Raw genomic sequence first — 278,094 nt, forward strand, 5'->3', positions numbered from 1 at the left:
TGAATAACTATTGTAATACTGCATGAAGAATAATACATAATTTATTCTCCCAGATTTATAATGATTCTCTGTGCGGCTGTAAATTAGATTCCCTATTTATATTCTTCTCTGCTGCCTCACTCTGTGAAACCAACATGATCTGTGGAACAGACATAATTATATGTCATTTTCCATCAAAGATTTAGCATCCAAATATTTCTCTAGTCAGATATTAAGATGTTAAACTTGTCTGACAGTTGGACCACCGATGTTAGAGCAAATACGATTTTCAAAGAAAATGTTTTACTCGCCTACATGCAGCTCTGGGTTAGAGAAATAGCTGAAAGACTTAACTTCCAGTTTTACAATGGGCCTAAATCTGAACCTACAGACCATTGGTTATGAAATAAAGGGTTTAACAGTTTCATATAAAATGACATTGCTGAATTGAACACGTGTATTGAGAAGTGAAAGAGAAAACAATCACCGCAGTGGATATAGGGTGAGCAGGAAAGTCTGGTGCACAGGAACAAAAGGCAGCTTTTCAGTTCACCTGGCCTGTTGAGCAGCCAGTGGTTAATCAATTTCAGAGTCTTATTCAGCAGTTTCTTTGAAGGATGACTGAGAAACAGCTTCAAACACAAAGCTGGGCAGCTTGTTCCCCACGCCCATGGCTCTCTGCATACAACAGTGTCTCCTAGTTTCAGTCTGGGAAGAAACCCATCTCTGACCTCAGGTCCTCCGTCAGTGGTTGGAATTTATCTAGTCCTCTGGGTTGTTCCCTTCCACAGACCATGAGATTTTTACATGCCAGCTGTAAATCAGACAACCTCCTCTTGTCTATTGTTGGAGACTAAAGGGGGGCAGTTCTGCACAAGATCTCAGACTGTTTCTCCACTAGTGAAGTCCTAAGTTCAGCCGACCAAGTTAGATCCTAATTGCATGAACATGGGTCTCTATAGCAGCTGTCTGGGTCTTGCTTCTGGGTCCTCTGATCGGCAGCTTGAAAGGGGTACCACCATCAGCAAGCTGGGGAGACTTGTTGCGCTTCACTATTTTATTCTGTTGCTGAAAGTTTAGAACCTATAAAAACTATTACTATTAATTATGTGCAACCTTCCAAAGCATGCCAGGTTCAATGAAAATGAACCCCAATGAAGGTACTACTGGTAAATTGACTACAATCCTGATGGAATCCCAATGGAAGTTGTATTTTTTCATTAAATAATGAAAATAGGAGTCATAGCTAGCTTTACGATTGAGTTAAACTAAACTGTCAGTGCCACACAGTGAAAAATGACATGTTCCCTGTAGGAAAACAAGCAACAGCAGGAACAGATTTTCATTTCAAAAACATATTTCTTGGTTTTTTTTTGTTTAACTGGCAAATATTTAATTTCAACTACAACTGACATGAAAGCATGATTCATAGATTTACACTTACTATTTGCCCACAATTACATATTCAATATATACATAAGTATTTCTGTACAATCTGTACACCCCAACAACTTTACAGCATTCTCGGTCCTGCTGCTTGTGAGTTTTTCCGTTACAAAAATAATTACACAGTAAAATAGATTTCTCAGTTACATCATTACTCTTATAATAATTATGCAGTTTCTTAGACACCAAAAATTAATACACTGCAGTGAGGAAAAGCTCACTATTTAAGTTGAACCAAATCTTGAACTATTGATTGAAATCAACTAGAATATAAAGTCCAAAACTGAAGCTGTTTTTCTTATTCAAAAATAACTTTTGAATTCAATGTGGGAGGACACCCGTTTTAAAATTAAAAGAATGTAAGGCTGTGATATAGTCTGGTTACACAGCTTCACTTACTGTAATGCAGTCTATATTCAAATGTGTGTTTAGTACATTCTCAAGATTCTTACTCTAACAGCAGTGAGAATGTAGTGAGCAAAATGTACTTGTCATTCAAACTGAGGTTCTTCATGCTCAGAAACCTTAACTGGAGGACGGATATTCCATTTATATATCCACTAGAATTATTCATCAGTATTCAACTAAATATTTCAACAGCTGCATGAAACCTTAGGTAATAAGGTATTTGGGGTATTTGTAGGGTTATAGTTTAGCCTTTTAGTGGTTCTAAGTAACTTAAATAATTTTAGCTGAATAACTGGTATTATGAAGATGCACAAGTGAAATTGGGATTATGTTCTCACTGCAGTGACATGTGCAAGACAACTGAGAGGCAGGGCATGGGCTCTGATCCCACAGGGAATCCAGTATCTGCATCCATCCAGACAGGCTTCTAGCAGTATCTCTATGGAGGACAAGGGTGCACATAGCACCACACAGCCTGTTATACTGCTGTTTTTACCAGAAAAAGTCACACTGGACTGATGCCAGTCAATCTACAAAATTCATAGCACAAGGTGGGCGATACAGTGTCATTTTTCTGCCCTGTCTATAACACAACACCACAGGGAAGCCCTTTGCTGTTTTTATCCGGGCTGCACATGATCGTCTTCCGAGGACTGAAACACACCCGTTCATATCATTTCAATAACATTTCTTCACAGGAGGTTCAATTTCTTTTTGTGTCCTTTTCATGTTAAATATACATTATTCAAAACAGCAAAATGCAGAATGTTGAAGTTTCATATAGTGAGAGGTTGTTAATCACTCCTGCGTATTCGACTCCTGAATCCCTTCTCCTCGCTAATTAAACATGGCTGGGTTACTTACTAATTTATTTATTCTGCCGTTATCTTGATTAACACTGTCAGCACACAGTCTTTAAGATTCATGAGGAATTAATACTGCTCCTGCTTTGATCATGGAGCCATGCCTTCCCATCCCATTTCCTTAAAAAAAAACAGTCCCTAAGGATTCAACTTCTGCTGCACTGGTTGTTATGAGATATGAAGTTTAATTCAAGTTATTCTAGACTATTTATTTCAAGTATGAGATCCTGACATTGGCGAGTGTAGCTGTACTCTCCTTTTCAGTCTCTTGAGATCCGGCCTCCAAATTCCCTTTAACATTCGCAGTCTGTGGAGTTCAGATTAAGGGTTCCTTTGGTTTCCTGGTGCTCATTCCTTTGAGCTCAAGATCTACTGAGCTTTCCAAGCAGCAGAAGAGTATTACACATCCACAGAGAAGACAAAACGTCACTAATATCCATCTTCATCATCCACTTCATAGCCGTAATCTGCAAAAGAAAAAGTGTAGGACTGACAGTTTCTCTAAACTCAGGTCCATAAGCTCATATGCAAGGCATCACCGGGACCCTGAATTACAATTCAGGATTGTCTCTTTGCCTGGCGATCTGTAACATGCTGTGTTATGACCTAGTGTTTTTTTAAACGATCACCAAAACAGCCATTTACGATTTCAAGAAGCCCTTCTCCATGCAAAGTTCAGTTTTTTCATTCTTTTACTTTAATAACCTGAAGTCTCCACTGTGTTTAAGATTAAGGTGTAAAATGCATCCCAAGAAGATCTAAGGGTACTAGTTTTGCAAACATTCTCTCTGCAAGGAAGAGGAATCTCTTTCTGCTGAGAAGCTGAAGACATCCTGGCTCTCCAGGACTAGAACTACAGACCTTGCTAATGAGGTTCGTTTATTTTAATTTTTTGTTTCTCATTTTCTAAAAAAAATTAAATCTACACAATTTTGCATAACAAAAAAAACATTCATCTGCATAAGTCTTCAGAGTCTCTTGCCATGTATAGTTGCCTTAAATTTGGTTCATTCTGTGCAGTTACACCCAACCCCGGTCCTGGAGAGCTGGTCTGTCTACTGGTTTTCAGTCTAGTTGGGCTCATCACGACCTCAATCAGCTAGTTATCGGCTTAACGGGACCAGTTTAACACCTTCTACCAGCTAGGTACACCCGAGAAGCCTGCAGACGCACGAGACCGAGGCGGGACAGGAGAGCTTTTCTGTGCCAGAGTGACTCACCATTGGCCCCCATGAGCTCCAGGGCACTGACACAGGGCTCTTCCTCCTCCTCCTCCTCTTCCTCCACATCCTCCTCCGTGTACTGGACAGGGCCGCTCTCCACCACCACCGGTCGTGAGGGGTCAGAGGGCGCAGGGGGGTTGCTGCTATGCGCAGTCTGGTGCAAGAGCAGCAGAAACCATGTACATGTAACTTGTAGCGCTTATGTAACTGCTTGTAACTTGTAACTGCTCCAGGGGCGCTGTACAATGGCAGACCCTGCGCTCTGACCCCAGGCTCTCTCCCCGTCTGTGTGTCTGTGTGTCTCATGGAGAGCAAGCTGGGGTATGCGAAAAGACAATTCCTAATCCAAGAAATTGTAAAGGGTTAATAAAGTGATGTTATTATTATTGTTATTATTATTATTATTATTATACTCCTTCAGCCTCCGAGGGTCCCCCTTGGCAGCACAGAGAGGCAGAAGAGCCAACAACGCACAACTGGTCTAGCAAAAGACTTGCAAAAGACTTAATGCAGATGGTAGAGAACTGAAGAGCTGAGACTGGGGAATCTGGGAGGTGGTCCGCTACAACCCTAGTGCTGTAATTAATAATCCATAAAAAATATACCTGGCTGATTATCCATCTAACTTCAGTATATACAAACACTGGCACTAGATGCTGGTATTTTTGTCATTGCCAAAAAAAAAAATCACTGTTTTAAGTAACCACATGTAGTGGGGAAACAAAAGAAGAGGAACTTTGCCAAAGTAATAAAACAAAATTCACGAAGCCTTTAAGCAGGATTATCCAAAAACTGTTCAATAATCCGATTCTCAGCGCACGCAGCTTGAGCCGGGTGCAATTTAATATAGCTTTCGCTGAATGCAGGAGTTCATCAGCACTGGAAAGTGCCAAAAACTCTCTACACCCAGCTGGGCTGCACATTTTTACATTTCTTGAAGTGAAATGATGTAATGAAAAGAAAGTAGACTTAATTAATTATCATGTAAAGAAAACTCTTAAACGTAATTATAGCATGACCTCCCTGTAATTATCAGGGCATTTTTCAGGCTGTCACAGTCGGCCAAATGAACTCAGTGTTCATAATGAGGGATCAGGAAGTGTCTACCAAGATTTTCTTACAATCAATGTACATTTTATTACAGTTTGGGATTAGAAGTGTATTCAAAGTCATTTACCACAAACAAGGAAATAATTTCCCAGCTTTTATATCTGAAAAGGGAAATGATTGTTAGGAAATTTTAATTAACTGATTAAAATACATTTTATGAAGTGTGCATTACTGGTAATGCAAATTGGGCAATTACATTGAGTGCAGCAATTTGAATCCAGCTTGAACTCCAGGTGAGTTTGACAAAAAACCACTGAAATTCAGCTATCAGACATCCTGATTCGTCTCTACCAGAACAAAAAAAGTAAAGGTTACATATTGTGCAGTTTTTGTTTTCTTTTAAATACTACCAAGCAACAAAGAAGCAGCTGTTTCTTTTTTTTTTGTTTCGTTTCTTGGGAGCATAAAGGCAAACTTATGTAACATGGAGCTGCTTTTCATTCAGCTCCAGCCAATCGGAGGTGAGAAGGTGTTGCCTAGCAACTGACTGATTGACCCCCCAGCTCATGGCAGTGTTTTCTTCCTGTTTGATCTGCTGAGAAGTCCCATTCATAACTGCCAGCTCCCCAGTGCAAATACACAGCAGAGGAGAGAAAAGACATTTTCCGCCCCCAACTGAATTAAAGAAAAGGCACTAAATCACTTTTAACCTACATGTTGACAGTAATATAATTATGCTATTCACTTTGCAATTTAAGGTTAAAACAAAGTATAGGTAATATACTTTCACATAGTTAGGGTACGTTAATTATTTTTGTACATTTTACAGTTTCTTAATTAGAAAACTGCATTATTTTTAATATAAACTGCTTTCCCCGAATAGCTTGCCTTCATATTTATACTTCGTATAAGTGTTTACGTTGATTTATTTACATTTAGATTTATTATAGAAGTTAAGACCAATATTGCTAGTCTGGTTCATATTTCAAATTTAGTACAAATTTCAATGCAGGCTCACCAGAATGGCATTTATTACTATTAACTACACGTTCACCACTTCACCTCCATCCTCACACCTCACTCCCCACCCTCTCGGATCTCCACTAACCCTCCCTCCTTCTCCTCTTTCATCTCCTTGCTCTTGGGTCATAAACCTACCGAGTGTTTTCGGGACACTCCACCCAACCACCTTCCAGTCCACTTCCACCAAGGCCTCTTTCTCACAGAATGTTTTCTCTCTTCCTTTACAGAATCCTGCATTACACCTCTCTTTTAAAATAAGCCGACCCACAATCTTTCTTCCCCTGAGAATTCTATTCCACCCCTTCTCTCTAAAACCCTGAAATCACACCTGATAGCCCTGCACTCACTGTTTCACCCCCACCAGTCTTCATTTTGCTCAACACACTCCTCTGGACGTGCTCTTTTCTCAGTTACCTATGCCCTTGTCATTCGTTTGTGCTTCTTCCCTCTCATTAGTCTTCATCCACCTCTCTTGTGCCTTTGACACTGTGGAGCGCACACGTTTGTGATCCTTCTTGTCAGCACTCACTGACCTGGCTCTCCTCCGGCCTCACTGATCACACTCAACGGGACTCCTGGCAAGAATGCCTCACTCTCCCCTGGTGTCCCTCAAGGCTCTGTGTTTGGGTCCCTGCTATTCTCTCTTCACAGCAGCTCTCTAGGTCCCCTGACCTGCTTCCATAACATTTCATACCCCATTTGATACAGATGATGCTCAAGTATTCTTATCTTTTTCTTCTTCAGATGCACTCCCACCAATGCAACTGATCCTCTCTAAGTCTGACCTCATTTACTACCCTTCCTCACCTTCCTGTTCTGTCAACCAAGATAATCATCTTGACTCCACCAGCCCCTCCCCCTCTCCCAAATCTTCCCTCGGTCTCCTACTTCCAGCACATTTGTAACCAGGCCCACTCCTTCCATTTCTTACCGAGCAACATCCACAGGTTCCACCTTCTTCACTTATTCATCTACACAGCTTCTAGTTCAGGCCCTGGTGCTCCCTACCTGGACTACTCTACCTCCTACAACTAATTCAGAATTCTGCTGCTTGCCTAGACTCTTATCTCCCTTGGTTCACTCATGCCATGCTGTTACTTCACTCCCTCCATTAGCTCTCTGCAGCTGCACTCATCTATTTCAACACGCTCTTACCTACTGCTGTTGTAACCACTCAGACTGTTCCAGTCTCAAGTCCCTGATCTCTCCCTACACCTCCTCCCGCCTGCTCCTACTCCTCCTCTGTGTTCTTCCTCTCCGTTCTCCCACCTCCAGGGTCTGCTCAGCCTTGTCACGGGATCGGCAGAGATGGAAAGAACGACCCGCCGAAATCAGAACTGCTCATTCCCCGACCGCCTTTCAGCAATCCCCTCAATACTTTTCAGAGGACTCTGGTGATGCGCTGACATGAGCTTTTACCACCAAACGATACTGCCAACTCTGCTCAACGGCATTCCTTATTTACCGCTCAACTGGGTTTCACTCTGCTTTGAACAGATACTGTACGTTTTTAAATGGATGACCATTTTTGTTAGGAATAACGGGAATAACTGGACTCACCAATGTTTTGTGTTTTTTTTCACATCCCAGTTTTCAGCTACAATTCCCACAGCTGCACACAGGGGAAACTGAGTGAGTATAGACACTCTATAGATAATCTTGATCTATAAAGCCCATCTTTCAGCCAGTTGTCTTTTCACATATCACAGGCTACACAACCCCGTACTGGAGGATCATAGCCAACTGGAGGAAGTCTGTGCCTCACTGACAGTCACTGTGCCTTAGTGACAGGACCCAGACTCGAACTAATCATAGAGGTCAACCTGCACCTGGGTAAGTGTCTTTACTGGCATTGCACTTCCAACAACACGCCTGCCTGACATGGTTATTTTTGTCATTTGTATTCTTTATTTTTTTCTTCTCCTGTATTTGAATTAATCTTTTTTTTGCATTTACTTGGAAGTATTGTTGTACAGACTGTAACTCATCCAGGATAATGGCATTTGCTAACCAGAGTAGTATTCCAAGGCTTAGATGAGTCAGGACTAAAACACACTGAGGCAGGCAGTAAGCATGTAGGATAAGGTTTGGAAGATAGCACTGTCTGTACGGTTACTAATCACGTGGCTCACTGTGCACAGTGTAAGTCATTATCTTATTTGTAAGATCTATAGGTCACTGTACAGTCATTGTACAGTAAACACCTTCTGTATAGTAATCTCCAGTTCCTCTCATTAAACGCCTCTTGTCATAACAGCTACATTATTGCAGGTCCGGAGCAGGGAGATGTCTAACCTTGATGCCAGTCGAGGAATGAAGGTGTCAAACTGTTATCACAATTAAGACTGCAGTTTAGAAGGACTGTGGTTCACAATAGGCTACAAGGGACCTACCTGTTCAGCTGCACGTTTCTTGCACGGCTGAGCTGAAATCAATGGCTGTAACCTGGAAGATGAGAAAAAAAACAATTATAGAGTAAGAACAATAGAAAACTGCAAGTGTTACACTTGATGCATTTAAATCGGTGATTTACACTTGAAAGGCTTGGGACTAGGTTAAAATTTTCTTTCTTCAACACTGAAAACCTATTCATTCTCATGAAATGACTTCTGAGGCTAAATTGCCCTCCAGCATTGATAAACCACTTGCTGACAAAATTAATCTTTATAGAAATCTGCTTTTAAGAATTCTGCTTTTTCATACTCCAGTCTATTTTAAGAGTCAATTAATTTTCATGGAAAAAAAACTGTCAAGAAAATGGCCTAGATGCATTTTTGTCCTTGTCATGTCCTAAGTCAGTCTCTGCAGTAAGCATGTAGGATATCATTTTGCTCAGGGTTCTTTGAAGTCCAGTTGAGGGGTGTGTTTTCTGTTAAGTCAGTCCAACAATGCCTTTTCTGTAAAATGATAATGCCCACAGGCTCAGTGGGTGCTTTGGAAAGAAAGAAAACAATAATACAAAAGGGTAATATCACTAAAGATGCATTAAATACACCTGAAACAGAGAAAGTGTTGACACTGGATATTCAGCAGAACCATTGAAGTTATGCTTTTTTTGCTTTGTTGTGGCGTATTTGAAAATAAATACTGTTTTAATAAGCCCAGAGACAGACAGATATTCCACAGTGACCAAAACCAGTCCTGTGAATCTTGTATTGCCATGGAAAACAGTTTTAGAGATCCTTCTGCATCAGGTTTCTCTATCATAAACTAAACAGCTGTCAAAAGAACTCCTACCCACTGTCCTGCCTGACCAGGGAGACAGCATATCACCAGCAGCTCAGACACAAGCATGAGTTTCTTACTCAGGCAGTTCTACAGGACACAACCACATCGTGTTTTACCAGCTTCTCTCGTTTTTAACTTGTTTCCAAAGTAAAAAAAGGCAGAGGCGGAAGGGGACGTTCCTCACGGACCTATGATGTAGTAAACTGTTAGGATAGCTGCCCCTGCATGCAAAGATGACCTGTATGTGAATTTACAATTCTGGCGCCTTCTGTCACAGATGAATCTACCAGACTACTAGGATTATCAGATTCAGACTTACGCCTTCACCTCAACCTCTTCCCTCCAGAGGAACACATCCTTGACCCCGGTGAGCTTTGATAATGGGACAATGGGCACAATTCAGATCGGATACGATAAGCCTTTTGCTTCCTTCCCATTTTCGATTTGAACAATGTTGGTCTTCTGGCTACAAAACCAAGTTGCAACCAACTATCGGAACATATCGTACATACCCCATTGCTTACTCAAGTATTGAAGCCTGTAGTGCTGTGAAGGAATTGTTTGCTACAGCAATAAAAAAATCAACAGTAATCTACACACCAACATAGAGTTCTGAGTAATTAAGGTTAATTACTGTTTTTTTCTAATCTACAGACTAAACTGTTAGAAGGACAATGTTGTTATTTTTGTTATAGTAAGAGACAATAAAAACGTAACAAATTGAGTATTATAACCATTATTGTTGTATTTTAATGCCTTTAGTATATATACCATTTCACCGGTGAAGTAAATACCATGGGAAGCGCTGTTTTCAGCATTGTTGCCTCACAGTGCTGGGACCCTGGGTTCAATTCCTGGGGTGCTACCTGCATGGAGTTTACAGGCTCTCCCCATGTGAATCTGGGTTTCCTCTGGGTGCTCCGGTTTCCACTTAATTAGCTTTTGGGACAATTGGCCCTGGCGTGAGTGTGTCTGTGTGTGCCCCGAGAGGGAGTGGTGTCCCTTCCAGGGTGTTCCCTGCCTTGCACCTGCTGCCTGCCAGGCTAGGCTCCAGCTCCCCCGTGACCCTGAACTGGAAGAAGCAGTCAGAAAATGGGTGGAGTACATACCACGTGGCTTGTCTATGCAAAATCCCACAGATTAGATAAGAGTGATTCATTTAAAACTAAATATAATCCCTGCAAAGAAGTGCTGAAATAGTTTAAGATATTCAGGATCAGAGTAAAGATTTATGTTTTTGGCATCAGATCAATATCCCATCCACCCATTTTCAACAGCTGCTAGTCCAGTACTGTGGACATTAGAGCCGGAGCCTAATCTGGAAGACAGGGTACAAGGCAGGGATCACCCTTGAAGGGACACTAGTCCATTGCAGGCAGATTAATCTCTCTCTTGGGACACCTCTCATGTCTACAAGGCATAAATATGTTGCATTGTCAGGCTACTTAGTTCAGATGTGACAAAATGTGGCTTCACAGTGATGATGGGGTTGTTGGGAGTACAATGTAAAAAAAAAACAACAAAACAAAACAGAAGGCTGACATTCTTTAAATCAGCATTTATCTCTAGACTCCCTGATATAATTTCCCTTGAGTCTTACTGTAAGTACTTCAGACACTTGATATGAGAAAGTGCGCATAATTAATCTGCTTAGGTGGAGGGATGTGTTCAGCACACAGGCTTCTCCTTGCCTTTTGTCAAACCTCATTAAAAAATGTATCCAGTACTTACCATCTGGCAAGTCATGCTCACAGGGTGCTTTGTCATTAAAATACAGAAATGACTGGAGCAAAGCAGTCATGAATAATTCTATCCGTTTTCACTCTCTCCTTAGGAAAAAAAAAAAGGAATAAACACTTCTCTCAGAGAAACCGTATGTGTTTTCTGAGAACTTATCAAAGCGAATATCCCAGCAAATACCAGTCTTTAGCTTTATATCTTACAGTATATCACCAAAGTTGTACATTTACATTTCTGCAGAAAACAGAATTTTATCGTTTACCCTAATTGGGAATTCCAATGCACGACATAAATTTTCAGTAGTCTATAAAAAATAAACATCTATTCCAAATTACACATACAGTACTGTAACATGATACAATTTAGTAAGCTCCCAAATCTTCCACTACTTCTTAGGTGTTCTTCCAAATGCAGCAGTAATTAATACTACTGGGCTTTTGATTTACAAAAAAACACGAACAAACACGTACAGTATCCTCTTACACACAATGTACATACCTGTTGCGTGCATGCTACTTCACTTTCTAGTAATTCTACTACCACCACACAATCACACATAGTGTCAAATATTATAAACCTATACTTAAATAAACTCCCGAATAACAATGAAGCTTTCATTCTGCCTTCTAACGGCGCTACGGTATCAGAAGACTAGTTCTCTGTGCAGCACTGCTTTTCTCTCCATTAACTTCCTTCTTGGCAGCAGAGCTCAAAGCACCACTTCAATCATGCCCTGCGAGGTACCTCCCTCTTCACACAGTAATACTCTCTGCGACTGCACAAAACTTGGCAGCATTACACTCTCCTTTGAAGCCAAAAGGATTGACTGCTAGAATTCCCCCTGCTATTATCCCCGTCTATTTAACAAAACGAAATGCTGAAACAATTGATTTTTTTTCCCTTTGGTCAAGTAGCAGATTTTGGTGAAATATTTCCACAACAAAACAAGAGCATATACAGCAAGAACTTAATCTACAAAACACAAACCACAGGCTGTTACATTTATTAAGCCATTGAGGAGGGCGACAGTCTCCAAAAAACCCAACTGTTAATCATGGAAAGTGTATTGAAGTGAAGCCAGATGGAGCATTGGAAAACAATTACTAAAAAGTCACTTACTCAGTGTCAACAACTAGAGAGATACCTAGCTTACTGGACAGCTCGGATAACACCTTCTTATATCGGCAATGTCAGGAACAGAAAACTCTAATGGAGATCAATAACGCACCACTTCTACTGCCAAGGCAGCACAGGACTTACTGCAGCTCCTCTTTACTCTCAGCATCGTCTGCCATAGCGCTAAACCAGACAGGGATATCAGCAGAACATGGGTTCCACTTTTGGTAGGGACAGGATTTGTATATTTATATTACAGAATATACTGCTGTTTTAGAGAAATCCTTAGACTACAAATTTCTTGAGTCCATGTCAAGCAGAAATGTTGAATCAAGAAATCATGGAACAATTCTCCATCGGGGATCAGACTGACACTGCACTGTCATTTTCCAACTTTGAATAACTGCAGAAAAGGCTCCGATTTTCCCGTCCAAAAAAAAGTTAAATGTCTGAGACTGCTAGTTCAAGAAGAAACTGTCACTGCAACAGAAACTCAATCATGAGTTTTAAACAAGATACTGACCATGGACAGTGAGCATTACTGTAAAAATATTTTATTGGGTACAATTTCATCTAGACTTGTTATATTCATACAAAACAAAATCAAGCTTTTTCTTAGTATAAGCAATATGTAAAACATGACACTAGCTACAATATTCTCGTGTAGCTGTCCTCCTTAAACTGTACACATGCCTGTAAACTTCCAATATTTTCTAATGTGAGTATTAATGAGCAAGAAATGACAGAATGTTTAGCATGTGAAGTCTCAATCGAGCATATTACAGCACCTGGGTGGGAGTAAATGAGAAACATTACAGGCAAGCTGCCTTGTTAACTAAATGAAGGTAGATTCAGCAGCATTCGTGCAGATTTGTACTGTTCCGGCAATTCCACTGCGCAGACAAAAGAAGAGGGATTATTTGAAACTGTGGCCGCCTGCCAGTTTGTGGCAGGGATGATTTGATCAGACTGCGGGACCCGATTGGGTCTTAACCCCAGTACCTGCTCCTGCCACTGGCTACACTCACTGGCACGCACCTGCAGGCTGCCGGGGGCGAACGGCCAGAGCACATCTACTGCAGCCGTCAAGGCAAAACAAAGATCGAGTTCGCGTCTGACAAAACGCGTTGGCGTTACTGACAAAAGCCAACCCACCGCTCCCCTGGTCACAGAAACGGGAGGGTGTACGGAGTCGGGGGGGGAACTGGAGGGGACCTGACAGAAGCAGACACTTTGGGGGAATCCTAAATCCTACTTCCAGGGCGGCTCGGGAGTTTTGTTTCAATAAAGTACTTTTTCCAACAGGTTTCGAATTCCTCTGAAAGTTAATGCTCTAGCATTTGAATGTCTGGCTTTAAAATAACACATAAGTAGGAAACACATCTATTTATTTTGTAATATACAATTAATATACAGGTAATTTTAGACCATACTTACATTTTTTTTCTCTCAATACTGCCTTCCTTTTCTATAGACTTTAGACTGGACTTTATCATTAAAGCTATCCAACTAAATCTGTCACAAAGTCCCTATTTTACCTGATTTCTGCCTTATCGGTGCATCTAAGAAAACACCCTGAAAAGCATTGCATTAAGGGATCTACGAGTATGCAATTAGTCGACTGAAGAGGTTTTGCTTTTTCAAGAAGGGAAGAATGACCCTGAAAACTGAAAGTATTCAGAAAGGCTAAGTTACTACTTTATGAATAACCAACAGGAAGCCTACCGATTCATTCAAGGTTAATTCAGTTGACTAGCAGTGCAAGTAGTTCTAAGAGTCACAAAACGGAGACAAAAAAAATCTTCACTTCATGAAGTGCATGAAGTTATTTTTTTTATTATAAATGGTCATTAATTGGCAACATTAAAACCACACCAGTGTAACATATAAGGCAGAGGAACATATAAAAATAGAGGAACTGAAAATACAGCAAAAAGTTCATATGTTTTCATATTACCACAAAAGGGTCATCCAGGACAACACTGTTCTTCTCATTCATTACCCATGCTTACTCAAGCAATCCATATGTCACTGCATTAATAATGCATACCAACTTGACTGGACACTGAAATAAAGCTTACTTAAAAAAGGCTTTATCACTCCCACCCAAAAGAAAAAAAAAGTTAGAATGATGTTGCTTCATTCTCCCTTCTTAATACTGCAGCAATGCCAGGAAAAAAAATTAAAGTAATAAGAAACCGCTCTCAGTATTAGATACAACTGCCAATCATATATGATCTCATAAGCCAATCTCCTGAAGCAGAAAATTTCCCTTAATAAGTTTAAAGAGCGCTTGTATACATACACGTGTGTAAGAAAGCAAGCATGCATTTTTGTATGTATTTATGGATTTATTTTATTAGCAGGAGTTGGAAATGATACTGGCAGTAATTTCACACTACAGTGGATGACATGGGGCACTGAGACCACCAATTTTATGGCTCATCTAGGCACAGGGAAAGAAACCTCAAGAAGTCTTAATTTCCTAACGAGCGTCCTGTCTGTCCCTCACCGCACACGTCCTACAGCCAGATGGTCAATGGAACAGCTAATGGAAATAGCTCATGCTGAAATAAATCTGCCACTTCCAATCAATCACAAGTACTGTCATCAATGACGTCGGAATCTTTGACTATCTGATCACCTCCTTCTTCTTCCTATAACTGCTCAAACAGAAACGCATAAATTAAAAAACTGTAGATTACTCAACCATTATCAGAATCATGTGGTAAAGACCTTAAGGAAAATTAAAGTTGTAGGAATTTCCTGCAGACTTTTTCTACTATTACCATTTTTACAAATTAAAGGGCTTTTTCAGTGTTGTAATTATAATTGGATGTAGTGAAATCGTTCGGATAAACAATTAAAAGCAGCAGTTCCTAACCCTGCTCCAGAGAGACCTTTCTGTCTGCTGGTTTTTGTTTCAGTTGACCTTTTAAATTAGTGGTGCTAATTGATGCCTTTAATCGATCTGCTTAGTTGTTTAGCTCTTTCTGCTCTTGGTCTTCGGTTTCAGGAACATGCTACTTCAAGTGTCTTGTTCCTAACAACTTCAGCTTATGTTGCCTTCAGCAGTCTCTGCTCAACTTGCTTTTAAGAATTTGCTCCCTAAATTCTAACTCAACAGCTTTTAATAGGCAATTACGTTTTGGTAAACAGACAAATCAAACTCCCACAATGAGTTTTTTTTCCCCTTCAACAGAAGTCAAACCCCTGCATCCAGAAATTTCAGAAGCTCAGAAATTGGACCGTGTACAAATAAACCTTTTATGAGCCAGAAGCAATTTTAAAAATAAAAGACATTAACCCATGGTAAGTAAGACTTCATAGCACTGGAGTGACTAGTAAATGAATATGGAGTCTTAACATCCCTCTGGGGTTCTGAAAATATGACCTGCTTCACTATACTTTGCTAATTGTAAATGCCTTAGAATAAATTTAAAGAACAACATGGATCCGGACCCTCATGAGAAAACAGGTGATTCTAAGTACGATACTTGTAATTAAAAATAGAATTCAAATACTTTAAGGCCTGTCTACATAACCAAAATACATTATCAAATCATACTTATGCATTTTATCTTTAGTGGATCTATCCATATCTTTTACTTTTAATCTAATCAAGACTTCAAAACATTCTGGGACGCTTTCCCCAATATATAGTGGGTCATGATGTCACAATTTGTGCAGTTGGGTTTTTGGAATCTGTGCTTCATAACTGTGTGTTAAGAGCGTGCTGTATATAAAGAATACACTTTCCCTGGCATTTATTCACATGTATTTAGTGGATCAGTTTGCTGGGCAGTTAATTCTTATGTTCTCACTACTGAATCATTTCAGTGGCTCTTTCATTTCGTTCTGCTGCTGCCTTCTGCTGCCACTCCTGGAAACAAAGCTAGAGAATGTGATCTTTATAAGCTCTACGAGGAGCTGTAATGAGAACTGGAAGCTCTCAGAAACCCAGTAATTTCAAACAGTCTTTGCTTGCATAATAACAACCTGGAACTCGGTGCTGATGAAAATGTCTTGCATTTCTATGCAAATCGTTCGACAGAGACAGGGATTAAAAGAACATTAGATCCTCCTAACTACTTACAAATGGATTAATTAAAGACTGGTTATAACCCCTTTTTCCTGAACAAGAATATTTAGAGGCTGGTAACAGTTATGCGATAATACACTAGGAATTCACTCTCAAATTTAGAAACCTACATCAAAAGAGGAACCGTGTGAAACAGCACAATGCCATGCAGTATTCAACTAATTGGGGGTGAAAAAGCACCTGTTTTTACAACGCTGCTCATTTCTCAAAGACTTGTCCCACAATATGAAGCAAAAGATGTAAAATCTCCGAATTCATCTAACTACAAACATTCCTTGATAATATTTACCAATTTAAATCAAGTCCTCAGTCAATTTACTGCTCCACAGAGCCGTACCGATTGCCCCGTGCAGCTCCAGGTGCCTATACAGTCAGTGTCTCGATGGAGACAGAGCTGCCCACGGGATGGATCCGGCCCAGGGTGTGGGGGTGCACTGTTCCCATCAGCAGGCAGACAGACTGGCCACGCTGCAGCGATAAATCACTGGGGAAAACAAAGGACCTTCAGGGACGCAGAGATCTCCCTCTTTCGCTGCTGCTCTCCTCAGGCAGCAGACAGAAGGACTGCTCTCCAAGCAGCAGCCTTATCAGCCAGACTCCCCTGAGCTAAAGTTTCCAACCGCATGCATCAACCATGCTACACTTTATGCCCTCCTTGTTTTCTCGCTCGGAGAAGCACAAAGCCACAGTTAGAGGTTCTGAATCAGCAGGTGCGCAGAGTTTTAAAGACCAGCTGGAAGAGAAACTGCTGTACGTGGAACAACAATGCAATTATCACTGTAGGCAAGATTACAAGATTTTAAGAAAAAATATAGTGTGCTGTAAAAAAAGCACAATCAACACATGAAACAGACATTACCCACTAGCAGTTTAGCAGTACTAGAAAGCAGGGTGAACTTCAATAATGCACATTTGTTTGGCAGCTTTGACGGCTGGGTTTTCTGTTGGATTATCTAGCTAATAACCCGAAACTGCCTAGCACAGAGGTGGACAAATAAGCAGTCAAAAGGATATTTTCAAATTAGGAGGCTAACCCCATTTGAAACCACCCCAAAACACACTGATCCGAGGTGACAGTGACAAAAAGACAAACCTACCCCACCATACCATTTAGCAAAACATCTCAAGGGCAGGCTGTGCTCAGGGAATCAGCAGAATACCTCAGCCCATCTGAAGAACTGTTGCTTCAGACACCTTTGGTAAACTTTTTAAAGGCAGTACGGATCTGTTACATTGCAGGCCTTGATATATGACAGCTGAGGGTACCATTCAAAACAAATCACTCTGCTGCAGTCATGCCACCTGTATGCATGGAGACAATGCACCACAGCATTATTCACAACAGCCAACAGCACACTTCACTGCCTGGCCTTTAAAAAATAACAATGCACTACACCCTACATCAAAGAAAGATCTGTCTTCAGATAATCCCGACTAAACTAAAACATAAATGTGGATAAGCACACAACAGTAAAGGAAACTAAGATACACAGGGGAGAAATGCCAAATCTGTCTTTATGCCAAAATCTACTTTAATTTACACTTCAAATAAGTAAAGGTAAATATTTTTGCTTAGGAAACATCTATATTACTTTTTCAAAAGGGATGGAGAATGCAAATTGCTCAAGGGGAATGAGCAGAAGAAAACTGAGGGCAATTATCTTTGCTATTTCTGGACAAGCGCTTTTACATGTTGACTAAAAAGAAAGAACACAAGACCTCTGTTTAACAGCTTATTGGAAAGGCAGGAGGGCCCCTCACTACATACTACAGCACTGTTATCCTGCAAGAGATTCTGTTAGCTGTGAGAGGCCCAGCCCTTCATGATAAACCACAGTAATCATATAAAGCTCTAGCATGGCAGTTGATACACATTGGATACAATGGATCTACTGTCAGGTTATCGTTTCACGACTTGCCTGGGCTCTCTCCTCCTGGCATTGCCCTCGTTTATAAAACAATACACTACCTTTCTGCCGCTGCCTAAGAAAAAAAATCCATCCAGGTTGAAGCAAGAGAACTATGCACATAATACGGGAATGACACTCATACTGTATGCAGAATCATGGCAATTGCTTCATTCAGATACTAACATGGGTAAGAGGTTATAAAAGTTAAATAAGGACAATCTCTGTTGCTCAGAGTAGTAGAACATACTTAAAAACCAAGCATTGTTAAAATTACATGAATAAAGGTTTCAACGTTTCAATATGACAAAGCCTTTATCAGAAACTAAAGAACAAAAATGCAAGATTTCACTTTTTAACATCAAGGTAAAAACTTTAAAAAGCACTGGGTCCAGCTCTCATTCAGTAAAAGTAAGACCCACATGTACTGTTATAAATGATTCAATACCCTTGGTTGTGCATCAATGATTCATTGTTATAAATGTGTTCTGAAAAGAACTAAAAGGATAAAAACGATGCAAAAAGCATTGCTTCACCCTCCAAAAACAACCAGGTTACATTAAAAAGATTCATGCGTTTTAAACAGATGCACTCGTGCTAGTTATATCAAAACTTTCTTAACGCAAGCAATCTTACAGTCTGCACATTTTTAAACCATTTCATGAATTTCATTTTCAGGCAATAAAACCGAGATTTTCTCTAAAAAGCAACGATTTTCACACCATGACTGGCAAAAATTAAATTTGCAAGGAGAGTAAAATATTTTAAAGTGCAGAAATGAAACTAAGTATATTCATCTGATTTGTTACAGAGAGACACTAATTTTTTAATCCTAATACACTAAGCAGCTACTTTAAATCAGCTCTACAAGGTCTACATATAGACGTTGTTGCCTATAATGTTCTGATCTGAATTGTGTCTTACAAGGGAACACCAAATTAAAACCAGATGGATTCCAGTCAAATCAAATTCCTACAAAGTTGCTCCTTTGGTCTGAGAGTTAAATTACTTGCTTTCATTACATTCATTAAATGCAAGACTTTTCTTAAGACAAGATGCTCTGTTATTTATGCCTTTTTTGTTTCCTTTCCGTTCACATTTTCCCATTTACAGGTGGGTTCCAATACCATAAAGCCATTAACTTTTATTAAGAAAATATATAAATATACTTAGACTGTATATACCCAGTAAATCAATACTCAGCTTTTCTTACACTGCCATTATCTATAAACTAGTAATAGCAAAATCAGATGAGGAGCTTAGCTCATACAATCCATTTAGCTGTCAGGTCCTCTATGCCTTTTCAAACACAAGTATGATGAGCACTGTGACTGACGTGTTACAGCACTGACCTGTCATTCATAAATATTTTCACAAACTTGTCATTGCACTACGGGTAAAGAGTTCTCATACTGCTTAAGCTGAGGGCTGGTAGGCTTTATTACAATTGTCCCATAATGCATGGCAGCAACGCTGGCTCTGCATGTTAACCGATTGTGTGACGTTGAAGGCTAAGAGTTTTCCCACAGTCACTTTCGTCCTCATAACCTCAGAGTCGGAACAAACTTCCAGGTTAAGTAGAAGACACATTATATACATATACATTCTGGAACCTTTAGTTTCCTGTATGCAAATAATGTCCAAATACCTCCTGTGAATTTATGCATGGTAACTTTAAAATCTCCTTGGCTGTAGAACTTTCCCCAGCGGGTTACAGATGGGCAAATGCATGTCTCTGAACACAGCAATGACCTCTTGGTTGTGCATGAAGGGAAGGATGCTGTAGTCGTTTCAAGAAAAGATTCCCCTTCACGATTTATAACGCGTGTACCGGTTAGGAGTAAACATGGGCAGAAAACAATCCTTTCATGGTGGCCAAAGAACATCTGTCATTTAGTGCAACTTCATGGTTGCAGTGACAAGGGTTTGGTGACAGTAGAGGACAGCAGCTTTTTTCCGGCATTGCTCAGGGGCGGAGCGGTGGCTCTGTGGCTAAGGATCTGCGCCTGTGGCTGGAAGGTTGCCGGTTCAAATCCCGCGGCCATCAGAGGAATCCTACTCCGTTGGGCTCGTGAGCAAGGCCCTTAACCCCAGCTGCTCCAGGGGTGCTGTACAATGGCTGACCCTGTGCTCTGACCCCAAGCCTCTCTCCCTGTCTGTGTGTCTCATGGAGAGCAACCTGGGGTATGTCAAAAGACGAATTCCTAATGCAAGAAATTGTATATGGCTAATAAAGTGATCTTATCTTATCTTATGACTTCAGCAAGAGTGTGCAAGGGTGGGTGAAGCAGTAATAAAATGAGAACACAAACCCACTTATGGTTCTTGAAATCTACTAGACTTGTGTCAAATCCTGATGGGTGCATTACATCTCCTTTCTCCTCTGATCCTATCTTGATTTTCTTTTGCTCGTTGTTCATCAAAATCACATTAAGAACCTTTTAAGAGCTGGAATGAAGTATTAATTAGAGTACAAATTCTAACCATATGTAAGACTAGATAACACAAGATAGACAGCTATGCTTTTCAGACTTTGCCCAGGCACAGGATTAACAAATGCTGACAAACAGAAACATGAACCCAAGCAATAACAAAAATGAAAAATCCTAGAGGTAGTGGGTAGCAAAAAGAAATTTGAAAAAAATCCTCACAGATTAATTTAATGTATTTTTATGGTCTTCAAAAGCTGACAAGATAAATGTCGGTGTGATTAGCTATCACTAAACTGTGCAGGACCATCGTTGTTATGTTAATGTTGAAATACTTGGAGAAATTGTAGGTTGGCTCAGATCATCCATTGGCTTAAAAGGGTATGCTGACGTGGCCCTGTGCAGTATTAATCCTTTTAAAATCACTCCAGCCAAAATCTAATTTCCCTTTCAAGAGCAACACTACCAGCACAACCAGCTATGGCACACTGAAATAACAGGATGAGTGGTATCTAGAGGAAAAAACTCGTCTTCAGTTATTCTGTCAGTTGTGAAAAGTTAAAATATATATTTCAAATTGTTTGGCATTGCATAATCTTTTAACTGAAAAATGCAGACAAATTTAAAAAACAACCAAAATACCTAACAAAGTCATAGCTGCTAATCGGAACATTTCAGGAGAAAAAGAGCAACTGAGCAAATGCAAAGTAAAGATCCTGTTACTTTACAAGCCACTTACTATACCTAGAACACAATCGTTCTGCCTAAAAGCACTGTCACTGGGATGACCGCTGAGAGCAAACCTTTCAAAAAGGAAACCACCCCATGCTGCCCCATTGCACCTTTTCCCTGAAACTGCACCTCTTCCCCCTTCCCCTCGCGCCACGGCCGCGCCTCTTCCCTCTTCCTCTCGCGCCACGGCCGCGCCTCTTCCCTCTTCCCCTCGCGCCACGACCGCACCTCTTCCCCTCGCCCGCGCCTCTTCCCTCTTCCCCTCGCCCAGCGACCGCGCCTCTTCCCTCACTCCACCTCTTCCCTCTTCCCCTCGCCCCGCAACCGCGCCTCTTCCCTCTTCCCCTCGCCCCGCAACCGCGCCTCTTCCCTCTTCCCCTCGCGCCACGACTGCGCCTCTTCCCCTCGCCCCACAACCGCGCCTCTTCCCTCTTCCCCTCGCGCCGCGACCGCGCCTCTTCCCTCTTCCCCTCGCGCCGCGACCGCGCCTCTTCCCTCTTCCCCTCGCACCACGACTGCGCCTCTTCCCCTCGCCCGCGCCTCTTCCCTCTTCCCCTCGCCCCACAACCGCGCCTCTTCCCTCTTCCCCTCGCACCGTGACCGCGCCTCTTCCCTCTTCCCCTCGCACCGCGACCGCGCCTCTTCCCTCTTCCCCTCGCGCCGCGACCGCACCTCTTCCCCTCGCCCCGCAACCGCGCCTCTTCCCTCTTCCCCTCGCGCCGCGACCGCGCCTCTTCCCTCTTCCCCTCGCACCGCGACCGCGCCTCTTCCCTCTTCCCCTCGCGCCGCGACCGCGCCTCTTCCCCTCGCCCCGCAACCGCGCCTCTTCCCTCTTCCCCTCGCGCCGCGACCGCACTTCTTCCCTCTTCCCCTCGCGCCGCGACCGCGCCTCTTCCCTCTTCCCCTCGCCCCGCGACCGCGCCTCTTCCCTCTTCCCCTCGCCCCGCGACCCTTCCCTCTTCCCCTCGCCCCGCAACCGCGCCTCTTCCCTCTTCCCCTCGCGCCGCGACCGCACCTCTTCCCTCTTCCCCTCGCGCCGTGACCACACCTCTTCCCTCTTCCCCTCACGCCGCAACCGCGCCTCTTCCCTCTTCCCCTCACCCCGTGACCACACCTCTTCCCTCACTGCACCTCTTCCCTCTTCCCCTCGCGCCGCGACCACACCTCTTCCCTCACTGCACCTCTTCCCTCTTCCCCTCACCCCGTGACCACACCTCTTCCCTCACTGCACCTCTTCCCTCTTCCCCTCACCCCATGACCACACCTCTTCCCTCACTGCACCTCTTCCCTCTTCCCCTCACGCCGCGACCGCACCTCTTCCCTCACTGCACCTCTTCCCTCTTCCCCTCACCCCGTGACCACACCTCTTCCCTCACTGCACCTCTTCCCTCTTCCCCTCACCCCGTGACCACACCTCTTCCCTCACTGCACCTCTTCCCTCTTCCCCTCGCGCCGCGACCACACCTCTTCCCTCACTGCACCTCTTCCCTCTTCCCCTCGCGCCGCGACCACACCTCTTCCCTCACTGCACCTCTTCCCTCTTCCCCTGACGCCGCGACCATGCCTCTTCCCTCACTGCACCTCTTCCGTCTTCCCCTCATGGCGCGACCACGCCTCTTCCCTCTTCCCCTCATGCCGTGACCGCGCCTCTTCCCTCTTCCTCACATGCCACGTGCTGCGACTGTACCTTTTCCCCACGCTGCTCACTGGGGTGGCCAGGGTACGGCTGGTGCTTGTGGTTTTCCTGTGGCTGCTGGTTTTCTTGGCTCCGGCACCGTTGTCTCCACTGTCCTCCTGCCGCTTCGATGGGCTGGAGCCGCTTCCTTTGCTGTTGAGGTCTCTCAGGACGTCATAGTTGATCTTGCTGGAGATCTTCTTCTGCTCCAGCATCTTCTCGATGGCCTCCCCAGCCGTGCTGGCTCGGATGGGCTCCCGTTTCTTCAAGGATCTCTTGGGCTGTCAGAAGATAAAATGACACCATGCATGTTCATTCTGGAATCTGTTCCCACAGATGCTCTGACATCTGGCTAACACTGCGCTTCTTTTAGCTACATTTGCAGTGGATCACGCCGCAAGACATTGAGCATAAACATTCGAGTGTAGAAGATGTGCAGTCACGGTGTGTGGGTAAGACAACAAAATGGCTGTTGTGCATTTCAGATGGTCAAAGTCCAGATCCAGCCACACTTATGCAAGCTGTTCAAGCAAGGAAATCCCCAAATGTCACAAAGTTTAAGCAGTTCTGCAAGGAAGAATGGACCAAAATTCATAAAAGCCAATGCGAGGCACTGATAAACAGTCCTGGGAAATGTCTAGTGGAAGTCATTTCTGCTCATGGAGGTGCCACTACTTACTGAACCTAAGAGTGCACATATTTATTCACACAAGTATATGTACTGTGCGGTCATTCGACTAATTAAATTATCCAAATACATATTATATCATTGTATTATATATTTAATTGGGTTACATGAATCTTTAACCAAGACATTCATGAAAATCTAATTACATTTGAGGTATAAAGAAATACAGAACAACCTAGGGGGTTAACAATTTTTTCAGCTCAGTAGAAAAAGTAGGACCTGTGATCATCTGTCATAGTTAACGGTCATATAAAGCTCCACATCTCGCATTTAACGAGTGAAATTGGTTTTTAAAAAGGAGGTCAATTCTTTGAATCACTACCTTTTGTTCCTTATAGATCCCAAGCTCTTTCTCTTTTGCTATCCTTTCTTCCTTTTCTAAAAAGAAAATATAAAGACACATACATAATTAAATTGTAATTAGCATCATTTATCACAAGAGAAACAACAGTAAATGGTCCAAACATTCCATCAGGCATCATAGAGCGAGAGCCTACTGATATCTGACTGCTGAAATGAAAATCTGTAAAAAATATTCTTTTGAATTTCTGGAGTAAAAAACTAATAAATCCTTCCAAAGTCTGTATAGAATCCTGATAACGGGTTTTAAATAGATTCTGTGAAGCAATTTTTTTCTCTTTAATGAAAAAGCACTGGCCAGAATGAATGATAAGTGATTAGATTACAATAGCTCACCTTTCTGTTCTTTTAAGTAGTCAGAATTCTCCTTTGTCCAAAGTTCCGTCTTAATTTTTACTTCTGTTTCATTTAGGATATACTAGGAGGACAAAACACTACTGATTACACAATAAAAACAGATGATCTTTGAACTGTTCTCATTAACTAGGAAACAGGTTCACCTTAAGCTCCTATCTACAGTTTTCTCAAAGTTCATAAAAATATCTCCTTAAAATATTAGCTGACAAACATGCTATTGTAAAATTCCAGTTTTCCAAAAGCATCCAATTTGGGAAGGTCCATCATTAAGGAAAGATGAATGGTCCTAGCAAAGACAGTTACGGAAAAGATACAATTTAAAGTAATGCACAGACATTGGAGGTGTGGACTCACCCGATCAATTTCATCATCATCAATACCATTCAGATCTAATTCCCCATTTTCAGGATTTCCATCTAAAAAGATAAGGAGAAGGTTTCACAGTTAAATGAGTTTTATCTTTTTTTTTCGAAGCCACATGCAGCTTTATCATGAAACAGCTGCTGCATTAGATTTCACACATAATGGCCTGGCAGGTAATCCATTAGAAAGCATATTTTAATACAAAATTTAAGAACCATCTTGCATGATTTGAACACAGTCTATTTTCAGTTATTAAAATACACAGAAATGCTTGATGAGGTTTATTGGCACATTTCTTTATTAACACCTCCAACAATTATGACTGATATGCTTAACAGAGCTTTAAAATGGAAATTATTTTGATAATTCACTGTATTAATCACATTTGACTACCCCAGGTTTATAGAGCACTAAATTAAAAAGTTTATGAATTGGAGGTGTCACTGAAATGTAATTTCACATTTCTATGAAGATGTGAACTGAGTATTGACAATTATGAACTAAATATCCAGTTGATTACTATATTACTAGACTGTAGGGTTACTAAACAAAAGTACACAGAATATCCTCGTCTGAAATATTAACCTTGCAAATGGACTAATATGTTTAAACAAGCACCAACACAGATAGAAAAAAGAAAAATGAAGACAAAAGCACTGAAATCTCAGCTTGAGGTGTAGAAAAACCCTCACAATAAATAAAAATATCTAATCACCTGACTTAGTCTGGTTTCAGAGACTTGTTTTTGGTTATATATTGTTTTTGGATCATTTCTACTGGCTTAATTTTGCTTCAAGTGGCTACTGCCTCAACCACTGATAGCACTGTGAAGAAATCCCAGCAACGCTTACACAGTTTTAGAAAATATTCCTTTGGAGACCAAAAAATAATTCTACCAACATTTTATAGTTCTTTTATTGAAAATATTTTAACCTTTTCTTTTATCTATTGGTTCACATCACTCAAAAGTCAAAAAGACCTCAACCGCCTTCAGAATGTTGTGAACCTCAGCTCTCAAGTCATTGGTGTGCCTTTAAGACCACTGGCACAGCTCTGCTCCCAGCAGACCCTGAGGATGTCCTGTGCCATCAATGAAGACTCATCTCATACCCTTCCTCAGTCTTTAGATCTTTTACCTTAAGGAACACTTTTTCAAAGACCAAAGTGCAAGACAAATAGGGAAAAAAAAATAGCTTTGTTCCAGTGGCCAACAGGCTCACAAACAATGAATGCAAGACAGTTTTATCAACACGATCTCTATTGGATAGAGCCCCCTCTGCAAATGTACATGTAATTTAATACATATCTAATGGACTTATTATTTTATTGTGTAGTACAAGACAGAGCCTTACAATGCACACTCTGTTATTCTAATCTTTTTTTGAACCTTTGGCTATTTTTATTCTATTTTCTACTTAGAAGCGTTGTCATACCATGTTTTTTGCCAGTTATATTTGTAATATGTTGCACGTTTCTCTGATTACTGATTAAATTGCCCGCTTGGGGGTGAATATAGTAAATTGAAATGAATTGATAAAAAAGCACTTTTTACAGAGGAACATTATTACCAAACAGCAACTGATGTGTGCCTATAATGGACAGTCACGTCATTTTCTCTAAAACAGTTAATCAAACAATAAAGACTGTTATGTGCTAGAAAACTTGTCTTGCAAATAGTTATTAAGGTTATGTACCATCTTTCAAACTGCAGAAGCCTCTTTGTATGATAGTTTTAAGTACCCATACTAAACCTTGAATTCAATCCAAGAAATAACTTCAAAGCATTTGAATTTTTATTTTGAGAAGAGTAGTGGCAATTAAGTGTGGACAGGTGCCCCTAAGCTAAAATCCCTCAGTTTATTGCTTTGGGGAATAGAGATGAAATATTGCTGAAGTTTAGTGCAGCTTTTACTGATCTGCACCTGAGCAGATGTTCATTACTAGAATGTTAATAGCAAGGCTGTTCATAAGATCTTCTATTGAAGGCTTGTGGATATTGCCTTCACAGATTTATCTGTTTCATCTGGAAAATTGCAATAGCTGCCACTCTAAGAAGAATCAACATGAAAAAGCTGTGTGGTAGATTAAAATGCAACTCTTAAGCGTCTTTTAAACCTTTTAAAAGTCACAAAAAGGGGTTATAATCCCTTATCCATCCAATGTCCTTTGATGCAGTTAGGATAATACCTGGAATACATGAACACTAACAAGTACTACAGGCAATGACACAGACCATACGACCAATTATATCTGCATGTTCAAACCAAGAATAATATTTGCCGTGCAAGGAAATGGATGACATTGAAAAGAGGGTGCACAGTTTAAATTTTACCATAGGTTTGTAATTTTTCCGTTTGAGGCAAATTATAACACTATAATTACTGGAATTACAGTGTTACTGTAATCTGGTGTGTATGGTTTAAAACTTAGGCGTTGGCATAAAACTTAAGTGTTGGAGATTTACTGCCACACCTTATGGCTAACCTACACAAGCCACGTTTGTGACGTGTTTTATGCATATCTGATGTCTGCCTGTCCCATTGCAGCCAACACTACAATATACACTGGCAGCATTTGCAGCATATCAGTAGCTGAGTAAAGCAAGAGGTTCCATATCCCTTTTCCAATGTTTTATGAATCTAACAGTGAACTTATTTTACTTTTTTGTCATACTGTTCCAATAGTGACCTACTAGCCCACCCCATCTTCCCACAAAATTAAAGAATGCTTACAGGGGTGCTGACCCTCCCATCTAAGAACACAAAATATGAAACAGTAAAATATTTTGTGTAGTTATTAAATATGTAGTTTGGTTATACAGTTCCCTTGGCACTGTACTGTATTCCATTGTATTCCTCAGCACTATACTGCTGATGACAAAGTAAGAAATGCTGATGAAGCTGAGGATCTCTTATCTGCGCAATAGGCAGTAGAATACTGAATACACTCTGGAGAAGCAGCCAGATGTGTTAAGAACACCACACGAGTAACACACAAGCAGCGTAGATGCAGCTTTAGGTTTCAAATTGCAAATCAGCCGCAGCAGAGCAACTTATAAGGCAAAGAAACTTATTTCATTTAAAAAGGTACAGTATGTACTCGAAGTCTCCAAACCAAAACAGCTTTTAGCGCGTGCTGACATCTCGTTCATTATGTCAGTAAACGAGGTTTTGAAGCAGCATACAAAGAAAAATACAGTTTTGTACTGTAAAGCCTCCCGATCTGCTTTGCAGAAAGGAATCTGACACAAATGTCAAATTTGGCTGACTGAATTACAGCGATCTGGAATAATACAGTAACCTCAGGACATGCACAGCTGGATAAATCAAGAAATCCAGACGTTGACCGAGGTCCAGCTCGGCGTTCTCCTGCTTGCGACAGCCTGTCATGAAAGGCGCAGCTCCAAATAAGAACAATCTGACCCCCCGCTCCGGGTTAAGGTAGCAGTCTCTTTGGGCACCCAAAGGCTGTTAAAGTCCGACTCGGTTACAAGGGAAAAGAAACCATGGGAAACTCTCTGACATTTCACAGCCGGGCGAGAGAGAGAGTTGGGGTCAACGTTCGGCATTTGTAAGCCTTAACGCTTCCAGCCAATTGTCCAGTACAACAGACGACATATAATCCTGATACCATGTAAAACCTGGCACAACACAAACACAAAGATGTGAGGCAGAAGATTCTACTATTGGAGGGGTGGGGAGGGGGTGTCTGGAGAATAAAGCACTTAAGAAGATGTGCATTACCCAGCCAGCAGGGCTAAGGCCAGCTGTGAACTGAATTAATGCTATTATAAACGTAAAACAAATGGCCTTCCATTAAAAACCTTTTCTGTATTGTGTGTGAATGGCTAGGATTTGCATTACACTGAATGTAGCCCTGGGAATATAACTGTTTTTTCTTTACTATTTGTTTCTTTCAGGTCCTGGCGGTCTTGAGACAACCGATTGATACAGGGGTTTAAAACCTGTAATTCGGAGCTGAAACTGGTGATCAGCTCTACATTTTGTTGAGGAAGCTGGTTTTGATCTGTAACAAATTCTCTCTCACAGGACCTGCGAATTTCTGCCCATAAGGGTGAACTTTTTATATTTCAGGACTAGAAAGAATCGACATTGATGAGTGCATTTCAAACCACAATGAAAATAAAATGTATAAAATCTTCCATTTCCATCACAAACAGATGGAATTTCCAGGTAGGCGCAGTGCCATATTCTTCTTCTGGTGACATGAAGCTGCCCAATTACATTGTAAACAAGCAGGCTTGTGAATACATCTCTTTTAATCCAATAGAAACATTGCTCTCAACATCCAGGCAGTTTTGCCAACAAATGCTACTTACTTGTTAACTCTGCATGTTAGAATTCTGGGTGTTACAACAAGAATTACAAGCACCAACCCCAACAAACCCTAACCAGCGCAAAGTAAGCAGTGAAAATATAAAATGAAAACAACATTCTACTTCAGAGCAGTTATTTCTGCGGGATAACTATTCATTTCAAATTTATTCAAAATATTCTACAGCTCAACAAAATAATCAGGTATGTAAATAACAGGTTTGCACGAGCATATACAATTGAGGCCGAGGTTTAGGGCACTTTTCATTTTCAGATTTGCCAAAAACTCACCTAAACAATCCAGAAAATCCCATTTTCCCCATTAAAAGCTCAAATCCAAACTACTCTATGTACACGGTACACAGTGCCACAAAGCTGAGAACTGTAAAAACCACACAAGTATGATCTGAAACTAAAGTTTAGATTTTGAAAAACGTTTTATCCTCTGTAACCAGAACATGCCATTTCTCCCACGTGTTTGGTAAGGTTTGTTTTTCTTTTTTTTTTTGTTCCAGTCGCCGGACTCTCCACAGTTAAATTAGGAAACGGGGCTCTGTGGAGGTTGACAGCAACAGGCTGCACATCAGAATTACTAATTGTAATTTCTAAGCATTCTTAAGAAGAGGACTGTAAAAACCTTCAAAATTTAATATTTGTTCACAGCAACATTCAGCTGTTTTTCCACAAAACGTTCTTGTAGGTTTGGCACATCGACACAAACATCTTACCCACAAGTTGTTATACAACAGAGCAGCCGTAACTAACAAGTTCGACAATTTGGAGGCGGGGTGGAGACGAATTGAATATGAAGTCTCTGGCTGACTGACAGGCTCTTTCACCTTCCAAGCAAAGGAAAGCTGACTCACGATCAAATCGCAGGTTTGCTGCAGCCAGGTATTATACTGCAGCAAACAAACGCTGAAAAAATTTAACTAAAAAGGAGCATAAACAGAAACAGATGGCTTGTGACATCTGAAGGTTTTAGAAAAGACAGGCTTCTGTGCTCCCTGTGCTGTATTGCATGTCAGATTTTTAAAAGGGAGGAAAAAAAAACTGCACGGTCTAGGTAGAACTGGCAGCAATTTCTGAAAGGAAGGGGTCTCTGTTTATGTTCCTCCTTATGCGTTTGGACAAAACCTTTCTCCTTGTGGCAAACAAAAACCTGCAGTACTTTTCCACCCTTCCAAGTCACTTTTGTTTCCAGACAGCAGAGCAGCTAACAGCCTCTGTCAGAGTTCTGCGATGTACACAAACTCAATGTCGCTGCTCCCCCAGAGAGCCAGCCGCTGCCAGGCTGGGCACGATCTCCTGGCAGACCCACCAGCATGCTCCTGGGTCTTCAGCCAATAACTCCAGCTTGAAGAACCACACAAGAACTGAACTAAAAATACACGCCGGGACAAAAAAAAATTACATTGTCAGATTGGATTTCGAAAATAAACTGAGAAGAGAAGCTAATGAAAGCAACCACGCTTCAGATCTCTAATACGAGCCTTTAATTTGCAATTGTTTTTGTTTTTCACCAAAAAATACCTTTTTCTAAATACTTAAGCAACTATATCAAAAGACTGAATCAGTGACCCTTTGTTAACACTGTACACAGTACTTCCATTTGCAGTAGTGGTCACAATTCAGAAAAGGAGAGCATCACCAGTTAGTCAACTTTAGCAATTCCTGAAAAACCCAAACGATTTATTGCAAAGAAAAATGCAGATGTGAACAATGATGACATACAATCATATGGCACACCAAATAAAATGCAGCTTGTCAATCTTCATACACAGCAAACAACCTGTATATGCTAAAAACCTTTGTATATCTGTCTTCTGACAGAAATCGCTGTTGGTCCTGGAGAAGAACTAAACAAATCAACACAGGACACATGAGAGCTGACCCCGTGTTCAAACATACCCTTTTATTTCCACTGTGTTTTCCTTATTAAACAAGCCAGAGCAATTCTGCTCTGAAATCCAAAAATGTGACATTTAGGCAACAGAAAGCCAACTCATTCATTCCGTGTTGCTCTGATCCTACCAGATTCAATTAACTTACAGTAACTTGATTAGCACACGAAACTACAGAAAAGCCATACCAACAGTTTGGCAATACTCTCTGTTCATCCATTGTTCACGGAGTGAAATGCGCATTATTATTTCTGTTCTAGTCATGGTTTTAATAACGATTTTTAAAGGTATTTAAAATGTATTTTATTATTTTTATATATATTTTATTAATAATTTAAATAGGAACTACAGACCCAATTTCTTTAAGTTTTGATGATAAAAGAAATTGATGGTATCACAAAAATGTAAAAATTCCGAATTAAACACTAAATCATGAACTTTACAGTGTGAGTACTGTATAGTCGCAATGTTGAGAGTTCACGAGAATAATGACATGAAGCAGCCCTTCTTGCTCACTAGTCACTGTAGTGACTAATATAATGTGATGCACGAGTGAAAGAGTAGTTTGTGCAGCACATGTTTCACCACAGAAATGCTCCAATGTGATCTGCATGCACAGTTAACAGTAAGTAGTCTTTGACGGCAAAACCATCTCAAAGTCATGAGCAGTATTTCTATTAGATTAGAAGAGATGGATTCAAAAGCCTGCTTGTTTACAATTCAATAGAGCAGCTTCAAGTCACCGGAAGGTTTGTTGCCTCATTCTGAATCGCAGACAATAACAGCTATATGGCGCTGCACATACCTGGAAATTCTGTTTTGTGATGAATATTGGAGATTTTACTCTTTACTGTGTAGATTTTACTTTGTGGTTTGAAATGCACTCATCAATGACGATTCTTTCTAACCCCGAAATATAAAAATAGAGTTGCAGTTCCCCTTTAAAGGTGTAACTAGTTTTTTAAACTAGTTTTTAAAAAACTTTCAAGGGTTTATTTGTGATTCCTTTAAGCTTGACATGTTGAAAGCTAAAGGGTTCAGCTTTCTTAAACTACTGCTGCAAGTGTCTTCATGAGAATCAAACAGGAAAGCTGTCCCTACAACGGAAAGCACGCACGCTGAAGATGAGGAACTATGGATCTGAAAGCCATATGAATGTGTGCTAACTGGAAACACATTTCCCAAAGCAAGTGAAAGGATTCCACTGAACAAAATACATCACACAATAAGGGCACCTACTGTTAAAACAGTACAATTCCACTTCGATAGAAGACAACATGTCTTCGAGTTAGCCTTTTCTCTCTTTAATCTGAGAGACGTGTATTCAATGTACTGTGCAGACTCAATATCTGAAATATTTGCTCTACGTTTGCAATGCATGCAAATCTCACAGTTTCTTAATTCTTTTTAAACGTCATCCGATGATGTAAGTTTGGGATCCTTTATCCTTGGAAAATAAAACTATGGGAAACTATTAGCCACTAATGGAAAAAAAACAGAAAAACAAAACTGAGTGGATATGCAAGATGGAAATGTTGTGCTATAGCAAAATAAGTTATTTTTGCATTATTTCCAATAGATGTATAGCTTTTAATACTTTTAAATAGAGGCGGGACATTTACTTTTTTCTGCCCAAGAGTGACATACAGGAACGATCAAATTACACATACTAAAGAACAGAAGATACTGAAGTACTCGATTCTCCACAAGGCAGAGTAATCTTCCATACCTCTGTCAGCATGCTTGTGTGCCAATCCAGCTAGCGCTCTGAAAACACTGTGCAGCTTCCTCTCATGATCCAATGCATCCTCAATAACTATGCTCAATTATTCACCTTTCAGTGCAATACACAAGCTATTAACAACAAACACAGTCTTAAATGGGTGAAACCCTTCTCTCCTGGATCCTCCGACAGAGCTCCTCCACCTGCAGACAGTTCACCTTTTACTTCCGGTTACGCAACACCAGCTGTGGAGGTAATGGAAACCTCTAGATTTAAGCAAAAGCCATTTGGAGGGAGGGAAGTGTTCTTACACTCAAACACATCACAGCTGCACATTTCCAATGCATAATTCCCCATTAGTATACCAGTTCTGGGAACTGTCTGCATATCCTGTCACGCAACGGGATCCTGACTGAAAATGCACCGATTTCCCGGCTCTGGGGCTTCTCCTGGCTTTGGATTGATTGGTACAGGGATGGGATTTGTGTTCTTTTTGTCTCTCCAGGGATTGGATAACCTAGAAATTAGTTTTCCAGCTAACTGTGTGTCTGGGTGCTGAGCTGGACCTGGCAGTGATGTCTTGGGGTGTGCATGTGGCCTTAGCACACACCCACCCCAGCAGTGCTTAGTGTGGACACCAACATACAGGCTTTTAATAGAGCAGCTGGGAAAATAGCCATCATACCATCTGCTATCCCACACCTACTGTAAAGCTGCAGGCTTTGTTAAAGGCAACAATATGGCATCTGAGATGCATAATTTAAAAGCCTACAGCTGCCATTGCTGGGCAATAACAAAGTTAATTAATCAAAATATTATTCCACGTATGGAACTTCTAGAACAGCCCTGAAAATATCAGTACTGTTCTGTTTATGCACATCACAGAACACTGTTGTTTTTATAGTGCTGAAAGAAATAAGTCCAAGAACAGCTTTTTATTTTTGTCTTCAGGGTATTTTCTTCCTAGAAAGGCCATGCAAAGGATTTAGCATAGGTGCTATACCAAATAAGTTATTTTTTTAAAAAAGGCATGATTCGTGTTCCCACAAGTTTTCACCAACACAACACTGTCTGGTTCCACAGAAGGATGAACAGGCACGAACACTGTCCTTCTCTTAGGGGCAGAAACAAAACAGAAGACATGGCTTTGGTCCAACTGTGATGTCATGGTAGCAAAGTGATTCTAAAGCAGCTGTCTAATTACATCATGAAAGGCTCAGACAGTGGTTGACTGCAGCTGTTCCGCTGAAAATTCCATACCTATAAATCTTTTTTTTTCCCCATACTTCCCTGAAATATTTCTTATTTTACCAATAATACTTATACCATCACATTTAACTTCAGTATGGACCTGAATCAGCGGTACACCACTGATCACTTAAACATCTTCAAATCTATACAAGATAAAATGTTTCAATAGCTGGATTATTTTTTTTATTACAGAGATGTACATAAATTACATAATTTATGTTTAGAAATGTATATATCCAGGCACGCACCAAGTTTTCAAAAGACTAAGGATAATTTATGTTTCAGGTAAGAACAAATGTAATTCATTTTAACGTATATTTCAAGTCTCAGTTCTGTTAATGGATTTAATTGTGTGTCTGACCCCAGGAAGCAATGGAGGCTTTTTCTGCCACACTCCCTATATACTGTACCTACCTCTCAAATGCAATCTTTCCTGCATCACAGATTAACTCTCAATGCACCTCCAGAGGTCTTTACATGATGCTCTCATAATAGGCTATCCTGTAAGCAGATGTACAGTACATAACCATTGGTCTGGGCATTATTACCCTGATGGGAACAGATTTTTAAATCTAGTAGGCGTACTATAGATTCCTCGTATCTGCAAAGAGCCAAGCCTAGATAGCTGCTATAGACAATATCAGAGCTGGATAACGTTTTATTAGTTACTTCCAAGCTTTCTTACTGTACTGTGTGTGAGCAAATGATAGCAGCGACCGTATGCTACATCAATATTATAGAAAGCGTAACATGTCATCGAATATCATCGAATATTTAACGTATTCTTATTTATCCTGACTCGTCCTGGGTGATTACGTTGTGACAAGTGCTACGCAGAATCTTAAGGTTCACGTTTTTTCTAGGATTGCTGGTAAAGTTAATAAAGACATAGTATGATACAATCAAGACTGGGTTTCAAGTGCTGTCTCCTTTCATTATTTAAAGCAGTCAGCTGAAAGAAAACAGGAGGGCCACATTAATGTGATATTACATCAGACAAAACTGGTGGTCTGGCAGCTTATCTATAAATTAGAAACCCCTTCTTAAAGGTTACAATGGAACACTGCTGAGAAATATCAGAAACAAACCCTAAATTAATCAAAAAATATTAATTACTTATTAGTCTGTGATGTTCGATTAATGACATTCATAAATTAAGCATTGAGAAAGACAGAAAGGGGGAAAAATACATCATGCAGCAACATTATAAATAACAATCACATCCACCGGTATTATGGATACGGGTGAGTACACATACGTTCCAATACTTCCTGGAAACAAGGAAGTCAAATCAGCAGGAATCTTGGGGGTGGGGGGTGCTCTTGACCCCCCTGGAAAAGGATCTTCATGCCTCATGCCTCCTCGCTACCAGTGGTCAACTGCCAAACTGCACGGGAGTCAAGCCTGTCCATTTGTTTGGACACACGGATGTGCTGTTTCAACACGCCAGCGTCACGCCGGAGACACGCCCTGCCAGCAGGTGACATGCTGAACACCTAACCTTTTCAGAAATATAAAGAACTGGAGTAGCCAGTCAATATTCTAGTGCTCTGTACTACTGCACCCATTGTAGCAAAGTCTAACCCTACAAATCCCACCTAAATTTGCTTCTGCTTGTCTAGGATCTTTTCAGCGAGCACTGCTCTTCTTGCTGAAGCAGGTCTCAAGTAAACATTCCTGCTTGTACACTTTTTGAACCTCACTTGCCAAAGTCTCTGCACATCTCTGGATGGATGCTTGAACAGAGCAGATCTGTTTCCCCATGTTCCTCACTTCAAATTTTGGTTTCGCACACTGGAATTTAAACTGTATTGTTGTAACTTTCTTTAGAGAGGGGCCTCCGCTTTCCGTTTTAAGCGAGGCCTTACCCCTGGAAAGAAACATCCTTTAAATAGGTGTCGTGTGAGACAAGCCACCTATTCAGACACTATTCGTTTCTCTGGATTTGTATTCAGGCCGAGCACATTTAGTACTTCTCTCCTCATGGGCAGCACTAACACCTGAAATAAACCTCTTATCCACCAGCAAGAAGTGACCTATAAAACGCTCCTCTAAGTATGTCAGTTTGTCAACATCCAGAAACTTTAGCCAGGCCCACACAACACAGTGCATTCCTGGCTTCAAAATAACCCGTCAATGCTTAACGCATGCTTTTCTCTTATATAGAACACCAAAAAATGTGCGAACACTTTCAAGAACATTAACTTCCACTGTACCCAAGCAATAAAATCATGCTGCAAGCTTTTGACAAACATATTTAGAAAACAGTTCTTGCTCTGCTGCTGTCCTCGCCTAAGTGTAACGATAGTGTGCAGAATCACCTGCAATGTTGTTGCAAGGTCAAAGACAGTAGCAGCTGTAAAACAGAGCGTAATATAGCAGGATTTTATGGAGATCTTCTGAAAGGCTGGTATGTTGTTTTATCGGCCTAATTTTTATTAGGTCACCCATTTAAAAAAATGCTCACCATTTCTTAATAGAAAAAAAAAACATAAGTCCTTTTTATCAACCTTTGTTCACTCCGCAGAATGCGTAACTGTTCCTTTCAGTAGCAACAACGACAACAACAATAAACTATTTAATAAAGTGACTTTAAAATCAATCATCTCGGAGCACTTAAGCATTTTTTAAGCTTTAATATCTAAACACACTCAATGCGGCTGGGCCCTAGGTTTCTTTTGGGATGCTGTTCCAGGGTTTTCAGGCACAGCGACAGTCCACAGAGGGTGGATGGCAGTGAGGACAGACAGCAAACCAGAATCAGCTGAGGAGAGCTCACAGCAGAGCAGCCAAGCCATGCGCAGCCTTGCTCATAAGCAGAAGGTTAAAGTCAGCTTGAAGCTTAACAGGAAGCTGGTGCAGAGACTCCAGGGCAGGACTGCTGTGGTCACTTGTGTGTGATCACCAAGTGATCACACTTGTGTGATCCTTGTCAGGATTCTTACTGCCGAATTCTCAACACTCTGATTGCAGCTTGTTAACAGTAGTACAAGACACTCCTGCAAGCAGGTCTTTACCAGTATCAAATCTTATAGAAAAACTGGTTCATGCATTTTTGTACGTTAAATTTCTAACATTCATAAATTAAACATTTAGCAAGACATAAAAGGGGAAATACACATATTAATTTATACAGCAGCTGTCATATACTTTTCTAAATGTATGCTTCAATACTTATTTGAAACAAGCCACATCTGTGTGGATTGTTTCTGCTACAGCCGCTGTGGCTCGTCAGTATTTCTAAAATAAAATGACATCTTGACAATATTCTGCACATGGGGCTCAATGGCTACTCATCCAGGAACACAAAAATCACCCCCAAATTTTTAATTGTGGAATGATGTTGTCAATTGTCTAAGTTACAGCACTACTGGTACATAACTGATGGGAGCAACCTAGTAACACGATCTTAACACGATTAAGAGGCAAAATATTTTTTGACAGCCCAGCTTTTTATAGCAGAAATAGAATCAGAAGGCATCGAGACAGTTGTTACAAAATTAGTTACGGTATTAGTTTTTATGTGGACTTCAAGAGGCCAGCACAGCCTTACAGGAAAGATCTGCATGTTATCATCTTCAATGCAACTTTTAAGCAAAGGCGAACAGACCATGCAAAGTCTCCAACAAGGTTTAATCCCTAATTAATTCTGGTCAAGGAACTAATCATTTAAAAGATTGAATGGTCAGGAAAGGGCTGAAAAAGAGATCAAAATGCATATGCAGTTATTTGCATTGCTTTCTTGAATATATAGCTGCAGGTCTTCAGACAAACCTCAGAAAGTCACTATCTTGGCATCAGCTTCAGACTCAGTTTCTCTAGTCAGGTGATCGAAGGCACAGCATCAGAACCTTAAGCAAGAGTAAAATTGGTACTCCCAGAGAAATGCAGAGGCAGGTGAATAGATTACAAGCAGGGAGCTGCAAAGGAACAAGGAGATGTCGATTCCACGCTAAGGGGAAAGAAGAAAATTTCAGCCGTGGAGTTTTCTTCAAGAAAGAGGGAGGGGACAGGGAAACCAGGTAAAGGGGGTAAAGGGGGCTGCATGTTTGGGGGGTTCTGATAATCTGCAATCCTTCGAAAAGAGACCAATTTGCATGGATCGGGAAATGTGAAGGATTAATTAGTGCTCGTGTGAGTTATTGAGATCAAGTTTCTGAAGAGTCCGATCAACGTGAACTAAAAGACAGACATATGACAAGGCCGGTTTCTTCTCACCTAAAACTAAGCTGCATTAATACATTTCAGAAAGGCAGCATTAAATACTAAAGCTCATAATATACACACTGTGTTGTGCTGACTTGTGTTTGTTCAGTAACAAGTGTGTTGTGCAGTAGTGTGCATAAACATATATATACATACATACGGACACTCTATTACAGCCCTGCAGCAAGGTCTGATGCTCTTACAGCACCTACTTTGTTCTATCTACAACTCTAACCATTCCAGAACAAACTGCCAAGACAGGCCCTGAGAAACAAGCATGCACCCTCTAATGCTTCCATGGATCCACACATGACTTTTGGCATTTCTGGCCAATGCCTACCTTGAAACATGTTTCAAGCAATCAGACAACGCTCCATACTCTGAGCCCTTTCTAGGTCGTTCTCTGAATGTGCCATATGTCTAACATATTTGTGAGCGACTCATATACGGTAGTATAAACTTGCTCCAAGTTCTAAAACAAAATATCAATCAAAGATTTAAGCCTTAGGCATTGCACTGTCCCTTTGGAAAAAAGTTGCGACATCTTTCAATCAGATAAAAAAAAATACGTTCTGATTTAGAGAGCTCCAAAAGTTTCCCAGCGTAACTGTAGTCTTATGATCTGTTTTTGCACTTGCCAACATTCCTCAGCTGGGGCTGAGGCACTTTCTCTGTGCTGCCCCTTCTGACCTTGTGTTATGAACTCAATCATCAAACACTGCTCAGGCTCTCATGTTTGATGTGTTTCATGTTACTACAAACACGCCTGTGCAATTCCCACAGGTCCTGCTGAAGCAACTTTGCTATCCTGTGTGTACAACCCCACTGCAGAGTCACAAGATTAGGCACGCTAGTAATGTTTTTCAGTGGCTTTGGGCCCAAAATGAATCCTTCTCGTACACACCAAGTTCAGAAACTGGAAGAGGCACTGCAAGATTAGAGTAAGCTGTGAGACGCAGTGGAGAAACAATAAATCTCAGGTTGGCACTCTTCTGTTATCTTGTGAGCATAGTCAGGCTTTGTCTGCCATTACATCTTATTTTTCATAAGGTGAGTGTTAACATAAGCTGAGTTAACTATCAGCCAATTAAACGCATTAGGAACGTGTTAAACGTCAGCAACGGCTTTGCTATTGGATTTTTGTGCTACATTTTCCTTGTTGATTTGCTTTCCACTGCAAGAAGGCATTTTCCAGCTGATGAACAGCAGCCCACACAAGGTCAGCGTGACAGCCTCAGCCTGCATCTGACAAAGCCTCTCTTACAGTAAGTGCAGACAGAGGGTATTAAAGTATACTGATCAATCTGCAATAGGAAATAACACCATTCTTATATTCCTTCTGTAAAGAGTTTTTGTATTTACAGAGATCATCTAGCAGTGAAAGAAAAAGATTATTCTTGTTGAAAGGTCAGCAATCACAAAGAACAGAACACTACCTGACTAATTATCTATGATGACAATACTTCTACTAGGCTGTACCTAGATTAACAATCTACTAAATTTCCTAGCAGTTCTGTTAAAATATAGGCTATTTCAAATGTTTATAGAGTTTTTTAAAACAAATATAACTTTAGAGAATAAACTAGAAATCCCTAACATATGGTAAAAAAAGTTACCTTTCATGAAGGAAACTTTTGCTTTGGTGACTAAGGTTTTTTTCCCTGAGCTGTACACTACAAAAACATCAAAAGCATCTTAATTCATGTACAAATAACACTAAATAATGTATTTAAAAGGTGTTAGGATTTTAAAAAGACTGTTGTCAAATGTGTTTGGTGTAAGATTAAATTCTTATTTTAGTGAGCTTTGAAGTCTGGAAATGCCGCTGGTGCTTTTGGATGTCAACAACAGTGCATGTTCATTTAATTACTAGGTGCTCTGCAATTACTGTCAACATCACCTTACAGGGCACGAACTAAAGACCTCTGTTACTGCAGCAGACTGCAAGAGCCATTACCAAGTGCAGAGTCATGCTGGTGGCCGAAAATGGTAAAACCATCTTCACAATTCCAATTCAACTGCGATTATCCTTAATCAGCTGGCCACTCGTGCCCTTTTATTCCCCCAGTACTGCAGTAGAGGAGATCCTGATTAAAGTATGATTTGGCTCGGTTTTCTTTCAATAAAGATATGGCCAGCAGCCATATCACCCTGCAACTCATAACTGGCAACCCACTGAAGCTCAGCAGGTGTGAGCCTGGTCAGTACCTGGATGGGAGACCTCCTGGGGAAAACTAAGGTTGCTGCTGGAAGAGGTGTTAGTGGGGCCAGCAGGGGGCGCTCACCCTGCGGTCCATGTGGGTCCTAATGCCCCAGTATAGTAAAGGGGACACTATACTGTAAAACAGGCGCCGTCCTTTGGATGAGATGTAAAACCGAGGTCCTGACTCTCTGTGGTCATTAAAAATCCCAGGGCGTTTCTCGAAAAGAGTAGGGGTGTAACCCTGGTGTCCTGGCCAAAATTCCCATTGGCCCTTACCAATCATGGCCTCCTAATAATCCCCCTCTATGAATTGGCTTCATTACTCTGCTCTCCTCCCCACTGATAGCTGAGGTGTGGTGAGCGTTCTGGCGCACTATGGCTGCCGTTGCATCATCCAGGTGGGGCTGCACACTGGTGGTGGTGGAGGGGAGACCCCATTACCTGTAAAGCGCTTTGAGTGGAGTGTCCAGAAAAGTGCTATATAAGTGTAAGCAATTATTATTATCATTATAATAACATGATATGGTTGTGAAATAACAGTAAACAATTGTTTTTTCTGCTCAATCCACAATTACCTTTGCCAGGAAAAGCAGCTTTTCGATAAGGAATGGATATCAAGGGTAAAGAGGGGAGAGTGAAAATTGTGTTAAACCTGTGCCTTAAAACTGAAACTTTTACTTAAGACTTTAAACTTTAAAATGTAAGACTTTTTATTTAAGACTTTAAACATAAGGCCAGAGACCATCAATGTTTCTTAACAGTAATATGGACTCAAAGTCAGTAACACTATTCGCCCCAGAGAATGCTGTTAGTCATTCTGAGGGAGACATATGTGGCGGCAGCACCGACTGCACCAAGAGATACAAACCTCTTGTGTATGTTTGTGCACATACATATATACTGATTTAGCCATATCTATAAAGCATTTGATGCTGTTTACTGTTAGAAATAAACTCTAACAGAAACCATGAAAAATATACACTAGACGCACTTCCCCCTTAACAAAGCTCTCATTCATGGATGAAAGAAACCCTTCCTCATGATCTTCTGGTCCAGATGTGCCTTCAACCAAAATTCAACAAGCACAAATTACACAGCTGGCAGAGTGGACAGCTAATGACAAGGTACAACGCGAACCTTAGGTTCAAAGACAGAGCTGGTGCTTTGAACATCCACAACTGAAATCCCCCTCAATTAGGAAAACCCATGGAAATCTAGGGGCAGACATCCACGGTGATGTACAGATTCCTAAAGAAACTTTTGGAGAGCTCTTGAACAGTACACACTGAGAATTTGTTTCTCTCCTTCCGATACAGAGCTGCTCCTCTGAAAAAGAAACAAACTAAAATCTCTGATTTATGAACTACAGAAACAAACTTATAGATAATTGATCAATTAATTTAATCAATTTAATCAGTTAATTGGAATATAGGGGTTTAAAGTATTAATGGAGAGAGAACATTTTCCAACTTAATCCCTCCTAAAGCCTGTAGACAAAAGAATGCCAACTGAGACTCTGCCAGAACATCTTTCAGCATTTGCTACTTTGGCGGGAGCGAGGGGAGAGCTCAGGGGGGAAAAAGTTTTCCTATCAGCTCTGTTCAATCAATGGTCTCCCACCACTACGCCAGTGAAGCAAAACTAGGCTCCCAACAGCAAGCAGGATCTGCGCACCTTCACCAGCAGATTGCAACGGACTCGCAGGGCCGTTCAGCACAGCCCCCCACAAAGCAAAACCAGAAAACTGCGCTAACCTGCAAACAGGCAAAAGCGATGTCCAAGCACGCCCAGAACATACAACATTAAGGTAGCATAATTCGCCTTAGCGCAACGCCCCTCTACAAACCTACACTTCTTTAACAGCCTTGGTTTGATGACATCTGACGACTTCTCTGAACACTAACACTGTTCTAACAAAAAAAAAAGGCACAACCAAAAGGACCGTCTAGCAACAACAAATCTGATTTTAAAAGCACGTTTTTATATTTGGATGATGTAAGCAGCAATTAAGAGCGTCTTACAGAGATACAAGTGGGGAGCTGCGTCAGCATGCAAAGGAACAAGTAAAGGTTTATTCCATGCTGAAAAGAGAAGAAAATAAACACAACGTTTCAGCTGTGGAGCCTCCACGGCCGACACATTGCGTTTATTTTCTGCTCTTTTCAGCATGGAATAAAAAATGTACTCGTTCCTTTGCATCTTACAGAGGTGTAGAGATCGTGGCGTTCTTCACCACCCAGGCCCCCTCAGGAAAGTGAGCAGGATCAGGCTCATCGAGCAGAGTCCGAGGCAGAAGGCGGACACTTACAGCACGGGCTACACGCATGTCGCAGGAGTGCTGGCACGTTTCACTGCAATTCAGAAGCCATGTGTGTACAGCCGCTAGCTGAGTACAAAACAGCAACAGCGTACTACAAGTCTCAGGCAGAGACGCATGTAACAGGTAGTGTTAAATGAAGAAAAATAAAGACACAGGATACCAGTTAGCTTCCATGTTCACTTCTGAGGTAAAACACCCTTCCACAACGGCTCTATTTGATAGTGTGCTTGCGTCACAATTATAACCAACTGTCAGTGCTACAGTTGGTAACAGAAGTATACTGAGTTTTTTTTTAAAACATGGGTGTTTTTCCCTTAAAGGACGTGCTGATTAGAACGTATTTCCTCTTGGTGCCTCACAAGTGTGACGAGCTCACACGGCCTCACCGTTCTCGTTCGCGGTGGCGATGCACTCCCTGAGGGACTCTGTGAGGCCCAGGCTGGCGGCGGTGGGCAGCGGGCCCAGCAGCGTGGCGAGGGGTGGCGGCTGCTTGGCGGGCGAGGCCTGGCCCGGCCCGCCCCCCGCGCCCGGCCCGCCGGACTGCGGGAGCACCTCGTGGCAGAAGTCCTTGCTCAGGTGCTGCGCCGCCGCCTCCAGCTCCTCGTCGTCGCGCTCGTCGTCCCCGGCGAGGCTGCCGGAGGCCAGCGAGAGGCTGTCGTCCTGGATGTCTGAAACGGCACAAGGGCGCACGCTGTAGCACTGACAGTTGGTTAGAGCCGCGCCGCGCGCCGCTGTGTCCGGGGTTTGGCGAGGCTGTGGAACTCGCACGGTGGTCGTTGTGGTACAGCAGTACTACCATGCATGACAAAGGATGCACTACACAAGGCTGTGGCAACGGCACGGAGAGGTTTATAGGATGTGATTGACCATCGATCGGTGAGATTCACACCATCCGCTGTCGCAACGAAGCCCAGTCCATCACTCCGGATCCCAACCATCCTGGCTACAAACTGTTCTCCCCCTGCGCTCTGGCAAGCGGTACCGCACTTTTAAAGCACAAACCACTAGACTCAAGAACAGCTCCTACCCTTCTGCAGTGCGCATCCTTAACAGCTGACTGCAGGGCCTCAGAACTCAATGTACCTCTGCACTATGCACTTTTTTGCATGGACTGTTTTTTTCCCACTACTACATATTTATTGTTCTCCAAAACACATTTATTGCTCCTGTTGTTATTTATTATGTTCGTAATGGACTGTCTACGTTGTGTGGTGTTGTCCGTTGTCCTTTGCCATATGCTGTGTTGTGCGCAAACAAGAACTCCAATGTACACATACATGAACGTACAGACAGCAATAAACTGTACTCATGTTGGCCGAACATGTCAAAATGCACACACGTAGCTCGGTGTAGTTTGACGAGCGAGAAAAGGTGTTATTTGCGTCCCATCCTGTAAATTCCTGCAAGAACCGATCTCTTCTGACCGGATGGGGTGATAATAGGCGGCAAAAGGGGATAAAATAGTAAGAAAAACTGAACTAAACTGTTTTTGTCTAGTCTAGAAAAATTAAACTGACATCCAAACAAGGGTATTCCAAATATTTCAAAAGACACACTTACATACTTATTTAAATCAAAGGAGAAGGGATTTTATTAATTGCGTCACTGAATGCCTCATCAGATGCTATTGTGTTGTACAACAGCCTCTGATGGGGAGCCTGGCATGACGTGACGTTTCATCACTTATGTTTGTTTTTTTGCAATGTTTATTTTAATTAATGCATATTCATGGTTTAGGCTGACAGTCTGGGGTGGTAAAACAAATGTTTTATCATAGACAAAAGCTTAAAATTTAAAAAATGATTCCACTTTACAGACAGATGCACAATAAACAATTTAAAAATGCTTATTTACTGCAGAACTCAATTTGCTACAGAGTTAGGTCATTCCAGACTAGACCCATCAGATACAGTGATTAGCTGATGACATCATGTTCCTTATGTGTAAACTGAGGGATATTTTAAAGAAATAGCAGGTGCTCAACAGAGTCAGGTTGTAAATTCTCTGTACCTTCCTTCGCATATGATGCGTAGAGCCCTTTCAACCTGGGACGGCTGTTCTCAAGTTCTGTCTCAATTTCATCTTGGTAACCTGATATTTCACCTGTGGGATTTAAAAAAAAAAAGAATAATGAAGCCCATCATCACAAACTTGCACATGATTTGCAATTAGCTTCAATGAGGAACACAAGATTAAATGGAAAATAATAAATACCTTCCACTTCATCTAGTTTCTTCGCCAGTTCATGCTCAAGCTAAGAAAACAGTAAAAAGAAACAGTAAAAAAAAAGAAACAGCACAAACAGTTTGTCCTAACAGTTTGTCTAGCATTGATGGTAATAACCCTTACACACATATAGTGCTTTTCTGGACACTCCACTCAAAGCACTTTGCTGATAACGAGGACTCCCCTCCACCACCACTGATGTGCACTCCCACCTGGATGATACAAAGGCATAGTGCGCCAGTACGTTCACCACACATGAGCTCTCAGTGGGGAGGACAACAGAATACTGAGGCCAACTCATAGATGGGGATTATAAGGAGGCCATGAGTTGTAAAGGCTAGGGGGAAATTTGGCCAGGACACGAGAAATGCTCTGGGATTTTTAATGACCACGGAGAGTCAGGACCTTGGTTTTAAGTATAATCCAAAGGACCGCGCCTTTTTTTTTTTACAGATATGGTGTCCCCATCTATACTGGGGCATTAGAATCCACACAGACCGCACGCTGAGCACCCCCTGCTGGTATCACTAACACCTCTTCCAGCAGCAACCCCAACTATCACAGGACATCTCCCATCCAGGTACTGGCCAGGCTCTCACTCCTGCTTAGTTTTAGTGGCTTGGTGATATAGTGTAGCTGCTGGCTATATAATACAGAGAAGTCGCATTGTACTGCAAAAAAAAAATAAAATTGCAATCAGACTGAATTCTGTATTGTATGAAGATGACTGGAAGGCTTGCTGGTACAGTTCACTGCCCTTTCTCCCCCCCCCCCCCCCCCAAGAGATTCCTGACTGAGAAAACAGCTGATTTTTGTTAACCAAAAAAAGCAGAATTTAAATGATAGAAAAAAAAAGACTTGACGAGCCCAAACAATGCATGTTCAGACACCTCAAATACTTGTGTGAGCACAGAGCAGAATACTGTACCTGCTGGAGTTTAACTTTTCTCTGTCCGGCCGTAAATGAAGGAGGATCACATTCCTGCTCCAGGTCTACCTTCATGAACTCACTGATGGTTAGCTGGCTTGTAGGAGTATCTTCAAATTCCGTAAGCCTTCGAGACAAATTTTAAAGACAAAAATGACCATCAACTCGTCTTCCAGCCACTTTGTTTAGCAAGACAAACTCGCATGTTAAAAAGATGCATTTATTACATTTGAAACAGCCCACAAACACTGAAGCTTTTTGTTCAAAATGGATATCTCACAGCAAAAAAGAAAGACTGAGATATTACAGGATTGCGAGAAGAAAATATATGTATTATTATTAGAGAATTGAGATAAAGTACAGATTCACAAGAAGCTACCCATACAGAACTGAACTAAAACAAATCAGAGCTTCAGTTTTGCCACAGAAATGCAAGTGAATTACGGTACTAATGACAGCAACAGAAGAATTCCCCCTTGACATTTTCTTTTCCTAATGAAGTACTTAAAATCAATAATTCAAAGGCTTGACATATGATACACCAGTATTTAATACTGGCACCTAAATGAAACAACTGTCACTTTCGTGTGACAAAAAAAATGTGCAAAGAAGGCCAAAGAGAGAACCTGGGCAGAAAGCCAAGCCTCCATCAAGGGAAGAAGTTTTACGCTGACAAGGAAACCGATACACCATCCCCCCCCCGGCGTGCCAAACCAGAAGGAGCCTCCAAAGGACTCCAGCAAATTCACATTGAACTACAACGCATGGATCTCCGCTTCCTCAGTCGGCCGCTCAGAACTACAGGAGCGACCGTGCAAAGGCGGCCGGCATTCCTGAAGGAAGGTCCTCCTCGTCCCTGGGCACTTCGGTATTCCACGCGCAAAAACACAAGGAAGTGTACAGACAATGGGAGACTGCCTAGCCCTCCATGTCCAGGCCTAGCATGTCCGCCTGCTAGTGGCTCATCAACCTGAGGACCTCGTCCAGCCGTATAATGAGAGCAGCCAGGGCGTAGCTTCAACAACGGGGCTGTGTGGCTTGTTGCAGAGCCCCATGGCCTGGTGTGTAACAACCTGCCTCCTGTTCTCAATTATAAATGAACTTCCCCTCCATTAGCTTCCCAAAAGGTGACGGCCTACAGTGAATCGAGGAGGTTTTGCTGCTTGTGTTCAGAGAACAGGCAACCAAGCAACTTATACTAAGGTATAGCGGGGCAGGCAGGCCATTGCACATCTGATAAAAATGATGGTCCTGCATCAACTAACATGGTGGCCTGACCCTTGGCAAAATCGTATGAGCTACTGCTCTGACAGAGGTGGAACCGGGGATATTTTGTCAACTACCAAAGCTTGTTCAATTTTTACACCAGCAACAGGCCCCAACGTATCAGGAGAAACATGGCCCATCACATAAACTGCTCCTGCTCAAAAACTGTTCATTATTCAAGGCTTTATGGAATAAGTCTAGTACCTAACAAAACAAACAGATATGAAACACGGGGCTCCTACATGAACCAGGATGGCTGCCTCTGACTATTTGCTTTTCTTCATTGTCATCATAGGGCCTGTAACTCTAACACCCGCTGTGTGAAGACCATTAGTGAATTAACAACATTTGAGGGTCATGCCAGTAACAGACAATTTTCAGAAAATACTTCTAATGGGAAGTCTACAACTCACAGAAATGATTAACCTGAAACTTCCTGAGCTGCCACACACATTGCTCAAGGTAGCTTCAATCCCCTGTAAAGCACTCACTCCAAAAATGAATATGAAGGTTTAGTGGGTTTGTCCCAACGTGACCGTGCCTCTCTTACCTCTTTCGCAGTGTGGCCTCACAGACTTTGACCACTCCTATGACTTCTTTAACTGTGCGACGGAAATCATGCATCCTGGCAGCGACGAGGAGGGCTGAGGAAAAAACACAACAGCGCCTTTTAAGCTTCTGTCTCACACAAACACTACACGCATTTAAAATTACCTTTTGCAAACCAACATTTTTTTAGGAAAATCTACACATATTACCAGAATCTACTACCATACAGTAGTAGTAAACTTGATATACAGTATAAACAACTTCCCGGTAAGGATTAATACATGCGGTGCAATGCTTGGCATTGATCATTTAATAACAAACACTGCACTTAACATCACAAAGACCTGAAACTGATAGGAACATGAATTCCAGGTTAAATTCCAGTGGTACTAACAACATTAAGAAATAAATTAATCTGAGGAAATAGCACGTTTGCACCCTTCCATCCAGAGTTTATTTGGAATTAAAGCGCTTGAGAGTAGTACGATCGGACAACTCTGTGATCAAGCACATTCGGCGCCAAACAAACAGGCTATTGCACATCACACTGCAACTGCTACTTAAGTGTGCCTGCCCTCTTTCATGTGTTAAACCTAATTTTTACAATCAAAGGACATCCTTGTCTTGGCCAGCAGCTCGCATGTGGAAAATAACTTCAACCTTAATAACTGCATTTTCTTGTGACCATAAGTTTTTTTCTGCACAAAAGCACATGAAACCGCTTATTTAAGAAGCAAGACTGAAATGGAGTTCACACTCGCAAAACCTCAGCTCCGCCACAGGCACAACACAGATTGCTAGTATTAAGTCTGGCTATTAAGTATCTTCATACTGGGATAGAGCAGTGAACTCTTAATTAACGCATTGATTATGGAGTGTTCTAAAACGTCCTCATCTGCGCTTACTCGTTAGTGAAATGATGCATCAGATTAGAACCTGGTTTGAAGTCTCCTGTTGCTGATTTGCAATAGGACCATTAAAATCAGTAAGACAATGCACTTCTTCAATGGAACCATGGTATTAATGTAAGCATGCACACTTTCCGCTTCAATGTTCACACTTCTAAATCAAATCGGAAGCACGCCTATTGCCCTCAAGTTCTTCCTCAAATACTGACCATTTCCCCTCTGAAGTGGGAGTTTGACCACATTCCAGTGTCTCCTCACACTCAGTCAAGTTCTTTAACGATGCCTATATGTAGCAAGTGTGTCAAGCGAGAGAGATTTTTCTGCTGATGCCAATATCACAACAGTAAAACAATCCCGGCACAACCCCCGAAATGCTTAGTTTTGAACAAAAAAAATCGCAAACAGAAACACAGAAGCCTGAATTAAAACAGTCTTCACTGAGTTCAATGCATTCCATAAAAAATGCATAGAGCTGAGTTAATGATATATGCATTTCAACCACTAAATCGTAATAGAAACAAAGCATGTATTTCCTGTTAAGTGTAATATTTTGCCATCAAAGTCAAACTTGGCCTTCATTTGCCATTGACCATGACCAGGGGCCGTAAATGGAAACTAAACTGCAGGGTGAGAACAGGAAGCCTGTCTTTGCTCAAAGGTTAGGGGGTGTAGGGAACAATGCGGCCAGTTATTTTGTGGCTGCTGAAACCTGTTGTTTGCAACTTAAAAATCAGTCCCTTTCTTATCCCCAGAAGGAGTTTATGTTGTTAATGCATTACATCAGCTGCTTGCATTCTAGTCATGTTTGTAAGCAAACTGAACTACAAAGAGCCCAAGATGCCCTTACTGCAGTCTAAAAGCCCTTCAACTGAGGACGTTTGTTTGTCCAGACCAGGTCATTTTTTAGGTTATTTTGGACATCACTCCACAACACACAAAAAACAGCAAAACCAACCTTTTAGTTGGATTAGGAAATTGGTAGGTGTACGCTTGTATCTGTTCTATATTCCATTACTATTGTACAACAGGACCAGGCTGTGCGACGTCTAAAATCTAATCTTGCTCCACTACTCTACAGAGGGTGGAGGGTAGTAGAGGAGTTTACTGCCATATGTACCTGTACACTGGAATTCTTATTCGCGCTGATCTCTCAGGATATGCTCAGTACAGCAGACAACACCACACAATGTAGGCAGTACTTTATTATTTTTAACATAATAAATAATAACAACAGGAACAATAAATACGTAGCAGTGATTTTAATATCTGACTTATTATCTACTATTTCATATCTGACTGATATGATATGACAGACTTATTGTAAGGGGTCACATGTTGCCCCTGATCATAGCACGAGTTATTCAAAACGTACTATATAAATAAGGAGTGCAAGGCAACAGGATTCTCCGTGCTGTATTTTGTGAAAAACTTGATTTTTACATCCATTACATTTTGTACAGGTTTTTTTTGCAGAAAGGGGACTAAATATCTAACGAATTACAAATCTCACCCAGGAATGGGGGGGGGGGGGGTAGGAGAAACGGGGTGAAGCAGGGGCAGATACTGTACCTGCACCACACAGCCCCGACGGCCTGCGCCCCGTGTGCATCCAGTCCCTCTTCATCCTCTGGAGGAGCCGGAGCGCGGTCATGGACACCTCGTGGTTCTTCTCGCCGAACTCCAGCATGTGGGCGAACCGGGGGATATACAGGCAGGGGTCTGGAGGCACGGAACAGCGGAGAGGAGTCAATTCGCGGAACACCGGCCCGCCTCCGCCGCGGTTATAAGAATTAATAATAATAATAATTGCTGACACTTATATAGCGCTTTTCTGGACACTCCACTCAAATCGCTTTACAGGTAATGGGGACTCCCCTCCACCACCACCAATGTGCAGCCCCACCTGGATGATGCGACGGCAGCCATAGTGCGCCAGAACGCTCACCACACATCAGCTATCAGTGGGGAGGAGAGCAGAGTAATGAAGCCAATTCATAGAGGGGGATTATTAGGAGGCCATGATTGGTAAGAGCCAATGGGAAATTTAGCCAGGACGCCGGGGTTACACCCCTACTCTTTTTCGAGAAACGCCCTGGGATTTTTAATGACTACAGAGAGTCAGGACCTCGGTTTCTACATCTCATCCGAAGGACGGCGCCTGATTACAGTATAATGTCCCCGTCACTATACTGGGGCATTAGGACCCACATGGACCGCAGGGTGAGCGCCCCCTGCTGGCCCCACTAACACCTCTTCCAGCAGCAACCTTAGTTTTCCCCAGGAGGTCTCCCATCCAGGTACTGACCAGGCTCACACCTGCTTAGCTGGCACCCGGAGCCACAATGGGAACCGTGAAAGGGATCATCTTTAAATAAGCCGTAACGCGTTCGGCCACTCTCGCTGGTGCTGCCGCCGGGGGTTAACACGGCACACAGTCGGAAAACATGCCACGAAGTTTTACAAACAAGTAAACAGTTCAAAGAGTATTTGGTCTCTGAGGCAGAAAGTCAAAGCATAACTTCAGATACAAAGCACTCGTGACAGAGCGCCCAGACTATAAAACCTTCACCCCAAATATCTGGGTTGAGATTAAATGAACTCACAAAAAACAGAGCACCCTTACTTGTCTCACATAATGTCAGCCTGACACACTGTACAGAACACTGTGGTGTTCCTAAAAAAACTATTTCAAAACTTAAATAAAGTACACACTATCAATGCTTTAGTTCAGGTGGGGAGCTGCGTCAGCATGCGGAGTCTGAAAAGAAACAAGTAATAGGTTTGTTCCATGCTGAAAAGAGAAGAGAGACAACACAACATTTCGGCTGTGAAGCCTTCTTCAGGTGTGAGACAGTTACAAACTCAGTCACACCTGAAGAAGGCTTCACAGCCAAAGTGTTGCGTTTTCTCTCTTCTCTTTTCAGGATGGAACAAACCTATTACTGATCAATGCTTTTATGTGCCTTGCACCATTGAGAATGGGTATTCTGTCGGTGGAAGAAAATTAAATTCCAATTTTTATTTATTCTTAGCAATTTCATGGTGTTAAACAACACTCAAAAAATTAATCTCTAAATTGACGTAATCTAAATCTTTTGCACCACAGACAACTATTTGAAAAATCTTCAGAGAAAGCGTTTTGAAACACCCATTACCTATCTGCAAAATTAGGCTATTACGTTTCTTTGCTTGTTTTAGGCGCCAACTTATAAAGCAATTAATGATGGAAAACCTCCCAGTGTCACCTCACTAATTCTCAATTTCAGCATCTTCTCTAGCTTTCTGATTGCTTAACCAAAGAACTGCACTGGCAGGACTCAGGATTAACTGCTGTTCAGACCCAAGTGTATTTCCTAGGCAAAAGTCAGAAAACAGGAAGAATTCCTATTAGAACTGCTATTACTGAAATGTACAAAACCCGGCCCAATTAATACCCAGATGGTGCAAGCTTCACAGGAAATGCCACTATTCAGTGGCCTGGCAAGTGGTAAAAGGAAGAAAAGACCTAACCGAAAACCCAGCACAAGACTGAGCCCCAAATGAACAGTACAAAAGATGCATTGTTCAACCTGGTTGGCGCCTTCAGAGAAAATCTTTTCCCACAAATGTATATATAAGCATGAGTGTGGACGTGTATATGCTAGAATGTAAAAGTCTAAGTGAATAAATATTTTAAAGGGTTACATGTTGCCCGTGATCATAGGAGCAGTTAGTCAAAACATACTATATAAATATGTAGCGCAAGACAAAAGTTCTCTCCATGCTGTGTTTTTTTTAAAACTGATTTTATATCACTTTACAAATTGCATTTTGTACAGTTTTTTTGCAGAAAGGGGAATAAACACCTAATGAACTGCAAATGACAAATCTCATCCAAGGTTTTCAACAACAACAACAACAACAACAACAACAACAACAATCAAAAAAGGGGTAAAAGGGTCATCAAAGGCACACCTCCTAGTTAGTATTTGAACGCAAGAACATTTGCAACAAGAGAGTTTTCAGCCTGTCTGGCCCTTTTGGTAGATAACTGATCCAAGAATCTCACCCAGCCATTTCCTAGAAAAGTCAGAGTCTCAGCTTCAACAACATGGCCCAGTAGCTTGTTCCATACTCCCACAACTCTTTGGGTAAAGACATGGCCCCCTGTTCTTGGGCCTAAATACATTTCTATGTAGTTTCCACCACTTTTTTTGAGGACTTATGCATATGTTGTGTTCTTTAAAATCTTCTATTCTATGTATAAATACTCCAATGTTTTTAATCCTTATATACATTAAAAAGAAGATAAATGAACGTCTTGATTTTTAAAAAAATATTTACTGAAGTCTTGTTTCAACATATTCAGATACAATCTGTTTAACAGCCCCACAGTGGGAAAAAAATGTTAAGTGCTTTAATGGACATTAATGATCAAAAGCTCTTGATTCCTACAAGTCATGGGAAAAAATGCCTTTTAAATTCAGTACTCAATTTGTGCCATAAAGTCCCTCAGTCTGCTGGCTGTCAGATTCAACCCATTTCAATCAAAAGATCATGAAATATTACTCCAAATGTAAACTTTGAAACATTAGAACAGAGAGATCATGCTGACACAGGTTACAAACAGTAAAGGAAACCCTCTTTCTGGAGTCTTTTTTCTCAAAGCAGTTACCATTAAACTGTAATCATTTTACAGCTTCAGTTGGGAACGGTCTCTCTAGCCAGCAAACAAATCATGTAAGATTCAGGTATGGTGAAATTCACAAAAAAAGCTTAGATCTACAGGTTCTTAGTTCTACATCTTAGCACAGTATTAAGAAAAAAAGTCCTCTTAACCTTGAAAAGTGACCTGCTGTGGAGGGATGTGATATTACTGAGACACTGGGCCAACAAACTACATTGTATAACTAGAACTTATGCAGTGAAGGTGCTGTAGCTGCATAACTTATTCTTAAAGCAATGATAAGGGGCTCAGGCACCTTAATGCATCCTTACATGAGTTGCAGCTTTTCTATTAACTCGTTCTACTCTTAACATTAGTCAAATAAACTCAATGTATTATTAATAAACGAGCAACTAGCTAATGAAATTAAACCTTTGCTACGCTAACAAAAAACAGGTCGTATACAGACTCAGCATCGCCTCTCTGAAATCAAAATGATTTTAAACAAGCACTGAAAGCATTTTTATTCTCTAGCTCCCCTGTTAACTTTTAAGACGGTGACCGCAGCACCATCTGAGCATTCTCCGTAGGGTGTCCTGTGCCAGTCCGATTCACAGTTTACCACAGATTCAGAATGTGGACTCAATACTGAGATATTAATGAAATCCAGGTCTGACTCCCAGTTAAAGAGGTTAGTCATAGCAGCCTGCAGCAAGAGATATGCTGCTTTACAGTTCTAAAAATCAGCAGTGATGAAAAATGGGGCTAAACAACTCTTTAGTGCAGACACAAAGAGGGCAGAATAATGAAAGGCTTTTCAGTAAATCCATCACCCTTGCAGGCTATCAATTATCAGCAGGGGACACCCGTAGTGTCACGAAGGCCTGAGTGGAACACGCACATTGCTTTAGACCACAGCAGAAAACCCAACTCTTACCCAGAACTATAAACCAATTAAGAAACAAATGAATAAATTCTCGATAACTGTCCTCATGAACCGCTACTCTTGGTTATATACGTAGTTCCAAGCAATCGTTTTGGTTACACCGTATTGCTTTCTAAGTAACAGGCAAATCATATCTAAAAAACTTTAAGCGTACCGTCTAAAAATGAGAGAATAACAGCCAGCAACAAAAGTTGGGGTGGGTGGGGGGTGCTGTACGATTAAATTAGTAAACCCCACACACGTTTAAACAAGGGGACAAATATATATTGCCTTTTTTACCGCATTAAACCTTGAAGAACCGAGGAGGACTATGAGACGGTACGCATCTGCGTTTCGCGGCGCTAGAGCCCTCTGCTGGGGAGCCGGGAGTCCAGCCTGGAAACTCGACTCCTGCGTTAAGCCCAGCCCCCTCTCCTCATTCCCATTCCCAGATTTAACATGGCTCCTGGCTCCAAGGAGGCTTCCCACAACAAAACTTAACGTCTTTTTTTTTTTCCTGTGTAAAACGGACACCCTTTAACGCAGCCAGGTAATTGTCTACGCGTTTTCGGCCTTTTCTTTTTCGACGGAGTCGAAAGCGCTGTGGATTAAACCTCGCGGTTCGGCGACCACCCGGGTCCAGCTGCTGAGCAGATTAGGAAAGCGACCTGCGATGCGATGTCTATTCTGTTGGCACTTAGTCACACACACTGTTCAGATGTCCTCGTATTGTTAGATTTGAGCTTCAGATGTGTTTCGGAAGCTAGCGAGTAGTTGCCAACTATCGATTCAATGTCAGGTCAAACAATATCGGCGCTTCTTTAAAAAAAAAGATAAAGTCGCGTAATAATTACGCACCGCTGCTCGTCTCTCTGTTTACTTCGTGAATCCTTAATAAAAAGGCGCCCGCTGGTTGAGTCGTTTCAACAGAAACGCGTTTAAAAATGAGCTGGAGCACGGATTAGATAGTGGAAGTTATCTGAATTATGTAATTAGAGCTGGACTTCTATATATATTATGAGGTGGCGGAAGTTAACGACTTGGCACTCGAACTGGCTTGGTGAGGAACTGGGGGTCTTTGAAGAAGTGTGTGTGTCTGGGAGGTCCGTAGAGGGTTTTTTTTACTACTTCAGATCCTGAATTACAGTTGAGTTAAACATCGGTTTTATATATGTTTTTTTTAAAAAGCTTCATGGGGTACGCGGGCGCAAAAATAATAGACTTGAAATTCAAGACCAGACCCCTCCATCTTCCTCTCCCTTCTCCTCTGTATATACTTTGCAAACCACAAAAAAAAAAAGAGGGAGGGAGAGCAATAAAAATGACGGTAGTTCTCCGTTTCTGGCTGTGAACTGGGGCGGCTGTGGAGGTGACGACGCGAAACTGCGTTTCTAAAACTCCGGGGCGGAGGAGAGAAAGAGCTACCCGGTGCGTCCTTCCCCCCCTCTCTCGGTGCAACTTGTGGTGTTGGGAGGAGGAGGAGGAGGAGGCGGCCCGGCTCGGCTGGGGGAGGTGCCCTGGGGGGCCACTGACGTGAAAGGCATCGGGAAAGTTGATTTGTTAACAGAAAAGGCTGGGCGTCCGCACGGATTAAACAGAAATAAACTACCGGGGACGGAGAGAAAAAGCCACAGACCCCGCTCTTGTTGTTTATTCGCGAACGTTATCTGCGGGACGGCGGCCGGAGTCCGAACTCGTCGTCGTCTTTTTTTTTCCTCCCCTCCTTCCTGGGATATGCAGCATCCGCTTTCGCCGCACATCTGTCGCTCAAGCAGGATACCGGCGGAGGAGCCCTTCTCGTTTAAAATTTCTTGCCCTTTCTCGAAGAGATCCAGTTTGGAACGGGAGGAGGAGGAGGAGCAGGAGCAGGAGCAGGAAGGGGTCGCGGAGGAGTGAAGGCAAATAATAGCAAAAAAAAACACACGCAGCAAAACATGGTTTCCAAAACCGGACTGTTTCGCATCGGAAAAAGAAATCACGGAGAGAACGGAAAGGACAACTCCGCTTTAAAGTAAATGAATGCCGGAATAATCGCTGGAAGGTTATTTTAATGTTGCTGTTCAACTACATACAGGGTTGGTAACCCACTTACTGTACTGTGAAATGCAAGGATATAATTTGCTTTGAAATACGCAGAGCTACATCCCTGGGGTGGGAAACTACGTCCTCGGGGTGCAGTTACCTGGATTCGTTCTATACATAAAGGTCCATTAGACGTCACGTAAAACGCCTTTTAAAATTTTCTTTCGATTGATCTGCTGATGCCAGAAGCTCCAGAGTGCCTTCATGGCAGGATCATGAAGTGTTTGACTTTCTTCCTTTTACTTCCAGAAACCTTGAAAAAGTCAAAGAGGAGTGTGAAACACCCCAGCAGGCTGCCAGCATGCTATGAGATCGTAACCCTCTCGCTCAAGAAGAAGATGGCTGCAGAACTGTACCCTGCCAGCGCAAACACCAATATCCCCAACAGCAACGGCACTACAGTGACTGCCCCCAGCAAGAAGAGCGTCGTCCAGGTCTGCCAGGCGGTGACCGCCTCCGCCACTCACGCCACCCAGCAGAACATCAGCAACAACAACGTCGAGGCGGCGAGCTGGCAGTGTTCGCACCCCACGCTCAGAGAGAGGTAATCGCCAGAGTTTGGATCCGGGAGAGACCGAGAATCAGACCTCCCCCGTCCCCCTGTCCCACCGCTGCCCCCTTTTTTTTGTGTTGCATTTTCTCCATTTAAAAAAAAAAACCAAAAACGCGCGGCTTAAAATGGAGAGGTAAAACCGAGAAAGTGGGTGCGAGGAGCCCTGTGCGTTTATCCCGGGCCTAGGTGCAGTGCAGATGTAGCCTTGGTTTGACACAGCCCGTAGCATAGAGTAGTGTTGAAGAGTCATTGGCGATTCGCAACACGTTAAGGGGACGGGGGACGGGGGGAGTGTAAGAGCTTTTAAGATAAAGGTGTTAGGTTTTGATTTGTTGTGGTTCTCCTTTCCAGGAATGCCTTAATGTTCAACAACGAACTCATGGCGGATGTACATTTTATAGTTGGACCTACAGGTGCCTCGCAAAGAGTGCCTGCACACAAGGTGAGGTTCAGCGTCTTTAAAACCTTTTTTTTATGTATATATATAAGCGCCGAACTACCAAACCGGGCGAACTGAACGCGATTTTCTTTTTCTCCCCTCCCTCCCCTTCAGTACGTGCTGGCAGTCGGCAGCTCGGTTTTCTGCGCGATGTTTTATGGCGACCTCGCCGAAGGAAAATCAGAAATTCATATCCCAGACGTGGAACCCGCTGCTTTCCTTATTCTTTTGAAGTAAGTTTTACAGCACCGCTTTGGCTTAACAGCGCGGTGGAGCTGGGGATATAAATGTACCGCCGGTGCCCCCATTTCTGTTTTTGAGCCTGCTAGGGCCACGACATTGCAGTAAAGAAACGATCCGTTAAAATGACGCAGGAGGTAAGCGGCTCTTTTTTTTTTTCCTTCTCGTCTCAGATACATGTACAGCGATGAAATTGACCTGGAAGCTGACACGGTGCTGGCCACTCTGTATGCTGCCAAGAAATACATCGTACCGGCTCTGGCCAAGGCGTGTGTGAATTTCCTGGAGACCAGCCTGGAGGCCAAGAACGCCTGCGTGCTGCTGTCCCAGAGCAGGTTGTTTGAGGAGCCCGAGCTGACCCAGCGCTGCTGGGAGGTCATCGACGCCCAGGCCGAGCTGGCGCTCAAATCGGAGGGCTTCTGCGAAATCGACCAGCAGACCCTGGAGATCATCCTGACGCGGGAGACGCTGAACACGAAGGAGGCGGTGGTCTTCGAGGCCGTTCTGAGCTGGGCGGTGGCCGAATGCAAGAGGCAGGGGCTGGGCGTCACCACGCGGAACAAGCGCAGCGTGCTGGGCAAGGCCCTGTACCTGGTGAGGATACCCACCATGACGCTGGAGGAGTTCGCCAACGGGGCGGCCCAGTCGGACATCCTGACGCTGGAAGAGACGCACAGCATCTTCCTGTGGTACACGGCCTCCAACAAGCCCAAGCTGGAGTTCCCGCTGACCAAGAGGAAAGGCCTGACGCCGCAGAGGTGCCACAGGTTCCAGTCCTCCGCCTACCGCAGCAACCAGTGGAGGTACCGCGGGCGCTGCGACAGCATCCAGTTCGCCGTGGACAAGCGCATCTTCATCGCGGGGCTCGGGCTGTACGGCTCCAGCGGCGGGAAGGCCGAGTACAGCGTCAAGATCGAGCTCAAGCGCCAGGGGGCCACCCTGGCCCAGAACCTGACCAAGTTCGTTTCGGACGGCTCGAGCAGCACCTTCCCCGTGTGGTTCGAGCACCCCGTGCAGGTGGAGCACGACACCTTCTACACGGTCAGCGCCATCTTGGACGGCAACGAGCTGAGCTACTTTGGGCAGGAGGGGATGACGGAGGTTCAGTGCGGGAAAGTGACGTTCCAGTTCCAGTGCTCTTCGGACAGCACCAACGGCACAGGCGTGCAGGGGGGGCAGATACCCGAACTCGTCTTCTACGCATGAGCTGCACCCCCCACACCCGCCTCTTAACTGCATTCCACTACTGCTAGTCAAGCACATGGAAGAGTCCAGCAAACTCTGTCTTCTAATAATGTAGCAACGAGGAATACGCGACACTAAAAGCCTGTTAGCTCTTTGACAGACTGTCCAACCTTAAGTGAAGGAATGCTCTTCGGATTTATTTATTAAAACGGTTGACTTAATTATTAATACTGCAGCATGCAGTTGTCTGTAAAAACAAAAAAAATAATTGTATGGCACTGCCAGCGGGCGATTGCCTGTAGTGCTTTGTGGTTTTGTACATAAAAATAATGCTGTTTTGTTTACAGCTTGAAGCTGATCAACAAACAAAGTTCTGTATTAGAGCGCAGCTTACTTAATCTGCAGATTATATAAAAAGAAGGTTTGTGACTAAAATTTCAGGTGTTATTGCTTTTTATAACCTCAGGGATGGAAAACACTAAGGCAAAGCAAGACATTTTAGAATCCACGAACTGGCGTATTATAAACCCGTGCAAACAGGTTATAAGCAGAGGTTTGATTGTCATGTCTAAGGACAACAAACAAATGTGAGATAAAATGCAAAAAGACTACTTTTAAACCAAGGAGAGGACGAGAAGAGATAAGGAGAAAACAGTAGCTAAAATACAACTCGGAAATTTCATGGCAATGTATAAATTGAAGGTCTTGAATATACAGGAAACGGAGATGGTAAACCCAAAAGACCATTTCCTTACAGAGAAGTCCCAGTGTAGGACACTAAGGATCTGAATTTCCAGACAGTTACATAGTGCCCTCTAGCCAGCATCCAGTGTACTACAAGTCAATAGAGACCTACCACCCCCTTTCACCATTACCTTTTTATGTAACTTCATATAAGACTTTACATTATCTCAAGTTTCATATTAGAAATTAGATTTTTGTCCCTAGCGCATATACTTTGAATTGATCAAACATCATCTGAGAAAGCCTTCCGCTGTTTCAGTTAAGGGACGTTGCAATAAAAATCTTTTTGGACGGGGTTGTAAGACTATCGGAAGAGATTTTCACTATTGTAAAATAAACCTTTAACACAGCCGTGGCCACTCAAAATGTAAGAGAACACACACAGATTATGTAAATATAACATTACCTATTGCTGGAGCATTAATGCAGAGCTCTCTGGCCAGCAGAAGGAATGTTTTTCCTAAAACGTACACATTCACCTGTAGGGAGATAGTAAAGAAAAGACATTTAATGAGCAAATCTGCATGTTTTTCTCACCAAGCCAAGAAGGCTTATCTACTACATGTGTTGCCTGGGAAAATGAAGTTCCTGCAATAGTTCTCCAATAGCATAACAGAACCAAGAGCAAATGCACTCACAGGGAGTCCCATCTGGTTACACTAGAAGTAGGAGGAATTCTATTTTGGAGTGGACTGTGAAATTTGTAAATGACCCTACGGTAACCAAAGGAGGCTTTCTTTTCTATGTATTCCCGATGTTGACCAGAATGGTACAAAGGAGCACTGACAGGTTTTTTTTTTTGCCCGATTGGGTCATCAGCCAGCGCAGGGTGACGCTGGAGTTCTCAGGGTGCTGGCATTCCTGTCCTAATCCCACCCGGAGATGAAAGCTATCTGGAGACCTTTGGGAATACAGAGGTCATAAGTTTGGCGTTTTGCTTCTTTCAAGCAGTCGCAATGCCCATATTAAAATGCCACTGGACAATACTCTGTGGGCTTTGTAGGTTTCTAGTCACTGAGGATTTGTGGAGTATTTATGGTCTATATATGAAGTTTGAGCTACTTGGCTACAATGAAGGATGCATTTCAATCCAAATACCAGAGTCAAAGGGAGCTGCTTTCTGTGGGACAGCTGGGAGTATAAAAATAAACTAGGCACCAGCTGTGGTTTTTTTAAAAACGTCCCAGTGCTGAATTATTCAAATTTTAAATTCAAACAAATGTAAACCCAATTATATACATTCGCAGCTGCCATTACACGTGCACAACCCATTCGTGAAAATAAATTTTCCGATATGGATATATGGCCATATTCACACCCGCAAATGTACGACATAGCAGATGTAACAAATCAGAAAATGTCCATATTAAAGCAGCAAGATATATTGATCTAGTTAATGTAATAGAGTCATGAATATAAATAAGCTTAAATAAGTTCTTTTCCCGTTTCTCACCGCTAGATAGCAGAATCGCCTACAGGCTTCTAATTACATTCATTGCAAATATACGTAATCGCTGCCAACATACTGGGGAAGCCTGGCAGTGGATTATAAGTGTCAAAGTCTGATAGATAAAAAATGCTGCAAAGACCGTGTCTTAGAGTTCAACCCCCTCATAGCTGGTTTACAATGATGGATACTCCTTGATGCTGCTGTATCAACACCAAAGGGGCAGACGAGTTAGAGTAAGGCAGAAAATAAGGTAATTGAATGAGACTGGAGAGATTACATCCTGATGTATCTGAAACTACATGAAATGTAGATGCTCAATTGCAATGGCAGACAGAGTAAAATCATCCAAAACAAGTGCACTTACAATCTGTCGTAATAAAGAATTTCACTGGAAGAACATTTCAAGGGGGAGATTCAGACGGAAAGCAGCTGTATGGTCAGTTAAAAGCCATGGGGGATCACAGACTACTTTTTAGTAATCATCATTAAATTTGTATCCATGGGGGGGAAAAAAAAAACAATTCTAGCATGATTAAAAACAAAGGAAAAAGAAACATTACAGGACAGTGCGGTTGCACATGGGCTGACCAGTTTAGGTCGTTTGTGTCCTGATCACTTTTGCGATACAAGAAGTTTTTGGTTCTTGGATCACTACTTGAAAAGGAGGATTCAGATGTTATCCTCTCATCTGTAACCAGTTATATTACACATAACATCAAACACTGCTTGTCATCTGAACAAAATAAGCAATAAAAAACATTTACCTGCAAAAGATCACTGAGGTCAAGAAGCATATCTGTAGGGTAGTTAAAGAAAAAGTCATTTTTTCTTAAACAATTTCACTTTTCATTTTCAAGTACAAGGGTAAAGATTCTTCTCTGCAGATCTGTGGTTTAGATACCTTTTGATTCATTCAACAACCAACAGTCCTCAGTTGCCACCAACGCACAATGTTATTCAATAATCATAGATCATTATAGGTCATAATTGTTCCTTAAACAGCAAAGTTACTTTAAAACTCACATAAAAATGTCCAAAGATTTCCTTGCACAAACTCCTACAACATAATTTGTTCTTTAAACATTCTCCCCACTGAATGCCTCCGCAACCACACCACATAGTACCTGCACAAGAACAAAAAGGAATTACATAAGCAGGTATGCATCTACAGTCTTGGGTATTAATGTTCTGGGTGAAAGCAAAACAAAAAGGCAATGCTTTTGCAGAAAACATGAGCACTCATCACAGAAATCCTTTCCTCAGTTGACAAACACCATTCCTCCAAGAAAAAAGAAAACATTGCACAAAAAAGAACTATTTTTTCTGAGAAAAGGCAAACTTGTGGCCTCAAATAAATGCAAGATTATTAGCATTTATAAGTCATAAGTGAAAAGCAAAGGCAACAACATTCATGAAAACAGAAGGAAAGACTTTAGAACACTGACCTTTTGGGGTCGAAGTTGGAAATTAGAAGTCAGTGTCAGACATTTAGATATGTACGCACATTCAACATCTGCATTGTTTACATCTTTTATGTGCCTATTCTTTCAGAGAAAGTAAAAGGTAACCTTGAATAACTAGCTGGATTGGTCCAACAAGAAAGGCATACATATATACCAGAATATCCCCACCTAACCTTCAGGTAGGGCTTTAAATGCTTTTAAAGGCAAGAGAACATACTAATTCTTTCTTTGACCATGATTTGATAGGCACTAGTGGCTCCAATATGAAAGTCAAGAACAGAAACCTGTCCACTATCGTTCTTCTCAACATTTCAACAAGCTAAGCAAAAAGGTAATGATGATAATAACAATATTTCCTTACTCCGATACAGCAACTGTCTGAATAATCCCCTCAAAATGCTTTACAGGTATAGGGGAGTCCCTGGGTGATACAACAGCAGTCAAAGTGTGCAAGTACAACTACCACACATCAGCTATCAGTGTGGAGGAGAGCAGAGTAATGAAGCTAATTAGTAGTGGAGATTGTGGGATTGTTGGCCAGGTACAGGCCAGGACACCAGGGTTAGATCTGAGCATGATCCGCATCTTCAAGGGACAGTATATGCACTGGCACTGTAGCTGAAAAAGCAGCAAAGCCCAACTGCATAACGGGTTTTAAAGGTAACTTCACAACAGAAATGTACAGAGATTTTTCAAAAAGACTAAAATAAAAAATATATATTCAGAGTATTACTAATGCATAAACTTAGGATTTATAGCAGTGGTCAATAATAAATCAAAGAGAGAAACAATTTATTTTCAATCCCCCAAAATTAGTTTAATAGCAGGATACAATTATTTCCAATCAGAATAAAAAGTATATTTCTTTTAGTGTACTACCAGGCCCCCCAAAGTCAGTACCCATACTACTTGTTAATAATAACTACATGCATCGTATCCTAATGAGAATTATTTGTATGCCTTTCCATATGAACAGCACCAGTAGCCAATTACTTCCTTTTTCACTGTAACTTTCAATTGTGATTTAGATGTTTGGGAAACATATTTGCATTTTTCCCTTTCCCAGCTATCCTCTCCACTTCAATAATTACTAGAAAAAAACCCCGTTCTTAAATCCATTAAATTTCTAGTTCTCTACAGTGTTGAAAAAAAGATGAGATTCTTCAGCACAGTCCCAGCAGAATATCTCATTTAAATTAGTTAAATTTCCTGCGCATTTAGGCAGCTACCATTACACCCTGTTAGGAGTATCTGATAAAAAAATACTGTTCTGAAATACTGTCAGCTTCAAGTTATGACCTCCGTGGTACTTTAAAATTTTCTCCAGCTGGTGGGTTCTAGGATGAGGAAGTCAGTGAAGCTATATATAATTTGCCTTTAGGAAATCAGGCACAGTAAACAATATGCTGAGAAAGGTTAGTTCCACCCTTTCCCCATATTAACCTCTTCAACAACACAGTCCTGGTTTACCATTAAATTATGCCCACCAGACAATAATATTTTTAAATAATTTTTCTCCCAACATACTTGCAATAGAAACCAAGAGCTTTTTTAGTCAAAAGTGTTTACATCTACTCAAGGAGGCTTTAAATTTAACAAACTATTGTCAGATGAAGCCCAAACAAATCAGACAAGTAAAAATGAGGCTGTAGGTTCAAATGAAAAACAAGTAAAAAAAAAGGCAATACAGTTTCTGAACATTTAAAGACTCCCTAAAGAGCATGCAATTAAAAACCGGGCCATATACAATCTTTTTAGATTAAATTTTAATTTTTAGATTTTGTAGACACCAAATGGACACATTGAAAATAAACATACCATGAAACAAAACATGCTGACATATTTCTTTTACTGAAAATTGAGGTTAAGAATGCCCGTTTACAGAATGGTTTGTCTTGCAGGACTCCTGCATTCAAAGTAATGCAGCTTACAGCTCGTATGAAACTTTTGCTGTGGTTTGAAGTTCTTTTTTTTAAGATCTAATTAATATAAAAGTCAAAACAGGCTTCGTCATTAGGATTCAAAACAGAAGAAGATCTGAATATTGAAAAGCTCCTTGTGCTGCTCGTGTTTCATGGTCATCAACAGTAGTTGCAGCAATAACAGAGAAGAGCCCCCCCCCCCCCCCTTTCTGTGCTGGGAGTGGCTCTAGATCTTGCTGACAAGCTGCCAGACTTCCTTTCAGCATGGATTAAAAATAATTGAATTGGCTAAAACCTTCCTAACCCCCAGGGTGAAGCACACCCTTCCAAATTTCCGTGTTGTGTCGAGGCTCCAGAGAGCAGCACAGCCCCCCTCCCATCCCCGCCGTTTACCACGCACAGAAGGGATACCTACAGTACAGCACCTGGCACCTGCCTCTCCTTGCGAAGAGGCGACCGTTTCATCAGTCATGCATGACCAGGACGCAGAACGTCAAAACCCGGCGACCTGCTGCCTCCACCGATGTCATCGACACCCAAAACCTGCTGCGGATTTCTCGCCGCACCAATTGCTTCTGCTGATGTTTACGTCCACAATGGGTTTTTAACTTCTAGGTACAGTATAACAAAGCCTCTACCGACAACCGTTCACAAACTATTCGGCCACTTTTACACCAGGCTCGTCATTCTGGCGGCAACACAACTGAGATGCCGAAATCGAGTTCCTGCTGTAACTGACACCGAGAGGGGTTTACATGGCTCAAGCAACTGAGCAGGGGGTTTAGGGTCAAAGGTTAAGAAGAGAGGCTCATAACAGTTTGTGAAAACCCAAGGTTGTAAGAGAGCTCATACGGTTATAGCTGACAAAATCAGGTCACGGCAAGAGAGAGGAAACAGGAACCCAGGACCCAGTGAGGCTCTGGGTATCACCGAAGGCCAGGGATTTGGTCCTGGAGGGATGGCGGCTTTATGTTTCGACATGGGAAACTTTGGGCTATGGCCTTCCAGACTCTTGGATTTGGGACCTGAACTAGGATTTGTGGAGGCCCCTCTCCTCAAGCTACCCTTAAGAGTTCAGTCTGCTAGTAGGATCATTATCACAGCCCATGTCTTGCCAGCCTCTATATCAATGGTGCATATCTATATCAATGGGAAAGCAGTACATACACACCTACACCAATTTGGATCAGTACCAGATCCCACAATCAGTTCACATATCGAAATGGTGCCACTGAAATATGGGAACGCTGCCCCACTTTGATTCTGTTCAAAGTCCGTTCCACCAATGAAAACCAAACTTCATATTAAACATCCAGTGGTTTAAACAACTATAACTTTTTTACAACGGTATGCCTGCATTAATCAACAAGAAAGCCTGACAGCGGCGCAACTCTGAAATTTCAAAATGACTCAGCTTGAAAAACGGTCAGAGAAATAAACTCCAAAAAGGCCTTTGACATCACAAACTAAAATGTTCTACAATAAGAACCTACAAGTTCATAAATGAAAAGATGAAAGTTCAGTTTATACGCACACGTCAGAGATGACATCCTGCTGAAGGCCATGAGGTCCACACACGTCAATTAAGATGACCGAAAAGAGAGGAAATCGATTTCCAAATCGAGCACAATGGTGATTGGATTAATTCAGCATCTCGCCTCTTCATTGCTAAGCCCCAAACCCCGAGTTCAGTTTCATTTCTTACTTCCAGCTTTTGCAAAGCACATGACAAAGAAATACAAAGGGATTAAGGCAATCAAGACCTGGACTCTTATCTAAGATGAAAGAAAGCTTCATAAAGCAATATGCCCAAGACAAATGGCAACTGTACTGTTTCTGGATTTAAAACCACCATCGTTTTCTGGAATCCTCAAAATGTGACATTGTCTCACCATGAACAAATAATTATGTACATATATACCACAACCCGTTTTTGTACTTGGAGGTCCTATGTCTGAACAGAAAAAAAAAGTGCCTGTTGTTACTAATTGAGAAAAGGCACCAGTCTGACTCAGAAACGCCACTCGCTTGCAGCTGGAGATCAAGGTGTCTGATACCCAGCAGCAGGAAGGTACACGCTGGCCATGTAAAGGCTGCCCACAATCAAGGCACGTTGCCGGAGTCACCAGGAAAGGATACGCGGAGTGCCCTCTGTCCTGCACACCAGGTAGAGGCAGGCCGCGATCACGTGCATCATCTTCCGACCGCGCGTCAGGTGCTTGCTCACGGCCATCTTGAAGAAGTTGAAGGCCGTGTCCATGCAATGCTGATTCAGCTGCAGCTGGTGCCCCAGGTTGTGGATCTGCCGTTTTCCTGGGACAAAAGTTGGAAAACGTTCATACGGGAAAAGTGACGCTTTCGAGTAAGAAAAAAAAACTCGAGAGAGGGTTTCTTCACCGCATCGCCAACACAACTGGAACGAAAACAGACTTCCATTTAGATCTTTAGAGCACTTATCTTCACTCAGATCGAAACGATGCTTGCAGAAAATTTTTTAGTTTGATTTGTTGGAAATATTCTGATTGTTTAATCTCAGCCCAATAGGAGAGAGAATTTTATTTTTACCTAAAAAGAGGTTAAAAAGAATTTTAACACTCCATGTGTTAATGTGTTTTTAGAAGCATCAAGTATGTGGATCTTGGATACTAATCCTACTTTCTGGCACCATTCTGACTGGCTGCGCTACACTCAAGTGGCTCCAGCTGTTGCTCCAACTCCAGCCCAACTTGGGCACCAGCAATGAGGTGCGTTAACCTGTTGGATGTTAATCTTGATGGAAATCAAGAAGAACTTATATTTATTTATGGTATATTGAAGGCAACAGTTTCTATTCTGATGGGACATTACAGCCAAACACAGTCCACAACAGATGCACCGCGATCTAGAGTTCTCCAAGGTCAACATCACATCATCCAACTGCAACGGCCTGGGAAACAGTGTATTGCAGCTACAAAAACCCGTGTGCTGTAAACGAGGTCAGCTTGACTGCACAGCGCTGCACTGATCAAGTCCTGGGACTCCCTGCTATTCGTCCGGGCTCATTCCGACATTACACTCGGGGTGGACAGTGTTATGCTGCAGATGCCCTACTAACCACCACTGAACGTTTACGAGATGAACTGGGATGAAGTGGCGTCTAGGATTCAGAGACCAGTGAACAGGTACGTGCTTGTTCAGGCTCAGAATCTCATTAAGCACCATCTCCAACCTGGTGCCACAGATGTACAGCTTGTAGTTCTTGCAAAGCTGGACACATACCACAAGACTGTAACCTTCACGGCAGAGCCACTGTTGCACAGCTCTAGTGATGACATATTTTACGCTCTATAATGAATAAACCAATGTCATGTCCATTCAATAAAATGTCAATATAGCCGCTACTGTCATTTTCCTGATAAGTTCTTGCATTCATTGCAGTTTCATTTCATTTCATGCTCAGTATATAAGCTGAGTGAGTAAATGATAAAAGGGCAACCCAGATCGGGATTTCCACTGTTTCGCTATTGAGATTCCAGTATTACTAAAGCCACAGTCTTTTTCCAGCACAAACATCTTCATTCCCCCCCCCATATGAAACTACATGAATCCGATACAAAAACTAAAGCAAGAGTATGTCCTCTCTCCATTCTTGTCGCTTTTTAATAAGCCCATACTTTGAATTTCATACACCAAAAACAAATGATATGCCTTTTTCAAAATAAGCAATGCACAAATGCTTCTACTCTTACGGTACATTATGAACACCGAAAGCTTTAGTAAGTGCAATATTGTATGCAGAAAGAAACTCCCTTGAGAGTCCAGACTATTGCTTTCTTATATAGGAAAAAAATCCCAAAAGATGTAACCTCCATCAGAATGTTAGCAATGCACATTTATCACTGAACTAACAATACAGTCTATGATTATAGTGGAAATGAAAGCAATGAATCAAAGGCACTACAACATTGACTTCCTCTTTGGAACTATGTACCGTACATCTTTTTAATGCTAGATACCAGATCAGTGCACACATGCTGTCCAATCACAGGAAGCATCTAACAGCCAACATGGAAACAGCTTTGGGAATGGACGTATGATAAGATGCAAAACCAGAAATAACACACAAAGCTTTTAAGAGCATAATGTTTCCATTTGGAGCTCCTACACCAGACTTCTTTCCAAACTCTTGGAACAGTAATCCCAAGTCTGTTAAATCCGTACAGGAAGATTATACTACAGGTGCACATTTAGCTCTGCGAGTATGAGCGACATCCACATTGCATAACGTTATTAGGCAAATATTACTGCTGTAGTTTCAGCAACTCTCTTGTCACATGCAATGTCCCTCACAATAAAGATGCAGTTAAAACTGGTATTACATACTAAATAATACAAAAGGAACTGAAAGTACATTTTGATTTAGATGCAAGTGAAATGTGAGCCTGTCAACCTAATAAATGTCTGACTTAAAATACATGAATTAATTTTTATTTAAACAATTCATACAGTCCCAAAATAAAAAATACTTAAGGCAGTAAGTGAAAATTCTCATCACCCCAGGCGCTTGATAAAAAGTAGTTCAAGTAGGGAGCTGCGTCAGCATGCGCAGGCTGCAAAGGAACAAGTAAAGGTTTATTCCATACTATAAAAGAGAAGAAAAGAAACAACGTTCTGGCTGTGAAGTCTTCTCCGAGTGTCTTCTCTTTTCAGCAGTTAATATAAAGCTTTACTGAGCAATATACACTGATGTACCACTCAGGACTAATTCATTTAATCAAACATAAACAATAACACAGGTCCACGTTATCTGACTGAAACATAACACACTATCAAAATAAAAAATTAATGAAGTTAGTGTCTGATATAACCTCCCCAAGCACAAACACACTCCTGGCAGCACTGACACACAGAACCGAACCATCAGTACCATCAACTGGTCAGCCGGTGTCCAGCTGATGGTACTGACAAACATCCACAGATTGGGCTACAGAACTCTGGTCAGAAGCTGTTCCATTCCGGGACCTGAAGTTGTGCCACTGTAATCCTAGCACTGTAGTTTTGCATTGTCCTGCTGAAAAAAAAAATCTCAAAATTCCTAGATTGGCTTGTAGGAATGGAAACATTGTTGGCTCAAGAACTTTTGTAATGTGTGATTTTAAAGCTTTTGCACCCAAGGCACCCTTGTGTTAAAGGTGCCTCCCCGTGCCATCTCACATTTCCGTAACAGTTCACCAGAACATCGTTTTCCCATCAGGTCTGTTAAGGCCAAAAGGACGTTCGGCTGAAAATTAAACACTCCACTGCTCTCTCAGCTGCCACCTCAGATGTTCTTTGACCCACAGAAGACTCTTTAGATTTTGTCTCTCAGCCATGAATGTTACTGTCCATGACTCCAAGAAGTGTTACCACCGAATGGCCTGCTAACACACAGATTGCATCCCTTCAGATAGCGAGCTACTGGCATTTTGACAACGAGGGGGTTATTTACCCATGGGATTTTCATGCTGCAGCCACCACAGTCTAAAAAAAAAATGGCAAATTGGCTATTTCCGACCCTCTGCCTTCTAAGTCATCGTATATCCCTAAGTGAGCTTGTTTCTTCAAGCTGATTGGTGAAGCACAACATCTCATTCTCCAGGAAATGTCTCCCGCAGATAATCTGTCTTCGATCACGCTCATCCTGATACTCTTTACCCTTCTGAGAATAAAACTCTGGGAATGTGCAAATTAAACACAGGTGTAATCAATGCTTATGAACATTTTGTTTAGAGAATATTACACAAATTCCATTTAGATATCTCAACCATTTGCATGTACTCTGGTCTCCTGTATGTCTAATATGCACTTTTTTACTGTGCTACAATAAACATATCTGTCGGCTAGCACCTGATTCAGAACCAGATCTTATAGACAAGAAATAAATATCCACAAGCTTGCATCATAGTGTTTGACCTTTTATTAAGGTATTTACAATACCCAAGGCACTCCCACTGCATTTTTCCAATGGACACTGCCTTAATACTGCTTCTTAACTGAGTACACTAAATAGCTTTTGCAGCTGGGCATGGATCTCTTGCAAATGTCTGCCTATATACTTCAAAGCAAAAGACCAGGTAACCACAAAGGATTAATGAATCAAGAATTTTCAAATAACAAACTAGACTGTGGGTGGACACTCATCATTATAGCACTACCATTAGAGAGTTCTTCTCTCCTTTCCCAGTAAAATCTGCTTTTCAGAGGCCTTTTTTATTAGTCTGCTTGCTCTGACATTCAATAACAAATCACATAAACGTCTCTTCTTGGAAACCTCAGCAATATAGCAGCAGACTCCTTTTTTATATTAAGCATTTACTCTAGACGTTTCATTAAAAAAGAAAGAAAATGAGTAAGTAATAACAATTGCATGACTCATCTTATATAGCCTTTCCTTTTAATGAGCAGCCAAACTGCACTTTATGAAATTTGTCCATCTTCACATACCTCACAGAAAAGGGTATTTAATCTGTCATGGTGTAATATTATGCTAGGTGTAAGGGAATGAAAGTTAATATTAGAAAAAAAAATGTACAAAAATATCCGTTGACTGCCTTGATTTAACAAGGTTGTTTACAAGGCAGTGAAGGGAAAAACAGAGCTGAAGTAAATAATGCATATGGATTGTAAGATGACCAGGGGAAGGGTCATTTATAACCGGTATTTCCGGAACGAAACACTTAATATACTTGATATAGACCTGAGCAAGATGGCCGCCAAAGAGAACCAGCTGACCCGCTTTTGGAAAAGGCCTATGCAGCGAAACAATGAGACACAGGTGAGCTACATCAGGAAACAAAATATAAATGACCCTTCCCCTGGTCATCTTACAGGATTTAAAAGCAGGCACTCATCAAGATGGGATTATCAGGCCCACAAAGTTGTACTTGTACTTGACACAGCTAGCAGGAAGTTAATGCAGGAGGCACAATGACCAGAACACACAGCTTCATGACCACGTGCCCTTTGGTGTTTCTCCATGCTAACCATTTGCACACTTCAGGGAAAAAAAGGTTTCTATTTAATTCATATAACTATTTCAGACTGATTGATAGCAGATGCCCTGCAGTCAGTGCAGTGTCTTACTCTGCTTTCTTTGTCAGGATAGGAGAAACCTAAACCCACAGAACAGCGGAACGATTAAAATCCAAACAGTGCACAACACTGAGTCACACCGAGTTAAAACTGCCTCCAGGAAGTTATCCAATGGAGACGGAAGATCTGTTAATAAACTGCACCCAGGGCGACTGCTACCTCACAGTCATGCTGCAACTTACATTACTTTTCACATACTTAAGTCACTATCTTAACATTATACTATGGAAACTTTAACGGGCCTAAGCAGGGAAGATTTGGTTAATCTGACATACCGTTCTGTAAAGTCTGTGCTCTGGACTCCTTCCCCAGACTAGTGTGGAATCCTGTTCCCAGGACTGGCGCCTTTCCAGAACCTGAAAAGGCAGAAGAGTTTCACTGTACTTTGAATGCGTTTTGCAAACAGGTCTTGAAATGACTGGGTAGAATCCACGGATGACAACTGATACTTGTCAGAATTAAAAACTTTCAACTTTAAACCACCTTTTATAATAAGAATATGAAAGGACTGTAAGCACTTAAGTTTCATAAACATAACCCAGCTTCTCAAAACATTTCCTCAAGAGATCAGCATTTGAATATCACTTATTTGCAAAGTGGTTGCCATGACAGCACTAGTACTTGACTTCTCTGGGGCAGCAAATCAGTAGTTTTCAACCTGTGGTACACACACCTGTACTGGTACATTAATTTGGTCGTGTTAAAATTTAAACAGTTTCATCCTTCTCTACCATAGCCCTGACTATAACTAACTCCCCTTTCCACATCTTTATTACCCTGATACTGAATGTGGTAAGGTCATGCTCACTCATTTTAATGATTTTTCTTGATGAAAATGAACTGTTGAATGAGAACCACACCCTCCGAAGAAAGATCTCACTGATACTCTTGAAAACAGCTTCTTGCAAAAGATGCACGGCAAAGTTACTTTTCTGTTATTATTTACTGTTATTAACAATACAACACTCTCCCATTCGTGTGTAATTTACAGTTAACTTTACAACACAGACTAAAATAGGAAAGCCCTACTTTCTCTTCCAAAGATGAGAAACAAACAGCTTTTGTTAAAAAATGATCATTTGCTTTCTTAAAGCCAAGTTGTCTCGGCAGGGAAAGAGAAGTCTTTATTAAAACAAAGATTATCGGCAACAAGTAATAAAACAAAGACTGTGACGTGTGAAATGTGCTCGCTTTAGCACATGCAACGCGAATACAAAACTTTCAAGTTAAGGAGACGTTTGTCTGCAACTCTCTACACCAACGAATTGGCAAATAACTGGTCTTTTTCAAAGCTTTTTGTTCGGCACAACCTGAAAGCGAGATTAATTAGCACTGTAAGGTATGTCTGATGTCTTGGTGTTTGATAAGACAGACTGTCACGCTGGGTCACTTTATCCAACAGTTAATTAGCAAAAAAAATCAATCTGTATTGGTTTAACGTCACAGAAAGAACAAAACTAGGCTTGAGGGATTTGTCTTATGCATTATCGCAATTAAAGCAGATAAACTTGATCTGTTGTTGTGACATTCTGATTGGCTCTTTCGTCTTCATCTCGACTCAGACATCCACTGTGTGCTGTGCCAGTTCCCAGTCCTCAACTCATAACACCGCACACTCACTCATTTTTTTCTTGGTCAATACTTCCTCGATCAAAAAAAAAAACAGCAGCACCTTCTAGTGTGCTTAACACTGTACTGCACCCGGTTGAACAAACCTTTACTGAAAATAACTATGCAATAATTAACTATAATAACTGTAATATAACTATAATAACTTTATAGAATAAATACTTTACAAGTCCAGATCAGTTATAATTACACTTCTGATAAATTTTACAATTTATAAATTACTTTAAGATCTGAGAGTTTTGTTCAGGAAGCAGAAAATAATTTGAACAAGAAGAAATATGTTGGTGTAGGACTGGACCAATGTTCCCAAAGAACAGATTTGTTATTAGAAAATATGACTTGCTCAAAAGATTGAGCTGGTTTCCAACAGAAATTTACATTAGAAGCAAAAACATCCACCCTCATGCGATTACAGTGGGGTGTGCATACATTTCCTACAGAAAGACTGCCCCCTGCTGCTTAATCAGTAATATTAAAGAAATAAAATAAATATCCGTACATACATCCATAATTAAAATTCCTCTTATTCCCGTCAAGAGTCACTGTAACCCACGACCCCCTCAGTTACAAAGGGCACAAGGAGGGACTTCGGTCCTGGCCAGGGTACCAGTTTATCGCAAGAGACACACCCAAACTGATTTAGAGACACCAGTTAAAGGGGAGGTGCTGTCCCAATTTCTCAGACCCGTTATTCAATCTCAGTATCAAAATAAATTCGTTGACGATACAGAAAAAAAAATCACAAATTCTCAATTAAACACAGAATTGTGAGCTTTGTGAAAATACTGCAAGTCGCCATGGTGTCACAGACCCTCGGTCTCTCCATGGAAGAGAGCGAGAGCTTGCGCGAATCGTGACGTGATGTGGCCCTTCCTGCTCGCTAGTCACTGTAATAAATAATGTACTGTGATGTACAAGCAAATAGGTGCAGGCTGTGCGGCAGACGTTTCACCACAGAAATGTTCCGATGTGATCTGCATGCAGGGTTAACAAGTAGTTTTTGTCGGCAAAATGGTCTCGAAGTCAAGAGCAGTATTTCTTTCGAATTAAAAGAGATGTGTTCACAAGCTATTATGCTGTATTAATAAATCCTATTATGCTTGTTTACAATGTAATAGGGCCACATCACGACACTAGACGTTTTGTTACCTCATTCTGTATTGCAGAATATGGCATTTTGCATAATTTTTTTTTAAAAATTCTATTTTGTGATGTAAATGTTTTACAAGTTATTGAGCACTTTTACTTTTATTGTGGACTGAAATGCACTTGTCTAACCCCGAAATATAAAAATAGCATTGCAGTTTCCCTTTAACGTGACCAGCATTCCAGTATTTGAATGGTGGAGAAAAAAATTGATGTACACCATACAAAAAGCACGTCTGTCTGGAATCAAACCCAGGACCCATGAGCTGTGGGCCAGCAGAGCTAAATGTTAATGCCACCTTGTCACCTTTTTCATTTTAAAAATACTGTCAGCTAACGGGAACCACCAGTTATTCTTGATTTTCACACATTTCACTTTTTTCTTCTTAAGTTTGTATGTGAAGCACAGCTGTTCCAAAGAAACTTGCTTAAATGGGTTTAGTATGTTTCTGAATGACATTCACATGCAGACAGGGTAAGAAATGAGTTCAAATGAGTAAAGAATGTACACCAAAGTAAACCAAAAGAAATTAAAGAATGATCCTACATTCTTTGTACTCCGACTGTATGGTTTAAAAACAATGGATTCAAAGGTTCATCTTTAAAATAGGTGTTAAACAGGTTTCCTTTCCTTTTGTGCAAGAATTGACACAGTTCGGAACATTTTAAAGAAAACTGACCAAAAATATGAATTCATACAGAAGGTGTAACTTTCACTTCTCCTGAAAACTCGAGACTAGAAAGATCCTTATTGGAATTAACAACATTACTACAGTATTTGGGGACGTCCTTAAAGGTTTGGGTTTCACAGTACTGTGCAACCTGGTTAAATCCTCAAAACACTTTCTTAAAATACTATCTCCATCTGTTACAAAGATGACATCATCACTGCTTATCAGGTTCAGCCACACTGATGCTCTGACATCACACACTTAGCTACTGCCCCTCCCTACAGATTACATTGGCTGTATCTTTGCAGGACAAAACACTAAATAATTCCACATATGAAGGGAGATACTATAGGCAACTGCTTTACCTATTAAAGTTTTATGAAATATTGAAAACTATGCTCTTGCCTCATAAAGGGAAAACCTCTAATATAAAAGTACTTGGGGAAATGATTTCTCCATTTAGATTTTATTAAGCTAAATTACCGTTTGAAATCTAAAATGAAGGGTAAACTTAACTATGCAGTTTACCCCCCCCCCCCCATAGAGGCACATTTGCTTTAATTTTCCTGTACAACACCTGCATAATATACAAAACTTCTATGTTCTATGTTGATGCCAAATGTTTAGTACATCAAGCAATTCAGCACCATATCTTTAACCAGTATATAACACAGTTACACTTTATTACAGACTTGGATACCAACCCACATTTATCAAATCATTTCTTCGCAGTAAATGCTAGCTTCCAATTAATCCATTGCAAATTTAGATAGCAATAATAATTCCTTACACTTACATGGTGCTTTTGTGGACACTCCACTCTAAGCACTTTACAGGTCATGGGGACTCCCCTCCACCCCCACCAGTGTGCAGCCCCACCTACTCTTATAGAGAAATGCCTACTCACCTACTCATTTTAATGACCACAGAGTCAGGACCTCGGTTTTACGTCTCATCTGAAGGACAGCGCCTTTTTACAGTATAGGGTCCCTATTACTATACTGGGGCATCAGGACCCACACATTCATGTTCCCCCTAACACCTCTTCCAGCAGCAACCTTAGTTTTTCCCAGGAGGTCTCCCATCCAGGCACTGACCAGGCTCACACCTGCGGAGCTCCAGTAGGCTGCCGGCTGGGAGTTGCAGGGAGATTTAGCTGCTGGCAAAATGTACTTCATGCTTATCAGGCACTTTTAACATTACAAAAAAAAAAATCAAAGGATGAGAGTCATTTGAGCTACCTTAACGCTTCCAAAACCTCAGGTGTGTACAGTCCCAACAGTACGCAGCCCCACGCACTGAGAGCGCCCCAGCTGACACAAGAAGTGACACTTCCAAATCGATACAGGCTTCACTTACCATCGGAGGAGACGAACTGGCCGACAGCTGACGACCCGCCGCCACTGTTCTCCACGAACTGGACCTCAGACACAATGATGTTGTCTTCCAGCACAGACCCACAGCCCGTACACACCGCATCGCCCCGGGCCTGGTCGATATCGATGTCTGTGCACCCACAGTTCTTGCACACGCGGGAACTCATCTCGGGAGCCTCGGACAGAGGACGGAAAGTGTCCTCCTCTAGCCCGGAGAAGCGCTCTCCTGGGGCAACGAAAACAAAACCCGACGATTAACGTGCGCATAGATGACAGGATAATAAAAGAAGTGCATTGATGAGAACTCAGATCTCAGGTACCCCGAGAGTCTCGGGCACCGAAACGGCCAAGCAAACGTTTCGACTTCAGTCTTCGATGCGGTGAGCACGTTTGAACGTGCAGACAAGTTCACGGTCACCTGGTTCCTCAGCTGGATAAACTGAGGCGTTGAGCTTTAAGTCCGCACATGGCTCATGGTGCAAAGTGCCGTCAATGTAAACAGCATACGAGGCCTCTGTGTTTTGTAAAGGTTATTTTTTATTCGGGAAGGAACATTTCGCCACATGAAGACGAAATACTCATGCAAGAAGTGAACGATTTTACAGTCCTATACAGAATACGGCAGCTTCTGAAATTACAAAAATCAACTACACCTTTCGCTGAAATAGTTCCGAATCTTCACTTTTCTCATTAGAAACGAATGGGAGAATATGTATAATGATGTTAGCAGTGGTTACCGCCGCAGTATCACTTGCGAGCAGCAAGTGGACAAACGTCTGCTTGGTTAAGATCTCGAATGACTTAACTGCAATACAATTAAAACGTTCTTTGATAAAGTAAAAAAACACTATTCATACGCGCATCGAATTGCGAACATGAGGAAAACTAACCCGGAGGAGGGCAGACACCGTTTCCAAGGTGCAATCTCTCTTCTCTCCCGCCGTGGAGCAACAACGTCCGCGTCGGTAGAGCAGGAAACTCCCAGGCTGTGACCGCTGATCCAGGGCCCTGCTTTACACCGCCTACACCGCGGCGTACTGTTGGAATTATATGGATATTACTACACTAAGTATAAAAACTCTAGCAATTTGGTATACGCGTATTTCCGTCTGAAACCCATATCCTAGCTTCTAAATAACACGAACACCGCTTCTCCCGGCTGCATGTGCCCCTAACAAAGCGCTCACAACAGAGTGTCTCACTAGACATTACACGGAGGGGGAGCTTGGGTCCTGCAAATACATTTTATAGGTTGATTTTTTTAACATAGAAATTAAATTTCACAGAATAATTGTCACTTAACTGTATAGTTTTATTTTCGTGACCAGCACGTTATCTTTTCATGCATGTATTAACGTCGCTTTATGTGTTATTTTCTCGATACTACCCCTGTTCCTGCACAAGTACAGCCCAGCTCCTCCCAGTAAAGGCGCTTGTGGCCGGTGACACAGGGCTGTGCAGGCAGCAGATGGGCGCTGGGATACTGCTGTGTAGGGAGTGTGTAGTTTTTAACACGAGTTTTGGGGTTTATCCCAACTTTTTGGTGGAGTAAAAAAAGCGGTTCTTTTACACCATGGACATGACAAAGCTGCGTGACGTGCAGCTTAGAGGACGAACAGATTTAAATCGTGTTTTATACCCACATTCAGGGTCCTTTTTTGAGAGACCTTTCTTGCTAAGAGATTCCATCAACGGGGCGAGACTGAAGACGCCCTGTTATCGATTTGAGAGGACTCGCGTCTTGTTTTCTGAGGGTAAAAAAAAAGTCCTGAAACAAGACACGCTAGACTTTCTTCATAGGGTTAACAAGCCAGCCAAGGTTGCTGGTGTTTCAGGTTTTAGTCAGGCGGTCGCGGCCCCTAGCGGTAGGAAAGGGGATGTCTCTTCTTCTTTGATGTCCTGACGTATTTAGGACAGTTGAACACCTTCTTCCAAATTTTCCGCTGCTGGCACTTCAAAGAGACATGTGCAACATGCAGACACAGCAGCCCACCAGGACTGGAGACCCCTGCCTTAACCAGTCTGACAGACTCTAAATCATTCATTTTTAAAGAGGCCTCGTTGATCAGTTGTGCAAGGCATGTTCAAAGGTCTTTTCGTTTCTTTCAGTTAGTTCTGCAATTTCCCTCACGGGATCAATAAAATATCTATCATTCAAGACAACCCTTGTCCTTTGAGGGCTGGAGGACTTTGTTCTGTGTTTCAATGAAAATTACTACAAATTGCCCGTTATTGATCACCAAAACACTTTTCCAAAAAGGACATGACATGCTTTTGGAGTCTGGTCAGGTTTGGTCCAGATTTTTTTTTCTTGCCCATTTTCATAAAGGACATCGGGCCTGCCTTCAGCTTCCAGTATCGTAATCTTCACCTTTTGCTTCCATTCTGCTCTCAGAGGATTGAACCTGTCTGGACAGGGACTGCGATCTCTCAGCTCTCAGTGTAATTCTGCAGGGTGTCCTTGACTCTCAGCTGTGTGTTTGTCCTATGGCCAATGTGAGACATGGAGTTCAAATCACTAGGCTGCCTCATTGCTTTTTATTATCCATAGACTGTACACTGCTTTAAATGAAACAATATGTTTAATTTTGTCCAGCGTTTGCATTGCCCTTCTGCTTTGTTCTGCCCTTATTTTATTTGTAAAATTAAATTGCTGTGACACACCGAAAGTACATTTTATGAAAGCCATTAACATAGCTTGAGTTGGATAAGCGCGTTTGCTAATAATACAAATAAGGTACAGAAAATTATTGGAATTTAGGGTATTTAATTGAGGGTGTTTAAAAACTACGGAGTCTAAATATATTGTAAAACTGTCATGATTTACTGACATCTGTTCCTAAAATACTACATCTACCATCAGCCTTCGAAGAACTTGTGTTCAACTGTGCAGATCTGCGCAGAGCTGCAGGAATCGACGACATAAGACCGCGACATCTGCGGCTCCTCCGCGCCGGCAACGAAGAGCCGGAAACATCCGAAATATTCCGAGGACCGACGAGAGGAAGCGGAGTCGCTTGCTTTAAAGCGGTTGTGTCTGTTAAACCAAGGCTGTAGCAATGCCGCTCTAAAGATAAGCGAGTAATACTTCAAAACGACATTTAATACATTGAAATACCGCTTTAAAACTATCATGGAGATTGGAACGGAGATAAGCAAGAAAATAAGGGTAAATTCATTCATTGTCTTTCATTTTAAAACATCCTAAATAGTGAGCCAGGGCGCTCAGGGCCTTGTTTACGATGTGTGTTTCTTTCAGGAGATTTCGGTGGAAACGCTTGCTTAAGTTAGACTGGCTTAAAACAAAAGCCGTCACTCTCATTCTGAGATTTCTAACTCATTTTCCAAACAAAATACCTCGCAATAACAAAAACATTGTTATTGCTTCTGTGCTTAGTATTTGATGTGTTCCTAGGTGTAGCTAGCATCTGTTACGTACAGTAAAGGGCTTTATTCTTTCGCTGAAAGGTATAAAACGACATTTCCGAACTTGTGCTCTGATGCTTTTCAATAAAATAATGGTGGAAATACTGTATTCGAAGACACCTTTTTAGAATGAAGTTAAGGATTGTTTCATATCTGTAGGATCTCCTCGAAAGATTTGGATCAGAGGCGAATCTGTAATTAACTGAGCAGAACCTTTGGGGTCAAATGTTTTGGAATTGTTTCGAGTTCATTTCTACACTCTTGATGCCAGATTGAAAAGCGAAAATTGCACTCCCTTCTTTTTCGAGGAACGGAAATTAATTATTTAATTAATCATCAGTTTATTTATGCTGTTTTCCAGGCTGCAATTAAGGGGAAGTTGCAGGAACTGGGTGCTTATGTTGGTAAGTTAGACTTTTATTAGAAGAGAAGTAAACTTTTCCAAGTTATTTTACTAAATCGCATACTGCTTGTTTCCCCACATGATCAATTACTGTTCTCGCTGTCTGTGTCCTTTCATTCTTATATGTGGTGTATCATTTAGTAGAATTGGATGACACTAGTGTTTAGTAGGGGTGGTGCTCTCTTCGAACTGCTAAACAAGGTCTCTTTATTTGTGTTCATTAGATGAAGAACTTCCTGATTACATCATGGTTATGGTGGCTAATAAGAAGAATGCCCAACAGATGGCGGATGATCTCTCTCTGTTCCTTGGGAACAACACCATCAAATTCACCATTTGGTAGGTTTGTGAGCAGTTTAATGTCGGCGTTCTTGTCCAGAATTGTGGATCTCATTCATTCATTGACTCATACTCATGTCAGTTCTCCTGTAGGAGCTTTGGTTTGTCAGGTGAAACAGTCGTTCCCTTATCCTCTCTTCCAGGTTACACGGTGTTCTAGAAAAACTGCGATCAGTTGCTGTTGGTAAGTAAAAAAATAACTCCCAGCTCCCAACCCCTCTCCAATTACTCCTTTTCATTCACATTTTAGGTTTCACATTAGCTTGAATTCTTAACAGTTGAGAAGCTCACACCATTGACAAAAACTAAATCTATTTTTTTACCAGATATTTTAAATGTATTGCATTTGCTATATCCCCCTGCATCTCACAACTAGCAGCCCACTGAAGCTCAGCAGATGTGAGCCTGGCCAGAACCTAGCTCGAAGACCTCCTGGGAAAGCTAAGGTTGCTGCTGGAAGAGATGTTAGTGTTACCAGTAGGGACGCTCACCCTGTTGCCCCTGTACAGTGATGGGGACACTATACTGTTAAACAAGGCTCCGTCCTTCGGATGAGATGTAAAACTGAGGTCCTGACCTGTGGTCATTAATAATCCCAGGGCGTTTCTCTCAAAGAGTAGGGATGTTATCCTCATGTCCTGGCCAAATTTTCCATTGGCATTTACCAATTGTGGCCTCCTAATAATCCCCATTTATGAATTGGCTTCGTCACTCTGTTCTCCTCCCCACTGAGAGCTGATGTGTGGGGAGAGTACTGGTGCACTATATCTGTCAGCGCATCATCCAGGTGGGGCTGTACATTGGTGGGGATGGGGGTGGGGATCCCCATTGCCTGTGCTATATGTGTGAGGATTATGGCGAAGTGGTGGCACTGTGGCTAAGGATCAGCACCTGTGGATGGAAGGTTGCCGGTTCAAATCCCACGGCCGGCAGAGGAATCCTACTCTTTTGGGCCCCTGAGCAAGGCCCTTAACCCCAGCTGCGCCAGGGGTGCTGTATAAATGGCTGACCCTGCGCTTTGACCCCAAGCTTCTCTCTCCCCATCTGTGTGCCTCTGTGTCTCATGGAGAGCAAGCTGGGGTATGCGAAAAGACAAATTCCTAATGTAAGAAATTGTATAGGGCTAATAAAGTGATCTTATCTTATTATTAATACTGCGGAAACCATGTAATCTACAGTAAAATTAACAGTGCCAGTCTAATCAGATTTATAGTTTAGTTTTAAAAGGAGGAGGTGTATTCTCCCTGTGCAGAGTTGACTTGCGGTTCATCTTGTTTCTCGTGCGAGCAGAGCCCTCAGTCCTGAAGCCACAGTTCGCCTGCACAGACGCCAGCGCCGAGCTGCTGGCAGGGAAGGGCAGGCCTCCCTGCGGCGGGAGTGCTGACCGGCGGGACGAGGAGCCGCGGGGCCTGGCCGTGTCCAGCTCTCGCGCAGACCGCACGGACTCCTGGGTGTCCACCAGCTCTTCCCAGGAGCACCAGGTCTCCAGCGGCAGGTAGGACGAGCCTAACGTGTCCTTGTGTAGGAAGAAGAGAGAGGTTATCCCCTCGCTGGACTGTGAAGACTTTAAGCCGGACTGGCTTTACAGAGCTGCTTCAGGGGTCAAATTAAATTAAGCTTTCTTAGTACTTTTAGTATGGGTGCTAATACTAATATTTCAGTCTCTCTTTTTTCAGTCTTAACTGTAATAGATTCAGAAAGTCGGAACGTTGCCTCTTCTTTTCCTTTCAGCATGGAATAGATTCAGGAAGACTAGAACATATTCCGTTCAAGCGCAGTGTATGCTAAGCTGTGTTTTATGTGCTGCGTGTGTGGAAAGACTTGCCTCATTAGGGGATTTTATTGCACTCCGGAATGAACCATGCAAAGTCAGACGCCGCCAATTTCATGTCCCCATTACAGGAGGTCGTCAGAGAGGAATGTCCCGCGTTTGATGTCAACGGTGAAGCCCCTCGTAGAGCCCTTGTCTGCAGAGGCCATTATTGACATCAAGCCTGAGCCTGACGATGACCTCATCGATGAGGACCTGAGGTTTACGGGAGACGCGGCTTCCTCCGCGGGCCTGCGGAAGAGACCCCTGGTCACCTTGACCTACAGCTCTGGTCGCCCCCCAGCAGAGCCTTCCAGGCCTCCGCCGGGCAGCCAGCAATCTGCCAGCATGTCGGACAGCAGCTCGCAGCCTGCCGGTCGAGCAGACGAAGGCAGGCCGTGCAGCTACAGGCCCGCAGAGGCGCTTGGACCCACAGAAACATCCCTAGGACTCTACAGCAGGCTGCAGGACAGCAGTGGACAGAGCATCAGATCAGCCAAATTACATATCAACAGAGCTCCCAGAGAAGTGAGTAGGAGTTATTGAGAAATACCTATTGCAAGAATTTGTTTCCCCTTCTAAAGCTCAGACTGAGCCATATAAGTTTGTCCTGGTACTGGCTTCTTTTTCTCTGTGTGCTATGAAGCATATAACTAATTTTCTTGTCTCTAACTTAGGATTTTTTAACATTACAGTTTTTATTTTTTATTTTTTTTGGAGAAGGGGGCATAATATGATAACTGAATTAACTGGTATTTTAAAATTTGGTTTCCCCATTGAGAAACCTGTCTGTTACATCTTCTGTTCACTCCAGTGGGTGCAGTGGGTTGAGTCAGCGGGCAGTAAGAAGGATTTACTTTCCTGGTCTTTCTAAAGGAGGACATGTCTTGGAAGAGGAAGGCTCCCGTGGTGAGCTCTATTGTCCGAGTGAGTAAGACTGCGGTGGAAGACCTGGACAGCGATGAGCAAGAGGAAGAGGAAGAAGAGAACTATGGTGCACGGAGTGGCGGCCTCTCCAGCAGCGTCTCCCTGCCTTCTAAACCCGAGCGAAGGTGCTGCATGCCTCGCCACTCCTTGCACAGGGCTTGGACCCTGCTTGCTGTCTTTCTGAGATCCAAACACTAATAGATCTGTACAGCACAGTTCATTCACTGTGTTGCCTTGTGTTCTCATCCCCGTTCCTTTGCATGAAACATAAAACATCGCACACCTCTGGGGTTGCTTGTGAGTACTGGAGACCCTTGTCTCATGAATCCATTCACGAGGATCACAAACATCTGTGTGCTGTGCAGTGTAAGATTATACGTATATTTGCGTGTAGAAAACATATACTAGAGCCAGTGTGAGCTTCAGTTTGGCCACTGAAGAGTCTACCTTGAGCAGTTCCTCTAGCTATCCTAGCCCACCTGGTTTGAAGCGAACTGTGGGGTCTAAAGCTGTGTTTCTGTTTTGTTTCAGGCCTACTCTTCCACCCTCAAAGCAAGCAAATAAAAATCTGATTTTAAAAGCCATTTCTGAGGCCCAGGAGTCTGTCTCTAAAACGACTAATTATCCTACAGGTAACAAATATGGTGTGTGTACTGTGTGTTCTAGACAACCGAGGTTCAGAAAGACTTCAGTTTCTTCAATAAAGCTTCTGTTTCATTGCAGAATTATAGAGAAACTGCAGTGTGCAGTAATTATTAGGACAACTAGAAAATGATTTTGCGGTCTTTGAACCATGTTCATGTAACCCTTAGCCAAAGTACCAGTGTGTAAGGGATTGTACCACAGATATGTGCTTTCCTTCTATGACTTTATACACCGCCATCTGTGGCACCACCATCCCTGTACCTCAAATGAGCAAACTAAATGCCCCAGGTCCAAGTTTGAAGGGCATCTCTCTATCTGGCATTGGGATGTTTTGTGTCATTCCTCTCGGAAAGAAACAAACATGAAACCCAAAATTAGACCCAAACTCTGGTTATCGCGGGCATGCTGTAACGAGTCGGGTCCTTTGACCAGCCTTTTTCTGCTGTTGCTCCATCCTGTTGCAGCAGCAGCCCCCCAGAGGCAGATGGTCCCTGTAGCCCCCCGGACTCGCTCTGCCAGTGAAGACATGGGTGCAGCTGTCCAGCAGGTCCAGGAGTCCCTTCGGTCTGCGGAGTTCTCACTCCAGACACGAGCCCCCATGGAAACTGTTTCAGAGAGACGGCCAGGTTGGTGGTCTTGACTTCTTACGTATCTGCTCCCGCATTAACCTCCAACACTTACCTGCGGGATTCCAGTGCCCGGTAATTCAGATGAACATGGCTGCTCATCGTTGTTACCCAGCATTCCTTTTAGTTTGATAAAAACTAAAATGGCGGGAAGATATAGGTACCAGGCACTTTTCTTGGGTTTGCTGTGGTCTCAAGAGTTTACAGTACATTCCACTTAGTTTTACTTGCTTTACAAGATCCTTTGATCTTCTAGTGCAGACAAGGTCTTTGGCTTCCCGGCTTCAGCCTGACACACAAGAGGAAAGTCTGAGAAGACTTCAAGGTCAGTGATGAGAATGGACCATCCCAGGGAGGGAGCTTTATATGCATTGAGCTGCATCGTATAACAAACAAAGCGGTCTTTTTCTTGATTTGTGTACTTATAGTTCATTAATTTGTGCCGTTGGTTGCTTGCAATGTAAAGCAAGACCTTTTCTTAGATGATTGAACACTTGTGTTTGATAAGACATGAAGATTGCATGTGTATGGTGCTGATGGCTGTGTTTGTGCACCAGCTGGGGTGTCTGAGATGTCAGCGGTGAAGCCCAATGACACCCGCTCCTTCATCTTGAAGAGGTCTCAGCTCGAAGATGTGGGGTCAGTCAGGAGCAGGCTTGGCACCTTGGTGCCTGTGGAGCTCAAAGAGGAGGTGTCCACTAGCGTGGTGCAGACGAGGTATTTACAACTCTGAGATTTTGAGTTTTCACTGAATGAAGTTAAATACTTGCACAGAAAGCAAAATGCAATACATGGCAGTCAACTTGAATCACAATGGTTCTGCTCTTGGAAACACCTGGTGTACACTAAATGTCTTTTTTTAATGAAAAAGTTTTAGGCTTTGTTTTGGAATTTTGTTAAAGCAATTTGAATATGTAAAATGAAAAACCTGGTTTATGCAATTACAAGGGATAAATGACTCGTATCTATTTTTGAGAGACCTTGCTATTGACCTGATACTGCTGTATAACAGTGTTGATCTTTTCATCCACTCTTGTGCACTCCTTGTACTTTTTTCTTCCTACTGCAGGGATGCGTCTGAGCTTAGGCACTGTCCGAGCCCTAAATTTATTGTGACATTGGACGGGGTTCCCAGTCCCCAGGGATACATGGACGAGGAGGACAGGGACGCCGAGGAAACTGTCTTAAAGGAAAATGTAAAAATAATTAAGAGCAAGTTGTCAGCGAGACAACTGGATAGGAAACCCAAGATGAATGTGCACCAGCGACTTGAACGTGAATTGGATTATTCTGATGGTAAAAATAACTATCTTTATCCACCATAACTATTTTACCATTTGAGAATATTAGGAATATAAATACGAATAGTTTTCATGTCTAGAGGAATCTTAATTTAAAGATTATTGAAATGATGTCATGTAAATGTGTCATGAATAGTAATTGTAATTTGTATAGATTTCTTAGCTTTTTTGTTAGTTCCACTAAAATAATTATACTCTTATAATAAGAGGTGTTTGCATTCCGTACACAAACAGCACATAATTGCAGACATCATTTACATTTCTTTTTAAATATACATTGAGTATCGCAAACATATCTTTATCTGTATAACATTTGTATATATAAAGAATAATTTTCTTATCGATCACCGGCGGTTTAATGTTTGCCCACCCAATTTGGAGTCACCAATTTTATGTTTTTCGTGTCTGGGCTGTGAACCCTGCAGCTGCACACGGGAAAAGGAGGAAGTGTAGACGCTCCTCTGACCCGCCCACCTTCAAGCCACTCCACTTGTAGCACCTTGCTGGCTGTCCAGCCCCTTGCAGGAGGCTCAGCCCTTAATGGAGGAGAGGAGAATCCCTCTGGAACAACACCTCAACTGTGGAAGAATTCTTGAAGCCACAGGGGTCTTGGAATCCGAGAGTCCTGGCTGACTATTCCCATCTTACCCTGGTTACAGTCGGCCAGTGACTTGACTAGGCACCGAGATGATAGAACCTAACCTCCATATGGGCGAGAGCCTTCACCAGTGGAGACAACTGGGAAGCCTGTTTAAATTACCTCTCCACGTAGAGATAAGGTCGTTTTTGTGCCTTTTCAAAATGTGTTGTCAAAATTTCTCTGTAGATGAAGGGGAAACGGATATCGTCCCCATTAAACGGCAGAAGGTCCTGGAACGTTGCAAGTATTGGCCAGTCTGCAAAAGCGGGGCTGAGTGTGTGTACCATCACCCCACCACATTGTGCAAGTAAGCTGGAGAGTGAAGCCATACCCTGATTGTCGTGCTCTTGCTAGTACTTGGCCTGATCTTTCCAACACACAGTTGTTTTTTCCAGATATGTAACTCCATGATCAATTAATACTTTCATAGGTTATTTTCAGTTAATGCTTTCAAAAATGTATTTATTAAAGTGTTTTAATATTAATTTGCTAAGCCTTCATGGTATGCCTTTGCTTCAGAAATGTGGATCAACTAAACAGAAAACCACAAAAGGCACTTTCTGCTTTAAAACTGGCTTTAAAATTTAAAAATGGCGTTCTGCATACTCTGGAATGCTTTTAGGAACTTAAAACCCAAATATACATGAGGAATTAATCTTAACATCTTATGATTGATTATTTTCTACTCTTTTATCCTTTGCAGAACCTTTCCCAGTTGCAAGTTTGGTGACAAATGTTTATTTGTTCATCCAAATTGTAAATATGATGCCAAGTGCACCAAAGCAGACTGTCCGTATACTCATGCCAGCAGGAGAGGCCCAGCTCTGCCAGCGAAGCCAGGTAAGATTATTCTTTGCTTGGGGAGGCTTTAGATTAAAGGGCCAAACCCTTGACTCATGGAGCTCAGATTATTTTAGAATTAAAAAACACCCCCTGTTATCAGTCAGAATCTCTGTTAGCTTTGAATCTTAGTTTGCTTTTGACTTTTACAGGTGTGAGAACGGTTCGTTATTATTTGTACTCTTGCAAATCTCATGGTCTCTCTTCTCGGTTTATGTTGCTCGAAATGCAAAGAGAAATTCTGTATGAATGGCCGAACGTCTCTTGTTTTTCAGTGCCTCAGTCATCTGGCAATGTCTGTCGTTTTTTCCCGGACTGTAGGAAGTTGGATTGCCAGTTTTACCACCCTAAAGTAAGAAATGTTTTACCCTATAAGAATTTCTATGTTTCTCTGTAAGGTGGAGAACTCTTCTACATGGTACCAAATGTTGCCCCTGTAATTTATTTTCTTGATTTTGCAGCCATGTCGATTTACAACCCAGTGTAAACGTCCAGACTGTAATTTTTACCATCCATCTGTTTCATTACCTCCAAGACACGCCCTGAAATGGACAAAAGCCCAAAACAGGTATTTCACTTCTTAATCTGCTTTATAGATGATTAACCTCAGGCCATTTTAAAAATGCATAATCTCAACAATTGTGACTGTAAAAAAAGAACATTGACACCTTCCCAACTGCCAGTAACTTTAGGTAATTTCATTAAAGAATATCTCATCATTTCCACTACCAGACATATCAAATTTGTTGATTTGAACTATACTTTGTACTATACTTCATATTTATCTTTTTCTTCCCATCAGTTAAAGATCATGTGGCATGGACAGTCCTCCCTTGACAACAGCGCTGAAGAAAACGTGGTTTCTGAATTTTTGTTTATTTCTAATTTCATTCTGGGTCCCATGTTTTTAGCATAAAAAGATTCAAAACTTTATGATCTGTTTTTTTAAAGAAGATTTATCCGTTTTTGTAAACTAAATTCTCAAAAACGTGCATTACAACTTTACTGTATAGAAGTTGACTTCTGTTTTCAGTCACTTTGTCATGTTGCTTCATTGAAGGTCTTATGACTTTTCCAAGCGCCTGAAGTGTTTTCTTTAACCATAATTATATGAATTGACTCATTGACTTCCCCGCACTACAAGTGGTTTCAGCAATATTAAACTTTTAACTTTTCGTTTTTAAAATAATCTAAAAAAAATATCCGAAAATGATTTATTAAAATTTTTTTTAGGAAACATTTCACAAAAAATATACAAAAGAATGTCTTTACAAATTATACATATTGATATCAGGAAAACTAATATTCAGTAGCACTGAACCTTGTACCTATGAAACTTATGTACAAAATAATGATAATCAGGAGAAAAACATTTTTGCACTTTCACGGATTCTCAGTTCAGTAAGACATTCCTTTTGAGCAAGATTAGAGCTGTTATGGTTTTTTGTGTAAAAAATAGCTACAGTACAATACCTCAGTTTTCCATTGATATGATTTTAGAAAACGTTTTAGCAGCACACTTAAAATAGTGATCCAGGGAGAAGGAAAACAAGTGCAGTAAAAGCCAAAGTTCTGATATTTTTTTTTCTTTTGGTTCAAAGGGATTGTCTGTTCTTGGTTCATTAAAGCCATGCGCGCGCCCACACAAACAGACACGCACATACACACACACACAGTGAATATGTACATAGGTATCGGATCATTTGCACAAGTCAGTGCTACGTTGTGGTTGACAGGATCACATTTTTAAGTTATTAACACAATATTCTTGGGTTAAAATGGTAAACAGCACAGTTACATTAACAAACCATCAGGGTTACCACAGTGATTGGTACAAGTATATAGTGCATAGTATGCTTTGGCATGCTGACATCCAGGACATAATTCGGATGGTACATTCAGGAAGAAGGCCTCGGGATACTTTATTTTCCTCATTCAAAACACTCATTAGCAAACAAAAATCTCAAAATATAAAAACCAAACTGAAATGTTTTCACCTAAGCCTTACAGATGTTCCAAAAAAGAAAACAGTTCATTTAAGGCTCAACATGTTTGCTACACCTATGAAAAATGGCATTTTACAATCTGCATCTATCTCACTGGTACAATCCTGCCCATAAAAAAAAAAATCAAAATAAACTTTAAAGAAAAAAACTTTTTTTTTAATTAAAAGAAGGTGAAGCTGGTGGCTGTTTTAGAGTCCTTATGATTGAATGAAAGGCTCTCCTTGTGTACCACAGAAAAAGAAGGTTGTGTCTGATGCACAGGAATTGGGTTCATGGAGGTGTACTGTATGTTGTAGCATCTCATACACACACCTCTAGTACCTTTTTTTGAAAAAGTGGATCTTGGGCAGTGAGTAAGTCGAGTTACATTGTTCTAGCTGCCAGACTCTCATTTGCCTTTTTTTTTAAAAAAAAACAAAACCATGCAGTTGTCCTGAAGGAGGACGTCTCTCACAGCTCCCCTCCTCCTGGGTCATGCTGACATCTCCCCATGCTGCGCCTGTGCGAGGACCGCCTTCAGTGAGGAGCATGGACACATCTCCACACAAACAGGCTGCGGACAGGAGCAGAGGGCACAGGGGACAGGAGTTAGAAACAGCGGGGTCCCTACGGCGTGCCCACTCTGAACTCTTTGGGTGAGGGTTAAAGAGGAAAGGGCTTTTGTTTTGGTGGGATACCATTGATTGAAACTGAAGTACAGGCACTCGCGGGCACTCTACGAATTGACACTTTACCTGCGATCATCGCCACCGGCACTGATCACGTACCGGTCCCCGCTTGCAAATCGGATATTTGTCACATGAGCTGAATGACCAAGAAACCTTTTGTGTTTAGCCTGTAGGAACATGAAACCAGTCTGTAAATATTGTAAGGGCACAGTGCAGAAAGCGACCCAATAAGAGCTGACAGGCTGGAAAGGAAGGGAAAAAATTATTTTTGCAATGCTAGCTCTAAGCTAAATTTATGTTAATACTGATTCATGGTAATAGTAAATTTTAACAGTACACATGTATAACAGTGGTGAAAACAACTGCAAATATCATTTACTCAAAATCAGCATCGAAACGGTGATTTAAAAACCCCTACAATGTAATAACTGGTATAGAGAGTAACATTTTTAGTCTTCCTTCTTCATAAAAAAAATACACTAATAGTGCTAAAAACTTAAGTTCCACATATACAATATACAGTATTTCATTTACTTAAGTTACAACAAAGCAAGGAGGAAACCTAATAGCAAAAAAAAGTCCATATCCTGAACACTAATGTTTAATACTGTTTTTAGACATTCTTTTACTGAGGTAAAGTTATCCGCATAATTCACAAAGAAAACACAACCAGTGTATCATAAACAGATTATACTTACAAACTTTTCTGGACATGGAAAGTCAAACAGCTTTACCATTCCGAAGTCATCGCCTGTGACGATGTTGAGGCCAGAGTGCGAGACACAGGCACAGGTGACGTCGGCTTTATCAGTATTGCGAGACCAGATCCCCACCACCTCGTCACCCAGGACACTGGGAACCGGCAGAGCAGTGAGCGGTCAGTCAGAGCGCAAGTACAGCACTGCTTTCTGTTGCTGTTGGCAGCTTTTACAACAAGTGAAATGATCGACACACAATGTGTAGTGTAACAGATACACTGTATAATACTGTACATGTTATATATAATCTATACTGTGTATGTTATATACAATACATAAAGTAATCAATACACTATACAAGTAATATATAATATGCAGTAATTGATACATTATATAATACACGGTATAGATTATATATCACATATAACATATAGTATACACAATTCACTGAGTAATTGAAACACTATATATATATAATGTTAATATGTAATACACATATATGATATGTAATACTCAATATGTAGTGTGATTGATACACTACAAGGCCATGGCTGCCCATCTTCTTTCCTGGCCTTGGATTAGTCACAATCTAAAATGTTTTTTTTCCCCCAACAAGACACTTTTGCAAATCTTAGGAGATACAAATTAGCAAGCTACTTAAGCACATTTCTTGTTTAATGGAAGGTATAGGGAGATCCTTCAGAAAAAAAAAAACACGAACAGCATGTAGCAGTCTCAAACCAGCTCTGTCTGCTTTTGAGTTCATGACGCGGGACATGGGTTAATCAGACGCCCCTTCGCACACAGATGGTTAATGAAGGTGGCTCTCCAGGACCAGAATAGGCAACCTCTTAATATGCTAAGAGTTGGGTATATTTGTAAGGAGCGAAATATCTGTCTGAGTTGGTAGTTGGGGGTGGCACTCAGAAAATGGCTTCTTAAAGGCATTTTTCTAAATCACTCAAACGGTTATTTTCTATGCTGAAAACAGCAATACTTTGACACAGAGGGAAAAAACCCTTCCCCCTCAAGCATTTACACATTCACACTCACCTAGTCCATGTAGCCCATGTCAGCCTGTCGATCACTGCCTGCTCTGTAACCTGCTTTCCTGAAGGCACCTCATATACCAGACGTTTGTAGGCTCCAGTCGACAACTTTAAAGGCAAGAGGAAGAACAGATCGTGAGCCCGTGACAGGGCAATCTTCCACACAGGCACATGAAGGTGCCCACTGCATGGTTTAATCCTATACCTGAAAGGGAAGGAAGCGTTCGCTCTGGTTTAGATATGTAGCCAGGTTTCTAAAACGCTGTGCAATCCTCGCTTTAGATTTAGAAATGGCTGAGGTTTAGTTTAAGCAGAATATAGGAAAGGAGATGGTTTTCCACCCAGCAAGTTTAACTGCACAGATAATTAGCCTAAACGAAGGCGGCCCGCACGCTGCACCTGAATAAAGTTGCTGTCGGCGGAGAAATCCATCTGCATGACGAAGCTGGGGATGTCTCTGCAGCAGTTGACCCTGTTGAGAGCCGGCCCCAGAGTCAGGTCGTAGAAATCCACAGCGCTCTCACTGGAGCCCACAGCGAGGTAGCGAGAGTCGGGACTGAACCTAGAGAGACAGCGATTATAACATAACATCACTTCATTAGCCCTGTACAATTTCTTGCATTAGCAATTCGTCTTTTCGCATACCCCAGCTTGCTCTCCATGAGACACACAGACAGGGAGAGAGAAGCCTGAGGTCAGAGCGCAGGGTCAGCCATTGTACAGCGCCCCTGGAGCAGCTGGGGTGAAGGGCCTTGCTCAGGGGCCCAACAGAGTAGGATTCCTCTGCCGGCTGAGGGATTTGAACCAGTAGTTTGATTACCAGGGTCAGTTCACCGAAAACAGGCAAACCCGACAGCTGCTGTGCTACTGTGTGCTGTACACAAAGTAGTATTCTCACAGGAAGTGACACTGAAATATAAACCAGAGGACACCGCTTGGAGCTGCATTTTAAAAAGGTTGTGGGGGAGAGTCTCTTGATGCCCAGGCTTTCTTCAAGAAACAGCTGAACAAGGACCATGGCTATACTGGCTACTAACAGCCAAACGAGCTCGAAAGCCCCCCGAGAGAGTAGTGCAAATCAGAATCCAAATGTACACTAAACTCTTTGTATCTTCTCTTGTAACTTGTATGTTTTTACAAGCACACAGAACACACATCAGAGGGGCTTCCCAATTAAAATTGTTTCTATAGTGCTTTTCATCCCAGAGCACTTTAAAGCACAGAAGTGTTTTTTCCATTTAAAATACAGCTTTTAGGGGGGCAGTCAGTTCAAGCCCAAAGTCAGAGTTTAACACCCCTGCTCTTTGGAAGAGTACCATGGGATCTGTAATGGCCATGTAGTCGGGACCTCAGTTTAAAACCAGGACAGCACCTCTCAGCAACAGTGTCCCTGGTCACCATAATGGGAAGCAGGTTTGGAAATTCAAATCCAGAGGGGAGAGCGCCACCTACAGGCCCCTCCAACACCACTTACAGTGGAAGACTGCCATTGCCACTCGTTCTTTGGACGGTGTGATTTTTCCTCCAGTTTCTCACCGTATGTCTTGGATGGCGGACCTGCGGTCTCTTTTCTTGCCCCAGATCTTCAGCGAGGTCACGAGCAGGATAATGAACTCCCCGTTCTTCATGCCAATGGCCACCATGTCCCCTTCGGGGCTGTAGCTGACAGTGCGGGCCGCGTGGCCCAGGTTCACTTTGTTGAGCATCTTCTGTGTTGGCAAGGTACACAGAATGCAGAACAATCCGTCACTCATGTCCCATCGGAGCTCGACGAGAACTCCACTAACACTCAACAGAGCGAATCCTCCTCTAAGGAGAACGCCTTTAAAGTCCCATAGTATCTGCTTACAGACTGGACCTTGTCATGTTTTCAACATGCAATTTCTCAGGTTTCCTAGATCCGTTAGCTATAAAACAAGTGTTATTCTCCTCCACCTCTAACGATACTAATTCACATATTATATAAAACAGTTTTTACTTCAAGAACCGGACCCAGGCGCGCTGCTTTCCCGTTCTTCACCTCACGCCTCAGGTGACCCCTGGCTCACCTTTTCGGGAATGTCCCAGAGCCGCACGGTGCCGTCCTCGGCCGCAGACAGGAAGACGTCCCGCGTGGGGTGGGTCCCTAGGCCCCAGATGGGCCCGTCCATGTGCCCATTGACGAGGATGTTGCACACCGCATTCTTCTCCCCGACTTCGATGATCTCTGCATTTCTGGTGCCGACCAAGATTTTGCCCTAAAATCATAACACGTTAAACATTAATGGTATTCTTCCAGCTGGCAGCAGGGACATGTTTAACACGATGTAGAAACCCTTTGATTATGGCCTGGTGAAACAGAAACTGTTCATGCTGGTATTTTAGTGTCCCTCTCTCACTGCACAAGTTTGCCTTCTCAGGAAGCTCTCTCAGGACTGTCTGTTCCGTGTTTCACAAACGCAAACAGAAGCAGACTGCTTATCATGCAGTGAGCCGGACAGCCTGTGAAAGACACCTTCCTCAGTCGGATTGTCGAGTTTCACTTGGATCAAGGGGACAGAAGGAAACGGGTGGTACAGTGGCGCCGGGGTCCCGAATTCAACTCCCTGGCTTGCTGTCTGCGTGGAGTTTGGATGTCTTCCCCTTGTTCGCCTGGGTTTCCTCCAGGTGCTCAGTTTAAAGACGTGCTGGTGGGTATTCCGGCTTCTGGGAAAACTGGTCCTTGTGTGTGTGTGTGCGTGTGCGTCTGTGTGTGTATACCCTGCGATGGGCCGGCATGCCGTCCAGGATGTATCCTGCCTTGGGCCCCTGCTTGCTGGGACAGGCTCCGGCTCCCCTGCGGCCCCGAACTGGATGAAGTGGTAAGAAGACGGATGGACGGATGGACGGGAGGGTGGGCGGAAGGAAGCTGGTTTCTGGAGGAAGCGGTCAGGCCTCACCTTGCCCCTGCACACGGAGCGCACGCAGTCGATGATCTGGCCGGTCTCCAGTCGGAAAGCCCGGCATCGCTTTAACTCCTGGTCCCAAAGCTTCAGGGCCCCCCCTTCCTTTGACCTGCAAGAAGCATTGTCCACATTTCCTTACATTTCCAAATCCCCTTTCACTCTTTTATTAACTGTCAGGCGTAAATACATGAAGCTGGGTGGGTAGAAGCATACAGGATCTAAATGCCTTTACCAAACAATAAAAATATTCTGTTTTTATATCATATTAGGACTTGTATTATTTTTACAAAATTAAGTAGGAATTTGCCCTACTTGTAATACCTTCATACAGGCTGCATGCTATCACAGCGCCAGAGACCTCAGAGCGGGGAAGCTGGCATCAGGTACTTACGGTCTTTCCTTGCCCCCTGTGACTATCAGCCCGTCTCTCAGCGTGGTGTACATGGTGAAGACTGGGCCTGTGTGGGCTTTGGCCACGATTCGAACTAGAATGTGCTCCTTCCAAACACACACATCCCCACTTATGGTACCTGTAAATGTCAAGTTATTCTGAAAAGAAAACAAACCTGCACTAATCTAGTGACCTAAGGAAAAAAAAAACATTGCAAACAACAGTTCATCCATCATGCTGGAAAGAAAAACAAACATTCAGGTGTGCTACAGAAGACAGATCTCATGGAAGTATGTGACAGCCCTTTCATTTCATAAAACATGGCTAAGCATTTACATGAAGCATCATCCTGAGGCATTGGAAATTTAACATACGCTCTAAATTAGACTCCAGCTCAGCTGATCCTAAGTGTGTGGTTCACGAATTTGTCTTTCCTCAACATGAATTCCAGTCAGCTTTCTCCAGTCTCCTCACGCTCAAAGGAGCAGAGCTGAATAAATGAGATGGAGATTAATGCCTTTTATGTTTTTGCTATTAAATGACATCTGGATTCACTCCGCGGTGAAGCACCCAGAGCCACTTGAAAGTGAGCAGTGAGCCCCAGTGAAACCCAACTGGTCAGTTCAGTGATATTTCTGGAGATAAATGGTGCCCCTTTACAATAAATTAGACTTATTTTGTAACCAGAATATCTCATTTATGAAGCGTTTAAAATTGAGAGCTCACACAGAAGACTCCCTTTGATTGTTTTTAAAAATCCTTCTACAACTTAATTTTGAGGGACACAGGAGAAGGACATTTTCCAGCAATGAGGCACAGAAATATAGTCCGTGTTGGCGATGTTGGTGACTGTGAAAGGAAACCAAAAGTGCTGAACTTACAGCTCCAAACGCCACGGAGAGCATGGTCTGCATCCTGGCCTCTTCGATGGAGCTGAGCACGCCCTTCTTGCTGAGCAGCGCACGCCCAGCCAGCGTCCAGAAGCGCACGTGCTTAATCCCCACTGACACAAACTGGGTGTCCGAGTCCGGCCTGAACTCCGCCACAAAGATGCGCTGGGTGTGGCCCGCTCGGCTGGCGACCCTGGCACCTGCGGGACACAGACAGACCGCCCGTGAGCTCCACGCGGGCAGCCGGGCCCCCGCCCCGTGCGATCCTCACGCCACCGGAAATGTTTCTGAATGTGTCGGGGCTCAGGCATGGCTTTGCTGGCTTTCTGTGCCCAGCAGTTGGAAGGCACTCTCAAACCTCTGCATTTCAGGCAGCCTTCTCGGCCGCACGGCACGGGTCAAGCCTCCCGCAGTCTGTCCAGTAGAGCTGTGGCCCCAGGCTCTTCTGCACACACTATTGCAGCGCACATCCTTCACAGCTGATGGCAGTGCCTCCGACAATGCACCTCTGCACTACGCACTTTGTGCATGGTCTACCATGTTTTTTTTCCCAGTACTACATATTTATTGTTCTCTACAATATATTAATTGTTCTGGTTGTTACCATTTATTATGACGTCATGTAACGTCCACCTTGTGTGCTGTTGTCTGTTGTCCTGTGTACTGTATGTCCTGAGAGATCAGCGCAATGTACAGGTACATATGGCAATGGACTCCCCTGCTCTAGCCTGAGAGTCATGGCAGGCCTGCGGAAACTGCAGTTTGGTCCCGTCTGACACTGGGCTCGCCTGCCTTTCCGGTACGGTTTTACTGATCGCTCACGGGCCACACCAGCGGCTCCAGAGCATCGCTAGACCACCGCAGACGCACAGCCAACGACGGCAGCTGAGGAGAGCGCAGCGAAAGGGCCACTTACCTTCCTGCCACTTCCAGATTGTGACGGTGTGCTCCGGGTCGAGCCCGGCGGACAGCAGCAGCTTCCCGGTGGCGCTGAAGCTGACGGAGCAGACGCCCCTGGAGTGGAAGCAGCGCAGCACTGACAGAGTCTGCTTGTTCATGGCGTCCCACACGTGGATGGAGGGAGAGGTTGCTGAGGAGAGGAAGCAGAGCCCCACAGTGAGTCAGCCTGTGTCTTTCCGACGCTGCTTATCCCCCGACTGCATGGTGATGAGCAGAATTTAACAGCCAAGACGCAGAGCCCAATCACAGTGAAAGAGCGATGGAGAGCCCGTGTGGTCAGACCGAGGGAAAACGACCAGAATGCCTTGGGGCAAACGGCTTCCTCTCGTTCGTCACCTTTATTAGATTCAGAAACATTTTACTGGGATAAACTTTCTTACGGACCTTTACAACAAGCGAATATTTTACCCCTAAATTGTTCCAGATTTAAAGCTTGCCTGCTGGTGCGCTATTCTTGATTTTTGTATAATCCTCCCATCCGCAAGGGAATAAGGCAGATGGAGGCCTTGTGTATTTTACCACTCATCTGTCAAAATGTCCCTTCACATCTCCTTCCTCTTGCAGTTATCCAGTTAGCATTTTTTAGATTAGCAGCAACCGTCTGTGACGTGACACATCCTTGTTTCAATGAAAGGAGTGTCAGTAAAAACAAATAGCCAGCAGCTCTATCACCCTGCAACTCCCAGCTGGCAGCCCACTGGAGCTCAGCAGCTGTGAGGCTGGCCAGTACCTGGAGCGGGGACCTCCTGGGAAAGCTAAGGCTGCTGCTGGAAAAGGCGTTAATGGGGCCAGTAGTGAGCTCTCAGTATTAGTGGGGCATTAGGTGTAGTATATACAGTATTGTACAGTATAGCTGGGGAAACTCTACTGTAAAATGTTGCCATCCTTCGCATGACACATAAAACTGAGATCCCGACTCTCTTAAAAATCCTAGGGTGTTTCTCAAAAACAGTAGGGTTGTTACCCCGATGTCCTGGCCAAATTTCACCCTGGCCTCTACCTCCTAATAATGACAATCTATGAACTGGATTCATTTATTCAGTGTTTTCCTTCCCACTGACAGCTGGTGTGTGGTGAGCGTACTGGCGCACTTCGGCTGCCCTTCTGTCTTCCAGATGGGACCTACACATTGGTGGTGGTGTAGGGGAGTCCCCATTTCCCATAAAGCACTATATAAATGTTAGGATTATTTATTTAAAACCTGAAAACCAAACCCAGTAATAGAAATGCTGTACTGTGCTTGAAAGACTTTTGCATGGCGTCTTTACTCCACTAGGTGGCAGTAGTTTGCAACAAAGTAAGGGAGCAAGAAAAAACCATTACCTAGGTACAGTATGTTGCCAAAACTAAATCTATTATCATTTTGTATTGTGGCAAAGCGCTATATGAAAATAAACTACCAGAAGTTGCATTCTGTTGTTGTGTAATGAGGAGTTTGCAGTGTTTACAGCTCTAGTCCACGTTCTGGGTTCAAGCGCTGGGTAGGTCAAGACTATTTGTACTCTTAAGCAAGTGAACTCGTTTGTATTGCATCAGTAAAAGTTCCAGCTGTGTAGAAATGTAAGCTGCTTTGAATGAAAGCATCAGCCAACTTAACTAAATTAACAAATCAAACAAAATATCAGGTTTCACACAGGCGGAGAATGCATTAATTCGTGTCAAGGAAATTAAATGCATTCAATTTTCATTAGCAAAATGGCTAAGCTTATATATAATTAGAAATTTAACAACACAGTACCTGACATGTCTGCAGAGTCACCTAAAATTTAAAAATAAAATTGGTTAACATACAATAAAATCTAAAATTAACTAAATTTCGCTACACATAGAAGGCTTGTCAAGTCTAAAGTACTTGTGTGGAAAGCAGATCATGTGTTTATTACTCATTTTTTATGTTTTTGTGGTTTTGTGCAAATATTTAGTGTATAAAATGCAATACTGCAATCTAGTTCAAGACCAAGCAAAAGTTAAAGGATGCAAGATTTGCAAAAAGGGAGAGAGAAAACATCTAGCTGTTAAATATGTCTAAGAGAATTGAAGCACAGACACTACTGTATATCACACTTTAATACTGTAGATCCACTGGTAACTCCTGATGTGTTTCATGCTTCAAAGTACCCACAGGGAACTATGCAAAATGTTAGATTTTCTATAATGCTTACAGCATAGGTGCAAGTAAATGTGATTTATTGTTAATTTTTCACAAACATACCTACTTGGCCTGTTGCCACCACGTTTGGGAATTTGGGGTGCTGGTTAATGGTCAGGCACAGAATGTCATCTGTATGCTCCATGTAAAAACTCTGACAAGCTGTGATCAAACATACAAAAGCACCAAATCAAGCAAAAGAACAAAATACTTTAAAGTGCAGATTAATTATAATGTGCAACAATCATGATTTCCAACAAGAAATTCTTTCCTAAAACAACAATCCGTCCTGTTTTGAACTGCTGCTTCTGATTCTGGGTCGCAGGGGAGGGGACAGCAAAGCCTATCCCTGCAAGCCACAGGCTCAAGCAGAAACAGAACAATTCAGCGTTATAGTTACGCTAAAGGTATTTTTGTTGTTGTTTTAATTTACAATTCTGTAACAGAATTCAACATGCAAAGGATGTTCTGAAATAGACTTCGAACCTGAACCGGTGAAATTAGATATCCTTTTTTTTTGCTACACAAGTCAGCACATCTCCTCTCAAACGACTAGCAAATTTCAATAGGAAGAAATAACCTCACTCATCCAAGCAGAAAATGCTGACAAGCGTCATCTTAACCGAGGTAAATAAAAACAAAATTGGGTGTATGTTTCATTCAGACTTGGATGTAAAAGAGGAACCGATTCCAGTAGCTCACAGCAAGCTTCCACTGTGTGAAAGGAAGAAGCCTCCGGCAATGAGAAGCTTCCATCGAGCCTCAGGGGTTATACAGTACAGACGTAATAAACTGCAGGCCACTTCCTCACCTGTAGTCAGACTGAGAACAATCCCCACCGAGGCCGTGTGATATATGATGTCGGCTCCTTCGTTTAAATAGTGGACATTGTTCCTGCAGTCGTTGCCTCTGTAGCCGAACACCAGCTCCAGCACCAGGTCCTGCGAGGGGGAGGACAGAGGCTACTGAGAGACGGCCGGAAATCCGGGCCAGACCTGCTGCCGGCTTCCAGACTTCCTCGCCATTTCCCCAGTCCCCAGACGAGAAGCACCATTTCCACTCCGGGACACGACGTTGCTTCTCAAAGCAAGGGTATATTGGTTATTGTAGGTTTATTTTTTTCCCAGGAAGAGTTCTTTTTAGTAGATGCACAATCCTTTCACTGTTGTGACGGCCAGCAGCCATATCACCCTGCAACTGACAACTGGAAACCCACTGAAGCTCAGCAGGTGTGAGCCTGGTCAGTGCCTGGATGGGAGACCCCCCGGGAAAAACTAAGGTTGTTGCTGGAAGAGGTGTTAGTGCGGTCAGTAGTGGGCGATAACCTTGCGCTCTGTGGGTCTTAATGGCCCAATATAGCTATAGGGTTGCTATACTGTAAAAAGGTGCCATTCGGATGAGATGCAAAACTGAGGTCCTGACTCTCTGTAGTCATTAAAAATCCCAGGGTGTTTCTCAAAAAGAGTAGGGGTGTTACCCTGATGTCCTGGCCAAACATCCCATTGGCCTTTACCAATCATAATAATAATCCCCATCTATGAACCGGCTTCTTCACCCTGCTCTCCTCCCCACTGAGAGCTGGTGTGTGGTGACTGTACTGGTGCACTATGGCTGCCGTCGCATCATCCAGGTGGGGCTGCACACTGGTGGTAATAATTATACTTCCTGACACTTATATGGCGCTTTTCTGGACACTCCACTCAAAGCACTTTACAGGCTGCACTATATAAGTGTAAGGAATTATTATTAATTATTCTAGTGAATACCAAGAAGCAAGATAGAAAAATCAACACTAAGCTTCCAGTCTGGAGCACATTCTGGGTGTCTGCCACGTGTCCAGTAAGCACGGGTTCGGACGGCTTCACTCACCTCGATGGGGCGCTTCTTCTTACCCACATTGTTGGTCTGCAGCTTCTCAGGTTGCGGCAACGCCCTACTTACAGGGGGTCTGAAACAGAGAACTGTGAATAAGAAGAGCTGGTCTGTCACCCGTTCCAGACTAGAGCAGCCGAGTTCCGAGCTCTCTCTATTCAAGCACAAGCCTGTCCTTCGTCAGCAGCACAAGGAAAACGGTTGTGCTCTGGAAAGGCAGAATGAATCGCATGAGTCAATCAGAATTGCTTTCACAATGTTTTGGAATTACTGGAAGGAATCCGTTTAATAATTTACAACTTTGCATGGATGTGTATGATGCTTTTCAGTTCTTTTTCCAGTTTTTTAACATAGTAAACCTGCAGTGACAGACTGTGTCATAGTGGGTAAAGTCTTTACTGCTGCGTGTGTTCACAGCTCTAGGTGATAACAGTATTATTAATCTTTACTGTGTGCAATGCCTTTCAGGACAGGATCTTAAGGTGTTTTACAACAAAACAAGACTAAAGAAAAACCAACAGATACATGTATACTCAATTAAATTAATTTAATAGTAACAAAACAAATGAAGCAGCACATTAAACAGAATTAAAAGCTCAAGTTTAAAAGAAGTTTTAAGACAGGATCTGAAAGTGCTGAGTGATTTGCAGTATATGACCTGAGCTACAGTGAAACTGCAGTTTGGACATTGAAACCCATTAATCCATATATAATCCACATATACCGAATTATATAATGCACAGTGTTCAATCTGCCATATATAGAATTTCAATAATATAAATCATCGAGGGCCACTCTATTCAGGGCCTGTAATCAAATTGTCATATGCTCAATTCTCTAAGTTCTAAGCACAGGGTACCTTGTGCAGGCAAGCCACCGTAAAAGATAATTCAGGATTAATTGTAAACACAAATGTAAACCACAAAACCCAACCACTCTGTACGAATATTTTGATCCTAGGGCCCTGGTTGAAGTAACATAACAGCAGGCTTTAATCCAAAGTTCAGATCTTCCCCTGAGCTTTATTTAGCCCCAAAATAGCTTCAGCATGTAACTTACAAACACAAAGCTGACAAGCACAGTGCATCTGAATATCTGACCACCGTTCAAGTTCTAATGTTATAATGCAAAACTAAAAAACCCTGAATGGGGTTTTTGCTATTTTTAGCTTGCAGCAGGAACTAAAAGTCCCATCATACTTAAAATTACAATCACCTGTTCTGTAATCCTTACGGTTGTAGCCTACACAACAGAAAATAAGCAGCTACACCATTATGTTAAACTCCTATTTAAAAGCATACCTATTATATTAGGTTCAAATTAACCAGACTTTTTACAAAAGCAAATAAGTGTCCTGAAAGTCATTTGCAATCATTCCAGTGGGATTATGTGCATGAAATTGCCTGGCTGAAGCCCTGAGGACCTTTTAACTGTGACTCTGAATTAATAGTGCTTTACTCCTCAGAAAAGCTTCCATTCAGCAGGTTCACTTTTTCACAGCATCAACAATTCGAAGATCTTAGTAGCTGTAGTGCATTAATTATTCATTAAATAATGACTGAACTTTAGACAAAAAGGTAAGAGCTGTGGAATTAGAGGCTTGTTACGTTTTTATTTCTGATGTGACAGCCTATCAGGATGTGTTATCTCACGCTGCAGTGCTGCAGTTCGAGCGTCTGTGGCCCAGTCAGATCCCTCAGACTTCCCATAGTGACTACAGGATCACAATTAAGCTGTACATTGAACATTAACATGACATTAAACTGCCTCACTTTGGAAGAAGACCAGATAATGTCATTCTAACACTGAAATGAAGTTACTTCCAGTTGAATGCAGTCTTTCCAGATTTGGTTAGTTCCTCAGACCCTGTATAGCTAAAAGGCTCTGAAAGACCTATCCCCCTCACTCATCCCAGCCCCTAATGGCTGCTGCAAGCCCTGCCCAAATCCACTGAGATCCTGCCTTTCAGACGGCTTGGTAAAAAATGTGCAAAGCTGATTACTATAAGCGCAGCGGAAAGAAACAGTAGGAAAATTGTCAGGTGTAATTTTCTTGTGTGAAGGAATCAAGTTTGCTTGTTTGCCCCCACAAAAGGATGAGATCCACTGAAAACAGCCACATGTCTAATAGTTTTTTTCCTTATGGTTCTAACTGTGAAGGCAAAGGACTATGAAATTCTGCTTACCTGGACCCTCTTCCCAGCAGCAGGCAACAGAAAAGAGAGTTACATGAATACAGTGTGCTGCCTGTTTACACCACAACACAACACTTCCTTCACAGGAGACACAGAACAAAAAACAGTTACATTCTTTGGCTCAAAGCTCAAAGCTGTGCTATTAAATCAGTAGAACTACACCTAAGATCAATGTATGTAACACTAATTCTAGTGGTGCTATTACTACTGCTGGAACAGTGTCCTGCATAATGGGGAAATGTGTGTTTCTATGTACTCTTTGTATTGGACTGCTCAATTGAATATAAAATATCTCAATAATAATATGAATCATCATCATCATCGCAGGAATACCCAGTGAATGCATACTGAGTTTCATTGATCACTCAGGAAGATCGATGACTCCTTTATAATGTGCTTTTATTTCTTACCTTACTATATTACTACAGAGTTGTTGCATATCAAAATTGGCCCATGAATTAAATTGATTTTTTTCACTTTGTATTATACTTTTTTAACATGAATAAGGACAGAAAGAGGAAGAAGTCTTCTCTCAGACCTTTCTTTAGACCCTGTTATTTCTTTCATCTTAACTGATCCTCCAAGGTGCACTGAGAAATCCCATTTAGGTTACAAAAAAGCAGACTTGAGAGGTCTGTTAAATAATGTGTAATATATTGCAGTTTGCCTTTCAGGAGCCTGGAAGAAGAAAATGTTCCTTTTACTGTAATAAGTAGGAAAGTCCAAGGCAAATAAATCAGCAGTGTGATTGGTACTGTGTGCGGTTGACTTATTTACTTATTTTGTAGAAATCACCTTACCTGACTACTCCCTGCCTTCAATGGAAACAAAGGACAGCACAGCAGAAAGAAGCAAAGAGAGAAAATTACAGAAGAGCGGGAAGAAGCAGCACAGACGTTCTCTAACTGTCGATTTCGATCAAGTCAGATAAAAGGAAGAGAGAAGCCAGAGCCGAAGTGTTCTGGTGGAACATGTTTCAGTGGAAAGGAGTGGCTCACATGGAACCAAACACCTAAGCTTCAAGAATAATGTAGGAAATGCATCAGTCACCATAAAACTGGAGTTTGGAAAACTAAGACCTCTCCAAGGAACATATGGCACAGCTTAGCCCTGGACTTCTCTTCAAGGAAACCGTTTCCTGATACTAATTTCTGCAGGTACCTTTCGTCAACGGTTGGCTCCTTCTGCTGCAGATGTGGCTTGATCCCTGACATTGGTCGAAAGTTGGTCGATAAGGCCTTGATGGTGTAGTTGATTTCATTCTCCCTCGTCACATCGCTGTCGTATCCTAAGCGGGTGGCAAGAGAAACAGGGGAGTTGGAGCAGCTCCACAGCTGTCCAAGTAATAAAGAGTGAAGTCCCTGTTCAGCTCATTGTTCCTTGCAGGTAGTCTTTCAGCTGCGAGCTTTAGAGACAGAGCTCCCCCACAACCCATGCCAGTCTCACTAGTTGGCTTACACTGGTCAGAGTAGGGTTCCCACCTCTGGGAGAAAGAACCCCCTGCACAAGCATCTCATAAACCAGAATTTAATGCTTATTGAGGTCTTGGACACAGCTGCCAATAGGATCTTTGGTGTCCGAGCAATCTGAGCAAATTCAGAAGGACAAATTTAGATTCCTAGTGCATAGACTGAAACTGCAGTTTGGACATCAAAACCCTTTAATTCATATATACCTCATTATATAACACACTGTATTCCATTTGCCATATATACAATTTCAATAATATTAATCATCAAGGGCCTACTCTATTACGGAATAGTTTGTTTCTGAGAGCACGCAGCTGTTCCTCTGTCAGCTCAGCGATTCCGGACACAAACCCCCGTCGTCTTCCGATTCGATGTCCGACTCCTCGCTGTCGCCCTGCCGACTCTCCCGGTGGCCCTCCGGCTCGTGGGTCCAGATCATCAGGGAAGTGTCCCCCCCTCCCGCGGTCACCAGCAAGGCGTCGTCGTGTGTCCAGCGCACGTTGGTGACGTGCGTGCTGTGAGCGACGTACCTCTTGAACTTGGCAAACTTTCCCTGAGGGCACAACAACAGAACTGTCTTCCACGTGAAATCCAGCCACTGCTGCTATCAATGACTTACAATGTTTTGCCTTTTTTCTTTAAGAAAGTGAGAAGGAAATGAATTTGAAAAAAACGTGCCACGAGTAAACCAACCCTCCTCTCTCTGTGGCTCATAATTTCCTTCCTCTGTTGCTTTGGCCTGTTTTTCTTGTTTTTTTTGCAGTAACCTGAACGTTTTTACCTTTCAACACATCAGTTACTAGAAAGAAGAAGCCCCATTAGTGGGAAACACGGACAATTCTTACCTTTACGGGATACCTGAACAGTTTGACATAGCCAAAATCATCCCCAGTGACCAAGACCTTTCTATCGCTGGTCAGGCAGGCAGCGGTCACGTCCGTGACGTCGCTGACCACAGGCCAGATGCCCTCACACGAGGGGCCCAGAACACAGGTCCACGAGCACCAGTCGATCTTCTCCACCTGCGGAGAGGTCAGGAACACGGACGGAAGGTGGGTTAAGAGGGAATGTGTACATAAGCTGCATAAAGTCAGTTAGCTGCCAGTTAGACACCGCCTTGCCAAACAGAATGTTGGGATTACAGTTAAAAACGTAGAAATTAAATCAAGACAAGCAATGTTAAAATTGCGTGATGCACTTGTAGCACCTCATTTTGAATATTCTGTACAGCTTTGGTCGTCACATTAGAAATACTGCTGCTCTGGAGTGCAGAGTAAAGCAGCATGATACGTTCTGTAAAGAAATGCCCTGACTGCTTCCACACTGACAGGGCAGAACCCCTTGAATCCCTGTTCATCCTGAACAGTGACTGTGAGGAAAGTGACAAGGCGAAGTCAATGCTATGGACACAAGCAGAAATCACAGGGAAGTGCAGTTAAAAAAAAAAGTGAGAACAGGCAGGAACACCAACTGGTGTGGGAATAAGCTGTGCAGCCATACGGTCACACCTGACATCCTGGTTTCTTTCAGGAAAATGGCTGAACAAGAGACTCGGATCAATAAGCTCCCAGAAACCAAATGAACAAGATTAGCTTGATGTTCCTTTGACTGTGAAGTTGTGGTTTCTGCAGTTTTATGTTTAAAAGTATAATTGAGGTCCCCTTCTCTGGTAACTTCTCACATCAAAATTGACAAGATTAGACTTATCAAACCTTTTCAAAACTAGGACGCACTAATGCCAAACCACTTTTTTTCCACCACTGTCCTCAGGAGTTTTTTAAAGTAGGACAACCGCATTATCCGCAGCTGCACCCAGATTGTTCTCGGCTTGTTCCTACCTCGGATGCGGGAATCGTCTGCTTTTTGCCACGGGGGGCTTCAAAGAATAACTGTTCTTTAGCACCACTGTTTACTTGCAAAAGCTTCCCTGTTAAAATAAAAAAAAAAAATGAACAGACAAAGCACATTCTGGGATGATTAGTTCCAGGTACGCCGCCTTCTTGTTTTGGAGAGAATGTCTCCAGCAATAGATTCAGTTTAAAATACGTGTAAAAAACAAATTCCTCGGGAAAAAGAAACTGGAGTCTCGCGCGCGTCCCCCTGCTGTAGGGTAGGGACGGACCGTTCAGTCACACACCTCTCTTGTCCCAGTCCAGATGAGTGATGTAGCTCACCGCCCCTTTGCAGACTCCCACCCTCTTGCTGCTCATGACGTTGTAGATGTCGATGAAGCTGTCGCAGGACGCCACAGCCAGGTACTTCCCGGCACCTGACGAAACACAAGCGCCTCCTTCCCTCAGGCATTCCGACAGTACGATCCCAGCGGAGCGGCGGGGCCGCGAATGTGCAAAAACAACACGCAATGTCCTTCATGGAAGTTTTTATCTGGCTGCTTCTTTGTGTAACAACTACAGGTTAATATACACAATATAACAACATGTAGATAAGATAAGATTACTTTATTGGCCATTTGTCTTTTCGCATACCCGAGCTTGCTCTCCATGAGACACACACACAAGGAGAGAAGCTGGGGGTCAGAGCGCAGGGTCAGCCATTGTACAGCGCCCCTGGAGCAGTTGGGGTGAAGGGCCTTGCTCAGGGGCCCAACGGAGTAGGATTCCTCTGCCGGCCGTGGGATACGAACCGGCAACCTTACAGCCACAGGCGCAGATCCTTAGCCACAGAGCCACCACACCGCCTGAATGTTATAGATGTATAACTCTTTCCCACCATTTGTGCAATTACAGGCACATGATTATTTGTAACAGTTCCTAACAAGATATCATTTCAGTTGAAGGCTAAGAGCAGAGCTCCGGGTAGGGAGAAGTCAGGTGGAAATGATGGATAAACACCATTAAGGACTTGAGAGTTCACAACGACTTTGTGTAAGTGCCGCTCACTAACAGTGGTCCTGGTTATGTTCAAGTGAAATGTTACTTTGCTGTGTGGCTGTTTCATTGTGTTGTGGAGTCTTTATGAGGGAGTATTGACAGTGTATGTTAGTCACATTCAAAAAACAAACTGACAAATATTTACCTGCTGCAAACCTGTGAAATCTACAGTAGTTACAGAGGTCTAAATTAGCAGCTAAGTGGGAGCTTTGCTGATCCACATACGTGATGACTATTTATAAAGGTCAAGGAAGTAAAGCTTAAATCAGTCTTTGAAATATCGCATGACGGTCAGCAGAGAAATAAGTTTCAGGAGTCACTGCTTTGATTTAGTGTAGCAAGACGAATAGGATTGCTGCGTATTTGAGGAGAGCCTTCTGGTTTGCTTTGCTCCACAAGGAAGAAGATTTAGCCTCAGGGGTCTTCCCTTCCCTTACTGCAATCTTTAACACCCCCACCCCACCCCTATCTTCATTTCACCATCAGTCACCATTAAACCCACTTAATATTCAGAAAACCTGGAAACTCCGGAAAGGAAAAAAAAAAGTAGAGGGAAGGCTATACTTGTAGCCGGTTGTAATATTTTTGAGGGTGCTGACCCGCTGAACTGTACAGCACGCACACGCTGCTCGTGATGGGCCCTGCGCAGCTCCAGACCCGCTCATTCTGCTCCCCCTCACCTGGCGAGAACCGGATCTCGGAAAGGACGTCCCTCCTGTGGTGGAAGGAGACCAGGTCCTCCAGCGTGTCGGCGTTGACGATGATGAAGCTGCCGTCGTTGAGCCCCACAGCCAGGGCCTTGCCATCGGGAGAGAAGCAGCAGCAGCGCCCCCCTGGGAAAGACACAGGACACTCCTCCGGTTACCCTCTCAAGGAACCGGGGAGCCGCACGGTCCCGGCCGCTGCATTTACCTGCACCGTCAAGACCAGGCCCACGTGCCGCCATTACAGGGGAGCTGCAGCAGGAGGCACGAGACTGAATGACGTGAAACGAGGAAGCAGGGATTCGCAGAGGACTCCATTACTGTCCTCCTGGAGGAGGGGAGGCAGCCGCTCCAGGTTTTTAGCGCTTTTGAATGACAAACCCCATGTGTTCGTCTCCGCTTGCTGAGCGCTCCACGTGGTGCTGAAGAACTGTGGACACTTCAGGCAAGGCCTCGAACGAGACGTTGCTCAGATTCCTTGAAAGACACTCGGTTTACCTTTCTTGAGCTTCCGTACGGCCAGCATGCAGTGGCTCGGAGAGAGGTCCCATATCCGCAGGGTCTTGTCGTCGCTCACGGTGGCGCAGAGAGGTAGGTGGGGGTGAGTGGCCAGGCCCCACACTTCCCCCTCCATGTGGCCCTGTTGGATGATGTCGGCAGAGACAGGGGGCCCATGAGCAGGTGGGATATACACGGTCTCTCAGGGGGCCAAGTTGTAAAATGACCACACGCGGGCTTATTTCAATCAAGAAACTCGTCGCCAGAATACTAATGAGTCTCTCATAGTTGCTTCTGACCACCAGTCAAGTCATTTAAGTAGTCTTTAGTGCATTCAAATCAGGCCTGAGCAAGGAAATCCTTTGCAGATGAGTCACTCCTGATTTGGAACACTGACCTTAGTGCCCTTTCAAAAAATATGGATAAAACTGCAGCAGCAGGCTGGAAGTACTGTATTTAGTTTCTTAGGCACTAGGTGAGTCCAATATTTATGAAAACAGCTGCACAAAATTTTAAAAATATATTTTTGTAAAAAAAATAAGGATGCTTAAATGTATACAAATTCTAGCACACATTTGTTCCACATTTTCAACTGCGGTCTGCTTCATTAAAACTTACTCAGATGCTGGAATTAAGCATACAATCATACTGGTTTACCTTATGGAAAAGTGGGTTACTTGCCCTAAAGCATTTGAAGGGGCAATTAATTACCCAAGCAGGGGGCAATAACAGGCCAAGGACATTCCAGGACAGGAAGAGGGTAGTGCTCTACTTTCTGTTGAGAGGGTCTGTTGGATTACAGCACAGAAACCCTCCCATTATCAGACCAAGAGCTGGCTCCTTATTCTGTCCCCTCCAGGCATTATTTCACCGGAATGCGGTAAATCTACAGATCTAACTGTCCAAGCTTTGCTAGCTTGTGTATGATCTGAGACTTCTGGTATAAACCAAAGCTGTCCTAGAAGCATATCAGCCTGGCCTGATCTGAAGCCCTTTTATTAGTGGAGTGCCACAATGTTTCCAGTAGTAAGCTACGTTGGGCTTAGCAATCAAGCTGGACTTAGACTGGAATGATAACTGCCTCCTTCAGCTAAAAGATGCCCCAGATGATGCACATGAGGAAAAAAAGAAAATATCTCCGAACGAATCCTCGTCTTCACCTGAACGAGCAGTGTTATCGGTCCACTTTTGTCCACCTCCAAGATCTCCCCGTTCTTGGTGCCGACCAGTATGTGGCCATGACCCAGAGAGATGGCTCGAATGGAGGGGTTGTCTTCCAGCAGCAGACCTGAAAGCAAGCCCACCAGAGGAGAGGGTTTCCGAACAATTCCGGACTGCAGTGCTTCAAACACGAACACAAACTCTTCAGGCAGGTTTTTGGACAGGCTGGTTATTGACACTGTACTTCAGAAAAGAGTCTTTTGTGGGGTTTTTCCCCCCAATTAGATGTGTAACTTGTTGACGTGCCTTGAATTAGTTAGCAACAAGTTCAAGGTACAAATTCTTTATAATACATTACAAAATACTGGGTATAAACTATAAAGTCTACATATACAGTAGATAGTGCAGTAAATAAATATATAGTATTGCAATATATAGCTGCAATAGTTGAAATGAAATCCTAACTGGTCCTGGCATTTGCTCAGACAGATTCAAAATATGAGATTTAAAAGAATACTCCTGACTGACTTGTGCCTTCCAACTACTGCCACCGATAAATTAGTCCTATTAGGCGAACATGCACACACTGTACCTTTGGAACCCGGAGCAAGCACAGATCTCTTGATGGCATACGTCTTGAGGCATCGTTCAAAGGTGTCATCCCAGAGAGCGACAACTCCATCCTTCCCTCCTGTGACAAACCCCTGAGGGAAAGACAAGGGGCGCGGATGTTCAGAGCCAAACAGCACTTTCCCTGTTGCAGCATCTCAACACTTCAGGACCACAGGACCAGAGCCAGTAGGAGGTCTTGACCAAAAACCGTAGGTTATGCCACAATAAGGCACGAGGATTACAGGACAAGTGCAAGGGGAGAAGGTGGTGCCAGGACCTTCAGAGGTATTTAAAAAAAGAACAGTTCATTCACACCCTTGCCTAAGAGAATCTTCTTGCCTTTTCCAGTGCATGCATGCTGAACACAGGCCCATCATGAGCCTTGACGGTTTTGATGAGGTACATGTCCCTCCAGATGCAGAGGTCTCCAGTGCAGGTTCCTGAGAAGACCATCTCCTCTGTCCACCCGTACACAGCACACATCATGGTCTCCATCTTCCCCACATGGCCTTTTCTCCCTATCAGCCCCCCGCCTGCAACAAAACACAGACCCTCACCGTTCAATGCGATATTACAGCGCCCCTTTATCAAAATTAAAACTAATAACGTTTAACTTGTTCCTTTGTGGCCAATACATGCTGACATAGCTCCCCACTTTTAGATAGGCATTTTTGTTATCGGACAAATCTGACTGCATTCTTTATTGTGGATAAGTAAGAATGTGTGAACTGCTTTTCTAAAAAAAAAGATCAACTTAATCAAATACAGAGTTATGCTATTTGAGCCATACCTGCTTTGTGCCAGAATTTCATGTGCTTCACTCCAGCTGTGACAAGCTTCTCTGGCATGTATGGATTTATTTTGACGACAAAAATCTTGTCCTTGCTCCCTCTAGAAAAATAAATTAACAGTCAGATGACACTTCAAATAATGAAGCAGAGCATAATCATACAATTTTCAGATTGTTCAATGGCAAATTTGGCAAACCTATAATCTGTGCCAAAGGAATTATTCAGGTAAGAGAGATGCCAGCAGTTTTGCAGCTTAGATCCTGGGGAAAGATCCCCTCTGTAGTTATCTACAGGGCTCCTCAGTGTACCAACTCCAGCTTGCATTGTGCTTGACAAGTCTCTCTGACTAGTTTAGCACTGACCACATTAGACTACTGCCAACAGGTGTCTGTAAAATAGATTACTAAAACTTCCAGCTCCTTATGAATCGTGTTGGTTGCAGCTGTTGTACAATACAATTCACCAACAGAACACAGGAGTCTGCTATAACATAAACTTTCAGAGTTTTACTTACTTAATTGATCAATTAAATAATCCATGCATAGCTACGCTATTTAATAATCTCGCTGGTCAATGCTTTAGACTTAAAGACCACCTTCCTTTGTGAATTTTAAACTGATCTGTGACAGGATACCTAAAATCTCTCAAGCTGGGTGTGAGAGGGAAGTAGATTAAGGCAAGATGGAGATTCTTGTCAGAACTACATGACAAGTAGTTCACGTGTAGGGTGAGAGTTTAAAAACCAAGGCTAAGGCTTCCAGAGTAAGTCAATACAAGCCGTTTGTAGAATACAGATTCTCTGAGAAGGAGAGAGAGAAAGAAGAAAACGACTGACTGAGAGAATGACTGGTGGACTTTTTGTGAGTTTTTGACATGCGCATTTTGTTGCTAGTAAACTGCTTAGCTTCCCAGTTGTCCATCGAGGAAACTGAAGAAGTCTTGTTTCAAATTCAAAAAGGAGCTCAGACATTTGTTTTTTGTTTTGTAGCGTCGTTTAGTTTCTTTGCAGTTTATTTAAAGAACACACACTCTTTACCCTACAGCTGTTTTGTGTGTCTGCTTTATCAGAACCTGTCTTTAAATGTTTCTGGTTATGACAGCCCACTCCAGGCTGTGTAATACTGGCAAAAATGATATCCAATAAGGAAACACCACAAAAAAGAACAAATCCGGGCACATCCTGTCAGAGATCAGAAAGATCAGCAGAATTAATCTTTCAGCTTTTGTTATGGCAGAGTTAAGTGGAGCTGTCTTAGAAAGAATGGATTGAAAGTCAGCAGGGAGCTTCCTTTTAATCAATCACCAGCACATATGAGATACTCAATTTGCAGCTCGTGGATAAATTATGGTGTTAAACTTGGTGGTGCTCAGTGGATAATATTTCTCGCAGCATAGTAAGAGCCACTTCCACAGATAGTCATATAGGATCTAAATGTGAACGCAGCAGTTGTGAAAGATGTGTTCATTAAAAAATATTAATATTTTATTCTTTCTCACATACAATGACCCATAGTCCGTTTAAGAATGAAACGCCTTCTGTCAAGCAAAAAGACGATGGAGTTTCCAAATAGCTCAGGGTTTAGGCACACAGTGAAGGGAAAAAAATCAATTATACACCTATTACAAATGCAAATGCAATTATTGTACATTTCAAAGTCCACCAGATGATAAAACACATAAGAGAACTCCCAAACTAAAATAACTCTGGAGAACAACGAAGCTCAGCCATTAACAAAAACAATGTCGCTCACGACGATGGGGGTGAAGAGGTACATTTCCCACCTGACTGCCGAGAGCTTCTCTCCCTTCCTCCAGTCCCACAGAACAAGAGTGTGGTTGTCATCCAGCCCCACTGAAGCCAAGCGCTTGCCATCCGCTAAGGACAAACAGCCAGGTCATACAGTGAGACCAGCACTCAAAACACACCCTCCCTTTCAGCGCTCACCCAAAGGAGCACGTTCAGCTTTCTTGTTAAGGGGTCCTTACAGTACACCCCATAAAAAGCCTCCGTTTGTTTACATTCCTGTCACAACAGCCCTGTGTTGCTATGTTCCTTGTAAATGTCTAAAAAAAAGGTAATGGGAACAAAACCTATTGTTCTCCAGTGAAATTGAAACCAGTTAGCCCAGCATACTGTCAGAGCTTTTGGTTCATTGACTGTGAAGACCCCGTCAGGCGTATCTAGGCCTGGACAAGGTCGAACAGTAAACTACCAGTCATGAACGGGACACGTCCTGTGTGTGTCATGTTCGTCACTGCGCTCTTCAGGATTTCAAAACATACTTGAGCAGCTCCAGAGTCGTCTGTTAGCAGACACGCCGCACAGCTCCAGGAACATGCGAGCACAAGGCTGTACTTGTTAAATGTGAACATACTACCAACCGTAGTGAGTGTTTCAAACATGAGATTTCTGTTTCCACACACTGGGTTAAGGCAAAATTTATTTTGGCCCAAACTAAAATCTGCATTTCATGCAGCATTTCTGTGGTAATTTTTGGTCATCTTAATTAACAACAGCACTGCATTGCTTCTGTCTCTTCATTAGCTCCATCATTTGGTCATAATGTCACTATAGGCCCTCCGGATATGTTTGCCAGATAGAACGTTTAGAGCGACAAATAGTATCTTTCTTGCCTAAGAAGTAAGAATCACATTGGTGACACAAAAGAACCTACAAGAACAACTACACAACAAAGCTTCAGAATGCCCTTCTGTAAGGCACAGAAGGCCTGAATCACATCTTATAATAATCAAATGTATTTCTTTCCTTCTCACTGCAGTAAAAGCAAAGCCTGAATGTCAGGGAGATTACCAGAGAAGCATTTCTATTCTTTTAGCAGTTTCTCTTTAGCCATTATAAGCCACAAAGATAAGCAAACAGGAACGGCATTATGCAGCAGTCAACTACAAGGAGAAAAAGCCATTTCTGTTTTAAAGCTGCAAATGCATTACCTGAAAAATCCACACCACAAACGCCATACTGGTGATATCCCTTCAGAACAGACAGGGGTTTCAGCACCTCGGTGTCCCATATGTGAATAGAAGAATCTCGACCCACCTGGTTAAAAAAAAACACAGGAAAATGTGTACATCTTATCTGAAACACACGAAAAAAAATCTCCCACTGATCAAATGCATTTCAGAATAAACACAGTGTGCTTTTCATCACATATTTCAATGCTACCAGGTGGCTTTGCTGGGTATTACTGTAGTCTTACCTGGCCTGTTGCTACATAGTCCTTGAGAGGGTGGATTGCCAGGCAGAGGATGTCATCATCGTGCCCGAGGTAAAAACGCTGTGTGTTCTGCTGTCGATTGTACACCACCCCCACTGCAGCCACGTGGTACACAATCTCTCCAGTCTGCGTGTAAAACAGGTTACTCCTGCAGTCATAGCCCCGGTATCTGGGTTATTGGAAAAACACACGCATGCAGAGTCAATAAAGAGAACCTGCAGGCACTGAAGATCAGACTTGTGACGGCACACAGTGCACTCGTTTATAATACCGCGCACAATGTTGATCACCGCATTACAAAAAAGATACTGCTTCTATGGGATATATTTAGAGATGAGTGAACCCATACATTCTCAGGTTTGAAGGCGTGCCCTGCACTGACGGCCTAAAAGAGCTTGATCATTTCAGTCTTGAACAGAGAAGACTCTGATGGGACCCGAGTCAAGGATTTGAAATCCTTGAAGGCACTGACAGTCGGCTGAGTGGACTTGAAAAGGGAAACACAGACTGCAGGAAAGTGCAATTGAAATTAGAATCTGAGGTACTTGCTACAAAAGGGACGCGGGAGACCGGAACAATCTACCCAGTCCTGTTGTTGAAGCCGATACCCTGAAAAGGTCAAATCGACTCTGCAGCAGTCAAATGAGCTACAGTACATGAGCTGAATGGCCTCTTTTTCCTTTGTAACCTCTCATGCTCTCATGCTGGTATTCATGTGAAGAATGATAACACATCCTGCGCTATTTCGTTTTTCTTTTGCTGCCCGGAACAAAAGTGCTTTTATTAACTTAGGGGGGAACTGCAGTCCTAATTTCTCAGACTGGTTATTAAATCTCAGTAACAAAATAAATGAACTGACAGTATCGCAAAAATTTTACAAATTCTGAAATGAGCACAAAATCGTAAACTTTGCGAAAGAACTGTGTAATCACAATATTGTCGCAAACCCCTAGTCTCACCTCAGACAAGAGCTAGAGTTTGTGCAAACTGAGACATGAAGCAGCCCTTCCTGCTCACTAGTCACTGCAAAGACTGATGTAATGTGATGCACGAGCGAATAATTTGTATTTAAAGAAAACACAACGTTTCAGCTGTGGAGCCTTCTTCGGGTGCCGGGTGAAACGTTGCCTTTTCTCTCTTCTCTTTTCAGCATGGAATAAACCTATTACTTGTTCCTTTGCAGCCTACGCATGCTGACGCAGCTGCCCACCTGAACTATTACAACACATGTACTGTACCACAATATATGCCAGAAAACGTTCATGAGCAATAGATCCAGGCTTCTGAAGCTAAGTAAACGCTAATTCCGATGAATAACTGCTAAAACCCGACATGACCGTTCTCATGAAGCTTTGACCGTGACGTGCACTGGAGCAGTCTATCAGAGCAGCTCACTACACAGGCGTCAAATCATTCAGTCTGGACTGGAGATTGTTAGTGACTCTAGCTGTGTAGGATTAGGCTAAGTGCAGCATGGAGCACACGAGCAGAAAAAGCAAACGCTAGTCCTATTTTTTTACATCAGCGTGAAAGAGTGCTTTCATGGACTCGTGCCCGATCGATTGAGAAAACTCACCACATTTCACTCCCTTTTGAGTATATATAAACCCCTTTAGGCAGTAAAAGCATTATATACAGTATACAATCTAAAGGAAACCTAATACCCAGTGTTAAGTGCTGAATTAATTAGCTCCTATCACTGAAGTCAGCAGCTATCTGAAAAAGCTGATCACAGACCTGTGTAAAAGGAGGAATGCAGTTAATTTCTGGGGCCATGCTTTCACTGTCTCTGAAAAAGTCATTTTTCCCCAAATCCCAGCAGGGTTTTAATTTGCAATCTCCAAAAAAATCTGTTGTACTCCACCATCATACTATTGACATTCACAGCAAAATATAGGAAAGCAGTTCACAGAAAAGAATAGCAAATGTGCAGAGTTTTTGGAGAAGATAAGCACTAACCACTAGCACACTGCCATATAATATAGGAAAGAATCAGTTCTGCCGGGCAGAATTAGCATTTGTTCATTACATCCAAGTCTTTCTTCACATTGAGGAGAATTAGCAGCAAGGAAAAAATATAAATCATATATAATATACACGGGTTATTTTGATAGTACATTATTTTTATATTTAAAGTTGACACAACAAATTTAAACCAGAATTAATGCTGATTAATATTAACCAAGATTAGTATTTGCGAAGAGGGAAACATCAATAAAAATGGGAAAACAAAAACTGATCAAATTCAAGTCATTTGTAAGACTTTCAGAGGCTTTGAAGCCAGCAAGAGGCCAGCTCCTACTCAGGAAAAAGGCTCAAAGGAGTATTTTTGAAGCTTTGAGTCTCCCTGCCAGACCACGGTCTGTTGGGATGTCTTTTCTCCTCTCACCCGTGCACAAAGTGCAGTCTGACAGTGCTGCCTGGGGCTCTCTCCCTTTTCTTCGTTGAGGTGCCTCTGTGTTTGTCTTTGCATTGCTCTTTAAGCTGAGGTAGATCTTCTTTGTAAACCTGGATGAGGGGAAAAAACCACAGCGCACACTTCTCCGTTTACTGAATATTTATATTCAAATATTTATGTACGTCTTTTTAGGTACAGATCTTCTGTTCTTTATCAAACACACAGCGGTATAGTATATTCCACATTTTCAAATGTATCGCTACACCTTAAAGACCAGAAAGAAAACCAATATTTTCGAGCAACTGTTTAACATTATATATTTTTGTTTTTACCATTGCGATTTCTTAGTGAGATTATCATACCAAATCAAGAAGACTTTGTTCTTTAAGGGGAAAGAGTTAATCATGGCTACTCTAAGTCACATCTTTTTATGAGAGGATACAATTTTCAAGACCGAGGGCTAATGGAATTATAACAAGCCCATATATATTTTTTACTACAGCTTTTTAATCTATAAGACAGGCTGAATTAAAGGGCAGGCTTCGGGCAATTGCACTGAATCACAAACAGCATTACAGAAGCAGGCGCTTCTTGGAAAAGGGACACGTTTGGTCTTAATCATACTGTATCTGTGAAAGCCCATGGAATTCTCCTTGTGGCTCATTAAAAAGCAGCCTGTGTTTCTGACTACTGGGACAAGGCTGATCTGCTCAGACAGTGCTGTGTCTGCTGGTCTGGTGCCTCTTGTAGGAGGCAGATCTGTATCTAGGAAGGGAGAATGCAAGATGAGAGCAGTGAATTTCACTACTTGAAAAACATCAACAGTTTGTCCTACTGTTGAACAACATACAGTAGTCTTAACTACTGGAGTTGGGGTGTAACACAACGCAACACAATGCACTGTACTAAAATCATAGCAGGTGGATTACACGGGTCTGTTTAGAGTTCCGTCTTGAAGCAGTACAGAATGGAAAGCACAACAGTGATATCATGCAAGAAGATGCAAGAAAGTGCCCAGTGACCTAGGGGCACAGCAGACACACCTGCCGGCGATATGTGAGTTGTGTCTCTTGCTCGATCTCTGAGTCCATCTCAGGCACGTCGGACTGGTCGGAGTCTGACTCTTCGCTGTTGGAGTCCACTAAGGTTTCTGCGATCGCAAAGTACAAGACAAGCCTTAAACCCAGCTCAAAGCTCGCAAATTCTAAACCCCTTCCGCTTGGGATTTTCGATGTTTGCACTGCACGGACAGACATCCTCATTGTAAGGGAGCAGAAATAGTTCTGAAACTTCTCCAGCAAGAGGTTGACTGTTCTTCCAACATGCTATGCTGTCTTCCACTCACTCTCTGACTCTGACACTTTCAGATCAAATTTGAAATTACATTTTTAAATTTCTAGCTTGATTTGCTGCCCTGCGACAGACTGGCATCCTGCCCCGGGGGTACCCTGCCTGCCTTGTGCCCATTGCTTGCCAGGATAGGCTCCGGCTCCTCTACGACCCTGAATTGCAAGAAGTGGTTTAAAAATGGATGGACGGGTGAATGGATACTTTGCAAGATTTGAAATACTGTAAGCGAGATCATCTGAAGTCCAGTCTAGTCCTGAGGATTTTCTTCTTGAGAAATTTCTTCTTGAGACTTATGCTGATTTCTTTATAAATGTCTTAGCTTTCATCTTATTAAAACTTTCCATATCTTCAGAACAGCCTTTCTTTTCTTAGGACAGAAAGAGTAACTTAGCAATTTAATGAAATACCACATACAGTACCACACTTGATTATGTTGTATCCATAGCTTATATGTACTATATGAATGCACACTGTTTTCATACCTAAGGTTTTAACACCCACTCTCATTCAAGGGACAGTGTTGCCAAATTCCCTAAAGTTAAATCCAGCCATGATAGAGTCATTTACAGATGAGATCCCACCTGAATGGCATCTCCAATTCATCAAGTAGCCCATCAGTGTGCAAATGGGCAAACGCAGTTCACAGAGTCCCATTACTCAAGCTGACACTGAGAACTGCTGATACACGGAAATACAGAGGCACTGGACTGTTGTGTGCTAAACACGCTCACAACATGACCCATTATAAAAAGCACCTCAGAAACTGGAAGAAAGATAATTAGAGAAAAGCACTTTGCAGTGTAATTGGCCTCTAGTGGAATAAGGTCCAGTGAACCATGACTCCACAAATAGTGTCTTTTCCAATTGAATTAATTTTCCGAATGGACAAGCTCAACTTAAAGAAACAAAGAATCATGTCCTTTCAGGTTTTTGTTAACACACTGTTTCTGACCACACTTCTTTTAAAAACCTGCATCGTGGAGTGCAGACCCTCATAGGGATATTCCCAAGACACATATGCATAAACTGATTTTTTAAACCATAATAACAATTAAATTTCCATGTTTGGGATCCCTCCTTCCTATTTATATGTATTTTATCCTCTCACCCTTGCACAAAACCAAGATATGTTAAAGGGAGAGAAATGAAGCCATATTTCTTATTACCACACGTCAGTACCATTCACAGAGTAAATTGGTACTGCATTTACTTAATACCATCAACAAAGCACCACACTGCAACACTGAGGGGATGCTGACCTACCTTGAGGAGCTATGTGAAGAGCATCCTTTGCTTTTCTTTCAGGGACAAACTTCCACTGGAACACAGAGTGGTCAGCTCCACCAATAGTAATAACCCACTGGTAATCATGTGACCACCTCACATTGGTTATATGAGCAGAATGGCCTAAATATTTTTTAAACTTTGCACCTAGGAGACAGAAAGCAACGAAGGACGTCACCCAAAGCAGCCCCACAAAAGAAACACAGATGGAAATCTGTAGGAAAAAAACGGGACCAATAACCTGGATTTCAGGAATATTCCCCAGGAAGAAACTGGACCAATAACCTCAATTTCAGAAATACTCTCCAGGACAAAGCTGGACCAATTACCTCGATTTCAGAAATACTCCCCACATCCACAGAGGTGAAGTCACAGCGTGTTAACGTCATGTGTCCCTGCGCTAGCAATGCCACAAAAATCCTTTTGTGCATGACTTAGCTTGGAATGATTTAAATTGATAGCAGTGAAGTGGAGAGAGAAGTCAAAGATATTCCATTTCATTTCTCTGCACCCACATATTTACCCACATTTACACTGCACACTTCCTCTGTGTGGATAGGATAGCAGGGTGACTCTTACAACCTCACCAGTGCCTAAAGGCACCCACTAGCAGAGCCACATCTCACACTATCTTTACCAGGGCTCCAGGGCACAATGTAAAGGCCACTCCTGCCTGTTTTTTCACTTTTCGGTTGGCACCAACATCAAGCCCTGGCTCGGATGCACTTGCGCACCCCTGACACCAGCCCTGAGCAGTCCAGAAGGGGCACAGAGTGGGCCAGTCAGTCAGGGGCATCCCTGCCTGCCAGGTGGCCAGAGAGACCACTGCAGGCGGTTCTCGGTATCCTCCAGCTGGGCTGCAGGAATGATCCAGGACGAGGGCAAAGCCGAACTGCGGGAAAGTACTTACTGGCGATCCAAGTAGAAAAAACGTCAAGCTAAATTGAATTTAGCAAAGAAAACATAAAGGGCTCTTACCTTTCTTTAAACAAGGATAGCGAAAAAGCTTTACTAATCCATAATCATCGGCCGTAACTAAAACGTGGCTGTTGAAGTTTGCGTCTACTGAATTTATATCATTGATGTCGGAATATTTGGGCCATATTCCGTTCACTTCTGGGCCCAGAACACAGGTCCATGTTGACCACTGAACAAGCTTCAGTTCTTCTTTATTCGTGATTTCCTTCCCACCTAAACAAATAGGAGAAAATTCCAATTACCCCAAGGCCGACGATTAGTGTTATGGAATGTGATTACAAAGTACAACAAAATCAATACGCTAAAACAATCCCATGAGGTTCTCAGAACACACAATGAAATGCTGTAGGCAGCCTGAATGAAGAGCTTTTATTTTAGCAGCCTTGCAGGCAGAAATGAATAGCACAACAAACATGACAAATCCCGTACCGTTTTAAAAAAGGCATTGCGCTAACTACAAGCACTTAAAAAAAAAGCATTGAAGTTACTATTCGTAGATTGCAATAAATAAGAAATAAGGCCTTGAGCACATAAAAGCCTCATACTCAATCACAAAGCCTGTGGAAGGAAAGCAGAAAAATAAGAGAGCAACCACTTCCATACACAAAGCCAGGATTTATTAGCATTATTGTTAATCACCATCGTAGTATCGATGTGCCAGAGTCATACAGGACCGCGCGTTGTCTAAAAATAAATTCCGCTCCAGACCCTAGTGGAAAACCCAGCTCTAGCTGGTAAGCTGGTCAAGCTGGTAGCCAACTTAAAACCAGTTGGGGCTGGTATCAGCATGGTTGTCTATCTTGCGTCAGCTGCAGCTGATTTTGCACATTTTGAGTGAGAATACGTCACTGAAACCGTTAACGCAGACCAACTGCAGCCAGTCAGTGTGCAGCCATCAAGGGTAGCGTGGTCTTACAAACTGGATGATGTCGTCAGTTGGTCACTGCAAACTGACTGCCTGCACTCTCTTCAATGTGAACTGTCTACAGCTGAGAAGCACATACAGTAGGTGTATTTGAGCTCAGAATCCAAACTGGTCCAAGCTGGATTTCCCACTAGGGTATTTCATCAAAACTGGCTGGTTTTTAACCTTGCGGTTATTACACAATCTTTTGTTACCCAGCATGCACTCTCTCACCCGGCATCCTGAAAAACAGTCTTTTCCCACTCCCGTCGTTCGTCTGCAAATATTTGCTGTCCGCGGACCAGTCCATATGGGTGATGAAACTGGTGGAGCCGATGCACTCGCCCACTTTCTTGTACCGCTGCACGACCCCGTAGATGTCCACCGCGTTGTCGTTGGAGCCCACGGCCAGGTGGGCCCCGTCCGGGGAGTACTTCAGCTCGTGGATCGCCTCCTTGCGGTCCTTGACGTGCACCACCTCCGTCATGTCTCTGGACGCGGGGGAGAGCACAGGGCACCGTCAAGCCCCCGCGGGGCGATAGCGGCGGCCGCCACCGACGCCTCGACAGGCCGAGGCCCTGCAGTCCCCTTGCGGGGTGAACTCAATGCTGAGGGATGGGATCTGCGTGGGTGCTAACATCAAACGGACACTTCTCATCTTCCGTGAGATCGTTTCGGGAGCAACAACTACTAAAATTGATCAGAGCCATGGTATTTTACATGCAGGAAATTCAGTTTAACGGACGATAAACTTGAGATCAGTTTTAAGAAAAATAATTTAGAAACTGGGACATTTCAGTTTATTGGACATTACAGTTTCGACTGCGTACAGACAGCAGCATTAACTGGCTCTAAGGCTTATATGACAATATATGCATTGATACAAGGGAATACAAGCACAGATGATGGACTCCTGACACCACAGCAGGTAAGGCCACCGAGGTCACAAGGCTGCAGGTTTTGCCTACCTGACCCGCAGGACAGTGAAAGAGCCATCCTTCATTCCGAGAGCAAGATGGATTCCATCCGTACTCACGGCAGCACAGCGGATGGGCTCTTCCATGTTGCAGCGGGCAATCAATGCGTGGTCAATGAGGCTCCATATCCTGCAGGAGGAGTAGCGTTAGTGACAGGAGAAGAAGAGAAGCCCAGACTCACACGGAGATGGCTATAGAAAATAGCAAAGGGGGGGGAAGGCTTTAACTGAGCGAGGCTAAAAAACACTGTGATAACCTCCTCATCATATAACACAACACACGATAACAACATGCATTACCTTGACAACAATTTCTGGATTAAACAAAGGAACGAGATATGTTGTAACAGTTCGTGCAGAGACGAAAGTTTAAAGCCGGGAGCAGAACCCAGACAGGTGAAAATCATGGACGTCTTGAAGTCGTGAAGGACCGACAAGGACTTCTGCAGCTGAAGCTCGGTAACGTTGCTCCTGGTCATGAAGCTCAGGAACATTGTTTCAAGTCATGCTTTACTTGAATGAGGCTAAAACCACAGTCATAACGTCTTCCTGGGCAGTGTTATTTGGCTGTATGGGTGTTATACTGTGTGTTATGGGTGTTACAGTGCTCATGAAGAAGTTTTGACTGTGGTTTTAGCCTCGTTCAAGTAAAGCATGGCCTCAAAAATTTAATTCCAAATGAATAACTTGAATCAACAAATGACTTGGAACAGTTATGTTAACATGTGATTGACTGTTTATTTTCGCCACTTCATTTTAAAAGGAAATTCTGAAAACATACAAATCATATGTGCTGTAAGTGATTTTACATTTCATGTATGAGAGTTAAGAACTGATTTTAACTGGCTTATCAACTTTTTGCCAAATGGAATTTTTGCCGTTTTTGCCAAATGGAATTTATTTCTCTCCATTTCTCTTTTGTTTCATTCCCATGAGCAACAGACACTTGTGGCACCCAGTAATTTAGAGCAGGAGAATGACACCGTGACACTGCATAAAAGAAATCAATAGAAAGATTCTTTTTTTACTGTGCAGAAAAGAAATAGTGTCATTTCATCTAAATCCCCAAGAGGCCTGTAAATAATTACAAATGAAGGCTAGAAAAGGTTTCTCCTAAGCGGAACACCTGCAGCAGACAGACATTAGCCTTTCTGTTGCTACTGTTACTTTGCAAAGCAGTGCCCTAAAGATGTGGTTAGGATATCTTAATAAGAATTTCCATACGTTTTTCAAACGTTAACCCAGGGAAGTCTTGTATACACAGGTCCTTGACCATTATGACTTTCAGTCAAAATGACTTAGGATTTTGAAAACAGAAACACTATCTTATGCACAATCCGCAGACCAACCATCGACAAAAACAGCGTTTGTACAGATATATCGTTTGCAGATGTCTTCACTCCTGAAAAGGTAAAGCAAATACACTCTCATCTGTTGTTGGGAAAACCGAAGTTCCAGCGGCTACAACTATGCGGTGAGGTCCTACAAATGTTCAGGCTTACTCTATTATGAACCGCTCACTTAACTTCCTTTTACGCCAGTCGTTCTCTCTGATTCGACGCAACGTTTTCACGTTCCGTTCATGCGCCCATCTAGAAAATTAAACGCATCCTTGCCCATTAAGCTGCGCTTCGGTAGCCGCAGGCCCTAAAGGGAGAGGAAGCCCGTCTGAATCCTGTTCCACGCATGCTGTATTGATGCGTGTTCAGCTCCCGAACAAAGAGCACAAATGATGAAACCCACCTCGTTCGTTAGTGCTGCGTTTGTGCCGGTTTGTGCGGTTTTCGTTCCCGAGACATAGCGTGACCGTGCACGACAACCTTGACCTGCAGTGACCCCGTCTGCCGCTGGTGCGAGAGTACCAATTCTGCAATTCTGTTTCTCTGTTGGGACGGCGTTGGATTTTTGCATTTCATACCAGTATCTTCTGTGCGTGTTCTCCTACAGGGACCCCATGAAGGGCGTGAAAAGGGAAGCTAGCGTGGAAACGCCCATGCCCTCGCCGTGGCGATTCCGCGGCTGCAGCGCGAATACGCACAGGTCACCGCGACCGTCTGCCCGACTCCCCCAGCCAGGGCCATGCAGTACCGACCTCACGGAGCGGTCGTCGCTCCCCGTCATGGCCAGGGGCTTGGTGGGGTGGACGGCCAGGGCCCAGAGCTCCCCCTCGCAGTGGCCCTGCATGATCAGGAAGGGCTTGTTGCGCTCGTGCACCACCACCTCGAAGATCTCGCTGTCCTGCGTGCCCACCAGGATGTGGTCGCCTCGCCAGCACACGCTCCTCACCGACAGCCCTGAAACAACAACAAGAACGCAGCCGGTGGGGGGGGGGTGACAGGCGCGGCCCCACACACCGCCAACCCCCCTTTCAAAGACCACAGTCTGTTCGTTTGGGGTTTTTTTATGTCTTTCTGGTTGCTGTGGTTCGGCTTGTTTGAGATTGAAACGGAGGGAGACTACAAAAAAAACAACAACACCAAGACACTTTTCCGGGATAACGGCACTTGTGGGGGTGGGTGAGGAAAAGCAGAACAAGGATGAGGGTATGCATATATATTTACATACAAATATATATTGACGCTTTGAGAAAAGATACAGCATACAGGGACTAATATGTACAAAATGGTGGGAACAGCCATTTTTTTACCCTCATCATCTTTACCCACCTCTGCAATTTTCACCTCTAGTTACTGGTGGGGGGGGAGTGCCATTTTCAAACAGTATATATAGAGAAGAAGAAAGACAAACCACCAATTAGTGAGTCGGAAAAAGAATTGCCCCTTTAATCCAGCAAATAATCCCCTTTCTCAAACATGAAAAGAAAGGCGCCTCATTAACCAAGAGGGTGGTCTTTAAAAAAAAAAAACAGTTCTGAAGAGGACAGGTGAATCATGACATAAGTCCCCCCTGAACACCATCAGTTTGGTGTTCAGGTCTGCGTCCGATGTCATTACTCTTTAGCAGACTGGCTTGTTAATCACAGCAGTCCCTTTCCGAGGAGATAGCAGGGGAGGGTGTTTGCTTTATCTCTGAAAAGATGAATGCAATGAGTAATATTTCACCTTTATATCCCTGGTCTGTTTCCCTGAGATCAATCACTGTAATTGGTTTGAAATTCAAGTCCCACAGGCGGACGCAGCCATCTCGACCCCCAGTAGCAAAGCCCTCTTCACACGCGTTCATGCTGAAAATTCCTGACTGGAGAAATTAAAAGGTCAGGTTTTTTTACCACACAACACCACCAAGTAGCCATCATCGCCGCGCAAAGAGAAGAGCAAGGAAAAATGCCCGCCTGACATCTAAGGTTTCTTATTGTGCTGCAATTGTTTTCAATTTTGCAATTCCAATAGAAGCACTGCTTAAAACCAGGAATCATTGTCTTGTGACTTGTCCTGTTTTTTTTTTTAAAAGCAGTAAAATTAAAAATAGTTATTCTGCTCTTTTTATGGAATTGTGCTGGCAGACAGTGCTCAACCAAATGAAATAGATGCCATATTTAAAAGCTCTCTGCGGTCATTTTCCCCTTGGGACACAAGCCTGCTCTTGAGATCACAGATGTGGATGAAGCCCTAGTAGAGAAGACTCAGCCTCGGCACTGCACATGTGAAGATGGGAAGGCAACCCACTCTCCCCATCACCTTGTTTTTAGCAAGTGAATTCAGTTCAGAACATTCCTTCAAGCTCGTGTGGACAGCCTGCAGTTCTGGCAACCCCCTGCAGGCACAGCTCCCCACATACACTCTGCATGTTCATCTACATGCGGTGCAGGCCGTTACATAATGTGCTTGCACAAAATGAGGAGGCGCACATCCACATGCTGAATACATATGCTGCTGTGGGTGAGACTGTGTGTACAGTACAGTGTACATGGCTGAGTGTGCTTGTACTGTAAGTGCGTGGGTGGTTATATTTCAGCACGCGCAGCATATGAAGTGCACAGCTGCCGTCAGAATTGCACGCCCCGACTCAAAACTGGCTCACCAAAGCAAGGGTTCACTTTGCAGAGTGTCATGAATCACATGTACGGCCAAGCAGAGAAAAACCTCTTGCTCTGCGTGGCCTGAACTGGAGGAACGCGGCTGTCAGTGGGGGCTGTCCACAGCCGGAGTTCGGCTCTATCTCACTCCCAGCCAGCCTCAGTGCTGACTCCCCGGAGTCTAAAATAAGAACTTGTGCTCCAAGCTAGTGCAAAAAAAGGGCAGCACTAAGCACACAGCTTTCATAAAAACTCCACTCAGATTTGCATAAAAGTAATGCACTTCATCACAACAAGAAAGAATCTTTAACACAGAAGAGGTGTGGAAAATGAATGAGCAAGCCATGAGAAAAAATACAACAAGCAAACTTCATATCTTCTAGTTTCTAATGTGAAATATGACATTTTGGGGCAAAAAAAAGTAGAATTCAAGCACATGAATGCCATATAATGAAAAAGTGGAAAATGGAAAATATGGCTTTATGATTTGTGGTATGACTTATGTGACTGCTTTGATGTGTCAGACAACAGTTTCTGATGAAATAAAAACGTTTTTTTCTTAAACCTTGAATTTGCGCACACCAAGGTTTGTTACCTTAGTGTGAACACATAATAGTAAAACCATGTTATTCTAAAAGTCTACCACAAACTCACAGTGCCGTTCTGTTTACAAATGTTCAGTAAAAGAAGGACGTGCTTTTAAAGAATTCCAGAAAAGATGAATGGTGTGAACATAACGGAGAAAAAAAAATCTCGGTACAGTACAGTACGTCTAAAACACAGAGCGTCTTCCTCTGCCTGTGATCTGGTGCACTGGCTTTTGAAACTGGTACAGTGGTGTGTAGAGAAGAATTACACCCAGCCAGAATAAAACCTGCTGGCTACTCACAGGTAATAGTACTTACCCCATGTGCCCCCTGCACAGTTCGCACAAGGCTGATTCCTTTCCAGACATATATGTCTCCATTAAGAGCTCCTGAGTAAGTGACCTCATCTCGAGCACAGGCCAGACACAGGATTGTCTGGAGATCCCCGGTTTTACCAAAAACTCCTCTTTTTGGGGTCAGAGCATTGCCGCATAAGCTCCAAAACTGAAGACAAACAAACAAAAGTACAATGACTGAAATCACTGCAGTTTTTAGTCCAGTTTAATCTTGCCACGTTTTTATAGAACCGACTGCCGTGCGTTCTTGTGCAGGTACATGACTACTACAGAGATGTAAGAATCTAAAAATAAAGAATAATTAAGCACAGTACTGCACTTTGAAGTACTGTGCATTCTTGACTACTTTCCATTTATAAATCCAGGAAAAACAATTCTATGAAAATGAGTATTAAGGTTAACACTTTAAAAAGAGAAAGATGTAGTTTTTCCTGTCTTGTTCCTTGGGGCCAAGGCCCTCACTGAAAACCTCTGGAGAATAATATTTTTGAGAAAGCAATTAATTTCAAATTTGAAGGTGAAGTTCAAATAGCCTATGGTGCCTTAAGGACTTATCAAGGTTAGGGTTAGAATTCCGAGACTGTGAGAGATCCCAAAAAGTAATATTTGTGTTTGAACTGCAATTCATTGAGCAGTGTTTGTGGCGTTTTGGTCCTGCTTTGAAATGTTTTTGAAGGGCTTGTATTTGGGATCAGTGTGGAATTAAGCCTATCAAGTGCCTTTGCCGTAAGGAAGGGCTGTGGTAACATTTCAAGCTAAGACCTCTCCCAACCTCACACTCTTCTAATTTAATCATTTAAAACAAAACAAAACATTTGCTGAATACCAGTTAACTCTGAACCCCATTAGCGTTGTGGTTGAGTTTTTAAAGCTTAATGTAAGAGCTTCTGGATTAATCACACATTCAAACTTTTCACTGGGCCTGATGTCCACCATTGCACTGCCTTAGTTGCAGCAATATGGGTTTTAAAATGTCTCCACGCCTTAAATGCTTTGAGTGGCAATTTTGCATCAGCTTTGACTGGTTTGTTTTGCTCGCCAGTACAAAGCTGGTTGCAAACCTGCGCCATCAGCTCCGTTATTCTGGACTCCACAAATCCTTAATCATTCCTTTGCTAAAGCCATCTGTGTTTCCCAGCTCATTGTAGAAGTCTAATCCTCATCCTCTATCTGCCTTCTTTCTCCATTAATGGATGGGTTCAGCAGGAGCTATACACTGACAGCCGTGCTAATGCCGAGCAGAGATGAATGTTTTCGTCTCTGTCCACTCTTGGAATCAGGTCATTTAAATGCACACCCATGCCTGAAGCTCTCGGTTACCACTACAGCCCAGGCATTCCAATCACCATTTTGTCTGTTCATTCACTGCATCTGTAATTGTTTTAAGCGTGCATAACAAAACAGCACTCAGCAAATTACAAGACTGCTGCTCAGTTTGTCTTATCCACTCACTGGGCTATGAGCACCATTTTTCATTTCCTATGGTATAAACTACACAACCAGAATTCTACAAATGCGGAAATGAATGAAAACACACTTGTGAAATGTAACCGTCATCAGTTATTTAAGTGTTTTTTTTAACCTTTTCTATATTTAATTAAGCTGCTCCTACTCATTCACCTTAAAGAAAAGTCTTCTTTTTCAAGACCCACATTGAGTTACACATGGAGGTTATATATCCACACATACGGCATAATTTAAACTAACACTTGTCTTTGATTACAGACGTCGCTCTCCCGGACACTTTTGGAAGTTGCTCTGATTTTCCCTCGATCTGGTTGCACAGAAAAGCACGTCGGCCTTGCTGGGCATGATAAGGCAGGGCCATTAGAACAGCACGACTGACCACACACATGGTCACACAAGGCCTTATCACTGTCATCTCGAAGCAGGGAGGATGTGCGCTGTGATCCGGCGCCCGGTCTGTGGCAGATAAGGAGAAAAGGGGAGTCTAATCCCACTGTGCCAGACCCCTGCTCCGTTCTGAGGGCAGAGCAGGGCTTTCTAAGAAGCCCTGAGGGATATATTTAGACATCATCTCAGCTGCGATAAATATAAAAACAACCTCTCCTAAGGAAATGAATGACTTCGCTGAACCACTTTCATTACAGAGATAATGGACAATGAAGGTTAAAAATCCCAGTGCGTCAGGATTGGGGGGAGTCACTATTAATCACTGACAGAAAAGAGCTTGACGTGGCTCTCCTTTCTCTCATTTCTTTTTCCATCTTTTCCAATTTCTCATTTAAATATTGAATCAATAGCCTTGCTTCAGCAGGCTTTTCGGTTTGCCAGAACAGCTTTCAAATGAGATTTTGTTTAATACAAACATCACACCTTGCACTAATATTGTACAAGGATTCTAGTTCCTCACTCCAGTCAGTTCTCAGTTAGACTAGAAAAGCTAACTGCCAGTAGAAGCATTTACTGGGGTTTACTAACATTTCTGCCAGGTCTTGGTTTCAATCTTTAATTCATTTTTTAAACTACAGTATTTAATTCCACGGATGTTGCGAAGCTCTTTCCAACACCACACCCAGCTCAGTTCCAGTGAAAGGTATACCAACAATAAGATTTAAGTAGTTATGTACATTTTCAGTCAAAATACACATTTCAGACTGTAAGTTGACCAAGTGTTTTAGCAAATCTCAATTTCAAGATACTACCTTTTAATTTCAATCCACCTGGAGTGTATCTAATTCATATTCACAGTGTATCATTTTTAACATAGTATCCAAAAATCCCATAGTCTAATCAGAAGCCCTTCGCCTGTTTGTTTCTGGAGGTAAAAACTGTTTGAAGTCCCATTTTATTTAAGGATAAGAGCAACAAGGAAGTGCTGAAAAATTTCACCAAATTGTAGAGAACAAAGGCTAGACAGATTACTGGGTTAGCACTGAGACACAGTAGATGTGGCTAATCAGGGTCATTACCCAGTAAACAGGGAGCCCAGAAAAATCCACACTATCTGAATGTCAGCCCTGTAGAGTCAGGAATAGCAGAAGCTCCCACCTAAAAAAAACCCAGTTCATTTCAACCATGTGCAGTATTTTTTATTCGATTTTGTAGTGAAATCAATAAGTGGAAGACACATCACTGACAGTTTTCTATGACTGGGGGATTAATGTTTCCAAATCTCCTGGATGCATGGAATGCTATAATCGCTAGCAGTGTGTGGTGCCCTGAAGCAGATGTCACATGGTTTAGGGGCACTGGAATTAGGAGGGCCAGCTGTTGGGATGTGGAAGGTCTGTCTGAAAGCTACATGATCTCAACTCTACACAGCGAACACGGTTTTTAAAATTCTGCAGTCAGAAAAAATAAAACTGACTGGAAACAGACACCGCTTTCTAACAGGGAAAAAAAACAATTGGGTTTTTCAGTTAAACTTTTGCCCAAAACTGACATGCATGACCACTGTGCTTCATATTCTGCAGCTGCTTATTAACTCTATGAACTGAAACGCTGCATGAAGCACAGCTGACAGTTCAAGGTTAATATCGCTGTCACCTAACTGTAGACTCTGCAAACAGGAGACTGCACAAAAAGGCCTCCTTATTGTTGTTCATACCGATGTAAACCTAGTGTGCTGTTGTTTCCACTATACTACTGTGTATTACAATGCTTTTCTGATTGTTCACCTGATTAGAAAGGATTTTGCTTTAAGATGTTTTCAGCAAATCCAGCAAACACATAGACCTGCATGGGGCTCTGAGTAGGGTTAGTAAGGGCTGATAGGATTGATGAGTTAGTTGAAACAGATATTTCAAAGACAACCATAAAAGCCAGCGAACAATATATGTAGTCTAGATACTGCAGCATACAGTGGTGCCACTTCTGACTGAAGATCTTTACCATGGCAGAGGACAGAACATCACTGGCAGTTGAGCTACCCTTTATAGATGTTAAATATGATATGTTTTCATGGGCCTCAAAGTTTTTGCGGATTTACACCATGCCTTTTCATGCATTGCCACAGTTGTCCATCAGTTTATATCTGGGATTATCTTTTAAATTATTTCCATTAATTTATGTACAATACAGGCTGTCCAAACCTTCTTTGCTATGCTTTTACGATGGATACATCGTGCCTTAATGTACCATCTTCCCTAGAGAAATTTACAAGTGGAAAGTAATTTTAATCATTCCAAAAAAAAACAATCACTCAAAAGTGTCAAAAGCACGTGCAATATATCAGCAAAAAATATATTCCACGCAGACTAAACACGCGCATGAGTCTTCATGTGCTATTAAAGAAAATCTCAAAACAGATTAAAGTAAGTAAGCAAGACCAGTCACTGGGAAGGGAAGCATGTTTAATGAAATTACAGTTTCCAGTGACAAGAACAGGCAAAAAAAAATCTAAAACACTGCAAGTAAGCTTTCAAATGTTATCATCATTTTGCAGGCTTGTATTTAGGCTACATCATTCTGAATGTAAAGACAGTCATGGCTAAACCTGCATTTTTAAATTATTTTTCTCATTTCATAGGACCAGAAATTGACTCTGTTTCTTGATTAGGCTTAGACTCCTTTTATGAGTCATCATCTTCGCCTCCCCAGCCGAAGTTACGGAATTAATAGCAACAGAAGTACAGAATGGGCTGCGAATTAAAATGAGGAAATATTCTCCATCCAGGTCAACAGCATGCTCTTTGTTATGGATTTGCACACAGGAATTATTAAGTGTTTTGTGCAACTGCTGGTTGCTAACAGAAAAAAAACTCCAGAGGAAGCCAGCATCACTCTTGAGAATGTTTTCTCCCTGACAATTTTTTTTCTTAGAAAACATCCAATATGGCTCAGAATTGGGGCCAGCCTCCATCCCCCCTATTAAAAAGTTATTTCTCTTCAATAATTTATTTTCCGCAAATACAGTATCTAGTGTGCGGTTAGAAAGTCTCTAACATTGCCATCTGTAGTACACAAAACAAAGATGTCAGCAGAATTAGCTAATTTTGCAAGTAGAAAAGGGAGAAAACACTGATACCCATACATTTCATGATGACTGTGTGGAGCCATACAGTCCATCTATACAGTGTACAAATCTGGTGATATTTCCCTGTTCATCACAGAGACTGTTCGCTTTGGCCTCAGTGTGCGATACCAAGAGACCTACATCTAACACCAGAGGGCCAGTTTGTTCAGTACTGTACTGGGAGTTACACGCCAGTCACCAGACCAAGTTTACAACCATAGTGCTAGACTCATTTCTTAAAAAGGTTCTGCTCCGTTGGAATGGGCTCTATTTCACTACTAACTATTTGAGAAATGACTTAATTTACAGAGGCCTAAGTTCATGACTGTCTTGCAAAATATAAGAGGCAGCACCACCAAGCACTATCCCCATCGTTGAGATCACACATGGTTCAAGACCAGACTGATGTTCCAAAAGCTAGGTGTTATTACTGATATCCAGTTTCCAAAAATGTATTGAACTTTGCATTCAAATCTTTCAAATGTTTTCAAACTTATGAGCTCTCAGCTGAAAACAAACATAATACGAGCTAATTATAATGTAGAAAAGTTTGCACATGGATCAAACCACAGAGGGACTTGGTTCAGATTGAAATCTTACAGAAGCTTAAAGAAAAAGTCACATAATTCTCTCATTACATCTGGTGTTTAAGAACCTGTGGAAAACTCTCGCTTTGCTTGCAAACCAACAAAAAATCCCTACCTGGATATTCAAACGATATCCCTTGACCCAAAATAATAGTTAACCTCGGAAATAGTCTGTGACTGCCATATTTCTACATTACAGTTTTTCTTAAGAAAAGTCAATAAAGCCTTGAAACACTGAACTCCATGTGTAACTACCTTGATGTGTTTGACTCCACAGCTCACTAGCTTGCTTGGCTGGTACAAATCCCATGAGATGTCAAATATCTGTGAAGAGATAGAATTCAATTACCCGATGACAATTTGTGATTATAAATCTTCAAAAGGTTCCAACCCACAGTGACATGAAAGCTGTCAAAAAGCAATAATGCATATAAGATGGACTATATAGTAGCCATGAAGCATGCAACCATAATCTCTCAGTAAAGAATCCCGAGTAAGGCTTTGAAAAATCATCGATGAGCACGCGGTGGTTTTGAACATTTGCAGTTTACTTAATTGCTAGTGGACTCTACTGCAGGTCAAGGATATTATTTTGACCTGCCAGTTTCCACTGTTCCTTTGTGCTGTAAAGATCATCCCCAGATTATTATTTTTCAACTGTATATTACACATCTGTTGCCCTGTTAGATCAGCAACGTTTCGACACACAGCCTTTTGTGGTTTGGGAAATACTTACATCTAAAGAATTGGATTTATGAAAAATTTTAACCACTCTTTGTTTTTTTTCCCATTTAATTAAGCACTTTATAAGCATTTATCTTAAGTGCTTGGAATCAATAACCTTCAACACATCTATCTGTAGCTTCCTGCGATTCTTATACTTCTGTGCAGGGCATGGTACCAGTTTGGGCAGCTGTGAAATCAATATTTCATTCGGAAAGTACGATGAGGTGGTGTCAGGGCAGCTGGAGCTGCTGCTTTACAGCTTTCGAGTCCTCTGTTCAATACCTGCCTGGGGTGTCTTCGCTGTGGATCTCTGGGTACTTGGGTTCTCCTCTACAGTCCAAAGACGTACTTTCCAAGTTAGGTCCCCCCCCCCAACATGTGTGTGTGTCTGCCCTGCAGTGGGCTGGGACTTGTGCCCTGTGATTACAAGGTGAGGCTCTGTCTCACCACGACCCTCTGTGAGAAATGAGAAAGTCACAATACCCTGTCTGTGTGGCCTGGAGCTGCAGCAAGTACCTTCCCCCTCCGCCAGTCCCACACGCAGATTGTGTTTTTCGAATCCAAACCCACTGATACTAAACACTGCAAAGACAAATAAGCAAAGTGCATTCACACTGACATTTGTTAAGGTGATATATATCAGTAAAACTGAAGTAATATGCAACTCTCCCAAGACGCAATAAAATACAGAATACATAAACCACACAGGAAGCAAACGTTAATCAAATAGTAACTGTTGAATATTATAGGTCAAATGCACTGTGTTTCCAGCAAATCAGCATAGATTACTGTATATCTGATACAACAGTCTATAGCTTTATAGGGCATTCTTGGACAAAGTCAACCTGGTGGTCAAACTCTTTATGTTTTCATCATTCAGCTCTTATTAAGTACTTATTGCGAACGCTTTTTGCAGTCTAACCCGAGCAGTCAAACAATGCAAACACAAAGCAATGCCGAAAACGTAACGGAGACCTCAGCTGAGATGGAAGGCATGCTTCCTCGGGGAATCCCTACCTGTCCCTCCAGGTCAAAGGCCAGGCACGCAATCCCATGCGTGTGGATGTCCTTTAAAATGGAGACCGTCTGCACGGTGTAGGAGTCCCACACACAGATATATGGCTCCTTTCCCACCTGTCCAGTTGCCACCAGCACTCGTTCAGGATGCAGAGCTAAACTGTATAGAAAACAAATGCAATAAACATTCTGGACATCAATACAGAAAGGTGCTTGCAAATGATTCTGTCAGCTCTGCAGCTCAGGAGAAATGGAATCACAGTCAATGAGCACTAAATTTCTCAGGCAACATTCTTCGGTCCTTACTAGGAACATTGAACACCAAATTTTACATAGTGAGGTTTAAAAAAAAAACGATCAGGGAAAGTACTGCTAATAAACAGCAGAAAAAAATTAAGGGGATTTAAAAAAATTAAGGACAAGACCTCAACTCACTCAGCAACCAGGAATTAGAAGCCCAGTGTCTGACGGAGACATTTTCTAGCCAAAGGGCTCCAGGATTTTTACTTTTCACTTGGTGGGGTGGTTAAAAGAGCTTTGATTTAAATCGCACCAACGAGATCACCTCACTGGACAGGACAGGACTCATAGACACTCATAAGGTTGTTAGCCCCACATTAACTTTCTCGTTCTGAACGTGATTAAGGAAGTAATGAAGCAGAAAACAGGAGATACAACTGAAGAAAAAAACTATTAGAATCTTTACCTAGCTATATTTAAACTCACATTAAAATGGAACTATTTATATTTTTATAACTTGCACAAACATCAATCTAGGAACTTGTCGGTCCAATTAAGGCTGCAATTAGGTAATTAATCTCAGCTGGAATGAAAAGCCGCAGGTGTGTGAGCCTCCAGGAGCAGGACTGGATCCTCTCCTCTAGCCCACGGTGCAAATTCACAAGGTGAAGGCGTGTGTTTTGTTACAGAAAATGGGAACCACAGCCTCTTCCTTCTGAAAGTCTACAACAATGAACATGTTCAATATTTGTGCTGACTTTCCTTTGTTTTCCTATGCTTGCAATCCACTGAAATTGCATCTCATGGTTTCTCATAGCTGTGTCATATGGAAAGCTCATGGTTGTGTGCTTTGCATTGTTTTCACCATGCTTTTACTGTGCTCTCGTACAATTCATTCTGTTTTACCAAGGTATACCACAATAAACGTTTAGAAGATTTAAATTGAGTATTTCTAAATCCTCATCTTTACAGTAAATGTGGATTATTCACAAAGAAAGGCTTAGTTAGATAGCAAAAGTAACTGCTGCATTTAATGACGCAGTCTCAACCCTAACATTGTGCAGTTTTCTTCCTTAGGATTATGATATTAAAAATGTACCATAGATACCATGGAAAATATGCTTGAGCCTGGCATCATGCCTCACATATGAAAGCAATATTGCACAAAGTGAAAACACTTTAAATGTTCCTTGTTAAAATATTTCCATTATCTTACACCCCAATTCACCTAAGAGACTTCAAGACCAGCTATCATGCTACAACATTTTTCAATCAGATTAGTAGTAATATTTTTGAATTATTTCACAAATCATAGAGATAAATTAACATGTAATAAATTAAGCTCTGAGTCTACTGCAAGTGGTGACACTAAGCCTCCAGAACTAACAGCATAAATGATTAGGTTATGCTGTGCAGTTTTAATTGGAGTGCTTTTTGAAGTGCTTGTCAAAGACCAGGTTTAAATGAATTTCTTGCGAAAAGGGTCATCTTTAACAGAAGAAGCTTAGGATTTATGTTTTTTTTTTCTAAAAATGCTTTTCCAGGAGTCACAGTCAGGCTATATTTGAGCTTACTGTTCTTATACAAGCTAAACATGTTCAATCCCTTTTACGAATTACAAGTGAAAAAATGATCTGACAGTTGTATATAAAGTTTACTGATGTATGGTAGTGATGACACTTCTATTAACATCCCAGCCTCTCCCACACAAAACACCATTCGAATGTCTACAGAGAGTACTTTGTCATACCTTTCAAACACCATGGGACAAAAACAAGCTCAAGAGTACTGTAATGGAAAGTTACTGAGATAAAGGTGTTTTATCCTAAAAATGTTGTTTACGGGCAGAGTTGTGCTGCAGAAGTAGCTGGAACGAAGTGTGATAGCACCCAACTCATCAAGGGCGCGGGATGTTTTAATAATGTTTATCTCTGCTGCTTGAAAAAGGGAGTATGAGAAACTATTTGAATAACTGCTCTTTTTTGCTTAAAGCAAAAACCTATAAGGAATGGAAAATTACTGCTTTGCCTGTCCTTGAAGTGTTGCATCAGCTTAAAAAAAAGATATAAAACAAGGGGATCAGCCTTCACTTCTCTGCACAGACCAGTGATGGCTTTTTCCCATATTGCAATATGAATAAAGACCTTACTGACTGAATGAGAATGCCTCTCCTGGCTCTTCTTTGATAAAATTCCACGACAGTACATAGAACAAGGAATATCAAAGCAACCAGTATCAACATGAATTGCACAGGCTCCCGGATGCCTCATCAGATTAAAGCCCTCTGCTTTGGACTGGTCACTAGATCAAGAGATGGATCACATTCGATGACCATACTGACCAAAGTGACCATACTGCTGGCAATCGCTTCAGTTTTTAAGATTCGGCAGGAACAAAGAGAGTGACATGGGATAGAACAGCCAAGGCTGCAGATTACTAGCACTGACTGACCACGGTCATGAAGATACAGGACACATTAGGCAGACTACTCTTTGGTGTTTGATAGGAAGCGAGTGGAGAGTGCCTGGCTTGCTGCAATTTAGCGAGCCCCGTAGCTTTGTCCACCCCATGGAAACCCAGATGCTCTGCACTTACTGTCAGCAAATGCAGCATAAAGAAAGGTCCAGATGGCTTAGAGAAAACTGGGTTGCTCAACTACAGAACACTTACAGGACACATACATCTTTTCAATGATTCGCCCTGCACGACGTAGTCTTCCACTACTTCTATCAGAAGCTTTTTTTGTTTGGTAAACCAAGGCAAGCTTTTCATTTGCAGTAAATAACATGACAGATACTTTATTGTCCACTACTGTGGAAATTTGTCATAAAACTATAATCACTGATCTGTTTCTGATTCAAAATTAGATACGTTAGGACTCATCAAAAATGGCAAGATGAACACGACTGCAGGCCTGTTACAGCGAGTATGCAGTCTCAGTTTCGTCTGGTCTGGGCAGCTGCAGTGAGCACTATACCACTCAACCACCATCAGTTGACAGTCATGATAAGTCGACAGGACTTAGGTGTGTGAGACTCCCATTGTTACAGGTCACAGATGACCAGAAGACTGGTTAATTCTGGGCTTTCGTGACCCTCACTAATTTTAATTTAACTGGACAAGACCACTTCAGGGATGCCTGCGTGACATGGGTGCAGTGCTTTCATCCTCAGATGTCACAACAAATGTTGGATGTCATTATTCAAGCATCTTTATCCTTGAATTATTCAGCATGCAAACCACAAGCACAATATATCCACAGTCGTCAGGAGTTACATAATGCTTGCTCTTTATACTGCTGGAGAGAGCCACTTGTCTTGAGGGCGCTGTGGATGAGGTAACAACATGAAGAAAAGACTGGGAAATTCACTGGGGGCTGCTGGATGTCCCTGTGCTTCCCACAGCTGTGGTGAGTAAATTCTGCCCAAAACATTGACCCATTAATGCCAAGGCAAACCCTTCTGTGGTCACTTTGTTCTTTACCCTTGTGAAATGAGCCAAAGCCCACTGATAAACCAGATGATTTCTCATCTGGCTGTGACAGCTTCACTGCTACCTTTCTTGGCTCAGCCAGGGCCAAGCCCAGCAAACCCATGTCTAGGTGGTCTAAGCCACCTCACTGGTTCAGCACAGTGCAGCGTTTGATGCATCTAATCCACAATATTACTGCCCTTTGTGTGCAGCTCATTCTGAGCAAGGCAGAACGCTTCAGCAAGTAATTTGTCTTCCTGCCTTGTCCTTTTATACATTTAATGCTGCAGTAGAGCTCCCTCAGTTATAATCAAAAGAACTGTTTTGGCAAGTACATAATAGAAGCTGTAATCTCTTTCAATGTTTATTCAGCTCGTAGGCTGCAGCCAGCAAGAATGGTATAAAATACTGAAAGGATTCTGCTTTCTGGGTTGCGTCAGGACTGCATGCTGTAGTGAATATTTGTATTTTATCTTGATGGCATGATGGCTGTTTAGTCCACATTAAGATAACTTTCTAAATTAAATGTGCCCTGATAGTGCTACTCCACTGTTCTGAGGCACTGTGATCTCGAAAGACAGAGAGGGTTATTAGCTGGACGATAAGGCTGAAGTTCAGTTGCGGTGAGCCTGGATTTAAAATTCATCCACAGTTTTAACCTTATCTTTTCCTACTGCTGCTGGCAATACATGCTGTATGCAACGGGCCTGAAGAAGAAAAACTGCTCTTATCACAGTCTCATTCTTCCCAGAATGAAATGAATGCATCAAAAAAGTTGTGGATATTTTTATACACAGAATATAAAACTGATCTTTTGTTTGGTCACAGCATTGCAGCAACTTGATCTTTAATTGGAATCTCCTGAACTTTCAAATTTAGTTTGAATTAACCACTTAACATTGGACACACCCACAGCCAATATATTGATCTATCCATGATCTGACTGCCCCGTGTGGAATCCCAGAACTGGTCCTGGAAGCAGAGGGCACAAGGGGGACCAGACCCTGGATGGCATGCCAGTATTGCAGGGCACACACAAGGGCAATTTAGCGACATAAACCAACCTGGTTCAAGTAGGGAGCTGTGTCAGCATGTGCAGGCTGCAAAGGAACAAGTAAAGGTTTATTCCAGGCTGAAAAGAGAACAATAAGGTTTCAGCTGTGAAGCCCTCTTCAGGTGTCAGGTGTGAGCCTTCTTCATGTATTCACTATGGCATGCAGTCCTGACCCAACCCAGAAAGCAGAACTCCAAAACACCTGAAGAAGGCCCCACAGCCGAAACATTGTGTTTCTGTTCTTCTCCCTTCAGCCTGGAATAAACCTTTACTTGTGCCTTATAAACCAACCTAGCCAAATTATACAGGAAGTGGAGCACCTGGGAAAAACAAAACATGCAGGCATAGACACCATGAAACCCCCACGTACTGTAGATGCACCAGACTGGAGTCAGACCCAGAACTCCAGAGCTGTAATGTTGCAGTGCTGACTGCCACACCGCTGTGCAGCCCAGAACGCCAATCTACTTAAAGCACCCTGCTCATGCAGCAGACGCTGCATTTCACTGTTAACTGCTGAGGGACACTGACATTTATGATAATGTATTGGTTTTGTACAGCATCAAGAGAATCTCCATCTCACATGCTCATCCAGCTTTTGACATTCGTTAACTCACAGTGAGTAAATGAATACATCAGATAATATAGCCTTTATGCCAAATAAAAATGATCCATTTTAAATAATAAATAATTATTAAATATAATAATAATAATAATAATAATAATAATCAGTGTAGAAAAATCACAGTATTTCCATTCAAGCCAACAATTACAAAGGGCAGAAATGTTTAATAAAGTCATTGCTTGTCTAAGTCTGAAGTTAAAAGGTCCCATTTCTTAACCGAATACCCAGGAAGTATGATCCATGTATAAACTTTTTTTTTACTGAAAAGGCAGCAAAGCCACACAATACTAAACTGCTCTAAGCAGGCTTTAATTATTAAAGCCAAATATTGCATAAAATATTTTTAATTTTATACTGATCATTTAAAATAATACCATTCTGTACAACACATTAGTGCATAAATACCTTTTCAAATGTAATCTAAGCAAAAGAGGATTTATAGGGGAATCTTTGTCTCTTCCACAAATATAGCTGGTTCTGTGTTATCGTGACATTTCCCAGGTGTCCGGACACAGTGCTGTCAGGACACTGTGACAGTAGTCCTGACTGGGGTAACAGCACATATCTGGGGACTGTGGGGACGCCTGACCTTACAATGTCAAATCAGAACAAAGGCTTTTCCTCAGCTGTTTCAGATGAAGGTGTCTAGGAGAGGCACAGCCAAAGCTTCCTCCAAATTTTAAGTCTATAAATAAATAACCAGCCTGCAGCCGGAAGGAATGGCTGAGCTCAGGTTTGCGATTCACAGTCCATTTAAGCCTTTGCTTTTCCACTGCTGAGCACTTTTAGGGTTGGTGCCAAATTCTTGATTCCCCTGAACAGGTACTTCTAACTATAGTTCAGGTGGGTAGCTGCGTCAGCATGCGTAGGCGGCAATGGAACAAGTAATAGGTATATTCCATGCCGAAAAGAGAAGAAAGAAAACACAACGTTTCGGCCGTGGAGCCTTCTTCATGTGTCACCTTCTAACTACAGTACTGGAAAACAAGTTGTAAAAATAAACTGGATAATTGCAGGGCCTCCTGAGGTGCTCAATGGGTAAAGGTTGAGTTCTATAATTGTGAGCTCGAGCCTGGATCAGCTCACTGTCTGTCTGTGATGGGGATTCCCCAAGCCATGTCAAAGGCAGGGTGGTATTAGTCAGCCAGACCTATCTGGGCTCTCAGTGACAACACCCCCTGCAGTACCGTGGGGGGAAGAACACATTCCTCCTCGATTCTCCAGCATGGGGCTCTGTGACTTTTCAGAAGGGGGGGGTGCTCTGAGGCTGGGGCTGGCAGAGCAGTCTGCTTACACTCCCTCCACTGTGTGAGATTGTGGCTGTGAGCAGGAAGGTACAAATCCCACAACTGGTGTTTTATAAAACATGCTACCGGTTGGGTACTTCAAACATCTGTCCAACAGATTGGAGATCATTTATATATCATTCTAAAATAATCTAATCGCAAAATGATCCAGATTATCATATAGATGAAAACCAGCTCAATGTCAACTTCACTACAATCAGTTGAGAACTATTGCAACACAGGACGTCTTCCAGTGAATGTTGTTTTCAGAGAAGACATCCTGTGACCATAATGGCAGAAAGAAATGTAATGTTTGCAACTTTGCATAAAAAGGTCATTGCCAAATGGAACATTCCTCTACAAAAAAAAATTACAAAAGCACCCTAACAACACAATCCCTGTTCTATGTATTTCAAGTACAAGATCCTAGCTTTCATTAAGATGGGAGTCTAAAACATAGTTCCAGCAGGGGACTAATACCCAATTCCTGGAGGCCCAGTGGGTTGTGGTTTGTTCCTGAGCTCTGTCAAATTGTTGCTCTTATTTGCTTAAGCAAATAAACAAATAAACTTGTGTTTCACCTGGTTAGAAAGCCCCCTAGGTCTTCTATCCTAGACAGGAAAAACTAAAGGCAATCAAATCAAAGGAACAAACATCTCAAAATAGACAACAATAAAAGTAATATCTTTTTCTCTCAACAGCTCAGCTGCTTGCTGTGAACTGCATTCTTCACAGCAGTACTAAACCCATCCTTTCTTCCTGTGCTGACAGGAACCCCCAGAGCAATGGGACCTGAATCTCTCCTTCATAAAGCAGAAAGGTCTCTCAGTGACATTTCTAGCTGGAAATGTTTCTGCGCTATTTAAAAAAAAAACATCCTTTCCAAGCTTTGTGGGCTAATGTGCAAGTCTCACTTCTCCCTTACACTGTGGGCATATTAGCTGCAAAAGGCTAACTGCGCATTCATAGAAGTCTTTAATTACAGCCTCGGGAATTACACCCAGAGGACATAAGGTAACCAGGTAAGGAATAGTGATATCAGAAAACCCAGGACTTGTGTGCTGCCATTGTTCTCCCAGTTTTTCAAATGACAGAGCTGACAACTATCCCTACAGCTATCCCCCAACCTCTACAGCTACGTTTTCATTTTCTCTACCGGTGCAGGGCCCAATAAGGATTAACTCGAAACCTTTACCAAAAAAGGGGGGAAATTGTGGACAGATGGGACAGATGCAGTCTGACCCTCCTGGGTAAAATGAATGTCATCAGAGCTGGTACACACACAATCTGCCCCTCAGTAAACAACATCAGGCAAAACCTTTACTTCTTCTGAATATCCAGCACTGAGTCACAAACAAACAGTTCCCCCACTATAGTCTCACTGCTGCACTGTAGCGTCTCTGGAATCTCTGACACACTGTAGGTCAGAGGACAAAAACAAACAAGCACTCGGTTCACCATGCACCTGCCTGCCAGACTAGTCATCTCTGTGTCCGCTAACACTTATCATGTTTCATTGCAAACAATTGACTTATTCCACCTGCAAATGCATTTATATTTAACATTAAAATGGCCATTCAGTCACATGTAGCACATGTACCATGTATTATAGGCAGCTGTAAAAGACACCACTACTTTAATATTTATAAAAGCCATATGCTGAATCAAGGCAAATTTTGACTGGCCACTGGTTTGAAGTGTCTGTTTTTTTTCCATAATGGATGGAGTTAATTCAGCTTTGCAAAAGAGGTAGTCTTTTCATCCCATTTCTAGGCATGCTTCTCAAAAAAAAAAACACAGGCCATGCAACTAATATTTCTGGGAAAAATAACTTAAGATAGAGCACTTATGGAATCCTTATGTAACAAATGCCTTTTTCTAAAGTTACAGGATAAAGGCGTCACAGAACAAGGAACTAATCTCAACAGGAATAAGTCAGCCTGTGTATTGATCAGGCAGAACAAGGAGATTCTTACAAGTGCTGAATGCCAGCTGCATTCACATCGTGAGATGCCTGCTCAGTGCAGCTCTCAGGTGGAATCCATCAGCAGTCTGTACTGTGCTTCTGTGCTCTGAGGAATTAGTGTGGTTGAACTAAAGAAACAGAAAAGGTGAAGGCAGGGCAAAGGCGATCCACCTCACAGTTCATTAGCGTATGTCTTAACTCGTGCACAAAGATCGATGCTTTGAAGCTTAAGGTAACAGAGCTTAGAGTCTATCATCTTATTATCCCTTTGGGTGTGACTAACAACAGACCATATAGTTATCCAAGCCAGTAGAATAGTATTTCCCGTTTCCTTCAATGTCTTAGGGACACCTACTGTTTTTTTCAGAATTTACAGAAATAGCTGGGCTATGAAAATGATGATGACCTTGATTGTGAATTCAAAACATTGGGTGGCTTTTATACTGGTGTGTTTCTCTCAGTAGTCCACAACAAACGAGATAACATTTTAATATGAAGGAAAAGCTCTTTCCTCAAGTACTGTATGCATTCTGGAAAAACCAGCACCTTATCTTCAGTGGCAATGAAAGGAAAAGAAGAGGCTCACTAATGTACTATGTCCTGCTGACCCACGAGGCTGTGACTCAAGACGTTTGTGTGGGGTCAGCCATGTGTTGGCTGCAAAGGTATAAAGGGTGATTCCACGCAGAAAACTAGAAAGACATTTCGGTGGATGAGCCTTCTTTACGCCTGAAGTAATTTACCTTTACCAGTTCAGTGACCAAAGAATGTTCTAAAAGTGTACAGGAATGGCAGAGATGCTGCTGCAATCCAATTTATGGATCATGCTGAACCACAAAACATTTCTGCCTCGCATCACAAAACTGGTCATTACAGGGGCCAAACTTCATTAATACTTAAAAGCATAATGAGAGCAGCCTCGCAGCTGTCCGCTGGGCAGTTTTGTTGTGTAATCAAGGGGTGGTTCCTAGTAACCCAACAACAAGGGGAGGCCCTATCCGTAAAAGACTGGTCCAGCAGATTCTCTCTCAGTGTATCTGCAGATTACAGGAAACAGCTAGCCCTGTTCAGAAACACCACACAGCACGTACTAGAGAGCCATCATCCTTTGATCATCCCCTTCTACTCATTTTAATTAGGAAATGAAATATGCTCTACAATGTGACTCCAAACCTGTGTGCAACACAAAAGATTAAGGCAACAGAGCACAATAAAAACTAACAGGGGGAGAACGAAGACTGAACTCGCACTCTTCAGATGTATTCCATCTCACTGAAAAAAAAAAATGGTTAAGCTGTGCAAACACGTGAATCATATAAATAAGTAAAAACATTTTAGATGTCTTCTTGGCTTGCTTTCATCTCATATTACACTTCTGCTGGGGCTTTGTGCTCGCTGTATAAAAAAAGGTTATTCCCAGTAGACAAATGTGTTTCCTTGAACATAAAGAAATTCAAGAACTTCTTTTTTCTTGTCGTCTGCCTTTCATTGACTCAGAAGATCAAAGAATACCTGAGCTGCGATGCTGAACCCCTCCATCTCTCTGACACCAGGCGGTTTGCAGAAATGAACGGCCTTAGTGCACCGTCTTCGAAACCAACACAGCTAAAACAGAGTACAAGGCTGGTCTGCACATTTTCACACCCCCTTTTTCTACGATTTTATACCACTGTTTCCTTCAACCTCTTGTATGTGTTTTGACAGATCTTAATTTTGGGCACATGCTTGTTTCTGTCAGCCGCCAGCTGTTGTCAAGACCTCTCTGAGAGCACGGCGTGGGTTAACCCTTCCTGGGTTAGGGAAGCAAGCTGAATTCTGTCTGAAGACAGTCACTGAAAAAAAGATCGCTCCCGAACAATTACAAGTGAAGCTCTTCCAAAAAAAAAACCTCAGAGCAGCTGTGAGCTTTGCACAATGTAGAAACAGCACACCTGTTCACTATAAAGAACCCTGTTGCAGGAAATGGGAAGACAGCATCAACCTGTAACAAGGTGGGAGTCATACTGTTTCTTCCCGAGGTCCCTTCACTGATCCACATGATCGGGAAAGAGCACTAGAGTCCCAGATTCGTTTTCTTCACCACACTGGGCTCAGCCCTCATGAGAAAAGAATTTCTTGCCAAGACAAAAATAAAACCCCAGCAAAAACCAGATCAAATAGCAAACGCTTCCCTGCAGGATTCAGAGTATCCTCACCAATGGCTGTTACTCAAAGTCAGAGAAGAGGGTCCCATAACTAGCAGCCACATCCCGGCTGCTGGCTCCTCCTCCAGCTGGTGCAGAACCTCCAGCAGGGGGCTGTGCTGTCTGTCATGTGGCCAATGGGAGGAGCTTGGAGGTGGGCGTGGTCAGGGGAGTGTCCCTACACTTCCTCATTCCCCCCGCCATGTGACATGTCCAGGAATCGTGACTGCCAGTGAGGAATCACAACTGGCCCTCCTGATTGGGGTAGGCATAATCAAAAATAACGGATTATAAATTCCTTAAAAAAGTCAAAGTGAAGTAAAAAGTGAACCTCCCCTTAATAATATATGACAAAAAATAAAAGGGTGGACCGCATGTCTAAAAAGCAGACTGGAAAGACATAAAGAAGATGAAATTGCTTAATTATTTACCTAAAGGGTAACTCCACCTAGCCACTGCCCTTTCAATAACCCTCTATCTACTGTGACAAAATGATACCCTGCCTGCAGCAACATGAGCTAAATCTATTGAAACCATGACTGTTTATTGAAATCAAGCCTATTCTCACATTTAGTTATAAATAATTTAGAATTACCACATGCTCCTAAAATATTGGGACCTGCTTTTTTAAACCTTTTACAGCAGACCACCAAGTGCATCTTTTGTCTGCAGTTTTAATAGAACAAATGCTGTCCTCTCGCAGTCCTTTAGGCACAATAATATAACAGCTTCAATGGCACATTTATGAGCTAATTACAGTAGGTAATCCTTTTAAACAAATGAAACAAATCCTCCTGGACTGCTCCCTACTGCCTCTTTGCAAGTTCTGACACTCAGCTGAACAGCAGTAGGGGTACGTCCCCATCATGACCCAAGTTATCATATTGCAGAGAAAAAGGCTTTCTTCAAGAGGAAAATGGAGATTGGTCACGGCTACATTACAGGAATGCACTGCACTTAGGTCTTCTTGCATCACATTCAAGACTGCAACAAAAAACAATTAACTTCACTCCACCACAGTGCATGGTACTGTCATCACCTGCATGCAGGTTTATTTGTAGTAAGCACTAAGTGGACCTCACTGACAGCCCCAACGTCTCGATTAAACTTCTAACATGACGTGCTTTTCAAAGATTCATGGAAACATCAGTGGAGTGTTCAATCAGAAGCAACTCTTTTCCACGGTCAAAGGGTAAATACAATCAAATCTGCTCGACTCGTATTCGAGTCTAAATATTGACACTGGAATCACGTTCGGCCACATGTGGCAGAGGATGTTCCGCAGAGGAAATCCCGCACGCAGCCAAGGGAAACAGCGACTGTCTCCTGGTGCAGCTGCTGCAAACAAGTCTGGGGTTAAAATGGAAGAACTAATAGAAAAGGGAAACGAAACAAAGTCCAGCATGTGTGAGGAATGCAGACGCTTACTGTACGTATGATAAGGGAATAGTTTTCCACCCAGTGTAAAAAAAAACACTAGATTAATTGATTTGCTCATGTGTTTATTTATTGTGAACAGCAAATGTTTAATTTTCTTACTGTACTTTGACTAAGCATCGGTGTGTGGGATGAGAAGCTCTCCCATCTGCCGTGCGTTACAATAAGTCTCAATTCTAGTCTTAGATGACAGAAAATGACAGTTCTATCAAAAAGCTAAATAAGCAAATATATTCCATCCTTGTTTTTTTCAGGCAAGCTCGGCCTCTACACCACACCCATGAAAATCAACTGATTTTTTCCAGTCCCGCTACATGGGCCTGCCCCTTCGTCTACAGTGACTCCTTGGCTGCTGTGCCTGTGTTTGCACAGGGTGGCAGGGAACCAGTTTTGCATGAGGAGGCCCCTGAAGTCACTCACCACCAACAGCAAATCCTCAATCGAGCCACGGAGAGTCTGCAAACCAGGCTTGATCCCCACTAAAGCAGTATTCACCTTGCTTGCTCTTGCCGGGGATTATAAAGAAGGAGGAGGATTAGCACATTTCTAAAAGTCAATTTCTATCCCCCTTGGCTTCTATAAAGCACCTCTAATCCACTCACAGATAAGGCAGCGGGTTCGCTGTCATCCTGCACCGGAGCACTGCAGAAATGAAACACCACCAAGACGTTGTGAGCAATTAGCCAGGATAAGTAATTGCGTGTTTAGGAAACAAAAGAGAGCACTTTTCTTTTTTTAAGAAACTTGAGGAGAAACATGAGTAAAAATGGCAGGATCGTTAATGTATAAAGGAGATCCTTTTAGGTTCCAAGGTGGACTGGTAGTGTGTTGGGTAGCACTGGTGCCTCACAGCTCCTGGGTCCCGGGTTCGATTCTGGATTGAGGTGCCTTCTGTGTGGCGTTTGCATTTTTTTGGGAATGCCTGCCCGGGATTCCTCCGGGTGCTCCGGTTTCTGCCCACCTCCAAAGACATAACGATCTGAGCTTTTCTCAACCGCCATGGGTCTGCAATGGACTGAGGTGTCATCCAGGAAAAGAGCTCTCGGTGTTCTCAGTCCCAGCTGGCACCACACTTGGTCCTGCGGCTACAATTTTTAAAGCATGAAACACAGAACCTTTACAATAGGCAACAGATTACAAGGCTTTTACAACAACAATGTAATATTTATTTTCTTAAATATTAAGGACTGAGAAACCAGGCAAAGCATTTAATACAGATTTTATTTGAGAGTAATATATTTTTTTAGAGAATACCCGTAACGAGATGGATTATTATGGTACCTAGCAACTGTTTTGCGATACGTTTAATGAAAAGTTAAGAACGTGTTACCAACAGCAGTGAAAAGAGGTCTGAAATATTCCGAACGAAGGTACGAAAACCTTTAATTCTGCTTTTATTTCACATATGACCAAAATACAAATATAAAACTGTTTTGATCCATATTGATCAAATAAGCTTTGGCATATTTAAAAGATAGCAATGACGCATATCATACAAAAAGATAACTAGTCTGTCGTTGTACAGGCTATACATTTTTCCATTTCATCTTCAAAGCTGCTAAAGCTTCAGAGTCCCAGGACGCCTAGAATACAAATACTCCCACCAGAGCTAATGATAGCACCCGCACATCAAACAATTATGGGTCACATCTAATTTGAGTAGACACTGAGGACTGCTTTACCCAAAAGCACGTTTTGACGTTCTTCCTTAAGTCCAAAACCAGATGGGAATTTATCTCCATAGTAACAGTCTTTTCATAAAACTGGGGCACATATAGATAGATCTAAACAGCCGAGGAAGGAATTTTGTCCAAAACCTCCTTTTTCAAAAAGCATTTTAATCTTCTGTGCAACTTACAGCTTTCCTTTTCCTTCCAATCATTTCATTTACAAACAGCAGGCCAACGTACTCTCAAAACTTTTATGGAGATGGTGGTTGTGAAACGGCAAAAAGGTATTAATATTCGTTCCCATAATTCATAGCAACTGCATGCTCTTAAAACACACCAAAACCTAAATCGTGTTGTTTGCAAGGCAGAGAGACACACACACTGTGATCATAATTTTGGGGATGAGCACCCATTCCTATAGGTGTCATGGGTTTAGTTCAGGTGACTGGAAAGGCTGTGATGGCGCGTATGATCTAGCTGTGGAAACATTCATTCCCTTTGGCATGTTTTATAGCATTTTTCACAGTGTTCATGGTTTCAGTGTTTAATTTTCACAGCTCCCACATTGAACATAATGACAGAGGTCCCAAAATCTCTAGCTTTGAGCTAATTGTAAGCATGCCATGTCATTAAAAGCCTCTATATATAACACCGATGTTTGATAGCATGTTGTAGACTAGGCTTGAGGGGAATGGGAATTTAAGAGTTTTACCAGGCTTCAGAAATCATTCCTACAAGACACTGCTGATTCACAAGATGATCCCGGCAAAAGTGATCTGTTAAATTCACATCTTCTCAAGCAATTTGATTTGGAGTACCAGAACAGTAAGAAAATAAATGTGGCAGTCATTCCACAACACAGTCCAGCAGGATCAAGGCTGTTAATTAATGTTGTGGACAAATGAATTAAAAAAATCGAGTGTACAATAAATTATTTGAGGTTTTAAAGGAGATAAGGAGGCTGTTAAAGAGACAGGGGGAGGACAAGTAATGCAAACAGACAGTGCCGTGTTGGAATACTGAGGCATCCCCAGAAACAGCAAGTGATGCAGACACACTGCAGACCCTCATTGATACTATTAGAATAAAGAGCATCAGGAGCCACAAAGGATTAAGGATTACATTAGAAATGAGTGCATGTGAGCACACATGGCTTACAGATGGGCACAGCAATGGATCATAAAACAGAATGAGCTGCAGAGAGAGAGAGAGATGGGTTTTGCTTCTCAGATTAGATCCTGTGGCTAAATGAAGCCCAGCCCCCTCCCCCTTCCTCTCAAAAATGTAAAAAAAAAAGCTTTGAGCACACAGCTGATGTAATAGTAGAAAAATGAAGCACACTTTAATTAAACACAGTGCATGACTCCCCGTAAATGAAATCCTACTCATTCCTCCTCTTCAGGCTTGCTACCATCAAACTCAACCTTGTTTGCTTCCTCGCTGTCCTGATGTCACACTTTTCCTCATGTTTTTGCACAGGAAAATGCGGTTTAGTAGTTCAGAAAATAGCCCCTTAAAGTCTAAGACACAAAACTTTGCATTCAAGTTGCTGAATATCCAACAGACTGGAGCATGTAATGTCTACTTGCTAACCTAATTGTGCTGGGAAAATCCTGATTTAGGATTATTTTTGTACACATGTACAGTAATTGCACATCTGAAGTATCTTCAGGTTATAGTATTTTAACTGTTTTATGTATATATATATTTCCTTGCTGACAAAAGACCTTTTTAATACAACAGCATCCACAGCTCCTTGATTTCAGTCCAGCTGTCCATATACAGTATAGACCGTGTGGTCCAATTTCAAGGATAACAACCCAGGTGGCAGCCAACAGCATTCACAGGGTCGCAAATAACAATCTGCCAGAGAAAAGAAGATCAATTCATGCCTGTGGAATTTTTTGCATAGTTTGCAAAAAGTAGACCAACAAAAAATGAATATATAAACCAGCAAAAACAAATTGACCAAATGCATTTACAAAATGAACAAACGGTAACCCGAGACACTTATCTCTATAGGAAAGTACAGTATATGTTTTAATAAGTTCTTATGCTGATGTGAGTTTATAACATAACCTTGGATTAACCCATTAAGTAATTCTGGGTCTAGAAAGTGCAAAAATACTTCAGCCTAAATGCTGAAACAGATGGCTGACTTAAGACAAATATTGATCTCTTTTTAAATTACATCTACCACCCTCTTACCCAAACACCTTTTCCCAGTTCCCTGCTTTCAACAGAATATAATGACTTAAAACATAAGAACACCCTATTTATTCCTCCACTGTGTTCACTACATCATATCACTAGACCCTCACTACCTCCCAAGATCACCTTTTCGAATCCACCTTAAGATATACAGAGGTAAATCAAAGAAAGGTTGTTCAAAAGACACTGAAACAGAGCTATGAAAAGGTGTTGCCACTACAATGGATGGACAATACCATTGTGTAAGCAGATAGTTGAGCATCATCAATAACCTGACCTGACCACCAGACTGGCATGTCTCTTTTTAAATTGAAAACCACCAGCACAGAAAACCAGCATGAATTACCTGAGTGTATCTGTGCTGAAGGCCCTGTCTTCAGCACATGAGTTAAAACAAAGTGATCTCTCACATAAAATCTGGAGAACAGAATGAGAGACTGCTCTACAAATGTTGGGCTTTCATTTTCATTTCAGAAGCTGTAGGGGAAAAAAAAACAGATGTAACAATCTAATTGCAAAGCAATGTAAAAAAGTGATTCACATACTGATTATTAAGGCTACCACAACATGGATGATTTATATAAACTGATTTAAAAACAGAGTGGACCAAATCTCACTCAAAGATACAGAGGGATTAGCCAAAAACTGTAATCTGCTTATTCAAGCTGTTTATTGGTGTTATTTAAATGCTGGAAACACCTGATTTTTTAAAAGAATTGCAACATTCTTCAGAAAGAAAAAAAAATACTCTTCATGAAATCTCTTTAAAAACTGAAGGACAGAATCATCATGAGACCAAAAACAAACCAATAACAGGTCAGTTTGAACTACAACCGCCCTAAAGGTGATCACAGCTCTCACAGATACACGGCCTGATGATTTTGTGCAGAACCAGCTTCACTGAGAACAGTCTCAGGTTCAGTACAGTTCCTGCCTCTGCTGCCTCCCAGCTTATACAGTACAGTCACAATAGCCATCACACCTGTTTGCTTGCAGTGCAAGGATGTCTGCCTGTTCAGGTATCAGGTTCTGCGATCTATGCAAAACTGTTTTCTCCAAAACACAAGCTTTTTCAGCTGGAGGAAAACCACTCACTGATCTAGCGTTTCTTAATTTTTTTAGTAAAGAATATACCTAGTGCAGTAGATACTGTGTGTGCAATACTAAGAAAACGCTGTTGTAAAGCGTATCTAGATGGTCAGAAAAGCCACACAACTGTGCTTCTGATGTACCAGAAATGACTTTGAAGGAGAAGTGGTGTTGCTTGGCCAGCTGGGATGTTAAGCATAGAGCCCTTTGTGCAATCAACAGGTTTTTGTTTCTTCAGCCCCATTATCACATTTCCCTTTGCCAATTCTCTGTCTTTTATCTCTAACCTGGTCCCCTGCCTCCTGTTTCTGCTCTCTCTCTACACAGAAGAGGCTCCACAGCCAGCACACAGAGTTGTCTCTTCTCCTCTCTTTGGAATTCACCTCTGCTTGTTCCTGTGCAGCTCACACACTCACCTCTTTTAAACACACAGATGTGAATAAAAGAGAAGTAATCCGCCCTTGATGTCATAACTTGATAGGTGCACATGATTTATGTTCCTAAATTGTTGCTGTGTAGTAGAAAAGAAAAACGCACTACCTGTCATCTTGCCACAGAGAGTAATGTTCATCTGCATGTTAATAATGATCTCACCTCTCATGTTTACCTAGTGAGACACCTCACTTTATAGGAACCAAGCAGAAAAAATAGATATCTGACTTACGCGACATGTTACAGAAGCTGCAAGGGCCACATAAAATAGAACAAAATAGATTTGTACTGTGGGTAGACTAGAAATTTAGGTAGACGACACCTGTTAGATTAGAGTCCTGACTTGCGTGGCTCTACTAATAAGAAGACAAATGTGCTTCACTCATCGCAAAACCTACAAATGCCAAAGCTCTGCAATCAAAAACAGAATCAGGAGTCACTTGAGCAGCATACTGGTCCCTGTGTTGTGCTCATAAGCACAAGGGATTGTTTTCGAATGTGTAACGAGAGCTCAGTGGTGTTCGCACAGAGGGGTCCAGGCCATAAGGCAAACCCAGATGACATCCTCCCACCGCTACATTAATAATACAGGAGGGAAGCCGGCTGCCACATGCCAAGGCTTAAGCGTAGCAATTTAGAATCTCCCGGCACAATGGTAAGAACGGGCGCCAAACCTCAGTGAGAGGTCTCTGTGAAAGATCCACAGACTTCAGCTGGAAGACGTTCTCTGAATTTTGCTGTCAAAATAGTTAAAGGGCAAGTGTACAATAATGCATGATACAGACAGGCCTGTGGATATCAGCTTGGGCATGTTTGCATGTGGCCTAATGTGGATGCAACAGGGATTTTATTCGTGACAATTAGGAAACGTTCTCATAACTTGCAAAGATGTACATTGCTTTTTTTTTTTCCTTAACGTTCGTTTGTTCCCAACGTAAGTTTCAGTCTACGTTCCAGACATCACAACCTCAAGCCTGGGTCCTTTTAACTACCGAATCGTGACTGGGATTTCTCACGAGCCCATCCTTCCATTCTCAGAAACCTCTTCATCACTGGGCAGGAGCCTAACCTGACAAGCACGCGGCACGAGGCAGGACTAGACTCTGGATGGGCCACTGGTCCATCACAGGGCACGTGCACAAGTGAGGGAAATTTAAAGATGCTGATTATTCAGGCTGTGGGAGGAAACAGGATTTCTCTCTGAGGAAATGGAGAGAGGTGCAGACAAGGGGGAATTGGGCAAGCTCCGTACTGAAGGCACTCCAGGTTGTAATTGACCCAGGACGGAAATGCTGTGTGGCAGCAGTGCTGTGCTGCCAGTTCACCCCAGCAGTGGCACAGTAGTGGAGCAGTAATGCACGCCCCCCTCCTACAGGGGGCACTGAACCTCACACACTGCTGAAGAACCGACAGTGTCAGGAGATGAGTGAACACAGTGACAGACAGGTGAGGTGGAGAAGCCTGTCCTTACTTCCTCCTTCTCCCCTTGTGGGTGCCGGCGTCATCCTGAGGGCCCAGATGTGGAGACACACCGGATCCCAGGCTGTGTGGGTACACAGCAGGATACAAAATGACTTGCGATTCCGAATTGTAGAAAAAACACTGGCATTCTAGTTAAGCACTTCTAATCAGTCTGGTGCTATTCTAAAACAATCAGCATTCCTTGCTTACTTTCCATCCCAAGAGGGTCACATATTAATTTTCCAAAATAAACGCTGAATATGTACCTTAAATTTACGTATGTATTTAAAAGCACTTCAGTGTTTGAATTAATATACTTGAGACAAGGTAAAGCTTTTGTAAAAAAAAGCCCAAAATTACACCTCACAACATGCAAAATTACACAGGGCCTTTTCAGATTCATACTGTATACATTCAACCCAATTTCCATATTTATTGGGCCTTCTTTTAATCTTGCAGTAGAGTAAATTACAGGACTGTGCACCACATTTAACTCCAGGCTGGACAGGCCTCACTAATCACACTGTTCTGCCTTTTCAAGTCTCTTTTCCACAGCTGGCAGAAGTGCTGCTAGCATTGAAAAGGGCTGTGTTTTATCTTTCAAGGCAGGATGGCAATTGATCTGTTCCCTATTACTGCAGTTCTGGTCTTTGTAAGGAAAAACAACATTAAATGGTTGTTATTGAAAGGCATGTTCCTTCATACAGTAGCCATAAATTAGGCCTAACTCTTTTAGAAATAGGAAAGGCAAAACAAGATTAAGTCTATATTATTCCTAAGTCATTCATAAATCAAGGGGATTGTATTAAATATAATGAATTATGGGCCATGTAACCAATAATGCGATTACAAGAAATTCAATTTGTCTGAGCATCCTTCCCAGTTTCCAAGACGCTGCAGCTTTTCCTGGTACCATAAAACGGACATCCTTTGACCTGTTAAAGTCTTAACAAGAATTACGGAGGTAAACAAAATACACTTTTGAAATTGGAGTCAAACTCTGTGGTGAATAAAGACGTTACATGAGGTCCTGCCCAGGGGGACGGGGTGTGCTATAGGACTGTGTCCTAGTCATCTTCTGTGGGAATAACACTGGACAGGAGGAGCCAAGCTCACCACAGCCATGCAGTGGTTACTACTCAATACGTGGCATTGCAGTTGTGTCCAACACGACAGTATCAACCCCACTCTTTCATGGGGCCGCCCTGAAAACGAATGCCAAGCACCATGTCTATCCAATGGAAATGACTCGCGTCCAAGATAATGGGCACAGACTTCTCTAATCCCAAATGCCAAGTTGCATTGTGATCTTGCAGAATTTACACAGGCGTGCACCAAATTATACTTAAAAAAAAAACGTGCAAGAGAACAACGCGCACGGGCACGCGAAGCGGCTTGGCGCACGAGCGCACGCGAATGGCACAGGGAATCTGGATGACGCGCTTTACCGCTGCTGTCGCCGGCAGCGCTGACCGCGAGCGCGCTGCCCCCCGCCCGCTCCTCCAGAGCCGCACGTGCGGCGGTCTACAGCTCAGAGTCCGGTCTCGGGCCTCTCTGTGACACTCGCGCGCCGGGCACTCTCACTTTCACGTACAGTACAGTACGTGCTCTGCCCAGCGCGCACCCCAACCCCACATCAAATCCATCGCAGAACCCACACAAACAGGGGGTGCGCAGGGCACTTTCAAGGACTCCGAGTAAATTACACACCATACTCTTTGCGTCTCAGAAAACATGTTCCCTCTTCTTAACTACAACGACTACCAGTTTGACTCTGACCCCTTAAATATGCGAAGTAGTCCTCAGTGTGTTACAACACGGACCTTTGGAAACGATCATTTTACCTGCGGTACTGGGAGTAAGAGAACATATTCATGTCAGCAACCGTGTTCGCAGATCTGCCCAATCCATCTCCATCTCGTGTTAATAATGTATAGCATTAACTGTACATCATGTCTAGGTTCACATTGCTAAATTACCGTCAAGACAACACCAAAAAGCCATCACAGTGGAAGAAGAACACGGCAAAGCCATCAGAGACATCGATCTTAAATGGAGAGGAGAAAACAAGTGTGATTTTTTTTCTAATGTGATACCTTATCTGCCTTCAGATGCTGTAACGGCCTAATATTCTTAAAAGCAGTCTTGTGCCGAAGCTTATTTAAATAAAGCAAACGCGGATGATGAGATTAGACGAACACAGGTTTGTGACGGTCATTGCATTAAAACTGTTTATTGTAGTTTCACAATAACGTCGTCTTGCTAAAGTGATACGAAGTTGCTACAGAAAGCTTTCTTAAGAATGAACAGACGTGGGCTTTTGAAGAACGTACAGTACTTTTGAGCAGAAGCTAACACGGACAACTAACATCCAGACGCAGGAGCAAGGCCTTATTTAATGATATTTTTCCACAAAGGAAGGCTTCTGTACTTCATGAAGGTTAACTAAGAATTTTTATACCGTCTAAGATTAACCCTCGGCGTTTTTTTATATTTGCGGAATTGATTATTACTTTTCCCCCGCTAAACGAGATAAAAAAAATAATTATCAATTATCCGATTAGCTCACAACGCAAACACCTACATACGTAGTTACAGTAAAGGTGGGCAACCTTGCGTTTCCCCGGTGTATCTCAATAAAAGAAGGATAGTGATTGCGGGCAGTATTTTATTTTCCTTTTCCAGTTATACACGGCAGAGGCATAAGAATTCTTAAAAAAAATCTCGAACGAGGCTTACCTGATTATGTCATCGTTGTGTCCCAAATAAAATTTTTGCTTGTGTTCCCTTGTGTTATAAACTACTCCCACTCCGGCGACGAAATAGACAATTTCCTTCGCCGCCGTGTAGTACAGGTTGTTGCGGCACTGGTGTCCTCGGTAGCCGTAGACCCACTCCAGCCGGAGGTGACAATTTGGAGCTGTTCTGTCTCCCATGTCCTGGTGAATTATTTCTTTTTTTTTTAATCTCTCTGACGCAAGAACTTATTTTTTCATTTAACACACTCCCAAGTCCTTACACTGACCCTTCCCTGCTGATGCTGGTGCACCTGCACTTTTGCACTTTATAAAACGACATTTAATCCTGAATAAAACACTATTTAAATCGGCTTAAGGTGCGGTTTATATTTTCAAATACACTGTCATCACTGCATCTTTTTTTATATTTTTGGTAGGGGTGCTTTATAATACCTAAACACTTCTCTAATAGTACAGCCCAGGCGCACTCCCCGACCACTCCAAACCTGTGTGAGCAGCTGAGCTCAAGACAGACTCCAGCTCCTGTCAAATCCTATAAACATGGGGTTCTCGCATTAGTTTCCAGCACCGCCCACAAATCCATCTTAACCGCTGACCGATTAACGAACTGTCCAATCAAGTCCCCAGAGAACCGCGAGGCAAATAAGGGAAGGTCGACTGACCAATAGCCGCCCACCAGAGGCGGGGCCTAACGCCCCCCCTTCGTCTTCGTCTTCCTCCAATGGGGAGCGGACGGGAGGCTGTGAACCCTTTCAATTGATGCCAAAGGGATGGTACCTTCTGCGGATGTCTCTGTATGTAGGCTAGGAACGACAACCAGATTATATAACCCTGCCGTATGCTCTAAATGTCTTCATTCCCCCATAGATACTAGCAATCGATTAATCACAGTGTCTATAAACCGTGTCGGTTGCTACTGTTGTTGCATTTTACGCCCCTCGTTCGAGATAGCAAATGTTACCTGGAGGCGGCACACACAGGCACGTAGTAACGGCTGTTGCTAAGGACGTGTTGCTGATGTTTTCCACACGTCTGTCTCTATTTACCCGCCCCGCTGCAGTCGTGTTAGACTAATTGCCTTCTGCGGTGATAATTCGGTGGCATGTGAACTTTTAATAACGACATTTTGCGAAATGGTAAATGCTGATACGCCGGTCGTCGTGGTATGACTAAAATAACTATGGGCTATACCAAGAGTGCCTTAGTAGGCACCCCCGCTGCCGGGATATTCAAGCTCTAGTTCCAATTTTCTGTAGTCTTCGGCGTTATTGCAACTTATTCGAAAGCTTAGCCACTTACACGAGTGCGTTTAAATCCTGCTTTAATTTATCAGCGACAAGCAAGGCGTCCTGTCTGTTGTACATTAGTTACAAATATGACTGCATCATAAAATCACTGCCCTCACCGAACTTGCAGTTCTGTGCAGTCCCTGACAAAATACAATAACGAACTTTTCCAAAACATTTCACAATTATTATGCATTTAACCCGCCGAATAGAATAAGTGTGTCTCTTCCCCCTCTCAATTTAGGAGACTCATACTACAAAACGCATTCAGCACCGGCGCAATTTCATTATTATATACAGAAAAATGTTACAACTCAACCCTGATTCTTACGCGTTTGATACGGCAAACCCAGCCTAAATGTGTCAAGTATTTTTTTTTTGCTAGAAGAAAGGATGAATATAAATAATAAATGCAAGTAACAGGTAAAGAATGACAACCACAATGACAAACATACATGCCACAACACACAAACGCAATTAGTCGCGTCTAAACCCGAATTTATTTTAAAAAGAGGATTAAGGATTTAACTTCTGCTGAGAGAAGAAAGAGACGCTTTTCGCTGGCCCTCCTCAAAAATGATACTTCCATATTCGCCAAGGCAAAGGAAATATCGACGGAGCACATTTTAAAAAACTCGGTATTAGAGAATACACGGTGTCCATGTGAATATGTCTCTGGTAAAGGGCGCGCGTTTCGGTTTGTATCATCCCTGCTATCAGGCATATTTCTGGACCCCCATGGTCGATGAGGACCCCGTGCTCCGTTGCTGGGAGTGACGGGACGCTACTGTTGTGATCTGTTTTCTGTAGTCGCGCTTGGAACCCTCTGGGAATGAGTAGATGCTAATATGATTTAAGTTAAGTACACTTTTGAGTAACAGAAAACTATCATCAATATGGATCCGTTATTTTTAGCATGGAGCTATTTTAGGAGACGTAAATTCCAGCTTTGTGCTGATGTGTGCTCTAAAATACTGGAGGAGAATCCGTTCGATCAGGTATTATTTCGGTCTTCGTAATCCTGCTGTATTGGATTTGTGGTTTAGCGCCAACTGTTCAATATAAACTCTACTCCGAACCGTTTTACTCAAAACTGCGACGGACAACTTAAAATTTACGAAGTTTTTTCGACATACTGGATAGAAAGGATGTGTTTTTTGTTTTTAATTAAAAGCGGTAATGTTCAGGCCTCGGAGAAATAAACACATCAGCCCTGTGAAATCACACAGAATGCATTAATTATTTTGCCGTTAGGTTCCTGAACGCCGACGTCAGTCCTTTTCGGGATGTTTTATAGTACATATTTTACAGTAAAAATGATTTTCTCACAGTCACACGCTTTACTGAAAGAGTACGTTTAGACGCTATGTCGTATTTTTTGTAAAGTTACCGATTTGGATGTGACAATCATAGACCTCTTTTGTCTTTGTTGTGTCGATAAATTCACGTGATACGATTCATGGTTGTGACTCAGCCTAGGCATTTTGTTTATAATTGTGACCATGTCAATGCTCTAAACTTTGTATTTGAAAAATAAACATGGAAATGTAGTGAAGTCGTAAATGTGTACTCGCACACTAGTGGCATTTTGTATAAAGATTCAGAAAGCCTGGATGTGTACGGTCTAAATACTAACGAATTGTATTGAAATGTAATGTTATTTCATATAATAACTACTATATTTATATATGAGCTTTACAGGGGGAATAATACCCTTTTAGTATATTTTGTTTTATGCCTAGTTTTACGCTGTCCATCCACAGATTGGGTATTTTCAGTTTCCTGTGCAATGTACAGTAATCCCGTCTTTCGGATGAGACGTTAAACCGAGGTCCTGACTCTCAGTGGTCATTAAAGATCCCCGAGCATTTCTCGAGAAGAGTGGGGAGTTATCCCGGTGTCCGGGGCAAATCTCCCCTCTAGGCCATTACCGTGACCTCCAAATTGTCCCCATGTATGATTGGCTTGCACCTGCCCTGCGATGGACTGGTGTCCTGTCCAGGGTGTACCCTGCCTTGCGCTCGTTGCTTGCCGGGTAGGCTCCGGCTTCAACGCGACCCTCACCAGGAAAAGCGGAAGTGAAAATGGATGGATGTACAATGTAATCGCTTCTCTTTCCCATTTCATGTCTTTCTTATATAATCTTTGGTTTTGCATGTGTTAGGAAGTCTTCATCTTCTTGCATGGCTATACTTTAATTTTGCTGTCATTATTTCCTTCCTATCGCTTCCGAAGGATGCTGGAAATACTTCTCTTGCTTCAGAGGTAACTAGTTTCTTTCCCTTTGACCACACTTGCAATTCTTATTTCTTATACTTTTTTTCTCGTTTGTGCCGGGTCATGGTGATTGGAAGGATTTTTTAGGAGTCTTTTTTGTTTTCAAGGCTTTATAAGCTTAATGCATTGTATGCACATAAGATATTCTAGTAGTATTAATCCTTTAATTAATCTGATAAGTCAAATAGAGAGCAGATATTCGTTTACAGAGATGACCTGGCCAAGAAGCGTAAGCCAGTGTCACACAGGTGATAAAGACAGAATAAGGAAAAGGACAATCCATACATCATAACAGGACGTGCCAGTGTCTGTCCGAAGAGCTTTACTCATCCAGCCTAATACACCCTCAGATGCAAGGTTCCAGCTCACCTTTCAGATTGCTCCTGTTATTGGCAGCAACAATAATGTGCCCAGTGAAAAGGTTGAAATGAGTTGTGCTCAGCATCGATATGTGTTCTTGAGAGGTGCAGGTCATACTTGTGAAGCCTAAGTATGATATCTGCTAGTATCATTGTTTTATTTCTCTTTGCTGTCTGCACAGCCAGATACAGTGTGAATTATTAGAAAAATACTTTTGTGTATAAAATATATTTTTTGAAATTTCATAATGTGTTACCTGAGCAGTGCAGAATGAATTTAGTTTTTCAGCACGGATCGGTTTCTGGGAAAGTAGGAGACATTCTGTCACAAAGTACAGTATAGGAAATCAGAAACCTACATTAACTTTTTACAAGCAAGCCGACTTGTTGGTGATCATATCTTATTACAGTAACCGCTCGTTTTCTACATTGTTGTATTATCATACCACTATATCACTATAAATGGTGTTTGAAGCATTTTATACTTGAATTTTGTAGGCGGTTATGATGGCAAGCAGACCTTGTTCACCTCTTACAATTGGCAGGAGAACAGATTAGACATGATTTACTGTAATAATGTAATTACCTCGATATTTCAGTGTATATCTCAATGATTGTAGAATAGCTTGATTGTCTCTGGGAGGAGAAACAGAAAAAAAGATCAGTGAAAAACCAAATGTATTTTCAGTCCCCATAACTACACAGAAAAGTGTTAAACATTGTTAAATACCATTAAATACCAGTGGTTAAACAAAAACACAGATGACTGTGTTTTAAATAAAGCCACTGTTTCCTTCTTACTTGTAGAAGATGCATGTGGAGAAATGTATATATTTATATAATGTGTGCTTTGTTATATTAGTCTGTCTTAATCTATGGTTGTGAGTTTGTACAAAAAGTACAGCACAGTGCTCTAGAAGTGAATGCTCATGGAAGAATGCTCACATGAAATCCAGTATGCTATCAGCAGCATGGAAATTTTCATATTCCCAGAGTTTCAGTCTAGGGACTTGCTAGCTTGTCCCTTCTGTGTTCAATTATTCACAGAAGTAAAGGTCATTGTCATTGCCTTGCCTGCACTATTCCGTGAGAACCACACTCTCTCAGGTATTTGGTTCTTTTCCTGTGTAACAGACCCCTTACCTCCACTCCTGAGAGCTCACACTTAAAGGCTATTATGCAGCTGCCTGTCTACCTTTCACCAGCTTTTTAGATAAGAAGACATCGGCAGGGCATTTGGCTAGATACCCCTTGAGCCGCCATAACAGAAATCAGTCATCGGTGTTGCCACACATCTGAAAGTAAAACAAATGGTGTTGTCGTCGGGCATTTGCCAGTGACTTAGGTTGGATCGGTTTTCCTCCCAAACTCTGGAGCAAGTCGAGGCTATGAAATAATCACCCTTCGCAAACAGGAATGCTACACCAGTTCCTCACTAGGTGTCATACGGTGTCATGAAACATGCAAGCTATCAATTTACAAGTGAAAACTGGGTCAGCCTGTAGCCTGTGAGAGGGCTCTGATTTGGATCTTTCATTCGGATATACAGTTAGGGTGGGCCATGGTACAGTTAAGATTGAAAGGTCCTCTGCACAGGCTTTCCTGTTTCTCTGCAAGGTTTGTAATAAATACATCACAGGAATTCTAATGTGTGCTTGCTCTGTATCTCAAAGCAATATTAAGTTCTTGCTCCTATAGTTTGTGCGTCCAGCACTATGTGTTACATGTATCTGAACTTCTGAGGAATTGCCGGTACACAGAGAATACCACAGTCATTTTATTACTGAACTGGAAGAACATTTGGTCAACTTGAATTTCGTATTTTTCTTCTCTCTATCCAAGGCTGCATGGAGTCTGAAGATGCGGGCTCTGACGGAGATGGTTTACATCGACGAAGTGGATGTAGACCATGAGGGAATAGCAGAAATGCTGGACGAAAACGCGATTGCTCAGGTTGCACGTACGTGTTGTCTAGTGTGTTCACGGAGAGCGAACCGGGGGAGAAAAAGAGCTTCAAAGGGCCTTGCAAAAATCAAATGCTGAGATTGGCAAGATAAGAATGCGCCCATGTTGAGCTGAGAATGCAGCTCTAATTGTTCATCTGAGAGTTGATGCATTTGGTTTTATACTTAGAACTACTAAAAATAGTCTTTAAAAACAACCTGCTGGGCTCTGAAATCAATCCTTAAAGCATGGTAATTGCTTGTCTGACTGATGATTTCTACTTTTTTCAGATCCCTTTTCACTGGGAGTGAGTTCAAAGACCTTTAGAAAATTAAGTGTATTTAAAGTTCTCAGTGCTTGAAAACTAACTGTGCAGGTCAAAATATGGCCAAATGCTCTCCCTACTGTGTGGTGTTTCTGATGGGAGTGTTCAGGTCATTATTGCAAGGACAGTAATATTGTGTTGTTGAGAAATGGTCTTATTTAACACGTGACATAACAACCTTTTATTGTTTACAAATCCAAAGTAGAATAATGTCTGATTTTCAGGCCCTGGAACATCATTAAAGCTTCCAGGTACAAGTCAAGGAGGAGGTCCAACCCCATCTGTCAGGTATTCTTTAATGTATAAATTCTAGTCAATCAATCAATTAAATAGTCCATTAATAATGAATAACACATTAATAATGAAATAAAATAAAGAAATAATAAAGAAATAGGTTGCATTCAGTGCTGTTCTGGTTTGGAGTGAATGGGTTACTGTGTGGAAATTTTCACATGGTGCTTGTCTCTATAGGCCTATGACTCATGCAGGACGGCCTGTTACTGGGTTTGTTCGGCCCAGCACACAGTCCGGCAGACCGGGGACAATGGAGCAGGCTATCAAAACCCCCCGGACCGCGCACACGGCTCGCCCTGTCACCAGCGCATCTGGAAGATACGTGAGGCTGGGAACGGTATGCCTTTCCTCTGCTTCTTCACACAAATCCATTCCTCAGCCTTTAAGTGTGCCAGCAGAAGTGTGTGTGCATGTTAATGAGGTCAGTGCTAGTACAGACAAATAAAAGGTCCAGCACAACTTGCTGCCCTTTACAAGTGTTGAGTTTTCACAGATCTACTTAAACCTACTGCAGTTGTGAAAACTCATTCATTATATTATGTCAAAGACCTTTACAGGTACCATACAATGTAAATGATTGAAAACTGCGGTTCTGCCAAAAGCAGCTGTAGAAGAAACTATTGATTTTAAATTCATGAAAATGGAAATGCATTGCATTCTTAGGATTTTCTAAGCAGTCCTCGTTTCTAAGCAGTTGCAATGCTCAGATGATTTTAGTAAAACTTTAAATTTGAAGCATTACAGACGAGTGTGCTCTGTATTGCGATGTATGTAACTGTCTTCCTGTTTTACAAGCCTGTGTCTATTTTTGCTGCATTTCCTCAGGCTTCCATGCTTACAAGTCCTGAGGGCCCATTTATAAACATGTCCAGATTAAACCTGTCAAAATATGCCCAGATGCCCAATTTATCAAAGGTATGTTCGCTTTTACACTAATGTCATCAGGCACCAATATCACTCTAATATGTTGTGAAAAGCAACATTCTTGTAGTGAGTTTCACATGTGCAGGTAAGCTAGGTTGTATATTGGAGGTAGCATTGTAAAAGGTGTATTTGCAATTGTACTGATCGAATATTCTTTCCTGCAGTCTTTGTTTGAATATATCTTCCATCATGAAAATGATATAAAAAATGTGAGTATTGTTTTCTTTTCAAACCTTTAGCATATATACAATTATAAACATATACAACGATTTATACATATAGAAAACCAGACTGATGTCTCAGTGTTTATCATTTGATTTTGCCATTGAACCGAATTGTGATAATTGGATAGAAAACGTACTTGTTATTTCACACATTTGGGCTAGAGAAGGGTTTGAAATCAGAAATAAATGTTGCTGCCAAAACAGGGGCATAATGCAAAAATGAATTCCTAGAGTGAACAGCTGGGATGTTCAAGATGTGCCCTAGGTTGCTGTGAAATGATGCAATTCAATTTTCCACATTACCCCAAACGTGGTCAGGAAAAAATACATGGGCGATAAATTACAAAAAAACAGAAAGATCGACTGACCGTGATGCTCCTGTATTTCACAGCTCCATATGAAATGTTCATCGGTGAACTAATTCTGGGTTCAGGTTGTTTTGTGAGAGGGGCTTTGGTCCACAGAAGGCCTGTGCGCACTGCTCCATCTGCAGCGAGCCTGACAGCCTCAGGGCCTCAGCACTGCACTTACCGACAGTATAACTGGGAAGCAAACCCCTGTCGTGACTCTTCTCAGCAAACCCAGGAAGCATGTCGACATGCTATCCCTGAGAAATACAGATGTTGTTGAGCTTTTTTGTATCGAGATCGATATGTTTGATCTAGGATTAGTAAGTGCTGGACATTGTCTCCTATCATAACATATTTATTTATTTGAAATACTAAGATAAATGTGTATAAGTGCCCTTTGGAAGCAGGCTTCAAACACAGGTTGTAATCTACTTATGTCTTTGGGGGGGCAGGCTACAGATCTTGCAGCTCTTGCTACTGAGCATGCTCAGTTCAAAGACTGGTGGTGGAAAGTCCAACTGGGAAAATGCTACTACAGGTAACTCTGTTTTCTCCAGTCACTGCGCACTTTATCTACACTGACTCTATTTTTTAATCTACACTGACTCAATTTTTTTAGACATTTAAACTAAACATACAGTATAATGAGTATAATGTATGCATTATTTCCTTATTGAAAATAATTCAGTTATATTGAGATATATTAGAGTGTGATTTTCTTCATTCAGTGGACTTTTACATTAATTCTATAAATTGAGAGTATTGCACAGAACATTGTACAGAGTCAGTATGTTAATTGTGCGAAGCAATGGATGCAGAAAGGCAACAAAATAAAATTTTACATACATTTTTCAGGGGTAAGTATAGTCTTCAGATTGCTACTTATGTCAGGAGGGACTATCACATACCAGGATGGAGGTCACTTAGTAACCCAGTACTTGATAGTAAATTGAAAATCGCTTTTACAGCTGTATTGTAAATTGAGGTTATAATTGCAATGATAGAATCCAAACCAGAAATAAAAATCTTCAGAAAGCGAGTTGAACAGAGTCAGCTTTTTTTCAGTGTGCAGATAGGGAGATTGTACAGCAACAGAAACCTCCATCACAGGAACAATTCTCAGAAATCAGAAGCAGACAGCTGCTGAAGGATATCTGATCTGCGTCACAAAGCTTGTTCATTTTCCAAGAAAACTACTCATTCAAACAGATGTTTTTACTGTACGTTATCATATCCCAGGAACCCAGTCAAGCGCACTGTGTCTTGTACTTCCCAATTACACTCTCCTTGTCTTCTCTTTCCTGCCTATCTCATGTGCCTCTTGTTAGTACATCCTTCCCATGCTTGTTAATGAGCTACACAACTGTAAGTTGCAAGTTCAAGGTTAGGGGTTTGGCGTGCAGAGCCCGAGCCCTTCATTCAGTAATAGCCTATCATTATTTTTCAACATTGTCCTGGTAAAAAGTGGATCACATTTATAAATCTATCAGATTCTTAAAGCATAAGCATGACAAATAAAGCTGTAACTGAAGAATTGAACAGTGTATATAATTACACAATTATTGTGATCAGTATTTAACTAGTAACAATGTAACTGAGTCTTGTAGGTGCTGCTTATGTATTGAGGTGGCTAAAGTGATCTGTATTCACAGGCTGGGTCTGCACCGTGAAGCAGAGAAACAGTTCAAATCTGCTCTCAGTCAACAGGAAATGGTTGATGCATTCCTCTACTTAGCGAAGGTAGTGTATCACTGGAGTCTAAGAACCCCTCCCATAAAGTCACTGTTTCTCCATTTTTGTAGCATACAGCAACAATTCCCTAAGAAGTATTAATCAAATAAACCTTTTTCTCTTTTGTTTTCAAAGTTGCTTATGCAGAGCAGGTGTTATAATACTACTGATCCTTGAGAATTCAATTGTCTTGAGTTTTTGAAAGAACTGTATAGGAAACCAAGTCAGTCTGACTTTTTTTTGCTTGGATTTCTCAAATAACAAAGATTGTCACTTGAATTGTTTGCTTACTTTGATCGTTACCAAGATATTAATTGCACGCCTTGCATTTTTTAATAGGTCTATCAACGTTTGGATCAGCCTTTAACAGCTTTAAACCTTTTCAAGCAAGGTCTGGATCGCTTTCCTGGCGAGGTCACTCTTCTTACGGGAATAGCTCGGATTCACGAGGCATGTGTAATGACTGTCATTTAAAACCTGTCTGCATGCTCTAATTAATGATCTGATCAGGAACGCAATGCTACTGCTGTTTTCATTGTTTAACAGGAAATGAATAATATTGCCTCAGCCACAGAGTATTACAAGGAAGTTCTGAAGCAGGACAATACCCATGTGGAAGCTATAGCTTGTATTGGCAGTAATCATTTCTACACAGACCAGCCTGAGATTGCCCTGCGGTTTTACAGGTGAGTATGGTGCTTCCTAGGAAGAACCACACATCTACTGTATATACACACACCTTCCATCATTCACAGAGCCTGGCTTACCAATTACTTAGTGCTTGCTTTATGTTCTGATGAAAAATCACCCCCTTAAAACATCTTGGCATAAGAAAGTACAGCTTGCCTCTTGGTATTGATGTGTTTTGCCATCTTAAATGTAATTGCTCTTTTGCTCTTTGTGGAAAGCTACTCATTTCCTTTGGTTAGATCAGCCATGAAACAGCACATAAAAAAACTTGGCAGACTGCTTTCATTAAGCATTTGGGATTTTGTGCTATCAGATCACCACAAACGCCATTAGGCTACTAATAAATCTGAGAAGGAGTTTGGCAGAGTACTGCAAAAGAAGAAATATATGATCTGCTTGCCACTTAGCACAATTTAAATATATCACATCCTTTCTTTTCTGAAACAGACGACTACTGCAAATGGGAGTTTACAACTGCCAGCTCTACAACAACCTGGGACTCTGCTGCTTTTATGCCCAGCAGTATGACATGACTCTGACCTCGTTTGAAAGAGCTCTTTCCTTGGTAGCAAATGATGAAGAATTGGCAGATATTTGGTACAACCTGGGCCATGTGGCAGTTGTATGTATTTTCCTATTGGATCAAATTCATATTGTGCTTTCAGACTTTGATACATACCTTGTTTTGTAGATCAGACAGTAAGTCTTATCAATAATCACAGCAATTAATTTTTCTTTTATAAAAATCATCATCACGTTAGCATCCACCCCTTGTCCTGACATGTACTGGATATCTGCAGGGCAACATGTTTTGTAACAGCTGTTAAGTTGATACTGACGCATTTGCAAGTTAATAAAGCTGGAAATGTATCGTCTTTTGCAATAACAAACTTTAGAATACCTATTAGTCTTTTGTTTAATAACATGTCATTGTTCAAATTCTACAAGAAACCTATGTAGCCGTTAGATTATAAGTAGCATTGCTCAGAACATGAATAAGTTCCGAAATATTGTTTGACAGTTGGAATTTACCCATTTTTGAGGATGTCATCCTTGTTTTGAACAGGGAATCGGAGATCTGAATCTAGCCTATCAGTGTTTTAAATTGGCTTTGGCGAACAACAATGACCACGCTGAAGCGTACAATAACTTAGCCGTCTTAGAACTACGCAAGGGACGTGTGGAGCAGGTGAGATTTGGGCAGGGGATACAAAGCAGGCCTCTCTCTGCATTTATTATTTCAACCACATAGTTCACCAGCCACTAAAATTATAAAGTGTTAATTGTATTAAAGGTACTATATCAAAGACCCTAGGCCTTTGAATAGGGCTGAGGACTGCATAGTACATACCTATACCATAGTACATAGGGGAGAAAAAAGTAAATGTTTGAGTATAAGCATAAGACTATCTGGGCTAGAATTGTAATGACTTGAACTACATAGTTTTCTACTAACTGTTTAAAACAAAAAGCAAATCTGACTTGGAAAAACACTTCCCCTTTTTTTTCTTTTCTCAGGCAAAAGCTTTTCTGCAGACGGCCTCTTCTCTGGCGCCTCACATGTACGAGCCTCACTTTAACTTTGCTGCACTGTCTGATAAGGTAATGAGCTTTTACGACCTAACAAACCTTTTGCTTCCAATTTAGCACAGCTTCAGGTCTGGAGGTGAGCAGTGCAGTAGGTCTGTCTTTCAGCTCTCCTCACCTGCTTGTTGATCCCCAGCACATGAAGAACTCAGGAAGGGCGTGAAATGGCCCCAATTAAGCCCATAATTAGGCTAGTCAGGTAGTTAAAAGCACATGCAGACACTGCGGGAGTTCAGGAGTGGAGCTGGGCTGCATTAGCCTTAGTCTTGTGCTTAATAAACACAAAACACTGTTACGACCATTATAAAGACCACAAACGAGGGGAGACCAACCAGCCCATTTTGAATATTTGGCTGCAATTAGCTTATTGATCAAAGTTATATGATGGTGCTGTTTCATGGAACATCCCAGTAAATCGTCTTACTGAGACATTTTAATGTAGTGTGTCATTTACAAATATTTAATCATAGTATTGTTTCTTAAAAATTACACATACCCATGCATGCTGAAAATGATCAAGAAGCCATCCTGAAAATGTGCAACTTGTAAGCCTGTGAACTGCTCACACGTGGTGTTCGTCTTTCACAGCCGTAGGCACTGACTGACTGTGTTCACTGAACTCCTCCTGTGTGCTGTTTCTGTCTGCAGGTGGGAGATCTGCAGAGCAGTTACACTGCTGCTCAGAAGTCAGAGGTAGCCTTCCCAGACCATGTGGACACACAGCAAATCCTGAAGCACCTTCGGCAACATTTTGCCATGCTGTGAACCTGCAGCTTGCATTTCAGGCAAAACACTTATGAAAGATCTGTCTTTAAGATCTAAGTTCTGTCTTCAGATGTTCCTCTTAAGGATCTGCTGTTCTGAACCTCTGTTTAAAATTGATACAGTACTTTTTTTGCCCCTTGTGTAAAGTAAATACTTATGTCTCTTTTTATGATGGATTATAAATATATATATATATTATTGGTGGTCTAAAACATTTTGTACAGACTTTAGCACTAAAACAATAAATGTATGTTGCAATAGTGCATGTCTTTAACTCATTAGATTTAAATTAACTTTTCAAAAGTACTCTTGATGTTTTTTTATTTTATTTTTTATATTACTATAGGGGAAAAGTATGTTTAGCATATGAGTAATTGAATATGTGTCTGTATTGTCATGGTATAAATGTAAATATATGGTATTTAAAAATTCCAGAATAAAGGATCTGTAGCCTTTGAAAGCTGTAAAAGCTTTTGGTCATTTTTTGGTCATGTTACCAACAGTTATGAATAATTGAGCCTAAAGGTTAATTCTGCTTATGTTGTTAATGCATAAGTGTGAACAGTTCCATGAATGTCTCTGCATAAAAGATATACAAGAGTTGCATCTATTTTTCCTGCCAAAAGACCGTTCTATATTTTAACTTCACTAGTATGATCTCTAACCAGATTTTCTTAAATGTGCAAAATAGATTAACTTCATTACAAATGGGAAAAATAATTTTCTAAGTGTCATGCTGGTAGAAATTTGAAAATATTCTATTTTTACAAATGGAGGGTTATGAAACAGGTGAAAATCAGGAATTGACTGAGCGATTTAGTCAATCAGTGAAATAATTATTCGTAACCCCCAACTTGTACGTGATTTCTAACGATATACCCGAGTGACTGGTATAACTAGAGGCACAGCTGGCAGAGCTTTGCTGAGAGGACTAATAATACAGGCACACTTGGCTAAAACAAATAAGTATTACAATAAACTACACAAGACACAAAACATACAACACACAAAGTTACATTATATACAGTATTAACAGACAAGTGTTTTCAGAGGCCTAACATTCTGGTCACCCAGAAAACCCCAGACTGCTACTAAGCACTAAACTCTTAATATGCCTACAGAGGCCACACAAGAGATGAGCTGCCTCCTAACTAAATACAGAGCAACCTGCACCCTGGATGCCACAAAATAAATGGGAGCCTATATCCCTATCCATAAAATGCACCCTAATCAGGAAAGACGTTTCTGAGGTATCTTTTACCCAGGAAACCCAAGTTCCCTAAAAACACAGAATTGCAAGCTCTCTCTAACAAGGTTCGAATACTGAGCTCCAGTCAGGTTTGGTTTGGATGATCAAGAAGTAGGGGCTCTCACCTGGCACAAGCTGGGAGTCCCAACTCCTCTGGACTCTGCTCTCTTAATGTGATCTTATAGTGTGTGTATCTCTACTGCTCCTTGCCAATCATAAATCCACAACTTCCCTAGGTATACTAAGGTAAACTTTACCATTGTTTCTGCTCAAGGGACCTCCCAGACCTCGGCAAACATCCTCTCTTCTTTGAAGTTAGAAGTATTTACTCTTCCCAGTGTCACAGACCTTATCTAAAATCTAAGAGACACTTCTTAGTCACCAAAAGCTGTAACAGACTGTGTTTTTTTTTTCCGTGAAATAAAAATCGATGTTAAAGTTGTCATGAAGCCATGAAACCTTCAAGCCTTCCTCTGTCCTGGACGAGACCAATCTTTGAGCAATGACAGATTCCGCCGCTAGGTGGCAGTGCGTGAGCGCTGGACAGCGCTGTGACGTCACGGGCGGCGTCAAGTGAAGAGCTCTATAAGCGCAGCGCTCTCTCGCCGGGCACGGTGGCGCGTGCCTGTAATCCAAGCTGCTGGGAGGCTGAGGCTGGCGGATCGCTTGAGCTCAGGAGTTCTGAGCTGCAGCGGACTATGCCGATCGGGTGTCCGCACTAAGTTCGGTATCGATATGGTGCTCCTGGGGGAGCCCGGGACCACCAGGTCGCCTAAGGAGGGGTGAACCGGCCCAGGTCGGAAACGGAGCAGGTCAAAGCCCCCGTGCCGCTCAGTAGTGGGATCGCGCCTGTGAATAGACGCTGCAGTGCAGCCTGAGCAATATAGCGGGACTCAGTCTTTTGCAAAGGTTAGGAAATTAAAAAAGTGAAATTAATTTTGTCTTAAAACAAAATTTCCTAATGAATTATTAAAACATGAATGTAGTTGCTTACGCTTTGTTTTGGACAGGACTCAGCTCAATCTCCGGGCATCGCATGACTCCTCCGATGAGACAGGATTCTCAGTCTGAGAACAGAAAATTAAACTGATTACATGAATTTAGAACTTGCTCCTGCTTTGAAAATAAGACAGTGTTCACACTTGACTTGGACTTTTATTTTTATTACTGCTGTTATTGTTGTTATTTCACACTAACGATTTGCCAAATCAGTAACTGCAGTGCCGCCTAAAGGTAAGAGTACTACACCAACCGAATAAAAAATGTAATTTTATAGGAATGCAGAAGGGGGCGATCTTTGAGCATAGCTACGGGAATTTGATTACGAAGAATTATAGTTTCATAATTTTAAAAGATTTTTTCTAATACTAAAGACTACTTAAAATAAAGGTGCATTAAATGTTCAGGAGTTCTCTACGTTCTGTCTCGCACCTGAAGACTTTCTACTGTATTTGGCGAAACTGCAAAACAAAGTTTCAGTTGTTACATCTGTCATTCACCTCTTTCCTGGACTGTTTTTTTTTTGCATCAGAACAACTTAAGAGCGAAATGACGGGTCGTCGTAGCAGTTAATAATAAAAGAAGTGCAACTTTGCATTAAAAAGAAAACGAAGCCGCTTTCTGCGCAGTTTGCGCAAAGAAGTCTGCTTTAGCGGTGGAGCTCTGCGAGGTACAAGGCTCTGAATCTGTGCAAAAAGCAGCGCAATCCCTGCTGGAGCGGGGTGACACTCTCTGCGCTGCTGTAATGCAAGCTAGTGTTTCCGGGTCTTGAACTCGGCCGGGGTAAGATGGAGTCTCCGCGGGGAGCGAGGTGGCCGTGAAAAAGTTAGCAGCTGCAGCCTGAGCTCCAGAAGTGTCAACAGCCCTGGTAAGACGTCAACTAGAAGTGCGGTTGGGGACGCGGCGTGGCGGAGCGACGAGGATTTGGAGCCGGGCTCGGGTATGGGAGCGGGCGGCGCAGTCTGGGACGTGAATGGAGATATTCCAGCTCTGCTGGGACATGCAGCCGATCTCCAACACCTCGGCGATGTGGAAACGAGCAAGCACACCTCGCGATTGAAGAGGGCACCGAGTACGATGTTGCGTCTGGCTGCTAGTTTCCCGTTGGCCAGGCACAGATCTCCCTCCTCCTGGGACTTGCTAGAAAACTTTTTGTTTCTCACTGTAACTCTGTAAAAACGTTTCCACAACAAGAATAATCACACCTGAGGCGTAATTACCATATTAAGGTCTCATTGGCGTTTTGGGGGCTAAAAAAGATAGATGGGGGGGGGGGTGTTCTTTATTTTTCTCCCCCAAAACGAGCTTAAAAACGTTACTGAACACCTGATTGTTTCATTTTCTTCTGTTCTAAGCTGCCTGGATCCCCGTCGGCTACCTGGGAAGTTCCTAAAGGACGATTGATTGTAGTTTTGGCCTTGCGGGGGGAAGACGCGATGTCGTTAGAAGACTACGAGAGGCGCTACAGCTCCCTGAACTCGGACTTCGGTAGCGAGCTGGGCGGCAGCGAGGGCAGGTCTGCGGCCGGGGGCTGCAGCGCCGAGGAAGAGAAGCTGCACTACATCCCTATCCGAATACTCGGAAGGGGAGCCTTTGGAGAAGCGACTTTATATAGAAGAACCGAGGCAAGTCATTGAAGAAAAAAAAAACCCGCATTGCCTTCGGCAGGTTCGGATAAAAGGCCATTAGTCACATCCCCGATGTATCCGAACTCGCTGACGCTTTGAGATGTGAGGTTTTTTAATTCATACTGTAGGTACAGTACCTCCCTCAAAATGAACTCCAGGCTGTAGACCCAGAGTGGTGCTCAGATTTGTTTGACGTGTTTTATATTTGACATGTGCACTAAAATAGATGTATGTACTTAAGCTGAGATGTCCTTGCGTGTTTTGGGGTCAATATACAGTATTTGGGTTCGAGGAGCAGAATAATCATTCTGCTTGTCCTTTTTTTTAAATCGCACCAGGTCCCGTTGTTGTTGTTTTAATACACTGCCTTTTGAACTTGCCAACTCCGGCTAAGGTGTTTCCTTTTTTAAGATGAAGTGAAAGCTGAATTAAGACATAAACATAAAATAGACGCCTCTCTCTCTCTCCAGGATTCGGCTGTGAGGTTATATCGACTCCAGAGGAAACGTGCTGCTTTGCAAAGCATTCTTAACCTTCTGTGTAGAGCACGTCCTTTTATTTTTTAGGTGTGGGCTGCCACAATACAATTAAAGAATTAAAAAAAAACTAAGTACTGTTTAGCAAACCAAGCCATGTGTTGGAAGCAAAAAAAAAATGCTGGCTTGTTTTCTCTTTTCCAGGACAACTCTCTCGTGGTGTGGAAGGAAGTGGATTTAAATTGCCTCTCGGACAAGGAACGCCGTGATGTCATGAACGAGATCAATATCCTGTCCATTCTGCAGCACAACAATATAATAGCTTATTACAACCACTTCCTGGACAAGAATACCTTGTTGATTGAGTTAGAGTACTGCAATGGTGAGTCTGTTGGGATGCTCTGAGACAGATGAAAAATGGCTTGTCGCTGTTCCTTGATGTGACTTCCCATCACGTTTAATTACCTCATTAATTGTGATGCAGAAATCATTCTCTGCGGATGCATATTGACTTTATTGCATTTCAGCTCGGGATATCGTTCTGGAAGGTGAAGTTAGTGACCGCAGCGAGCGATGTTTCATGTGTGGGCCATGATGGGGAACTGCTGTCGCGTGTGAACAGAATCACTGTAAAACCTTAACGTTTGTTTTTTTCCCCCAGGTGGGAACCTGTATGACAAAATAAACCAACAGAAAGGAAAACTCTTTTCAGAAGAGGTAAAACAGAGCTGGTTTTGTTTCTAAGTCTTTTTAGAAAAATGCAGCATTCTAAAATGCAGTAATACATGTTGCGTCTGTCATAATGCAATAGCCCTACACAAAGCAATTCGGTAACGGGATGAAAACGTTCACTCTTACACAGTATAGCTTTTTGTCCTGTCTCCTTTAACCGTGTTGTCTTTTTGCTAAAATCTGATCAATTTATTTCATGTTTACAGATTGTGATATGGTACCTGTACCAGATAGCTTCAGCTGTAGCCCATATTCACAAAGCAGGAATTCTTCACAGGTAATTAAACAAGTGCTTTGAGTAGTCCATTAATCATGAGTTTCTATTGACTTCAGTAGACCATTAATTATGACTTTCTGTGGAATTCAGTAGTCCATTAATCAGAAGGTCCTCAGTTTCCTGAAGCTGATTTTGCTAAGAAAAAGAAAAAACACCTCAACTTCATGTCATTTTTTCAATGCTATTGTCTTCTCTTTCAAAGGGATATTAAAACCCTGAATATTTTCCTCACCAAAACAAACCTGATTAAGTTAGGAGACTATGGGCTGGCCAAAAAGTTGGACTCTCAGTATTCCATGGCTGAGACTGTGAGTATAAATTTGTGTATTGTACATGTATATTTGTACCTTTAGGTGCAGCATCTCTGTTTATATAAAGCTAAGTCTGTCTGATTGTTCTGTAAACTCAAATCCACACTCAACCTTTCTAGTGTTTGTGTTGCTGCATTCTACAAATGCCTGTCAAATTCGAGCTGATGTTGGCTCCTTGAGTGTGTTTCGTTCCGGTCAGAGTGACCTATTCGCTCGGTGCTGTTGCTTGCCTGCCTTTGTGTTTGCCCGAGCAGCTCGGCAGTTGACGAGGGATTTTGTGGTGACGTAGCCGCTTGGCTTGTGCCTGACAAAAGCCATTCCTCTGAAGGTGCAGTGCAGTAATGAGGGGGGGGGGGCTGTAGAGGCCTCATTATCCATTGTCCTTGACCACTTCATGTTCTATTCCTGTGTCCTGTGGGTCCAGTGCAACAGCTGGAGGCGAAGCCCTCATTTCTCCTGCAGCTATTTTTAGCCACCCAGGCTTTGTATCTGAATTGCGACGTGTGTCTACAAAGTCCATCTCCTCTTTCCCTCTCCAGCTCGGCGCTCGGCAAGCACAGCTTACGGCTTTCCAGCTGTAAAACCAGAATTAAAAAAACTGTAATGGCAGCTTTGTGTGGGTTACAAAGGACTAAGCAAAATACGAGAACTCTTCTGCGTGTATATTCATTTATTGTGCAGGAGAAAGAAAACACAAGGCATTAACAACATAACCTTTCCTCTTTTCGCATGGTTAATGGCAGTATTTCATACCAGCCTCGTCTTGACTATGACCTGCAGGAGAAAATGGTTGCTGGTCTTTCCCATGTAAAATATGAAATTCTATGATTAAGGGTTACTAGGATCAAAGACAATCAAATAATAATAATAATAAATAATAGTATGACTAAGATCTGATTATTTTTACTTCCCAGTGTAGAAAGTTTACTATATACGTGTGCTCATAGAGAAAATGGTATTGCCCATTATAAGAAGTGACTGTGAGTATCTATGGCTTTACTTGTTTAAATATGTGTAGTGATCATTTCATTGGACACGCTGACGTTTGACAGTTCTCTCTCTCGCTGCAGTGTGTGGGAACGCCATATTACATGTCTCCAGAGCTGTGCCAGGGGGTGAAGTATAACTTCAAATCGGACATCTGGGCGATGGGCTGCGTCATCTTTGAGGTTCTCACACTGACCCGGACGTTTGATGCTACGGTACTACCCCTTAAACTTGAATCCCCGCCATGCGCGGAAGGGGTCTCTCTCCCTGGTCCTGCAGAGCCCCCAGTCCAGTGGCTTCTATCGGTAGACTAGGAAGACGGCAATTTCTAAAGCACTGGAACAGTTTAGCTATGACCGGATAATGATCGGTGGTGTGTTCAGTGAAGTAATTCAGATGTCATTTGCACCAAAGCTCAGAATATCCTTCAGCTCTCGAGGAGCACTGTTCCCTTCATTGAGCCATTACTTGTTTAATTGATCAGTTGCTGAAACGAGTTTTCCTTGTCTTTAAATAGCAGGCGACTTAGAGTGACCTGTAAGAATAACTAGACTGGGGCTCCCCGGGACCAGGGCCAGCAATCCCCGGTGTATACCATCAGTCCACTGTATTTTTCACTACCACTTAATAATTGGCACGGCTGTAGTGCCTTTTTCATTAGTACCTCGGCGTCTCAGAACTTCAGTTACTGCGTCCACGGCTCTTCAAGAACTTAACAAAGTTGTGAAACCAGAAGTGGCTTGATTATAGGAAACGTAAAAATGTCTCTGTCGCCACTGTTCAGAACCCGCTGAACCTGTGTGTGAAGATCGTTCAGGGCAACTGGACCATGGAGGTGAATTCTGACGTGTACTCCTCAGAGCTCATCAAGCTGGTGTACGAGTGCCTGGATCAGGTGGGTATAGGGAGGCCGGTACGCTCAGGGACTGTTGCAGAGAGCTGGCTCTGGGCAGAACCCTGCAGCACCCTATTTTTAAGATTTCTGGGGTAGGAGCTGCACTATAATTTGGGTGTAAAACTAGCCTTGCGCCTGCCAGTCAGCTGTTTAGTTGCTAAGACCTGCTGTGCAAGTCAAAGCAAGTCAAAGCAAGTCCTGGTTTGGATCTGTGAAGAACTTCGGGAGTGTTTCTATGAACTGGAGAGGCGTGGGCTCGATCTGGGGGAAAATGTTCGGATCTGTGGCTGAAAAAACACCACAGAAATGGACAAGGAAAATGTCTTGCAGGTGGGAATGATATGACATGGAAAATCCACACCTGTTTTACACTATAGTTGCTTCAGGAGGTTGTGTGGGAGGATCTGACTTGTGTCGGCTGGGTTTCAGGTTTTTGGAAGTTGCATTTCATTCCTTGGGAATGAATGTATGTTTTCGTTCCTTCTTTCATTCAAAACGTCATGGAGTGAATGGGTTATGGTTCAGTTAAAACAATGTATGCCACACAAGCAGCGCATGTGTAGTGAAACACATTTTTTAAAAAAACCAGGCACAATTGTGTTACAAATCACAGATTTATTATACCAGCCTTCCACTGTTTATCTCAAGCAAGGTGTGGCACATGGCTAATTTGCATACTAGACCCCGCCTTGTCTTTTTATTCACATGGAAAGAGGGTCTGCTGAGTGACCTGCTCCTGTGGGGAAACAGCTGGGTATCAGACTTGGGCCAAATGAAGTAATCTGCTCTCGATGTCGTGTTAAAATAAAATTAAAGTGCACGTGCAGATTCCCCCACTGATGGCTTGTGCTCGTAGGCGGAGCCACACAGCATGGAGGTGCAAACTTTGACCCCTGTTGCCGTTTGTTTTTCTGTCTTCCAGGACCCAGAGAAGAGGCCCACTGCAGATCAGATCCTGGAGCAGCCCATCGTTTCCTGCAATCGGCAGTGAGTGTGGCCTCCCTGGGTCTGCTGCTGCTGCTGATATTTATTTATGACGTTTAACACGTTGCATTTCTGTTTCAGACAACTGGAAGAGAAGGTTGCACTGCTCAATTTGGCCAACAAAAAACCCAAGTGAGTTATTTGCATGTTTATTTATAGTCATTCCAGGAAACTCCTAAGGCATGGCAGGTGACTTCTGGCTCTTGTCTCCTTACAGAGCCTTTAAATGTCCTAAATAAACCCAGTACATGCTACCAGCCAAAGTATCAACTGTAAAAAAAAAAGTTTATTATCATGTTGACCGAAGGAGAAAAGGCTCATGTGGCTTAACTTGCCCCCAGGTTGAGCACAGCGACGGAGAGCCCCGTCGCCGTGGTGACCACTCGGTCCAGAGAGGTGTATTTCTGGGGCGGCGGGAAGTTTACCCCCCAGAAGCTGGACGCCTTCAAGGGAGGCAGCAGCGCCCAGCACGTGTGCGCTGGGGAGAATCACTTCGCTGTGGTCACTGTGGAGAAGGAGCTATACACCTGGGCCGTGAGTACCGGCGCCTCCCTGGGATAAAGGAAGAGCACAGGTGCCGGCTGCCATGTTGGCGGGGTGTCTGTGGCTGTGAGACATTCAAAATGCAGATAGTCCCAAGAGTCGGAGCAGTGTTCATGTCAGTTACAGCCGGATGGTGTTCAGTCTCTATTCTGAGCTATAAACATGAACACACGTAAGTTAATCCTGAGAGGCTTTCACAAGTGCCCTTCAAACGTTAAAGGGGAACTGCGACGCCATTTTTATGTTTCAGGGTTAGAAAGAATCGGCTTTGATGAGTGCATTTCAAACTGCAAAAGTAAAATCTACACAGATTTAAAAGTAAAATCTACACAGTTATGTGTAATTTACAAAGTAGATTAAGTTTCCAGGTATGCACAGCACCATGTTCTGGGATTCAGAACAAGGCAACAAAATGTCTGGTGAGGTGAAGCAGCCCTATTACATTGTAAACAAGCAGGCTTGTGAATACATCTCTTTTAATCCAATAGAAATACTGGTTTCAATTTTGAGATGGTTTTGCGGACAAATACTACATACCTGCTAACTCTGCATGCAGATCACGTTGGAACATTTCTATGGAGAAACATCTGCTGCACAACCTGTATTTATTCATTCGTACATCACAGTACGTTAGTCGTTGCGGGGACTAGTGAGCAGGAAGGGCTGCATACGGTTGCAATTTATGGGAACTTGAAACGCGAGTTTGTGACAACATGGCGACTCAGTACTTTCACAAAGTTCACAGTTCTGTGCTTAATTCGAAATACATAGATTTCTTCTATAACGTTAATGAATTGATTTTGTAACTCTCACCAGTCTGAGATACAATAACCGGTCTGAGAAACTGGGACCGCAGTTCCCCTTTAGTGTCAGTTACAGATGGATGATGTTCAGCCCCTATTCTGAGCTATAAACATGAATTCACGTAGGTTAATCCTGAGACGCTTCCCTCAGAGCCAGTACTTGCTCTCACAGCGGGAGAACAGCGGTTTTCACCTGTGCCCTTCAGATGTTAAAGCAAAGGCCTGTCAGATGATTCTGGTGACGTATTGCAGAGCGCTGTGCTCATTCTGGCCCTGAGTTGGCCGTCCGCAGTGTCAGCCCTGACCTCGCTCTTCCTTCCCTCCTGGTGTGCAGAGCGTGCAGGGCGGGGCGAAGATGGTGGGCCAGCTGGGCCACGGGGACCAGGCCTCGTACCGGCAGCCCCGCAGGGTGGAGAGGCTGCAGGGCAAGGCCATTCGGCAGGTGGCCTGCGGGGCCGACTTCACCGCCTGCGTCACCGGTGAGTGGGGGCTCTCGGCGGCTCCCGTCTGCACCCCGACTGCGTTCCCTCCCCCGGGGTGTCCTCCTTCCCGGGGCGGGGCGCGGCCCGTGTCGCGCATCCAGCTGAGTCTAATGGCTGCCCTTCGGCCGGTGTCCCTTCGAGAGCGCGGTGCCACCTGTGCCCACTGCGGTAGGCTCCGGCTTGCGGCCAGCCTCTGAGGATGCAGCGGTGATTGAAAATGGGTGGATGGTTACTCTCCATCTGCTTTTCCTCAGGAAGCAATCGGTGACGCTAGCTTCTCAACAGTCCTCGGGAATATCAGTGAGTCAGAGGACGCGATTCGTCTAAATCGCAATAATATCGGCATAATTAGAGGGATTAACTGCAGTTCAGTTTGTTTGTTTTTTCAGTGCAGCCAGAGTATCAGGAAAAAAAAGATGATCACAAGACTCTATAATCCTGCCATCTATCCATTTTCTGACCGCTCTATTCAGTACAGGGTCATAGGGGAGGTGGAGTCTATCCCAGCAAGCAGCAGGCACAAGGCAGGGTACGCCCTGGTCGGGACGCCAGTCCATCACAGGGCTCACAGAGACACAGACACGCTCGCACTAGGGCCTGTTTTCTCAGAAGCCAATTAACCCACCAGTGTGCCTTTAGACTGTGGGAGGAAACCCACACAAACACAGGGAGAACATACAGATATCACCCCAGGAATTGAACTTAGGACCCCAAAGCTGTAAATGTAAAGATGAAAAAAATTTCCTCCTGTTCTCACCCTTGTCAGTTTGGTAGGTTTTGTTCTTTCATCTTTAGTTTTAATCTTGGTCATTCCTTTTTTTTTTTTCATTTCGCATCTCTCACGTGCTCCCGGCCGTTGCAGACGAAGACCAGATGTACATGTTCGGCTCGGACTACTACGGCTGCATCGGCGTGGAGAACGAGCTGGCGGCGGAGGTGCTGGAGCCGGTGCTGCTGGACTTCTTCCTGTCCCGGCCCGTGAGGCAGGTGTCCTGCGGGGACAACCACGTGGTGGCGCTCACCCACGGCAGGGAGGTGTACGCGTGGGGCTGCGGAGAGCATGGCAAGTACACGCCGCAGACCGGGGGAGGCCACTCAGCCTGGCTGGCTGCTGCGGTCTGCCTGCAAGCCATTGATCTGAGGCTGTCAGCCGGGCAGGTCTCGGAGAGAGCAGGGCATCAGCCTCAACAGCATGGCGGGGTAGCTTGTTCCACACCCCCACAACCCTTTGTGTAAAGAGCTCTCTTCTGTTCTCAGTATTAAATGTACTGCAGACCACTGCGGCTACATAATTTATCAAAGGTTAGGTTTTTTTATTATCATAAACTAAAATAAATAGGATACGCAACATCTATGCATATTTGACAATAAGCCGACGTTTACCCTTGTTAACTAAAGCCAGGATTCAGTCACAAGTTTAACCCGTCCGCCAGATGAGAATAACAAACCCACGGCCTGACTGATGGCAACTGTCCTCTGAAACGACTTGCGAACATCCAGACAAATACAAAGCTTTGGTCTCTTGCCATGTTTGGAATTGGCAAAAGGCAGATGCCCCTATCTTGATTTAATGGGGCTCTTAAATCCTGCTGGCTCTTTGGAGCCAAACCAGTTTTATTTTTTTTAAAACCACGTCATGGTCTAGTAATTGGTATGTGTTTATGCTCTGGTGCCGTTTAGTGGGTCACTGCTGAATGTCTGAGCAGCACCTCTGCTTCAGCACAACGTAATTGTTTTGAAGTTCTGCTCCGCAAAAACAAATCAGTGCTTTTAGTTAGAGTGCAAAACTGAAAGACTGCGCCCCCAGACAAGGAAGTCTCGCCTGGGTTTCCCGCTGGTCTCCCTGCACCACAGGAAGGCTGGATTCGATTGTGATCCCAATGTCGGGGATTAAACACCGCATCTCTGCCTCTACTTGATGTTTTTCTTTAAACCAGTCCCTGGTCTCTGTTAGTGCTTGGCAAAACCCTGTCTGTGTTTTCCTTTGTGAAGGTCGCCTTGGGCTGGACTCGGAGGATGACTGGGCCTCTCCGCAGCAGGTCAGGACGTCTGTACTCTGTAGGGATGTAGACTGGAGTGGTGTCCTGATGTTTCAGGGTCAGGCCACGAAAGCGCCGTTGTCATCACTGAGATCAGAACTCTTTTGATGAGAAGTAAAACGATGTTCGGTTATCGTTCTGCGTAGCTCTTTCACGGTGGAGGGGTTTCGGGGGCTCCTGCCGACGGCAGCAGCGGGCTGGGGGGCGCAGGGTGACGCTTTCCTGCCCGCCTCTGGTCGCAGGTGCGCGCTCCGGCGGGCGTCAGCATCGGCTCCGTTCACTGCGGTGCCGACGGGACCTTCTTCCTGACGGAGACCCGCAAGGTGCTGGCGTGCGGGAGCAACGAGATGAACAAGCTGGGGCTGAACCAGAGCATCTCCGGGATCATGAACCACGCGGGAGAGGTGAGGAGGCCGGCAGCAGGCTCCGGAACTGGGGTCAGAGCACCCCAGGCCTGTCCTTGGGCAGAATTAGAACATTCAAGGTCATCTAACGCTGGCCCCTATAACAGTGTGAGCGCTCTTGTGCTAGAGTTCAGTGGAATTATTTTTTTAATTTGTTGTTTGTGAGGGATACTGACGTGCAGGTGAGTTGTTTGTTTTAAATGTACTTGCATGATAACACTGCAGTACCCCCCACAGAGCACCGAGTTGACTACTAGAGTAAGCTGGTACTTAGGGGGCAGAATGCTTTGTTTTTCCTTGCTGTAGCCTAAGGTCCAACAGTCTCTGAGATGTGGCTGAGCTCTGGTTACCGGATTGTCCTTTTATGGTGCTTATGGTTAAGCGTGGTGTTGATTTATGCCTTCACAAGGGGTTTTGTGAATCCACGCACACTCCTTGCAAGGAATCCTACCTCCTGGAGGACTACAGTAGCATTTCTAAATTAACAGTCCGCAGACCGCAGTACCGAAGGTCCGGGAGAGAAAATACTTTTTTTGCCCCATAACTTAAGATGGATTCATTTAAGGCAAGTACATATAGAGATGTTTTATGACAGGTGTGAAATTGGGGACCACATGGGTTAGTTGTGCAGTAGAATGTTGTGCTAGGGGTGACTTCAGCTGACAGAGGGCTCTTTCTCCTCCCGCCCCTGGCCAGGTGTACCAGGAGATCCCCTACACCACGTCTCTCACACTGGTCAAGCAGCTGGCCCGCTTCAAGATCAGAACCATCGCGCCGGGCAAGACCCACACTGCGGCCATCGACGGTAGGCAGGGCCTCCGAGCTCGCCGCTCCACGCCAGCCCCTCTCCCGATGCTGAGGGCGAGAGACGGCTGGCAGGTCGCGTGGCACCTGGCGCTCGTAAAAACGTACCGTGCGAAGTGTGAGAGAGCACGGCTTTAAGCACACACTATGCCTGGTGCGTTAAAGAGAGGGGCAATTTTATTCCGACGCCGGTCCGCGTAGATCAGGAATATCCGCTTTCGGTGTAGAAGAAAAAGCAAGATGATGTTGAAGTGCACAGGGTGCGGGCTGAGAATGATGGATGGGAAGAGTGCTTGAGGCGCATTAACGATATCCATGATTGATTCCATGTGCTTCCCTTGCTGGCTCTCAGAACGTGGGCGGCTCTTGACCTTCGGCTGTAATAAGTTTGGGCAGCTGGGCGTGAGGGACTACAAGAAGCACCAGGGCGTCAGCCTGCTGGTGGGGCCGTTCGGGGGCAATGCAGTGACCAAGGTGTCCTGTGGAGATGGCTTCACGATTGCTGCTACAGAAGGTAAGCTGGGCCGTGTCTTTTTCTCACAAGCCAAAGGTGGAGTTATTTCAGGAGCTCATCAGAAGCGCACTCTGATGCGCGAAATGTGTTTTTGCAAAATATTTATCTAAGTCTTTCATGCTCGTGTGTTACCACTTGTTTCAGCAATCATTCAAGGCTGTGGTCAGCCACAGTACTTTAAGCTACAACTGATTGTGCCGATAGGTTGACTTTAACATGCTTTTGTTTAAGATAATACATTGTTCCTTTTGTTGCCAATGTGACCCCAGGAGACATTCTGTGCCGGCCAACGTTTTATCTCTTTCGGGAATCTTTGTGAAGTTCCTGCACGGGGCAAATATAAGGAGTGCGGACACTGGCGAACAGGGCAACTGTTCATTTTGATGGCATGTCTGGAGGCTCACTCAGAGCAACGCACGCTGCTATTTTTGTTTCCCAGACAATCAGATTTTCGCCTGGGGGAACGCAGGGAACGGCCGCTTGGGAATGCCGCCGGACAAGGGATACGGCTCGGAAGTCTGCCCTTCTCTGCCCCGCCCCATTTTTGGCTCCCTGCACCACGTGCCCGACCTCTCCTGCCGCGGGTGGCACACCATCCTGATCGTGGGTGCGTCTTTGTCAGTTCTGGTTGCCGTGCCAACGCTGTGCCAGGAAGCAGTGTCGCCACGAACTGGGAACGGAACCCTTATTTTTCCCTCTGTCCTTTTTACTTTTCAGAAAAAGTCCTGAATTCCAAGACTATCCGGTCAAACAGCAGCGGGCTCTCTATCGGCAGTGGTAAGAGAAACCTGAATCGTGTCGCTCACGAGCTATCACCAGGACCTGAAATGGTGGCAACATTTTGCTTCCACTTTTGGAAGATGGTGGTTTTGTGCCAGGCCCTCTCCGTTCTCTTTAGCTAGATCAAGCTAAAGATGGAACAGATGTGGCTGTTCTCTAAGGATGTCAGGAAAGTCTGTCGTGATTTTCATTTAAAACAGGAATTATTCCAACAACAACCGCAACGTCAGATACTGCCCTGAGGCACAGGGAGCTGTCACAACAATGAAAATAGCGTTACTGGGTTGGGAGCCCAATCCCACCCCTCTGCTTTTCAAACTCATCCGGACTTTCTGAACTGTGCAAAAATGACACCCCTGCACAGACAAACCTCTTCCGTCTAGTGTAGGACTTCACACCCCTGGTCCCACTAGCAGGCTGCTTGATTGGAACCTTTTGAAATCCTGTTCTGTCTTTTGAAGTCAAGATTAAGGTTATCTATTAAATCGCAGAGTTTAAATTAATCCCCAATTGTGCTATTGAGTCACTCGTCGAGGGCCCAGTTACTGGAAGATGGGAGCGGGGGAGGACGGTCACCTGGGAGAGGTCTGCATCCCACATTGACCCCAGTGCCACGTTGCAGATAATGGCCTCCCCCTGGGGACGTAGTTGGGCTCGGTCAATTTACTTCCACTACAAACAGCAGAAACACTGAAACCCACCGCCTCCGTTCGTGCTCTGTCTGTGCTGGCTCGTGCTGTTGAAAGTGACGTTGGTGCTGCTTTTATTCCCCAGACACCGCGCCTTACGTCTTCAGGCACGTGACTCTTGTCACGGGTGTAGGGGGGCCGAGTGGCTTCAAACTGAGTTTCAGCAGCACGGCCCAGCACAGACGGAGCAGTAACACGTGCAGTGGGTGTGATTGCTTGTGTTGTGTGTGAGGGGGTCAACTCGTCAGAGATACTCCAGAATTTTGTATGGGGTTTAGTAGTTCCTGAAAACTATCCACCGCCTGTATCTTTTGCCAGTTTATTTTTACCTTGAGATAGTTAATAAAGGAGAGATGTCAAGGACTGGCACCCTGGTGCCACAGACACAGTCTCCTTACCACCTGTCCTGTAAATTGTTCCTAAGACTCGGGACCCCTGGGGGACCTCTGGTCTGATGTTGTGGGTTTGCGAAGTGCAGACGAGCTCCTGACGAGCACCTCTCTGTGTGTCCAGTGGGACAGGGCTCCACGTCCACCGTGGGCCTGGACAGCGAGCAGGGGTCAGAGGCCCCGCTGCGGGACGGCGGCTCGGGGGGCACGGTGGAAGCGGACACAGGGGTGCGTGGGATCCGGACCTCCATGATGTCCCTCCAGGACCCGACCGACAGCTCCTGCCCTTTCTGGCTGCGCCAGGTCTGTTCGTGGGTGGAGAAATTAAAACCTCCTCTTCATCATTGTCGCTGCCAGCTACTGCAGCGAACTGCTATTGCGCTGCTTAAATATTCTTGGTAAAAAAAACAACATCAGTAAACAAAGGGGGGGGGGGGAACAAATCAGTGGAAAGTGCAAAATGATTGTTCGGTGCGGAGTGATCTCTCCTTTCTGTTTTTCCTCAGTGTGCAGTACTGTTTAGTGTCAGTGTGAGGCACTGCGCTCCCGGTCTGTTCTTGAGTGCTCATGGCAGGAGTCCCCCCTCTCTCTCTCTCTCTCTCTGTCCGCAGGAGCTCCAGGAAGCCGAGTTCATCCCCATGCCACAGAGCCCTGGAGACTCCACGCCCATCCCGGCGAACTCCATTTTCTCGGAAAGCGCCACTCTGCCGTACGACGAGCTGCAGGAGCTGACGGCGGCCGTAGCCGCCGCCGCAGAGAAGGAGCTCTCGGTAACGTCCGCCGCCGCGGAGAAGATTTTTCTCTTACTTGATGCTTCAGTAACCCTGAACCTGGGGTTTGCTGCCGAGCGCTGGATTGTCTGCATCTGCGTGATGAAGAGCCGACGTCAGACACTTTGTAAGGGTCCGTCCTGTGTCCCCTGCAGACCGCCCGGGTGGGCTGTGAGGCGGTGAACGGGGTGGACGCGGTTCCGGTCGACTGCAAGACGAACGGCGGGCTGCAGTGCGAGGCCAGGCCCCACGAGCCAGTGAGCGCCTGCTGCAGTGCTGGGCACCAGAGCGCGGGCACAGAGAGCTCCGAGCTGGCACAGGTGTGGGCATCGTGGAGGAGAGGAAGGATAGATGGTTGTTACCAACCACTTTTCTGGTTTTACATGTTGAGGCCTTGTGCTTCAGTAGCTGTTTCCCTGACCACATTCAGCCTAATCTCAGATGGTTTTGTTTTACAGCTAAGAGAGACGGTCAGTCGACAGGAAGCAGTGATCCAGATGTTACAGAAGCAGGTGAGCTGCATCTGTTTGTGTTTGTATTCTTGTGCCATCATATCACAGAGGTCGAAGACTGTAGCAGGCTGTACCTTGCTATGTGGCGTCGGTTTTCTAGGCCTCAGGCAGTGCAGAGATGGAGGTGTCGGTAAAGAGAGTCTGTTGAGTGAAATTTGTTTTACGCCCCATGTTTTTTAAAGTTGTATGTTACTTCACTTGTTGTTGCTGCAGCTGTTCTGTGTTCATGTTTTGGTGATTCCTTAATATATTATATTTAAGGAATATTTCATATTTCATTGCGCTTGTGCATATGAACTGAACATGTGCCGACGCAACATTTGTGGGTTTTCTGTACGTCTCGTAGTTCAGCGATCAGCTGGAAGAAAACAAGAGGCTCTGGGCGGCGATCGAGAGTCTGACGCTGCGGAGCGCGGGGGCCGAAACGAACTATCGCCAAGGCGACCAGGATACCGAGGGTGATGGAGCAGAGCACAGCCAGTAACGCGGAGCTCCTTTCCACTGGCCTGATGCAGATTGAGAGACTCCGGACGCTGTCCCATCTCGGCGCATTCCTACGGTGCAGGTTTCCGAGATGTGGGTCAGCTCCGGGGGAAAGAGGATTCTTTTACAGGGCAGGAGGAGGGTTCACATGAAAAGGATGTTCTGAAATCCACAGGGGTTTCCGCGTCACTGATAACGTTGCGCTAGTGCATGCCAGGAGGAGGTTAGATGATGAGGAAGCTGGAAGGATTGATATCATGGAGAGGTGGACGCAGTAACTAGGGATGGCGAGGCAAGTTTAAAGGTTGTGTCAGGTAAGAAATAGTCGTAATTCCAGAGGGGACTTTTCTCAGAGTAACGTTCTTGAATATCAAGACCTGTTCAGATTGTCACGCTAACCACCAAAATTTACGTTTAAATTCCTTAATGATAGTTGTTTTAAAATTGCTACGCCTTCTTACAAGCATTTGTGGGAATTAAATAAAACTGTAATATACACAGGAAAAATGAAGCCATACATGCTCTCTGACTGGGTTATGCGGGAATAGCATTAGAGAAGATTTATCCGCAAACGGTCACCGTTACAGTCTAACTGAACAAACGTGCCTTTCTCCAGAGGTTTTGATGAAGTATGATTTTGTCATTTTGAGGGGTTTAATAGCTTAATGGCAGCATTCTGTATTGAGATGGAGCCCTCTGGCCATGACTTGGTATCGGTCTGGAATGCAAGATAGAGGATGACAGATTTTCATTAGGATGAAAGTAGAGTCGGCTGCTACTGTGTGCCTTTTTATATTTGCATGACTCAAAGTGAGTGTTTCCGGCACATCTGGTTGAGGGAGAATATTCTTCTGATGGCCAAAGCCTGCGTGTAGATTATATCATATCCTGCTACTGTTTAAATGGTTTGTTTCCAGACTGCGAGTTGCAGTGGTTACCACAGTTAGTATTTATAAAGCTGCATAATGTTCGAATTTCAGCAATGCATGCTTTGTCTTTTGGTAATTTGCTGCTTTGTCTCCGGTCAATTAAAACATGCATTTATTATTACCTCAGTGTACTGCACAAGGCTCATAAGTTATCTTTACTTATTATAGTTTGATGATGTTTTCTTGACCCGCATCCGTGCATCACTTGTTCTTAAGGAACTTTTAAAATTGCGGAAGGAAGTTTGCCCTTTAATGAGCAGACTGTTGGCTGCATTCTCTAGGAGCTTGGTACAGCATTCAGTTTTTAATTTAAAAGTGAAAGCAGCCCCTAAGCTGATAAGACGAGCAGATTTCCCAAAATACTGAATTAAAAGACATAGGTTGCAGTACATATATGTATAAAGAGAGGTATTTTAAAGGTGTCTTAATTTACTTTGTGAAGATAAAGTACATTTTGCTAAGGCAAGTACAGAGTATGAACGTTCTTATTTTGTAAGTATGCATAACATTTTCAGCATAAATATGCTTGCAGAACAATGGATTTTTATAGTAACAGTGCAATTTTTTTACACTTTAAAAAAATAAACCATGATTATATTATGAACCAACAACCAAATATATGTTGGTGTCATTTTCAGTTACTGTGCTGAGTACACTCCAGATACACATTTGTTTACGTCTGGGTGAAAGAAATTGAGACTTGCCTGCCTTGTGCACCTTAGTACAAGGATATGCCACTGTTGTACTACTGATAAATAGTTGTTTTATTGTTTGTTTCTCTTGTTCTTCTTTACTTTTCTTGGGGAAATTGTATTTCTTTTTCCTGTGGTCTTGAGGATGGAAGTAACCAGCCTTAATGAGTAATGAAATGGATGAAAGAGATTGCAGTGAGGTTTAATTCTTCCCACTGACATGATAACACATGGTAGTGCATGTCTTTCTGTGGTTTTACAGTGTGATACTTCAATGACTAGGCAGCAGCCCGGAATTCTTTTACACAGGATATACCTGTATTGGTTTGGGAAGGGGCTGCTGATTAAGCGAGAGTTTAATGAACAACTATTTTTTCTTTCATGTTCACTTCCACTCATTGCCAGCGTGAGGCTTACAGGTAGGAACCTAACTTATTTTCTTTGTGCACTGTGTGTGTAACAAAGCACCCTCACAGAATCAAAACACCTATTTGGTTATTTCTTGCCCCATCTGTTTTTCATGCTCATGATACTTGTATTTCCTTAACGGCTGGCTTTGTTTTAGTGTTTAGTGTAATTAAAGTGTGCCTGTTTCCCGGTTTGGTGCTTATGAGACATTGGTGCACGACACACTTTACCCTGTTCTGGTTAAAAATGTCTTACCATCAGATCAATTCAGATTAAGACATTTGCTAGACATCTCTTTTTTTAACATATTTTGTAAATTGTACGATAAGGGACTTTTTCTGCCATGAGTAAAGGATCTTAAAGCCTAATTTAAAGTGCTACTTTTCCTGTTATGTATGTATGGTCTGTACTAAATGAAAGCCAAACAAAAACCTTTAAATTATATCCATCCAGTCCAATGGAACATGATAGTCTTTTCCCACTCCGCAGGCCCAGAAATTGAACTGACAGTTCAAAGAATTGCATGCAAACATCTTCTATTTGAACCGTAAAGAGTTCAAACAGAAAATGTTCCTGTATCCTGTTCTGCAAGGATAACCTTGCAAAATTAATTTTGAACAGTTTTCATTAAGGACTTGCCCATTTTTGTTTTCAGTTATATTGTTCTGTTGGCCCGTACCAACTGAAATTTAAAATTGTCTGCGAAGTTTTGGGAAGCAGTTGCATCCTGTTGTTTAAAACGAGCGTTCTGACTGCCATTCGTAGTGCCACGGTTCAAAGCTTAAACGTTTTCAAGACTTGCAACTTCACCTGAACACTACAGATCTCTTCCTGTTTTTATTGTTGTGTGCTTATTGTCGAAATAAAGTTCTAAAGAGCCTTGAGGATTTTTTTTTATTTTAAAGAAAACAGGGCATACCAACACACGGAAAACGTTTGTTAAAGATTATAATCTGTTGTAAATCTCTATCAAGCATTAAAGGATAAGTTTGTCTTTATTTTCAAAAGTTTATGTATAGAGAAATGTATGTTTGAAAAAACGTTATAGTTCTAGGAATATTCTAGTTGTCAAAGTAATATTATAATTGCGTTTTGAACAATTTATAATTTTATAATGAAGTTTAGAATTCAATTATTTTACAATGCCACATCACGCACCCAATATTTTATGATTTCAGTAGTAAATCGGCATAAGACCCACATGATTTTTTATTTACATTACTACTTGTGGTCAGTTTCTTAAAATGACTATAGTACTTTTATTAGAAAATTGTTTAAAATGGTATGTATGGTCTTTAATGTCAAAATTGACAACCGGAGTGGATCATGTGGTTTAGGAGCTTGAATAAAGTGTTCTGTGAGCCACTACTTAGAAATACTCAATAAAAAGTTCACATGTTCCAGGAGATGATACATTCACTATGTCAAGGTCTGTCTTGTAAGGAGCATTGTTAATGATTGTTAATTTACATTTTCATGATTTCAGGCCATTGCACATTTTTGTCTATACAACAGTGTAGAAAGTCAACTTATTTTCATTTAAAATATCAGGATTATCAAAATGCCAGCTCAAAGGCAATGCTTTAATAGAAAGGCAGTTGGTTTTTTTTTGTGCTTTTTGTAGCTTAAGTAACGGTGGTGTAAAAGTCTGGGAGCAGGCTGGTCTCCCCAGCGGGTCCCGGCTCTTCATCGCGGCCTCCGCCGGGGAGGAGGAGGGGGGCGGCTCCTGAGGTTCTGACACAGGGGGATGTGCCTCTCCGCGGGGCGCGGGGCGAAGCGCCGGCCGCAGTGGGGGCAGGGCACGTAGTCGGGGTTGTCGCCGGTGGGGGGGGGCGGGGGCAGGTCCTGCTGCACCTCCCTGGCCTGCCTGATGTTCCGGACGAAGGCCTCGTGTTTCTGCCGCCAGGTGCTCCTCTTCGGCTGGGAGGGAAGCAAAGCGGGAGAGCGATGGGGAGACGCCCGGAATGAGCCACGTGTCCGCAGCACGCGCACGTCCGTCAGCCAGGCCCGTCAGGCTGGCGGCGAGTACTATAGAAGCTAGCGAAATGGGAACTCATCCCAAAATCGTTTCAAACTTTTTGTTTTGCATCTTTAAAATTGAATTAAAAATCAACTGGAAACTTTTTTTTCTTACGGAATTTTTTTTCGGTAAAAAAGCTCATTTACGATATTTTTTTTCCTTGGAGGGGGTGGTGGGGGGGGGGATCAAATTAAGTCCCAACAGCTCTGAACGTCAGAAGCTGTTGAGGCAACTCTTCCAGCAGTCACTCAAGACAGGACTCGTACACGGGGACTGGGGAATTGTTCATGGAGTGTACGTCAATAAGGAGGCTAAGAAAACTGAACCATGTAATTTTGGATCCAATTTGGAACCTTTGTGGGAAATATCCTGCAGAACAGTCAACATGGGTTTAGAAAAGGTAGGTCTTGCCTAACCAACATGTTAGAGCTACAGCTGTAATGGTAACACAAGGTATTAAATAATGGTGCCTTTAGATATTTAGAAAGTTTTTAAATACGTTGCTCATGAAGGTTTCATTCTTAAAATGCCGGCGGTCAGAATTCAGGGAAAAGCAAGTGGACTGAGAATTGGTTAATAGAAAATAATACAGATAAGGGGTGAGTCCTCACACTGGGATGATCTAATTAAAGGAGTACCACAACATTCTGTGCTGTTCGTCCTCATTTATAGCCATCAGCTAGATACTGGTATAGTACGTAAACTCAAGTTTGCAGATGATACCAAATTAGGAGCATCAGCAATCACTCTAATAGCAAAAAATTAAATTAAAAAACATCTAGGTGAAATTCGAGACTGGACAAACCTCTGGCCGGTGATGTTTAGCACAGGGTTTTGCATGATGGGCTGAAGGACCTGAACCTTTTTAGTTTGGAACGGAGAAGACTACAGGGGGTCCTGCTACAAGTTAAATTCCTCGTGGGCATTGACAGAATCAGCCCAGCAGAACTCTTCAGAGCAAACGGTGAACCAGAGGGCGCAATTGCAAGTAAAACAGAGAAGGAAGGCACCTCTTTACCCAACAGTTTGTGAGAGTATGGAACAAGCTACCCAACCACAAAACCTGTTGTGGACGCCAATAAATAAACTGGTTCCCTTCAGGAAACGCCTGGTTGAGATCCTTGGATTAATTAGTTATTGATTACCATATGACCTAGACAGGCCCGATGGCCTCCTCTCATTTCCTAGGTCTTCCTTGAGTTCTTATGTCAGGGGTTTTCAGCCTTTTCTGGTTGGGGGACACTTTTTCAATAAATCCCTCCTTGTAAGGAGCCCAAATTTATGCCTAAGCAACTGTTTGCCAAAATGGTGCTATTTGTTACTATGTATTAAAAGCAAACCTGCTGGTGAACAGACCCACTGTGTAAGGTTTTACACACTACTAGACTGCCTGGGGAAAACCTCTGATTCCTGGAACCTCTTGGCCACACTCGGAGGATCTTTCAGGGCTGCTTTATGTTCTGGATTAGGTAACAATCATGTTCACACATTCGTTGTATTTGTGGGAAGGAATTCTAAAGTCACTTCCTACCTCTGGCGTTGTACTTTTCTTCTTTAAGTTGATGTATTGCTCCAGGTCGGTTCCCTTGGCTCTGTGCTTGGAAGAGTCAAACACCTTCCGGCGGGAATTCTGCGTTTTCTCACAGACTCTACGGTGTTTCTCCAATCTTTCTGCTGCAAATGTCCTGTTGCAGAGCGTGCAGGGCAACAGCTGTGAGTTTCCTTCCTGACTGTACGTCGGTCTTTGCTCCGCCTGGGGTGCTTGTTCGAGCGGAAAACGTCTTGGTGATAAGTCTCCTCTCCCCTGAGGCAGCCTTTCTTCAACACGATTTCCATTGCTCATTTCATAGCTTGCTTGTGGAATGCTGCTGTCAAGAGGAATTGGTTCGGCATGCTTTCCTCGGTTCCTGCCGTGTGTTTCATATCTGTAGGGCACATCCTGTGACTGGCCGGTGTTAGAGGCCTTTTCATGTTTCTTGAAGTGTGATGGAGCAGAACGTGACTGATTGAGCAGAGATTGAGTGTGAGGCTCTGTGTTAATTTCAATAAGGGGCAGGACTTGAGTTTTTCTTCTTGCATTGACCGGTTGCTTGTCCTGAACTGAGTGTCTTGAGGAATTATAGGGCTCTGCAGGCACACCCCATCCACTGGCACTGCCCAGGTGCCCTTTTGGAGCACCATCGTGCTGTCTCTCCTGAGCTCTCCTTTGCTGGGCCATTTTTCCTCTCTCCTCCCACTCCTCCTCTTCGTCAGAATCTTCCATCTCTATCTGAATCCTCCTCAGCTCTTCCTCGGTCCTTTTCAGTTTTGCCCTGAGCAGGAGCTCCTTCCTCCTTATCTCTTCCGCCAGGTTGGCCTCTACCTCTGCTAGTCTTCGTTGTTCCCCTTGCAGCCAGTGGAGGCCACTTAAATTCAGCCTGGAGGAGTTTTCATCTGGGGATGGGGCCACGTCAAGAGGGGATGTCTTATCCTTGGGGATTCGTGATCTAGGGTGTCTCCTGTCCACTTGCAAATGACTCCCTTCTGGGTGATCTGCAGGCAGAGAAGGAGCCACTGGGATATTCCTCGGTGCTCCTATAGGCTTCACAATCTCAACATCACCTGGACTGAAGATGTGATTGAGACTGAAGGCTTTCCTGTGGTACACAGGCTTCAGTGGGCAGGACCTATCCACCCCGGCTGTCTTCTTTTCAGGGGCAACGTGATGGAGATGGCCATTTCTGGGCAGATTCCCAGCAGATCTGTGTTCCCTGTGCAGGCCAGTTCCACCCCTGTTGTTTGCCATGGTTTGCAATGCAGAATGCTGGTCGTGCTGGGAACCGCTCCTGGCTTTCTGCAGCACGGCCTGCTGTTGCTGCCGGTACAGAGCGATCAGCTTCTTCTCCTTCTCCTCACCAAGTTTCTGCTGGAAGTTGCTCTGCAGCAGCTGTAACTTGGACGGGTGCAGCGCTGGGTTCCGTCCACCGGGCCTCAGGGGTGGAAGTTTATCGGTTTGCATCTTTTTACCGAGGAAGGGGGAGCTCGAGGTCTAAGATGTGGTACCATTTGCAGATGAGACCAGGCAAGTTATTTTCTTCCAAGTGTCTGATTGGGAGTGAAATGTAATGATATTAATGTATACCTACAGTGTATACAGGAAAACTCCTATTCTTGCAAACCACATACAAAAAAAAACAAACATTCAATTACATATTAGATATTTTCTTCACCTCAAACAACAATACATGCATCATACTTTTAGAAACTATAAAAATAAGGTAGCTGTCCTTCTGGCAGAAGAAGCATTTGTGTTATAATGTAATTAGCCTGTTTGCAGATTCTCCTAAAGACTATAAAACGAATAAATGTTGCACACTGAGTTTTTAACTTAAAACGCAGGCTGGATGCAACGCAAGCATTATGCCCGTTATTTTCAACTGGAAATCTATATTCAGTTTTGATCATAAATCACCCTCGTGGCCAATGAAATTGGTTTGTATTTATTTCCCAGCATCCCCGAGTGAGACGTGACACTGGTCGTTCATTCAACATTTCTTCGGCTGCAGACGTGGAAGAGGAAAAAGCAACATATATTTCTGGGAAAAACCTTATAAATAATTCAGGAGTCACTGTCTATGACACATTATATATTTACTTACACGACAGTCTAAAAAAACGTGCTAGTTCATCATAATTTACTCACCAAAAACCTTTCTTTGGTTTTGTCGACAGATTTCTGCTTCTAATCCTTCGTCAGAGCTCTGGGGAGTTTGTCACGATCTGGCGTCCTTTGAAAAGCATGAATAAACACTTGCGTGGCAGGGTGCTCTTTCTCTCCTTAACGTTTTGGGTTTGTTCACTGGTATCTTAAACCTGTAGTTAAAACTGTTATAGAAAGCCGACTTTAAACAGCGCTTTTTACAAAAAAAAAAGTAGGAGAAAATCCCCCTCGTATGGTTTTATGAAACTTTACAGTCTCCCCCTGAAATACAGTCACCAAGCCTGCAAAGGCACAGAGAGTGACGAGTTTTTCCCCGAGCTAAAGTGATGCCCTTTACAACATCACCCCCAGCGTCACAGTAGGCGAGCCCTTTGTCCTCGCAGGTCGGTCATCAGAGGGTATTCTCCGGTAAGAGGTTAACAATAGGGTTTGTTGGCATGCGTTGCCTGGAAACCGGGAGACGCCACGGGGTTCCTTGGCATCGTAACATTCAGTTGTCAAGGGGCTCTGTTTGTGATTGGGCACAGACAAACCACGTGGAAAGTCATCCGGAAGTTGTGAGATGCCCCGGATGTACCGGTCTGGCTTAAACCCTTCGTTTTGAAAGAGATGCGCTATACATACACACATTTGTCGTATGGGTGCTTTTAATACTGGTTAGTGATATTTTAATGTGTGTGCGTGATTTGTCTTTCGTGGTTGCTGTTTATCGTAATGTGAGTATATGATGTGTTGTCTCCAATGTGCGGGGATAGCGCAAATCATGAAGCTATATCTAATGTTTAATTATGTTGGATAATAGATTGAGACATATGATGAATATGCTAGAGTTTTGCTGATCTGCGATGTAGACGAAGCTTCGGATATAATGCTCCTAATGAGCTCTGCCCCCTGCTATTTAAGAGCGATATAGAATTCAAACATCCTTTTAGTTTTGAAAAACCAAGTTGGGTTTTTTTTTATTTCGAACGCAAAATGCAAAATAAAAGTTGATCTGGAAAGACTTCAGTCCTCGCTGAAATATTTAAAATGTACTTTTTACTTTATTTAATTTTCCTGTCCCTGACGCTGTGTTTTTGCATTATCTTGTCTAGGTCTCTGCCATGTCGGATAAAGAAGATCTGATTTCAGTGGATTATGAAATCTATGGCAGAGTGCAGGGTGTTTTTTTCCGAAAGTACACCCAGGTAGCCCTTTCCTTTCCTATTTGTGTGTGTTTATTTGAGTAAAACCAGCTTCTCATTTATAGAACATCTAGTTAAATTCGGTGATCGGAAAATATGCCCACCCAACACAGGAGAATGAAAATGAAGAGGCGCTGAGGCAGCACAGGCATGATTGTCCTGGGAATGTAAAGCCCTTTAAGGATGGGTGTGACAGTGGCAAGCCAGTTAACAGTGCTGCCCCACACTTCCTTAGCCTTCAGCTTGCTTCCTGCCCGGAATGCCTGTGTCTGGTTTGCATGTTCTGCCCATTGCTGGGTTTTCACCCTGGGACTCCTGTTTCCCCCCACAGTACAGATTTATCTATCCTGTCCAGATTATTTGGAGTATGGAAATTATCCTCCGAGTTTGGGTGTATACACATACCTCCTGGTAAGGACTGGCAGCTTGTCTAGGATGTATCTGGCCTTGACCTCATTGGCTGTTCTCCGGCCCTGTCTTGGATGATGGATATAATTCAGTTGTGCTTCCCTATGTGGCAGTATATACTTCCTATTGAGCACTCTTAGTGAATTGCCATAGCAACCACAGAACAGCCGTCTTCTATAAATGTGCATGTGAAATTGCAATCTCATTGTATGCATGCTATACATATATGTTGTGTTTTGGTGTTGCTTCTCGATGACTATAATTTAAGTATTTTGTGGCACATGTGGGCATTGTGTAATGTTTGTGCCCAGCTGAGAAATTAACAGTACCCAAGTCAAATTTACGGGATAGAACCACTCTCTTTCCCAGTTAATGAACTAATCAGTTGCTGAGAATTAAGCATGGAACCTGGAGCTGGGTTCGACAGCCCTGGGGCTCCGTGCGCGCACAATCTCAGATCAGCCAGTCCGGTAGCAGGAGTGCGCTGTATTTCTGTGTGACTGCCCTTCCCCCAGGCTGAAGGCAAGAAGCTGGGCTTGACAGGCTGGGTGCAGAACACCAGGGAAGGGACAGTGAGAGGCCAGCTCCAGGGACCCGGCAGCAGGGTGCGAGAGATGCAGGAGTGGCTGAGGAAGAAAGGCAGCCCCAAGTCCCAAATCGCCAAGGCGGAGTTCTCCAACGAGAAGAAAGTCGAGAGTCTGGATCACCAGGATTTCAGAATCATCCGGTCCTAACCTCCCGAATGTGTTGTATTTTTCCGTTTTCTTTTTCTTTTAATAAAAAAAAGAGGCATAAACATCTTCCTAGAATCAAAAGGTTTGGTCATTTGGTTTCAAGATGGCAGACTTGATTTCACTGTGTTGGAATGCTTTTTTGTAGATGTACTGCAGATAACATCAGTGAAGGCTTAAACTGCTAAATGGGTATACCGTCTCAAAATGTGAATCTTGTACGTAAGTGCTTGAAGGTGTTTTGAACATTCTACGTTCCCTCTATGTGTTTATTAAATCCCTATTTATTTTGAAGAACCATTTGTGTACTGTTTCAGTTTGTTAATATAGTTACTGAGAGGGCAGCTTAATGACGGTACTGTGTAAAAAATACGCGAGCCCTATGTTTATTTTTGAGATGTAATCATAAACTCAACAATTGCTCAATAAAATATGCATCATTACAAAATTGAGTCTTTCGAGATATTTCTCAATACGTATGTGTCCAAAACGTCAAAAACTGTTCAAATATGTTTAATTATGAATTTTATTTTGGTAAGGTAAACCGTACATAAGAAGTGGATACCGATAATAAAAAAAAAAACCCTAAGACTCGAAATTTGTATTTCTTGCGGTAGGGGCAGCACAGAGCTGAACACAAACGCTTGGGCCCGGATGCGGATGTGAAGACATACAAACAATACCACGCATCATGGATTAGGATTGCTCTTGTTCTGTGAATGTTAGAAATTAGAGTGAAATTAGAGATGGCCTGCATTTCACTGTCCACGAATGCTGCTTTTAACTCGCGCATCACCATAGTAACCGGAAGCCATGGAAACGGGCACTTTGGAAGGACGTTCAGCTAGAAAAAGTCAGTGTAAATTATTTTTTTAAATATGAAGAAGAACGAAGTTGAAATATGGTCTTGCCGATGTCACGGCTGATTGTCGGTTCCCCTAAGAGAATTATAGCACCGTTTTTCCTCCCCCCTCTTTCAAAAGTAAGAATAGTAGTTTGAATGGTTGGATAATAGGTTTTAGCGTGCGTTTTGTCCAGCACCGTAGTGCGTAGTTTTGTTTATCAACCTCGTCAGAATGTTGTTCTTTTTTAAAAACTTTTTTTTAAAAAAAAACGTCATTATTTAAAGCACAGTTCCCAACATGATGAGAGGGGTGAAGCTGTCAATCTGCGGTTGTTCCCGGTGGCAGCCGTGAATCTCAAATTATAGTAGATGGCGACAGTAGAAATTGTTATGAAACGGCACCCTTGATGTAGAATGTACTATTTATTAGACCGGGAGTTAAGTAAATTGCGTTGGAAGTATTTCTTTGCAGCCAAGTCCCATTAGTACGGAGCTCCGAATTCCTTTTAAATGTGTAGAAATGTCTGACACGCCTAGGAGCGTCTTGCTGAGATTATTTTCACAGCAAAGAGGCGATTTAGGTTTCCGATAGCGTCAGAACTATGATTAGACGTTTGTCCGAGGACGTGCAGGCGAAGCTTCGCTCTGGGATAGCCATTTTCTCACTGACGCAGTGTGTGGAGGAGCTCCTGCTCAACAGCATCGACGCTGGGGCCAGCTGCGTGGCTGTGAGAGTGGACATTGAGGCAGGAAAAGTGCAGGTTCTGGACAATGGCTCTGGGATGGACAGGCAAGACTTGGAGCAGGTGGGCAACAGGTACTTCACCAGCAAGTGCAGCTCTCTGGAAGATCTGGAAGCCCTGCGGTTTTACGGATTCCGAGGGGAGGCGCTGGCAAGCATAGCCGGCTTAGCCACCCTGCTGGAGGTCTCGTCAAGAACCCCAGGGTCCGTGAAGACCTTCGTGAAAGTGTTCAAGAACGGGAGGGGCTTAGACGTGTCCGAGGCAGGAACCACCCGGCCCGCAGCCGGGACGACGGTCGTGGCCTGTGACTTCTTCCACAATCTGCCCGTGAGGAGGAAAAGGCTCGACCCGGTTCTGGAATGCGAGCGGATCAGGCAAAGGATCGAAGCAATCTCCCTCATGCACCCCTCCGTCTCCTTCTCTCTGAGAAATGACTCCACCGGATCCACGGTGCTCCAGCTCTCCAAGTCGCGGACCACGTACTATAGGTTCACCCAGATTTACGGACTGGGCAGAGCTCAGAAACTTGGGGAGATCAGTCATTGCCACAACCAGTTTGAAATGAGCGGCCACATAGGGCGTGAGGGTCACTACAACAACAGCATGCAGTTTCTCTACGTAAACAGCAGACTAGTTTTGAGAACACGGATTCATAAACTCCTAAATTTCTTATTAAAAAAGGTGAGAGTTGCCAGCAGGCAGAACAGCATCCCCTTTGTGTCCATTGCTGTGCACAGTCCAAAGCAGAGGGGTGGTTCAGAGCTCCACGGGGTTTATGTCATTAATATTAAGTGCCATTATTCAGAGTATGATGTGTGCATGGAGCCTGCAAAAACACTTATTGAGTTTCGGGACTGGGATGGTGTGTTGCTCTGCGTGGAAGAAGGAGTCAAAAAGTTCCTGATGAAGGAGAACTTGGTGGCTGAGGTGTCACCTGAGGACATGAGTGAATTTGTCCATGAGAACACCTTCAATGACCCATCGGCTCATTGGGCCGACAGTACTGAAGGAGCGCCTGGCGCTGGCAGTCTTAAACCCACTTCAAGCTGTACTAGGGAACCAGGTGAAGGGAAAACTCTGCAGTCCAAAGATGTGCACAGAACATTGGCAGTGGACTTCAATCTGACAGGAAGTGTCTGCCAGGCAGGAGATGAAGATGACACAGCAGGTCAAGGTGAAACAGAAATTAGGAACCCTGAATCCACATGTCCTCCAGAAAGTGAAAAAACACTTGCTTCCCCTGACTCACACAAAATCACCTCCTCCAGTTCAGAAAGCAAAGAAATCAAAATCAGTGAAATGCTTGGCTCTGCATCAGTGACACCTAACACACTGACAGAAGCCATAAGATATGATGAATCTTTGACGGATGTTTCTGACATGGACTTGAAGGATGAGTGCAGTGGTGTAGCACACCCGGGGCATTCCGTCTCTCAGTGCTCTGATAGCAAAAGAGCAAAACTCAGTGTAAATACAAAAACAGCAAAGGAACCTGAGAATCACTGCCTTAACTTGATAGACAATCGCAAAGAACCTGAGAAAAACACAGAAAGTGTCATTTCCAGGGATGTGCCTCCCGAAATGCCTCCCAAATTCCAAGAAGAAACGCCATTTGACAGAAGTAGCCTGGGACATAAAACAGAAAGAGCAAATGAGTCTAGATCAGTGCAGTTTCAGCTGGGTTCAACGGGGTTCATAAGGCACGTGATACCTAAACTGCGTGCTAATGAAAATGAGAGCGAAGTCCAAGAGGGGCTGAGAAGATTCTGTCGACAAGGCCCAAGCAGTGACCAGAACATCCTCAGAGAGAAGCAGTGCAGCAGTGCACAACACAAATATTCATTTTTAGGAAAGGAGGCATCTCAAACCACAGCAAATGAGCCTTGCAAGTCTTTGCAACAACCTGACATATACCACGAACATACGATTGCTGCTTTTACAGTTAAAGTAAACTCTTCAGAAGCACCAAAGAGAAAGATATCTTTGCCGGAGTCTACAGACACTAGTGAAAGCAGCTGTGAGGGGCCTGATTTCAGCATTGGCAGTGCTTCAGAAATCTCCAACATGACAGCACGGCCAAAGCTGTCCTTATCAGCAGACACTGGATCTTTAGACAGGTTCAGAAGGATCTATGGAAAGCAGCATCCCATAGAAAAAGATTTCCAGGCTCAAGATGCAAACAGCAATCAAAATTCACCAGATGTCATCACATCTCGTATGAAGATCTGTGGGACTGCCAGTGTTGAAGAACTATTTCCTTGCAGTACTGATGGCTGTGGAGCAAATGGCACTCATAGAATTTCACTTATGCAGCTTAATGATAGTCCTATTAGTCTTTCTGAGTTTACTAAAATGAAACCTGTTTTGGCACACAGCAAACGAACACTTGCTACCAAGCTCTCACGGTTAAGAAACCAGCAGAAGGAGGACAAGGGCAAGGTGTTACAGGAGCAACTGATAGAAGGCGCAGACACCAGTCGTATCAGTGACTTCATACTAGACACAGAGTCACAGAAGAGAGGCAGTGAAGACAAGAAGCCTTTCCACTTTCACATTCCTTCCCCCGATGACATCAACCCAAATACAGAGACAACTGAGGTCAGAAAATGCAAAGAGACTCTGAGTTGTCCAGGTGATACAACTGTTGAATTAAACCCATTAAAGAAAGTCACTCTAGTAACTTCCCAAGAATTGTGTCCTTCTGTCACTATCAATGGAGATACTCTTTGTGAAGGTGGCCGCTCAGACAAAGCAGTTACAGGCCACAGCAAAAACCAGCCTTCCTGTGAGGCTGTGGACAGCCCAGGGAAAGAAATCTCGAGAGACATCCATCGCTTTGCAGCAGACACATCTCCAGAACGGATGCTGGAGAATGAAAATCCAGGTTTGGCAACAGGTTCTTCTGACTGGGTGGAGCATTTCGATGAGTGTGTGGGGAAGACGGTCTACATAAACCCAGTGACAGGACTCAGCAAGTATGAGGCTCCTCGAGCTGAAGCACCCCAGGCACTCTGTACCACAGACATCACGACCATGGCAGTGAATGTGGTCTCCAGCAAAGGTTAGTGGCCACAGTTGCAAAGTAACCAAGATGTAGTGTTTTCTTAATTTAAAAACACAAACTTGTTTCTCATAGAATATGTCAGGCTGTGTTTTGCCTTTTTATGGCCTGTAACATTGTGAATAGAAAGTAAACTTACTGTTCAAGTTCATTTAGGAAGTATAAACAGGTTAAATATGAATAAAATACATTTGAAAAGGTGGCACATTAGTAAAGGGTATAAAGTATTAGGATGATGATGTGTGTACCTGGCAGTCTGTATTGAGTGTGTTTTCCCTGTAGGGTTTGAGTACAGGTGTTACCCCTTTCAGACAGAGGCCGTTCTGCCTTTCCTGCCTCGGCCCAAGGGAGAGAGAGTTAGCTCAGGGCGAGACGGCGCAGGTGAGGAGTCACATACAGTACACTAGCCCAGGCTGAAAATGACCTGACGTTACTGCACTCGCTCCCTGCAGCTTAAGGCGGTCCTTGGTACCTGTGCTCCTTCACGTTGATCATTTTTTATTCCAGATGATCCCAGCGCTGCCGAGTCAGTCTGGTCTCTGTTTTCCGAGTGGGAGAACCCGGTCTTTGTTCGGAAACCAGAGGTAAATTAGACAATAAGTGATTAATTATTAGCTTCTGGAATAAATATATGTGATTTCTAAAATCATTCAATTGGGCATGTATTTTATTGATTTTACATCTCTACTGATCTTCTGAGCTTTATAGATAGACATAGTCTGATATTTGGTTTACCTACAGCATGGCTGCTACCAATGGTGTGACAAAGGTTAAAAACACTAATTTGGTAGTTTGAGAGGACCTCAGTGCCCAGTGGTACAGTTTTCTTAATCTAATGGCTCTCTGATAATTGTCTGGAAGGTTGGCCTGGATGTGAGCTGTGGGCAGGCTGAAGGGCTGGCTGTGAAGATCCACAGCATTCTCTACCCCTACCGCTTCACAAAGGAAATGATCCACTCTATGAAGGCAAGCATATCTTCCTCATGTTGACTCACCTAGAATGAGTTTATGTATTACTATCTGGACACAACATGGCTCTGTTGAATGTTGCTGGTAATATATAAGACAAAAATAAATAGCAAATGAGATCCAACTCTCAGGGGTTAACGTATCATACATTAACAGCCTAACAAGTAAGCCCGATCATGTAGTGACCAGGAAGACTGAACAGGAATTTGTGTTTCTGATTACGTACCTTTTCTGCAGATTGTCCAGCAAGTGGATAAAAAGTTCCTGGCTTGCCTTATCAACACAAAAGACAAAGGGGGTGGAGGAAGCACAGACTCTGCAGGTGAGCTGTGCTGTATTCTTTGCGTTCAGATGAGAAGCGTGTACAGGTATGTATCTTGAGAGAGGTGCAGCAGCACCTTTTTCTAGCCAAGAACTGAGTAAATGTTCCCACAAACATAGGAAATCCTGATAAACACACAAAGTGTATGCTTTTTTATATAAACCAGATAGGACCTTCTTTGAACTCTAGAAGTGCCCCAAACATTTGTATGAAGTCTGTTGCCTCTATGAACTTTCATTTCATGGATTTGGAAATAGTAAGTAATAATGGAGATTGAGCCCATGAAAAGCCAACTCAAATATAAATTGCTTGTTTATGGGAGGGAGGGGCTACAAATACATAATAACATTATTGCTACTGAATCTAGGAATACCTTTAGTTTTATTTAATTCTGGTGTGAATTCTGATTCACTGTAATTCAAATAAGCTCTTACATACTCACAAGCTTGACTATGTGAAATTTCTACATGGTTGTGCTATAATACTGTATGTTAAGTAAAGGTACAGAGTACGTATGTGTGTGAAAGCAGGACCTTGGTCTCCAGAAACTAACTTTGTGTGTGCGTTCTTCAGTAGAGGGTAATCTGCTTGTTTTGGTGGACCAGCACGCAGCTCACGAGAGGATCCGTCTGGAGAACCTCGTTTCAGGTAATGTCCTTTCACTGACGCAGTTGCTCTGTTTGCACTGCACCAGATTTATTTTATATCAGGTCAGGGGTGCACGGTTTTGGACCTTGAAATCCATGGTCTGATCTTCACTCTGATTCACTGATTACGGAATCGTTTCTGTTAACTTGTCCCATTAAACCTCTTTCCACGGTCTTAACTGCTGATACATGAAAGCATGTGATAAACCTGCTGGATTGGGACCCTTCACGGCTGAAATTGTCAGCTCTGTGCTTGGCTTGTCGGGAGAATTGCAGTATGTTATTGGATTTTCCTAAGTGAACTGTGGTTGTTTCAATTCTTATAAAAGTTTACTCTGGGTTTAGCAAGGTTAACACAGATTAGATCATACCGAAATCATAGTAATCTCACAGAGTAACATAGAGAGGTATAGGACAGCATGACATCATTGCAGCACTTTCATGAACTGCTCAACCATTTCAGGGCCATGCTGGCGCGGAGCCTATCCCAGGAAGTGTTGGGCCTAAGGCAGGATACACCCTTGATGGGACGCCAGTCCATCACAGGGCACAGTAGCATGACATACACTGTGGAAAAACAGCAATGCAATATGCTTGGCATGACTATGATAAAACCATGCTAAACTGCAAAAATGTCTCGCAAATTCACTGAAGTAACTTCTCATGAGGGAGTACAGTGCATTCAGCAAACATTTGCAAAATTGCAGATTCCTACGAAGTTCACCCCGAGGCCTCAGGCCAGAGACGGCTGTGCTCCTCCAGAGTCTGTCCACCCCTGGAGATTGACGTCACCGAGGAGGAGCTCCGGCTGCTGCGGTCAGTACCGGGGCACAGGGCCCCAGCAGCCTGGACCACACCTCTAACCACCCAGGAACCACTTCTGGGCAGGAGAAGACGTTACAGTTTTTTCATTGCCAGTTGGAGAGGAAAAAGTAACAGACAAAATTGCATACAGGACTTTGAACTTTACAGCCACAACACTTTAAACTGTTTTCAGTCTCAATAGAATATTTAAACCATGTGTCAGAAAGATCAGACTATTGAAGCGACTTTTATGAAACTAGTGTGTGGCAAAACATGCGGTTGCACATCATGTGATGTTGCAAAGGCAGACCTTGCTCACTCTGGAAACCTTGGGATTCTCCAGATCCTGTCAGCCGTTCCTGAGAGACCTTGGACTGGAGGTGACTTTTGTGGAAACGGGGGCCCCCAGGATTCTGGTGGGGAAGGTGCCGGTGTGTTTTTTAGAGAGAGAGGCCAACGAGCTGCGCCGGGGGAGGCAGACTGTCACCAGAGCCATTGTGGAGGTGAGGAAGGAGCCCCAGTAGCCTGGTGAAGACAGAACTGAGGTGCCAGGAACCTTACCCGATTTTCGAATGCTCGTGCACACCTATACCTTTCTTGTTCATTTCTCATTGGGTCAATTTCATAACGTTCAACATGAATTTAAATATCCATTACAGTGATTCATTCTTGATCTTTTATTTTTACTGAGCTTATTTGATTAGCTGATCAGGCTTTATTCCAGACATGTCCCTTTTACTAAAAAATCTGACTTGAGGCTGCTTCATTCTGTCACCTTGAAGTAACTTAGTCTAAGATGGCTAAATTGCGTATGACTTTTTAATTTAAGCCAGGATTTAATGGTCAATATACAGTAAGTTTTTCATTTAACTATTCCTGTTTCTTTCAGGAATATATAAGGGAACAGATCGAGGTGAGTTTTATGCTGTTTGTTACATTGATGATTATCATTGTGACTAAAAAAAGTGTTCCGAGAACAACTTTTGAAAACACTGTCCTTTAGTATATCATAATTGTAGCTTGGCTGCATCAATTCTGTTTGTATTTCCATAATTAAACACTAGGTGGCGATGCTACATTATTTAATACATTTTTTCACCACTACAGTATTTCTAATTTCACAGTTGTGTATTTTTTTCATAGCTGGTGCGCTCCACAGGCCGAGTGAGAGGAACACTGCCTCTGACGGTGTTGAAAGTTCTTGCTTCTCAGGCCTGCCACGGTGAGTCACGAAGCTGGGACTGAAACTGGAAAGTGTACACAGAACACATGTGCTCTTGTAGAGCGCTTACAGAGACTCATGATGGCAGGTTGGAGAGAATTCTCAGAAGCTCTCTCAGAGCAGCAGATTGAATTTATCCACATGCCCTTCGAAGTGTTGCCCAAGACTAACCTGTCTGAGGTTTCTGGCAAGCTGACATTATTGATGTTAAATTGACAGGAGCCATCAAATTCAACGACAGCCTGAGTAAGGAAGAATGCTGCAGCTTAGTGGAATCTCTCTCCACCTGCCAGCTGCCCTTTCAGTGTGCGCATGGCAGGCCCTCCATGTTGCCTCTGGCTGACCTGGACCACCTGGACACAGAGATCCGGGTATGTATGTGCGCCAGGAGGACCCGACACACAACACTAGGTTTTGGGAATCTCAGCATTTGCTCCCATTTGTAAAGTCACTCGGAAAGGGCTTTGGTCCCAGTGATTAATTACAATGTTTCTTTTTATTTAGTTCTATATTTCAGTTCAAATTGTTCAAGCACGAAGTGAATTCATTCTGTTGAACTGTGTAACCCAAAATGAACTGAATCTTTATGACGCTCAATCTCACCAAGCGTGATACTCGTGTTTTTACCTCACACGCAGAAATCCAAGAATTAGGTATTTAGCTGATAAAATTCAAATTTCTGTACAAGTGAGTTTATTACAGTTTATTTTCTGTACAGAAGTAAAATTTCAGGCAGGCTTTTGAGTAGGGGTTCCACATTTACACTTTATCACAGGATAAATCTAACTCTATGAACTCTATGAACCATTAAGTATCATAGATGGAGCAAGATACTTTCTACAGATAACGTAAGGGTAGTGGGTACTGTGACTAAGCAAAGGGTGTTATTATTAACGTGAAACTAATTTACAGTACAGGTTGGTTGCCACATTATCATTCTGTACTTTATTAATATACGCCTTCAATAAAAGCTTGTAATGAAAAAAAATTAAATCCCCTTAAGTCCTATCAAAATTTCTCCAGAACATTTTCATATCTAAAATTCATCTCTAATTTTATTTACAGGAGCCTCCAAAACCAAACCTACTGAAACTCCGAAAGATGTACCGTGCTTGGAAACTCTTTGGAAAGCAATAAGTCAGATTTACAGGGAAACAAACTGTAATCTTAAGTGATATTTGCACAGCTATTTATGCTAAGCCTGTTAAATATAAATTTGTAAGCATTTTAAACCAATACTATTTATTAGATGTACAGTTTCTGTAATAAATTTACAGTCTGCCACCAGTTTCTGTGGTTGTCCTCTTTGTAACAAAGCCGATGCCAAAAACTTCTCCAGGTCAAACATCAGAGTCACATCTGAACTGATCTTATTCAAGACATGAATACAGAGTTATTGATTAAATATTTAATGTTAAATAATGTCAGAAATCACAGTTCATGATCTTCAGGGTGGTAAAGTTCACTCATCAAGCGGTAGATATAGGATGGAGCATTCCCCCCAATATTGGAAATGAACAAAGTGATGAGTTCAGGAGGCACATAGTCAAAGACTGGGCAGTGCACATTTACTTTTGATAGAATTTCACCTGGAAAACAAAAGCAGATTTTAAATTAGACATAAAGCAAATGCTACTTTATAGGTTAGCAATGCCAAATAATGATTATTCGTATTTTAAACACTATTAATAATGTTTACAAATGGTTAATATACTGTATGTTTATACTACATAAGCTATCTACCATAAGGCAAAAATCCAAATGATACACAGTTCAAATGATGCTACATTTATGTCATTCAGCCTCTCTAACAGTACAAACGCAAACTTGTAAACGGTTGATATAAAAAACAAGTCTATAGGGCCTTCTAGACACAGATATTTCAAAGGCTGGAGTAATTTGTAATAAAAGCATTAGAGATGCAAGTAAATGGCAACATTCTACTTTTGTCTTATTCTTCAACTTTTGTTCGGCATTCATACTGTGTGTGAAACAGTAAAAAGTACCTTCTGTAAAGGGCAACACCTCCTGTGGAGATACAAATTTGTGGAATGTGTCCTCTTCATTTGGAAACTGAAAAAAAAATCATTTTAATTCTCTTGTGTGGCATGGTGGTGAATTTCACAGCTGCAGGTTCTGGGCTCTGGCCTGTGTATCTGTCTATGTGAAGCTTGCACGTTCACCACGTATTCACATGGGTGTTTTCCTGATGCCTCAACTTCCTCCCACCTGCTGAACAGGACTGAGCGGCTAATCTAAACTATCCCCTTTCTCCGTGGTCCTGCAAAGGGCTGGTGTCCTGCCTGGGGCAGTCAAGAAGGAGATGGGAGGGTCAGTCCTGAGCACCAGTCCTTCCCTTGTGCCCTAAACCTCAGGAACAAGCTCTAGGCTGCATCAGCCCTCTTCAGGAAATAGCAAGTTTCTGATAATGGAGCCGATGTGTTCCATTCACTTGGGGCTTGATTAAAAACAGGCCTGGAAGTACAGAATGAAAACACTTTCACAGGAACTTGCACCGACAGCTAGAGACCTGCGGTTCCGCCATACCTGTGGAGACAGCTTGAACATGGGAGCGCACACAATGAGAGGTGTAGAGTGGTGCTTCGCCGCGAGAGCCAGGGTGTGAGTCCCGTTGACCGCCCTCAGACCGCCGTTGGCCAACACAGTCTGTGTGCCGATGATGACCTGGCAAGAACAACAGCACACTTCACACGTCCACACAGGGAGGGAACATCTCGCCTGGAATTAAAGAGTGCTGCCAGGAACTGGCTGAAGCAGTGTTATAAACCATGAAAGAATACAGCTATAACACTGCAGGTGTTCAGTCTCCAGGGTCGGTGTTCTTTTTACCTTGTTGACGCGGGACATCACAGCAAATATTGCGGCGTCTGTAATGACGGTCGTTTCAATCTCCGCCTCGGCTAGACTGGTTGCCATTTCATGGCCCTGGGGGAAAGCAGGAGGGAGGGAGAGATGACAGGTGACGCTTCTGCTTCGCCCCCCAGCGTCCGGAATTCGAGAAGGCAACCGTACGCGGCGGCTCCGCGCTGCCCCGGAGCGGTGTACCTGACAGAAGGGCGCGCACTCGGCCACGATGACGTGGAAGCTGCGCTTCCGCGCCGCGTCCTTCAGGAAGGCCTCCACCGTGCGGGAGCGGCCGATCGTCATGATGACCTCGTTGGAGTGGATGTGCTCCAGCGCCTGCATGGCGATGTTGTCCGTGGTCCCCTCTGGGCAAGAGGAAAAACACAGGTCCTTTCTCAGCCGAGCCTGGAGTCCCGGCCTTGCTCTCACTTCTTTTATTTTTAACACCGGACTTAAAAAGGCCAAGAGTTTTCTTTTCTTTTTTTTTTTTTTGTTTAAAATCTCCACAAAACAGAACAACCAGAATGGAACTGTATAAGACAACAGACCCTCCACCCCGCCTCATCATTACTGTTTGCAAGTCTCCACCCAAAGGACCTTACCCTTATATCAGACAACTGCGGCACAGGCTCGGGGAAATACGGGATTAACTATTTCAGCAGCAGTTCTCCAAGCCCACCTAGTGCCTCAGATCCAGCCCCATGGAACTCGGCAACACAAAACTCCACATGATCATTACAGAGAGAGGAGAGCATTCACTGATGCCTGGGACAGGGGATGCTGGAGGCTCCCAACTTAACACCAACACTTCCCAAAGAAGACCAGCCAACCAGAGCAGTTTCTGCCACTGCGAGAGGCATCATCTATCCTTTAGTCCAAGTGCACGGGGACAGTTAGGAAATTCTCGATTAGAAAAGTTGATAATGACAACAAAACCCGTTTCCAAGACTGGAAATTCATACAACGTGTACTGAACTCCCCACAGAGCTCCCTGGACACTGCGCGCAGTTTTCAGAACTGGCGATTTAGTGGCGTCCAACAAACTGCGGCTGGAGATCCCCGATTCAGGCTGCCGTACCCAGCTCTGTGAGGAGCTCGTTGATGGCCTCTATCACATTGGCTTTGAGAGGGGGGAAGTGCTGCCTGAAGTTCTCCTCACTCAGGCCCCCCGTGGTCAGGAGTTTATGCAGCGACTCCTGCTGGTCAGTCTCCTCACTGCTGCCGCGGGACCTGACGACAGAACCGGGAGAAAAGGTTCTCTCATCCGTGCTGGAACACACCTTCCCACAGGAGGGCAGGTGAGAAACGCATGTCAGGACATAATGTTTGGGGCTACTGCTTCCAGAATTTACACAGGGATGCACATCAGGTTTACAGAAAAAGGTTTAACTTTACAAATATTCTACCCATTATGCAAGGGAGCCCATCTTAAGTGTCCGACTCACTGTATAATACAACAGCATCAATCATTAACTGAAATATTGTTATTTCAGTTATGATTGAAATAACAATATTTTATTTCAATATAAGTACGCCCGGAGTGAAGTCTCTTGTTTGTGGCACAATGGCAGCCTAAAGTCAAATACCACTTTACTGGTGCCAGCTGCCCTCTAATGCTTGAAATGTGATATCCATATGATCATAAAACATAATAAAATGCACTGAAATTTAAGTGGGACAACTGATTGCTCCACATGTTCTTTCTCTGCTGCTTTTTAGCACCACTTCAAAGATGATTCTATGCAATATTTCATATTTAAAGATTCCCAATGAATCATCTAATGGGAAAATGATTCTATCATTGCATTGTTAAAAAATGCTGCCCTGGTAACGTCAGTGTCTACTTAATGCCCTTGACCTGTTTTAGATTGAATGTTCTGGTGAGAACTGCGCAAAATGTATTTCTTTGTTTTGGTTTTCAAGAATCCATCCTACAAACTTTACTTTTCCCATTGCCTTGCACTCACGCTCTATCACGAACAACTCGTCGTGTACAGAATTCCACGTTTCCTCGCGGGTCAGCTGCACACTCTCCCCCCTCTCATTGTGTAAGAGTTTATGCTTAACGCCTCGTAAGATGACGCACAGCCATGCACGTACAGATGCAGCGAGCTCCCACATCGGTGCGCAGCTCGGGGGCTGTCAGTGAGCCTACGACCCTCCCCCGGCCTCACCTGGCGTACTCCTCTCTGATGATTTTTAACACTCTCCGCACCATGTTACCCACGGTGGTCTCTGAAGGCTGGGCAGCTGTCATCCTCCTACCTTCTTTGCGTATGATTTCCATGAGATCGCCTACACACATTAGAAACGCATGTGTTACAATGATTTAAAAAAAATACACAGACACAAGGGCGCGTGTAACACAGATGCAATACACGTTGTGCCTCAACGTTTACGCTAAGAATGACGCATCCAACTCGTCTGAAATATCAACTCCTCGGGATCGTTCTCGCATTAAAAATATTATGTGAGATAAAAAAAAACCGAATATCCATATTCAGCCCGGGCCCCAAATCCCCGATATGCCTTGCAGGCTACTCCCTGCCACAGCGCTCTGCTTTTCGGGCTCTGACCTGCGCTGCTCCAGCGGGCTTGGGCTGTTATCTTGCGGAGCAAAGCCGCTGTTTCTCGGGCAGTTTCTCCCGATCCCCGCGGCGGCCCAGAGCCGCTGCCTCCCCGCTTCAGGTCCGACAGGAAAGCTTCCAGCCGTTCGGAAAGATCGGTTTCTTTATCCGCTCCCGGCATCTTCTTCGCCCGCAGTTGCGACGAGAGGCGCTTGTTAACTTTCTAAGCACCAGGAGAAGTGGTAGGAACTATTCTCGTCAGACAACTGTCCACCGCACGGAATGAAATACAGGAGAACACTTCCAGGTCATATTACTACCGGGTACCGGAAGTCACGACTGCTCTTCGTTAACCTCATATTTAGCATATCTGCCTGGCCCCAACAGCATTAACTGGCACAATAATGAAAACTGTTCTTCTTGCTATTTTTTACTTCTGTGTACTTTTCTCATTTTCTACAGAACATTTGAGCGCAGAGCAACCTACCTCAGAGCAGGCTATTGCAACCAAGTCGACAAGCATCGTTTGGCTTTACTCGTGCTCAGCACAGCAGAGGAACATGGTTATTTACGAAAACGCTTAGTTGTAAAACTGTTTGAAATAGAAAACTTTAGCAGTTTAATGAAAATTGCAGAAGATAACTGAAATGTTCATGACATCTCTTCAACAGACGTCACGAAATCAATGGCAGTTTCGTTAGATGCGATATCTAAAATTCATATTGTGAATCATAGAGAAACACTTAGACTTCTGTTTAATCTTTTCGCCTATGATTAAAACGCAAAAACCACATTACATATTATATTTTCAATTATAATTATATTTCAGTCTATTTCAGTCTCATTGTTATAGTATATAACACTTAAAAGGGCAAGATATATACCAGATATATTTGAAAAATCTGACATCTGAAATTCTTCTGCAGTGATAATAGATTCTGCATTATTTTTAAAGCTAGCTCTAGTGTACAGTAAGCTTATGAATTTATTCAGATCAACAGAAAAGCTAATGTTTCTAAATGTTATTTGTATAGAAATGGCAATCCATTTCTTGAAAGAAAATCCTTAAAAAGTATAAATCCATTTTCATGTAGGTATATAAAAAAAAACAAGGAATAAAGTTTAAGATTTTTTTATTTAAAATGGTCAAATCAAATCAATCAATTATCCACAGTGAAAATATCCTTCACTGTTTAAAACAGAATTACCCACAGGACCGATTCCCACAGCCACAGGGAGGAAAAGAAAACTCTGCCCAAGAAAGACAATTTACCCTTTATGGAGCAAAAGACCACAAGCCTATAGTAGCTGTAAGCTGCATTTTCTGTCTCACTATTATAATCTAGGACTTAAAAATTGGGTAGGGGTTATTCTAAATTAAGTTTTAGGCTTCATTTGCAAGAATTATACAATTAAGCATAATGTACCTCCCAAGAACCCAAATAACTTATGCTGAATCATCTGACGTGTAAAGTATTTAAACCTATGTACAATTATTCTGAAACAAGTAAAAACCCCGATGTGAAAATGTTCCCAAGAACGTCAGAGGACTGAATTTTGTCAACAGTTCTAGCAACATTCAGCTTCCAAAATTTGTACTTAAACTACAAAAGTGTTCTAGTTTGATTTGACTTTGGATCTCACTAATAGAGTCTACAAATGTAAACTTCTAGGGAGGGGTAAATATATAGGGGGGAAAAGTACTTTACAGAAAAAAGGAATAGTACAGATAATGATACTCCAATTGCATAACAAATCCCTAATATGACCTTTTTGTATTCACAATAAATTCTGCAATTGACACTAGATTAAAACATTGATGGGAATTTTAATTTTGAAAGAAGATAACTTTGAAGAGAATTTCTTTTAAGAAATTCCTTATACCCAGGAGTCATTTTCTTTCAGTCATAGAAATTTCTGAAAACAATATTTACAAAACAAAATGTATAAAACATCATGTCTGAAATGATGTTACTCTGTGACACTGACTTGACAAGAGAGTGGAAAAAAAGCATTTCAGTGGTAAGTATAATCCTCTTCAGAATAACATTACACCAGCTGTTTGAGAATCCCTTCAATTATCTCCCCCATACTAGATTATTGAATGCTCCAGCTCTTCTCCTGTTGAATCGACAAAGAGCCCATCCATTTGCCTGTTCCCAAATGAAGCAGAAAATTGTTACTCGATGAGCTTCTTCGCCTTGAAGAAGCGTCGCAGGTAGAAGACCTGCCATGTGGCCAGACCAATCAGGCAGCACATGGAAAAGATGCTGAAGTACAGAACCCGGGTGTTGGTGGACTCTGCAAAAACAAACAGTACGTGCAGCAATAAGATACAATCTGCCATTTCTGTGGCATACAATGATGGTCTTTTCCTATTCGAAAACTGAACAATAAAATGTTTTGCGATACACTGAAATCTGTTTCAGTGCAACAGAGGTACTAAAAACTTATCATTTACCATTCAGGAAACATACAATACAGGCACAATGTGAAACTAAAGTAAAGGCCTATGGCACATGGTGATCAAATGACTATGTTAGCTATTTATTTAACACAGGTGTTGTTAGCCTGAGCTATGCACAATGTTTCTGCTTCTCGCATTATCCTGTCTGGAAGGATCACCTAGAATTAAAGATCAGGGACTACATTTACATTTTGGATTTCATGCTTTTATTTCTCAGGCGTCTGGATCCTTACCATTCGTATCCCTCATCTCCTCCTCTCGTTTCTTCATGTACGCAAAGTCGTTCACGATGGACTCGGACAGGTCTTCCAGCCGACGGAGCTCCACCTCCAGCGGCTTCAGCTTCTCCACCTTGGCGATCTGAGGGCGGAGACAGAGGCACAGACTGGATTTGACAAACCCACTCCTGTGCACCTCGCTTTCCAAACACCTGCTGCCAGGTTCAGACTGTCACAGGACAGACAATGTCTTTGTAGAGTAAAACAAAAAAAGTCACTAAGTAAGTTTTGAAACTCAAAACATGTCCACTACATCTATGTTCAAGCTGAATAAAATCCTTCCAGCAGATGTCAGTGTTTCTCACAAATATAAATGGACACGTTGCAGCTGTTAGCAGACGCGCTTAACACAATTCGTCTGGTATGCAGACGGCAGTGCCCCCACACACACACATACAGCGAGCCGACAGGAAGGTTCGTTAGTCCTGCCACTACTTCAGTGCCAACTATTAGCTTGGCCTGAAGAATGCTGCAGAAGAATTCTATACCTGTCACTGCCAGGAACGAGAAGCGAGACAAACTGAATAACAGAAAGAGGCAGAAGGTGTTACTGGCCTGAAATTAGTCTCCCACCTTTTCACTGACCACTAAGCGCCTATTATGAGCGATCACCCCTTGAAAAACACATCCCCACACATGCTGGGAGCTACCTAGAATCTCAAGGTGTTGCCTGTATAATAACTTATAACATGTTTAAATCTGAAGACGCTGGTGTTTCTTCATGAATGCCAATAAACATACCTCCAAAAGATTAGTTCTTTGTCCTTAAGTCTGGAGGTATTGCCTACAACGCCTCACAAAGCTCTAAAGCACTGAGATGTATACATAAATGTGAAAAAAGTTTATATTACTTACATAAAACTATAAGTATTTCCTAAAATGTAGAATGACCAATTGTTTTTGTCATACCCACCCGATTTGGAACAGCCCTTCGCTGTTCCATGTTTTAACACATCACAGGCAACACAGCCCCATCTCAGAGGTTCAGCGCTGATGGGAGGAAAGATGTGCCCCTCATATCAAAGGGCAAGTTGACGACCTTGGGTCACCTGGGAGGCCCCAGGGACATTCAGGTACCAAAAAACCTGCCCTAAGCTCCACCTGGGAAATCCCAATTACAATTGGCCAGTGACACAATACAGGCTTCTCATCTGACTCCCTTGATCACGTAACTCAGCCTTTACTGGCTGAGTCACGCAGGAGGACCACTGAAATATTCCAACTATTGAAGAAAGTATTAAACACAGTTAAGAAGTCCATGCCTTCCATTTCGACTTGGTATGTAAACAATGAAGAGAACCAACAGCTGTGTAGTCCTTTTAACAGGCGTTTTTCTTGCCCATGTACAAGGAGAACACTTAAAAGCAATTAAACCTAAAATTTAAACTTTGTCAAACAATGCACTGTCCAAAAAGAAAAAAAACTTTTAATAAACTCACAAAGTGTATAGCACTTTAAACTATTCTGACACTGACGCAACTCTGGAAACAAAAGCACATCACTTTTTCTGTTAGGAGTATTTAATATTGCTATGTAACCACTGCCCCTCCTCACGCTGTTTTTACAGAGATTTCACTCTGAAATACTAATCCTTCAAAAAACACCTTGTTCCAATTATGTATGCCCTACTATTACATGTGTGATAGAGAAAAAAAAAACTGTACGATATTAAAATTAACTGTTAAAAACTGAAACTTCAGTCTCAAAAAAATGTTAAGAGACCATAATTATACTAACGTTTGGAACACCTTCCAAAAAGCAGAAAAAAGTCTTCTAAACCCTCAGATTTAATTGAAAAAATAGGCACTGAAGTGGTAAAAACCATACTGGTTGCTGGTCAAGCTACAGTTTATTTTCCATCGCCAGGGAGGCTACATATCCTGCTTGCCACTGAAACGTATGATACTGATTAGCACAGTCACAGCTGAAACCATTTAAGATCTTCCTGTGAACATAAAATAAGTGCGCGGAGGAGGAGGGCATCTTCTGTTCTGTAACAGCGCTGCAGAAGATTACAAGCACTTCTGAAGATTACGCTCCCTCAGGTGAATTGGATGTCTGTCTTAAAAGCTACAGCAGAGCACTTTCGTTCCTAAAATAAGTGTAAAATGGCATGTGCCCGTTTGCTCATGACTGCTGCACGAGAAGAATGCTAGCATAAATCCGTGCCAGACCTCAGCAGAAAGATCAAAAGGCAACAGAATTAAGAGCAAGCAACACTGGCAGTTCCCGTACCCTCCACTTCTGCGCTGGCCCTCCCTCTCTCATCACTTACCTCCTCGTAATTCTTAGCCTCCACGCCATGCTTCATGTCTAAATTGACCAGCTGGTCTGGGACCCGCCCAGTTCCTGGAACCAGAATGAAAAGATTTATTGTGAAGGCACCAAGCATTCCGGGAAATGACCACCCCCACTAAATCTAACCCCCGCTCCGTATTCCACCCACTCTCTCCCAATCCCAGCCTCCAGCTCCCACTCCCATCCCTCGACCCTGCCTTCTGCAGCCCCACTCGACACAGCCAGGCTGGATCCCAGGAGAACAGCACACTTGGAGAACACCCTTTAAGCAAACACCCTCTCTAAATCTTCGAAGAGCCGAATATGCGACAAAGCAGATAAAACTGGAAATAAAAAAGGTCAGATTTGCCATAGTAAAACTCACATAATTTTATGTATGCAAGTAAAACTTGAGTAAGTCGGGACTGATCTGATGGATCGGAAGTCCTCTTCACATTTTTTTTAAACTTCACTATGCTCTTTAATTTGAATTTCAAAACAGGAAAACTACACCTGGACAGGTAGACAGGGAAGGAAATAAAAAACATCCACGATGTCTTGTTTAAAAGCAATTCCAGCTATCTCATTTCTGAGTTTTGCACCCAACAGCCAAAACTGCGCTGACCCTTACATTTTTCAATTTCATAATATTTATTTGCATAGATTTATTAATCTCTTGATTAACAATTGAGCAGCATGAACAACTTTCAGGGGCATCTTGGCCCAAAAAAAAAACGACAAAATGAAAAATGAGCCTGATCCACACGTACCCATGGGGAATTTACTCTCAAAACAAACTTCAAACATGTCGTAATCCTCTGTGGTGAAGGCAAACTTCCCTTTCGATGCATCTTCTTTCGAATACAAGATGTGGCCGGATGAGTCGGTGATCTGCACAGGAGAAAGGAAAGGGAACAGCACAGTGTTCATGCACTGACGATGGCTGCGTTTTCAGAAGACTTCAACAGAACTGAAAGTACTTTCTAAAACGGCGTTTCTGCTTATGTATCAGTTTTCTACTTGCATAGAAACACAGAAAGTTACACGACAGAAGTCACAGGTTTAGATGCTGTAAACTGCTACACTGACCGTATTTAATCCTCTTCTCACTCGAAGTCTGCAGCCATTCTAACTTGCTTACACAACAGACAGAAGATTGCAGGTACTTGCTAACAAAATTTCTGAATGGATCATAAGGATACAGCTAATCGCCCCCTCTATCAATTGCTGTCTATTTCATTCCAGATCCCATGACTGTGATCCTCCTAGACTTTAAGGATGACAGTTTCTGCAAACGAGCTGAGAAGATCAAGTCTGACTGGCAATCATGGATAGCAAGTAGCAGAGATGCGATGAGCAGCACATGCAAATCAATTCGAATTTGAACCCATGCCCGCACACAGAAGAAGCCAAGAGCAATAAGCCACACCTGTCAGCAAAATTCAAGGCTCACTCCTGTGTGAAGGATCAGGCCATTTAACATGCAGGTACAAAAAAGCGATAGCGAATTATTTTAAAGCATGCATGTTTGATTTGCTTACACGTGAGGTAAGAGCACGGTCATTTATCAACCAAACTTTCAATTCACATCCAGCAAACATAATAAGCAACAGAACAAGACCTGAATGCGGTTTTTGCACTTAAAAAAAAAATTGTAGACTCCACCTTTTTGTTGCATTTTTTTTTAAATCTAAAGAAGACATGACCTGAGTGTTATACTGTTACAAATCCTTCAAACTCCTCATGCTCACCCCTAAGGCTCTGCATGGCGTGGCACCTCAGTACCTGTCTGAGCTACTATCGCCCTACTCCCCACCTCACAACCTTCGCTCTTCTAAACACTCTATAGGGTGACAAGGCCTTCTCCTGTTATCCCTCAAAGCTCTCGAACTCTATCCCCAAGGATATCAGAGTCACCTTCTCTTAAAACCTTCAAATCCAGACCCAAAACCTTCTTCTTTAGAAGGGCTTTTATCTGACTGGTTCTGTTATATACCCCTTTGCTCCTACCATATTCAGTATACATCTGTTGTTTCCTCTCATTCTACAGTTTCATTGTATACATCTTGAGTATTTTTTGTTGTAAATCTGTAAAGTGCTTTGAGAATCCACCTTTAAAGGCACTATATAAAATAAAGTTGATTTATTCCAACAAATGCTAATAAAGAACAAACTAAATGTGTCAATCATATGTTTCTATAACGTTGATTTCACTTTTCACAAATGAAATTACTTCAGACGACAGAGCCAACTGTCAACGTGAGGATTAAGTTGAAATATTTTAAAAAGTAAAACAAGAAAAGTGCAATCATCTTTCTATTTCTCTGCATCAAACAATATTCCTAACGCTTCTTGGGGGGAGGATTTCTAACAATACCTTGAGCTGTATTCACATCGTTAAATTTAAGATAGTATTTTTTAATGATACATGGCGCTATTAATTACATTTCTGCAAACGTTTTTTTTTCCCCCCACAGTGCAAAACATACCAGTCGATGTTGTTGTAAACCTTTCAAACACAGAATTTTAAAATTATTTCATCCAAATGTTTATACAAGGTAACTAAAGTTAATGGCATTCTCATCGTGGGTGGACAGATTAACCGTAGGAGGGTGAACCGTTAATTTAAACATGAAGTGCTGTCCGTACGTGGAACTCGTTTTAAGTGACGTGTAACTATCTGAATGAAAGGAACTCGCGTACCGAGACCAGACGACCCAAACCCACACTGCAATTGCAAAATAAAATTTAACCATTTTCTTCCTTTTTTTTTGCATTTCACATACTAAAACGTACAGTGCAATCGCGCTTCTCAAGTTTTTAAAAAAATCGGGACTATCTATAATAAACGTACGAGGCCTTGTCAGCCAGCACGACAGCTTATCTTTCAGCATTTTTACGGTTTGTTTTTTTTCTTTTTGTTGAACACACAAGAAACTGTTCGCCGCAGACTTCCCCCAGACCGCTGTAAAAGATCATTTAACTGCCCAGGACTCCTCCTTTAAGCCACAGAGATACTTATTTTACCCCAGGCCTGCACACACATCCTCGGTCTTTCCTCCATCTGCATTCGCCCTATTGGGCTCACCTTCAGGTTGGTTTTGGTGTTGGGCTGCTCCGTAACCTCGTATTCACCGGTGACCAACACGTCTTTGTGTATCTCTTCCCGCAAGCATTTTCGAGAATTTACTGGTAAATAGAAAGAGATGGATAAAGCCGATCCAAAGAGGATCGGGAGAACCAGCAACGCCGAAACCCGAACCATAGCTACTGAGAGCCGGATACCAAACCGAAAGGGCGAGTTAATGCAGCGTAATGCTATACTTAATGGCTCAACTAACAGCAAAATGCACCAGCAACAGCGCCGACTTTGACTGGGAGGCGAAATGCATTTATTAACATAAACGTCTGGTATAACGTCTTAGTAGGATTGGTCGAACATTAGACAGGGTAGACAGGGTAAAATGCCATCAGAGAATACGCGACAGTTTTACAAATTTCAGACACGATCTATTTCGGCCCAGTGTGGCAAATTCACTTATTATCATCTAGATATGCCTCGAAATCATCATGTGACCTCAGACGTTTGCAAAAATAATTAAAGATACCGTGACAATTTTGCAATTTTATATTTTTGCAAATGTACAAATGATCGTGATTGTATCATTTTTGCACGCGGAATACTTAATGTTCGGTTGCAATTGAAGATGTGATTTTATATTCCTTATCACATTCTATAAGGTATCGTCATGTGAAATGTAAAAGTGTGCCTTTGCTATGTAGTGGCCTTGAAGACACCTGTGCAGAATCAATTCCTTCTTTCTGTCTGAATTGCCTTGCAGGTCATTTTTTTTTCTGATTGATGATGAATACTGTTTTTTTTATTATTTATTTTTATTAATATTGACCTATGAAAACAGGTGGTTTGATTCCTAGTAACAGCAGAAGGGGTTTGTCATATTTCTAAGGTTTTTAAACAAGTGATCCAACACCCAGTCTATGTTCTGACCAGCAATAAGTGTTAAAACAACTTCTTATTTAAATGACAATTTTTAAATCCTGTTTAATTAAGACAATTGTATTTCCAGCATTGGTATTTCAAAAACTAGATTGATAGATACTTTATTGACCCCGTGAGGGAAATTGCAAAACTGGCGTGTAAAACAAATGATCAAAAAGATTTTAGAATCCAACCAATTCAGAGGGAGCTCTCTGGAATATAATATCTGGTTCTGTAAGTACTCTGTAAATAATAGCTGAAGATCTTATTATCTTCATTTTTAAAGGAAAGCAGAGTGGTATTCTGCTGCTAGTTTATGGATTACCCAGTTACATCAAGTCTGAGTTGTCCTGTTGCCAGGGATACCTCCCTCCTGAGATGCTTAAGAAGCAAACCAAGATGAAATCCAAACACTTCCACAGATTAGTTTCGCTTAGTCCGTTGTTCTCACTGCAAATCACTGCTCGAACCCCGCTTTGTGCTTTTCTCAATTGGTTCCACAGTCACCCTGATTCTTGCAGACCATATTAACTAGTAAAATGACTTACTGCTCTCTTCATACCAAAGGTTGCTTATTCTAAAACATGGCCGAGGAATGACAGACTCTCCTGTTTTCTTGTTAACGGACATGAGGGTAACTGATCTTTTTCAGACACAGGGGATTATAAGACGCTGGCCACCTAATTGTTTTGTTTATGGAGTTTTTTGAGACAAATCATGACAAGATATTGCACATGTGAAATACAGTGTATCCTCACTTACATCTGTTTCTTTATAGTCAGGTGTCAGTGATGAGAACAAAGATAGTGTCCTGCAAGGTGCACCTGCATTAATCACTATCTAACGTCAGGGAAGGAAATGGTCAATATCCCGAGCACTGATTGTCTCTGTGTGGAGATCTGTTGCTTCTCTGTTCAGAGGTGAGAAGGAACCTGCAGAATATTTTAAAGTTTGGTAACGTTCCCAGGCATCCAAAAGAGAAGTTAATTCCACCTCCCACTCAAGCTCACCTGAAAGGCCAGGATTTTTTTTTTCCTGACTTTTAATTTGTTTTCTCCAGGCAGACGTTGTCTGCTTCCTCCCTCAGGGCTTGAGTGCAGACGCAGGTCTGCGTCACCGTTCTAATTTTACTGCTGTTGATGCTGATGTTAAAAGAAGCTACTGGCACCTGCTATTTCTGCGGCTCCATCTCTCTCTGGGGCTGGCAGGTGGTATAAATAGAAAGAGTAATTTTACGCTGCATGATTTCACAGTCGGGAGCCATAGTGGATTGTAGCACCACAGTTCGGTGTGAAAGAATGGAATTACTATGATCAAATCACACTGTGCACACATTTAAAAAAATAGAATGCAATTGGGTCAGTCTTTCAAGGCCAGCCCTGATGGATGGTAAAACAGTATGCTGGGCCTGTGCTTTTTCATCCTTCCTAACAGAGCAGAGGGATTTGAACAGATAATGGCTTCAAGTGCTATTAAATGTCCAGTTGTCAGTTAAGAGGATTAACTATGTTTTGGTTAAAAACATAAAGCATTTTAATGCTTTTCTATGTTTTCCAATACACTTAATTTTGTTAATGTTGTATTTTCACGGTCTGTTGTTTTTGCAGTACATTTGGCTTCCTCATCACTGTCAGAGATCTGTACTTTTTCAAAACTTTTTTCAGTCATGTATACATTAAGGTAGTGATTGTCGCAGTTTTCGTTACCGGGCTCAGTTTGGAGCAATCGGGATGAAATGAGTGAAATACATGTTAAATTATTACAACATTTCTTTTCTTCCTTGAATTGAATGTTTCTGCTCATGACTACATGACTAGTGGAAGCAGGTGAATTGCTTCCTCTAGAATTTCAGACATGCAAAGATAAAAGAAATTAAAGGACTTTAATTCATGGAAGACGCACAGCAATCAAACAGAGGTATAGTATTTCTACAGTCATTGAAGGTCAGCAAGACCTCAGTAGTCAGGAAAACACCTCACAGGGTGTGTGTCTCATTACTTGATTGTTTGATTACAACAGAGCCAAGTTAGATATTGCAACTTTCTGAATAAGGTTTACCGGCCGCTGCTACACAACTATCTCGCACTTGTTACGCATTTCCTGTGTCAGTGTTCTGCGTACCGATTGAGAAAATTCACTGTAAATAGAGTCCAAGGGAGCACGCTGAATCAGAACTGAATCCTTTAAATGCCATTGTAGTCAAGAGATTTGTCCTGTTCTTGCAAAAGTCTTACTTATTGCCCCTTTCTGAGTAAGGCGTGCCTTGAACTATATCTAATTGTACTTCAGCACTGATTGATAAAACAGGCAATGAAGTCATTATCCCGTGATGCAGAAAAAGAGGACACACTTTGTTGTTTATTGATACTAATCATGGAGTTCCCAAGTACTCCTGAGTATTATTAGAGACGTAGACTGAAATTCAGCGCTAAAAATGATGTTATTGTGAACTGTGCAGCTTACTACACAAAGATTAATATGTATTTGAAAATAAGATACTATATATTTATAAATAAACAGTCTGTCTAAGACAGAAACATAAAAACATTATCCATTTACTCAGTTTTTCCTCCACGACAGCAAAGAAGAATTACATCATGAGCAAAGTCATAAATGCACTTTAGCTTTATCAGTAAAAGATATAAATACCTGAAGAAACAGACAGATGGCACATGTATACAGCTTAGGAAACATTTGTTTAACGTAACATACTGTAGGTAGTGACATCATATTGACCAACTGAGTAAATCTCTGGTTCTTTTATTACACGAACAGTGAATGTTGTCTTACGTGGCTTTCAACAAAAATCACAACCAGAACAACTGAAAGAATGAAAACAACAGCCTAATTCTTGTAGATTAAAATCTCCTTTTACAAAATATTGTCTCATATTGACAGGTCTATGACCCAAGAGTTGAGGTGTAATTGCATTCTTGTTATATTTTTATCAACTGGGAGGTAAGTCGCGTTCTGCAATCAGCCACAGATGTCTGAGCCCAATACACTCTGTACAAGTAGGGCATGTCTAGTCCAGAACTAGCTGGAACCTGTTCTGACAACGTGAGTGAGCTGTCTTCTGTGCATTAATTCACTTTGTTCCGGTGAAGCAATATAAGCAATATGCAAGAAGATTCTGTTTAAAATATTTTCTGTGCTACACCTGAATTTCACAAGCCAAATAATTAGTCATGCCTTTTCCACCCTGCGCCACTACTTCCCTGTTTCAAAACACAGCTGAAGAAAGAAGCTTCATGCACTACAGTGTGTTTTTAAGAAGTGGGAATTTAATTCAGGGAATGTCTGATCAGCAGAAAAAAGGAAACATCCACTTTTTTTCTCTTCTATCCAGTTTCCATGAATATAGCTAAGTGCTGTGTCTCAGCTCAGATGTACCATCCTGGATACTAGAGAAGAGTACTGAAAACATAAGAGCTTCACCCTACATTATAGTTTATGTACAATAGCAATTGAAGCAGCTGCCTGGGCTCTTTTTTATGTTTTTTATTCAAGGAGTTTTGAAATTTGAAAGATGACAAAAACATTAAAAAAAACATATTAAAAAACCACACAAAAAACAAAAACAAATACATACAGGCAGACAATAAACAAAAATAAGGGTCTCACTCTGCAACCTAGCCTAAAAAATAAAAAATGTATATGACCTACAGCACCATTGAAAACTCACTGTTCTACAGGGCTGATCATTATGAACATCATTAAGAAAACTTTGAATTCTAACTTTTGATTTGCATAAGCAATATTGTCATTTTAAATATTGCTACAGGAGCAATGTAAAGTAGGATTTGGATTCACTATAGTAAAGCATCATGATATTTGGGAGCATTAATCACAATAAAAATGAAAATACCATTCGCTAACATTAAAGTAGTGATGCAAAGGAACAAGTAATAGGTTTATTCCATGCTGAAAAGAGAAGTTTCGCCCTTGTGGCCTTCTTCAGGTGTGAGAAGCCTTCTTCATAGCCAAGACTTCACAGCCAGAACGCTGTGTTTTCTCTCTTCTCTTTTCAGCATGGAATAAACCTATTACTTGTTTCTTTGCAGACTACGCACACTGACGCAGCTGCCCACTTAAAGTAGTAATATCAGCCAAAGACATATACCAACCCATCATGTAATTGTTTTTTTAACTCCAGTACTACATTCATGGTAAAGGACAACACCCTTGCCAGTCAATGTTTATATTCAATGTGTGTTAATGTTCCAAACTGGTGAGTGCGAGTTCAAATTGTCACAGAGGTACAGTACCAGCGTTACAAGTAGAGGCTTAGGTACTGGAATACAGCAGTTTGGAGACTGAAGGTCCATGAGCCTTAATGGACCCTGATTATTGTAAACCTGCTCATTGTAAACACTTGAAAGAAACACATTTTTATCTTGTCGTTCTGAATTTAACTGAAAATTAGAAATGTCAATTATGTAATCTGTAAGGAGCTTTTTACATCTGTGAAAATTTTTACCTAGCAGTCTAAACATCCTGTATTGCTTTTGTGTACTATGCAATATTGGAAAGTTACCAATATGATTTATGAATTTTTTGCCCATTAATAAGATTGAGTGCAGATAATGTTAACAGTTAAGCAATGCTGCTGTGCGTGTGTTCTCTCTCATTGATTATTTTACACTTAGAACGCATAATATGATAAATAAAATATGATTGAAAGAAATTGATTTCTCTTTTGTCAACATATCATACAGTATGTTTATAATATATTGCTTTTGCTTAAGTCAGTTTGAAATACTGACACAGTACACATCAGAAAATAAGAAAATAATACATAGGAGTAAACGCTGATAATGACAAAGTTTCTAGATTATTTGTTTATTTAAACATCATAAAGTGCCACTTTCTGATATTAAATCTACAACAAATGCAGCAGATGCTGAAGTTAATACAGTGGTCTATCTGATGACCCATACTAGGCAGTAATAGAGGTTAGGAAGAAAAAAAACATTAACTAATTTACAAGCTCCTGTGAACAGGCTGCTAATAGCTAATTAATTGATCTGAGAATCTCATCCGGCCATTTCTGGAAAGAAGCTGTTTTAAGCAAACGTTTTCATCTTTTTTCACACAAGGTGCAGCTCATTGAGTGTGTAAGCTTTGTTTTCATCTTCAGCAGCCTAACACACGTCTCAAAATAAGTGGATAACAGGCCATCTCATTGAGCACTCGAACACATCTTCTCTGGGCTTAAATACACGAAGGAGCTAGGAATAAATGTCACGGGGTAGTAAAAAAATGAGAAAATGCATTAGCTGGTGAGAACATTCAGATGTCTTGAATGAATAAGCATATATTATCTACACAATGGGACCAGAGGGTGATACTTTTCAGCCTGTCTCAGATATTCCAAACCAACGACCCAGTTAGGAAAACGGGTACACCATCCTGTAGGGGGCGCCCTCCTGCAGGTGGCAAATTGAACTAGGGATGTCAAATCCCTGTCTTTTTATCTAGGTTTTCTAGGGCTCTTTAAAGCCCCAGCCATTGAAGTAATTAAACTTGACAGACTAAGCCAATAATGTAAGGTTGCCATATGAGAACATTCAAAAAGATGACACTCCTTTGAAAGGGGAGTCATTAGAAAAGATCCATTTTCTAATTGCTTTACCCAGTACAGGGTCACAGGGGAGCCAGAAATTTGTATCAATATCTATTGAATAGTGCTGTGTTTGTGAGATATAACTCGCCATTATGTATATATAGGTTGCCTATATGTATGTAATATGTAACAATATAACTATCACAGAGACATACAGGTACCTGTAAGTACCTCTTCTTGGTCTACATACAAGCACTCAGCTTCCCATTCTTCTGTAAGATTTGCTCTTAGCCTTTAAGAATCGTGTTTAGAAACAGCAAAATAAAGTATTAAATAAAGATCTCCTATAGAATCGCCACTGTGCGCAGGACGGGACCGGGTAAGCGAACAGTGAAATTAGCGCCGTGGTCGAGCAGGGGGTAGAGGCTGTGGAAAACCTGTACCTGTTTAGACAATTCAATGGGGCAGCAGACTGGACCACCACCGGTCCACCACTATCATCAACACAGTCTCTCTCTCTGGGATGGTCAACTCTCTCTCTCTCTTAATCACCAGTGCGCTTGGCATTGGAAAAAGAGAAAAAGGAAGAATCATCATTCATATCATTGAACATTCCTCCCGGACGCAGATTTACGAACCAAAAAAGGAGGACATGTCCGGGAAAGTATGGTATAATGGTGGGGCTGCGTTAGGTTGTGAAGAGCTCACTGGGACTGAAAACCTGCAGACACACCCGCCCTCCAGCGACAGGCCTGGAAAACCGACTGATTTCTTGGCTGTTGAAACATGCTGTTGACACTTCAGCAGAGTAGGAGTGTTTGGCAGTGAATTATCCTGGTGTCCTGGATAAACTCCAGTCCGAATTTGTACAGTGTGACTTCCCTTCCCTCCGAATGCATGTGGTGTTTCCTGACTTCTGCACCTCAAGTTGAGATTGGGGGAGGAAGGTGTTCCCTCCTACACGCAAGATACTGCAGAATCCATTGTGCTAACAAGTGCTATAATAAATGCAATTAGTTATTACAGAAATATGTAATTTGCTTATTAGACATAGTCTTTAATTTCTGTACTTTTTTTTCTAAATGTAAAACACGCTAATTAGCTCAGTAAATAATTATAAATGCACAGAGGCACACGTCATTCACCAGTAAGTTCAATTAACGTACTGCACCGACTGCACTACAAAACCCCGAATATTCAAACACTTAGAATCCACAATGCGATAAATAAAATATGATCGAAAGGTTCTCAAAATACCCACATCTAGTGCATTAGCTCTCCCTTGGTATGATAGAAAAAACTCTTTAAGTTGTGTTCACAGCACAAACCATATTGGTTTAAGTTCCATAAATATCCACAGTGCCGATCTGTGGTTTCTGAGCGTTGGGTTAGGACAGTCGGGGGGTTGGCATCATGATTGTTTTGCATATATTTCATATCATTTGCAGGCGTATAAGCTTTCTTCTGAAAAGAGCACATTAACATTAAAATGACAGCTGATGCTTACAACAAACCAGGGAAAGTGAGGCCCTGCATTTTAATTGTGAAAATGTCATAATACCCAAATGTAACTCTTTCATATTACAGAGATCTGCTCCTCTCTGAAATGGTGTTTTCCTGTAACCCTACCCCTTTGCCCTCTGGCTCCCCCTTTCCTGCCTATAGAAGGACTGAGAGACCCCCTGCTCACTCTCTTCCTGCCCGGAATCTTTCAGGAGCAGCATCTCTCTCTTCTTCACCTGCTTTTCCTACCCCCCACACCCCCCCCCCCACACATGAGAGTAGCACTCTCGCTGGAAACAGAAAGGGCAATAAAGCTTCCTCACGACCCCGAACAACAGCTTCCTTCCTTCCACTCGCTGCCTAAGCACACCCAACATCACACTGGTGTCAGAGTGGGGTAGCCTTCACCTAGCATGGAACCCGGGACCGAAGAAAGGGTGGATTCATCCGTGGTGAGGAAGCCACCGTGTAGTGGTAGAAACAAGCTCACCCGCACCTGGAGGAGACGGCAGATCTTCAATATCAGGTATGGTGGAGCGCTCAAGGCTGTGCGCAGAGCTGTGTAGGAAAGAACCAGCCAAGGACTTGTCGCCCAACCAAGGTGAGCGTCTTGGGACTCTTCTCCCGCAGTTCCAGCATGTCCATTGACACCGGTGATGCCCACCCTATCGGGCAGCAGCCCCACCACCTGTGGGCACAGTGAAGACAGGCTGCCCAGAGGGCTCTAGAGGAGATACTGCACACAGGGATAATGAACCTTCAGCTCCTGGAGGTCGCTGATTGTCATGCTGCCCAAGAAGGACAGAACCTGGAGGTTCTGTGTTGACTACCAGCACCTGAATGCTGTAATGTAGAAAGACTCCGACCTCATACTCCAGAGGTCGTCCCTTGACCTGAACAGCTGGTATTGGCACATGCAGCTGGCACCAGGCTCCCACTCCTAGGCAGCCTTCTCCACAGGGAATGGGCTGTGGCAGTTTAAGGTGATGCCCCAGCCCCCTTGAAGAGGTGTGTCGTGGAACCAGCGCCCCCGGGACAGTGCTTGGTCTACCTGGATGACCTCACAGTGCATTCGAGACAGCCTGGAGAAAACAGTGGAGCTCAAGCTACACCCAGAGAAATGCCATCTGATAAGGAGAACGTTGACCTTCCTGGGGCACAAGGTGAGCAGAATGGGCATTGCCACTGCAGAGGGCAAGGATTCCAGAATTGGGTGGTACCCAGCTGCCTCAAGTAATCACAGGGCTTCCTTAGGCTAGCCTCCCAGTGCAAGCAGTTTGTACCAGCACCATCGCTGCCTGCCTCCATGAAATGACCGGAAAAGGCAAAACCTTCTCCTGGATCCTAACAATACAAGGGCTTTCAAGACCCTGAGGGAGGCGCTCGGCTCAGCCCCAGTCCTTACCTTCCAACCCACAACTGCCATCCATCCTGGACACTGACGCCAGCACAGAGGGATTTGGCACTGTTACGCCACGCCCCCGGAGGACTCGGCATTCCACCTTGTATTCCAGCACGGTTCCCAATTAGCCCATTAACCCCAGCCTATTTAATGCTGCTTCACACTCTCCCCTGTGCTCAGTATGAGGGTTTTTCCTGGTAAGAGCTACTTCGACTTTCACTATTACTTACTACTTGGTTTTTGGCTTCCTGACCCTGGCTTGTTCTCCGACTACGTCTCCTGGTTTTGGTTTTGGTTTTGGTACTCTGGTTCTTGTTCTGGTTTCGACTCTCGGCTTCCTCACGGCTTACGGCTCCGCTTCTGGTTTTGTACTTTTGCACCGGTTTGTTTACCTTCGGCTTTCGGACCTCGGATTATTATATCGTCTACGCCTCTGGAGATCGTCCTGGTTTATCTGCATAGGGTCCTCACTAATATTTCCTAATAAGCGCAGTACTTGCACAGAAGACGCCGGAGCATCTTATAGCCTATTGCAGTCGCACATTCACTGCACAGGGACGTAACCACTGCGCCAAGAGATGGGAGCTCCTTGCGGTAGTGAGAGCAGTTCATCATTGTTCGTCACATCCACAGGCTCCCCTTCACACCACACCCCGACCACGCTGCCCGGCGCTGGCTCTTCTCATTCCAGGAGCCGGAAGGTCAGCTGGGTCGCCGGATCGCCAAGCAGTAAGTATTCAACTTCCCTGTGCAAGCACTGCGCGAGTTACGGTGCCTAGGAATGAGGCCAAATACACCCTTGCCCGAGACCAAGATCACGAGCTCCGAGAAGTCCAGGACTGGGTGAGAGAGGGCTGGATGGCCGTCCTCCCTTAAAGCTCTCTGGGCTTCCAGACCAGGAGACGGACGTGTGTGAGGCCTTAAATTGGGGAGGGGGGGGGGGTTTCAGCCAGTTTCAGGTGCCACAGGAACTGCACTCAGACCAAGGCCGGAACTCCGAGTCCTGAGTGTTCCAGTGCATGTGCCAGTGCCTGGGCATGCCAGAGATTCGGACCATGCCCCTGCACCCCCACTGCAACAGACTCCAGGGACAGCTGGACACACAGCTGTCCTTGGTCACTGCACAGCACCCGGAAGACTGGGACCTGCAACTGCCCCTTCTGCTCCACACCTGCAGCTCAGTGGCCTAGTAGTCCACCGGCCTCAAACCCACCTCCCTTAAGCTCGGTTATGAGCTCCAGCAGAGGGGGACTTCGTTAGCCCCTGGAACAAGGCCCTGCTGAGGAAGAGCTGGGCTACACTGCACAGCTAAGAGAGCGCATGGAGACAGTCAGCTGGCTCCCAGTGGGCTACATGTCAGAACCAAGGGTGAGGAACTGCCCTTCAAGTTATCTTTGGGTTTCTTGAACCTTCGAAACTGTAATCTGCGATTCAATTTTCAGGATTCAGAGGCGCTCGCTGTGGGTCCGACCCGTCAACGCTAAAAAATTCAAATATAATGTTCACACATGACTGACACGTAAGTCAAATACAGTCTAATTTCTAAGGCCTGTTTTTATGCCTTATTGCGTCTTGAACTGCTATACAAAAACATGTATAATAAAAAATAAATATGTTAAAATAAAACAAAAAGATACAAGACGTGTTACCTAGAAAAAAAAGTTACGTGTTGTTTTCAACCTGTCGTATGGTAGAAATTTAGATCCAGTTGAGTAAGGCTATATAAACCTTTTTAAGTTAAAAATATAATAATTTTAAATCCACTGTAAATTTTACAGATAACCACTGCAGTGATTACAAAAGTCACAAGTGAACCTCCGTTATGTCCGTTATGTTTTAAATGCTGACCAGCAAAGCTTTTACAATAATCGATCCTAGAGAAGGAATATTCGAGTTTCTTAACATCAGACATCAACAAACATGGACATGGTTCGAAAAAAAAAATGAAAATGAGATTTTAATGGCAGAAACGCCAGAATCCGAGATTCAGGCTTTAAAATAAGAAAGCAGAAAATATGAAACCCATCACGTTGAGAAAATTAAATATATATATAAAAAAACACAACAACTTTCCAACCAAATAAATACATGGAATTAAATGTTCTGTGTTCTACCGAAGAAAAAGAAATGGAAGGAGCAGAGGTATATTACGAACACTTAGGAACACTGCATGAAGTATAGCCTTCCTTTAAAGAGCTGACGGTAAAAAGCGCGTTTCTTTCGGTAGGAAAGACGAGCTCTATAATCTTTTAAGACGGTTGACACAACTGCATGGAAAGATCCACGAGTCGTCAATAGTGAGGATGAGATGTCATACCCAGCGTTCTGTATGCAAATATTTGCACAAGGCCCGCTTGTTCCATTGCATTGAGTCGCCTTCAGAAGAGCTGTTATAGATCATTCGGCTCGTACATATATTTTCGGTTTCCATAATGATGGTGTGCCGATGGAATGCTCTTTTGAAATAACATATTTCTTTCCTTATATAAACGTGCTATTTAAGTTGCACATATATATATTAAAATGTATAGCTTGTGTGCCATCCCTTTTATTTTCTTCTTGTTACTAAACATCCACGAAGAAGCTGCGCCCCGTTGCTGAAAATTGTATTAATCCTATCCCAATTCTGGAAAATCATAGAATATACAATCTGTTTAAACTCATTTGGTATGTACAAGCTGGGGGGGAGGCATTTAAGGACAGAGGAGCCCCTCATAACATAACTTGTGCAGTATCAGCAAAAACTTTTTTTTTAATCGGTTTATTTCTTGTGTTGGGAAACACTTAAAACCTTCTGCACTGTCAATGATAATGCACTCACTTGTCATTATAACGACGGATTTGTTGGGGATATTTTGTCAGGACGTCACGAAATGTTTAATAGTTCTTTGGTCATACCAACAAATACGGAGACTTACACACGGAAATAATTCATGCAACTTACTGAAAGGTTGATTTTAAAATAATGTGGTAAGAAGAATAACAATTCTCGCTTGCTATAAAAGATAGGTTATAACATCTCCGTTTCTCTCCCCTTGTTATCGCGCCCGCGTGTTTCGCGCGAGACGTTGACCATCTTCTCATAGTTAAATACTGTAGCAACTGATGAAAACACTTTTCTAGTCACCATGGAAACGGCGCAACTGGTTGGCCAGACGCAACTGAGAGCCGTCCTTCCGTACTCTTGCGTCTCGAGTTTCCAGAATTTTCCAACACGGTAGAAGTTAACTGGTTTTCTCTATATTTGGGCACGGAAGTGAGACGTCATGGCGTTCGCATATCAGGGGTTGAGAAAAAATGGTAACACGCATTGACGTTTGTGCTCTGACGTTTTATGACAGCCATAGAAACGGAACAGTAAACAGGAGTAGCTGGAGGGTATTCTGGAGAATGTAATGGATGAATGATTAGGCTTTCTTGTCTATAAGGGTGTTGATAAGGTGAAGATTAGAGAAATGACCTTTTGAAGAGATCGTTTGTCTTGTAAGGATGGGACGCATTTGGATTTTGCAACTTTTCATAAAAGCATCGACTCACGTGTGATGCACCTTCCACAAACAAACGCGTTTTTTTTTAGTCTACTCGATTTTTAAGCTTCGTTTTGGAGAGAAAAAAAAACGAGACCGCCGTCGTAAAATAACCAGGAAAAATATCAAGGCTATAGTTTCGTCATTATCCCTCTCTCATTTTAGAATCCAAACCGTTTCATAACATGCAAGTGTTACACTATGACCAGACATTAAAAACCCAGCGAAGACCAAAATAAAACACCGTTATAATCTTTATTGTCTGTTACAAGAACCAAACAAGCTTGGATTGTTCATTTAGTTTGACGAACATTGTATAACTTCTAAAGTAGAAAAATAAAACTAAAATATAAATATCAGAAAAAGTTAGTTTTCATAAATAAACTTAAACAATAAAAACGTTTTCACAGAAAACTTTCAAACTCAGATTTTGACCACCCAGACCATGGTTTGTTTTGACAAAGCACAGCATTTATAAGTATCACAGACACAGAATAGTGTACAGTACATACTCCATAAACAAAACAAAAAGGTTACCAGTATTTATTGGGTTATCACTATTGCCATTAACACTTCAAAGTCAGCTGCACTAACACAACTTCAAATATCTAGCACCAAGAAGATTTAAAGTCTAAATTTGTAATACTACAAACAATTTACAGAATTGGTAGAATCTGTAATTCTTTTTTTTGCTACATACTTGGAAGAGGCAAGTATGTTTTTTTTTTTTACGCTTAAAGGATAAAAATAAAAGCCTTTTAGGTTTGTCCATGCCATAGCCCTAAGATTATTTAACCTGCATTAGACAAGAAAGTGCTCTGGAAGTCCATTACAAGGCGAGCAGGGTTGGAGAGCTGAGCGAGTCAGAGGACTGGTCATTACTGCTGCTTCCTCTTCTGTGGGCTACTCCGCAGTTAGGCAGGGGCTCGGCCTCCGGGTAGGTGAAGACAAAGGAAGACGTGTACGTCGTGCAAGATGGGGTGCACGTCACCACTGGGGTGCACAGGGACTCCAGGTCGGCAGCAGCCGATGTGTACAGGGGTTCCCAATCGGGTGCATAGAAGGAGCTGGACAAGTCCATGTCCGGAACCGATCGGGCTGTTTCTGCCGGGTTCTTCTTGAACGAAGCGAACAGATCAAATGAGTCGTCTTTCAACTCCAAGGAGCTGTCCAGATCGGACACCTGCACTGTTGGAGCACAGGCGTCTGAAGCAGAAGTGGAAGAAAACAGGGATGCTTTGGAAGAGGCGGGCATAGGCTCGCTGATGCTGGAAGCCCCTGCAAAAGTACTCTGGATCTGGGAAGCTGGATCTTCCTGTATGCTGAGAGAAGGGGAGACTGCAGTCTCGGGGAAGCTCGTGTCCAGATCAGCAGGGATCTTGCAAGCAGGCTTGTGAGCAGCCAGTATGAACTCCAGCTTCTCCTTTTCCTTCATGAGGTTAGCAATTTCAGTCTGCAGAGCCGACTTCTGGTCCTCCAAACCATCAGTTTCCTGCCAAGAAAGAAATATCGTTAGGTTGAGAATTTCTGCAAAGCTAATCACATATCAACATTGCAATGTTTCCCTCCCCAGTTTAATTGGGAAAGATCTGAAATATACTTACTGCTTGCAGAGTATCAGTGAGTTCTCTCCTTCTGTTTCGGCACTTGGCTGCAGCCATTTTATTCCTTTCTCTGCGAACCCTTCTCTTTTCTTCTTCTTCAGGGGAAAGCTACAAGATGGCAAAAAAAAAAACACACCTTTTAGAGCAATTTTCCCCCCCAACGTCACTGCTCCAGTCAATTCCATTAGAGGGGAAGGGACTTGACTGCAGGTCTCTGCAGCCATGCTATATATAGAATAGCTATTGCAGACTCTACACGACCTGAATTTTAAACAGGAGTCTCAGCAGGAGACAGCGATGCTGCATAATGCAAACCTACATTCACCAGCTTTTAGAAATACTGGTGGGGATGCCCTCTCGAATTGCATTCGACTATTTCCATCTCTAATCACCTGTTCGTTTTTGCCTCTTCTCCCGCTGCTGTGCCCTCTGGGTCCAGCGGTCTTGAACATCCCACTCTGAGCGTAGGCGGGCCTCGAACCCTGGGCGCTGTAAGGGTGCGCTCTGCTATGGGAGGGGGCCACAGAGGAAGTCAGGGTGGTTGGCTGTACCATCCACTGGAGATCCGGGCTTGTAGAAATGGCCGTGACAGTCGGGATGAAAGAGGCACTTGAGACAGTCAGGTCAGTGAAATCCTGTTGACAGAACAAGACAAAAAAAAAAGACACCAATAAGCATAAAAATAAATTTTAATCTTTAAGCGTGATTGTATCGTGCTTTGGAGGCGTTTGATCTCTTCTAGCCAAAAGCTGTAATTAAGAATGAACATTTCAAAGGCACTTGTGTACGATGCAAGGAGCGAGTTATTTAAAAGTCAATATGATGTCAGTCGTGACGCAGGAGTTTGCTCTGGAGTCTCCTGAATGAAACACGTTCTCTACAAACCGCTGTGCACAGTGCTCCAGCAGACTGGCTCTCTCAGACAGGCGGTACAAAACTATCGCCGTATCGGAGTTAGAAACAGTCACACATGCTCAATGCAGTATTTCAAAGCACGCGTGTAATTCCAGCATTATGGAAAAATTCGATTGGAGAAGATCGATGTAAACGTGATTGTACGATGTAGTGGAAAATAAAACCATAAGCACATTTATTGTAGCTTGCATTGCTGTCGCTACCGAGAACTGTCACTCTAGTGAAAGTTCAAAGTTGTAAATACATTTAACATCCAAAGCTTTTCAGAAAAACAAAATAGCAAATGATCGCGTTAACTCTGGATCTGCCTCTTACCTGAGTTTTGTTTGCAGGGGAGCCCATACTGGAGTAAGAGTCCGCCGGAGAGTGAAAATAGGCGAGATTATCCGCCGGCGAAGCAGTACTGCACCGCGAAGAGGAGTCGCACTCCGTCCCAAAACTTGTATACATCATCGTGGTCGGAATCTAAAAGCAAGCCCGCTTTTAAGATTGCCGAGAAAACAGGAATGTTTGAAGAAATGTAAATGTTAAGGCTGTTCTTTCTTTAGAATGTTTCCGTGTTGGCTGTCGTCTCACGCCCCCTTAGTTTTCTTGTGCTCTCCGACGCGCTGCGACTCCTAGCTCGAAGTGTATGACAGCGGTAACAGGCAGCAGCTCTTTTATAGTTCGCTCGCGAAAAAAAAAAACAGGGGATCCCCATACGTAATTATCCTTATATGGAATGCATCCTGTCAGGGGGCGGGTCAGTTATGGGAATCATACCCTGCCTCAGAAACTGGGCTGCAGACTGATATGATTGGCTGAAACAAGGAAGGCGTAATAACTGCAAAAGTAAATCGAAGGGGGAAGATACAGCAACTACCCCTGAGAATATGCTCCAAAGCTTATCGCTATTAACAAAAGATATTTTTAAATACGTATACACAAGAGGCCTCGGTATAAGAAAACAGGGGCACAGTTCAGAAATTACATAAGTACAGAATAAAACCCTGCTCGTTATTTGAGGTATTTTAAAACTGATATGCAGCTGATTCTTCAAGACAAAATTTAACATTGTTCTGCACCGGTTCTAACTGAAATAGACGTTTTTAAAACTAAAAGGTCTCATACACGTTGAAAAGACCCGCCATAGTAATTTCGTGTTCAAATATTTAGATTATATCAATATGCAGTACAGTATACATTTTTGAATTAGATGTTTATTTAAAGGAACTGATTTTTTTTTGTAAAGCCTGACAAAACCTAATTGTTAATATTATCTGCATGTTTTTTTTTTCCACGTTAGAGTCATAAAGGAAATGAATATCCTTCCATATGATCTTAAAAGCTCGTGTTTTATAAAAATGTTGACCACGGTAATTGGGTACTTTGGATAACAGTAAAACTGGAATTGCTTGGCTATGATTCAGTAAAAAGAACCCCGCTTTGATCACGTTCAGCTCAGAAACTACACTTCCTTCTGCAGGCTGTGCATTCTGAGTCGTCTCTTTACCGCGTTGTCTAGGAGTGATGATGAAAGTCTCTTGGAAACAGGCCTGGAAGCTAATTCTTTCACCCGGCGGGTTTGTATATTTGCGAACCCATGTTTCATCATAGCATAGCACTCTGTTACAGCAGCTGACAAGAGTAAACCATTTGAGTCTTCATGCAAAAGAGAGGCAGGTGTGCAGTCCTAAGGCTGTCCCTGTACCTAGGTAAATTATATAAGTGGGTGTGTCCGTCAGCTAACAGCAAACCTGTTGCAAACCAGTCTAAACTTGCTGATGTCAGTTTTCCCCCCTTTGGTTATGTCTTTCTTTTGTTTTCGTGAGTTGTTTACTCAGAAATATTCTGTCACTGCTTATGACGGAATCACAGTATGGGACATTTGACCTACATTAGCTGGAAGGCATGAGTTTCTTTCAACAGCTTGAAATTAGACACGGTTTTTGTATTTAGTATATAAAACCTGAAATGAGATCTTTATTTCTGATTCTATGGGCACTGTTTACATATGGAATATGACAGCAGGTATCTCAGACTCAATTCATGGATGACCTGCTGTCTTCTAGGTTTTATTCCAATCTAACTTAAATAATTGGCGATTGTTTTCTTAGTCCCTCATATTATACAGTGTTTCTAAAGCGCTTTTACTGTTGATTATTCAAAACATTCTCTTCGTTAAGGCAATAATGCCTATAAAACACGTTTGTTTAGAGGTATCACAAATATGCAGTTTAAAAAGGCAAGTAGTGATCAGTTATGTAACCCAGAGCTCGAATGGATAAGCAGCAGAAGACAATAGACCGGAACTGTCACATCTTTCGTACACATCAACCCTCGATGTCTGGGCTTCAGACTCCTGCGTTGCATTATAATCAACGACAGAGAGCGAGACAGTGTTGAGGTGTTTTTCTTATTCACTGTTTACGGGTTTTTGAATGAACTGAAGAGTGGAATTCCTTCAAAACCGGGGAGAAATCTTAAACGTCCGTCTTCCATTCCACGACCAACTATTCGTATTTTTTTTTTTTTTTAGCGTAAGCATCCTTTTCTTTTTTGGTTACTGTTTAATTTGGCCGTTATTTCAAGTCAATCAAGCGGCAGTGTTTTCTTTTATTTGTTGCCTGGGTTAAATCTGTCTTCTCAGCGGTTCCCAGGGGTGGTGTTTCATATTTGGATAGCGCTGCGCTTGGTATTGCCTCGTCTGTGTTTAGCCCAAACGCCGCGGGTTGCCACGGTAACGCCCCACCCCCTTCGCATCAATGACGTTTCAGTAACCAGGCTCTGCGACGGAACGTAAACAGCGTGAAGAGGCGCAAGAACCGAAAGTATGAAGTACAGAACTAATATTTTTTCCCCTTTTTCATTTTTTTCCCTAAAAACACATCGATAGTAAATAAACTCCACAGAATCAGGAGCCTTTGGACTTTGCTGTAGCACAGCGTTTTACATACTTTGACGGCTTAATAAACTCAAGTGTTGCTCTGAACTTCCATATGGCACAGTTTCAATTAATCTCGGGGTTCCTAATATGTAAGCAAAAGAGCCAATTCATGAGGATGGTAATCTGTTTTTCATTAGAATATTATTAATCATTCATGTTTTACAAACGTGCATAACCTGCAAAGAATAGAGAGAGTATCAGGAGGAAAAGCCCACAAAGAGCAGACGATGTTCCGAGGTGCTCATTCCTAAACTTCATTTTAGTTTTGTCAATATAGGAAAATGTAGATAAATGAGAGCCGAGAAATAAAAAATGATGCATGCACAATATTTTGGAATGACGGTTATTGTAAATGTCATTATGTCCCGCTATGATTCCTTACATCGAATAGGAAAAAATACATTAACATTTCCTTTCAGAATAACAATAAGAAGCTGCTTATTCTGAATTACGTCCCACATGGAAATGTACAGTCTTTCGCAGCAGGACAACTGTTACCATGTTATTATTATGAAGCAAAAGGAGGTCATTATAAAAACTGGACCATTATTCGCGTTATATACATCAAAGAATACGTACGTATATCTAAACAAGCATTTAAGCACACGCATCTTATTGGCCCGTGTACTTTATATGTCCCGTTCCTCAGCGTGCGTTTCCGGGATCCGCAGAACATACGATCGTATATCGCAACCTGTCGTGTATAATCTTTCTGGGACATAAAAATCTATATCAATAAACGGGACACGTGTGCAGAGTCGGGAGGCATTCCTCTCCGGCGCGAGCCTTCCCGTGCTGGAATTCCGTTCCCTGACCCGGAACGTCATTGCCGAGAAGTCCTCGAGCAAACATGATCGTTTTCGCCTGTTCTGTAAACAGGAGGCAGGTCCACCAAGAAAGCAGCAAACACACTGAAAATAACTTTCCTCTAACCCACGGCCGTCCCCTCCCACCCGTGATCAAGATAATGTGACACTAAAAATAACGTTGTCTGATGAGATTGTTTAAGAAATGTAAAGACATTTTTTTTATTCTTATAATCCTTTTGTTAAAGATCGATAACATTTTTTTTAAATGAAAATGTTGGCTATCTTAAAGCTCATTAAATATTTTGAAACTCTTGTGCCACTGTGTTTGACATCTTAGAAACCGGAGGGACGAACGATTAATACGTGCACTGTAGCATGAAACGACTACAAAAAAGGCTTTCTCCGGCATTGTTTTGGGGCTCTTTGATATGACAGTGAAATCAATGGACTCATGTGATAATGGTATCATGCACAGGTCATAATGAATTAAATAACGGGGGTTGCAGTTTGCAGTCGAATGACCTTTGTACTACAAAAAGATCAAACACGTTCCTCTGACCGCTAGCTAATGCAATTCCCGGCAACTCCAAGCCATGTGAACAGGATGTGCCATATATGGTGCCGAGTGTCTGCCTTCTGATTGGCTGGGCGGTCAGCGCTATGTAAATTGCTGTGGCTCCATTCTTTGCACCCTGCTAGAGTTAATTGTGCCGGACGATTATCTCACGCATGAACTAAGATAATGGGACAGGAGGCATAAAGACAGTTGTTCCCAAAATCTGACTTCAAATGACCGTAATGAGGGGGTGTTAAAAAAAAAAACACCGTTCCCGCGGGGCGCCTCTGTAATGTATTTATAGAACATCCCATTTTCGTTACCCAACATGCAGTATTGGGGGAAACAAATCATCGGAATTGTACTAATATCACCCAAACGTGTTCATGTAATAAAATGTCATGAATGCACACATAATCGTTTATGTAAGTGCTCAGAAGCGCTTAAGAATGAAGGATATAACATAAACTTAGACCATTTTAAATGACTACTGCAGGATAATGAAGACATTGAAATGTCAGGTGGCTAGACTACATTTTTCTCCTCTGCAACACCTGAGATATACCCACGTAGGGGTAAAGAGAGAGAGATAAATGGCATTTTTTTATTTTTTTCCCCCACTGTTTTGATATTTCTCTTATTCGGGCGGCCAGTCATGACGTGCTTTGTAACTCAATGTCATTGATAAACGCCGAGTTTAACAGTTCCACAAGGTTCGATGATTTATATGCGACAATTTCGCATGAGCGTGTTTTTTTTTAAATTAACGTTCAACAGAAGAGATGCGAGAGATGGTTTATAACGTTTGTGTTATTGCCGTGCGTGGGTGTAATATCTGTAAATACAGTATTCTTAAGACTGACAGGGTTCACGTGACAATCCCCAACACTTTTCTTTTTGAAGAGGGGGAAACCCGCAATTCTAAACTACAGATCGTTTTGCCATTTAAGATGAAATGAAAACATACGTACCAGAATTGTTTGATCGATTGCACACTTTCCCTATGTATACATGTCCATCGGATAAGGGTTTGCTTTATCGGAGCTACCACACCCCCCTGACTGTGAATGGTACAGTCCTACCGCACAGATTTCATTCATAAAATTCTGGCACAGTATAAAAGGAGGAGCTAGCAAACTAATCCAGCAGTTACGGGGTTTGTAAACCGGTAGAAGGAATAGGAAGACTTATACGTGGACGGACTCTTCGCCGAATAGCAAAATCCACCTGAAGGAATTCTGGCTTAGTTTTTTTTTTGAAACGCCAGACGCTTGTTGCAATTGTGTACTGACATGTTTCCCAACTTTTCTGCCACCGACTACGATTCTTCCTCTCGCTGCAGTACGGCTTCTCCGGGCGGGGAGACCCCAGCCTACTTCCAGCCGTCTCCCGCCGGCTCTTTCTCGAGCGCTTCGGCTTCTCCGATGAACAACCGACAGGTAAATACCAGCACTTCTTAAAATGACCTGCATAGTGTAAACGTGTTCTGTACTGTATATGCAGCCTATCCAAGTCGCACCTTGAGCAATGCAACACTGAGTTTTCAATGCTTCTTGCTTCCGTGGGGATTCATATGTATACATTTTTATGCATATTTAAAGGACAAGACATGACATTGGTACGTAACATTAAAAGAATGGTATGCTTGCAGAAAAAACACCTTTAAATATTCATTTTATTGTTGAAATAGTTTTTCACATATCAAGGGGTCGCAGTAATAAGAAAATAAGTATTTGAGAAAGGCACACACAAAACCAACTTTCAGTTTGCAGCTATGAATAAAAAAAAAAGGACAAGAGAATAGCTATTTTTACTCTTGTGATCTCGGCAGGGAGAGTGTGCGTGTTTGTACAGCAGTTCATTGATGAAAAATCATTCAGGAGACTCCTCGGCTATCTTGCGTCATTACAGACGTCAGCAGCATTTATATTCCCCAATATTGAGAGGGAAAGAGGGCTAAATGCGGATTTAGTATTTATAAAATGCTATTCACAGAATGTAAAAGTCATTTTGCATTAACATTAATGCCATAATGTACAACATTTTAACGGTGATGGAAGATCAGACATGCACAACTATTCCATTTTGGTCTTAGTATTTTAAAGTTAAAATGCCCATAGAGGGCTTCCTTGTAAAATGCAACCTTATTTATTTGCAGGAATTTTGCACAGAAATGGATGCATCTGCCTCTCCTTTTGTCCCTACTGTAACTGCAATTTCAACGACCCCAGATCTACAGTGGATGGTCCAACCAGCCGTGATTACATCCATTTCTCCTTCTCAGGCGAGGACTCACCCCTACAAAGCACGGAATTCTGTCCAGACTACTCCCAGATCCACTGGGAACAGAGGACAAACCAATGGCAGAAAAGGAAAAACTGAGCAGGTGACTGTCCTTTTTTTTATAGTTAAGCATTATAAATCATTTATTGTTTTCTTAAAAAAATCTGGATGTGCAGATTTTATTTTAACAAAAAAAAAAGCCTGTTTGGTTTCCCATTAGTGCAGCATTTCAGTACATGCGCTAAACAGTCTGGTATTGGCTGTATGCCTTGCTGAGGTACCCAATTTAAATTCAGGTCATGAAGAGTCTGCAACAATGCTCTATTTTTAGAAGCACTGCAGCGAAAGACCGATTTGCTGCTCTCCTAAGAGAATGAATTGATAAGGGAAGGAAAGGATTAATAAGTGAATTTTTAAAAGTTTTTGTTTTTAATTCATCAGTTTTTATTTCTGTTAAACAGCTTTCCCCAGAAGAGGAAGAGAAAAAAAGGATCAGGAGGGAGAGGAATAAAATGGCTGCAGCAAAGTGCCGTAACAGAAGGAGAGAACTCACGGACACCCTGCAAGCCGTAAGTATGAATTTATCACCTTCTAAAAGGAACTGGCGTTTAGATTCCTAAGATGTGCACGTGTAAAAGAGACCATGCATGTTCACATTTTAATGTTTTATGTTTCCGTAGGAAACGGACAAACTGGAAGATGACAAGGCAGCTCTCCAAACCGAAATCGCCAATCTTCTGAAAGAGAAGGAAAAGCTGGAGCTAATCCTTGCTGCACATAAACCAGTTTGCAAAATCTCAGAAGATCTAGACACTATCTTCCATGAGCCCATGGGCTCCCCTCAACTCATCACAAATGTGGAGACTTCCAAAGTCCAGGAAGAAAATGCGGGAGAAGCTTCCACATTGCAGGACCTGGAGATTCCCAGCCTTCCTAATGCAGTCATTTCAGGGAATTCGAACATCTTGCTGTGTTCCAGTGCTGAAGTAAATGTTTGCGATTTGGAGCCTTCTTTAGATCTAAAAGAAGAGCCTCTTGAAGATCTCCTTCCTGCCATGGAGAAAAACTCCACAGAGACCGCCAGATCTGTTCCAGACATAGACTTGACCAACTCCTTTGGAATAACAGACTGGGAAACCCTTTATAAATCAGTTTCAAATGACCTCGAGCCCCTCAGCACTCCTATAGTGACTTCCACCCCAACGTGTGCCAGTTACTTATCTGCTTTTGCATTTACCTACCCAGAGTTTGATTCTTTTGCTGACAGTGGAGAAAATCACAAAGGTGGAATAGGCAAGACTGATTCTGCATTAGATATTCTCAATTCTCCAACCCTTTTAGCCTTGTAATGCATAGAGATAACTAATTGGACAACATAATGACCACTTTCTACTGGATCTGATATTGGCAATGATCTAGATCCAGTGGTTACATCCATAAAATGTTTACTGTGATCAAACCAGTATTACTTCTTCCAGATACACTATGTAGCTTAAAGCATGGGTAGTCATGTTAATGACTGAGATTTTAATTATGGTCTGGTATTAATAGCATGCTGAGCAGTACCATTTATTTTAATGAATTGAAAATAGCATTATCTGTTTCCCTGGTGCTAGATTTAACAATGTATTGTGGAGCTATTGACAGTTTGAGTGCCGTTTTGTGTTTTAATAGCAATAGTATGTTACTGTCTAAAAATAATGTAGTTTAGATATATACGTGACGTACTGTACTGGCATACCTCAATCTCCATTGTTCTGCCTGTGATTGACATTGTTTTAAAGTGGTTTACTGTATTTAATTAGTTTTCCATGAAAACATCTACTGTGCTATTATTTATCAAGATGTATTTTATGATATAGTTTATTTTTCTACCTTCAGAGTTTTGACTTGTTTGTCAAGTATAAAATCGTAAGCATTGATTGCTTATTGAAACAATATGTTCATTAAATATATTTGAATTGATGCCTTGTGCCTTGTGTTTTTTTTAACACTCACTTAAGTTTCAAAGAAAATCACTACTGTTGCCCTTTCATTGCCTTATACTTTCAACATAATTGTTCCTTTTCAAAACTATTGTTAAATGTCATAAAAACCAAGTACAACATGTATTGTATGGCCATATCCAGGAGTAGATCGTAAATCCACTAGCAAACATTTCAATATCATATTTACTGTGACTCCATTCTGAATTTTATTGGATTGAAAGGTAATGTTTCATTTGTAACTATAAAGCATGGCCAGCTTCAAACCCTGCCTTTTAAAAAAATAAAAAAGTTGAATACAGCTGCCACTGTCTAAGTGCAGGTGTGCGGAATGTTAACAATGTGTCTCGGTACTTTAACTCTCGGTACTCATGCATGACTGCAATAAACACAGCAAACAGTTTACAAATCTGTGGATGATATTTTTAAAAAGATCTTCTATGGATCACTAATCCTAAACTCTGACATTATACCTAAGACTCTCAAACAAGACAATTAACATTCTAACAAACAGAATACCGCTACCTTTACACTTCACATTCATACTCAGCGCGATTGTACTCTTGACTGTTACAAAAGTAATGCAGCACAATCTCAAGAAGGGAAATTATCATAAAATAAAATGTCTTGCCTTTTTCAGAAAAAAAAACTATTTAATCCCGCTTTTATCTTTTCACATAGCAAGCGGTTCATTGTACACCTTCGTAATATATACATACATTAGATACATGAACTTTCCCAAAACATATACGTTCTCAGTGAAGCGCACAGACATTTAATATTTTCGTAAAGTATTTGCAGCCAAAAAAAAAAGTATCTGTAGCTTTTGTTTAGTTTTTGTTTTCCACAACAAAACCTACCCTTTTATCTCTAGACGTCGCGCAGTTTTGCTTGTTTGGTTTCCAAGCACGTAGCGTGCAGAGCATGACGTCACGGCGTATTTGCTTTCTTGGTGCGGCATGGCACGTACTTACGTCTTGCTTCCGTGCCCATATTTGGAAAGTTCTTGGCTGCTTGTCGTGGGCTGCGCTGCGCGCTCCTGTTCCTGGATTGTTCTGGAATCCTGGGAAGGCCGATCCTCCGGGAAACTGAGCTCTTGAATAGCTGTTTTGTCTCCATGGAGACTCTCTGGATTGGAGTTCTCGTTTGCTGGCATGTAGGGATGGGATGTTTTCCCGGAAACAGTATAGGAAAGCTGGGATCGTTGTTATTGTTTTACGGGAAGCAAATGATTTAAAAAGACTCTTAAAATGGAATCACAATATTTACCGGTCTCCAGCCGAGTTAAAAGTATCACAAATGTTTTAGTGAATAAAATATATAAGCACAAAGTTTGCCTATATAATGGAGTACAAGTAACTTTGAGTTTGTAGACCACGGCATATTGCTAGTAGCTAATTTTAGAACTGTAATGTTCAAATAGCTGAATATACTCACTAAATGTTAGTTTTAATTAGTTCTGAAAATCCCTTGTGATACATGTTTCTCTAGTGAGTAAAAGAATAACTGCATAGATACAGCGGAGAACATTTTATAAACAGACTGACTTTTAATTTCTTAGTGAACAAAGAAACATTTTTGCGTTTTGTACGCTGTGGAGCCATGTATTAATGTGTGGTTTTACATTTTATAAACGTAGCTAGACGTATTCCTGGCTCATGTCTGAACTGGGAAGCCTTCGGTGTGGAGTTCGTTGTCTTGGTTCTTATGTGCGGGCAAAACACAAAGCTGGAACAAGTCTCCCCGGATAATGTAAACCACATGTAGACTAGCACAAACGGCTTGTCGAGAAACCTATAGTCCTGGCAAAGTGTGAGATACTGTACTACAGTTTTCCGTTTCCCATATCATTCCAAACAGGAATGATATGTGCTGAGACAACTAGCACTACCCAAGAGATCATAGAAGCTGAAAACATTCAAGTGGACTTGGGTGTGCATAGTTGTGTATGTTAACGCCAGCAAAGGCATGTTCAAAAAATGAGAAATGATCATTCCAAACAGGAATGATATGTGCTGAGACAACTAGCACTACCCAAGAGATCATAGAAGCTGAAAACATTCAAGTGGACTTGGGTGTGCATAGTTGTGTATGTTAACGCCAGCAAAGGCATGTTCAAAAAATGAGACATCATAATGACAGATCATAACTGTACGCAATACAGTGGTCAGCAGGGCTTGTACCTTTAGTGGTGTCTCATTTAATTGCTTCTGGCTTTAGGTTCTCAGATTTCTGTCAAAATTCTCATATTTCTTCAAACTAAGGGTAAATAATCAAGCTGAGTTAAAAAATATAGAAGGTTCTATTCCTGTGAAATATAAAACAGTAGGACTGTCACAATTTATATTTTTAGAGTTAGCTAAAGGTTTCTAGGACGCCTGAATGTTGCATGGGTATGAACTGATTAATAAAACATGCTTTTCATGAAAAGAAATATTAATAAAAACATCATGAAAAATACACTTAACTGAAAATATGGCAAGATTATTAAGCAAGAATGATATTTCTAATTTAAATCGAGGTGTGGAGGTTTGTGTTAATATTAAGGCCTAAACCTTAACAGAAATATGCATATTATTATTAAAAAAATTTCCTCCCATAGAACATGCATAATTTTTTTAGAAGGACTGAAAATGATACTAAATCTCAGCATTGGAGTTTTTGAAATTGTAGTCATCAATATTGAAGTAGGCTTTTGCTGGGGAGCGCCTTTTGGAAATTTTTCAAATCAAAACTTGAACAAAAAAGCATTTTACAGCATTAACAATACACATAGTTAAATGTACCGAAAGAAAAAAAAACTTCCAGAAGATTTGATTCTGCAGAGTACTCAAGCTGGGTTCAGTGCAGGAGAGCAGTGCAGTGGCAGAGCTCTGTGGGCACTTCAGAATAGCAGATGTGGGCAGTAAGTGAACTTCAATCGCAAATATGTGTTTCAACCCATTTTTATGGGAAATATACTATCACTGCAGCTGTCAGAATTTACTGTTGAGTTGTAGATATCTATAAATACCCATTACACTGAAAGAGCAGACTTCTGCTCAACTATTAATACACACTTTCAATTTATTATCTCATAACACATGCATTTGTAACCTCACCAGTTTCCACTTAGGGTGGAAAATTCTGAATCATATTCATCAAACTCTTTATCATTAAGTTATTTGTTTCTTTTTGCAGGAAAATTTGATGTGCGTTGTTTTTTTTTTCCTGGATACTCTCATTTTCCAGCATATGATCTCCTGGTCTCAGTGTCAAGTGGGAGAAGTATGGGATCCTACTTACAGTTTCCAAGGGATTGGAAGTCTTCTTAGAGATCCTAGATCCACTCGTTAGAACTCGAAACACACCACTGAACCCGAATAAAACTCTGCAGGCTGTACATTGCAGCTTCAGCATGAATCTTAAAAAATACAAAGGCTGTGACAGTGGATGTTACTCCACAATGGATGATGGTTTAGCACAGCTAATCTACATCATCTTGACTGTTTCTGATAAATTTGTACTGGTTTTCATTTGTCTTTGCCTGAGAGTGTGTACCACTACCTAGATACACGTTAAAGATGATCACGTCGCTGCAAAATGTTTTTCTACCATGCCTGCATCCCCGATGGGGCGGAATTGGCGCTCCTCGTCTCCGCCAGTTTAGAAAATCTCCTTCTAAATGGGGGAATGTGGATAAGGTGGCTGCTGATAATTTAGTGCTGTGGTGCCGTCTGTTTGTTTTGAGGTTTCCCTGAGAGTGGCCCGCTGAGCAGGCCGGATGACAGCCAGCTCTGCCGGTGGAATGCGGGGAGGCAGCCAAGGGACGGAGGTGTCAGATCTCGGAGAGGCTCCTCCTCCCCAGGCTCCGTAACGTTTGCATAGATTACATCATTCCTCAGGTCACCTGCGGGAAAAGAAAAAATTAAAACAGAAGCCCCATGAACAACTAACATCTCCAGACACTACGTCAGGTCCTATCTTATGCCAGGAAGATTTACACTGTTCAGAACTTTACATACAGTATGTGCATGTACAGTAGAAGTGAGAATGTGCCTGTAGTATGCGTGTGTCAGGTAAGACTAATTGCTTCGTGAATTAATTTCAAATTTACCCACATCACAAGTTTTCCAGAGTTTCTCATTTATTCCTCATGCAGTGTATTAAACAGATGGCCAGGCTATGTCATAAGATCTGAGTGATGATTGATGACTTCTTCATCAGAGAGGAAAAACACGAAGACAAGCTCCTGTGAGCGCCTTACCTTCCAGCCACTGTTTCCTGTCTGTAGCATGCGGTCTCTGTCATTTCAAAACGCCTTCATACTCTTGATGAGTGCAGTCCTGGGCCTCTCTGGGGTTATTAAGACACAGGACTTTTCTTGTCAATGTCGGAGCAGAAGTTTCTGGTTGTGCACTGGAAGGTGCTTTGTGGAGTATTTCATTTCTGTTTAACGATTAAATGAAAAAGAAAGAAAAGAAAAATATTCTCACAAAATGTGATTACAGAAACAGGTGGTATCAAAGGCTTGTGAGGTTTTAATTATCATTAAGCAACTACTATATGTATGCAACATCAATTTTTCAATTTATGCAGACAGCTTTTCAGTTTTTCCATTAGTGCAGATTCTTACCTATTCACCCACCTTCAGCAAGGCTAAGGTATAAATGGACACATGGACAGCGTGACACAATGACACTCTTTTTCTAGAGCCCGAGCTCTGCTGTGCACTGAGCTAGACCTGTGGAATTTTATCATAATGATTTCTTGGATGCCACTGTTGAACCTGGTTTTCGTAATGTTTTTTTTTGACAACTAAATACTGGGAGTGTGCTTGTTTTTTTTCCCACTTTTTGTCTCTTTTCTCGTCTTTCCTGGCAGAGACGCAGTAAATCTAAGAACTAATATTATTGTAGGGAAAAAAAAAGCAAACATCAATAAAATCCTTTATTTCGAGTCTTTCACATTTACAGTATATTGGTACTGGAATATTGCTCCCTCAGGGGTGTCCAGTCCTGTTTCTAGAGGAAATTGTTCCTAACGGTTTGCAAGGTCTCTTTACAGAAGGAGCACATGCAGAGCTGGGAGAAGCTGTTCAATTGGATAGTTCAGACAGTAACTAGATGGTTTAGCTTGTTTGTTAAGTGGTGAGTTGGAATGAACACCTGACCCTCCAAGACCAGGATTAGACTCCCCTGCAATTGGATATGGATATGGATTTGATTTCTTCAGTGGTTATGCGTCTATTTTCCAATGAAATCCTACCCTGTGATGTGTCAGTGTTTGTGCGATATCAGCAGCAGCAACAACAACAACAACAACAATATTAGGAAAACCCACAATCCAGCAGGTTTCACCTTTAAATTGTGAATTTCTCCAAGACATGAAACACTGAACCGGAGGATTTGTTCAATTGCACTGTTAAGAAAGAACTTGAATCCCATCCCTGACTTAACAGAACCAATCGACTCACTAAATTGATCAAAACCCAGGTGTTCCAAGTCTTTACAAGGGTGAACTAAGATCTGGACCGTGGTTCTCCGGGATCGTGGCTGCAAACCGAAGCCCAACCCAATCAGTGTAGGAAATTCAGTTTACCACTTACTAAAAACGGCTGGCTATGCCAAATGATCACGCTTTCCTTATTTAATTCTCTCTATTTTTCCATGTATAACTTTCCAGGACTCTTACCTCAACCTGTGAATACATTCCCTTTCACAGGTGCGTTTCTCCCGTCCCTGTCACAGCTGACCGAGACTGTTGGGACAAGTGTGTGGCTTTGAGTGGAGGGCAAAGTGAGGCTGGGCAGAGTTACAGGTGCGGTCGATGTCTCAGCGATACTGGACTGGTTTTTCTCCCCGCGTCACGTGTGCCGGGACAGGCCGAGGGACAGACGACGCAAAGGACAGCATGGACAGAAAAGCCAATTGAATGCAACAGAAAAGACGGGACTAAAGGAATTTGAAGAAACCGGAAAGGAGGAAATCACAGCGATGGTAGTCCCGTGGCACTCGTGTACGTATTTTTAAGCTAAAGTGGAAGCCGTGGGAGGAAACTATTGTGATAAAAATACATTGCTAATAATGGTGTGTCTGAGGGCTGTGGGCAGACGGCCTGTGAGTCAATGCTGGGTGTTAAGACCTGTTCCAGGGGTATTTCCCTCCTACTGAACATTCACAGTTCTAGCGCCTGTCCAGATCTGCAGACACTACTGTAAAATCCTGGGTTCGGTATAGTGTTTCAGGCGTTCATGTGAAGGATAAGAGAGCTTTCACTGGCCGATTATCAAACTTTATTGATAAAAACAAAAACAAAACTAGCCGACCAAGCCAGAAGAAGAAAAAGAATAACGGACACAGCGCGAGCCTGCATTCTCTCCTCAACCATCCACACCACACTTTTCCCTGGGTCAGAGACCAAACAAATCACCACACACAAAACACTGAACATGTTAACCCACATTAGACCCACCGTGGGAAAAGAAACGTCCACGTTTCTAAGTAACATTCCTATAAGCAAATAAAAACATAACTAAACTTTCTAACAAGTAACAAATACTAGAACAAACAAGTATCAGGTGTAAGATCATTAAACAACACGAAACCACTGAAAAGCTTTTTTACATTTACATTTTACATTTTTGTTCAACTTCGTTTTACACTACATTTCTGCCCACTGGAAAAGCTCAAGCCTTTGTGGAAATCTGTTGAGCACCACCAGAACCCGTCTCTCATGATGGACTGAGGGAAAACGCCGGGGGTTGTGGGAGCATGGGAGACGCTACCTGCCATGTTGTTGAAGCCGGTAGGTACCCTGCCTTGTTTCAGGCCAATGAGATTCAAACAACGAAATGAGCCAGACTGGCTGAAAGGCCTCCTGTGGTGTGCAGGCTTTCATATTCATCTTCACTTCAACCAAGGCTACAAAGAACAGATTTGACTATTTGATTGAGAAGTTGTAGAGCCACAGTGAAAGTGTTCAATTAATAAAGATTTCTCAACACACTTTAAAGCCTTTATCCTCCTTCTACCAAAAGAATCAAATCAGTTTTATCAGAATCAGAAATGTTCACAGAAAATGCAAGAACATTCAATGAAAAAGTAGCTGGAACCAGTGATACTACATTGATGCCTTGCATATCGACATTCTTACCGTTGTTCATCAAACTAATGAAACTGGATTGAACCACTACAAAAATACAACTGGTTTGTAAAGTCTTTGGTGAAAATGGCAAAATGATTGCAAACACATAAGCTCACATGAAAAATAAAAAAAGATGTTCAGTAAAGATGCAGTAATAGTTGAAATCTGAGATTTAGAGTAAGCACAATTCAGCATAGTGCTCATCTCACATTTGCCCTTATTGAAAGCTGTAGGTTATTGAAATACATGCACCACACATGCAATCACAGCCTATCAGCCACAATAATGTGAACATTAATTCTGGCTTTTATCTTCCTCATATTGCAGAAAGATGTCAACCCCTGCTTTGTTAAGTTGTGCACAGTGATGTATGCCTGAGACACTCTGCTTCTCATGTTCAAATGAGTCCAGTTAAAATAGACAAATCTCTCATCAGATGGTTCCATGTTTCCTCAGTAGAAACAGCTCAAGTTTTGTTCTGGCTGCACTCAAAAGAGATAATTGGCTCTTTCCATTGTAATGTAAATAATCTGAGCACACAGCTGAAGGGTGTACTGTGCTTTGTGCTGATGATATTGAGATTAAATAGAGTACATTCATTTATATTAATTACATATTTTGCGCTTAGCTTCAAACACCATTGTATATTTTCACAAAAACCTGATTCAATGTGATGATTGTTTTTTAGTGAGTATTTTAGCCTTCCTTATACAATCATGTCTGGGTTTGCTCACACATCATGTGAAGGACAATTCCTTGAGGCTGATGGATTAATCTGAAAAGTTTGAAAAATGAAAAATCCTTTGCAAAAACAATGAAATTGAAAACATCCCCTGACAGCTGAAGGGCTTGTGGAAGTGATTTGGATAAATCAATTTTTTTTCGAACAGTTGCACAACTTTTATGGATTGCTGTTCTGCTTTTTCTTTGGTTTCTTTCGTAAATCATTATCTATATTTAGATAAACTGACACATCAATTCTCCCAGGAAGAGGACATAAATCACTGATGGCCCCAGTTTAGAATTTTTTTAGAGAACAACTTATGGGTGTATTTTGGTGTGGATAATAAACCGCAGTTGTCTGAGTACTGTGGTGTGTCGCCCAGGCAGACACCACAACTGTCTGTGCCATTGACATGATGATGTGAATACAGGACATGTGTCTGAAAGATTAAGCAAAAGCTCTGCTGACTAACACTCTCACAATCAAAAAACGTTCCTTCAACTTGGCGATAACAAGGCTGTTACTATAGACTGGACTTTTTCACTAAATTAAATCCACATTTGTTAATGCTAGCTTGTGAATCATGCAAGCAGATACATTAAAAAGTAGTTTGGTTGTAATATTCTTCAGAGCAACAGTCTTTGTGTTTTTGCTACACAGTCACTGGTGCAAATGGTCCTAAGGCCTGAAGTTATTCAGATGAGTCTACAGGTACAAAATTCTAAAGAGGAAATTGGTTCATGCAGGGAGCAAGAAAAAACTAACTTATGCCTACAGTACGTTTGATTTGGAAAATTAGTAGAGTTTAGAACTCCCTAAAGAATCTATATACTTTGAATGTGCTAACATTAAATACAAAGAGAGCTCTGTGGTGGCAGCAGTAGAAGGTAGGGTCATTGTACACATGAGTTCCTTGTCTTTCCTTAGAAAGAGCATCCATAGCCAGAGACAAGAAGGCTGGCTCTACTGCACGGAGTTTTGGGGTGGAAAGGACTTTTGCATAGTCCAGGAGTATTCTCCAATAGTTCAGCAGGCACCAGGGATTCATCCATTTCAGGCCACTGAACCGTTTCAGTTCTGAGGAAATATGCTCTTTGGTTTGTTACTGAAAAATAAATCAGATAAAAAATAACTCAACTTTGAGTGTTGGTTGAAGTCTGTCAGGGTATCTTAGAATTGTTTTTCATCACAAAGAGGTCCTTATTTTCTTCCAGAGTAAGTGCTTTTAAACCTAAAGCAGAACAAAATGAGTTTAAATGTTACTGTTATGTCTGCCCTCCGTACAGACGAATTATTTTATTGTAACCTCGCGGAAAAGTCCTTCCTTTATATCCTTACTTTAATTTATGTGGAGGAAAATAAATACTGCAGTGATTGATTGTCCAGCTCTCTCACGCTATCATTGAGAGAAGGTTCCTTCCATAAACTGCATCTGAGCAGACCTAAGTGATTTATACCTTGTGCTGCCCAGTATAGTGCAGTCTTTGTACTTACACTATATGGGCACGGCAACAGTAATAGGGCCGTTCTTATAATACCCAGTATTCCCTTTTCCAAAACACTCAGTGCCTTAAACACGGCACTCTAATATAATATTATCTTACAAATGCTGCGTTAAAGGATAAAAGATTGTTATATAGTAATTGCATAAAACCTGGTTTCATCCCTCTAAATATATAAAAATATCAATATTTCCATGGTCTTACATCTGCATCTATAAAGGAAACAACAGGGGCCTGTTTGTCCAGTTTCTCCCTTTTCGTGCAGTTTCTGTTAACATCCTCAAAAACAGTAATAATGAAACTCTGGAATATAAAGGATCATAAATGCGCAGGAATATTATAGAGATTTGATACTATCCCCTCTTTTGAGAAATAAAGGTCACAGTACTTTATTTCTCTGGATGTGCCTTTTATACTGAATTGTAAAACCCCTTTTTTATCTCCTGTGGGTTGAAGCTGTGTCTCTTGCCCCTCAGTAGTTGATCGGGCTTTGCTTCAGCTGTAGCTGCTGAATTTCAGTCCGGTCACCGTTAAAAGCACACACTGGAGACTCTCTGTGATGAGAGGGGAAAAAGGGACTTCCATTATAGTACTCAGCGACAATTCAAATTGAAGAGAAACCTGGCAATATTCAAGATTCAAGATTCAAGATTTCTTTATTTGCCATATACAACAAGTGTATTGGAATGCTTACTCGTTCAGCTGTACCCTGTAACATTAGAGAAAAAAAATTAAGGCACTAATGACAAACAGACATGGACAATACATTTAGACAATAGACATGATAATACAGCTAAGACAGGACATAGTGCGAACAGTGCAGTACCTTAAAGTGCAGGTGCTAATATGTACAGGCGCTAATTTGAGCTTTTTAAGATGCGGACTGCTTGGGGGAAGAAACTGTTTTTGAATCTATTGGTCAGTTTTCTGATACTGCAATACCTTCTACCAGAACCCACGGGTGAAAACAGATCATGGCCAGGATGAATTGGGTCCTGAAGTATAGCTCGAGTCTGGTTGTGGCAGCGGTTGAGATATATCTGGTTGATGGAGGGTAGCTCGGTCCCAGTGATTTTGTCTGCAGACCTCACAACCCTCTGTATGGCTTTTCTGTCCTGTACTGTGGCTCCACCATACCACACCGTAATACCACCGGGCAGGGCACTCTCAATCGTATTACGGTAAAGGTTGGTGAGCATTGTCTTTCTCGTCCCCCACTTCCTTAACTGTCTCAGGAAGTGAAGGCACTGGTGTGCTTTAGTGAGGATGGCAGCAGTGTTCTCTGACCAGCTCAGCCTCTCAGTGATCTGGAGGCCCGAGGAACCTGAAGGTGCTGACAGTTTCGACTGGAGCCCCGTGAATGATGATGGGTGTGTGACATCAACCGTGCCTCCTGAAGTCCACTATAATCTCTTCTGTTTTGCCGATGTTAAGCGTGGGGTTGCTGTTGTGGCACCACTCCACTAGCTCTGCTACCTCACTCCTGTATGCGGTTTCATCATTGTGGCTGATAAGACCGTTTACTGTGGTGTCATCAGCAAACCTGATGATGCGGTTGCTGTTAAATCTAGCCACACAGTCATGTGTAAATAGAGAATTCAGGGATTCAGGAGCCGAAATGTTAGTTTATAATGAAGGTGCTGGGCTCCTTGAAAATGTAAACATAACCGTTTGGCTTCCAGCTGCGTCTTACTCGAGACTTTCTGCGTTCTCTGCGCCAGGTCAGCGTTTTCAGTGGAGTTATTTCTCACACACCCCCCAGCGCCCACGACACAGGAGAGTGTGAAATCGTAAGCGAGCTCGTATCACACACGCAGAAGTTATGTTGTAGTGAAAACCTCGGGCACGCTGTCAGTTTCATCTGTGCAGAAAAGGAAGACCACAAACCGCTATCGCAGAGAAATAGACCTCATTAGACGTTGTGCGTGAGTACTTTAGTGTGTAGCTCGGGTGTCGCGTTATAGCCATGGATAAGACTGTCCCTGCTACATACAGGGTATTACTAATATGCTTGTCCTGTTGGGACAGCTGATGGCTTCACTAACAGCTTTATTTTGATCAACCACTAAGCGATATTCACACCAACACAAAGGCTGATATTGTTCATATTCGTCATATCATTGTGCTTTTCAATCACCCTCCTTCAACAAAACTCAATGTCCTCTCAGCCAGTGTGACAACGTTCTCGGCGTAAATTCAGGCTGGTATCGACTTAAAAAACGATTTGAAGCTGTCGCTGGTTTCGTTTTGTGAGTTTCTCGTTTTTGTCATAGGTCTGCAACACCCGTGGAGGATGCACGATGGTAAAATGGAAGATTTTAAGTTTTGTTTGATAACCGGCGCGGCTTTGTTTAGTATTGATTTAATTGCATCATGTTTAGTTTCTTTTTCGGTCCCGTGGTGACACGATACGCACGTCAGGTGTGGTGCACTTATTTACCAGGGATTCCCGTGTGCCTCGCGTGGGTGGACTGCACGAGGGCTCTCCAGCTGGAGCTGAAACAGTTGCCGTGTTGTTTGTTTTCTGGTCGCTAGGGGTGGAGCCACCCAGACTTTTTTTTCTCTCTCTTCTTCTCCCTCTCTTCTGCGTTGTACTGTATTTTTACATCCCTGCTTACGTATGGCGGAGGCTTAAGTCGGTTCCGCATTCCCAAACCCTCCCAGATCGGGATCGGTATAAAAACGGGCTGATGCAACGTTTTCCACTCTTTAAAACCTACGTCCGACCTTCAGCTGACCTGAAAAAAGAACGTCTATCGGATTTAGGAGTAAAGTCAGGTAAATAGAAGAGATCTTTTTTTTTTGACAAAAAATATTATAATTGGACATCTATCAGTTAGAGTCACGCACCGAGTTTGAATAAAGTTTGGCCACTTTTTTTAAAACAAGGTTTCGGACTGCAGTGCCTGCTGTATGAACAGAACAAGCGTCATGCCTATCTGGGTGTATGATTGTCAGTTATATTATCTATTTTTTTTTGTAAGCAATACTGTTGTTTTGCATGCATTGTGTAGCTGGGTGCCCTTTCTTCGTCTGCACATTTTTTGCAATATGTTGCACAATATTGAGTACTCGGCACTTTCGCTTGCTTTTTTTCCCCAGCAATAATAACTAGAGATTTGAGACAGAAAAGTAACTAATGAGAGTCAGATGGAACATGAAAATGCGTGTCGATCCGTTTTTTTTTTACGTAGACTTGTTTGCAATAGTGTGAGCTCTGTTGTTAGACCATTAAAGTTAACGGCGTTTAATTAGCTGCAGAAGTTACACGACGTTACGTAAGACAGAGAACATTACTAATTGAACAACAACTTCCGCTTTGGAAGTTGTTTGGTGTAGTTTTTTAAAAATGGGTTTTGTGAACGTTTATCCACAAATGGAGGAAAAGCTTTTTGCCCCTTCTAGAGCAGATGATGATTTGAGTTGAGCACATTTTCAGGTTAATTTGCCTTGAGATGAAATGTTACAAGTACCTCAAAGTTGTTACTGCTTCATCATCATTCTTTTTACACTTTCGGTTTTTGCAATTCTTCAGTTCTTAGAACTTATTACAAATTTGTCTTTAAACAATACGTCTTTTTCAAGTCAGGATTGTTTCTAAAAACAAATTGGACCCCCGTTTTACTCCACAATTGCGAATAGATAGCGTAGGAAGCATGTTTATAAGTGATTACAACAGAAGTAATGAATGTTTTTGCACTCGCACTAATAAGGATTTCAACTTAGCTGTCCGACTAAAGTTTGTCAAAAAATGACAATGTGCTATATGCCTGCTGAATCGCTGAAAGAGCTGTAACAGATGCGGTTGTGAAAAATAATGCACAGCAGGAAAATGAGAATTCCGTGCAGGTATTAATTTGGGTATTACTTGTGTGGGTGTTCGTGAAACGCGTGATTCATGCTTTGATATCAAAGGGCCGCAGCTTCAAAAAATGTGTATATATACACATTTTAAATGGTCGAATTAATGTGGGCGTTCTGTTGTCGATGCATCCTTTGCGGGGCTAAACTCAGTTGAACTGCTATGAGATGAAGCGTTTTCCCCGTGAAACGCAGGAATGGAACATAAATCTGTGCAGCTCAACTTGCTTCCCCGGCAAATTCTTCAGAAATATTTCCTGTGCGGTGCGATGACCCAGGCTTTATGTACCATGTCTGTGCTAGTAGGCAGTTTTCTACAGTGTGGCACTGCTTATGTATCAATAACTGGGTTTGTCACACTTGGTTCATTTGGAATGAAAGCATTTCCCTCTTGGAACCCAGTTTCATGAGCATGGCTTCCTGTAAAAATGCTGAAATGACTCTTTTCTGTCATAGTCATGGAGGTCTAGTAACATCGTGTTATGTACTATACGTGCGTATGGTTTTCCCCCATTGTTATTTTAAAACACTTTGTACTCAGAAAACTATATACACAATCTTTTTTTTGTTTGCACGATCACGGAGGACAAGTACAGGTTTAACGTACTTGGACGTCATGTGTTCTTCATATACTTTTGACTGCCTGGAAGCGATTTTTTTTAAAAAAAAAATCCATCCCTCTTTAACCTCCTCGGAGTATTTCAGCAAATTGAATTTACCTTAACATTTGGGATTTAGTATGATATGCTATAGCTGAGGGCTGTGATTTAGACTGTTATTTCTTTTGCCATTTCTAATAAAACTACGGTATAATGGTCAAACCCTTGTGCTCTAGTGCAGAGTTTGCTTCACTTTTCCAGGGAAAAAAAAAGAATATTTAAAGACAGGCGTTCCTAAGAAAACGTCTCATAAGTGCCTAAAAGAAAAACATTTTTTTTAAATTAGCTGTCTTTGTGGAAAATGAGATGGAGTTTATTTATTTGGGTGTAAGTGTCTGATCAGTTCAAATTCAGAAAACAGATTTTTACTAAAACTATTTACTAAGCATTCTGGCAACACCTGAAGAGAAAAAAATCAGAAAAATCATGAATCTTAATAAATGCAGTCATGGAGATGTACCAACAGGACCAAAAAAAATGTCCTCAGTAGATGGTGAAATAAGATGTTTTGCTTTAAGATTTTTCCCCCTTCTTTCTCTTTGTGGGTGTCCAGGCAAGTCAAAATGGTTTAAAACAATTGGTGTTACAAAAGTTATATGGGCCTGATTAATGGTCTTGTTGCTGTCAGGTCTTTTATCATTGAAACCCTAACAATTTATTTAAGTGAGACCTCAACAGTTTCAATATGATGTCAGTATAGTTAGCCTATGTATTTATTCCATTGTGGCCTGAATGAGTGATTTTGTTTGAAAACAAACATCTATAGGAATTTAATGTTTAAGTTTAGAATTTTCAGGTTTTAAATTCCAGTTCTAGAACTTGTAAGGCGTACACCCAAAATGTTACGGTCAGCCTCTAAATGACAGAGGGAGCAATGGACATAAATGGTAGGAAAATATTTCAAAACCCTGAAGCCTCTGGTTTATTCAAAGGGACAACGAGAGCTATTAAAAGCCATCTGTTGTATTTTTGTGAAAGAAGATGACATTGCTCTTACTTAGTAGGGGGAAGAGACTTAAAATATTTCGGGTAATTTTGTGTTGATGTTTGGGTAATGTTAAATAAGGAGTCCTATGTTTTTTTTTTCAGGCAAGACCCAGAAAAGATAGCAATTAATGATTAATTGTCAGAATTTGACACCTCACCTGCGCATCAGCGATATTGCAGGTTGAACTTGGTTCATGACGCAAGTCAGGGTGTTAAGCTCCTGATTTCTTCCAGTCATTCCAACAAAAATACTTCTTCAGCGCCTTAATCTGAAAACTGTTTCCCAACATGTCTTTAAAGGGAACACTCCTAGCAATCCAACAATAAGCCACAAACATTCGTTAGTGCGCCTATTAAGATAACGTTTTGGTGATATTTCAGAAGTATATAAAATTACAATAGCTTTGGGATGCCTTAAAGGTCAAAGTCATTAAAGCCTTTATTACTTTGGCTTATTAAGATAATTGCACAGCTAAGCAGGTTAAATTGTAAAGACAACCACATGTGTCTTCCAGATTTTCAGGCCTTGTGTTTGTTTTAAACACAGATTGTGAACAAAGCTTAATTTTAAACTTGCCAAAGTGATGCATGCAATGTTAATTTTCCCCACATAGCTTTCTCTTGAATAGTTGGTCGAACCCCCTATCTGCTCAGGGGTGTACTGAGGAGTAGGAGTGTCATAGAAACCTGGAACCTGGAGATTGCTTTCACAAAGCAGTCCAGTCCTCTCTGAACCCCACAGGGGCTGCAGGACTGCCTGCCCGTGTTAAGGTTTGCCCTGCGTGCACTTTGTGTCATGACAGATGCCAAACCCTGTTTATCACAAAGCAATCCATATTGCCCGGATGCTTTTGTTTTATTTTATGAAGGATAAAATTGTTTTCTTCTGTCGCAGGAAAGTGTGGGGGGAAAAAAAACATTCCGAAATGCAGCAAAGATTTGTTTCTCCAAAAAAGATGTCTCTGTGAGCTTTTACCGCTGTGCAGGTTCTTAGCTCAATAGTAGTTTCATCTGTTGGCTTCATATGTTGTGTGTATTCAGCATATGGACTCGTAAACAAAACCATGCCGTCCCTTTCAGATCTGCTGGTTGCTTGTTAATGAAACCCATTCTGCTTGCGTAAACCTGTTCAGTGTGTTACATAAGACACAAGGTGTTTCCTTAGCCAGCTCTTTTGCAATGTAATGCACCAGAATAACTTGACTGACTCCCATGAATGACATGGAGTTGCCTGGATAGCTTAAATAAAGTTTTGAATGGGTGTTGTAAATCTGCCACGAGAAGATCTTGGTTGAAGTTTCAAAGTCTTGCACGGGGCAGAAAACAGTGTACACCCTGGGTCCTGCTCTCTTGTAACAGTGATCCCGCTCGGGGGAATCCTCTGTAAGCCTGCTGGTGATGAGTAAATGTACGAACCCAGGCTGCATGTACAGTACAAGCTTCTCCAGATTCGCAAACTAAGAGCTGAATTTGAACCACCCTCCAACGCCAAAAAAACTACCCTTTCAGACGTGATGTCTGCCAAGTCCGGTTTCATTATGAAGCAGTGACGCCTGCATGCAATGCAGATGTTTAATTCTGAATTCTTACAGTTTCTAACGCTCTTTAGTTGAAAGACTAGGATATCATTAAAATGTGCCTCACCAGCGGTAGACGTTAGCTGGGTCCTTGCTGGTGTTGAAAGCTACCAGTGTGGAAGAGACAAAAGGGACAAAGGACAGTCTTTTGTTGTCAGTACGCAATTTACAGTGGCCAACAAGTTGCTGTTGCTTAATAAAAAAACTATTTTTGCTAGGGAACGCCATTGCCTCTGCAGCTGCTGAGCTGAATAATCTTTGTCAGACTCTGTCTGTCTGGACAAGAGAGGAAAGGAGGATTAAGACCACAGAAAATATACTCTTGTTCCCAGAGCAACTTGGGTTTGTGGACATTAAGCTGTGCTGCAGACTTTGTGGGTGGGGCAATTGTTTCCAGAGGTGCCCCTCATACCCTCTGTTGGGGTCTCTGATAAAATGTGGTTGCCACAATTTTGATGGGGAAACATTTATTGGTTGCACACTTAAGTCTATTTTTTAGCTTTTTAGATTTTGCTTAGAATGTGTTGCGCTATAAAACCGTTCCACTCTGAACAATTCCTGAAAGTGTGTTACCGGGGTGGGGGGAATTAATGTCTACAACCAGCAAGAAGAGTTCAGACGTTCAGCTAATACACATCCTGACTTTCTCTTTTTCAGACTTGATGTCCTATTTTTCAAGCTGGATTTGCCTTTTATTGTGCCTAGAAAAAAACTTTAAGGAGTAAACTTCCTGTTGACCCTTACCTTAACAATTGGCCAGGATTTATTTCAGTGCCCATGTACACCGGCAGTGTTTGGGGTAAAACACACCACAGTACATTGAACAGAAATACAGATAAAAGTAGAAAACGTGGAAAAAGGAGGAAAGGCAAATGCTAATTAAAAGCCAGATGAAACATACGTTTTTAATCCAGTTTTAAAAACTGTAAAAGAGTTTAAATTTCTCAAAGTTCCAGGAAGTGAGCTCCAGAGTTGGGGAACAAGGTGACGGAGAGTGTGCACCCCGAGACTGTTGTACTTGTAAGAAGGTTCTACTAAAAGGTTCAGTAAAGCATAAAGCCCTGCTTTGGGATATAAAGAGTAATGAATGATAAGTGTGACAGGAAATTGGTGTGTAGGGGTTAAAACCTAATTTTTTCAGAAGCCTGTTTTTCAGACTTTTTGTCAATTCAAATAATGTCCTTAAAAAGGCAAAGATAAGTCACCAGAGGAGCACAGAAGACAATGTACAACAAATCATATGCTTGATTGTAAAGTCTGATAATAGGCTTTAAATTCAGTGCAATTTTCAGTTGTGATCTTGTACAACTTTACAAAAAAAAGGGGAAAAATTCACAATTCACCCTCTCTGCAGCAGTAAATCAAGTAGTTTGATGCATGAAATGTCCGTGTCTCTTCTGGTGCAAGAAAGGCATGAAATGGAGATGAGCTAGGATAAATAGCGAGAATAAATTGTGGCTATGTTTTCATAGCCTTTTGCTGCTGAAAGAAGTCATTTTTGGAGGGGTTTTGGGTTCATTCCCTTTGTCTCCAGTGTTTCCCCCATTTTTCTAACCAACATACGATGTGGAAATAATTTTGGTGCATTTATGTTCTTCCTAATGAGCTCTCAATTGATATGCTGATAGTTTAAGTGTTTATTTGACTTATTCAGGGTCTGCAATGTGGAATACATAAGAGGAATTTAAACAGGGCCTGGAAACTCAGTGCCTGCTCCCTTTATTCAGCTTGCTCCTGTTAGCAATGTTGTTTTTTAACATTCATCTTCCAAGAATCAGAATGCTCTCTTTATGCTAAAGGTTCCTTCAGAGCTGGAGCTGTTAATTGCCTGGAGCAATGGAGCAGGAAATAGTCCCATTTCGACAGGCGCGGGGTTTAGACATAGATGAATTATGCAACTGGAGTGATCTAAAGGTTTGTGCAGTATTTTGTAGAAAATGTGCAGGAAAAATAAAATAAAAAGAAAATTCTGAAGCACACACATGTCCGAAAAAAGCCAAAACCCCAAGTATGCTTGTTTTGGCAAGCAGCCAGAATTTCTTGAGTGCAGTTTTATTCTGTTTCATAACTAATACATAACATTTCCGCTCTGTTCCCCTCTAGACTTCGGACACTGCTGCCACTGCTCAGTCCTAGAAAGCAGTGCCTGCAAGCCTAGTACCTCTTGAGTGAGACTCTTTGTTTCAGGCACATTCTTCAGGCCTCTGCAGTGGCATTGCTTTTTCTGCTTCGCTGCAAAAACATAGCAGGGCTGTTGCGTCATCAAAATGAAAGCTCATTCTCTGCTAAACTCGGTAAGGAAAGCTTTTAGGTTCGAGATCTTGAGCGTCAACACCCCAGCTGCCTCCCAGTCAGTTCCTTCCCAGTATGACATTTGCTTCAAAGGTTGGAAAACAAAGTTCAGTGAAGATGTCTTGTTTATCCATTTAAACCTGGACTGTAAAAACAACACACAAAAGTTGTTGTTTTTTTATTTCTGCTGCTCGAGTACCTGCTTGCCCATACTGGCCAGTCAGTAGGTGTTTTGGTGTCAGGACAGGACTGTCTGTAATGAGAATGCAATGCTACAGTAGGCCAGTTCTTAGCAATTGGGATCAGGTTGTCTGACATCTGTCCTCTGTGCTGGCTTTTCAATTGGAGTTTCAACTTATTTCAGTAGCTTTTGGCTAACAAGAACATGAGCATGTGAGAAATCTCTTATGTCTAGTAGAAGGACTCCAGAGGTACCTGTGCCCTTAAAAACCTGCTCCAATCATGTTTCAGCCAGTAAGAGGAAAAAGGAAAGCCCAGCTTGTTGAGTGCAGTGGGGAGGAGATGGCAAATGTATACAAAAGCTCTGCTGTAGACTAACCATAGTTCTGAATGTTTTCTGGAGAGGTTTGAGGGACTTAGGGTACCTGTCCTTAACCTTGTGGTTCCAGTGGGCAGTTGATCTGTTCAAAGTGATTTGATAATGCCGTGTCTGGCGTGGAAACAGAAGTTATCAAAAACCGCAGAGGTCTCAAGTTGGTGTCTGTGTTTTTTTTTTCCTAAGGAATTTTACCTCCCTAGGTGGATTTGTGAAATTTGTATCGTTATTGACTTTGTGTACTATACACACACAAGCTCTTAAGATGGTTTCTGGAAATCAGACTTGGCACTTTTGAAACCGAGGAACAGTTGGTAAACAGACTGGGCTTGTTTCATAATATCCTGTTCTAGAAGCACTGTGGCTTGAAATTGGAGTTGAATTAGGCTTTAAACCAGACAGATAATGAGTGGCTGAGTTTGCTTGGCAAGTCAGGACAGGTGAGGTATGAAAAACCACATGAGCAAGGAGAAACCTTTGTAGTAATCCCTCTGCACAATGAACTTTGAGGAAAGAGAAGGCAGAGCTTTGTGAAATTCAAGATGAACAGCCTAACTCGCTGTGATTGTCAATTTTGCTGATCTGGCTGTTAGGATGTTGAAAGCTGAGGATGGGGACAAAACAGTGAGGCTGGTATGTCCGCCTCACATTGACAGCCACCCACACAGACCTGCACACACAGAAAACCTTGTACTGTGCAAACCTAGGGAGAGCATGTTTCTTGGCACTGCTCTCCGCAAATCTCCTTGGGCTAAATGGGGAATGCGTCTGTGTCTGCCTGTGAGTCGAGCTCTTCATTACAGCTCCAGTAAAAACACATTTGCTTTGCCAAGAGCGCTGTAAATGGAAGTATAGATACTGTAAAAAAAAATTAATAACAATAAAGTGGTTTGCTGGAAACTGGCTTGGATCTCCCGCTCGGTCCCGGGCCAACAATTCATGCTTCTGCTGCTGGCTCCCACGGCTGACCCAGGGAGAGCGTCTGTGCGGCAGGCGTGTCGAACACGGGTGTCTGCGTGATGAGCGCTCCGGAAAGCGGACTGCTTCTGCCACCGCGCAGCCCGACAGCGATGAGGCTCTGTAACAAGAAAAGACTGAAGCCGCAATCTCCCCGCGGATTAAAACAGCACCGCAGAGGATGGGGTGGAATGTGGGGTGGTATCTTTTAAAATTCAAAAAAAGAGGTTGCATAACCCTGTATTCTTTAATAATGTACTGCAGCAAAGCGCGATTAGGTAATAAGGGAAAAAGCTTCATTTACTTTTTTTTGTTGGAGACCTGCTGTCCCAGATTTGGTTCCCTGCCCAGTGCTGTCAGGCAGTTTACTGCCATTATTAAGATGATTCAATTGCAGCTTTTCACTAATCAATTTTGCAATGATGGTCCTGCCTTGCCAAGACATCATTATAACTTTTTTTTTCTCTTCTTGGTGCATGGGTGGAATACCCAGAGTAGGTCTCAGGTTGCAGTATTATGTCGTTTGTAACATTTGTTTTTAATTTAACCCATAGTCTTTACCAAGACTTTCTCTTACGATAATTACAAAGATTCCTTGCTTCTTGAGCTATTTCCTCTGTGCATTAAAGCTGCATTCCCCTCAATTATACTTAATGCAATTTGTTTGGTTTTTTTTTACATTTTAAACTGTAGGGTGGATTTATCAAAGCCTGAGTTGCTTCACAAGTTATTTCACATTTTGTTTTTTGTGGGGGGTAAATATCTGCAGTGAGATAGCATCCTGTAAATTTTTGCATTCAAATAAAAGCATTTTCTTGCAAATACAATCGGTCTCTTGTATTTACAAGAGATTCAGAAACTATCTTGTCTTTGTAAAATTCAATTTCTCACCGACAAGGGTCAGCTGTGCTAATTCTGAGAAACCATAGCTTTGTCACCTCATGGGTACCTAGTGCTTTTGTTGAACTTTATAAACGGTTCCATTTGTAATATGTCATCTAAAACCTGATCCCTTGCTGTGGTTCCCTTCACCGCAGACAGAGGGGGCTTCAGAGGCCATTGCAGTTGCTCGAGAGACTAGGGCAATCTGAAAATTTAAGTTGGCAGGTAGTGTCTTCTCTAATATTGCAGAGATGATTATATTGCAATGTTGCTGGTGTGATGGGGGCTGCTTGGCTCGGTGGATGGGTTGGGTGTGGGAGGAGAAATGGCAGGAGGAGGCTCTCTGGAAGGAAGGCCTTGGTGCCTCTGTAGCTGCTGTGAGTCCAGCAGGTTTGGCAGCGGCGCGGTTTCTCCTGCCTCCAAGGTGGGACGGCGCACTTGTCCCCAGTTCCCCCCCCCCACCCCCACCCCGGCTCTGCTCTGTGTCGCTGTGGCGTCTCGTGTCGGATGTTGGGATGCGGGGTCCAGAGCTGGGCGCGGGTGGGGCCAGTCACCGCGGCGGCAGCCCTGGTAACGGTTTCTGTCGCCCCTCCTCTGCCCGGCAGCTGCGCGTGAAGCTGAGCCTGACATGATGCCCGGTCAGATCCCCGACCCCTCGCTGACGGCGGGCTCCCTCCCCAGCCTCGGGCCGCTGGCCGGCATCCCCGCCACCACCCTGACGGCCGACGAGCTGAAGTACGCCGACCTCCGCAACATCGGCGCCATGCTGTCCCCACTGCACTTCCTGGGCGTGAAGCTGGGCAAGAGGCCGGCGCCCATCAAGGGAGAGGTGAGACTGGCCCTGTCCTCCAGGCACAGGCACCTTCGTCTCATATGCTTTCAAAAAGAAATTCCATTGCAGAAATGGCTGTTGGACACTTGGAGAGAGCTGGCACAAGCTCTGCGCCTGCAGGAGTCCACCCTGTGCGTGTTGTATGAGAGGAAAGTGCACAGCAGTTTTATCAGAAGTTTGGCCTTTTGCTAGGTACTGTTGCACAAAGGTCTGTGTTTATAAGTACTGTGTCGGTTTATATACAGGTGCCTGCTTTGTTCTGTGGACCTGTGAATTAGGGTGTTACAAGACCATGTATATTTTTAATAAACTTCAATAAGCAGTCAGTGCCGTTGAAAGGAAAAGGTTTAATTTTTTTTTTCTGGCGCTTGGAAAAACTGACATTTTCCTCCCACATATCTTTTTCTAACGCGCTGTGTGAAGCTGGCTAACATTAGCTACTAACGCCCTCTGCAGGTCCGAATGAGAACTACGTCGGTTTTTTTGGGGGGGAAGGGGGATGTCAAATTCTAATTCCATCTTCTGGAAAACTCAACGAACTATCTTTTCCATAGAGCACTTATTGCTTGTTTTGGCACAGGCAGTTTTGGAAACAAAACGAAATATCACCTTTAATTGATATTTGCCCCTTATGAGCAGTCAAAGGCTTTCAACTGTTACTGAGAAAGTAGTGTTTTATTAAAACTGGTAGCTTCCCAACTTTGGGGGGGGGGGACCTTTTCTTTAAAACCCCCCTCCCCTTCCCCACTCGCACACACTTCTTCTGGACGGCCGCAGGCCCAGTCCCTGGGCTGAGGTGTTGGCTTGACCGCGTCCTCTCCTTGTGTGCCCGCAGATGGACGAGGAAGAGGAGCGAAGGAAAAGGAGGCGAGAGAAGAACAAGGTGGCCGCGGCGCGCTGTCGAAACAAGAAGAAAGAGCGGACGGAGTTCCTGCAACGGGTGAGCGCCGGCGCTGGGGCGGGCGATGTGCGGGCCGGGCTCTGTGGGTGGGGGCTCGCTCACCGTGGCTCACTCTCGGAAAGTGTATGCAGAGCTCGGCGCAGGCGCTGTGTGCCCGGCAGTCTCATTTCCCAGGGTGAAGCAGCACTCCGATCCACTCCTCCTGCCATCACGCCCCAGCCAGCTCATGCCCACATGCCCAGAGACCTTGTTTAAAGGCCCGGTGCAGTCTTGACATGTACAGTTGTCTGTTCCCAGCTCCCGGCTGTGCAGGGAGGACCTTCGTTATCAAGATGTTAATTCTAAGTTATAATCCATTTTTAACCTTGTTCCTCTCTTGTTTTGGTAACCACTTTTCCCTGTTATCAGACACCTCAATAATACGATACAGTGCTTAACTAGACTAATTTTCTTGTTAAAAATCATTTGTTGGGTGGAATTAATAACTAATGTAGACTGTCAGTTAAAAACGTAAAAGCTGGGGTGAAAATCGGGAAAATGGGTGTCCTTTGAGGTCCACTGTTTAAAAAGAGATCCCTTCGGTCCCACCTCATCGCCGCCCCTGGGAGTTGGGCACTCCCAGCGTGTGACGCGTCTGGAATTCCCTTGCAGGAGTCGGAGCGCCTGGAAGTGATGAACGCGGAGCTGAAGGCCCAGATCGAGGAGCTGAAGCACGAGAGGCAGCAGCTCATCGTCATGCTGAACCGGCACCGGCCCACCTGCATCGTGCGGACCGACAGCGTCAAGACCCCCGACAGCGAGGCCAACCCCCTGCTGGAGCAGCTGGCTGCCAAGTGAGGGACTGGCTTGGCTGCTGGGGGCACTCTCTCGCACCCTGGACTTTAAAAAACAAACAAACAAACAAAACAAAAGGAAAGCTGCTGGAGCCGGCAGCACTGCGATCTGCATGAGAAGGATTTGAAGGAAGTTGAGATTCCTGGCGAGTTCTGGGGGTCTGAGGTTAGCTCCGTGAGACTAGGGGCTGGCAGCGGGAGGGCTGGTTTGGTCTTTCCTTTCCCTCGGATTGAGTCCACGAGATTATTGCTGCCGTCACTACAAACACAACAAACAGTCATGTCTGTCCGTCAGCAAAACACTCTAAAGAGGTTCAGAAGATCTGTCCTGGTCTCAGGTACTCAGACAGCAACTTCCTTCCTTTTGCCAATGTATACTGGTTTAAATAACAGCTGTAGTATTTTATAATATTGATTATATCCTGCCCTTGAGTAAGGCAATCTCCGGTTGAACCGGCTCTATTGACGCTGGCGTCATTAAAGCACATATATATATCTATTGTTTACAGTCTTGCTGTTACATCATTGTTACTTCCAGTTTTACAATGTATTTTTATGAATTTTTTATACTGCAATATATATATATATAAAATATATATGATGTGTAATCACTAGATGTGATACAATTTACATTTCTGTTACGAACAGATATAGCTTTTTTTTATTCCGTGTTGTATGTCCGATTTTTAGTGTTCGTTTTTTTTTTTTTTGGCTGCGAAGGAGCTCTGTGATCTCTCCTTTTTGAATTTTGTTTTTGCAAACATGTATGTCTTGGTTACCCTGTTCATTACTAATTAAATGTTATTTTAAAAAAAAAAGGTGTGTGTGCCCTTGTTGTAAATGACCACGTTTTCTGGAAAACGCGTTGCTGCGGCAGAGAGGCAGTCTGACGTTCCCAGGCTCTTCTGAAGCCATCTGCAGGTAAGCAGGGGGAATGTGGGCCCTTCTGCATAACTCCGACAGGATAGATGCTGGCTTAAGCTTAGGTAGTTGGTATAGGTACATGTTGGTGTAAAATGTAAACTTGAGCACAGTACTTGGACTATCAGTTACAATTGTTATTGAATTTGAAAATCAGTAACTTGTGGTACTAGGGTGTGACCAGTAGGGGAGTTCTTGCATACTGAGGGGTTAATAATGAGTAAAGTTGTAAGGCTTTGACTGTTTCCCCATCTCACTGCTGCATTTGGAAAGGGAGAGGGAATGTGCCATTGGCCCTGGAGTTCCTGTCATCCCTGGTCTAGGCTCTGCCCCAGAACACTTGTGAGGGTTGCAGAAGACATGAAGACGGGATAATAATAATAATAATAATAATTGCTTACAATTATATAGGTCTTTTTCTCTCCACTCAAAGCGCTTTACAGGATGCATTGCAATCTCTGCACACACCTCTAAGAAGGAGCCACTTGGGACTTGGTGAATGTGAAGCATAGCATAGAAATCAAGTGATGTTTTATTAAAATTGTACAATGCACTAGCAAGAATCTAGAGCTCTGCCGGGGTTTAAGGGAGTGTCCTGCACTGTCAGGCTAGAGTACCTGCACCTTATCATACTGAACAGCAGAGACTATTGGGGGGGGGGAGGGGGTGATATAAGTATTCAGAATCCTCAAAGCCAGTGACGGTCAATCCAGTGTATTTCTTCAAAATCAACAACAGTGTGTCTGCAGCACAGCTATCCAGTCCCAGTCCTGGAGGGGTCAGTGTACCTCCAGGAGGGCTGTCCAGTCCCGGTCCTGGAGGGGTCAGTGTACCTCCAGGAGGGCTGTCCAGTCCTGGTCCTGGAGGGGTCAGTGTGTCTACACAATGCATTTCTTCAAAGCCCAAGCTCCCTAAGAGCTGAGAAATGCTGTTAAATAGATCCCATAAGGACAATTGATACGGATTGATATGATTTAAGTCGTTTAGAGGTGTGATGGAATGAAACTGCAGGCTCTGTGATTGTCCACCTAGTTCTAGGTGGTAGCCTTTTTAAATCTCTTCTGACATGCAGTAGAACTCACTACTGTTGTCTGCCAGTATATTTTGCCAGTACCAGAACGAAATAAAAGTCCTGTGTAATTAGGATATACATACATAACTTTCCACGTAATCGGAACTCAACAGAACCATTTAAATCTGTTGTGATTATTTCGGACATTTTATAATAACCGTTTAGAAGTCAACAAAATGTAGTGAATTTCATATATTTAATGTTGTTGTCAGACAATAACCGTTATGTACTTTCAAAACACACTTGCTCGTTAAAATATTGCGAAAAATTAAGCTTTTACATTCAAAGTACGCTTAAGTTCAATCTTCCACCGCTAGGCAGCGCTAGTCATTGCATTCTGAAGCGTGTGACGTCACGGGCGGCGTCAAGTGAAGAGCTCTATAAGCGCAGCTCTCTCTCGCCGGGCACGGTGGCGCGTGCCTGTAATCCAAGCTGCTGGGAGGCTGAGGCTGGCGGATCGCTTGAGCTCAGGAGTTCTGAGCTGTAGCGGACTATGCCGATCGGGTGTCCGCACTAAGTTCGGTATCGATATGGTGCTCCTGGGGGAGCCCGGGACCACCAGGTCGCCTAAGGAGGGGTGAACCGGCCCAGGTCGGAAACGGAGCAGGTCAAAGCCCCCGTGCCGCTCAGTAGTGGGATCGCGCCTGTGAATAGACGCTGCAGTGCAGCCTGAGCAATATAGCGGGACTCAGTCTTTTGCTTTCAAAATGTGAAAAGAAAACTTTTTTGAGTAGGGAGGTCTTAAAACTCACGCACAGCCTTGTTTTGGGAATAATCGCGTTTGTAAAAGGTTTTTTTTATTAGAAGTGAATTTCTAAAATCACAGCATTAGATAGTAAAACAATAACACCGGTTAGATTGCTTTTGTTAATCCACTGTACAGCGTGACACAATGTTATACGTTAATAATATTTACCTTACTAAACATAAAATTCCGAGGTACCCACATTACTAGCGCTTTGCTTGTCTGCCCCCTACTGGATTCGTCCTCTTAACATATTTTGTGAAGTGCAGTGCTGAGCAGATCCACAAGGAGACACTGTTGGGCAAGGATGCCGTAGTGAAAAAAAAACAGAACAGTATTAACAGCTTTTAATTAGAGATTAATTATATTTAATTGAATAAATCCATACTATTCTATTTTTATTTGTTTTGTGAATAGGCAAAGAAAATCCCACGACAGAACCAAAGGGGAAACAGGGAATATTAATACCTAAATAGTGCAAGAATACAAAACAAAATAAATGACAGAAGCTACCACGTTAGCAGGCAATTACAACTGGGACCACAGAAACATTGCTAACTGAAAGCAATGGAGAGGAATGTAGCAGATACACACTGTTCTAGAATTAGAGGAAGATGGAACAGGAGGAGGAGTAGCACTATACATCGAAGAGGATTCAGATTCAGGAACTAAAACTAGAGCATTCAGGAATCCCTGAATCTATAATGGTCAGACCAAATATATAGAGTCCAGGGTATGCTATAGATCACCAAATGCAAATGTTGAGTATAAATCAACACTGTATCTTAAAATGAAGAATTATGTGCAGAAGAAGACATCATTTTTATGGGACTTGTTAGACAAGGTTAAGAACCTTCTTATCCAGCTAGTTGGAGCAGACAGTAGAGTAAGTGCTCGTACTGATGTTGTCTTTTCAAACAACCAAGACAGAGTGAGACGCAGGTGAGAGACTCACCAGGGAACGTTAATCATAATATGGTGTGCTTTGAAGCATGTTTTGAAGCTGGACGGAGTGAAGCCCAAATCGAAAGTTTGCAATTCCAGGAAAGCCTGAAGGACTGAGGCAGAGAATGAGAGCAGCCGACTGGGACAGGAGAGACATGGAATCAGAGGAGAATGGATGACCACAGACTGAGCAGCAGCAGAAGCTAAAAAAACAGGTGCAACAGATTAGGAGAAAATATAGAGGGAAAGAAAGCTCTGAGGACTAAAGCGCAGCAGGATCCAGTTAAAGAAAAGTTGTACAGAGAATTGTAAGTTCAGCTTACAAAAGATATTGGAAAGGCCAAGAGAGATGGAAAGGAATATTGCAAGGGGGTCTAAAATATTAAAATGTGCTTGCAGTATTTAAACAGCAAAAGGTGAAGCATTAAGGGTGAAGCAAAATGTATCAGAGACAACAGTGGTAAAATACTACACAAGGAAAGGGGACTGGTGTATTGAAAAGTATTTCACTCAGGCGTTCACTAAGGAAAGAACATACCTCAGGCGGCAAAGACAAGTCCGATATTAAACAGTATCAGCTTAGAAGAGACAGAGGAAAGACTCAAGATTATCTCCAGGATGCAGAAGCCATTGACACACACTCGAAGAAGGCTCCACAGCCGAAAGGTTGTGTTTCTTTTCTTCTCTTTTCAGCAGGGAATAAACCTTGACTTGTTCCTTTGCAGCCTACGCACGCTGACGCAGCTCCCCACCTGAACTATTGTAGAGGAACTATTACGTCTGACATTTCATTCATTTCACACTCAACTCATGAAGCATGAAGACTGTACTTTGGTATGAAGGTGCTTTTGTTCAGTATAACCACTAGGTGGCTCCACATACTAACAGCCTGAAGACATGATCTATGACAAATCAGCCAGTTGTTTGGTTGCAACGAGCTAATTATGAATATCTTGCATTTTATATATATTCATTTTTTATACTTTTTATCCCAAAGGATTTCAAATTGCTTTGCATCTAGAGAGATCCTCCTTCATCAATTGATTGATTAGAATCTAATCCCCCTTCATCAGTTGATTGATTAGAATCTAATCCAGATGTTTCTTGAAAGAAGCCATGGTATCGGCTCCAATAGCAAGGCTAGGGCATGTGTTCAAGACTTTTTCATAGCTTCCTCTTGTGTCCCCTGGTCTGTCAGTTATTGTTGATTCTATAGAAGTCCACTGAATTGACTTCAGGGTGTCACGGTGGTGCAGTGGTCAGCATTGCTGCCTCACAGTGCTGGGGCCCTGGGTTCAATTTCTGGGGTGCTGTCTGTGTGGAGCTAGTATCTTCTTACCATGTTCATGTGGTTTCCTCCTAGTGCTCTGGTTTCCTCCCACAGTCCAAAAACATACTAGTAGGTTAATTGGCCTCTGGGAAAATTGGCCCTGTTTGCATCTGTCTGCCCTGCGATGGACTGGCACCCTTGCAGGGTTGCTTGCTAGGATAGGCTCCAGCTCCCCCTTGGCCCAGAATTTGGAAGAAGTGCTTAGAAAATGGACGGATGGTTGACTTTATCGATGACTTTGAGGATACTGCAAACTTTACTTAGTCCCCTTTGAAGTTCATAGCTTAAAAGATTCAGGTCTTTTAGCATGTCAGAGTAGGACTTTTGGTTAAATGTAGGGAGGTATCTTTTCAGTTTTCTCTGCGCAGATACCAGAGCAGCAATATCCTTGTTATAATACACTTAAAAATACATATACAAATACATAAATACATGTAATACATAGAAAACACATTTTCTAACAGCTTCATTAAAATCAGGATCACAGGGAGCCAGTGGGGTGGGGAATGAGGAGGGCAAAATTACACACGATATTCTAAACGCGGTTTTACTAGCTTATTGAACAAGTTTAACATCCTCTGATTTAAAATCTACAATTTTAACTTTTTTTTTAATGACTTTCTGTTTGCCTTTTTTAATTGCTACCACACTTAGCTGCTTAAACAGTTTATCCTTCCAGAGACGGGTCTGGAGAATTGGCAGCTGTCTGACGTCAGTAAGTGATCCTTAAAAAAATTATATTTCCATGACACTGTGATCACATTACCTGTGATGGTGAAGACGTTGAAACCCCATTTGGGTTTCTTTTAAATCCTCCTTTATTTACAATAATGCCTCCAAGCTGCAGAGAGTTAAGCTTTAATTTTAGAAAACAAAAACAGTAGTTTTCATCGTCTTTGTCTCCACAATATCAGATTTCAGCACACCAAGATTTAAGGGCTCAAAAAGGTCCTTAGGCACATGTCAAAAGCCACTACCTGTATGTGTGATTACTTACCCCAATACCAAGAATTGCTTGTATCACTCTTGTACTTTTAATCTGAAAGGATTACAAACCACTGCCCATATAGGAGAGAACCCACTTTATCCATCATTGAAGTGCAGCACCGACTTAGGGGACACATGGCAGTTATTCTGTATCAGCAGCAGTACACAGCACATCAGCTGGGGAAATAAGAATTCTCCAAAGAAAGGAATTTCATTCTCCAAAGAAGGAGGAAATTTAAGGAGGTCAGGTCATACATGCCCAAAGTGGACCGACTTTCATGAAAAGTGCCATAGGATCTTAAAAGACCGGTAGTCAGGACCTTGTCACTGTGCTAGGGAATTAGTTTGGACATTCTGGTTCAGATTGAAGAGCGCTGCCATTGCTCCACTTACAACAGCAGAAACCTGAGTTTCCTCAGAGGTCTCCCATCCCAGTATTGAGCAGGACTGCAGCCAGTCTGTACTGTTCTTGTAAAATGGAAAACGGAGAAAAAAGCACAAGTATTGCTCTAGAGACCAGACACTTTGTGGCTCTTATAGTGTGAGATGTACAAATAAGGGGAAAAGACTTTAAAGTGAGTGGATTTATTTCCTTCAGACCATAGCTGTGTCACTGTAGCGTATGTGCTGCTGCACAGCTCTGGTTTGGGTCTTGCAGTGTTTTCCTGCTTTGAAATGTCAGTGGTCGTGAAGGGATTTTTTCAAAGGATCGGCTGATGGCTGGCCCTAAACTTTCCGCTGTGCAGGTAGTGATGTCACACTCTGGTGGTTAAAAGTGGGCGGCACATGTTTTTAACTAATAAACCCTAATTAAGTGGAAAGACACCGGTTAACACAGACTGCAGTTGCTCTGCTCTACTTTGCACTGTTTAGTGTATAATGATACCAGTGTACAACCATGTAATCATTACAAAAAACTGATATTACAAAAAAGACAACATGAAAAGCTTGCCCAGAGAGCTTTTTAGCACTCAAGTCTATTCCAATAAATCAAGAAGATAAATGTCAAACTGAACAGCTATCAATGTTCAGTCTATCAGAAGATGTAAATTCCTCAAGATGAACAGATGGCAATGAGCAATCCTGTGTTTTAGTTTGAGGGGTCATCAAAATGACATTTCACTAGCATGTTGAAAAGATTGTTATAAACGTGAAACAAAATACTAACCTGAAATGAAAGATGCTGTCTGCTTTCAAGTGCCCTGCACCAAAAGTGTTAGATTGTAAGGGCATCTCTCCACCCCCTGAGCAATTAACTGTTTTAACCTGTACACTTTCAGAATTACACCATGACACTTGTTTTATTTGTGAACCTTTGTTGTAACATTTTTCTGGTAAACTGAAGGGGGTGACAGAAAAAGCTGCTGTCTGCGTCTGTCGAGTTATTGTTACACCTGTCCTGGATGCAGTTTAAAGTGAAAGGTTAACCTGCATACAGGTTTTTACATGACGCTATGCACACTGAAAGGAAGTTATTTTGTCTAGGTGCTTCTGGAAGGAAAGCAGCAGATAGGAAGGAAGGAAGTGTTGACAGTGATAGTTTGCTATAAAAATAGAACTACCGTCAATTCAGATCCGTTTGGTTAATGGCGGTGTGGTCTACTCCAGTATGTAACAGCAAGCATGCCAGTGATCAGAACACAGGATTCTTCTTTTTATTTCCTCAAATTCCTCAAGCTGGGGGAGCTGTCTGCTAACCATTACTAACCACGGATACTGCCCGCCTCGGACTGACACTAAAGGAACCTGCAGTGCACTAATTCTGTTTTAAAAAATCTGCACTTCTTAATAGAGAGTGACAGATAAAACATCAGAAAGGTTCCAAACACTCATTATTTGGAGGTGGTTTCTAACACTCAAACGAAATTGATCATGACATGTTTAATGTCATTTTTGTTTCCTGCTGTTCTGCTGTCAGAGGCTTACAGGTTCTCTGGGAGGCTCTGAACAGATCTGGGGATCCTGGAATCTCATGTCAGGAGCCCTCAAAGTTCAGGGGGTCCTGATAAGAGCTTAGCTTCATAACTACAAAGCAAACCTGTACGTCCCATTGCTCTGACATCTCAGTGTTGCTCTTTGATGATACCAAAATGAAAAACATTTGCTACTGGTGAAGGTTACAAAGGCCTTTGCTTTGCTGCCTTGTCGTTCTGGCAGCTGATGTATCCTCAGAGCCTGGGAATGGCTTTGCAGCTCAGTGATGAAGTGCAAGCCTCACGGTTTGAAGAGATTTGCATAGCTTTTCGGTGTGATTGAGAGAGTGAGCTTTTCTGACTCCTACCTACAGACTTAGGAATTTTGGGTGACACATAGTTTTCTCCAGAGAGGGGGAGGGGAGCATAAGCTTTTCTTACGTTTTAGCGTAGATTCCTAGCTAGCGTGTTATGTGGGGTTCGTCAAGAATTTGAAACTGAAGAACGTGCGCTTACGGTAATCGATTGTCTTCCAGGTGAAGACCGCAGGAGGTACAGTCGCACGCCTAGCGAAGACACTCATGGGGAGGATTAGGAACTTGAAAACATTTCAACAAACTACGCGTGAAAAGATTCTATTTCTTTAAGTGTTTTTATGGCGTGTTGCGAACATTTCTTTGCACAGAAGCGATATTGAGACACAAGGAATGTACTGTACAAGGGCAGCAAGCCAGCCAGTAAGCACCATCTACGCGGCGACTTTGTTTTCCATTTTAGACAGTATTTGAGCAGAAAATGAAAGTCTGTATCTAGGACCCAATTGCTTGCTTGCATCCAGTTCATTACCAGTGTTAGATACCCAGGTGTCTCTCCCGTTTGGCTAGAAGCGGTGGACGAGCTGTTTTGTGTAGTTCTGGAATAGATGGAATCAGCCACAGTCTCTCCAGTCGTATTCATCGAATGTTGCTCAGTGGGTGTGAGAACAGCATGTGCGGGCGAATGTTTTGGTTATAACAATGTCTTGTTTTTTTTAAAGATCTTTTCTCATGCAAAAGACGATGCACGGATTCGCAGTCTTGCATCGTCTTACCGTGCGTTTTACCTGCGGTTGAGGCTGTGGTAGAGATTTTCCAGAAATGACAAACTCAAAACCATTTTCCATCTATGTCCTCGCCCTTTGTCATAAACATAAACGCGAGTTCCCGTCTTAAAGAAGGGGTTTCATAGTTTTTTGGGGGGGTTCCAAAAGAAAGTGGGTTTCTCATTCAAAGCGCTTCAGTGCTTGAGTTCGTGTTGCATGTGTGCATAAGGGCAGATCTCAGTGGACAGTTTCCGAGCTCGAAATGCATGCGTGCGTGACACAAGAAGCTAATGAACAGAAATGAGCGACGCCAGTTGGGGTGCATTATATCCACTGTTTTGCAGCTGAGCCTACCCAGAGAGAATGCAGCAGGAGAATTTGTTCATGGGACGATGGTCAAAAACCATAATTGCAACCGTCTGATAAAACCTTAGGCTCACAGAATAGCTTTAATTCGGGCAGCAAATGCAGTCGCAGTATAAACAATGGAGGCAGACCAGGCAGCCACAATAAAGCTACTACAGGAGGCCTAATCATCGAGCTGAACTGGAGCAAACAAAAGCCAAACCAGTGAATGTTGCATGTTAAGTGAAAGAGACATTAAATGCATGAAGGTTTTACCTATCCCATGAACACAGAACACGTCTTTATTAAATCCACAGTTCTACATGGCAGTTTTTGGTTAAAGAACATAAGAAAGATTTCAAGTGAGAGCTGGGGCGCTAGTAACATAATGGATGACATTAACATGGCAAGCTTGTTCTAGGAGGCTATGACTCTAGCTCATTCACTGAAAGATATAAAAAAGTGTGTTTTGCGCAAGGGTTTCAGCGAAGAAGCTGAACAGCTATTGAAATGACTTGACGTACCCAGTCAAAGCCACACATGAACCGGCATAACTTTGTATCAGATACGAATAATGCTTTTAACATTAAAGCTGTTCACATAAACATTATCTCCATGTTTTCATTCTGATTATTTGTTTCAGTGCCTGAAAAGCAGACATCGCTGCATTGACCTAAAGATCAGACTGTGATACGCAAAAGCCTCCCACTGAAGTTTCCTAGGAACTCTGGTCTAGGGACTTTTTCTCTGAGGGCATCTGAAAAAGAAGCTTGACATACCTCCACTGCAGAACCATCAGCTACATGGATATTGACGGCAATTCTTCTGTAAACTACCGCGGTGTTTATTAAACACACATAACACATTAGCTTCAGCTTGTACAAATACTTTCTGGTGCAGTAAAGCACATTATATAAAATCGCTGCTGTCCTCCCCCTTTATAATTCAAAGCTCTTTAAAATTCCTTGTCAGAAAGTAGCCAGAAGAACATGTTTTCATGTGTGGGAGTCTTGTGAAGCAGAATTATTTTTTCTGTTGCACAAGAAAATCATGAGACACAAACAAGACTTGTATACCAATATAATAATAATAATTAACAGCTTAAATGACTTATTAAAACTTACTCAGACTTCATTTTTTCCCCTCAATATTAGTCTAGTGTATGTTATGCAGGTTCAGTTAATGGCAGTACACTCATTCAGTTTCAATGTATTCCTTAAATAATCTGAAATAGTGATTCATTAACTTTCAGGTCACTCCCTGAGAAAACATGATCATGAAACAGCAGAGTGATTCTGTCATAATTGTGCCTGGTGAAAACTAAAATCCCAGCAAGGGGGTTACAGAGCTTTTATCTGAGAAGTTAAGATGATGACAGGCTACGTTCATGAGGACATACTGTAAGAAAGTTTGCCATTTGGCCCATTTAGCCTGTTCGCTGCTCATAGATAATTGATCTGAGGATTTCATCTAGTCACTGAAAGAAACAAAGGCATCATCTTCAGCAACAAGGCTGGGGCAGGTTGTTCCATGCTCTTACCACTCTTTGCGCAAAGAAGAGCCTCCTCTTCTCACTTGTCAAAGCGTGTAGTTGCTATTTGTAGCCGGTGGTTCATGTATCATTGATGAGATTGAAGCACTCCACTGGGCAAATTTGTCAGTGCCTTCCAGGATTTGAATCGTCAAAGTCAAATCCTAATCTTCTCTATTTAATATTAAAAGATTGAATATGTTTAGTCTGACAATGTAGGAAGTTCCTTTGATCCCCAGAATGTATCTGGCTGCTCTTTTGGGCAGATTCTGGAGTGACGGTATTTTGTTTTAGTGTGGCGAAACAGACTTGTACACAATATTCTTAAATGAGGCCTTGTTAATTCACTGTACAATTTTATCATGTGCTCGATTTATTATACCTATTTTTATTTTTTTTGTCATTCAGTTTGTCTAGAAGAGGCAAATTGTGTGCCAATATAAACACTTAACTTATTTGCATGATATAATTGTTTTGCATCAAAATGTTTCTCTTCATAAAACTCAACCGAAAATCCAAAAGAAATGTTTTACCTACCTATAAGACTAGCATCCTGAAAGACAGTTCATTGCACTGCTTTCTGATGAGGAAATAAAGAGATGTGGACA

The 278,094-nt window shown here is 42.5% G+C and overlaps 14 protein-coding genes and 2 non-coding genes across 31 annotated transcripts; 10 read left to right on the top strand and 6 right to left on the bottom strand.

Moving 5' to 3' along the window:
- Positions 1-1,345: 1,345 nt before the first annotated feature.
- Positions 1,346-77,287, bottom strand: brf1b (BRF1 general transcription factor IIIB subunit b). The gene is made up of 19 exons (XM_088925904.1): positions 76,978-77,287; positions 76,071-76,313; positions 71,541-71,621; positions 66,295-66,468; positions 61,535-61,566; positions 59,727-59,799; positions 50,077-50,226; positions 47,601-47,694; positions 45,785-45,911; positions 44,845-44,884; positions 44,641-44,733; positions 43,017-43,298; positions 24,681-24,742; positions 24,306-24,387; positions 23,932-23,987; positions 22,934-23,202; positions 8,386-8,437; positions 3,917-4,073; positions 1,346-3,163 (listed from the first exon to the last, which is right to left on the bottom strand). The coding sequence occupies exons 2-19, from the start codon at positions 76,252-76,254 to the stop codon at positions 3,126-3,128; spliced, it is 2,046 nt and encodes a 681-aa protein (XP_088782030.1). The 5' UTR covers positions 76,255-76,313; positions 76,978-77,287; the 3' UTR covers positions 1,346-3,125.
- btbd6b (BTB domain containing 6b) lies at positions 54,516-59,011 on the top strand. Of its 5 annotated transcripts, none has more exons than XM_088925907.1 (5): positions 54,516-54,627; positions 56,409-56,703; positions 57,064-57,154; positions 57,266-57,384; positions 57,565-59,011. In XM_088925907.1, the coding sequence occupies exons 2-5, from the start codon at positions 56,498-56,500 to the stop codon at positions 58,595-58,597; spliced, it is 1,449 nt and encodes a 482-aa protein (XP_088782033.1). In that variant the 5' UTR covers positions 54,516-54,627; positions 56,409-56,497; the 3' UTR covers positions 58,598-59,011. The 5 variants fall into 5 exon arrangements, with proteins under 5 accessions (XP_088782033.1, XP_088782034.1, XP_088782032.1 ...); XM_088925908.1 differs by lacking the exon at positions 54,516-54,627 and adding an exon at positions 55,643-56,088; XM_088925906.1 differs by lacking the exon at positions 54,516-54,627 and adding an exon at positions 55,663-56,152.
- A 1,789-nt stretch (positions 77,288-79,076) lies between the features above and the next one.
- zc3h14 (zinc finger CCCH-type containing 14) lies at positions 79,077-88,122 on the top strand. 5 transcript variants are annotated; one of them, XM_088925910.1, is made up of 17 exons: positions 79,077-79,256; positions 79,875-79,917; positions 80,141-80,255; positions 80,399-80,439; positions 81,546-81,750; positions 82,158-82,593; positions 82,942-83,117; positions 83,524-83,624; positions 84,102-84,263; positions 84,520-84,588; positions 84,821-84,980; positions 85,333-85,559; positions 86,391-86,511; positions 86,908-87,044; positions 87,320-87,396; positions 87,506-87,612; positions 87,847-88,122. In XM_088925910.1, exons 1-17 carry the CDS (start codon positions 79,221-79,223, stop codon positions 87,848-87,850), a joined length of 2,217 nt encoding a protein of 738 aa, XP_088782036.1. In that variant the 5' UTR covers positions 79,077-79,220; the 3' UTR covers positions 87,851-88,122. The 5 variants fall into 5 exon arrangements, with proteins under 5 accessions (XP_088782036.1, XP_088782037.1, XP_088782038.1 ...); XM_088925911.1 differs by having other exon boundaries at positions 84,105-84,263; XM_088925912.1 differs by lacking the exon at positions 84,520-84,588.
- Positions 88,123-88,248: 126 nt separating this feature from the next.
- Positions 88,249-156,695, bottom strand: LOC148828080 (echinoderm microtubule-associated protein-like 5). 2 transcript variants are annotated; one of them, XM_088925916.1, is made up of 44 exons: positions 156,189-156,695; positions 134,325-134,484; positions 133,791-133,889; positions 132,837-132,905; positions 126,979-127,164; positions 125,160-125,295; positions 124,190-124,391; positions 122,090-122,227; positions 121,356-121,612; positions 120,218-120,430; positions 119,219-119,386; positions 117,649-117,755; positions 116,597-116,715; positions 114,190-114,376; positions 113,924-114,029; positions 112,754-112,847; positions 110,971-111,071; positions 110,520-110,713; positions 110,161-110,272; positions 109,568-109,695; positions 108,408-108,549; positions 107,886-108,038; positions 106,452-106,583; positions 106,153-106,241; positions 105,160-105,336; positions 104,666-104,867; positions 104,007-104,133; positions 103,646-103,660; positions 102,837-102,845; positions 100,649-100,727; positions 99,591-99,720; positions 98,843-98,941; positions 98,369-98,389; positions 96,587-96,760; positions 95,662-95,870; positions 94,781-94,938; positions 94,384-94,498; positions 93,514-93,702; positions 93,002-93,174; positions 91,865-92,027; positions 91,470-91,573; positions 90,417-90,570; positions 89,785-89,885; positions 88,249-89,603 (listed from the first exon to the last, which is right to left on the bottom strand). In XM_088925916.1, the coding sequence occupies exons 1-44, from the start codon at positions 156,383-156,385 to the stop codon at positions 89,567-89,569; spliced, it is 5,925 nt and encodes a 1,974-aa protein (XP_088782042.1). In that variant the 5' UTR covers positions 156,386-156,695; the 3' UTR covers positions 88,249-89,566. The 2 variants fall into 2 exon arrangements, with proteins under 2 accessions (XP_088782042.1, XP_088782041.1); XM_088925915.1 differs by lacking the exon at positions 102,837-102,845 and adding an exon at positions 124,764-124,787.
- Positions 156,696-158,241: 1,546 nt separating this feature from the next.
- Positions 158,242-169,424, top strand: ttc8 (tetratricopeptide repeat domain 8). Its single transcript, XM_088925065.1, is given in 14 exon segments — positions 158,242-158,492; positions 161,973-162,090; positions 162,624-162,687; positions 162,871-163,030; positions 163,519-163,608; positions 163,782-163,919; positions 164,644-164,729; positions 165,844-165,931; positions 166,262-166,372; positions 166,469-166,608; positions 167,060-167,234; positions 167,679-167,801; positions 168,131-168,214; positions 168,848-169,424. Coding segments are annotated over 14 exon segments (1,596 nt in total). The 5' UTR covers positions 158,242-158,390; the 3' UTR covers positions 168,965-169,424.
- Positions 169,425-170,817: 1,393 nt separating this feature from the next.
- On the top strand, positions 170,818-171,116 carry LOC148828082 (signal recognition particle RNA). Its single transcript, XR_016091727.1, has one exon.
- Positions 171,117-171,966: 850 nt separating this feature from the next.
- Positions 171,967-189,624, top strand: nek9 (NIMA related kinase 9). Of its 2 annotated transcripts, none has more exons than XM_088925528.1 (24): positions 171,967-172,080; positions 172,568-172,837; positions 173,521-173,698; positions 173,978-174,033; positions 174,255-174,325; positions 174,528-174,633; positions 175,707-175,838; positions 176,408-176,518; positions 177,441-177,505; positions 177,584-177,634; positions 177,844-178,036; positions 179,183-179,327; positions 180,193-180,393; positions 181,323-181,369; positions 181,612-181,773; positions 182,470-182,578; positions 182,930-183,091; positions 183,531-183,698; positions 183,809-183,868; positions 185,074-185,252; positions 185,561-185,719; positions 185,875-186,039; positions 186,178-186,231; positions 186,578-189,624. In XM_088925528.1, exons 2-24 carry the CDS (start codon positions 172,649-172,651, stop codon positions 186,713-186,715), a joined length of 2,901 nt encoding a protein of 966 aa, XP_088781654.1. In that variant the 5' UTR covers positions 171,967-172,080; positions 172,568-172,648; the 3' UTR covers positions 186,716-189,624. The 2 variants fall into 2 exon arrangements, with proteins under 2 accessions (XP_088781654.1, XP_088781655.1); XM_088925529.1 differs by lacking the exon at positions 171,967-172,080 and adding an exon at positions 172,084-172,152.
- A 754-nt stretch (positions 189,625-190,378) lies between these two features.
- LOC148828084 (zinc finger C2HC domain-containing protein 1C-like) lies at positions 190,379-193,761 on the bottom strand. The gene is made up of 2 exons (XM_088925530.1): positions 192,295-193,761; positions 190,379-190,663 (listed from the first exon to the last, which is right to left on the bottom strand). Exons 1-2 carry the CDS (start codon positions 193,759-193,761, stop codon positions 190,430-190,432), a joined length of 1,701 nt encoding a protein of 566 aa, XP_088781656.1. The 3' UTR covers positions 190,379-190,429.
- Positions 193,762-195,019: 1,258 nt separating this feature from the next.
- Positions 195,020-197,234, top strand: acyp1 (acylphosphatase 1, erythrocyte (common) type). Of its 2 annotated transcripts, none has more exons than XM_088924861.1 (3): positions 195,020-195,119; positions 195,558-195,650; positions 196,571-197,234. In XM_088924861.1, exons 2-3 carry the CDS (start codon positions 195,567-195,569, stop codon positions 196,787-196,789), a joined length of 303 nt encoding a protein of 100 aa, XP_088780987.1. In that variant the 5' UTR covers positions 195,020-195,119; positions 195,558-195,566; the 3' UTR covers positions 196,790-197,234. The 2 variants fall into 2 exon arrangements, with proteins under 2 accessions (XP_088780987.1, XP_088780986.1); XM_088924860.1 differs by having other exon boundaries at positions 195,102-195,179.
- Positions 197,235-197,456: 222 nt separating this feature from the next.
- mlh3 (mutL homolog 3 (E. coli)) lies at positions 197,457-206,682 on the top strand. 5 transcript variants are annotated; one of them, XM_088924862.1, is made up of 12 exons: positions 198,132-201,434; positions 201,717-201,815; positions 201,942-202,018; positions 202,296-202,400; positions 202,641-202,725; positions 203,299-203,373; positions 204,080-204,188; positions 204,520-204,679; positions 205,066-205,089; positions 205,320-205,398; positions 205,618-205,769; positions 206,464-206,682. In XM_088924862.1, exons 1-12 carry the CDS (start codon positions 198,233-198,235, stop codon positions 206,533-206,535), a joined length of 4,239 nt encoding a protein of 1,412 aa, XP_088780988.1. In that variant the 5' UTR covers positions 198,132-198,232; the 3' UTR covers positions 206,536-206,682. The 5 variants fall into 5 exon arrangements, 3 of the variants coding, with proteins under 3 accessions (XP_088780991.1, XP_088780988.1, XP_088780989.1); XM_088924865.1 differs by lacking the exon at positions 201,717-201,815 and having other exon boundaries at positions 197,457-201,434; XR_016091531.1 differs by lacking the exon at positions 206,464-206,682 and having other exon boundaries at positions 204,520-204,721; positions 205,618-205,634.
- Positions 206,683-206,794: 112 nt separating this feature from the next.
- On the bottom strand, positions 206,795-211,087 carry eif2b2 (eukaryotic translation initiation factor 2B, subunit 2 beta). Its single transcript, XM_088924866.1, has 8 exons — positions 210,840-211,087; positions 210,438-210,558; positions 209,342-209,493; positions 208,465-208,628; positions 208,249-208,344; positions 207,946-208,083; positions 207,405-207,471; positions 206,795-206,987 (listed from the first exon to the last, which is right to left on the bottom strand). Exons 1-8 carry the CDS (start codon positions 211,009-211,011, stop codon positions 206,830-206,832), a joined length of 1,068 nt encoding a protein of 355 aa, XP_088780992.1. The 5' UTR covers positions 211,012-211,087; the 3' UTR covers positions 206,795-206,829.
- Positions 211,088-211,940: 853 nt separating this feature from the next.
- Positions 211,941-219,225, bottom strand: tmed10 (transmembrane p24 trafficking protein 10). Its single transcript, XM_088924476.1, has 5 exons — positions 218,941-219,225; positions 216,623-216,743; positions 215,851-215,924; positions 213,531-213,657; positions 211,941-213,131 (listed from the first exon to the last, which is right to left on the bottom strand). The coding sequence occupies exons 1-5, from the start codon at positions 219,115-219,117 to the stop codon at positions 213,010-213,012; spliced, it is 621 nt and encodes a 206-aa protein (XP_088780602.1). The 5' UTR covers positions 219,118-219,225; the 3' UTR covers positions 211,941-213,009.
- A 12,862-nt stretch (positions 219,226-232,087) lies between these two features.
- On the bottom strand, positions 232,088-235,003 carry fosab (Fos proto-oncogene, AP-1 transcription factor subunit b). The gene is made up of 4 exons (XM_088926003.1): positions 234,685-235,003; positions 233,847-234,089; positions 233,455-233,562; positions 232,088-233,342 (listed from the first exon to the last, which is right to left on the bottom strand). Exons 1-4 carry the CDS (start codon positions 234,820-234,822, stop codon positions 232,680-232,682), a joined length of 1,152 nt encoding a protein of 383 aa, XP_088782129.1. The 5' UTR covers positions 234,823-235,003; the 3' UTR covers positions 232,088-232,679.
- A 4,882-nt stretch (positions 235,004-239,885) lies between these two features.
- Positions 239,886-242,903, top strand: LOC148828090 (protein c-Fos-like). The gene is made up of 4 exons (XM_088925061.1): positions 239,886-240,099; positions 240,819-241,046; positions 241,405-241,512; positions 241,624-242,903. The coding sequence occupies exons 1-4, from the start codon at positions 239,953-239,955 to the stop codon at positions 242,290-242,292; spliced, it is 1,152 nt and encodes a 383-aa protein (XP_088781187.1). The 5' UTR covers positions 239,886-239,952; the 3' UTR covers positions 242,293-242,903.
- Positions 242,904-254,963: 12,060 nt separating this feature from the next.
- Positions 254,964-267,434, top strand: LOC148828091 (jun dimerization protein 2). The gene is made up of 4 exons (XM_088924477.1): positions 254,964-255,057; positions 264,656-264,879; positions 265,718-265,822; positions 266,435-267,434. Exons 1-4 carry the CDS (start codon positions 254,970-254,972, stop codon positions 266,618-266,620), a joined length of 603 nt encoding a protein of 200 aa, XP_088780603.1. The 5' UTR covers positions 254,964-254,969; the 3' UTR covers positions 266,621-267,434.
- Positions 267,435-269,008: 1,574 nt separating this feature from the next.
- Positions 269,009-269,307, top strand: LOC148828092 (signal recognition particle RNA). Its single transcript, XR_016091728.1, has one exon.
- Positions 269,308-278,094: the final 8,787 nt, after the last annotated feature.

The sequence above is a fragment of the Atractosteus spatula genome, chromosome 9 (genome assembly GCF_055471065.1).
Source record: "Atractosteus spatula isolate fAtrSpa1 chromosome 9, fAtrSpa1.hap1, whole genome shotgun sequence".
NCBI lineage: Eukaryota > Metazoa > Chordata > Actinopteri > Semionotiformes > Lepisosteidae > Atractosteus > Atractosteus spatula.

Excerpts from the sequence above, each read along its gene's own strand:
- btbd6b (XM_088925905.1), top strand. The coding sequence starts at position 56,339 with ATGCCAGAAGCTCCAGAGTGCCTTCATGGCAGGATCATGAAGTGTTTG. Across the intron at positions 56,704-57,063 it reads CACCCCACGCTCAGAGAGAG|GAATGCCTTAATGTTCAACA; the intron begins GTAATCGCCAGA and ends TCTCCTTTCCAG. Across the intron at positions 57,385-57,564 it reads GCTTTCCTTATTCTTTTGAA|ATACATGTACAGCGATGAAA; the intron begins GTAAGTTTTACA and ends TTCTCGTCTCAG.
- brf1b (XM_088925904.1), bottom strand. The coding sequence starts at position 76,254 with ATGAGTTCCCGCGTGTGCAAGAACTGTGGGTGCACAGACATCGATATC. Across the intron at positions 66,469-71,540 it reads AGCACAGACTTTACAGAACG|GAAAACGGCAGATCCACAAC; the intron begins GTATGTCAGATT and ends CTTTTGTCCCAG. Across the intron at positions 23,988-24,305 it reads CTACTTAAAAGAACAGAAAG|AAAAGGAAGAAAGGATAGCA; the intron begins GTGAGCTATTGT and ends TTTTCTTTTTAG.
- zc3h14 (XM_088925910.1), top strand. The coding sequence starts at position 79,221 with ATGGAGATTGGAACGGAGATAAGCAAGAAAATAAGG. Across the intron at positions 84,981-85,332 it reads ACTAGCGTGGTGCAGACGAG|GGATGCGTCTGAGCTTAGGC; the intron begins GTATTTACAACT and ends TTCCTACTGCAG. Across the intron at positions 85,560-86,390 it reads TGAATTGGATTATTCTGATG|ATGAAGGGGAAACGGATATC; the intron begins GTAAAAATAACT and ends ATTTCTCTGTAG.
- LOC148828080 (XM_088925915.1), bottom strand. The coding sequence starts at position 156,385 with ATGGGAGACAGAACAGCTCCAAATTGTCACCTCCGGCTGGAGTGGGTC. Across the intron at positions 119,387-120,217 it reads CTATCCTTGTTTAAAGAAAG|GTGCAAAGTTTAAAAAATAT; the intron begins GTAAGAGCCCTT and ends TCTGTCTCCTAG. Across the intron at positions 89,604-89,784 it reads GCCGGTGGCGATGATCGCAG|CCTGTTTGTGTGGAGATGTG; the intron begins GTAAAGTGTCAA and ends TCCTGTCCGCAG.
- nek9 (XM_088925528.1), top strand. The coding sequence starts at position 172,649 with ATGTCGTTAGAAGACTACGAGAGGCGCTACAGCTCCCTGAACTCGGAC. Across the intron at positions 173,699-173,977 it reads TGAGTTAGAGTACTGCAATG|GTGGGAACCTGTATGACAAA; the intron begins GTGAGTCTGTTG and ends TTTTTCCCCCAG. Across the intron at positions 182,579-182,929 it reads CCACACTGCGGCCATCGACG|AACGTGGGCGGCTCTTGACC; the intron begins GTAGGCAGGGCC and ends GCTGGCTCTCAG.
- LOC148828084 (XM_088925530.1), bottom strand. The coding sequence starts at position 193,761 with ATGCAAACCGATAAACTTCCACCCCTGAGGCCCGGTGGACGGAACCCA. Across the intron at positions 190,664-192,294 it reads AGAAAAGTACAACGCCAGAG|CCGAAGAGGAGCACCTGGCG; the intron begins GTAGGAAGTGAC and ends CTTCCCTCCCAG.
- acyp1 (XM_088924860.1), top strand. The coding sequence starts at position 195,135 with ATGTGTGTGCGTGATTTGTCTTTCGTGGTTGCTGTTTATCGTAAT. Across the intron at positions 195,180-195,557 it reads TGGTTGCTGTTTATCGTAAT|GTCTCTGCCATGTCGGATAA; the intron begins GTGAGTATATGA and ends TATCTTGTCTAG. Across the intron at positions 195,651-196,570 it reads TTTTCCGAAAGTACACCCAG|GCTGAAGGCAAGAAGCTGGG; the intron begins GTAGCCCTTTCC and ends CCCTTCCCCCAG.
- mlh3 (XM_088924862.1), top strand. The coding sequence starts at position 198,233 with ATGATTAGACGTTTGTCCGAGGACGTGCAGGCGAAGCTTCGCTCTGGG. Across the intron at positions 201,435-201,716 it reads GAATGTGGTCTCCAGCAAAG|GGTTTGAGTACAGGTGTTAC; the intron begins GTTAGTGGCCAC and ends TTTTCCCTGTAG. Across the intron at positions 203,374-204,079 it reads TCTGGAGAACCTCGTTTCAG|ATTCCTACGAAGTTCACCCC; the intron begins GTAATGTCCTTT and ends GCAAAATTGCAG.
- eif2b2 (XM_088924866.1), bottom strand. The coding sequence starts at position 211,011 with ATGCCGGGAGCGGATAAAGAAACCGATCTTTCCGAACGGCTGGAAGCT. Across the intron at positions 208,629-209,341 it reads CGAGCTCCTCACAGAGCTGG|AGGGGACCACGGACAACATC; the intron begins GTACGGCAGCCT and ends CCTCTTGCCCAG. Across the intron at positions 208,345-208,464 it reads AGTGCGCGCCCTTCTGTCAG|GGCCATGAAATGGCAACCAG; the intron begins GTACACCGCTCC and ends GCTTTCCCCCAG.
- tmed10 (XM_088924476.1), bottom strand. The coding sequence starts at position 219,117 with ATGGTTCGGGTTTCGGCGTTGCTGGTTCTCCCGATCCTCTTTGGATCG. Across the intron at positions 216,744-218,940 it reads ACACCAAAACCAACCTGAAG|ATCACCGACTCATCCGGCCA; the intron begins GTGAGCCCAATA and ends TCTCCTGTGCAG. Across the intron at positions 215,925-216,622 it reads TGAGAGTAAATTCCCCATGG|GAACTGGGCGGGTCCCAGAC; the intron begins GTACGTGTGGAT and ends TTCTGGTTCCAG.
- fosab (XM_088926003.1), bottom strand. The coding sequence starts at position 234,822 with ATGATGTATACAAGTTTTGGGACGGAGTGCGACTCCTCTTCGCGGTGC. Across the intron at positions 233,563-233,846 it reads GAAGAGGCAAAAACGAACAG|CTTTCCCCTGAAGAAGAAGA; the intron begins GTGATTAGAGAT and ends GCCATCTTGTAG. Across the intron at positions 233,343-233,454 it reads TCACTGATACTCTGCAAGCA|GAAACTGATGGTTTGGAGGA; the intron begins GTAAGTATATTT and ends CTTTCTTGGCAG.
- LOC148828090 (XM_088925061.1), top strand. The coding sequence starts at position 239,953 with ATGTTTCCCAACTTTTCTGCCACCGACTACGATTCTTCCTCTCGCTGC. Across the intron at positions 240,100-240,818 it reads CTCCGATGAACAACCGACAG|GAATTTTGCACAGAAATGGA; the intron begins GTAAATACCAGC and ends ATTTATTTGCAG. Across the intron at positions 241,513-241,623 it reads TCACGGACACCCTGCAAGCC|GAAACGGACAAACTGGAAGA; the intron begins GTAAGTATGAAT and ends ATGTTTCCGTAG.
- LOC148828091 (XM_088924477.1), top strand. The coding sequence starts at position 254,970 with ATGCAACGTTTTCCACTCTTTAAAACCTACGTCCGACCTTCAGCTGAC. Across the intron at positions 264,880-265,717 it reads CGGCGCCCATCAAGGGAGAG|ATGGACGAGGAAGAGGAGCG; the intron begins GTGAGACTGGCC and ends GTGTGCCCGCAG. Across the intron at positions 265,823-266,434 it reads GGACGGAGTTCCTGCAACGG|GAGTCGGAGCGCCTGGAAGT; the intron begins GTGAGCGCCGGC and ends ATTCCCTTGCAG.